This window comes from Strongylocentrotus purpuratus, unplaced genomic scaffold, assembly GCF_000002235.5.
Source record: "Strongylocentrotus purpuratus isolate Spur 01 unplaced genomic scaffold, Spur_5.0 spur5_scaffold_11, whole genome shotgun sequence".
NCBI lineage: Eukaryota > Metazoa > Echinodermata > Echinoidea > Camarodonta > Strongylocentrotidae > Strongylocentrotus > Strongylocentrotus purpuratus.
In genome coordinates, this window is record NW_022145596.1 from 4,580,754 (window position 1) to 4,845,695 (window position 264,942).

Below are 264,942 nucleotides of genomic sequence, written 5' to 3' on the forward strand. Positions count from 1 at the left end.
CTACGCGACCATTATTCTCTCATTTCCTTTCATATTGTATCTCATAACCATGAGAATTGCCAAGCTATTGTATACGTTATTTCGTTACACGCACACACATAAACACACGCACACGCACACGCACACGCACACGCACGCACACACACACACACACACACACACACACCCACGCACACACACACACACACACACACACACAAGATCATAACCTGCACGAGACTACAAGGTGTGAGAAAACTCTGATTCAGGAAAGAATGCAAGGGTGAAAGTAAAAGCGAAAAAAGTGGACACTCTCACATGGCTTCCACCGTTCCACGGATGCCGTCTTTGTTCTCTTTTTGCCTTCTTCTTATACTCCTTGACCGTTTGCGCATATTTTTTTTTACAAAACTGTTTAGCCATATATTAGTACATGTGCAAGCACGTATACCCAGGGAAGGGAAGGTAATAGAAAAGGGAAAACAAAAAATACATAAGGAGAGTGCAGAGGATAAGGAGAAAGAAAGACAAAGAAAAAAAAAAGAAATACTAACGGAAGGGCTTTTAGGCACCAAATTACGCATCTAGGGACCCGCCTTAGGCCCCTTGGTTGAGTCCAGAGGGCAGAGCCCCCGAAAGCTCAAGGACTTTAGGCATTTAATTACGGCCAGATGAGCAAACAGGGGTCCGCCTTAGGGCCCTTGATGGGTTCCAGGGGGTAGAGCCCCCGGAGCTCATGGAAAAATACTGCCATTTTAGCAATACTTGTAAATCACTGGTATCAAATTGAAAATAACCCATGTTTAAATTGTATTGGGGGGGGGGGGTTACTGCCCCGGCCCCCCCCCCCCCATTGGTACGCCAGTGAAAGAGGCGGAGGTGACGGAAGGGACTACCCCCATAAAGCTGTATGATAAGTCTTATATGTAAACCCCTCACAGGTTTTTGAAGTTTTGTTGTGTTACAAAATTACATTCTTTAGCAAAACTATAGCATAAAAACAAGCAATATATTTTTTTCACGCTTCACTTTTACTTTGTGCAGTGTGCAGTCCGAAGGGTTGTAAATATTTACTAGGTAAATTTTAGTAAGTACTGAGCAGGAAGGGACTTCTTAAAAGAGCAAGCTGAATATTCATTTTTGGAACACTGATCTATTTCTATAACTTTTAATTTTGTTAACATACAGTGTAAACTGTACATACGTGATACTAACAGAATACATATTTTCTACAATATTTACTTGTATATTTTTAGGATATTATGCGAAGGAGCGTAGCGACCGAGCGAGAAAATTTTAGCATTTCTATTAGTCTATACGCTGTACTCTTGGGCCCACCAGAGCCTTAAAGCGTGTTGCAGTCTTTATTCAGTATTTGCTATACATTTTGTTGGTGTGCACTTTTTCAAATTATCCATGGGGGACGACCCCCCTCACAAATTGAGGGAAGACGTGTACCCCGTCCTTCCCCCGGGATCGCCGCCCCTGACTCGCACATTTCGCTTTCAATAATATTGCAGAACGCTCTAGCTGTGTCCAAGAGAATAAATTCTCGGAATGTGGGGCATCTCGCAAAAGACATGGGGGAAAAATGTATCGTGTGAAAAGCCAGGGAAGGACACAGATACAAAGGCCCGAATTCACAAAGGCCCGAATTCACAAAGGAGGTAATTTGTAGACAAACCTATGTTTATGTGCGTCATAATTATATGACGCGTTTCAGACCAAGGTTTGTCTAAACCTTGGTCTGAAACGCATCGAAACGCGACATATGAAGCACATAAACATAGATTTGTCGATAAACCTCCTTTGTAAATTCGGGCCAAAACCTCCATGGGTGCGATGTGACCTGTGTGGACGTTGGCTCCACCTATTTTGTGTTTTGCTCAAAAAACTATCCACAAAAAAGGACTATGTATGCCCCTTTTGTGAAGCGACCTATCAATATTAATGTTCACATATCAGTCCCTTTTTGGATTGCCCTCTTCCCGTCCCCCCCCCCCCAAGAAAAAATATTATCACATTGTTACATGTGTGCACAATATATATTGATGTGTCAACCTTACAAAAGTGGTGTTTTCATAATGATTATTGACCTCCTTTAAATTTATATTTATATGGAAGACTTAAGAAGACAACTGTTTACAGTCCAACTAAGGGTGTAGAGCATGCCGTGTAGACTAAAATGTGCAATGTTGTACAATTTCTGAATTCTTTGTTTAAAAAACTTGCTTGCTGTCAATAGTGTATACATTTTTTATACATTTCAAATGTCTAGTCCGGTTAAAAATAGCACGTAATGATTTCATTATTTGACACGTACTTCACATTGATTTATCTTATCGATAAGCGAAACGATTTGCTTTAAATTAGTATCATATAACAAATATAACAGTAATGACAAGTATGGTTTTCCTGAAAATTGCATTATACAATGTATATTCATCGTTATGGAAAATGTTGTATAATATACAACAATGGGCATTAACATGTTCCAGACCAATTATTTAATTACGTTTAATATTGAAGCTGTTGCCCTTTGTATATACATGAACTTGAAATAGTAGCCTTGAAAGTGTCGCAATAAATCATGTGTGAGTGAGCTTGAAGTTTAATGGTGTAGGTTTGTTTGATACTGTATAGCTTTTACTCTGTTTTTAATGAGATATATCTCCAATCAAATCAAACTGAGTGATGTTATCGTACAACTAAACAATATCAATCTTCTGTTCTCCTAAATAAGCCTCTCTTTTCTTCTTTGTGAGTACGTCTTTTCAAGTGCGAGAAATTCCCCTTTTCACCTTTGATATTTTTGCCCTTTTTTTTCATTTTGGTTCGTGCCCTAAGCTTTTCCATTTTAATAAGTATACTTTTTCCTTCGTAATAAGAACCCTCTTTCATTTCTCTCAACCGCACATTTCATCTCTGATAAGCGCCCCTTTTATTTCGACACATGTCCCTTTCATAAGTGCCCCTTTTCCTTTTTTTTAATAATAATTATGAGCCTCTCCCCCTTTCCAAAATGCCCCATTTAACAGTTGATAAATGCGTATCAAAATCTGATAAGTGCTATTTTCCTTCAACAGATTCCCCATTTCCATGCCCACAAGTGCCTTTTTTTCTTTCCAGTGAGTGTCTCTTTTTAGGTGCAAGAAGTGTCATTTTCTGTTCTCCTAAATAAGCCTGGGAAACTTGAAAATTGCATTACAATGTGAATTCATTGTCAGTGAAAATGTAATATAATACACAACAATAGGCAAATAATTGTTTCCAGACCAATAATTTAAGTAAGAAGAACTTACATTTTATATTGAAACTGTTGCCGCTGTATATACATCAGGCGCGGATCCAGGATTTCTTAGGGGGGGGGGCAAAATTTGAAATTATGCGAGCCAAATATTGGTTCGTTATGGTGACCAGCAGTGACGTAATGGGGGGGGGGTGGGTGGGTGCAGGGAGGGGCGAGTTTCCCCCTCCCTCCTCCGCGAAACGCGGAAGCTTACGTTTCATTAAATCATTAGAGAAAGAAGACGATTGTTGTGTCGTTATCCCCTTTTTTTTCTTTTCTTCTTCCTCTTTTTTCCTTCCCTGTATCTCCTCTTTTCCTTTTTTCTTTCCCTTTCCTTCCTTCTCTTTTATTTTTTGATTGAGGTGGGGGGGGGGGGGCAACAGCCTGGGAGGCAAGTCCTTTTGCCCCCCCCCCCCCGATCTACTTCTTCCCTCTTTTCTTTTCTTCTTCCTCTTCTTTTTTCCCCTTTCTCTCCTCTTTCCCTTTCCCTTCTTTCCTTCTCTCTCTTTCTTTTTTTTTTGAGGGGGGGGGGGGGGGGGGGGGGGGGCAAGGCCCGCTTGGCCCCCCCCCCCTGGATCCGCGCCTGATCTAGGACTTATACATTATTGTCATTATAAATTAGGCTTATTTTTATTGTTCTTCTTTAATGTGAAGGGTTTCTAGCGAAACCAGCATTTTGCAGCCGGGAAAACTGGCTGAAATATTGTTTGAATACAATTATTTTGAAGAAGAAAAACAATCATCCTCCCATCTATATAAAGGACATTGATGTTGTAATGATCATTTTTGGTGTTTAAACTTAGAGGATTATGTTATAGTTTGATGTTAATTAAGGGTATCTTCTTTTTTCTTATTTGTTTACAGACCGTGATCATTGTTGAAGTCTACTGATATCGACTGACACAAATAGCCAGATCTTATTTAAAACTGGTAATTCATCATCTATGTATTATAATGTATAGACTAAACATCTCATTCAGTTGACTGTAATTCCTGGTTAGACAGACGCCAACCCCCCCCCCCCCCCACACCCTCTGCGCATGGTGAACAAAACAACTCTAACACTCAGAATGTACACGACTGCTTGCCACCTCTCTGCATGTCGCACAATCACCTTTTTCGGTATAGCGCCAGCTTTTGGCAAACCATTTGAATACACTTTGCGTGTCTTCATTGATCAGTACCATAGAGATATATTATATCTCTATGATCAGTACGTATTTTTTTGTTTAATAACGCCCCCATCGTTCATTTGTAGTTTGGGTGGAAACAATTGGCTCATCATGCCCTATTTTTCAAGTAATTGGCATAACATTTTCTGGAAATAAATATTCTTTCAAGAATCCGGAACCTGCAATTTAAGCCACCTGTTTACAGTGGCCACTTTTTCTGTTTCCCTTGGGTGACCATAAAAGACCGGTTTAACTCTATATACGAAATATTTTATATGGTAGCCTTACAGAAAACCAAAATTTGTCACTTACTGCAACCGTTGGAAGTACTTTTAAAGGGCCCCAGTTTGCATAAAGGGGGGGGGGGGGGGAGGGGGGTGTGGGGAGTATCACCCGAAATGATTTCTTTGATTCATTGGGGAAGAAAGATAATAATTATATAAGTCTTTTGAGAATACGTCTATATTTGTATGCGTTTTTATTACTGACTTACAATGACAGCCTGGTATACTAGTATATAAAAACCAAGACTGGTATTACTTTTCTTTGTCAGAACTCAGAAATATGCCAGGAGGGGCAACCCCCCTTCTTAAAATACCCCAGTGACTGCAACCACAATACTCTCGCACTATAATGTATTGACTGTAAAGCGTACGACCTAAAAGTCGTTAAAAATATTATCTGTTTTATGTCTTTTGCAGGTATACCCATCAAAAAACGATAGTCTGCAGAACTGCTCATTTTTTTCTCAAAATGCCTCATATGCTTTACAACGCCTGGTAATGAAACTCACAGTGGCTTATCAAAGGGGCAACCAATCAAATTGCCCCTGGGCCCCAAGGCCCAACTTAACCAGAGAGAATTTCTTAAAAAGGTGAAAATAAGTTGTCAGCCTTTTCATTTTTTTAAAATTTTAGTGGGGAAGAGTATCAAAATCGCCACTGAAAAGGATGGCTCTTCAAATACCCTCATATTCAAAATATGACAGGTATAACAGCTAATGAGATATGGAGCACAATTTTCATGCCATATGTTTGTGTACTTTCATAATTCATAAAGTACATTTCTGTGTACAATGCATGGGACTCTTCGCAAGACTGAGCCTATTTGTTATCATTTGTTAAGCTTTGATTTTTGTGCTACGTGATCAACCTTTCAACCTGCTCACTGACATACTGATGGGGGCTAGGGGGGGGGGAGTTGACCCCCCCCCACCCAATTAAAATTCAAACGTGGTTTATTTCTAATTCGATACCAGTGATTTATAAATATTGCTGGAAAGACTAGATTTTTCGTTTTTTCCCCTCACTTTTGCCTATTGTGGTAAAGACATAACTCCCAGAGGGGGGGGGGGGGCGGGAGGGGCATTGTGCCCCCAATTTTTCAAGCACCCCGAAAAAGCTCCTTTTGACATAGGACATTTGCCCCATTTATTTTCTAACAACTGTCCTTATCCTCTCTTTTCTTCTTAATTGTGAGTACTTCAAGTGCGAGAAATTCCCCTTTGATATTTTTGCCCTTTTTTTAAAACTTTGATTCGTGCCCTAAGCTTTTCCATTTTAATAAGTGTACTTTTCCTTCGTAATGAAAACCCTCTTTCCTTTCTCTCAAATGCCACATTTCATCTCTGATAAGTGCCCCTTTTATTTCGACACATGCCCCTTTCATAAGTGCCCCTTTTCCTTTTTTTATAATTATGAGCCTCTCCCCCTTTCCAAAATGACCCATTTAACATCTGAAAAATGCCCCTATCAAAATCTGATAGGTAATATTTTCCTTCAACAGATTCCCCATTTCCATGCCCACAAGTGCCTTTTTTCTTTCCAGTGAGTGTCTCTTTTTAGGTGCAAGAAGTGTCATTTTCACCTTTGATAATTGCTCTTCTTACTCTGACACGAGCACCTTTTCTTTTCGAATAAATGTCCTTTTCTCTTTTGATAGGTGCCTACTTTTCCTTTCTCCATAACATGCACCCCTAATTCAAGGCGAGTTATAAGTCACTTTTTCTTTAATTTTTCCTAGAGCTCGCCCTCTACGCTTGCTCGCATATTTTTTATAGATGTTATAATTATTATGCTAGTACTTATAAGAGAACTTTTCCGTCTGTCTTCATTAGATTTTTCTTAATACTCGCAATAGCAGATATATATTTTTCTTAAACCAGCACAGCATTGTTTAACATGCGACCTTCAAGTTTGACTTTAATAACTCAGAAATATAACATTAAAAATATGCAGGTAGCATTTATATTTCATTCAATTACATGATCCTACATATTAAGCGTTCATGATTAGACAGCCTCATTCAGGTCAAGTTATATAAGGCAAATTAAATGCAGATTAAATTGAGCAAATAGTACATTCCTAGTTTGATACTTTTATCTTTCTATCTTCCTGTCTTTTATTCAAGTTATATATATAAATTAGTAAGTAAATAAATAAATAAATAACTACCAAATTTAAAAATGCCTTCAAATGATTATTTTTTTATATCAGATCATAGATGTATCAATAAGCCAGTTCACGGTTGCAGTCTGAGCATGAGCAGATAAAGGTCATTGCAGAACAAATTTTGAAATTAACGGAGACGAAATACTGGATTCGTGCTCATGAAAGTTATGTAACATTATACATTCATGCACATTCAGTGCACTCCATGATACACAGGTGGAAGTATTCTTTGAAAAGGGGAAACAAAGGCTATTTCTATAGCACCTCCATCGCTGTAGGAGTGATTATTTCAAAATGTACAAAGTGGGACCTCTTCATGGTTTTAAGATCTGTGGATATTCGGGGTCATTGCAGTAATGTGCTAACCGTGAACTGGTCTATTTTCTTAACATACATCAAATACATTAAAACAAAGAAAAGCAATGCAAAACAAAAATAACGCAAATTATAAGAGAAATAGAGATAATCAATGATTTCAAATCCTTTAATGATCCTTACTTCAAAGAACTCACATTACATGTATAACATCATTCCTTGTTTTCTTTATTTACATTTCTTAAAACACAAAAACATTCAAAATACAATATGAAATGATGAATTACACTTAATCTTGAATAGAATATACAATGTGTGTTTAGATGAAGATCGTACATACATCGATAACCTGGAAGCATTTTAGTTTCATATACATCAGAGTTCAAACATAATGACACATTTCAAGCAGTACAAATAATTACATGTCCTATACACCATTGGTTCCACACAAGCATAGTTATTTCTGAATTATGCACCTCCAGTTTAGTAAAGGGGTAAGGATTAGGGTAACCCTAATCCACATGTACACCTAATCCTTACCCTCAATGTGACTCTTTACCAAAACATCACGGGTGAACAGAGAACCAATGATGCATATAACTATTGGAATATCCACATCAAAATATATTCTGGCAAATTGTATACCTTCAGTTTTGAAAGATGTGCTATATGCCTTTCTCTTTTGGGAAAAAATAAAGAATTGAAGATCTTACAAACATATTCTCTTGTTCGATGGAAATAAAGTATCTTTGGAACCACCCATCAACAAAAATAATATTTTTCTTTTTCTTCTAAAAGACATCAATTGTTTCTGAAGCTTGGCATGAGTTGAAAAAGCATATATGAAAATCACAACAAATAAAAAAAACCATAATAGCTGCAACTTAAACCATTGAAATACATGCAATAGTTATTGACTAATAAATTTCATTCAAAATATTGAACTGAATATGACTACAAAGGCTTTAAGCTGACACATATTTAGCAACCATTTACTGTTTGTTTTTTGGTTGTAGTGTACAATGTTTCTCAAAAAATATCAATTTAGTTTTCTTTACTATCGGCAAGGTAGAAATGCTTCATGTATGCTACATTGCAGGAACTTATCGTGCATGTATCATGTACTATACCTTCAAATCAGGCATGATGATTGAATAGCATAAATCAATCAAAGATACAAAATATTCTGTTTATTAAAAATATCCAAAACCTCTTCTCAAGAAGAGAAATGCTTTCAGACACCAAAATTGTTGGCCTCTGTTTTGTCATACTTTTGCATTTTCTCTGCTCTCTGTGGAGAAAACCATAAACAAGAACACAAAAGAGTACAAGGAAAAACATCTCTTACAGCATTCTTCTCAACATCTTCAGTTGTTTTTCTACCAATATCAACGCAACTCAAGTGACTTTCGAAAATTCATTCAGGGATACCCCATAGATTGACAATGTTGTTCTCATAAAAGCCCTAAGAAAAGTTGTCAGAAGACCCATTGTACAATCTTGGAAAGGCCACTGATCTTGTGAACCTTCAGAAATCTTCTCAGGAAGCCCGCAAGAGGGATATTGTCGGTCTCATGGTCTACAGCCGACCCATTCAAGAATAATGTGCACTAATTTTTTTTCATTCATTTTATCTATAACACAAGAACACAACGATTGGCAAAAAGGGGTGCTCTATTGTACAGTAAATGCTGCAGAAGTGTAGCATGCGTCTTTGCAGTGCACAGAGTTTGCGTGTTATGACAATATATTTGTGTACCTTAAAAAGCTTGCAGATGGCTTGCTGTAACGTTTGCATATTGATAATTAAATTCCAAAAAGACTATGTAAGGGTAAAATTGTGCTTCACATTTCTAGAAATACAAGCATTATAGATGGGCGTATCCATTAGACCCCCCCCCCCTGCCCCCATGGCAAATCTGGATCCACCAGTGAAGGAATTACTCATTGTTTTAATCTATAACATTATAACTATATTTCACAAAAACAGGAGGTAAAATAAAAAATCAAATTGGGTTAAATTTTCAGGACAAGAAATCACCTTTAAACCCAAACACCCTCTTCGACCCCCCCACCCCCCAAAAAGATAGAAAATAGTGTCTCAATATTGTAAAGCGCTTTGATATAAATGTCTTATAAAAAGCGCTATATAAGTAAAAGTTATTATTCTTATTCTGTTACTATGAGACTGCCTGGATGGTTATACAGCTTTTGGAAGACCCATCTTAGTTTTCTCTGTTTACATATTATTCCAAAGTATCACTAATTTGATGAACAAAAATGTTTTGCAAGATACAATGTTTTGGAAAAATAGATGATTTATAAACCTTTAGGATATACCAGTAAAACAATATATATATCATTTATGAGAAGAAGAAAAAAGAAAAAGTACAAAATATAATTCAACATACTCTTTATCTCATCAAAAATAACGACAAAAAATTATCATTATACATTGTAAAGGGGAATAAAAGTCAATGATAATTTGTGGTAGGGTGTCAAAGATGAGCTCACTTTTGAAAATAATTTCTATGAATTAACAAGAGAAAATAAGAATGAATATAATTCCCCAAAAATAAAGTGCTTTGAAAACAACAGGTGCCCAATATCCCAGAGCAAACTTTATTTACAAGCAATATTAATCAAGGACAACCATTATCAAACAGTTTTTTAAAAAGAAAATCCAGATATATATCAGCATAAAATATATCCATTCGTTCTAAAGTGCTCTTTTAAAAAATTTCCAAGCAGAAAATATGTGTATCATATATTTTTTGTTTTGATTTGACCAGGGCTCCGATTGAACTTTCCAGAGTTAAAGCGCTCTCAAATTCAAAGCATTCCAGCATTTGTCACTGACAGATCTTTGCAATTAAAGAAGAAAAACACTCACAGATACAAAATGAAATTGATGAACTTTTTGTATATTTTTTTAAACAAAATTAAGGCTAGTGAATCTGTTGCATGGGCAAGTAATCATTAGATTTACTTCCATGACTGGGAAAAATGTAAAACATTTTTGTTAGCACCCTAGTGAGAAAAAAAAACATCCCTACAAGGTAAGTATGAAGGCCTATTTTATTAAAAATAGCAAGCTGGAAACCTAATACATAGCATGTAATGTAATGCATGTAATGTGGATTTATCAAGAGCTCCTGGCTTTTCATATTAATTACATTAATAGAGCTTGGTTTTTACCCAAGTGCCTCACGTATGAATTAAGGCTATCATTGTACTGGCAATGTGGAATGTTTTTTTTTTGCAACATTGCACAAAAAAGTCTTCAAAACGGGACAATATAAATGAAAAATCAATAGACTGATTTGAAGATCAACATCTGGCAGAAATGCTTTTGTGTGTGGGCAAAGTACCACTGCAAGTTCACCAACAATGATAGCCCGTACAGCAGAGAAAAACACATTCTATTCCACTTATTTATATTTATGTCTGGATTATGATTTTTATCCCATTATGTGAAAGCATTGAACTATCCACATAAAAAATGCTCATGAGAAATATGTGCACAAGCAGTATATTAATGAAGTGAAAATGTAAGGGTTGGTATTGATTTAAAAAAAAAAATTATCTCGGTTTCACTTCAGGTTGAAAGCTGTATAGAGTTTGCATACATACTCACTCAAAAGTAGCTAATTTATGCAAGGTGCTTAGAGACATCGTCGTAGGTGTATTAGGCACTACATAAATCTAGAACATTATCATCATCATTAATTTTACCTGAAGTAGGCAAACATTTCAGACGTCACGTAGAGTGCCTTCCAATGACTCTTCCATACTTGAAATCAACATTATCAGCACCTGTTTCGTACAACACAAGATGATAGCCTCCAAACTACGGTTGGCAGTCAGTATGACATATCGCTGTGATCAATTCCTACCTCACCTTGAATCAGCTTTAGCTGCTAGCTAAATGCCAGAAGGAAGAAATATACACCTTTAATGGAAGCATCCCTCTATCTATTTGCGTAGTAGTATCGTAGTGCGATTCTGAATACTCATGGACTGCCATAGACCACAGGGCAGGGTTTCACAAATCAATCGTTGGCACAAATTTTCAGACATTTCATTGAAGCACCCGTTTTAATATCAACAACAATTTCAATAGAATGTTGCCAATTTTGGTACCACTGGTGGATTTGTGAGACACTGCTCAGGTCGTCTGTTAAGAACCAGAAGACTGTTAACTATATTGGTTAAGAAGATTCAGTATGAATTCACTGTAAAAGTTCTACATCCATCTAAGAATGGCTGTGACCTACAATTAATTAGATTTGTCACATACCAAAGGTCGACTGTAGAGGGTAAGGAAGGCGTTTATACTCCAACCTGATTCTGTGACAATAGCCATAACAATTGGTCTTTTTTTACCCATCCAGAACAATATTTATCATCATTAGGTTTTGCCCGATATCTTGAATCACAGTCCTAAACAAAATATATCAAACTCATGAGCAAAGAATGCAAATATTTCTGAACAGTCTCGGCTCATTTTCTTTTGCATTAGCAAATATTACATGATACAAGAAATAACATAACATTAACTTAACTTTATTAAATTGGCAACGTGCTCAAATTCATGAATCTTAACTCTTCAATTTAATTTCATTTAAGTATTTCCACCTTCTTGTTGAAATGGTGTCACAGTAAAGCAATTATCAGCACTGCCAATTTAAAGAAGAGAGAGATAATCTATCTCTCCCTTTCAAAAAAAATCCTGGTTTTAAATGGGTCAGAAAGAAAAAGGAAAGAAGTGATACTACAGTCTTGTGCATGGAGCCAACTGTGTAAGTAAATCTAAGAAATCTTTAAAACATCCAACGAATAAACAATTACTCAACATCCGCATCATTTGTGAATATCATCACATACACATGTATAGAAAGTGTCCCCAACGTACATAATTCATAACCCACGTTAATAATCATTGTGAGAATGGGGACGACATGAAACTTCGGCACTCTTGATTGAAGAAAATTGAGGAACAATGGCAGGTGCAAAACTTGAAGTCCGCAGAGGAGGATGTTAATTGTCCTTTTTGTCCGCTTCCTCCTCATCAGAATAGTCGGTGGGCTCCTCATTTGGCTTCAGGAGTTTCCCGATGTAGTCATACTTTTCTGTTTGAGGAACATCAAAATAGTAGAGTTAGAGCATACAAAGAAAAAGGAGAAAAGAAGAGAAAAGAGAAATAAAATGAAATAAAAATCACAATATTATAATAATGATAGAGGTGTTGAAAAATAATAAATTAATGAAGACAGGGATAGGGGAAAGAGAGGTAGAGTTAGGATACCAGGATCAACAAAGAAAATATAAATAATTGGTTAAATTAATTGCTAATATGGTTAAATTGAGAAATACAAACATAGCATAATTTGGGGTATGATTTGGAATAACTTTTAACTACTAACTAGCCATACAAAAAGACCTTTGATTGATTATAAAGTCAACATAATCATCATCAAGATATTTGTTCATTATATTTGCAAATACTTGGACAATTTGCTTCATCAAGCACGTGATTGTCAAGGTTCAAAGTTGGTGATTTGTGTAATACCAGCAGGTCTACTTTTTGCAAAAAGTTGGCAAGTCTAATAGTCTATAGCCTTGCCTATACTGGAAACGTTGAAATTCAATCTGGATACATAGAAGTTTGTAAAATTTCATACAAGTCCAAAACCATTATTCTAGAATAAGGTAGTTTAGACTCAAAGATCATGTGTTCAACTGAATGAATGAATACATGTTGACCTACACTTGAGATAGTAATTTAATATTTTCAAAGGTTTAATTAAATTTGTAAGTTCATCAACCTTAAGATTTCTATGAAGGTTTTTTTCCAAAGGATGGCAATCCTTAAAATGAAAACAGAATAATCGATCCCCAATTCCCTATTAAATGTAATTTTTGAAATTATGATCCCTATTTCATTTTGGGAATTGTGAGCCATTGGATAAAACAGCCTTTCAAAAATAATGGAACTTCTGCATACTTCAGAGTTATACAACAAATGTTTAGAATCATTTATTCGTTTCATTTTCAGAATTATATGTTAAATCATGTTATGGAATTATGTTTCACCTGATCAATGAAATTTCATAAAAATAACCATTGGTAAAGTAAGAGCCCCCTGAGAAATCAGAAGCCTGCCATACTTGGTTAGAGATGGCCCTGGAGGACTTTAGGTGGTCAGTGGCACCTGGGCAACTGCTACATCACATCGAGAGTTCAGTGACACAAAGACGTAACTCCATATTTTGCCAAATGAGTATTTGATATCAAAATGTTCCGAAAAATGTGGGCTTTCCAGGAAACACAAAGACTTAACTCCACCCAACACCCCATTGAAGTCAATGGCTAGTGAAACATAGACTTAACTCCTTAAGGCCCAAGTGCTCAGTAACTTTAAACCACTTTTTCTCAAAATGGACAAAATGGAGTTATATCTTTGTGTCACTGACCCCTCGACATGTACTTTTTTTATCTTTTCTGATATTTACCCATAAACTGCATTTCCCATTCTCTCACGCTGTCCATCTGTTCGGAGGTGAGGTCTGAAAGCTCATCAAACTCGTCTTTCAAAGTTTCCTTTTCCAGTGAGAATGTCGCTAATGCTCTTGATGCATCATGTCCAGCAAAAACACCATAAGGGCCCTCTGTGATTATAAAAAAGAGAAATCAGAAATTCTTAGAGTCAACATGATACATTTGTAATCTTTTGTCAGGCAATCTATAAGTATGATGAGCTTTGACTTTCTCCCTCCTGAAGTTATACAAATAGTAGCGGATTCAAAGGTTGGGTAGGGTGGGGAGGGGGTTCGGGGGGGGGGGGGGGGGGGGAACCAGATTTGGATCTGGCATACCTTAAGAACACAGTGAGCAAGGCATTTTATATAATTATATTGCCCCCTCTCCACCTAGGTGTTATATGGGTACCCAGTAGAATGCAAAACGTCATTGTGGGTTGATTAGCATACATGATATGCATGCTCATCAAAAGGCAACTAGCTGGAATGCTCCCCAAGGAGAGGAGAATGTGCACTGTTATGTGCAGAATAGTAATTGTAGTAATAGTAATAATGTAAGTACTTTGGTCAGTTACCGGAAAATTGCTACATAATATAAGAAATAATATTATTATGAAAAAGAAAATGTGCCCTCTAATTTTGCCTCCCCAACCCCTGCAGCAAATTAAGACCCCAACAAAAAAGTGCATCTCGTTTGATCGTTTGCTTGTCCCCCCCCCCCCCCCCCGGCCCCACCCTCACCCTTGTGAAAAACATGTATGTATAAAGTGGAAGCTAGAAAGTAAGACCAATTCAGGCCAACAGGCCTCATACACTGTATACATGTACATGTATATTAGGATACATGCCTTTGGCAACAGGCCTTTGGAAACGGGTTGTTTCATGTTGTTAAGACACGTAGAGAGATTGGAGTTGTAAATGTACATGTATAAAACCAAGAACGTTAACCCCCCCCCCCCCCCCCCCCCCCCCCCCAAAAAAAAAAAAAAAAAAAAAAAATCAAAAATGGAAGACTGCAAAGGTATCAAGGAACCCTAGTTGTATTTCTCTTAGGGTATGTTTATGCTCAACTTTTTCTGGCCAGAATCAGGCATCTGTTACGCGTTTAGTTTAAAACACGGTTGCGTCCTTTTCTCACTTTTGTAGAATCACTCACAAAAAGGTGCGTTTACGATCGGCGATTTTGCAAATCGGCGATTCTGGGGAAGCATAAACGCACAATCATTTGTAAACGCGTTTAAATGGGGTCAACGCACTGACCTCTAGTGGGTCTACGTAGCATGCGCAGTGCAGGTTTGCGAATCCAGCTGCAAGGCCACCCAGCAAGAATTGTCTGAAGGAGCCAGAGAAGTGAGCATAAACAGTACACCATGGAACTGCGATTATAATGAGCGTTTACGATGAGCGTTTCAAATCGGTCATTCTGCCTTCAAAATTGAGCTTAAACGCACCCTTAGAATACACTCAAGTGAAACTCTGAAATTTAAGATGGAAATAAAGACTGATTAGAGATTCTAAAACTACAACTTCAAGGCTTCATGCTAACAACCTGCCTAACACAGTTATAAATGATTTCAGATAATGAAATACTGTAGGCAGTTCAAGTCTAAAGGTCATGTCTAAGGACCTGTGAAATTGAAACTAAAAAGAAGCAACAATTGTCGAGACACAGTGCTTTGAATGACAAAGCACATGTATTCCATTTTCAACATGATTATCAGGTTGAGTCCCTGGAATAATGCATAAATCACTGGACTATATAAAGTACACGTCTCCTTACTCCTGTGTCAACAATCAGCACAGACTGCAAACTGGAAGGTACAAAAATCAGCCCATATCTATTTACTCTTGAAGGCTACCCTAGTAGAGTATTCAAGATAAGCATGCCACATGATTATGTACACATAATGAGGGCTGAGCTATAAGAAAAATAGATTCCGTGCATTTGTAGTATACTGTATTTCAGAAGTGTCTTGGTATTTAAAAATATATATGTTTATGTATCCTTTCATCAAAAAGTTAGTTTGAAATAAAGTTGGCATGCAGCCTATGATTTTTAAAAAGGCGGATTGTATAATAAATAAATTAGGAATTCACTTCTAAAAGTCAAGAACAATGTGCATGTAGGTCTGTCTAACATGTACAGCACATTATCTCATCACCTGCTGAGCAATAAAACTTTTAGCCGAAGCAAATGAAAAGATCATTAGTTTTCATTACCATCTTTCCAAATATCAAACAGACCACTATTTCTAAAAAGTTTTTACTGAGTTTGGTATGTTTCCTCTGTATAGAAGTAAACCGTCTGTGGAAATCTAACTTTACATTAAAAAAAAAACAAAACAGCATGTACCTTTAAGCCGTTGAGGATAATGCCAATGAATTCTCTGGCTGGAGTTTATGAGAAATGTATGTTATAGAATAAAAACATTGTCAAAGGGTTAAGTTGATACATACTGTACATGTAGATTAGAATAGGCTATTTTCATAATTTAATCAAATTTAATGCACAAATCTTTGTAAGTGCCACGTTATAAATTATTTCATACACCTGTTACAAATAATTGTATGGTATGTCAATAGCTGAAATGAGAATTGCATACATGTACATTAAATGTTGTTAGGTAGGACAAGAAATAATGTTTGGCCTACTTACATGTAGCAACAATTAATATATAGTCTGGACTGGTAAGGTCTATTGCCTTTAAACCTGTACTATTGTAAAAAATAACCAGCATACATCTAGGCAAAAATAGGATGGTCTAAAAAAAGTAGTTCAAGGCAAAAGTACTATACACTGTACATTATTAGCTTCTGCTACATAATCAATCTAAAGGTCTGTTTTCATTAGTCTTCTGGAGTTAAAAAAAATTGCCTGTTGATTCTGGACTGGGGAAGTTAACCTGACTACAACTACACTGTACATGTAGCACAAACTACACAACTGAACTGTGCAGATAAGAGACAATTAGTGGACTATTTTCCCATTGTGCTTGGGGACTTTAGCCAAGTTATCATGCCAATCAAATTAAGGTTTAAAATAGGCCACTATTTGACCAATTAGTGCCTAATTCGCCAATGAAGGTGTCCTCGGATTAGGGTATGCTCTAAAGTTCTAGCTAATTCCCTGACCAAGCCAATTTGCTTGGCTCAGGCTAATGGAGACCATTTCAAGCTGATTTGTCTCATACATGTATCTTACAATCTCAAGACTCAAGCTTGAGCTCATGTGAGCTAATGAAAACAAGCCAACCCTGTATACAGCTCATAACGTCCTTGTGATTTTTTCTTTTTTATAGACAACAATGCAATTATTGCGGTTAGTGAATACTGAATGGCATTCATCATGTAATGTGCAGATCCCCTCTGAACATTGATCCAGGGATGCATGGCTTCAAGGACTGCATTAGAAAGGGCTTCTAACGGTAAACACTAACATTTGACAAACAACATATTTCCTCCAAACCTTTATTTTTTTTAAATTATGGGACTTTGTAGTTATAACCTTCACCATAAGGACTAAATTATTCATACCCCTTGTTAATTTGATGCTTTTTGTGTTTTTTCATAACTCAAGAACTTGATATACATTTTGGGGACATTTATGGTTAGTAGCGCAATGTTACCTAAACATAAGTGCAAACCACTTCAAGTCTTCGAGGATTTTATACTTTCATAATTTGTGCCATATTGTGAGAAACATGATTCTTTATAAGTGCAATGTAACAGTAAATCATATGGAACATGGTTTGGTTTTCTGACGCACCTAAGCCTACATGTACATGCAGATTATTTTGGATTATACTCGATTAGTTTAAATTAACATCAACTTTACATGAACATGAATATGTACATGTACATTTCAGGCCTGTACAAAGTTACAAACTATGTACTATTGATGTAAGGTACTGTCTGTAAGTACATGTACGGTTCATTGCACATTACATTTATCACAGACAAAGTTGTCTGTCCTTTGTGCTATTGTGCCGCTGATAAATGGAATTTTTTACACTCCTTACTGACTGCAATATCAAGTGACCTACATGTACAATTGCATGAATATTAATGGTACAACTTTAACATTTCCCCCCAAATACGGTATATACTTCAGGCCAACAATACAAAGCTTGAGTTATGATTTACAACAATAATCTGATACATGCTTTTAAATACATGTTGTCTAATACTAATTGCAATGGTCTCCTGTACTCAAAGAGGCTAAAATTTGGCTGGGAAAAAAATAATATTCCACTTTCATATAGCGCTTAATACAAATGTCTCTAATAAAGAGCTTTACAGATATACTGCCCTTTAGTTGCCATTTGTTGGTGTTGTTTTTAGTTTTGTAAGAAAGCAAGCAAACATCAAGAAGCTTGAGATGGTTCCACAGCGCTATGTCCGCTTCATCTTCAATGACTACCGCAGTCCTGACAAGCAGTGTAGAAGCCATACTGAACCAGCTCAAGTGGCCAACATTACAAAAATGCAAGGCACTGTCACATGCTAAGGTGGTGATGATCTATCATATCACCAACTCGCTGATAGACATCTCACACACTTTCCTCACTCCATCTAGATCTGCATCCCTGGCTGTATAGATCTAGAGGGCATTCCAAGAAATTCATAGTTCCTTTTCCCTGAAAGCTAGTCTACCAGAGGAGCATCTTCCAAGATGCAGTAAGCCGGACTCTTCTGAGCTCTGGAACTCCCTCTCTCAGAAGAGTGTTAGGCCTACCGTTATTGTTAATTGTGTCTGTGACGTCTACAAACATAAGCTTTCAATGAGTCTCATTATTGTACTGAATGAAAAGTAAATAAAGTAGTCTAAGTAAGTATGTGTACAGTGTGATGACCTCTCCTGTCTCAGGACTTAAATCTAAATTTTAAAGTTGAACCAACTCAACCACTGAAGTGACTGAACCAGTGAGTGACCAGTCAACATGCATCTTGATCTTCAATTAAGTTCAACTGAACAAGTTAGATTTCAAGATTGATCAGTGTTATTGTTAAATACATTTAAATTATTTCATATATTTCACACAAACCTGGGCCATAAAACTTTCTTCCTCTCGAGACATCAAAAACTTTTCCATTCACAGCAACCAAGATGCGTCCTTCGTTTTTAATACCATCATATTCGGTCAGTTCTGATACCTGGAAATCTTTCCTCTTCATCTTCGGCAGACGAGGCGGCTGTGGAGGCTCCGGTGGTGTTCTGTTGCCTCTGACGATTTTATAGAGCAAATAACCACATACCGACAAGAGACCAAGGTTGATTGGATTTAGAAATAGTTCACGCATCAGCTCTTCAAGCGCCATGATTAGTCCTTTATTTGTAGATTTTTTGCTAATAATTGCTAAATCTATGAAACTGATGCTACCTGTCTTGACCAATCTGCATGCTTTAACATGTAAATTCCCATATAGACTTTGCGTGCAAATGTTTCGCACATAAAACGGCGTCTGCTAGTCAGTTTACAACACGTATATAACGTACCGGTACGTACGTGGCCTGCGCTACGGAGATCGTACGATTTGCATTGGTCTTTATGCGATAACGTTACAGCGCGCGCGGGACAATTTGATAAGATTTTTTTTCCAGCTGTACCTCGAGGATGTAGTGGGTGTAATCCATATAATGGTGTAATCATGAACCTCATTGTATTAGGTTCATGATTAAAAGCATTTTTGGCGGATCCACTGTCCTATTTTGGAATTTTATATCTGTTGGTCCTCTGTTGGTGTAGACCTATTATGGAGTTCAAATTTCTGATAAGTTGCAGCTCCTCGGTCCCCTCCCATCATTACACCATGAACCTATATAGGACAGTGGATCCGCCAAAAATGCTTTTAAAACACTATGGCTTACATCTCTTTCTGATTGCATTTTGTTTTCATTTGCTCTAAATAATCAGTTGCGGGTCAATCGACATGTGCTTACGAAGCCCGTTCTGTGAAACTGAATGAAAGAAAGAGAATAGAATCAGAGAAGAAGATATATGGAGAGACATAGGAGAGAGAGAGAGAGAGAGAGAGTGTCGGAGAGAGAGAGAAAAAAAAACTGTGTGAGATTGTTTTGAGTCAAACCAACCGGGTTTCAGTTACGCTTACAATCAGAATTTAAAGACTTGGGTGCCCCTTAACGATATCCCAACGATATGATATACCCGGCTTCCCATGCTCTGGATATCAAGAGAGAGCATTTTGCTTCATTCAAAATTTAATTATTCGACTGAAGTGCCCTAATCATTTTCGAAGTGGAAACCGGATGGGAAATAGTCCCCGGTAATTCCTTCTTTTTTTGTGCCACCTTTCCCTCAAAACTTACAACTTTTCATGTTATGTCGGTGTCTCCAACCATGGAGATTGTCCATCGCCCCTGACGGACCCCCGTTGTGGGTCATTTCAATCATTCTTGTAAAAGGAAAACTTTGAATTTGTCATACTTATCGTTTACATATCTGGCAGTATTATAATTTAAAGCACTTTGTTCTTATCATGCGTGATAGAGCACAGCGACCGGACAAGATTTCCCTATTCTGAATTTATGGAAAATTTCCACTGCGTATATGATTGAAAGCTCAAACAGTATAGATAGCGGCGCACTCATCATTTATTTACAATGCATTTATATTGGAATTTACGGAGGACCCCCTTCCCTCTGGATCCCTCCATGATCCCTACTCTTGTATTCACTACACGTACTTTCGAGCTCATTGTTGCACACGGCACAGTAAAAACTTTCAACCAATCACAGCGCACATATAACACGCTGGTTTTCGTGACCGCTTGCGCTCGCGATGATTACGTATACCCTAAACCCGGCCCCCCCACTCAGTGTTATTTAGGGTACGCATATGCTCGTACCCTCTTTTTGAAAGCACCCCCTATCTGAGGACTGCCAACATTTCCGAACCCCCCTTTCGCGGGCTTTTTGCGGGCTTTTCCTGCCTTGGGGACCCCCCTAAATCAGGAAAAATGCTCAATGTACCCCCCTAAATTCGGAATAATTTCTCAGGATTTCAAAGAGATGAGAGAAAAAAAGAAAAACACCCCCTTTTTAAAGAAATCTCCGGGTGAAAAGTCAAATACACCCCTTTTTTTACAAATCTCGGGCCGGACTTTGTCGCACGAAAAGTACCCCTTTACCGGACATTTTGGCAACACGCATGCGGTCATTCCGACCTCTGAGTGGGGGGGCCGGGACCCTAAATCTAAAACATAGATATCTTTATTAATTTTTTATGTGGTTAAGAAATATTTCCGAAATTACATTGCGGAGTTTTACACATGTCAATGACCCCTCCAGGCCATTCTAGGCGGTGCCTGTAATATTTCAAGGGAGGAGCATCCACCACCGCCCTTGAATTGCAATACGTATCGGGAGATTCCATTGTGTAGCACTTGTAAAGCAGAGGAGAATCTCGGCCTTTGTAATATCTTCATATAAATACAATATTGTAAGGTGCATCCGTTTGAGACATAATGAAACTTAATGTATTTTAAAGCACTTCAGAAACTAAATACTGTGTTGCAGCCTTTACTCTTTACTCATTATTCATTATAAATATATATATTTATTTTACATTTTGAACATTTCGGGGGGGGGGGGGAGGGGGGAACTATCCCTAATTAAAAAAAAATCACAGGAGAGGGGACTCTTCCCCTGTTGATATGCCTACCGGGCCCTGTCCCTTAAACAGTAGGTAAACAGCACGCCCAGTCAGAGTTTTTACAAACTATTTATAAGGCTTTGTCCAGTTAGGTGCTAGTACCAAATAAAGTGAATGTAATTTCCGGCTGGAAGATTCTGGCCTGTGAATGCTATGCCTACCGGGCATTGCCCCTTATATAAACTGTAGGTGAACGGCACACCCAGTCAGGATTTCTAAACAAGTGGACGCCCAGTCAACATTTTTATAATGAGTTGCAAGGCTTTGTAAAGAGAGGACTGGTAAAGGATTTTTTGTTTGTTTGTTTGTTTGTTTGTTTGTTTGTTTTTTTTTTTTGGGGGGGGGGGCGTCCAATAGATGTGGTCTCATTTTGGGCTGGCTGATTTGTATTTCGCAGGCATAGGCCTACTGCTAAAGTGGGTCTGAATGTGATATCGAAATTCCCGTTCCGAATGACGGTCCAATCCGCCGCCCTTGTATAAGTGTCGTATCCATTAAGATGGCACCAGTATATTGAAAGAAAAGCCAGCGTTACTCGCAGAGTGTCTAGGGGGGGGGGGGGGGGGGGGGGGGTCCCTGTCACTATAAGCAGTCAGATTCAATCAACCTTCCTTCTCCTGTTTGTAAATTTGTGGATACGGAGGTACATTTCAAGCGAATCGAAGTCAGTGAAACGGAACCTTTTTTGTGGAAGTTATGGGGTCATTGGAAGTTATCACGAAGACAGTGACAGACAAGAGAAATGTTATCTTTGTTTGACTGCCTTCGATCCTCTCACAACGAATCATTCAACCGCATTGTTATAGTGATCTATTGTTTGTAGTTCTTTATCTAAAAATAGTCTGGTCCAATTTACCCGACACTATTTTTGTGGTGAAAAACCTGCAGCAAATCTACGAAAGTTCGCGAGGTCTTCTGCTTTTGTTTCACGAAAGTTCGTGTATCGTGACTTGTTTGACTGCTTTCCTCTCACAACGAATCCTTCAACCGTATAATAGCATTGTCATGGTGATCTATTCTCCACCATTCTTCATCACCACTGTTCTGCACTCTCTTTGAAAGAAAGGACAGTGACGTTCTTCCGACCCGGTCCCACGTAGGACGTAGCCACTGACGAAATCTAATCAAAGATACTGTTTAGAATCGTTATTGCTAATCAACGCAAACTATGACAAATATTTGAAAATGACATAACTATATCACTTCGTAAATATTTTTCTCAAGACGATGTCAGTCAGGGAGGATAATATTTTTCCTCAAATTTCTCTCAGATGAAACACACTTAAAGTAATGACAAAACCAGTTATGTATACGCTACCAGAGACTTATTTCTCTTTCAACATTGCAAAATATAATATTTTTCAAAAATCATATTGATTTTTAAAGAAGATGGATTTTTTGTTTAAGGGCAATCATTCCACCACCTCCATATTTTATCCCTGATCTGTCCGGTCTTTCATAAATCGGTCGTGTTTTACTTTTAAATATGGTGTTGGCCTTTTTATTATATGAACATTGTAATTATTTGCAGTTACCGTTCTTGAAAACGTGGGACCGGGGCTTCAAAGACATGACCCCAAAATCTTTGAGTAACAAGGGATGTTATTAGCAAATAACATGAGCTCAACGAAGCAAACCAAAACAGAAAAAAACCTCCAATCAGTGATGAGGATTCCAGTGCTCATCAGCTGCATCGGAATCTCAATCAAGTTATTCTCTTGCATTCCCCTTTTGCACTCCACGTCGAGTCGCTTCTTCGTCAGGTATCACTGCTCTAGTTGCACCGCAATCGGCTTCATTTCCACACAAAACTGCTTCAAATTTCCCGCCGAACCTTAAGGTTGGTTCCTATTTTGTAGATGTTTATTTTGGCGGTCATCATTCACCAGATCTTTCATCAGACAGACATCGACATATCATGAAATAGCATTCAGGACATCTGATCGGTAAGAAGACATTTTTGTTAAAGCCATCTTCTGAATTTCGAATCAAGTAAACATGCACGTTCATAATTATGTTCTATAATGAACATAAAGTACAAATCTGTGTCACATTGCAAATACATTTGCAATTACGAGTAATTCATTTAATAAATGATGTAGTGATGTGTTTTTTTTACAAGCTCCTATATCTTCATACAGTACATCAACTTCTTAGCTGTGATCATAGACTTTATAAATCGATTTCATTATGTTCATTTTGAGGTCTCTATAGAAAGAATGAAAGTGTCTCCCCTGTATAGCAAAAGCCTATGATTAACTTTGTACTCTCTTTTTAAATTCTATATCAGAAACAAAAGAGAAAATGGTTACCATAGTGATTGCCATGGTGATGCTTGGAATAGTGAAACAAGTGGATTCTATTCCCGTTGACCAGTTTGTCCCACCTGTCATAACAGATGGACAAGACAGATTCCTTTCTGGCAGTGGATTTTCAGGTGTGTTATCTTCTTAATAATTATTACACTATAACTGTGTTATCATGATTTATGTTATTATGTATACATTCACTAATTTATGTAATACAGAAAAAAATATAGCTGAAATACATTTTAATTTTGTTTGTGAATTTTTATTATAATCATTTCAACAGAATAATCTTGCCTGTCCCATTTCTCTGTATTATACTGTTGTGAGTTGTGTTAGGTGTTAGTGCTTTACAATTAAAATATAGACATGTATATCAAAGGTATACGATTGGTGTGATATGATTGGGTCAGTGAAAGTACATGTTATTTATAGTTACATGTTCAATATTGATGGAAGGGACATACATCTTAGAACAAAAATTACCAACAAAATATTGCAAAATAATTTTTTTATCATTCAGGTTCCACTCAAGTGCAGAACGTGCTACAAAGTCTAGTTCAGTATGCAGATAAATCAAGCAGAAACAACATGGAGAAGATACAGGAGCATCCCGACAACCCAATAACAAATGACAGATTGTCCAGAAGAAAGAGAAGTCACGAAGAAGAGACACAAAAGACTCTGGATCAGTTGCAAACGGGTATGTCTAGTTTTTCAATCTTTATTCAACCTAGTTTGAGGAGTTTCATGTGGGATGTACTGTCCTCTGAAACCTGACAAAAATTCAGATGTGATGGTAGTTTCTACGATGGAAAATTCTGTGCATTTTATGTTTTATCTATCATTTATTTTTATCAAAATAAGAAAATTCCTTGAAAGGGCCACTGAAAAATGATTATTTGAATATAACTTCCATGAATCAGTGGTCACATCAAGAGACTTCCATCTTTTGATGAAAGAAACGACAGAAAAGTGTGTTGGTCGGGATGCATTGCATAGAGTCAGTATAATTTGGTTCTTTCATGTACATGTAACTTTATGGTAAGCATCTATCCACATGCACAGTATCCCAAAATAATGGGCCCCCTATATCTCAAACTTGACCAAGTACAATAAAATAATGAACATGACCAACACTGAGAGTGTCCATTTACTAAGTGTAAAACTAGAAACTTTTGCAACATGAAACCTTCACAAACAGGTAAGGATGGCAATTTTCACAATAGGAGAGTTTCGGCCATTGGAAAAATGTAACGATGTGTAACTTAATTGAGATTCAGTTCTCAAAAGTTTCAGGTTTTAATTTCATTTCATTCTACCCCAGCAGGGCTAGATCTATCAACATTGGGTATTGGGTATTGATTTGGAAGACCCGTTTTGAACTAAAAAAGTATTTGTTAAAATTGTAATCATGAAATATATTTAAAACAAATTGAGATTCAAAATGTATGCCAGTGCGCAATGTACAGTGTACATGTAGGTCATCAATGTCAAGTATTGTTTGTCGCATTCATGTTTTTACTTCTTAACCAGATTGACCTAAATTTGAAACCATTGGAAAAGTGTTCAGGTAACATAATGCTTTGCCACTAAGATGATGTGACATAGAATAATGTACTTGCAGTTCTAAATAAATAAAAGAGCCTGTTTTAGGGGAAAAAGAGTATATTGAAATTTCTTCCAGCAACAAAATACATTATTTGAGGTAGGTTTGTCATGTTATGAATCTGAAATAATAAATCATTGTGATATATCTCAATACAGAGATATGACATAATGTCTGTTTGGAGCCAGAAAGGCACTTATTTATATCATCTTACACAGAGTTAACGCCTTTCTGTTTCTAAACAAGACATATGGTATTCATTGGTTGAAAAATATTATGAATTTTAAAAATAAAAACATTTATTTAATGATATTAGGCCTTCTGTCTTTCAGCAAGAGCTAAAGAATCAAATGAACATGTCTTTGAGCCAAAGTGCAAATTGCACTATTTAAAGAATTTAAATTCAATTAACATCTTCATCTCTCAAACTACATGTACTTAGTAAGTTACAGCTGGAGAAGAAATAGTTTCAACTTGTATCCTTTTGAGATACCCTTCCATCTACTCCCAATAAAATCTTGAATGCATCAGCACAGTTGTGCTTTTCAAGATATTGGAAAAACTGTCCTAGGTCCATGTGGTAGTCCCGAGAACCCCTCACAGCAAAATTAATCTCCTGAAAATCTGAGAAATGCCTGAGACGACTGAAATTCGTACTGAAGAGTTCTGTGTCATCAGCATCAAGGGCAAAATCTTCTCTGTGCTTGCTGGTCAGCTTTTTCCAGTTTAATCTCCGGAGTTTATGCCAGATTTCGTCCACATCCCCTTGGGATCCTTCGACACAAATAATGCCCGGTTTTCCTGGAAGACTAAACCCTGTGAGACCTCTCTCCTTGGACCATGCAAAGATGTCCTCCCGTTTTGATCGGCTGTATATATGATGGCTGTGTATCCAGAGACGAGTGAAAGATGAGGGCTGCTGTTTTTTCTTGCTCTGCTCCTTCACGTTCCCTTGGCTAGGAACTTCTGCAGTTTTCAGGTAACAAGAGGCGTTTTCCTGGAGCCATTGGACAGCTTCTGTAATGCACAGCTCTCCTCTGTCTAGACTCTCTATGTGCTCCATCAGATCATCGTTGAGTATTCTGTACTGCTGTCTTGACAGTACATTGGATTGGACGTTAAGTTCTGGTAGAACATTGGGATAGTCTAAAGGAAGGCAGCACTGGAGATCCAGATCGATCTGAGTTCAAAAGATATTGATTTAAAAAACAAAGTATATAGAAAGAGAATTGATAATGTTGACAACTAACATGTACAACAGCCAAAACAATATTTCCAGGCATTGTTTTACGAATCGTGTAATGAAAGAAGTACAAGTTTTGAAGTTGTACATCCCATCGACATGCATGTTTAATGTTTCTAAACATTTTCAATGGGATGACGGCAAACTTGCATGCACCTGCATGGTTTTGTAAAATGATGCCCTGGATTTAAGAAATGTCATTATGAACATAAAAAATGGTCCTTGACATTAATCTTATAAAGTTGTAGTAGATCTAGATCCAGGCGCGGATCCAGGATTTCTTAGGGGAGGGAGCCCAACTTTTTGTTCTTTTTTTTTTTCCAAAAAATTTGAAAATCGCGCCGGCCGAAAAGTCGCTCAGTGGGGGGGTAGTGAGCACATTTTTTTTTTTTGCCCTCGAAAATTTAAAAATTTGCACCCCCCCCCCCTTGAGCGCCAGGGGGGGGGGGGGGCACAACAACCCCCAAAAGGTTAAAATCACGTGTTTTTACATGTTTTTTTTCTCAAGGGGGGGGGGGGGGGGGGCTGGGGCCCTCCAGGTCCCCCCTCCCCCCTGGATCCGCCACTGTCTAGATCTATTGTACATGTATTTCTAATTCTATCACTATTATTATTAACATTGCGTACGCGTACAGGAATGTACGGAGCCCCGGAAGTGACATGGAGAATTTTTTTTTCTCGTTTTCCTGAGATAAATTCTCGTTTTCCTGAGATAATTTTTCGTTTTCCTGAGATAAATTCTCGTTTTCCTGAGATAATTTTTCGTTTTCCTGAGATAAATTCTCGTTTTCCTGAGATAATTTTTCGTTTTCCTGAGATAAATTCTCGTTTTCCTGAGATAATATTTCGTTTTCCTGAGATAATTCCCGTTTTCCTGAGATAAATTCTCGTTTTCCTGAGATAATATTTCGTTTTCCTGAGATAAATTCTCGTTTTCCTGAGATAAATTCTCGTTTTCCTGAGATAATTTTTCGTTTTCCTGAGATAATTCCCGTTTTCCTGAGATAAATTCTCGTTTTCCTGAGATAAATTCTCGTTTTCCTGAGATAATTTTTCGTTTTCCTGAGATAATTCCCGTTTTCCTGAGATAAATTTTCGTTTTCCTGAGATAAATTCTCGTTTTCCTGAGATAATATTTCGTTTTCCTGAGATAATTCCCGTTTTCCTGAGATAAATTCTCGTTTTCCTGAGATAATTTTTCGTTTTCCTGAGATAAATTCTCGTTTTCCTGAGATAATATTTCGTTTTCCTGAGATAAATTCTCGTTTTCCTGAGATAAATTCTCGTTTTCCTGAGATAATTTTTCGTTTTCCTGAGATAATTCCCGTTTTCCTGAGATAAATTCTCGTTTTCCTGAGATAAATTCTCGTTTTCCTGAGATAATTTTTCGTTTTCCTGAGATAATTCCCGACCAATACATGTTGCATAACTTTCGAAACCCCAGACATCGTTTGTTATATGATCACAGATTTCCCGATTTTCTTGATCGATTTTAATTTGTTTAAAACTTGAACATTTCATAGCTTTCTTATTTCATATCCGATTTTCCTCAAACTTTTATTAATCACTTTGTCTTATTTGTCTCCTTTTATTAAAATATAGATATTCTTAGGGTGGCATTCCCCTTTAAGGCCCTTTTGGAATTGATAATTATCTTCATAAATATATCGAATTTCGACAATTGAATGTTGAGACCTACAAGGTGATGTGAATAACTGAATACCAGGCGCGGATCCAGGGGGGGGGCGAGCGGGCCTTGCCCCCCCCCCCCCCCCCCCCCCCCCCCGCAAAAAAAAAAAAAAAAAAAAAAGAGAGAGAAGAAAGGAAAAGAAAGGAAAGAGAAAGAAGAGAGAAAGGGAAAGAAAGAAGAGGAAGAAGAAAAGAAAAGGGGGAAGAAGGAGATTGGGGAAGGCGAAAGGGCCTTGCCTCCCAGGCTGTTGACCCCCCCCCCCCCCAATCAAAAAAATAAGAGAGAAGGAAGGAAAGGGAAAGAAAAAAGGAAAAGAGGAGATACTGGCGTACTGATAGGGGGGGGCTTGGGGGAAATCAAATTCAAACGTGGTTTATTTCTAATTCCACAACGGTGGATTACAAATAATGCTGAAATGACATAATTTCCGAGATTTTTCCTCACTTTTTAGTTGATTCCTACTTGTCAGGGCCCGAGGTACGGCGGGGATCGGGAGCCCCGAGCCCCCCCCCCCCCTAATTTTTTGAAAAAGTATATTAAAGAGAAATAAAATAGAATGAGAGCAAGAAAGAAAGAATAGTTAACTGCCAGTGTTGAAAAATAATGAGGCATCAAAATATGCTCATCTGACCGTGATTAATGCCTAAAACCCCGAAGCTTCCAGGGGCTCTGCCCCCTGGATTTCACCTAGGGCCCTACGGCGGGCCCTTAGATGCTCATCTGACGGTAATTTAATGCCTAAAACCCCTGATATTTTGGGGCTCCGCCCCCTGGACCCCACGCCAAATAGTGACGTGCCAGTCTCACAAAATAATAAGGTATACAAAAAAAATGCTCATCTGACCTTAATTAAACGCCTAAAACCCCTGAGCTTCCGGGGCCGGCTCCGCCGCCTCGACCCCCCCCCCCCCAGGGGCCCTAAGACGGCCCCTGATTCAGACAAGGATTAAGAGTATAAAGAACGATACAACGCATCGTCTTCTTTCTCTAATAATATAATGAATCGTCAAAGCTTCGCGCAGGAGGGGAGGGGGGGGGGGGACTGAATTCAGACAAGGATTAAGAATCGAGAACGGTACAACGAATCGTCTTCTTTCTCTCATAATCTTATGAAACGTCAAAGCTTCCGCGCTTCGCGCGAGAGGGGGGAAACCTGAATTCAGACGAGGATTCAGAGGCGAGAACGGTAATACGAATCTTTAATGATTTAATGAAAGGTAAAAGCTTCCGCGCTTCGCGCGGGATGGAGGGGGAACTAAATTCCGATGAGGATTATTTTCGAGAACGGTACAACGAATCGTCTATTTTCTCTAATGATTTAATGAAACGTAAAAGCGTCCGCGCCGGGAGGAGGGGGTTGGGGGAGAATCTAAATTCAGACTAGGATTATTTTCGAAAACGGTACAACGAATCGTCTTCTTTCTCTAATGATTTAAGGAAATTTAAAAGCTTCCGCGCTTCGCACGGGAGGGGGGAACCTAAATTCAGACGAGGATAAAGAGTCGAGAACTCGACAACGAATCGTCTTCTTTCTCTAATAATTTAATGAAACGTCAAAGCTTCCGCGTTTCGCGGAGGAGGGAGGGGGAAAATCGCCCCTCCCTGCACCGACCCCCCCCCCCCCCCCCGCATTACGTCTCTGTTGGTCACCATTACTAACCAATATTTGGCTCGCAAAATTTCAAATTTGGGCCCCCCCCCCTAAGAAATCCTGGATCCGCGCCTGCTGAATACCCCCCTAAAACTGGATTTAGGCCCTAGGCTGACGGCCGTCGGCCTCGTGGGCTGTCCCCTATTGTAATCGGGCAGTCTGTTAATAAAGTGTTCTTGAATCAAGATAGATTTATCATCCAAATTGGTATTGTACCTAAATTTGTACGAGTAAGACAGCACTAGTGTCTTTTATTTGTTAATTGCGCTCTTCGCTCGCTCGCAATTTACAGTAAATATATATGACATCGTACTCAGGGGGGGGGGGGGGCATTCAGATGCCAAAACGTTATAAAATTAGAAGAAAACTGTATTTTTTCAATTCATTTTAACTGTTCATTTTACAACGGAAATTATCTCAGGAAAACGAAATATTATCTCAGGAAAACGAGAATTTATCTCAGGAAAACGAAATATTATCTCAGGAAAACGAGAATTTATCTCAGGAAAACGAAATATTATCTCAGGAAAACGAGAATTTATCTCAGGAAAACGAAATATTATCTCAGGAAAACGAGAATTTATCTCAGGAAAACGAAATATTATCTCAGGAAAACGAGAATTTATCTCAGGAAAACGGGAATTATCTCAGGAAAACGAAATATTATCTCAGGAAAACGAGAATTTATCTCAGGAAAACGAGAATTTATCTCAGGAAAACGGGAATTATCTCAGGAAAACGAAAAATTATCTCAGGAAAACGAGAATTTATCTCAGGAAAACGGGAATTATCTCAGGAAAACGAAATATTATCTCAGGAAAACGAGAATTTATCTCAGGAAAACGAAATATTATCTCAGGAAAACGAGAATTTATCCCAGGAAAACGAAATATTATCTCAGGAAAACGAGAATTTATCTCAGGAAAACGGGAATTATCTCAGGAAAACGAAATATTATCTCAGGAAAACGAGAATTTATCTCAGGAAAACGAGAATTTATCTCAGGAAAACGGGAATTATCTCAGGAAAACGAAAAATTATCTCAGGAAAACGAGAATTTATCTCAGGAAAACGGGAATTATCTCAGGAAAACGAAATATTATCTCAGGAAAACGAGAATTTATCTCAGGAAAACGAAAAATTATCTCAGGAAAACGAGAATTTATCTCAGGAAAACGAGAATTTATCTCAGGAAAACGAAATATTATCTCAGGAAAACGGCGAGAATTTATCTCAGGAAAACGAAATATTATCTCAGGAAAACGAGAATTTATCTCAGGAAAACGAAAAATTATCTCAGGAAAACGAGAATTTATCTCAGGAAAACGAGAATTTATCTCAGGAAAACGGGAATTATCTCAGGAAAACGAAAAATTATCTCAGGAAAACGAGAATTTATCTCAGGAAAACGAGAATTTATCTCAGGAAAACGGGAATTATCTCAGGAAAACGAAAAATTATCTCTGGAAAACGAGAATTTATCTCAGGAAAACGAAAAATTATCTCAGGAAAACGAGAATTTATCTCAGGAAAACGAGAAAAAAAAAAGTTCTCCATGTCACTTCCGGGGCTCCGTAGGAATGACTAGATTAGATACCACTTAAAAATAATCTGCAAACCTCCTCTCATTGGTCCTTGGAAAAAAGTAACAAAATACTCAAACTTACATTTGGAATCCCATTATGATGACCATTGATAGAAATCTTGATAGAAAACGACAGTTGCCTGATTGCGCCCGTGCCTCCTTTCCCCGAGGCCGAGTTACCAGAAATTCCTTGATCGGCTACGCCTGTAGACTCGGCGGATTTATCTACGAAAGTCTGTACGTCGGACAGCACGCTAGGGTCATCGAGGCAAAACTCGCCATCTCCTGGAAACATGCTATCAAGGAGTTCAATTTCTGATATCTGAAGTTCTAAATTTTCAATAAAATTTGGAGAAGCCATGATGCTCTATCATAGCAACAATACTTCCAAATTAAAATGGGCCGAATCCTTAGGAAATGACTAATTAAATCCATTCACACGTTAACCTCACTGATGACACTACAGACACAGTACTGCCCAAGCCTCTGTAATTTATCATCGGTATGGTAATCCCAAAACATTTTATCCTGACATTATACAAAATTTTGCAAATAAATAAATGCTAATAACCTATAAATATTTCATATGATCCTTTAAAAATATATAATTTTGAGCTTTTTTACAATATTCTTTCAATCAAAAATGGAAAATAATTGTAATGTAAACGTGCAACGTTGGATCTGAGACTAGTTATCCATTTATTTTCAGCTGGTTAGGTGTTACTGTAAACACTATTACGTAATCTTGCGCGACGCTTGAATAGGATCCCATTGGCATCGTGCGTGCACTAATGCGATCTTGTCGGAAAACTAGCAATCTTTCCATTCCATCGCCGATCACCAGCTTGTTCTCTGACCTTGCTACCTTATCTTCACTTCGAGAGATATGATGAGGTAACTAGACAGAACATAGAAGGTCTAGATCTAATTTAATTAAACTGAAAAAATAATGCATGATCATGGGACTGGGAGCTGGGAGGCCGGAGGGAGGGCGGCGACACACGGCATCACTATCCTGGCTGTACGCTGTGTAGTAAAAGCTGTGCTTATGATTATCAAACACCACTGTACAAAACACTCATGGTACACTAAAAATCGGTACTTTAGGGACAGTTGATGACACCTAAATAGCAGTAAAACACTTTTTTTTAAACTTACTGATGTTAAAAAGAATAGTTTAAAAATTCAAATTGTAAGTCTACTGTCAAACTTTGCTTACAGCTTCAGCCGAATTGGCATGATTGTGTGCAGTCTATGCAATATTGTGTGGTGTGTATATTTGTGTACAGGTCTAATAATACCTGCCTCACAGCAAGTATGCAGTGCTAGAGGTCAATATGCATTAGCATTGACTCTCTATGCTTTGCTGGAATGGAGTGGGCCGCGAGGTGTCCGGATGCTCAAGCTCAACATTAACTTTGCCTTTCATGGATGATTTACAAAAAGTATGCATCAAATAGCACTTATAGTCTTATACCATCATATATTGATCCTTTATAAGTTTATGATATTGTCTTACAGTAACACTAACAGACTTATTAAATAAATTCGAACCCAGCAAGTTGTTCTAGAAGGCCATGCATCACCTGAGGTCGACGTCGACTCAGGAGTACCTCAAGGCTCTGTCCTCGGACCCTCTCTATTCCTGTACTACATCAACGACCTGCCAGACAAGCTCACCTCTCCAGTATGTCTCTTTGCAGACGACGCCATCATCTACCTAGCGATCAAGGGCAGACAAGACCCTCTTGAACTACAGGAGGACCTTAATAGGCTTGCTGAATGGTCCTCTGAATGGATGATGGAGCTCAACACGGACAAGTGCAAGACCATCACAGTGTCCAGAAAGAAGAGCCAGATACGACACCAGTACATCCTGAACAACACACCACTGGAAGCAGTCTCATCAACCAAGTACCTTGGCATCACAATCACATCAGACTTGAAATGGGACAAACACATCACAAGCATATGCCAGAAAGCAAACAACACCCTTGCCTTCCTCAGACGAAATCTTCGGATCAACTTACCAAAACTGAAGAGTACTGCCTACAAAGCTCTAGTAAGACTAACTCCGGGAAGCTCCAACACCGGCGCCGCAGGCGTCGGAGCTTCGGGTGGTTTTGTTGGTTTCTCGTGGGGGCTAGTAAAACAGCTGATTGGGTGATATTATCGTTAAATCTGCAAAGGTAGTACTTAGAATTTTTACATCATAGGGTGCACGACTCCCTAGGGCTCAACTCCAATCACTTAAATGTATAATTTGAAGAAGTCTTCGATGGGAAAAAAAGGTTAATTCCGGGTACTACACCAACGATTCTTCCATGTCGCAGCGTTGATTCAAAATAGCGATGAGAAGGTACGCATGTGCGGCAGTGGCGAAGGAAATATGAATATTCATGCTATCGAGCGCCGATCGCTCGAAATCGCTGAATATGCACGAGGTTGAAAAGGGCTCTGTTTGTTCAAGTCGTGCATATTCAGCGATTTCGAGCGATCGGCGCTCGATAACATGAATATTCATATTTTCTTCGCCACTGCCGCGCATGCGTACCTTCTCATCGATATTTTGAATCAACGCTGCGACATGGAAGAATCGTTGGTGTAGTACCCGGAATTAACCTTTTTTTCCCATCGAAGACTTCTTCAAATTATACATTTAAGTGATTGGAGTTGAGCCCTGAGGAGTCGTGCACCCTATGATGTAAAAATTGTAAGTACTACCTTTGCAGATTTAACGATAATATCACCCAATCGGCTGTTGTACTAGCCCCCACGAGAAACCAACAAAACCACCCGAAGCTCCGACGCCTGCGGCGCCGGTGTTGGAGCTTCCCGGAGTTATAGTAAGACCACTCATTGAGTACAGTTCTACAGTTTGGGATCCCTCCTCTGCAAACCACATCCATCAAATAGAAATGGTACAAAGACGGGCCGCTAGATTCACCCTCAATCGGTACCACAACACATCTAGCGTGACCTCCATGCTCCAACAACTTGACTGGACCACACTCGAGCAACGCAGGGAAAACTACAGACTGGTGATGATGTACAAGCTCCACAACAACCTGGTAGCACTCGACACAGCATCCTACATCAACCCTGTCACAAGACCCTCCAGGACTGCCCATGCACATAGCTACCAAGTCCTCCGTTCAAGAACTGAGCAGCATAAGCAGTCCTTCTTTCCCAGGACTGTGAGGAGTTGGAACAACCTGCCATCAGAAACAGTATGTGCCTCATCCGTCAATGCCTTCCGTCAATGCCTGACGGGAGGCAGCAACTAAGTCCGGGAACTTTTTACTTGCACCATGTAAATAGCATTGCACCATGCACCTTGCTCTCGTAAGCACACACACACTCATCAGTCTGCAAGAATCTTCAACTGTGAAGGAGGTAGACTTAACCCAAAGAAGAAGAAGAAGAAGAAGAAGAAATTAGATGTATGGATGGTGAGTGTGACCATATAGTTCGTTTGTGACCTTGAGACTTTGAGAATCTGATACCGCCAATGGAAAAAGGAAATTTTCTATGTACAATTCCGATGAAAATTATTAAAATATTGACGAAAAGATCAGCAAATTTTCGTAGTCAAAAGCTTTGCCATTTGGTAATAATTGAACCAATTAAGTTTGTGTATAGAAAAACAGTAGAATATGATAAATCATGGATCTAATATCACATTTCAAAATATTTTTTAAATCTCCACAAACTAGGCGATTGTGGACAAAGACTGTTTCTAGAATTATGTGTGCACTTTTGAGATTGCTGTCTGCGTTGCAACATCAACAGACCTGAATTTCAAAGAGAAATCACATTTCTAGAAAGTTGAGTTTCTGCCCTTTCATATGACACCTCAGTCAGGAAAAATGAGCAAGGAATGACAAAGTTCTGTTTGTTTAAAGTAGGGCTTGCATTTCCATAATTTTATTAAACAATTTTGTTTTCACTGGCTGTCTGCCGTAGAAACAAGCAGAATCGACAAAAGACTTAACTCCGTTTCGTTGACAATCACCCATGCATGAAGTCTTTCGTCTATGGCTGATTGTTAACGAAATGGAGTTTAAGGCTTTTGTTAATTCAATTTGTTGCTACGGTAGGCAGCCAGTGAAAACAAATTTGTTTAATAAAATTATGGAAATGCAAGCAATACTTTAAACAAACAGAACTTTGTCATTCCTTGCTCTTTTTCCTGACTGAGGTGTCATATGAAAGGGCAGAAACTCAATTTCTAGAAATACAATTTTCTCTTTGATACCGTCCGCCAAATGACTTTTTGGTTTCTTCTCTTCAAGTTCATTTTAATCACTTATGTGTGAAATATACATTATACGAGTTGCATCAAATGAAAGAGGAGGATCTAAGCTTTTACCAATATGTGTCATTTATCAATTATAAAATTGTGATTAAGTTATGATAAAACATCAATAATTCTCGGTTTCGTTTTTTCTGGGACGCACTGTACAATGAATAATCTAATTGACGTATTCCTTCCTCATGTACATGGGTCCATATTCTACTTAGAATTAATTGAAATCCAACCCTGGGTCTAAGATCATGTTTAACAAACTAAAACTAAGACCTCACTCACCTATAGAGGGCCTAGACTGACTTCTTTGTTAAACCCAATTTTGCACAAGAGCGATAACCAAGCATTATACCAAGTACCAAATAGAATTACAGGGCCTTTTGTTTGAGAAAGATATAGTGTCACTTGTGTGTGGGAGGCAATGAAAAAGCAAAGTAAATCACTATACCCTCCGGTCTCTCCTCCAGCCTCTCTCGGTATGACTGATTAGGTTTTTGCAGGTGGGCCACTTCACCAGGGTTTCCACTACACTTGTACGATTAATGCAGTGGGATTCTTAACATGCCAAGGTGGCAAATCTTCTCTACGCAGGGCCTCCATTTAGCGTCCTATCCAAGGGACTGGGTGTTTTTTCCTGTAAGATGGCCTGCATCTATGAGGCACGATACACACAACGCAGCCAAAGTCTCGAGGTAAGTTGTTGTTGGTTGGACCTGCTGTGATTCCTGCACTGGTGTTGTGAACATTGCCAATTTTCTCCTTTCAGGAATGGTGGAACTGGTATCTATCAGAGAGGTTCTGTCTCTCCCTGTGGACTACCCCAATGATGTGGAGATTTTGTTCTACGATGATGATCTCTATATCATCATCACCCATGCAAGTAACACATCCAATCCATCTATCTGCGATGAAGTCCATATCTACAAATTTGACAACCAAGTAAGTAGGACTCTTTTTACACTCCTGAAAATAAGATCAGTCTTTTGTGTGAGTGTTAATTAGCTCTTTTATTGTTTGGAAAATATTTGAAGTATAAAGAGGATATCATTCACCTAATAGGTCCTCTCTGATATTTGGGGGTGAGTTATCTTATTCTACAAGGTTTTTCTAACTGTTTGCATATCTTTCAAGTACTTCTGACACAGTATCGACTGGATAGTTATCCATATGTCTGTTTATGATTTCACCTCCAATACTTTATGAAAAAATATTGTTTTAGTTCTTCTGATATTTCAAATGTTCTCTATATATGCTCTGTCCCAGACAAAAATGTTACTTTTGAGCAAAATATTTTAACAATGCCTTAAAAAAAAACCTAGAGCTTCTACTGTGTTAATTACACTGTAAGTGCTTTTGACCGGACAGCCCTTCTTAAAGTTTTGCCCTTTTTGGGGGCGTAGTTTTCTCAGGATTTTTTCCTGTATTTTAAGTTACTGAATGGATGTTTTTGTTGAATATTACAAATCTGCATGCTTTAAAATGCACATCCACCACATATGCTCAAAATACTCTTTGGCTTTAGTGCTCTTTTGATGGAGTATATACAGCTATTGACTTTCCATTTTCTGCAAAATAGGTATTTACAGTTGTCATTAAATGAATAATTATTTGAATAGTAGGATCTTGGTTTCTTAAATTTCATTGTGTAGATTGCTGGCATACATTTTCTTTTTATGGTTGTTTTTTCTAGACAGGGCAGGCAGAGTTGGTTCTTGTCCAAAGTGCTCCGGATGTCCAAGACGTTGACTTCTTTATTTATGATGGGCTCCATTATGTTGTGGTAGCAATATGTGGGGATGGTGAGTTTATGTCATTAGGACTACGGGACTGCATTCAAATATTTATTTACCGGTATGTATTTATTCATTTATAATAATGCTGGCAAAGATATGGTACCCTTTCATGTCCTCTCTGTATTGAAAGGATACCTTTATCCCTACATAAAACATTAAAGAACGCCATAAAATATGGAGTGGAGAGGCGGGAAACATTTACTCCCGTCTTTCTCTACCTGAAGTCTGTGACCAAATGATCAATGTACCGGTAAAGGAGATCATCGCACAGTTTGAAAAGCACCATCTATACAAAAGCAACAACATCAATCGTTACAATAGTCATTTTCCTTTTCCTATGTTTTCATGTGCATATTAACAACAAAATACATTTTAATTGAATACATTCCCAATTTAAGGCACCATTTTAATTTACAAGTGCTTCTGCATGCTCAAGGCCTTTGCCAAGCCTGGCTTGATGTTCTGGTAATCTGGTCACCATTTGAGAAAACCGTCATATTTTCAAGAACACCAACATCCCATTAAAATACATACCGGTATTGATTTTTTACATGTCTTTTACTGGGATGTCGGCGAACTTGTACTTACGATGGTTTCTTGAAATGATGCACTGGATCTTTTCATGCTACCCTGAAACAAAGATACAGTATTCATGTTTTTGTTTTTTGTTTTTGTCTTTTCTCTTCAAAGGAAGCACAAAGTCTGCGGGACTTTTTACATACTTGTGGACCGTGGACCAACCCACCGATTCCCAGACTTTCTTTCAAGTACAAAGGCTAAAAATGTCAGAGCCGACTGCAGTGGAGACGATTATAGGGGGCAACACTCAATTTATTGTTGTAGTTGAAAGGTCCCATGCAATCCTCAATGTAGAGGCTGCCGTTATGTACGAATGGAAAGGTTAGAAATTAACATCTGGAATATAAAGTTTTATAATGTGTATCATTCTTTCTTGGACTCAGTTCATGGGCAAGTCCCAGGTATATCATCCCATATATGTTACCAACCAGATTTAAGATATTAGTACAGCTGGTGATTACATTCATTTGAAAAACTCTATTACAGCTTGGATTAATAAAGCTTATTATTACATCTATGTTTCAAAGCACTTTACAAAAATGTCAAACCAAATATGACTTTGAAATGATACTTTTTATCTGCTTACCACAGATACACATATGCAGCCAGCTTTGCCCAGACATTAACCAATGACTTGTCCTACTTTTGTATTTTTATGACAACTAACGTTATTTAACTAATAGAAAAGATGATATACTTTTCATTATATACCTTTCTTTAGAAATCTAGCCATCTGATTGGTCGAAATTGCAGTCGCGATTTTTGCCTTTCCCCTCATACCCGCCTACCAGTCAATAGTCTTTTAAAAGATGCCCGTTGCCCTGGGTAACAGGCCACATAAATTAATTGTGCTCAGATCCCCATAGGTTTACGTGTTAAAATGTTCTTTGTGTGAGCACGGACACCATACAGGGCTTTTTGTCTGCGATTCCCAAATGATTGAAACTTTCAGTCATTTTTCCAGCAAAGATAAACAGACAGTTTCTCAGATTTTCTGTGATGTTTTAACCAATCTTTACTCAATGAAAGGATAAGGTAAGAATTCTTGGTAGTTTTTTGTTTCAATTCGGCATATAAAAGACATATCGACTGCTTTATAGGCTCTCGGGAACTTGCACTTCTTGCCATGACTATGGCAAGATGTGTGCACGCTCCCTTGAGCCTATAAAACAGCCAGGCCTCTCAAAGCAGTCGATATAGATATACCACCTCTGGTTCTACTCTGATTTCATGCAGGTGGTCATATGGATGAATTTGCTGCTTTCCCCAAGCCCAACCTGGTCAGTATCATACCATTCTGTGTCTTCAGTCGTGTCTTCCTGGGCCTTGCGAGCAGTGCATCAATGTACGATGAACCAATAACCAATTCTGAGATACTTCTCTACAACCTCCATCTCCATCAATTTGAGACCTTTCAGACAATCACCACATATGGCGTCCTCGATATGGATGTTTTCACGTTTGGCTCCGGCTTTGAATTAGAAGTTTTTCTTCTTATAGCCAACACTTATGATGAGCAAGGTACCGTACACCTGTTGCAATAGGGATTGTTGACTATAAATTGAGTTTTAATGTTTTTAATTCTGAAAGGGAACCTGAGCTCAACAAATAAGTGTAAATATGCTGAAAGATGAGTTTTATTCCTGATTATGGACGTACAATATTTCTTACAAAGATGTACAAGAGATATATAAAAGAAGATATTCTTTGCATGAAGTCATGTCTTTCATAATGACATGGGCGCAGCCTTTTTCTTTATAATGTGAGGTACCAGGCAAACTTGTACATGTATCATCATGCTCCAAGCTCTAGTTGGAAAGACTATTTGATCCAATAACAAAACCTTTACTTTCCAATAAGGGAAAATCAAGTTGAAAATAATATTTGGTGAAAAATATACATGTATGACAGACCAATTGTAACTCATTTATTTGGAATACTAAAATATAGCAGTTGACAAATCTAGATCTTTACCAAATTAAAAAAACATGTTTTCATCCCATGACATAATTTTATTTACATTTTAGGTCGAACACCAAAGTCTTTCATCTACAAGTACAACGAAAATAAATTTATACCATTCCAGTGCCTGGAAATCGCTGATATCCGCGGTTGGTACACCATTCTTGATGAGAATAAAGGTTTTGTCAACCTCATAATATACACGGCAACAACCATCACTTTCTACGAATACGATGGATGGCAATTCCAAGAATCAACATTGCAGTTTGAACCATCTTCTCTTGCAGTCCCAGTCTGCTCCATTTCTGTGATCGTTTCTGGTTACAGGGCCAACTTGGTCCTTGCAAGCCAATCGGAACAAAATGAAACGGAGATGAACCTGTTCAAGCTACAGTTTGCCCCCGTTAGCATTCTGGCAAACTATGTGGAGTTGTCTGAATCGGTGTGCGAATCCTCCGGGACTGAGTATGAGAACATAACCCACACACATACAACTATCATCACAAAGATTCCAGACCTGATTACTGTGGATGGTGGCGAATTTGATTTAAGCGGAAATGTTTCCTTTTTGAGTGGCATCACAGCTGAGGACATAGTCCTCAATGAAAGTAAGTGCTAGTTTAACATTCTAAACTCTTCTCGCTGTGCTGGTGTCTTGCAATCAATGTTTCACCAAGAAGTACAAAATTAACTTACACTTTTTCATAGTATGAACAAAATCAAAATGTTTATTGAATAATCCAATGTGAAAGAAAATGACAAAAATGTAACTGAACATAATGCCACAAAATAGCGATGTTATAGGTTACTCTGGGTTGCCAATTTAGAGACTTTAATTATTAGTTACAATTAAATTGCTCTCATTTGAGAAAGGCACAATATACTGCACTGGAAATAGACTAAAAATTATCTGATATTTTTGCTCCTTCTGCTCATGTATTTGAGTGATTCCTGGCATTCTCGATTCTCCTGAGCATTGTAATCCCATTGTTGTAAAAAACATGGTATCTGTAGGAAATATTGACTAAATGTGATCAAACTATATATGTTCCAGCATGATTTCATTGTCAAAAGGACAATATAATTAGATTTGATTTTATAGAGTCAAAGTGTCTCTTGATCTTTTTTTTCTTTTTTTTCCCTTTCAACATTTTGATAAAAAAATGTTCAATTTAAGTGCCTTGATATAAATCAATCATAGGTGATCTGAAAGTCACTTTTAGGGTCAATTTAGGGTCAATTTAGGGTCATGAGTGCAAGAATATTAAAGTCAAACCAATAAACTTGACAGTTTTCCTCTAATTTTTAAATGTAGCAAGTCCAAACAAAGCTCTTGTAAATAATAAAGCAAGTTTTAAACTATGTGCTTATTTTAATTTCCTTAATAGTCATAATCGAAGATGATGTTGTCCTGACCAACGCGGAAGAAGAACAGCTGCAAAGGATCATCAACAAGATGAACACCAATGCAAATAAGATTACTACCATGCAGAACGAGCTTCCCAATACTGTGCTCCTAAATACAACTCCTCAGACTATCACAGGTGTGTTAACATGCCCCTCCCCTGTTTTATAGAAGCATGCTAGGTTATAGAGGAAAACACTATGTCTCTTGGATAGGATGTTAAATGGAGGCCCTGTGTAGCTCTAGGAGAGTCACCCCCTTGGCATGTTAGGAACACACTGCAGTATATTCATATAATAGTAGAAGGAACCCTGCTGTAGTGGTCCACCGGCTGCACATCCCAATCCATACCGGTATACTAGGAGGAAGGGACCAGAGGGTTACAGTGATTTAGATCACCTATCCCCTCCCAGGCAAAGGTGACGCCATCTTGATAATGATACTAATAGTATGACATAATCTGGTGGTATGAAATTTGCTCTGGAAACATATGCTCTTGATTTACCTTTTCAAATAATTAAGATTAGGTTGTGGTTTCCAAGGCAAGAAATTTGCTCGCAAAAAGCCTGCGAAAGGCTGATTCAGAAATGTTGGCAGTCATGAGATAGGGGTGGGGGGGTGCTTTCTAAGGGAGGGAACGAGCATACACGTACCCTAAATAACACTGAGTGGGGGGGAGGGGGGGGGGGGGGGGGAGGTTATGAAGACCACTTTTTTGTTTCCTTTGAAACTTTTACATAAAGACCCCCTACCTATAAAGACCCTTTTTCTAGTTTCCTTTGGTCTTTATAATATACAGGTTTCAAAGTATATCAGAGAAACTGAAATTTAAATGAAACACATGCAGTGATTTATTTTTGGAAGACATTTATTCATTATGTACAGGTCTGAAGACATTTGCTTCCTTTGAGGCTGTAGGTGACCTTTCACCTTCGACTCTCACAGTAACCTCTGACCTTGTGAACACTGACATCAATATTCAAGATCTTTATGATGAATATATAGATAAAACTTCAAATGTAGTAAGTATCACTTTTATCTTCATTTTTATTTGAAATATGGGGGGGGGGGGGTGCTCAGAAGTATTTTGTTGTATAAGTTGGTGAATATGAAACTGCAAGTATTCAAAGAAAGAATATTTGGTAGGAGATTAGATAAAGATGTCAAAAGAATGACATTGTTTGTAAGATAATCATTTTAAGACCAGATCTCTCGCCATGTGATAAATGACAAAAGAAAAAAAAAGAATTAGCAAACAAAGAAAATGTGTCGAAGATAGATAATTGATATAAGTAATTGCTCTACAAGGAACTGTATTTGATCATCAATTTGTATCCATGTTACTGTTTAGAGCACAAATAATGTATTCCAAATATGTAGTACATGTAGCATAGACTTTTGACAACATTTCAGACGTTGACACTTTAACTTTGATCATTTACTATGAATAATGGTCAACAAAGAAGTTACAGAATTTTTTGATAGTTTCTATATAAATGAAATGTTTGAAATGATAATGTTAGTATCATCAGCAAAAGCAGTAGATATTTGGAAAGTAAACTTTGTTTACATTCCGAAACAATCTTGGATCAAACAAAACCCCTTGGCTCAATAAGAGCTACCTACCTGGCTACCTGGCTGCCACCGTCAGTTGCTGGCGATTGGCGACCACATCTGCACATCTTCTTGTTTTCTTTCTCCATTTGTCTCTATCCTGTGCTAATCTTTTGGCTTCTGAATATGAGCTACTGATGATGATAATTTATTCTGCTTGCTAGGATATATCTGTCTCCTTGCTGATCTTGGGAGGTATCGATGTGACAGGAGAACTGACCACGACGGGTACGGTGGATGACGTGGATATGACTGAAGTAGTCACACTCTCTGGAGATCACACCATCACAGGGGTCAAGACATTCACCGGTCAGATCACTGCAAACGGTAAGAAACTAATTCCTTAAAGCCTATCTTCAGTAGTTTGGCCAGGAGGGATTAGACCTCCCTGTGTGGTTACTGACAGGTTGTTATCTCATCACATCAGCTCTCAATTAACAGTAGAAAAAGGGGATCATGGGGGACCAACGGGTAATGCTTAGGCATTGTTTGCTATATAGAGGGCGCAAGTACCTACCAGTAGTGCAGTCCCGCTTTGATATTATTACACGTATAAACATGTAGATGTTTTGTCATAGATATATGGTTATGGTTACGGTTTGCAGTTGGGTTTTAGTTTCAATAGTTGTTAAGTTAGAGTTACTATAGGGTTATATAGCAGAGAGCAGAGAGTTCAAGTTGTAAGCCCGGCCGGGAGGACCAAAGCACATATGCCAGTTTAGAGTGTGCATTCAAATATTTATTACCCTCGTCAGTAGTTCCCTTGTCCGTACCCTAGTCGGTACCCTTGTCATCACCCTTGTCACTACCCTTGTCAGTACCCTTGTCGGAACCCTTGATGGTACCCTTGTCTGTAATACCCTTGATGGTACCCTTGTCGGTACCCTTGTCAGTACCCTTGTCGGTACCATTGTTGGTGCCCTTGTTGGTACCCTTGTCGGTATCATGGTAGGTACCCTGGTCATTACCATTAACAGTACCCTTATCAGTTCCGTTGTCATTACCCTTGCCAGAACCCTTGGCAGTACCCTTGTCAAAACCCTTGTCAGTACCATTGTCATTACCCTGGTCAGTAGCTTTACATTACCCTTGTCAGTACTATTGTCGGTACAATTGTCAGTACCATATTGCCAATATCCTCTCCAGTACCATTGCCAATACCATTGTAGGGGAGATTTTTTTTTTTTGAAGCCTCCGGCCATGCTTAGGATTAGGGTGTTTTGCACCCTGGAATCATCACCACAGCATGTGTTGAAGAGCCTATTACATGGCTCACCAAAAATGCATGTAATTATATGACTATACTCCACCTAAAGTGTATGTTCCTTTCATTTTTATTTATAATGATAATGTGGATATAAAAATTGATTTTATTTTTTATTTTGTTTAGTTTAATGCGTACCGGGTACTCCATTAATTTTGTACTTTAAAGTGATTTTTCAATAAATCCAAAGAAACTGATTTTTTTAAATGAATACTGTTGTATAGTCAAGCATTTATTATCAATGTCTCACCTATGCAGGAGATTTTGATGTCAGTGGAACTGTCGACGGTGTCACCCTGACGCCCGCTTCCGTCCTGCAGACCAGCGGAGCTCAGACCGTAACTGGGACGTACACCTTCAGCGCCTCAATCACAGCTACTGAGAATGTCGTGGTTACAGGCACGGTGGATGGTGTGGACCTATCAGAGCTCAAGGATGAAGCAGTCTACCTTGATGGAAGTCATGACATCACCGGTAAGGGGCAGGACTGGTCACATCGAGGATTCAGGGACACAAAGATGTAACTCCATCTTTTGCCAAAGTGTGTATTTGATATCGAAATGTTCAGAAAAATGTGGGCTTTCCAGGAAACAAAGACTTAACTCCACCCAACACTCCATTGAAGTCAATGGCTAGTACGTGAAACATAGACTTAAATCCTTAAGGCCCAAGTGCTCAGTGATACATAAACCACTTTTTCTAAAAATGGCCAAAATGGAGTTACGTCTTTTTGTCACTGACCCCTCGATATGTTCTTATGAGTAACATGCTACATATGGCAATGACGTACAGAGGTCAAGCTTAATCCCATGGATTTCACATATACGTGTGTTGATTTACCCAGGGAAGCCTCATCAGGTATTAATAGGACCCCAGCATTGCTAGGTGCCCATTCAATACATCTGGGTCAAGATGGACAAACGTAGACTAAACACCTTGTCCAAGGATGGAAGCACAAGCTTGGTTGAACCCAAGACCTCATGTATAAGAATCCAGAGCCTTGAACAATATACCATTCTACTCCCACTGTAGCCCACACATACATGTATAGTAACTTATCTGTTCACTCTCGTGAAAGGCCTCTAACTCATGTCATGTTTTCCCAACTGAGTGACCTTGCGGGTTACAAGACGTTTGATGGAGCTATTTAAAACCTTGGGTGCTGGTCATTGATGGTAATACGGTGAAGGGATGGAGGTCTAGGACCGTGATTCAGGTATTTTACCCCTCTTGATGGAATCACCTTGAAATATATTACAATTCAGTCCTTAAAAGTTCTTTGACTAAAATCCTTTCTAGCTGTCGATGCAGGGCCCATGGCATTCAATGGGCTCTGACAATGGCCAGTGGTCTGACAATCAATAATGGTAGTATGATGGACCGGATGGACTTGGAGAACCTTGACGCTGGCATTCTATGTCCGTCTATATCATTGCCCAGAACTATATCATAATTTAGTACTAGAATGTAATGTTTGACCAGTTTCATCTTTTGTGTAACCTTGCAGGACCCATGACGTTCGATGGGGCAGTGACCATGGGTGACGGTCTGACGGTCACCGCCGGTAATACAGTGGACGGAGTGGACATTGAGGACCTTGATGCTGGTATCCTCCGCCTGTCTGTGCAGCAGGATGTATCAGGTGAAATAGATCACTTAAAAATCCCCCCGGGAGGTGGGGGGGGGGGGGGGGGGGGTGTTTACGTTACCAAAGGATTTTTTTTTTACATTACCATTATTCAAGCAGCTGTTGCCTTGTTGCCATCTGCTCATATTCTAGAAATGAGGATGGTCTATTTGTCCTTTTTTATAACGTGTTAGTGTATTTTGATGACATAATTAGAATATCAAAATATTTGCTTATCCGCTCACAACGTTGAAAGCTGGTATGTTATTCTGGCAAGAAACATTACTGCTCCCAGTTAAATTGTTACAAAGAGGGGATATGTCGTAGTTAAAACATCTTATAACAACTAATTTATGGTCTATTGCCTCCTACAGCTGAATACACCTTCACCAGCCCACTGACTGTAGAGGGCGATATAACTACAGAGGGTACCGTGGACTCGTTGAACTTCCCTTATGACGTTGTTCTGATTGATAACCCTAACATGTTAAACATTGCGGGACCTCTAAAGTTTGCAAACGATGTCACTTTGGAGTCTCTTGTTCTTCGGGACCACATCAATAATATCAATGCTCTAGGTAAGGAAGGAGGAAACACAGTTGTGTGACGGCTTGTTCAGATATGCCATAGTAGACCACTAGGGTTTAAGCTAACTGCTGCCGTGTTAAGTTTACTAAATGAACGGCAAGTGGGGAAGCATATACATATACCCACTTATTTGTGTGTTATACGATACAAATATGTGAAGTGCAGTAAGCTAGAATGTACTTTGAAAATCCCTGTGGTAACTTGACATAGTTTACCACAGCATATGTTAACAAGCCAAAAACAGACAATTTTGGGACCTAAACATTTTGTGATTATTTTTAAGATGGCCATTTTTATGGCAAAAAATGTTGTGCATTGCAAAGATGTAATGTAATTATTTGTTGACTTAATTAAAACTTTTTTATGATTTAAACTACTTGAGAAATTGTGAATATTTTTATTTTTATTATTTATTTGCCATTTTATCAATGCCTTCTACTTGATTTCAAAATGCCAGAAGTTGCTATTTTACCAATGCTTTCAAATACTTTCAAAATTTCAGAAGTTGCCATTTAACATATAAATACCTGTTTGTTGATTTCACAATTCCAGGGATTTGCCATCCTAATAATGCCTTCTAGTTTATTCCAAAATTCCAGGATTTGCCATTTTATCAATATAGAGTGGTCCCTATTGTTTGTGCTTATTGGCATCTTCGGCACACTTGAGAATATGCCTATCAACATTTGTGGCAAATTAAAGTTTGATATGTTTCCTTTATTGTAGTGTGAAGTTTGAAGTTTATTTGTTCCACATTTACATAAAAAACAATTCATTTAAACTGATGAGGAATAAAAAGATACAGGTAGATTAAACTTGAATGAAATATAACGTTCAGTAAATAAGTAAATTGTTGCAAGGGAAACTTTGAAATTCATCCAGAACCTTACAGGAACCTGGACCTCCTACTCACGGCTGCTACGAACACCAAGAACATTCAGCAAGTGAGTGGAAGCGTTGAGTTTAGCACCGACATCTACCTCAACGATGACACCATCATCAATGACAGGATCGACGGTGTCAACCTCAAGACACTGGTTCCCAAAACTGTCTTCAATTATGGGAACCAGGAGATTACAGGTTTGTCAAATTTTAATTGTATTCATCAAGAATGAGGCTTGTTTTAATTTATGAATATTTATAAATAAGTAGATTAATTGTGTATTCTTCTTCGAATCACTACTGGGATTTGCCATCTTAAATGTAAATACGTAAATAAAAGTTGGATGAAAAAGTGAAGAAAAAAATATTGCTACCATTATCATTATATTGTATAATATTGTATACATATGGGAGGCGAAAAGCAAACTGAATCACTGTAACCCTCGGGTCTCTCCTCCTGGTATAACTGATTGGGGGTGTGCAGGCCGGTGAACCACTACACAGGGGTTTCCCCCTACTCTTATATGCATAGTGCAGTGGGTTCTTAACGTGCAAAGGTGGTGACTCTCCTCTACACGGGGCCTCCATTGAAACAGGGGAGGGGCACATTAACACACAATGCAGGCTTCAGTCATCCCCCTGGGTTGGAATAGAATCCACGATCTTTGGTTTGACAGGCAGACGCTTTACTGACTGAGCAAACTAGCCTCCTTGTGTATGGTACACACATAGAAATAGATTGTGTAACCCAAATTTCTAAGCCTTTTCAAAGTGCTGCAAATGTTAGTTTTTTGTGTGCTTGGAATCGTATTGTTTTATTCATCAAATCTAAAAATTATCAGGTTCTAGATTCATTTATGTCCTGTTTATGATTCAAAAATCTTGCAAGATATTAATGCTCAAATTGTGTCTTCCACAAGTTCTATTGCCACTTGTTAATATAATCTCAAACTTTCTAGAGGCTTCCTCCACAATGAATGTACATGCATGGTCAATATACTCAACGTTATCTTTCAAAAGGTGTGAAGACCTTTGCGAAGGATGTGGACATTCAAGCCGACCTGACGGTCAGTTTGCACATTGATACAGTGGACATCAATGATCTAGATGACAATGCCATCAAGCTCAGCAGTGGAGACCTGAGCTCTATTGGAGATCTGGATTTCAGTGGAAATATAGAGGTATTCTACAGTGGCTTGGCTAGGGGGAGATTAGGGACAACGACAAGAGAAAAAGAAAGAGAGAAAATGAAAGGGGGAGTTGGTAAGGACAAGAATAAAAGATGATAGAAATGGTCATTGTTAATTTTATATGGTTGCTTGGCTATAGGGAGAGTGGGGGAGACAAGAGCGAGAGGGGGAAGGATGAGAAAAGGAGATGTTACGAGAGGAGGGGTGAAAAGAGGAAAAAAGAGAAAGGAAAGGGAGATTTGGTAAGGACAAGCATAAAAGATGATAGCTAGGACCCCCTTCCCAATTAATGGTTTTGTTATTGTTAATTTTCATTTTATTTACCGAGGAAGAACTAGCTACCTCCCTCAATCCCTACACCCTCTGCTGATGCCAGTACCCTCTCAATGGCTTGATCCATGCTACGATGTTTGTAATTTTGATATGTTTTCATATGTCATAGTATTGGTTAAGTAGTTCATAACGTCCTCCTTAAAAGCAAGAATTTCTCAGGCCAATGGCTTTTGTTATTACATTTCAACTACTTCATACATGTATAATGAAGGACAGAAAGAAACCCATAGTAACACTCAAAAAAAAATTTATGGTAATTGTTTTTGAAGTTAAATGGCATAGAAGGGGTTAAAGGTAATACAAAGTTTTGGGAAATGTTGAAAATTGGGTGGATAGTGATTCTTTACAATTTTGATACATTTGGATGCCCCTGTGGATGTATTATAAGCACTAGAAAATTAAGCCCTTAAAACACTTCTGCTTTCAAGAAAAATTGAATATTTAACATTTTCTGGTGCTCCCGGTAAATTGTGATAAATTTCAAATAGCGCCTAGGGCCGTTTAATGGTAGCTGCGACCATGAAAATCTCTGAATATGTAGTTGTGATATATAATTTACAAATGGAAATAGCTAATCGGTCGATTTTAGTCAAAAAACATTTTTTTGTATCTTAATTGATATCTTGACCTTGAGAGGGGGCTATACAACATAAAGAGTTATTATTTTCGATTTCATAACTTTAGACTCAATTTCAACCGCAACGACGATCGCTGAATATTGTCGGATCGTATATGCTTCCAATATGTTCATTTGAACCAAATTTCATGACCCCATACCAAAACTTTGTATTACCTTAAGGAGTCGGATATCACTTGACTTCTAATGGCCTGTCCAAAGCTGAGCAGTGCATTAAATAATTCATTATGTATTCCATCTGCAGTTCCAAGATGAAGTCACCACTAACAATGCACACACGTTTGGAACCTCCACCACGCTCTCGGACCTGGTCACCCAAGGCACCACGGAGACAATCGCCGGCGCCAAGTCCTTCACCGCAGTGACGTCCAGTGAGAATGTCCAGGTCACCTCGAACATCAACAGGGTGCCCATCGATAGACTCTACAGCGAGGCGGTCAAGCTGGACAGCGCATCAGAGGTGACCGTCTCAGGGTCATGGCAGTTCAGCAATGATGTAAACATAGGAGGGACCTTAAGTGTAACTGGTGATATTGATGGTAAGTTTATGTTTACATATGTTTCTTGGGTGTTACTAATGATATTGGGCATATAATTTATACAACATTAGTGGTAATTATTGTGTAAAACTAGAAACTCACAATTTTGCAAGTTGTACAAATTTGAGGTTTCTTGCTGTAAATTGGTTCTACCAAACTTTTTTGTGTGTGCTACACAAAAGACAGTTTACTATATCGCAGAATTTCATTTTTTTGGCTTTACAGTTTGTAGCTGTGGAAACATGTAAATCTATGCAAGTTAAATGAAATATGAGGTTTACACTAGTCTTCCAGATAGGATACATTCTTTAATGCTACAGTGGTGGCAATCATATATTTATTTATTTGGCCTAATTTGGGACTCTTCTAAAAAGGACTGCTTGCATAACAAGCTTTCAAACAATCATCCGTTGATACCTGAACTGTCTGTTCTTTGCAGTTGCACAGTATATTAACACAAAACCTATACCATTCCCTCAATGTTCTAGGCATCGACCTTGACAATGCAGTGACCATCAGTGGTGCCCAGACGATCACCAGCGACACCTCCTTCAGCCAGACTGTGACCGCTTCCACCAGCCTATCGATCGGTGGTGACCTAGTGCTCAGTGGAGACTTGAATGGAGAAGACATCGAGGATGTGGAGTCTGATACACTAAAATGCTCAGGTATGTTCTTTGAGATGTTACATCTACGCCCCATCTTAGAAAGAGTTGTGCTTGATATGGATTGACTTCCATGCAGTTGTACAGTTACAGTCACCCTTTCTGAAGTAAATATTTGTGATGGATTTCAAGCTGGAGTTGAGTTGCGGTCAATAAGAAATATAGGAAGTCCTCTGCAGTGTTTGGCAAATGGTCAAGACATCTAGCTCAACATTCTCATCTTTCTTTCTTCAACACATGGTAACAATCCTTTGGAAGACATCATTTACCTTCGTAGTTGTGAAAATTGTGTACATAGTTTGTTAGATTTTGTGTGAAATTAATTTTATGTCATCACTCACTCAAACTTTGATGTAAATGTTCTCATCATTGATGTTATGGGGACGCATCCAGTTTATATTTATATTTATACAAAAACTAATTTTATAGTGATATATGCATTGTAGTAATACCATTTATTGCAGTGATGCCTTATACGTGATGGTTTTATTCCCGTTCTTGTTTTAGGTGCCCAGGTAGTAACAGGAAGCAAAACCTTTGAGTCTCTGACTGTACGGGATGACCTTGTGGTCTCAGGCACTGTTGGTGGAGTGGATGTCTCTGACATGAACGATAATGCTGTATTTACCTCGGGAAATCAGGACATTGCCGGTGCCAAGACGTTTGGAGCAAGCCCTACGTTTACTGATGTAGATTTTAATGGTAAGGTATAACTCAGAATAACCTTGTTCACACACTTTCAGTTATTCAGGAAGATAGATGCAAATGGGGCATATCTATACAATCCTGAAAAAACAAATTAAATTTACCACATTTTCAAGCCCTATTTGGTCTTAATAGACATTTTACTCTTCTTTCATCAATATTCGACATCAAACACATTTGTTTTGAAAATCCTTGCAGAAATGTGTCTCAAATGACTTCCTCTATCACATTATGATACAATTTAAGTGAAATTTTGCCATCAATTTTTTTCTTTCAATCCTGAACTACAAATCAGATTTACCAGATAAACAGATTACAATCATTATCTATGCGAATACGGATGTCAAATAATGCTTTTTTAAATATTGTTGATCAATATCTGTTTGTGCTTTCTTTCATAAAAAAACAACAGATGTAGTGAATGGAATCAGCGTTCCAGGCTTCTTCGACACAGTCCTGACCCAAGGCACAACCCAGACGGTTCAGGGCACGGTACAAACCGTCGACGTCGCGATGGAGGACAACGTCATTGTCAGCAGCACCGTTAATGCCCTGGTGGTGGAGGATATGTGGACCCACTCTGCAAAGATCACGGATACTGAGTATACAAGTGAGAAGGGTTTAATGCGTCCTTTTGTTAATGAAATAAATTTGAAGAGGGAGGGGATGGGAGGAATGACAGAAAAATGGGGTGAGAGAAGGATAGAGAGGGAAAGATAGAAGAAGATACAGATAAAAGTATTTGAGAGAAAGGAAGATGGATGTAAAAAGAGAGAGTAGGGGAGAGAGAGAGAGAGAGAGAGATAGAGAAGGGGGAGGGGGAGTAGGGAGAAAGAGATAACAGAGATATTGGTTTTGATCCAGGCACCTTTTGGTCACCGGCCACTGCTCTACCCTACCACAGTGCCTCCAAATTATAAGAGCTGTACATCATTAGAACTATTTGCTGATATGATTTAGTTCCATCTTAAGTAGCATTCGTTCCCGTTGTCTTCCAGTTCCACTCGAGTTCTCTGATGTCGAATCGGAGGATGATGTGACTGCCTCAGGAGCAGTAGATGGGATCCTCATCAGCAGAGATGTAGCAATCTCGGATACAGCAGTAAGATCATACTTCCTTGGACATTAGGCCTTTAAAAAAGACGTTGTATTGCCCTTCGCGACCTACCCCAAATCTTGAAATCTATGGTCTGCTTTTAATTTTAATTTTTTTTTCCTATTTTTTAGAGAAAACAAAAATTAAAGCTTTCAAAACTGAGAAATATCAGCCTAAAGAGGAAGAAGAAAAAAAAGTTAAACAAAAATAATTTCTGACTGTCCAACCCATGTATTGGCGCCTGAAGGGCAATACAACATCTCTTTTTTTTAACCCTTACTGTACTGGAACTACGACATTTTCGGAGATCGCGCCGCAACCGCTTGGAATTTTGAAATGTCGTTTCATGACTTTTTTCCCTCAAGTCTTACGCACATTTTGATACCATTTTCGTCAAAATCGGATATACCTGTGAGGTGTTACATAACAATTAGTATGCGCATGTCATCAAAAAAGTGCTATAATTGCATATATTCTTGTACAAGCAGAAATGTGAAGATATGAATTGATATCAAATTGCTTTTATATGTTTCTCAGAGTAACTTGATGTATTCCAGAACAAAAGAATACATTAGAAATAAAACAATAGATATAATAAGAAATAAAAAACAATAAAATACATAAGAAAATAAATAGTTGAAAATCGCATCAAATTTGCATAAATTATCATTATTAATTACATCAAATAACTATTCTGTGTTAGAAAATATGTTTCATATGAATAATGAGTTAAAACATTCAAAAAGTGGAGTCTGACAATTTTTGTAATGATCCTAGTTCCCTAAATATAGTTCTAGATTTGATATTCATGAATGCGTAATTTGCGTATTCATAAATTATGCAAATTAACCTATGTATTTTCAAATATCATAAAAATAATGAAACCTCATGAATTTGAGATGAAGGAAACATTTATTCAATACATTTTCAAGATTCTTCACAAGTCTACGGACAAATTTGTAGAGTTTTCTGTAAAATGCATAAAATTAGCATATAAAAACTAATTATACCGTCTTGTTCCTTACGTAAATATCTACAAATATGCAAATCTTCGTGTTCATCGGGCATTCGACGGCCGAGATCATAGGGGGGGGGGGCTTTCCAGGCCCCCCCCCCCAGTCAGAGGGTGCTCAAAATAGCCCAGTACAGTAAGGGTTAAAGGCCTTAATGAGTAATACCAAATGCAATGTACAATAATAGTGTTTTGTTTATAGAGAGACCCAAGTCGTAAAATTATAATCAAGGTTAAGTGATAGACCAGTGACACAATTTAAGAGGAACCAAAGAGTTTGCTCTGAGACTAATTGTTAAATGCTAATCATTGAATATGATATACAAGTAACTATGGTAAGTATACCTGTAAAACAGTTCCTGTAAGGATAAAAAAAAGCAAGTGTTCAAAACACTTTCAAAGGTATGTTAATTCTGACTATTTGATTTAATCAAAGTTAAGAAATAAATTGTTTTCTTTATGTTTACTGATGCTCTATATTATTTGTGACAATGCCATTGTGAATGATGTAAACTCCCTTGTATAACTTCTCCTAATTTCAGGATCAAGTTTTTACAGGAGCAAAGACCTTTCAAGCTGCAACCTCCTTTGGTGCAGATATCAATGTTGTTCTGGTCAATACGATTGACATCTTGCAGTTGTGGAATAAGGTCGTTAAGAATGTTGGCAACCAAGACATCACAGCCGGAAAAACATTTTCAAGTGAGTGTCCACCCTTATAAATCAAGTCAACTCGGCTATAGAATTGATAATTTTGTAAAAATGTAGTCATTTCGTGTTTGGGAGTGCTGGGGGCAAGATTTGTCCAACACAATACTACTAATTGGCTAATGTGAATTTTTTATACGTTTCTAATAGTAATAAAACAATTAAAAAAATTGAAATACTATCCGCTTTAGTTCAAGATGTTTTGTTCTACTTTCCTTTGGGGGATGTTCATCACCTAAAATCTAATTAATCTAATTAATTGCATCATCAACATGATCATTTTATTAAAGTCAGAATTGTCCCTCTTATATTAGGGGTTACCGACTTTTGTGCCATGATAACACTCCCTCCCTCCATTTCTTCTTATCTCAATTAGCATCTTCCTCACTTAGACCAACCTTACTGCTTTCTTTCTTCACCATATTTTTCCATGAAATCTTTGCTCTTCCTTTCCCTCTTATGCCATCCACTTCCAGATCCCATGCTCTTTTCACAGGTTCTAAATCTCCCTCATGTTTTTTGTCTGTGGTATTGGACAGTTGCAATGCACTGAAATCAATTGGATCAGTTTAATCGGTTGACAAAGAAACCCATTGTGTAATGTTGATTTTGCCTTTTGATACAAGTATTTTTCTTTACATTTGCATTAAATCATAATGCCAAGGTTTTTTTTGAGAGTTTTGAAAGAAAAAATAATATGATCTTTGCTTGAAGCTTGTCACAACTTAAGAATGATCTAAATGTTGCACTGTGCTTGTATTTCTTTTGTTTTAAGATGGGATCACAATCAATGGAAACCTAGCAGTGACAGGGACCGTCGACGGCGTTGACGTATCCGACCTTGCAGATCGTGCTGTGGTGACATCGGACGTTAATAATGCTGTTCAGACCATCACTGCACCCGTCACTCTGTCGGCCGTTACTGCTGAAATGGTTAGTTGACAAGCATGCATGCATGGTGCTATGTGTCCTCAAATAAAAGAATGATCCCAATCAGCAATAAACTGTAGAATATTTTTTTGTTTTTTTGTTTTGGTCACATGATTATATAGTCATAAACCTGTGGGTGACTGTGCGAGTTGTGTCATGCAATAGTGTATGGGCATGTCTAACTAAGAAAACCCTATCCCCCATCCAGAATGTCAACTACGGTGGACACCTCCAGACAGTCGACATCCAAGCCTTGGATAGTTCCTACTTCAGCCGTTCAGCCTCCTCGCAGACCATCATCGGAAGTAAGCGTTACACCGGCAATGTTATCATAGCAACCGGTGCTTCTATCACGGTGAATTCCCTGGACCTAGATGGGTTGTTGAACACGTGGGACATGGACCAACTGCATGAGGAAGTCTGGATGGACGACGCGGTGGATACCATTTACGGTGTCAAGACGTTTCAGCAGTGTATTTCTATCAAAGGTGCGTTCATAAAATATGTACAACATCTGTAATGTTACAGGGTTTATCTGTATCTGTATTATTTTTTTCTCTGCCATGTCCTGATGTCGATGACCAACAATTATGTTGGTGTATTATGAAGTGGAAAAAGATTTTCAATTGGAGTCCCTTTTCTCTTCAGGTGTGTGGAGGGACTTGCACATGCATGGATCCATGGTACACCTGCCCTCAAGTTCATACTGCACAATATTTACTGTTCAAGGTGTCTTTATTCATGCATGTATAGATCTATACTGTTTGAGTTATGTTCAAACTATATCTTTACTAGTTAATTCGTGTTCATACAGGATATTTACCATTCAAGATGTGTTCACATATAAAGTTTTCACTGTTTAAGGCACGTGCACCCTAGATCTTGACTGTTCAAGACATATTTGCACTATTTTTTTACTGTTCAAGATGTGTTCATACAAGGTCTGCACCTTTCAAGATATGTTAATTCAGTTTACTTACTTTTGAAGGTGTGTCCATATAGGTCTTAATACAAGCTAGCCCTGAGAGAAAACATATTTTAATCCAAAAGAGTCATGTTTTGGGATGGCTCTCCTCAAGAAACAAGTTTCATTCCCTGTTATTCTTTGTCCAGGTGACTTGCTTGTGGACGGCACCGTCGATGGTGTGGACATCTCGGACAACGTGATGGTGACCAATCAAGTCCAGTTGGTGACGGGATTCAAGGCCTTCACCTCGGACGTCGCCATTGATGGGCAGAATCTCAACTTTGAGAACAGCATAACCATTGACGGAGTGGATGTATCGGACTGGGGAGGGCATGCAGTCTTGAAGGCCTCTGGCTATACCATCACTGCAGATCTAGCATTTGAATCGATTCACTTTGATGAAGATGTAGGGTGAGTGATCCTCGGTTTTGAGGGATAATGGTTAAAGATAAGTGTTGGTAATTTGTAGAAACAGCGTGGAAGGAAATGTTTGCTCCATTATTATACTCTATGCACTACCCGGGTGAAATGTGAATTTTGTTGTAGTCATTTCTACCTAATTACTCTACACTCTTAGGTGGAGTTTAAACATTACCTTTAGTAATACCGCTTGCAAGAATGTGGACTGAATCTGTTCTGGGTCTGTTTAGATGACCGGGGTAATAATATGTCTGTAAATCACTTAGAGACATTGTGGATCTAAATCCAGAATATTCCTGCGTTTTTTCCTCCTCCTTCCTTCCTTCTTCTCTTCCCTCTCTCTACTCCATCTCTTCGTCTCCCTTCGTCTACTCCTCCTTCAATCAAACAGGGTGACAGGCCTATGCAGTGGGCTGAACTTCTCTCCAAGAACTTTCATGACCAAGTCCAGAGACCAGACAGTCACTGCCATCAAAACATTTCAATTTGGGGTCCTTTTCTCTGGAAACATGGATGTGACTGGTACAGTCCAAGGAGCTGATGTACAAGACATTAAAACAACTTCTGTAAGTGCACAGTATATAATGTGTAATGAAATATTATATTTTAGCATATGCAGTCGAACCTGCTTTAGTGACCACCTGTCTACAAAGACCATATTTTTAGTTTCCCTTGAAAATGGTTTCTCATTGAAACATGCACTAAAGAAACCTTTCTACAAAGACCACGTGTCTATATAGACCACTTTTTGTGTTTCCCTTGGGCGGTCACTATATATAGACAGGTTTGAATGTATAACACTTTTTCTATTGTGAAAGAGGGCATTTTTAGATTTGTAAATTGTTGAACTGCACAAATTTTTGTTTTGCATCACTGTCAATTGCTATGGTAAAGACTACAATTAATAATCATATCTGAAATTTACTGTCCCCCAGCTTCTAGTATCAGGCGAACAAACTATCACAGGTCCTTTGGTGCTGCAGACCAGTCCGACCTTCTCAGACATCACGACGTCGGCTCTCATCGACGGTGAGGATGTGGTGGAGCTCTATCTGCGTACACACAGTACACCAGCTTTGGACGACTTTGAAGACTTCCTGGATGACCAGTGTCATCTCCTTGACGACATGCACGATGCATTCCAGAGTAAGATGATCTTTTGTGCATGTGTGTAGGATTTCTGAATGTTGTGATAAATTATACTTTTAAAGGTACCAATCACCCCAAAATATTATTGTTATATGTTAGGGGTTCCATGTGACTATACTATAATAAAATTTAATCTTAAAATATTACTGCTATAAAGAGATATACTGTACATATAAATATATTCTTGATGACTACAAAATTGACTTGTGAGTAGACTACCACAGACTCACCAATACGTGCTCGCATAGAATAGGGGCGGCAGGGAGCCCAAGTTGGACTTGCGCTCTGTACACTTGGTCTAATATCACTCTTTTTTTCTTCATTCATTGCCCTATGAAATGCCAGGTAAAGTTTATTTTAGGTTGATTATTATACATTCTAGCAATATATCTGTTATTTTACAGATTTACCAGCTGCATTTCAAAATCTTGCTTCCGGCAATTACCAGAAAGCATCATTTTTAAATTTGCATAATTTGACTGTTAATACAATGGATGAAAATTATCCTTAACTCGAAACATTGATAGTATCGATTCCCATTTTCTTGCTTGCACAGTTTTGTTGTTGATAAAATAGATAATGATACTACTACATGTTCAATATTTATGTTCAGGATTTTTCCATTCCTATCAAGCCTTATGTTATCCACAAAGATGGCTAACCATGCATGTACATACTGCATGTATATGTTTTAAAACCTGTTCTTAAAACAAATGCTAAACAATATGGATGCTGTAGAATCCAATGTTCAAAATTCTATTCATTGGTCCTTGTCCTCATGTAGACCAGGCCTACATTTTGAGATACCCAGAGCTAGTCCAAACCATCCAGACCAACGGGCGTGGCAAGATGAGGGGGTACTATTTTGATGGGGTCCAGTGGCTGTTCCAGGCTATGGGTGACCCCATCTTAGACTCGACTGCAGATAATTCATGTCAGGATTCGTTCATTTACCAGTGGAATGACGTTAATGACAGATTTCAGAGGTTTAAGGTAAGATCTATTATCATTCCAATTTCATGAAAGTTCAATTCAATTCAATTTATTTCCACTTTAAAAACAATTTACAAATCAATAACATATACATATGAATAATAGTGGCGGGATCATGGAAAGCACTAAATTGGCTTATAGAAAATGACCCCTTAACATATATAAACATAAAATACATTATTAGACATTGTAAGAAAATATCAACAATTATTTTAAAAAATTGATAAGGAAGAAAAGATAGGAAACATTAACAAAATATTATCATTCATAAAGTAAGATATTAGCTTTTGAGATGTGTGTGTCAGAGAAAAGTGCTTAGAATATATATCTTGGTTTCAATGTAAAACCAATGAATTTGAATCAGATGAGAAAACATGCTACCCTGTGTCAAATGATTGAATGTTGGACATTAAAGAACGGTATATTTAAAAATTTCTGCTTCCATTATGATTACTTCTGCCAAAAAGATATTGCAAGTTTACATACTCTATAAAATGAAATTATAAGTGACCTGTGAATAATCTGATAAATGAACTGTATGTGTATGCACTCGCATCGATCCCACTTCTATATTTAATATTTTGATGGATACAACCCCCCCCAAAAAAAACAAACAACCTGTCATAATCAAACGAAGAAACTTACAAGAAAAGGCACAGGCGAAGATCTATCTCAGCCCCTCCCCCCCCTGCCAAAGTTAAATTACAACATTTGTCTTAAATCCAAATAAAATTGATTTAATATAAAAGAGTGACAATTTTTGCATTTTTGCATCGTCCTTCATAAATCTGGGTCCTGTTTCAAAAAACTTGTTATCAATAACAAATTACAATGACTGATATATGCTCGTGGCATTTGATGGGCTGATATGCAACAGGGCCGTGGTCCTTTCTTATCTACCTTGTTAATCTTACCATCTACAAAATATCTTTATATCTATCTGCTTTTATTATATTGATTCATTAAGCCTTGTTCAGATTGTGATGAATATAAGAGCATTAATTTAGTAATGGTATTAATTTAATAGAATTATGTTTGTTTGTACTTCATGCAGACACTCAAGCTGGCGTACATTCATGATGTTGCATTTTTTGACCACGAGGGTTGGCTTTTCATGGCTGTCATCACCTCAAACGTTGCCAGAGGCTGTGAAGAGCTGAACTTCCTCCCGCTCAGTCTTGAACCATTTAGATATAACGCCTATAAGCTGGATGGTAAAGTATTGATATGATTCTAAAAGCTCTTTCAGATGTGATGCGATAAAATGCCATAGTTTATGTATGTGTTAATGAATGGCAACTGTAGCAATATTACTTAATTATGCATGAGCTACGATACGCAATGACTGATGTCACAAGGTATCCCATAATGTATACGCGTCAGGTAAAACTAGATTCCCGCACATTATTATTGCTGGGTTCTATCATGGCGGTCCCGACCCAGCCAGTTTGTGTTGTCGGTGTTTATTTCACACAATAAAACCTATGTTGATGTTGAACTATATATACCAGTTTGCTCGGACTAAGTTATGCTGTTTGACAGCAACTGCGCACAACAAAGGTCCTATGTGTATTTTCTGAGCTTTGTGTCATAAAATACAGAGATGTAAAGCATATTACACTTTATGTCATCAATTTATTTAAAAAACGCTGGGGTTTACCGCTGCACATCCGAACAAGGTTTAAGATTTCTTACTCTAAGCTTAAAATTTCCAATCCTAGTGTACATCACAATCCCAATCTTCACTCTATATCTTTGATAAAATAAATCATGAGTAAATGTTTCAGGAGAAAAAGTTGAATGATCAGTGATATATTTCTCTATTTTGCCAAAAAAAATCCACTGCAAACTTTATGATCTGACTGCAATCCAATTTAGGTAAACAATGACCTGCCCCCACCACCCATTGAGTGGTGAAAAAAGCAAGAAAAGCAAGAAAAGAGAAATAGGGGGAAAGGACAAAAACAAAATTAACACCTGGGCCCATTGCATAAAACCTACCATTGATGGTAACTTTGTTATCAATCTAACGCCCCCGACCCCTCGGCAGCGGCGGTTCTATGTTTTCGGGAGATTGTTTTTGTTTAGGTCCGTTAACTCCAGTCGGAGAGCATCATCTCACCGCGGCCGAGGTGGGGGGTGTTAGTTAAAACCCACGAGACCACCACACAAATTAATACACAATTAAACAGTTTCAATTACAATTTCATTTGGTCGTTTATTTTATAAAAGGTTACAATTTCTTGTGTCGTGTTTCTTCAGTGTTTATCCCTTACCTAATTACTTAACTACTGGAGCTCGTTTACCCACGCATTCACATCAACAATCACTCACTTAAAATATAGTTATTAGTGGGAGGGGGAAGGGGAAAGGAAAAGGATTATTTAAATTACTTGGGCTTTTAGAGTCTTTACTCGATCGATAATTAATTGTCTTTAGAGGTTATAGGCCTTTTTAATTGGGGAACGGGTTGATCACTTAGCTCTTTCTTGTGTCCTCTCACTCGACTCGTCGCACTCGTGTCGGGGCGTAGCAGACGTCGATGTCCTGGGGACGTCGGAGGGTCTTACCGGTGACGTCAAATTTGTTGACTTTCTCCACAAAGAGCACAAAATAATCAGCGGTCTCCTTTGTCTCTTTCTATTACTCTGGGTTGAAAGTGTTCTCTCTACTGGCGAAGAGCGAAGTGCAGTATTATATATTGGTCGTTTCAGTCCCTTTCTATTATTGACTTGTCCAAAAAGAGCACACAGTGACCAGAAGATGTGAAGTTCAACAACTTTCAGAATATTCCGTGGACGAAGCTTTAAATTGGTTGCAAGTCGGGGATCTCCAGATGTCTGTGGTGGCTGGATTAAACTTAGGGTGGAAGGAGAGGGGTGGCAAATGCTTGGGGTCCAGGGATGCAAGTCTTTTAGGGAAGGGAGGTTTGGGTCTTTTTATACTTAATTAACACACCGTTCAGCCATCTAGCTCGCACCTCGAGTCCAACAAATTCCTTATTAATTTCCTTTGTTTTTCCATCCCATAATACTTTTTGGTCACCTGATCTCCCACCACTGTCGATTTCTTAATGGACAGGGCTAAAACTTATTCCATTGGTCCAAACTCTCTATTCCAAAACTCTCACAAACTTTTTACCTGTTTTTATTCCTGATTGGTCAAATGAAGGGGAAGTCCTTATACTTTTTAGCGTGGGTATGCTGGATTCACTCGTTGGGATATTCTCGAGATACCAGTGACAGCTCAGGCTCTAGAGTGTCAATTAACTACTAACACAACGACTCTGTTATCATTCACCATTTTCACAAACACCTAACTAAATTCTATCAAAAACAAATCTGTTGTCCAAAGTATTTTTATCGTTCTTAACCCCACCCGACCTATTGCTCGACCTATTGCTCTACTCTTTTTCCCTTGTCCCTTCACCTACATATAGCTACATAGTCTATCCCAAAGCCATTTATTTATCAATCAAATATCCCCTAGGACTCATGATCCTTTTAACTCGGCTACTTTCAAGTTCAAGCCCAACTCCGCATGTTCACACACATCTTTAATCCCAGTGTATTCCACCATGCTACATCAATATTGACTACCAACATCACTCAACAGCCAATCAAATCAACTTTTACATGGAAGTTACCAATAATGCCAAAGTTAACGTCAATGGTAAGTTTTATGCAATGGGGCCCTGGATTTAAAGCCCGCACTAATGCCAGTAATCAGAGGCCTTGTAAATCTGCATTTCATTTTCCAAGTTAGGATGGTGCCCCTCCCCCCTCCCAATTGTTCCACTGTCCCCTCAAAAGGTAACTTATGCTACGCCTCTGGCTGTCAATGTTGTGTCTGTTGTTTTCATAGGCTTCCGCCTTTCATTGTTTGTAATCCAGGCCTGACACTAGCAAGTGCCCAAGACACATGGCCGCACAAAATCTAAATGCCAGACCCCCAAATCATGATTTTTTTTTACATAGGGCTCATACATAGAGACTGTAAAAAGTTCAGTGCGGCCCCCTTCCAACAAATTACTTAGGGAGCCCTGGTGTAATCATTTCACCAGATATGTAATGAAGCTTCTGTAATATTTCATCCTGTCTTTGTACAGTTATCCCAGCAGCCTTCGAGGGAATCACAGACCGCTTCATTCTCATCATCGTGTGGGCCCCTCTCGTGGACCAATTTTTCGTCTACCAACGTCTCGCTGGGGTGGGCTCTGTGTCCGTTGACCACTACACCGACCCGCAGACAAGCCAACCCTGTTTGGCCATAGCCAACCATAAGGCCGTAGTCTCTGGTAATGTGACCTCCGAGGTCCAATCAGCAGTGTACTGCATGGAGTTTGTGGCATCTGGTTTCAACCACAACAACGTCATCGACACTCTGGGAGCTGTCAAGGTAGGAGATGATATCGAGGGTTCAGTGACACAAAGACGTAACTCCATATTTTGCCAAAACGAGTATTTGATATCAAAATGTTCAGAAAAAATGTGGGCTTTCTAGGAAACACAAAGACTTAACTCCAGCCAACACCCCATTGAAGTCAATGGCTAGTGAAACATAGACTTAACTCCTTAAGGCCCAAGTGCTCAGTGACACATAAACCATTTTTTCTCAAAATCCTTAAACAGAAATGCAAAGGTTCTTTAACACAGGTTCCATTGACAATAGCTCCATAGTCTTTCATGGTTGAACCAAATGACTAATTCAAACCCAGGACCAAGCAATACACCTACAGTTGTGTAAAACTCATCCTAAACGTTACCTAAGATCCGATTGCAACATCGCCCTTACCCATATATCATTGATGGAATAAAGCCTTGAGCAGATATTAATTCACCAGTGTATAACCACGGGTTTGCATTAAATATTAAAGATCATGAAAATTGTTCTGCTAAATAGTGAACTGCAGATTTCATTCTTTATCAAGAGTTGTGAATGGAAAGTTAAAAAGCAATTAACAATTTTTCTTATTCTACTAAATTGATTTGATTATATCAAACTGTTGTATTTTTTTGTTTTGTTGTTGTTATAATGGATGATTAATGTTTCTTTATATGAGAAGAAACAAGCCTGTGTACCATATTTTTCATTGGGGATAATTCATTTTTCTTTTCTCTCCATTCTTCTCAGATTCATCCCTTCGTCTACGAGGGCATCCTTCATCTGGCTGTGGCTAACCGACTGGACACATCAAAGAGAACCTTCATGGTAGAGTCAGCTATCTGGGGTGACTTTGTCAAGGAAGTAGTCATCGCCACAACTGCTGCAGCAGACGTGGCTGTCACAGAGTTCCATGGGACCTACTTTGTGGCCTTTGCCAATGAATTTGAGGGTCAGTTGGCGTTTGAAAACTATGACGTGCCTGTCTCTATATACACGTAAGTGGCGTATTCTCTGGACATAAATCTTACTCTATTCATGGATGACCAGACTGCTAGAAAAAACTAGTGATTTTATAGATTTAACAAAGTAATCGTGCTTTTATACTATCAAATCTTAATATCTGATAAATTGATGTGAGTATTATCATTTGGGTTCATTGGAAACTATGTCCGGTCAATATTTCCCGCTATACTGCCCAGCAGTCAGTAGCAATATTTTCATATGCTGTATATGATTTTGAATACCATAGTGTATATTTCAGTTTGAATACTGAGAAGCATGAAAAGTACTTATGGTGGGAATAGTAGAGAAATATGTCAGTAGTAAAGATTTCTGTGATACGGTAAAGTGTACATTGTAAATATGACTGTGTGAATAAAGTGAAAAGTATGATGTGAAAAGTTGAGAATTTTCTAGTGCAAATTGTTAACTATCTAATAATTCCTGTGACATACAGCTATGTCTATGATGCTGATGGTGAATCTCAGGTAGATCTCTGGCAAGAGCTCCCTGCTTTCCGAGTCAAGTCCTTGGAGTTTGTGGTGCTCCACGACCAGCTCTTCCTGGTGGTCATCAACCGAACTAGCACAGTAAATATCTTCCGCTACGAGGGCATGCAAAAGTTCCAGGTCATCCACACGATTCCGCTAGAAGGTTAGCAACAGTAGACCAAGTTACTAACTTGAAGTTGGGAATAACTGCAGGATGCTTCTATAATGCAAGTGACCACTGACCCTAATGTTAAATGTAATCTTGACCCTAAACCTGACCCCAGTCCCTAACTCTGACCCTGAACCTAACCCCAGCCCTAACTCTGACCCTGAACCTGACCCCAGCCCTAACTCTGACCCTAAACCTGACCCCAGTCCTAACTCTGACCCTGAACCTGACCCCAGCCCTAACTCTGACCCTAAACCTGACCCCAGCCCTAACTCTGACCCTGACTCTGACCCTAAACCTGACCCCAGCTCTAACTCTGACCCTAAACCTGACCCCAGCCCTAACTCTGACCCTAAACCTGACCCCAGCCCTAACTCTGACCCTGAACCTAATTCTTAACCTACTCCTGACCCTAATACATTGTACTGTCATGGTAGGATATTCTGAAGTTAAGCCAGTTGATTCAATGTTCATACACAGAAGCATGAAGCATTTAACCTGAGCAAAATTCATGCATTTGCAAGTGCATTTACTAATTATTCTTCAAAATTTGATGATGCTCTTTATAAAACATATATTCTAAGATCTTTATAAAACATATATTCTAAGATTTCCTTTCAGCTTTTCATCTTAACCGATTTTGCCAATACTGTCTTTCTTAAAGCCTGTCTGCACTAGTTTTGCCAGAAGGAATTAGACCTCCCTGCAAGATCACTGACAGGTGGTTATCTCATCAAATCAGCTCTCAATTAACACAAGAAAAAGGGGATCATGCGGGACCAACAGGCACCGCTTAGGCATTGTTTTCTATAAAGAGGGAGCAAGTAGCTACAAGTAGTGCAGTGGGGCTTTAAGACAGCTTTACAGAACTTAACTTGATTATCAAATGTTTTCCCCTCTCTCTTAGGAGCTATGGATGTTTCCATCTACCCTTTCAAGAACGACCCAGAAATCATCCACATGGCTGCCATGGCATATGGCGTACGGCCCACTCTCTTTGCCAACGCTCCAGTCAGAACGACAAATGTTGATTCAATTATTTTCCGGTTCTATTTTGATGGTAAGATTTTATTCATTTTTGTATGCCTCCGTTACGAAGTAGCCGGAGGCATTATGTTTTCGGGTAGTCCGTCCGTCCGTCCGTCCGTCCGTCCGTACCTCCCATTCTCATGATCGCGTTATCTCAAGAACCGACTGATGGATTCCTGCCCTACTTAGTTCATGTATGTATCTTGCAGAGCCAATTAATTGATTAGATTTTGGGGTCACAAGGTCATAGGTCAAAGGTCACAGGGCTCATAATATATGCAAAAATAGCTAGTGATCGCGTTATCACAAGAACTGATTGATGGATTCCGGCCAAACTCAGGTCATGTATGCATCTTGCAGAGCCAATTAATTGAGTAGATTTTGGGGTCACAAGGTCATAGGTCAAAGGTCACAGGGCTCATTATGTATGCAAAAATAGCTTGTGATCACATTATCATTAGAACCGATGGATGGATTACCATCAAACTCAAGACATGTATGTATCTTGCAGAGCCAATGAGCCAATGAGTAGATTTGGGGGGCATGAGGTCAAAGATCAAAGGATCATACATGTATATGAGAAAAAGCTTGTAATCACGATATTCTGAGAACCTGTTAATGGATTACAATCGAACTTGAATTTGAAAAATTGCTCTATGACGGAGGCATCATTTTCGACTGCGCGCAGTCAAAGTTCCATCTAGTTTCTGGTTGAATTAATGAAAATAATATTCAGTTTGTATTTTGTTAATTTCCAGTGAGCAAGTCCAAGAAATATGAAAGACGTAAATGCAATCCCAATTTTAAGTTTTGGATGATATGCGAAAAGTTTTTGATTTCTTGTTTCTATTATTTATTCTTTTAATTATTAGTCTAATTATAGAGATATTGTCTAAGATTTAAATCCAATTTAGAGACTTTACTGTCACCAGATGGCTTGTTAATGTACTAAGTTTTAATTCTTTGATATTCATATCATGCAGAGCTACAATCAATCACAATGTTCCATAGCTAATGCAATTGAAATTTCTCTAAAAATCAAATCACGGTTTATTGTGTGTGATGAGCTTAATTCTCTATTATTGTACTTTGTGATTTGCAGGGGTAATAATAGATTTTTTCAATCTTTTCCCCACAATATATGCAGGTTTCAAGACGGACACAACAGGTTGCAGTCGTCCTTTTACTGATATATGAACATTTTGTCCTACTCCAAAATGCTGTAGTACAGATCTTTGATGTTCACTGAGATCTTTCAAGGCCAAACTTGTGTGAAATGGTAGCTTTTAGCAGACACACACACACAAAAAAAGAGAAAACCTGATGGTATGATATCACAATTCATTTTTTTGGATTATTATGTCTTAACATTAAATTGTTATGATACACACAAACAAAATTCAAGCCATCTGAGCATACAAACCCTTACAGATTAACAGTTTGATTCTGACTGAGCAATGTTTTCTAATTAGAAGAAGTTGGCTCGGAGTGACTTGTTATTGTGTCTTTGCTTAACATTCTCTTTAAGTGGCATGTATTCAAATATAATAGAGATTTTTTGTCAACATTCCAATTTTGTTGAAACATGGACACTAATTCTGTAAAATGTTATACCTGAGTAGAAATCCAAACTCTTTCTTTCTTGTGTTATAAAATATTCAAAATATTTGCATAGTAATAGTAGAGTATAAAATTGGCAATCAAATTGTCTTCGTATCTGATTAGCTCAAAGCTCTTGTTCTTTATCAATTAAAAAAATGACTTTGCTGATGTGAGAATTTGCTCTGAGCCTGATTCTTATCTGTCCTGTATAAGTATGCATCTAGCAAAAATTGTAATTTAATGAATATTGATACCTTTCCACTTAAAGTGAGAATGGATGCACATTGCAATACATGTAATAAGATTAAATAGTGATGACAATTTGATTGTCTTATTGAGTTTATAGTGAGTATGGTATTAGTGCATGACTTGCAAAGTATGTTCAATCCAGAAATATTTCATGTTGTTGCCAAAAAAAGAAGATAAAAATAATAATGATGCTAATATATATAGAAAGTGTTGACTCAATTGAACTTTTATAAATTAAATTGCTATGTAATCTGTCAAAATTTCTATATCTTGATGTCATATATGAAATATTGACGCAGCTAAATTTTTGACTATCAAGTATGAAAAAAGATATTTAGTCCGTACAAATTGAACAAAATATCCTGATATTACATGTTGACACAAATCAACTTTTAAATATAAATTATATTGTAATGTGTATTAAAATGTATTAAAATGTCTATATTTCTGCCTTATGTATTTGTAATTGATGTTCAAGGCTGCTTGAAGATAATGGACCTATACATTGAGTTATTAAGAGATCTTAATCATGTACATGTACTATTTGATGCTATTGATATTTACAAAGTACAAAGATGCCAGAACTATGTAGGCTCTACCTCAAACTCAACTAATAATGCAATTTTGAATGAAGTTGGAATATCTTTTTTTCCTGAACAATTTTTTCATAGTAATTAGTTGTGTGACTTCTTAACATCAGTATTTTCTACAGATATAAATCATTTACAGCACAGTTCAAAACTAATATTTAACCCAAAAGGGGATGCTGTTTATTTTAATCTGAGGTTACAAATCTTTTGACTGTAGAAAAAATGAAATGCCAATCAAAGATTTGGGTTTATTTTTAGAGAGAGATTCTATTCTTTCAGAAAATTTCTTCCAGTCATGATGGTTTTATGTGATATTGTAATATAGGCAGTTATTATTTTCTTCTTTTTGACAATTTTTTCTCCATTTTGTTTATTTTGTTTACCTTTTTCTTTTGAAAAAAAAAATTGTCTTTGTTCTAAACACATGCAATAAAAAAAAATTATATTTGTCATACAAATTCTGGGCTCATATTGTATCAATAATAAGGAAAGATAGTTGCGTGTATGGAAATAAAAGGAAGAGAGGTGAACAATGATAGAGGAAGATACAGAGAGAGAGGGAGAAAGAGAATGGAAGAAAGAAAAAGAGGAGAGGAAGAGGAAGCGGGAGAAAGAGATAAATACTTCAAGAGAGAGAAAGAGAGTGTGACTGAAATAAGGAACGGCAGATTGAGAGAAAGAGAGAGAGAGAGAGAGCTATCGAAGGAAAGAGTTGGTCTGAAAAAGGAGAGAGATATAGAGGTAAAATGCAGTGTCAGAGAATGAGGAGCAAAACTGAAGAATGAAAGGTGTCATAAATATTGAATTATATGCAACCACATAACTTGATTGTCCATGTTCTTTAACAAGACAAATATTGAAGCAAATTGTTGATATACACAAAATAATACAATTTCTAAAGTGAGTTTCAAGTAAAATCGTCCAGAAGTGGATTTTTATATCTTTATTTTATGATAAGCTCTTTAATTTGTGAATTCTGTTTGGTAAATGGTCAAGAACAATATTAATGCTGATAATCGAGGCTTCCATCTGTAAGTAAGGTGATGATGGTGATTGATGACAACTATGATGATGATTATGTATTATTTTTATCATTATTATCATCGTCATAATTGTTGTTGTTGTTATTGCTATTTTTATTGTTGTTATTGGGGGGGGGGCATACCAAAAATGTTGTTCTTAGTGTGCTTGAGGAATGGCAGACTGGGTTTAAATGGATTTGGTCATCCTTGTAAATCTAACAGTGTCCTCATTTAAACATGGATTATGGGCCTCTAGTATTGTGGGGACCTTATCTATGGTCAAATTTTTTAAAAGGATGAACAAAAATATTTTAAGTAGAACGTCAGATCAGGAAGTTTATTGGTCAGATCATGTGAACCCATAGAGCTCCTCTATATATGTGAACCATATTTTTAAAGCACACAAAGGCGGATGAATATCAGACTACACCTAGTCTTGTACAGGGTACCTTAGCTAATCGAGCTCCCGAGCACTCTGGCCTGGGATTGCACTGGTTTATGTCTGGAGTGGAGCTGGAGAGAGCAAATTACTAAGTAATTTTACGAGGTCAATGTTTATGGCCATTACAAAAAATCTGCAGGAATCGTTGTGCCAATACGTACTTATATCATTTCGTTAATTCGATTTAGTTGGCAAGCTTCAGAAAATAAACGATAATGCTCCGATTTCGAACCTTCGCACAACACGGGAGGCGTGTCTCCTCCGCCGCTGTGGGCCTCTCATCTACCACCACCAGTGCCACCCCGCCATGCCTAAGCTCCGGGCTGGACTGTTATCGCCTTACGTTAGCGTTAACAAGCCGCTGTCTATCCACCACTAGGTAAAGTTGCTAAGACAAATGTTTATCTTATTTTCTGAACATTTGTTTTCTCTCTACCTCTCCTGTTTGATTTATTCTGTCATATCCCCCTTATTCTGTTTTGCTTTCCTGTTTTTTCTATTGCAATTTGGCTTTTGCCTTTCTCTAGCTGTCTCTGAATCTGCGCATGATATTGATAATTTAAAAGGCTAACTAAAGTCTAAAGTTTTAAAGTTACATCATAAAGATTGAATGTTGCTACTTTGAAGTTTGAAATGTCTCAAATGTGGAAATTTGAACATTGGTCATGACAGCTAGTCAGCTAGTCAGTTTACTCGTCAAGTTATCAAGTAGCTAGTAGTGAGTAGTAGCGGGGCTTAAGACCAATATAGTCTAGATTCTATATTTAAAAAAAAATATAGTATATGCTGTATGGAGTGGCCATCATGAAGCTCAACCAGACAAGGCTAAATAAACTGGACAGATCCCAATACCAGCTCTTCAAGAAGATTCTCGGGCTCCCCAACAGTGCTGCCGATGATGCTGTCTATCTTCTCACAGGCCTCTTTCCTCTGAGCATGCGAGTTGACCAAGAAATTCTCCTCGTCATAGGTCAACTTATCAATCTGCCACACTCAAGATATGAGGTACGCACACTACATCATGCTATCACCAACTTCACTCCCTTGGCGAGGACCTGGGAAAGAACTTTGAGAAGTTATGAGCTCCCCAACCTTCACTCCCTCCTCTCCAAGCCCGTTCCCTACGTTACATGGAAGTCAGTCACTAGGTCTGCAATTGACTCGGCTATGCAGAAGAAAGTCCGTGAGGCCATCAATGCAAAATCATCTCTCGCCTTCTTCAAGAATAACACTAGCTCCCCCCATGACCTTTACCCGAAGTCCATCTCCTCAAGTTTTCTACGTCAAGCCATCATTGTACGCTCACAACTTCTCTCTCAGACGTACCTAACTCAATCCCGGCTGTGTAAAATCAAGAAGGGTACGATCCGATTCTGCCAAGTGTGCAAAGCGGAAGAGGAGGACATCACACACTTCATAGCCAAGTGTAAACCACTTAGGAATCATCGCCAGAAGCTGGTCGACAATCTCCACCACAGGGGCGTACAGCAGTCGACACTCGCTCTATTCAGTCCAGATGACCCTGAGACCTTCACGCGGGCAGTCCTACTTCCGAATGTTCTAACTGTCTGCCCTAACCAAAAGAATCTTCTTATTAATGCATCACTGTCATTTTTATACAATATCCACTCTGCTCGTGCTAATGCAATCGCTAATACATTTTCTACTTGACTTGACAATCCTGCCTGCTATGACAAATTGCAGTACCCTGGTAGCTGCTGATCTCCGATAGAGCGGAGGAAGAAGAAGAAGAAGAAGAAGAAGTATAGAATAGTACCCAAAGCCAAGCATTCTATATTTAATTGTTGATTGCTTGTGCCCTTTTATCTTTCATTGCATGAATATAGCTTTCCTCTACAGGTTGTTATAATTGCCCTGAACTAATATAAAACGATTCTATCCTTTCTGTTTCAGTTGTGTTCATAATCTAAGCTACCGCCAGGCTGACCCCGCTCTGCCCCTCCTAGGGAAGACCATCGGTCAGATAGTGGATGATACAACTGAGAAGTTCCCAGACAGAGAGTATGTTGTCTTCTCCAGAGACAAAGTTAGAAGAACATTTTCACAATTTAGAGAAGAGGTGAGAAAATAGTAAAAGTACCATTCTGAATATTGTAAAAACAAAACTTTTGCGTGCATGAAACATGCTGAAATTATCAAATCGCATAATATTTTAATCACTCATGCGTGACATATGCATCATATGAGTTGCATCAAATGAAAGAGGAGGATCTAAGCTTTACAAATATGTGCCATTTATCAATTATAATTGTAATTAAGTTATGATAAAACATCGATACTAATTCTCAGTTTCTTTTTTTCTGGGATGCACTGTATATGCCTTCACAGTGATTATATGGTAGGATTATTCCCATGGGGCACACATACATGTAGAATGCTTGGATAAATCCGATGCCCAGGGTAATGATAATATCTGTAAAGTGCCTAGAGATTTTTAAGTTATATATCCAGATTTGTCTTGAAAAGGAAAAAAAAAAGTATTTAATTACATGTAGTCCATACAGTACCAAATTTGATTTCTTGGACTTGATATGCCACTGTCAGCAATGTAAGATACAATGTAATATTGGTTATTTAATGATAATAATAATAACAGGCATCTATGTAGAAAAATTGAAAGAATAACAGACTTTGGATGAGTGTCATACTTCCAAGTACAGGTATTGTTAAAAAAGATGAGATTTCAGCTTGGATTTAAAGGTCTCTAAGGAAGTTATGATTCTCAAATTTTTTAAATGGTAAATTATTCCAAAGAGAAGGTGCTGCAGCTGAAAAAGCCCTTTATATTAAGCACTTTAAAGTGATCAACATTCAACTTGAATCATAGAAGATGAAGATTAACCTGACCATGCACCCCTGGAAAGGAAAAGTGCAACTTGAAAAGACCCTGACCCAGCTTCCTTCCCTTACCTGACTAAATACACACTGGTTTACAATATGCCTGTCTTCATCAGCTCGAGATTGCCAAATAGCCCGCTATTTTTGTTTAGGGAAATAATCTCGAAGTTACAAATTGTGTCTTCATCAGCTCTAGACTCGACCTCGAAACTTAAAACTCGAGCTTGAGATATTTTGCTCAGCGCATAGTGCTAGTCTTCGGGCTGGTGAAGGGGCACCAGAAAAATAGCGGGATATTTGGCAAACTAGCCCAAGATATCTTGGGATGATTATCTCGACCAAAAATCCCACTACCGGTAATTGCAACTTCGGGCTGATGAAGACGCAAATTAACTGGATAATTTGCGATCGGTATAATTAAAAAAACAGGATATTTGGCAATCTCCAGCTGATGAGGACAGGCAATATATATACTATTATTGGGGTTAATTTGTATTCAGGTAATTACTGCTCTTTTATTACATAATAATAAGTGGCTTATATGATACTCTCATAGTAGGACAGATGTGAAATAACGAATATTGATCCAAGTAATGGATAATAGAATGATCATATGAGTATTTATGATTTGGCAATAGCAGTTGACCAGTTAACACTTAAACAACTACAAATACAACAAAAATGATAACAACATCTACAGTTCTATGTATTATGTGTGCATTGTAAAAGATTAGGGCTGTGCATATTCATAAACAAACCACTTTTGAATAATAAAATGAATAGATAAATGAATGACAGTCTAAACATTAATTACTGCTTGTTTTTCAGTGTGACCGACTAGCAGCTGGATTGCTAGCTACTGGAGTTGGTAGGGATGACTGCGTGGGTATCTGGGGGCCTAGTACCCTGGAGTGGGTTCTCACTCAGTTTGCCACGGCTAGGATAGGTGCTATCCTGGTCAACATCAACCCAGCGTACCGCCAGGATGAGCTGGAATATGCCTTAAAGAAGGTAAAGATCTTGATAAACTGGCTTTGATGTTTGCTATACGATTTTTGATTTTGCATGAAATACAATTGTAGTAGTAGATATAACCCTGTAAGTTGGGGCTCTGATCGGATCGGAAGATCGGAGCGACACCCTCGCACCTTTGATCGGTATCGGATCGGAAGATCGCCAAAAAAAAAATCGCCTGATTTTTTTTTTTTTTTTTTTTTTTAATGACGAAAATTTTCAAGTTTTTGGCAATCAAATGCTCAAAAAAAATTCATGGCTGGGATCATTTTGTCATTTGGAGTTGTTTTAGACCATGTTTGTTGATATTTAGTGCCTTTTCATAACTTTGAAATTAACAATATTGGTCTAAGAGAAGAGGCAAAACATGCGGGCCGCCATCTTGGATTATAATGTAGGCATACAACGACTCCACATGACAAAGTAATCCCAGCCATGAATTTTCGGCCCCCGATCCGATCATCTGTTAAGTAGATATAATAAGAATTTAGATTTCTTGTACCATCAGAAGCAGATCAAATCAGTGTTTGCATTTTTGAAAAAGAGGAAGGAAATATGATTTCCTTAAAAGTGCAACCCTTTTGCAGGGGTCAGCATCATGAGGCAATTTAGACATACCGGTACATTACATGATCACACGTTGCTTACACGTGTCAAAGACTTTATGAAATATAGAAGAGGGAAAAAATTGTGATTTTTGCTATTAAGTACAAAAATGCATTTTAGCATAGTATATGTAAATGAAGGGAGTGAATAACATGCTTTGACAAATCAAACTTGTCATGTTGTTGTTCCAATTCTGAATAGTTGTCATATGAATACTAAGTTGCCTCCAAATCAGGGACAGGCATACTTGATAAAACAAAGAGAGGGGCAACATAAACGGAAAATGAGATGGTTGTGGTAATTGGAATGATCCAAGAGCAAGTGAATGCTAACTATTGAAACATGTAGAAAAGATCTTTAATTGTTTAAGAATGAATGGACCTTCATGAACATTATTATTCTTTCATTATAGAAAGAAAGTCATGGGAAATGAATTTTCATCATTGGAGGAGCCATAAAGTAGCATGTGAACATTCTAGGAAATTTTACAAAAACGTTTTATTCCATATTTATAATCTTTGTTGTTATTTAGGTCGGTGTTAAAACCATTGTGTCAGCACAGTCTTTCAAAACCCAGAACTACTATGAAATGCTGAATGGAATCTGTCCAGAAATGACAACAGCAACACCAGGCAACATCAAAAGTGAAAAGTAAGTTTCTGAAACTTACTCATTGTCTAGCCTTTTATAATGGAATGGATTGCCATTTATATTTAATGCAAGCTGAAGCATACAGTGGATATCGAGGGATCAGTCACACAAAGACGTAACTCCATTTTGGCCATTTTGAGAAAAAGTGATTTATGTGTCACTGAGCACTTTGGCCTTAAGGAGTTAAGTCTATGTTTCACTAGCCATTGAATTCAATGGAATGTTGGGTGGAGTTATGTCTTTTTGTTTCCTGGAAAGCCCACATTTTTCTGAAAATTTTGATATAAAATACTCAATTTGGCAAAATATGGAGTTACATCTTTGTGTTACTGAACCCTTGATATATAAAAACTAATTATCTCTTGCCAAGTTCGATTTTATTCAATACCAATAAAAGCGTTTACACATACATATTAGAAATACAGAACATATGTGAATTATTATTCATGGACTCAAGGGTACCATATAAGACCAAGGCGGTCCTGTCAAGATAGTCCCCTTTTAAAATAAAGTAGAAAGTGCTTGATGCAAGAGGAGAGTAGAGTTAAACATTTACGGTATGTATGTGACAATACAAAACAAAACAACTACAACGAAACATTAAAAGATGTAATAAGACACAAATAATATTTCAGTCAATAAAGTACTTTTCATTTGATAATTATCCCATTTTTTCCCTTCTAAATAGATGAAGATGTATGAATGTATTGATAAAAACAATTGAATATGAATTTATGTACATGTAAATGTATGATGTATTGATAACCTTATGAATATGCTTATATGATGACTCTGTATGCATCAATTTATTGATATAAACAATTGATTATAAATATATGAATAAGTATCAGGGTATCGAACAATTTCAATGTAAACCATGAATATGTATGAATATAAACATTTTAATCTATATTTATTGATATGAATGTATTTTTGCTTCAGTCTTCCGATGCTGAAGTCTGTGGTGATGATGGGCAAAGGTAACTTCCCAGGGACATTCAGTTTTGATGATGTGATGGACATGGGAAAAGAGGATCATTTTAAGCATATAGAGAAAATGAAATCTGTTCTACAATTTGACCAACCGGTCAATATCCAGTTTACATCGGTAAGTAAAGATACATTTTTCTTTCTTTATTCGATGCTGTAACAGCAGAAATTCTGTGATTTGTTTTACAATAGCCAGATTCACAGCAGTAAACCATATATAATAAGTGACATGATCAGCAAAATAGTACCATTTGTTTAATAATAATGTATTTATATAGCGCATTGTTTATATAATGTTCAAATACGCTTTACAGTTTTATTGTTAACAGAAGAGGTGAGTTTTGAGATATTTTTTGAAGGCATTGACAGATCGTTGGTTACGAAAAGATATCGTTAGGTTATTCCACAGTTTGGGAGCAGTAGTTTTTAATGCTCTGTCACCAAGTGTGGATAGCATCTTGGGAGACAGGTGGTTCAGCGTACGTGATGCCTTGAGAGGAGGAACACACCTGTCGTTCCGGAATGCCTCTTCAATCGCTACTCAATCACTACTCAATATTAATCATTAATGTAGCCTAAGCCTGAATATGGCATTGTGACATGGCATGGTTATTGGTTCTGAATTGTCTTCAGATATCAGGTATTACCAATGAATACCAACTTACCGGTAATGGTGTTGATATACAAGATTCAAACGTTGAGATATTAATATTTGAGAATATTAACCCAAAAGAATCTTCAAGTGCGTAATAAGCAAACATTAGTGGGTTATGTTGTTGTAAATGCTTAGGGATCTAGGTTCACTCCGTACCTGGTTGTCACTTGAAACTGGATAAGTTTATTTATTCAAATCTGCAGAAAAGATACAATGAATCAAAGGACTCAAAAGTATATACACGTTTTATGCCATCAATAATGAATGAAACTCTTCAGTACATGTATAAGAGAATTTTCCTTTCTTTTTTTCACACTTTGAATTATGCATAAAAGATTACAACTCCATTCCCGTTCAGAAGCCTGTACGTGTTTCAACTGAATTCAAATAAATCCCCTATGCGCCCCCCCCTTTCCTTGGATCCACCATTATATACTTGTGTTTGAATCAACACAAAGTTAAAAACTAGCACCTTTGTTACGTATGCTTTGTTTGTTAATCAGCTTTTTAGGTTTTGTTTGATTGGTCTGTTTAACTTTAACATAGTCTACCCCAATATAGATGGTGAGCTCTATTGCTCCCTTACTCAATTATAAGCAGTTCCTTGAAATGGTGAATACACACTGCTGTTTGCTTAGAAACTATTAAAGCTCAATACCATACTGTGTAGTCTATAACATCAGCTGAAGCCTACATGGCAGCTGCTTGCATTGGTTGATGGATTACTGTACTGTATTTTGAATTTTGATACTCAATTACATTTTTGAGTGTGTTTGATAACTGCACACAACAAGGCCCAGTTCTGCAGATAGGAGGAAAGTGCTTCATTTATATGACTTTTTCTTTGGGCTTGCTTGCTGGTCATATTTTCATTCGTTTTAGATACGATGCACCCGTCACATTACAAGGCTGAGATTTTGTTCGGTTGAAACAATTAAATTATGGTTGAAATATTGTTGATTCTCCACTACCCACTCGTCCTGTGCTTAATTCACCCTTCCCCTTTTCCTTCCCCTGATTCCTTCCTCCCCCTTTCCTCCTTTCCCAGTCCTTCGCAAGTCTTGGAGTGCATGTTAAAGAGAAAAAACAAATACTTGCACAATTGGACAAAAGCATATATCCTATAATGCTGTTTTTCCTTCTTTGCATGACATAATACTATTTTATCAGTTACAGTCTATGCAAACAAAGACTCAAGCCCTAATCCACATTATTCTGCTGGTACAAAAATACAATAGCTTACATTTACAAATCTTGCTATCAGGAAATCAATCGATGCAATGTGAATGTTCAGCTAGTATGCAGACTGCTGAGGAGGATTAGATACAAGGAGAACTAGAACAAAAGAGTTACATGTATGACTTCAATTTAACATCACAGCAACCAGTGTTTTTATTTTAAATCAATATAATGCCTTATTTTGTTATAAGAAGGAAAAGCAAATATGAGTTGGTATTAGTAAATGTCATTAGAAACATTTATAAGCTATTTAAGATTAAAAGTAACCTATACATGTAGATGAACTTTGTACCCCCTCCCCCCCCCCAAAAAAAAAGGAAAAAAGAAAAAAAAGATAATACAGCATTTGAAATGAAAATACACATGTTTGAAACTACAGTTAAAATCCATGTCAGTACAGACATCTCAGGTAGTTATTCTCCTGAAATGTTCATTTATCTATAAATCACACTTGATTGTAATTTACAGACTAAATGCCTACTCTAATACCTTGGTCATGATGTCAAACCGACCTCACACCGCTTCCAAACTGTCAGATTTTTGGCCATCCGAGGTGATGCCATTTATTGTTCGGTCTGATGTCGGTCTCATTGATGTAACTGAAGGCAAGGTTACAAAGACATTCTCACATTGATCAAGATGTGATGATCTGTAGAAGACGCGAGCCTCTATTATGAAGGCTGTAATAGAATTATGGTACAATACAAATACAATGATCGAGACTGTCCTCTGTCCTCTCCAAAGCTAAGAATGTGTTTTACAAAATAAGGAAATAGGTTTGAGGGTTAATTTTTGGTTTTATATTTGCATGGAATCACTTTCAACCAGACATATGAATTTCATGATTCTGTACTCCCTTTTTTTTTTTAAAGAGACTGAAACGAAACAAAATCAATTGAAAAAAGAGGAAGAGAAAAAAGAAGAAGATATTGCTTTAATTGAGATGTTTTTCTTCCACAGGGAACCACTGGGAAACCTAAAGGAGCAACTCTCACTCATCACAATATAGTGAACAACAGCTACTTCATCGGCGCTGTTCTGAAATATCATGAACAGGTAGAGTATTAAACTTCTCTGTCTTCATGATACATGATTTTTGCGGGCTTTATTTCTTCAAAAGTGTAAGGTTAGGGTTAGGGTTAAGGGTGCTATTAAGTTTTATTTAGGTTAGGTTTAGGGTTAAGTAAAGTGTTGGGTCCAGGGTTGAAGTTGGAATTCGTTTGGTGTAGGAACTGACCACAGACCAAACTTCACAAGAGCATGTGTCATACTACCATCTACATGCAGTAAACATGGAGAGCTTTTGTGCATTAATCAGGATAAATTTTACTTTTTTTTCTTGAGGTGCTCTGATTTTTTTATTTATTTTTATTTATTTATTTAAAAAAAAAAAAAAATTGGGGGGGGGGGGGGGGGTTGTGAATAGTTGCATAAAACCCTATGTACATTTGTAGCTGTGAAGTTATATTAAAGTAAGAATGTGAAATCTTAAAGCATACTTCTAAAAGTATTCAACACAGGCCTAGCTAATTCAACCAGTCCACCTTTTATTCTTGAGATACAAAAGACACTAAAACCTCAAATTTACGAGGGGTAGAAATAGTTTGATAGTTATTAACTGTATATTCATAACTATTTGTAATGATAACAGTAGCGATAAAATTGTAAAACCTGAATGGTAAAATTGTTGGGGGTCTAGCTGTCAATCAAACATGATGGACACTGCCCCGCCATATGATCTCTTCTGAACTGATGTCAAATAAAAGGAGTAAAATCATTGGTTCACATTTGTTATCGTTGCAATCCCACCGAGACGAAAAAGAAATGTGGAGGGAGGCTCTTAAGGGAAAAAAATTGTTGAGGTTTGACCTTTAACATTAATTTCCTAATGCATTTGCCATAAAAACAACAGGGGAGAAGTTTGTGATAAATGTTATCATTAAAGTTATTATCATTATCGTCAAGGTCTGTTCCGTAATATACTTACCTTGTGTTTTGATGTAGGAGCATCGGATTGGCGTCCCTGTCCCTTTATACCACTGCTTTGGAATGGTAGGAGGGTCTTTGTGTGCCATGGTCCACGGTAACACGTGCGTTTTTCCCTCCCCAAGCTTTGAACCTGAAGCAAGTCTGAAAGGCATCCAAGAAGAAAGGTAATAACAATATCCTAAATCATTCTCAGTATGTTTTATGTATAGTAATGTAGTAAAAACTTACAAAAATCTGTTATTCATATTAAAATCGATATTGAAATATTTGCACTTTTCATTATTGCTGAAACTACTTTTTTTGATGAAAAAGTGCTTTTGTCACAATTTTTCAATTTTCATGCACTTATGACTCCAAAAGAAGAAGAACAAAAACTTGAAAAACTAAAAGATAAAAAAAGAATTTTTTTTTCAAGATTAAAATAAAACATGAAACAAAAAACTATATTAAAGGGAAAATCCCTGAATAAAGCAGGTGTACAGTATGGTTTTAACAGGATGCTAGTTTGGTTTTAATTATATCTCCTTTAATACTACTTCCTGTTCGTACTCCCTGATTGTTCCTTTTCATTTGACCTCATGACCTGTCACTTTGTGATCCTTCCTGTGACTTTCTCTGAATTTTGTTGTGAAAATTGAATAGATACGTTGCCGAGGGCAAATTACCAAGAAATGTCTTTATTTTAAAAAAAAAGGAAAAATGAGGCCTTACAAAGCAATATCTATGTTCAACACTGCTTCCTGGTGGTCCCTTTACATTCGACCTTTTGACCTGTCACTTTCGCTGATATCCGGCATGTTGCATGGTTTAAATGCACCCATTAATGTAAAAGGTTATTTCATGTTAATGGCATTGCTCTCCAAATATATTATGTAAATTTCTTGCTGTAATGTACTTCCTCTTAGCTTCATCTTCTGCCCCCCCCCCCCCCCCCCCACGCTACACACATACACAATCAGAGAATCCTGTATCTGCTTATGGTTGCTTTTATTTTGTGAATAATTTCTTACCAATTTATGCATGAATCATTTTCTTTGTCATCCCATTGTCATCTCCAATGTTTATTGGTTAAAAAAACGTGAAATAATGTAAATCTACATTCAGGAGTCTCTTACATTTATTTAGCATTTTTACAGCATACTCCTTCAAACAATAATTTGTCTCAAGAAATAATGATCTAGAATCCCTAGAAACATTTTAAAAGAATCTAAAGTCATATATATACATGTACATGTATGTTCGCATGTTATTTTAGTTAATTATATCTTGAATGTACATCTATGCATATTTGTTCTCATTTCTCTGTAGCTCATTCTAATTATATCCCTCTGCGCCACAGAATGGTTTACTAGATCGATGACGCTTAACAAATGCTGTATTTATTTTGATTTGTCAGTATTTTTATTGATAGATGGGGATTTTAAAAAATGTCTTTCTCCTACCCAGGATAACATCACAGTACGGTACGCCAACCATGTTCATCGACATGCTGAACCATCCCAACTTTAACCAGTACGACATGAGTAGCCTAACTACAGGAATCATGGCCGGGTCACCATGTCCCATCGAAACCATGAAACAAACAAGATCACTTATGAACATGAAAGATGTCTGTGTAAGTTGATTAAAGCGTGAATAAAAATGACCCTAACCTTGCCCCAACATTCTCTCTTCTCCTCTCTCTATCTCTCTTTATTTCTCCTCACCCTCTTGTCCAATAGTCTGTCTACTCTCTCCTATCTTGAGCTACATACACATCCACCTAAATCTCCTTCAAAAATTATTCCGTTTGTCAATTTATTGATAAATCCCCCCCCCCCTCTCTCTTCATCTCTTTGTCCCTCTTTCCCCCATTTTTTCCCTCTTCCCTCGCTCTTTATGCTATGTTTTCTGTCAGTCACATTTCTCTTTCTAATCTCTTTCTGTATATCTGTTGTGTATTATATTAAAACAGTCTTTCTTTAATATATATATATAATTAGTACCGGTATCCACTTGTAAATTGATGTTGTCACTTTGCCATTATCTCCCTGAACAGATTGCCTATGGCTTGACTGAGGTGAGCCCGGTGATCTGCCAGACGGAGATGCACGACCCAGTTGACCTACGAGTATCCACTGTGGGAAAACCTTCACCCCACAACGAGGTATTATGCATGAATAGAACTTGGAAATCAAGGGAGGGATTCAGCTTTTTACTGATTCTTTTATCATGCCATTTTTCTGAATTCCTATAGAGTATTGCGCTTTCTTTTGGAGGAGTTTTATATTGCCTTTTTCTTTTTTGAGCTCATTTTAGCCAAGTTATTTAAAAACTGCATTTTTTATTACCAGCACAAAAAATATCCAAGGAATAAAATATGTAGTTTGTATGCAGTCCCATATCCAGAACCCATGGTCTAAACTGAAATGTTCACAACAGTGACAGTGGTCTGTTTTTATGTAACACATATTACATCTTGATTTCACATCCCTTTGAATTTGCATAGAACATTATGAATTATTACCTGGCTTTAGCTTCAAAATCTTTTATAAGCACATGGTGTATTTCATGACAGATATACATATAACATTTGAGTAGAGATGGAGAGAGAGAGTGAGAGAGAGAGAGAGAGAGAGAGAGAGAGAGGGAGAGGGGAGAGAGAGAGAGAGAGAGAGAGAGAGAGAGAGAGTGAGTGAGGGGGAGGGTCAAATAAAATGCCCTGTCTGTGGTCAAATGCATTTGTCAAAGATTTGAATCCTCAACCTCTGAATTAAGTTTCAAGGCAATGAACCACTGGTGCTCCCGTGCTTAATCTACTTGCCTGTGTATGTGTCTCTGTCCTAGATCAAGATAATTGATCCCCAGTCTGGAGAGTTGGTGCCCTATAACACCCCTGGAGAGCTGTGCAGTCGAGGTTACACCACCATGGTGGGCTACTGGAAGGATGAGGTCAAGACAAAGGAGGCCATTGATCAGACTGGGTGGTTTCATTCAGGGTAAGATTTCAACCATCCTGATCAGTTACATGTGAAGACCTCCTTCCCCCCCCCCCCTCCCCACACGCCCACCCACTCCGAGTCAGTGATACAAATACTTAAGATTTTAACGAAGAGATTAAAGCATTCTGTAAAGGAAAGGTAAGCATTTACAGATAACAACTATTTCTTCATACCCTTTGTAAATTTGATTTTTTTTTTTTTTTTTTTTTTTTTTTTTTTTTTTTTTTTTTTTTTTTTTTTTTTGTGTTTGCCTTTTTTTGTAACTCAAGAATGGTTGAATTAGGGCTGGTTGACTAGGGCCTTTGTTGAATACTTTTAGATGAAAGCTTTTTAAAGGGACTTGGTAACATTGTTCAGATGAGAGAAATTGGTGCTAAGGTAGCGACTTCAATGCTAGATGTACAATTAAAGATAATCTGAAATATTTAGTAAAAACAGACCATTATTAATCATAAAAATTGGGAAAAGCTGATCTGATTGATTCCTAAATTCTCCCAACTATATTATTATAATTAAATTAAATTTTAGGTGAATGTAAACGGTCACAAAGCAATGAATTGGCTCTATATACCATTCCAAACATTTAAGTTTTGAAAGATTTTAAAAAGCCCGTTTTATGTCTTATTTCATGGAAAAACGGGTGGGAATATTCAAAAATTGGGTTGGGACAATTTATTGTTAGAGGGAGTTACACATTGACGCCTTCAAAGAAAACCATAAATATCTTTGTGTTTGATCAGTTACAAGTGAAGACCTCCCCCTTTCCTCTGCCCTCCCCACCCCCTTTCAAGGGAAACTAAAAATGTGGTCTTTGTAGACAGGTGGTAACTAAGGCAGGTTTAACTGTACTTAATTTGGAACAAGGGTAAACCATTCCTGCAAAGAAGGCTGTGTGTAGTTATAGTCATTGATACAAGGGAACTTTAGACTGCCCCTCAAAAAGTGAAATACATTGTTGCTACCCTGTTCTACCCCTCAGTGACATAGCCACGATGAACGAAGAGGGGTACATTACCATGGCAGGACGGATCAAGGATCTAGTGATCAGAGGGGGTGAGAACATCTACCCTACCGAGATTGAACAGTTCCTCTACAAGCATCCCAAGATTGAAGATGTACAGGTAATCCACAAAGTCTTTCACTCTCAGGGAACAACAAATCACAAAGGCTTTGAAAATTAACTGAAGGCAATTTCAAAGCACTATTGTGCATCCTATAGAAATCATATTGGGATTATGCAATACCTCACTGTAATGTTTACATGTTTCCAAACGTAATGGACAAGGCTATTGAAATTGCCTTCAGTTGATTTTTCAAGTCTTTTTATAATGTTGAGAGAAGGTTTAGGACTGGAAAGGGGAATTTTTTTTTTACTTGTATTCTTTTAAATTTTAGTTTCATTTGAAACTTGATACTTTTTGGGGGGTTGGCTTTGAAAAGATCCAGATATGTCACGTAAGTAATCGATTTTAGAAAATTTTGTTTGCGTCATTTTGGATTTATGCTGTCTTTGAAGAGATTCGTATTTCCCTGTTGGAATGGGTTTTTGCTGTTCAAGGATTGGTTGCATTGTGATGTAATTGTGTTACTGGGCTCAATGAACATTCCAAAAGACCCTTGCACAATGTGTACAAGCATTTATGCACCCAAAGTCACACAAACTTTGGACAGACTCTAGAAAATGAAAGACATTATATCTACCTTTCCTGTTCTTATATGAAGCAAAATCAGAATGTATTCTTCAAGTCTAGCTGCAATCCCATTTGTATCACAAAAATCCAAAATAATATGAATATAAAGGATGAAATAATCTGCATTTTTGCTCTAAGGCTATCTTATATGTGTAATTTTCTCTTCATCTCCAAATATTGCACTTGCAGGTGATTGGCGTACCAGATGAGAGGATATAAAGGATGAAATAATTCAAATTTTTGCTCTAAAGCTATCTTAAATGTGTATTTTTCTTTTCATCTCCAAATATTTGACTTGCAGGTGATTGGCGTACCAGATGAGAGGATGGGTGAAGAGTTGTGTGCTTGGATCAGACTCAAGGCTGGACAGGAAGCTACGCCAGAAGAGATTAAATCGTTCTGTAAAGGAAAGGTAAGCATTACAGGATGTGTAGTTATCAACTATTTCTTCATACCCCTTAAAAATTTAATGATTTTTGCACTGAGAAAGTCAAATAGACCTTGGAGTTAAGAATATATGAGTGAAGCCCCCTCCCCCTCCAACCTCCCCCCCCCCCTCAAAAAAAACAACACAACATATATATATATATATATATATATATATATATATATATATATATATATATATATATATATAAATATTAACATTTTTTTATTTTCTTACTGCAGATATCTCATTTCAAGATCCCACGCTACATTGAGTTTGTGGATGAGTTTCCTCTGACGGTGACAGGCAAGGTTCAGAAGTTCAAGATGAGACAGGTCATGGAAGAAAAGATGAAAAAGTAGGATGAAATCTTTGTTTCCTTCTTGTTTCGTTCCACCGATGAATTCCACTTTTAAGATGCAGCTGGTAATCTAGAAAATTCCCCAACCTGTTGTGGGTTATTTCTTAAACTGTGCCATATTTTACATTTTGTGCGGTAATAAATCCATGTAATGATTGCATAAAGTTTGGAATCACCCCACTACATAAGTAACCATAACCTTAACAAACCTTAATTATAACTCTAATCCTAATTGGCAACCATTATGTGTTCAATCAATCAATCAATAAGATAGAAAAGTCCCTATTTAATGTCCCATATGGCAGAATTGGCCATTATACATTTCTGCTGTAAAGTCAATTATAATTATCAAGAGTCCAAGCCCCACTCTCGATCCCCTACTCCCAACAGATATTTTACTTAATTCATGCATCATGACCACTGAAACAACCATTGGGAAAGAAAACCAGTGTGATTTATGAGTAAATGGTTTCAAATGCTTCTCAGTCATTGAAATGGATGAAATCATGTCCTGTAATTCAGATCATATGATAGAATGCTTATGGATTTACCTTATTTAAAGTGCCTTCAATGGCAAAAAAAAAAAATTCTGCGTGACCCATATGGGGTCAGGGTTCATGACCCCTAGGCTATGAAATCCTGGATCTAAGATAACAAGGCATCATGACCTCATATGACCTATGCTGATCAAGCTGCCGAGTGCTAAATTATATTGTGAATAATCTGAAATTATGAATCAATTACAAATATTATGTCATATTTGTATGTAAACAGATACATATATTTTTAATAGAAATATATAGAATTTATTTTGTGTGGTGCTGATACAAAAGTGTTCAGAGAACTTTTACTAAGATCCATAAGATTTTGAATATGATTAGACAGCCATGTTTTAACATTTAATTACTTGTTCATTATGTGCCTGCTTTTAATTGTACATAAGTCTTTGTTTTAAAACATGTTATGCACAAGCTAGGAACTGCGGAAATGAGGTGTATTTTTATAGCTTTTATAAAACGAACCAGTCCTTGCACCATTACAAAATACACATATATCAGGAAAGAGATGGGGAAAAATAAGTTTAAAATGATAAACTATTAACATGGACCAAGGGTAAATTTCCACAGTGAAATATGCCTAATTCCTCCCCAATCGCAAAGCCATGCCACTATTACACAGGAGTGTAAACAAAAGAATCCACATGTTTCAGTACCCTGTATAAGAAAATCATTTGTTTAGCAAATGTGTTAAGAGGTGTTTGCTGATATTATCTTGGTTTCCTGAACTGCCATTTAGTAGCAATGAGAGATTTCTAGGAATTTTTCAAGTTTCTTTCTACCAGCTGCTAATCTTTATGCAGAAGAAGAAGAATATTGGTAATCATTTGACTTATAGAGCTCCATTCCAGAGGATACAAGGCGCTGTTCTTTAGTCTATGAGCAAATTGAGAAGAATTGTAGAAGTACACGATTGTACAGTGTTTGATTTGAAAGCATTTTTTTTTTTTTTGATAGAATTCTGGTAAAGTGCTATTTCTTAGATATGCAGGAAGTTTGTGCCATAGGTGTGGGGGCAACAGACTGAAAGCATTTGATGGCCTTGAGAGAGGAAATTTGTTGAGAAAATGTACAAGATATCAAACTTCACTTTGTATTTAAAAAAAAAAAATCAACATAAAATAGTGACCATGGTGCTTTCATTAGTCTTCATAAACAGGTGTATATGATCAATTTTTTTTCTAGTACCTCTTTCATACATACATATAGCAGCAAAACGTTATTGAAAGATTGAACTTTCTCTCTGATGACAACTCATAAGATATAATGTACAAGTTATGGGCTGTCTTTATCGAAGTGTGAGAAATATTTGTATTGAACTTTATTACTAAACATACTTGCAGCAGCAAGAATCATGAAATGCCCTTCAAAAAGAACAGAAAACAATACGATCTTGAATTCTGTTGTAAAAATATTGCCAATGAATGATTATTTTTTTAACCTTTACACTTTGTAGTGTAAATGTGTATTATGTCAGTTGAGATCTTCTGTCTCTACAAGTTCTAGACTGTTTGGTCCAAACAAAAGACAATGAGTCTATGACACGCAACAGTACATACATTTTGGTAATGAGAAGTGCAGATTTGGTGTTTAGTATAACTAGACAAACGTCATTTTTGTTTTATTTTGTACTGTATTATGTGCCAAAGTATATTCAATGTTTCATAAATTTGATGGAGGGTGATAGAAAACCCTAATGTTATTAGTTGATATATCATATCATTAATTTGCAGGTATTCAACAACGAAATGTCTATAATATTCTTTATTCAAAATAGGAAATTCTCACTCGGAATTGACTACCATCATATATTTGATAATTAGATGTTTAGTAAGATACGGTAGGTGATGTATCATACAAGAGTTTTATTCCAAATGATGCCCTCCAGTCAAAGTGTGCCTAGTCATAGGCGCCGGAAGTGGGGTGGCAGGGGGGGCAGCTGCCCCCCCAGTCAAAAAAGTGGGGGGGCAAAACGCATTTTTGCCCCCCCAAAACGCCCCCCCCCCCCTCCAAAAAAAAAAAAAAAAAAAGGCAGTAAAGGAGTAAAGATGGTTGTATTTTTACCCAAAAGTACATAACAATAATAAAAACCAGAATTAAATCACATATAAATTCCATTCAAAGAAAAGGAAAGTTAATAGGAATTAAATTTCCTAAAAATTGCGCATGCCACCTATATTTATCAATGGAGGTTTTTATAATAGCGATACGCGCATATCGTGGACATACATGTATTGTGAGAGAATGTAAAAGCGTGTCTGTTTTTTGTTATATAGGGGTGAGAAGACATGAGCTCCTGAACGATGGCGTACTGATGGGGGGGGGGGTATTTTTTTATTCGATACCAGTGATTTACAAATGTTGCTGAAATGACATGAATTTCCAGTATTTTTGTAAGTCATACCTTTTTATGCGTTTGTTGGAAAATTAGAAATTCCCAAATTTACAGTCGGGCGAAAAATATGCTTATTTAGAAACATTTATGTCATGGTCTGCAAATCCGCTGGGCTCGGGGGCTCGAGCCCCTTCACTTTTTGAAAAAGTATGTTACAGAGAAAAAGAAAGAAAGAGAGAGAGAAATATTAAGTTACCTGCCAACGTCACAAATGAGGTATCAAAATATGCTCATCTGACCGTAATTAAAACTTAAACCTCAGAGCATACGGACTCCACCAAGGGCCCTAAGGCGGTCCCCTGGATGCTCATTTGACAGTAATACCTTAAAAAAAAACGAGCTTCCGGGGGCTCTGCCCCCTGGACCCCACCAAGGGCCCTAAGGCGGTCCCCTGGATGCTCATCTGACCGTAGTTAAATACCTAAAACCCCCAAGCTTCCGGGGGCTCTGCCCCCTGGACCCCACCAAGGGCCCTAAGGCGGCCCCTGGATGCTCATCTGACCGTAATTAAATACCTAAAACCCCTGAGCTTCCGGGGGCTCTGCCCCCTGGACCCCACAAAGGGCTCTAAGCTAAGCGGCCCCTGGATGCTCCTCTGACCGTAGTTAAATATTAAAACATCTGAGCTTACGGGGGCTCTGCCCCCTGGACCACATCAATGACCTTAAATAGGGCCCCTGGATGCTCATCTAACCGTAATTAAATACCTAAAAACCCTAAGTTTCCGGGGGCTCTGCTCCCTGGACTCTCCGCCAATTAGTGACCTGCCAGCGTCACAAAATAATAAGGTATCTAAATATGCTTATCTGACCGTAATTTAATGCCTAAAATCCGTGAGCTCCGGGGGCTCAGCCCCTTGACCCCCTGCCGAGGCTCAGGTCCTGGACCCCAAGCCAATTTACGCTCTACCTGATCGTTAATACCCCCACTTTGAAAAGCGTTCCGCGAGGCCTGCATGTAACGTGTAAGAGTGGTGGTGATGCAGATTTTTCTTCTGCCCCCCCCCCCCTCCTTCCAAACTTTTTTGCTCATTACGTCACTGCCCCTGGAAGGTGAGCCCCCTGGAATGTTTGCCACCCCAATCCCAAACTGCTTCCGGCGCGCCTGTGCCTAGTCAATCATAAAATTGTGTAAGTTGATGAATTATATAGCGTATGAAATGTCATTTATCATGTTGATTTTGATTTATTGGAACTTTTGGTTAGAGTAAGTGGAAAAAAAAAATCTATGGCATTAATAAAGTCCCATGAAATTGGTCATGTATGCATTGATTATAGCACAAAATTTATGTTTCTTTTATGTGTTCGTGTGTGGCAATATTCAGCCTTGATGAATTGTATATTGATATCAAATGGATCATATTGAGATTTGTAATGAACATTAGAATCTTCAGGAAGAGGAGTTGTCACATCCAGATTACTTCTTTGTATACAGGGTTTCCAGTTATTGTGGAAAGCAGGAAAAGGAGTTCTCCTTTTTCAAATCGTGCAAAAACTCTGGGTATTTGAAGAAAATCTCTGGAATCCAAGAAAAGTCAGGGAATTTCATTAAACCTCAAAGAAAGTAAGCAGTCCGTTAATTTGTTATACATGTAATTTGGTCTCATGTTCTAACAGCATATCCACTGGATGTATGCAACAAATGTTCATTACAGTTTTTTTTTCAAATTAGAAATTAATTTATCTACGGTAATGATCCTGAAAATTCAGAGAAAATCAATGGAAAATCAGGGTCATCTCCATGAAATGCTGGAAAGTCTGTTAAAATATTATTTTCATCATGTATTTTATCTCAAATCCTCAGGCACAACATGATATGCAGTCAAACTGCATATTCCAAACTGCTGTATAACTGAACTATCATTTATCCAATGTGGAAAAGGAATAGTTGTTGTAACATTAGTGTAAAATTATCAATAATTATTCTTAACAGATATTCTGTAAAAATGAAAAATGAAAATGGGGGGCTGGGGGGAGGGGGGATAATAACCTTGTGTGTCATGATTTTCTCTTGGTGCTGAGTTCATGTACAGGTGAATGGAAATAAATGTGCTATGAGGGATAATATAAAGGAAATTGTGATATGAATATTGTTTTTGATGTTTTATTATGAATTTGCAAATGAATGTACTAAATGTAATGTAAAATAATGTGAAACAAAATAATTGTGATATGAATATTACTTTGATGTTTTGTAATGAATTCGCTTGTGAATTGATTTTCATGATTAATGTACCAAAAGGTGTTTAAATGCTGCTTAATATTAAATGACAAATCAAGTTTTACAGATGCAATATCAGTACATGTGTGAACTACACTGGACTTACCTCGAGGGAAATACACAAATAATTTTAAACATTTTTTCAAATTATGTATTTTTTTATCAATATGATTTTCTATGAGACTTGTACGATTTCTGAGACATAATTGTTAGTATCAGCATGAAAACATTCTAACTGAGGTAAGCAAGTAAAGTTCATCTCCTGAGATTATTAACTAATACTTTTGATACAAGTATTATATATAAATGAATTATTTTACATGTCTGAAAGGAATAAATCTGAATAATCAAATGAGAATATTGAATGATTGTTGTGTTTTAAGTTGAAAAATGATAATAATAATGATATTTATTACTTATATAGTGCATCCAAAATATTTTTAAATATCTATAGATGAACTTCTAAAGAGGTCTGGATTATTACCCCAGCTCTAGACTAGCTTCCCCGGTGAAGGTGCTACAGCATTAAATGAATTAATTTCTACCAGTACCCATTACCTTTACATAGCCCCCTCCCCCCCCCCCCAAAAAAAAAAAAATAATAATAATAACAGTAATAATAATAATAATCATAATCATAATAATAATAATAATAATAATAATAATTTTAAATAAATATAATAACAATAGATAAAAGTTTAATACAAGATTAAATTTAATGAATAAATAAATAAATAACTTTATATAAAAAAAAAACAAGAACAAGAAGAAAAGAAACATTATATATGTGGGAATTTTTAATTTAATTATATACATGCCAAACGAGAGGATATAGAACACTGCAAAATATGTCCCCTTTTCACCATCAAAATTCAGAAAAATTGGGAAACTGAATTGAAGTTTCATACAATTGATAATAGTATTGAATGGCTTTTCTTTTGTGAGATACAATGGTACATCCCACTCACTTTGAGTATATTTCACTCCTTATGCCGACTCGTTAAATATATGCTCATCATCTTGTGGGATATACCCTTGTACTGATCCCTCTCAACTCTAGGCCATTCAATATTATATAATAAACCCCCAAATTATCTTACATCTGAGTGAATTGTTCATATACCATGCATCTATCTTCATCCAAAACAAATGGATGAGAGAAAATAAGGATGCATATATACAAGAAATATCTAAAGGCCCATTTATTTTGTTACAAGGAATGGATTCCTACCTGTATTTTTTGCTCAACTAATTTTTAAATTTTGTTTTGTTTTTAATTAAAGCAGCCCTTATACTTCCCTGTTGCCCATGAAGTTGTAATATATATATTCTTTATCTCTTTTCATGACATGATTGTGACAGTATGATTAATTATTGATAAACAAAGTTTCTTTCTTCCCAGAATTTTATTGATCGATCTCTATGACTCTTGTATATTGATCAAGAAAGTTCTTAGAAGATATAAACTTTAACTATCAAGAATAAATCATACTGTCACAATCATTTCAGGGAAAGAGGTAAAGTAAATTTATTCCAACTTTAATGGGCAATTGTGGAGCAAAGTGTCAAGCACTAACTGCAAGGAAGAGGTCAATACGAAAATTGGCTTCCTGCAGCTTAGACATTAAAATCTGTGATCCATGTACATATGTAATATGTTTGATTTGATCACATATTACCCAATAAAAAAACTTACCAAAAAATAAACCCTAAAGGTCAATTACAGGGCTTGTTTAAATTCATGCTGACCCAGTTATAACATACGGTATTGACAAGACTGTATTAACATAAACCAAGGAGAACTTCTTGCATGTGTCTGAAAGTCTACCCCTGGCCTACATAAAGGTCAAAGCCTCACACTGGGATCGCGCTCTTGCTTGATCTGTCCCTATTATCTTGAGGGCAAAGTATAGGAAAAGCAAATTTGTTTTTCGTCTCAGATGTGAGCCAGTGACATTGTGAAATGCTATACTAGTATCCTGTCAACAAACTACAGTACATGTATATGGCATCCGGCCAACAGTGCTTATTTACTCAAATCAGTTTGTGTTGCCTAGTACCTAGTCCTTTTGGTGATGATATAGTACCGGTAGCTGAAAATGCTTCTGCAGTGAGTTAAGAACAGTCCGTTGATACAGTTGAGAAGTGTTAGATGCGTTTCTGGTTGCCATATCTGCATTAGCAATATGCCAGCCATGTTGAAGCCAGGCCTACGCTGTCCAACCCTGGGCAGCGGACGTCTTCAGAGTCAGCTAGCAATGTTGTATAGCATCCGTTCTTACATGGTGGGTGTCAACAGGCAAAGGAATATCACCGAGTTAAACCTTATGATGAGAGGGTAACTATATGTTTCTTCATTTCTATATACTGAGAGGACCTGATTCAAATAATTATTTCAGTCCTATGTCCCATATTATATCGTTATTATATATTATCATTATTATCATTATTATTATTATTATTATTATTATCATCATCATCATCATCATCATCATCATCATCATCATCATCATCATCATCATCATCATCATCATCATCATCATCATCATCATCATCATCATCATCATCATCATCATCATCATCATCATCATCATCATCATCATTATTTTTAATAATATTAACTATTATCATTATTGTCGTTATAATCATTAACCTTTTCTCAAAGTCTGGTTCAGTTTCTTAGCTACAGATATATGTTACATGTACCAGTAAGCATCATTTTCCACAATTTTGATCTATACTATATCTAATGATTTTCTCTTTGAATCTCTGTTTGCAGATCACAGACCTCTTCCAAGCCATCAAACCAATACCACGCCCCTCTCAGCTATCACACATCAAGGTCTTTAGCCTCCCAAACATCACCAACATACCAAAAGAGGTTCCAAGATCAGGGATACTTTCATTCTATGTTCGGTAGCCAATCATTTCTTTCCAATGCTTCTTCAATTTCTTCTTCTTCCATTTTATCTTCTCCATCATTATCCTCTTCCTCATCAACATCACGTTTCTTTTCTACCACCTCATCATCATCATTATCATCATCAGGAGCAAGAGGGGCACCAGATGGTACCCCCAAGTACACCATGAGCTATGTTCAGGGGAGCTTAGAACCACCCCTCATGGGCAAGACTCTGGGCCAATGCATGGATGACATGGCAGAAAAGAAACCTGACCACGATGCTTTCGTCTTTGTGGAGGAAGGAGTTCGTTGGACCTTTAGCCAGTTCAGAGAACAGGTTCGTAAAAGATTCTTTAATTCTGTCAATACCAAAGGTATGTATACCGGTATATATTTATAAATGTACTTATAAGCCTTCAGGTATGACAGGCTGAGGTTTATTTAAATATGTAACAGCATTGACAAGTAGAAACAAGAATTATATTATCACAAATCTACTTGGTAAGAAGTATATGATTAAGTTTTACAATTAGAGGAAAGCTTTAAGAGTAATTAAGATGACTAATCATATGTCAATATATAGTATGAATAAAGAAAAATGAGCACTCTTACAGTATTTTTGGATCGCAGGAATTAAGATAACATACAGTTACAAATGTTGTACATGAGTATATGTTCTTTTCAAACCAATTATCTTTTGTATTTTCATGGGAATTCCCAATTAAAAAATTTCTCAATTGATTATTCAAATAGGCTTGTCTGTTTAATCCCAATAAACTGTTTAACCATAAAGTACAAGTTTTAGAGTAGCAAAATCCAAAACATGCACCCATAAAAAGAAACTGCAGGATGCCAGCATTAGTAATAGACTATTTCAAATCTTTGATAAAGAAATGTCTTATGAAAATAGTATCCTACTTAAAATTGTTTACACATGCACTTGACAAAAAAAGACGGTACAGAGTTTACTCAGAAGACAAAAATATATCATTGCATTACTTTGCTTCCTTAAGTAAATAATATCTTCTAAAAATACCACACACAAGAGGGAAAGATACACATTTCATATCTTATGCAAATAGCATCTTACTTAGTTATGTTGTTTTACACACAATGACAAAATAGACCATTTCAGGTCATTGAAAATTTAAATGTCTTATCAAATTACAAAGCATGCTGCCATAAATCATTTATGCAAAGGAGATACGAAACGAAACCTTTGAAAACTGATAAAGTATTATCTTTTCAAAATACAGAACATGCTACCATAGTTTACTCGAAAGACAAAAATATCCCATTTTATGTCTTTCCTTCCTTGAGTAAATAATATCTGACCAAAATACAAGAATGCTACCATAAATAGCACATCGGGTACTTGTGCAGTGCAGTAGATTATGTTTTGTGGTTTCTGCACTTTATGAATTTATATAATTTTATCATCATTATTAGTCTACAAAACAAAGAAATCAAATCTGTGAAATTTGTATTACATTTACATTATTCTCCATGTACTTGCCATCCAACCAATTAGCTTTCTTGTACCAATGTTGTATTCCGTGCACTCTGTACAGTTTTACTGTTTAATCATTGTATTGCCTGAGTCGACTGCATTCAAACATACATGGTTATGTAACAGAACTTCATTATTTTCCCTTTAACAGTTTGACGAATGAAAAAGAATATGATCATAATAAACCTGTAAACTTAAAACAATAACAATCAAGAAGACACTACCGGTACCTGATTTTTCTATCAATACTTAATGCAATATGCCTTCTAGCAATTAGAATTAAGTTTATCAAAGTAAATTCATCTGGCAGTGTAGGATCACCACAAAATATGTACTCTCAAATTCCAATTTCGCTGCTTCAACTATGACACTATTATCTTCTCATGATGATTTTGGAGAACTCTGTTCATTTATCTATTTTGAAATGCTAGAGCGCCGCAATGGCAGCACAGCTAAAGCCGGGGTAATAATCTCCAAGTTTGGAAGCGCTTAGTGATTCTAATAAGAGCTATATAAAAACTAAGTATTATTATTATTATTATTATTACATATAATCTTTCTATGAATGTATTTTGTAATCTTTATATTCAAGATGAATCAGGTAGTAAGCTGTAATATTGAATATCTGAATATTGTTGAATAAAACTCTTATCATATCTTATCAAATCAAATCAAATCAAATCAATGAGATGAGACAAAATTAATGTGATTGAATAGAATTGATTAAATTAATTTCAATCAAATCCAATCAAACGCACTTCATTTCAGGTTGACCGTTTGGCCGCTGGATTCTTGGCCATTGGTCTGAAGAAAGGAGACCGGATAGGGATATGGGATTCCAACACCTCAGAGTGGGTTCTGACTCAGTTTGCTGCTGCTAGGATTGGGGCTATTCTGGTCACCATCAACCTAGCCTATAGACCCAATGAGCTGTACTACACTTTACAAAAGGTGAGTTTTATGTGAGGGCCGACTTCCCAATTGACGACCCTTCAAATAATAGCCTTTATTACAATTTGACAACAATTTTGGTGGTGAAGTCTAAACACTTTGGGGATTGTTATCAGTACATTATACATGGATATACTCAAAACTTATCGTTATTATGGGTGAAGGTCTGACCAGAGCCGGTATTCATTTCAATGATTGTGTTGGAAATATGAGTATTTTACTTAGTGTTCGGCTTAGATAAAATGCTTAGCCAACTTTGGTATTCAGTTCAAGCTTTTGGCTAAGTATTCAGTTTACCCTAAATTTAAGACAGCTACCTAGCAGACTGAAGCCAATTATTTTGGATGCCAATTGGTAGGCATGGTTTCCATATGCAGTCATAATCTGGGCACTGTAGTATTAGCACGCATAATGCGATGTGTTTATTTCACATGTGACATCACAATGCATAATTATCAGTACAAGGTAAGTCATTTACCTTAAAGTCTGCTTAAAAGTAAAATGCTAAGATGTAATCTAAATATGAGTTAATTAAGACATAACCAATTAAAATGCTGAGTAAAATACTGGCTTAATCCACACACTGAATTGAAATAGGGCCTAGGCCTTTTTTAATATGAGCCCTGTGATGTAACATTGATGGGATGGCGGCGGTGGGATACAAACCCATTGGTGTTTAATACCATAGACAAGATTTAACTGTGTGAACCATATGCTTTATCAATTATACCTCCTAGGCTGGTGTGAAGGCAATAGTCTCGGCTCAGAACTTCAAGACCCAGAATTATTATGAGATGCTTTCCACTGTGTGTCCTGAACTGGCAACCTCAGCCCCAGGCAGACTAAGAAGTGAAAAGTATTGTGAAAGCAATTTGTACTCCATGTATCACAATTTAGTTTGTTTTTATTTCATTATAAAGATAAAAGCAGTTGCCAAAGGTTTAGTGACAACAAAAACTTACTATCATGTAATGGAAATAAAAAGTGCTTTCTATCAACATAAAAATTCAGTCACATATTACTTTGTCAAGCTCCTAGCTACGAAGAATTATACGAAGAATGAAATCAGATGAGATGGTGTTTTTTAGGGGCAGTAAGGCCTTGTATCAGATTTAATAATTCTTTTGATTAAGATATTTATTACAAAGGTTTAATACTTCATAATGATTGATTCAAATATATATTTTTTTGTAATATGTGTAGGTCCAAATTATATTTATTTTCAGTATAATTCAATCAATTCTTTATTCCGTTATCCAATTCTTTTTTATGATATTTTTATCATCTTAAAAAACAGATTACCAATGCTAGAATCTATCATCATGCTGGGAAAAGGGGATTTCCCTGGTGCCCATATGTTTGATGATGTCATTGACATGGGAAACATTGAGCACAAGCTCATGGTTGAGGGCTATGCAAAGACGGTGCAGTTTGATGATCCAGTCGCCATTATGTTCACCTCTGTAAGTATACTAGATTTAGGATTTTTAATGATTTTCAGTTTTACTAACTAGAATATTCAACTGTATAGCATGTTTGCTAGTAATAAGCATGAAAATTAGTAATAATAAAGGTAAAAGTTTGATGGAGATTGGACAAATAATAAAGAGGATTCTGAGGAGAGGACTAGAATAATTTGATACAGTATGTATTTGAATGTACAACAAACAGGAGAGTTGTACCCAATCTCATTTGAATTACCAACTTACCAAAGTAGATGTGTCATAGGGTAATAATATCTATTAAGCAGTTAAAGACAGTATGTTGTATTAAGCGCTATATCAATCCAGATTATGATCATTATTATTATTTCAATGGATTCATGTACATTCTGTAATCCCAAATGTGGAAGCACAGATACATGTACATTTCTTTTATTTGTTCAACTTTGTTCAAGCTTTCACGTACCATATATCCTCTGATATTAAAGTGAGAAAGGTTGGAATGTCATTTCAAGTCAGATTCAAATTCTACTTTCTTTAAAAATGGAATCAGTCTGTATGGAATTTATCATTTTCAAAAACATAATGGAAGTGTATTTCTCACTATTGTGACGAATTGCCTTTGTTTTTCAGATATATCAAAATCAAAAAGTTTATCAATACCATCTGCGTCATTCAGTGAACCAATTTAAAAAAATTAAAAATTTAAGCCAACAATATGGCAATATGTAATATATAATTAGTAATTAAATCTAATTAATTAAATCTTTTTTCTTACAGGGTACCACTGGAAATCCAAAAGGAGCGACTATGACTCACCACAGAATTGTTAACAATGGCTACCACATCGGCTGTAGAGTTGGCTATGATAAGGCAGTATGTACAGTAGAAACAATGTTGATTCCATAAAACAGTATTAAAAAAGATTTGGCTACCATAAGGGTTTGTAAAAGGCAGCGACTTGATCGAGATGGTATGGTGGGAAACTGACTACCATAAAGGAGTTGGTTACCATAAGGCTTTAGTGGTATTAAATAATTTGCAATATGAGAATAAAGTTTAATATCTTAATTAGGCAGTTAAGTAGGAGAATACACATATCATAGTTGACAAAAGGTCTGTTGAGAATCACTTACTACATGTATTATGGCCAGTTTTGTGTTACATAAGAATGACTATACCGGTAATGTATTTGCCTAAAAATTGCATGAAAACAACATAAAATACAAGTCCCACAAATTTATTGACTTCTGACCCCCAAAAATAATCTTACCGGTACTTGCTTTCATCAGAATTTCTTCAACAAAGCATTATCAAGTTTTCAAGATGCTGCTGCAAGAATCAAGCCTGAAAATGAATCCACATTCTTTTTCATTTGTTCCATTTTCTTTTGTTTTTTATTCAGGAGCATATAATGTGTCTACCTATACCCCTCTACCACATCTTTGCTTGTATTGGAGGGCCACTTGTCGGTATCACCCACGGAGTAACCAACGTCTACCCCACCTCTGGATATGAGCCCGTAGCTACCCTCAAAGCCATCCAGGATGAGAGGTATGGACGGACATGTACAAAATAGTAGTGGTGTAGCTACAGGGGGTCACAAGGGGCACCTCCCCCCCCCCCCCGGCCCTCAATCAAATGATACCAAAAGAGAAGGAAAAAAGGGGGAGGGGTGGGAACATGACGCCACAAACTCCTCTTACGTCCACCCCTCCCCCTAATTATTTACCTTGTTAGTTTGCATTTCATCCTCTGAAACCACTTTTCTTGTTTCACTGGAACAGTCTTTTAATCGATACAGGTTTCTCTGTACAAGCATACTTTACCAAATAGCTAGATTATATACAAGTTATAATGATGTTAATTTCAATACCATTTCAATGAAATTCAATTCAATGACTGGGCGACATCAAACCTGTCCTGATATTTTTCTCTATGTGTTGCACGTACTAGATGCACATTTGTCTACGGCACACCCACCATGTTCATTGATCTGATGAGCCAGCCGACTTTTAAAGACACAGATATGAGCAGCGTCCATAGTGGTATCATAGGAGGAGCACCAGTCTCTCCGGAAATAATCAGACAAATGACCAAGGGCATGGGCATGAAATATGTTGCTGTAGGTATCAATCATCATCATGAACAACATAATCGTTTGTTGTTACTGCTATCATTCCCTAGCTATCAACATTATCATCCTAATAATTATCATTTTTTGTTGTTGCCCTCATAATCATGATCTTCATCATAATCATCATCATGATCTTCACCATAATCATCATCATCGTTGGGTGTAACTGTGGTTTTCTTAATCATTATCATCATAATCGTTCGGTATAACTGTGGTTTTCTTAATCATTATCATCATCATCGTTTGGTGTAACTGTGGTTTTCTTAATCATTATCATCATCATCGTTTGGTGTAACTGTGGTTTTCTTAATCATTATCATTAACCTCTCCATCATCATCATCCTCTCCATCATCATCACCATCATCACCATCATCATCATCATCATCATCATTATCATCATCATCATCATTATCATCATCTTCATCATCATCCTCATCATCATCATTATCATCATTGTCTGCTGTCACCGGCATTGTCATGATCAAAACTATAATCATCATGATTGTCACTATCATCATTATCATCATTTATCGCCATCATCATCATCATCATCATCATCATCATCATCATCATCATCATCATCATCATCATCGTCATCATCATCATCATTTATCATTCTCATCATCAGCAGCATCTCATCATCGTCACTAACTAGAATGATGAAAATTTAAAGTTTGAAAGGAATGGAACCAACAGTCTCATGTTAGTGTACTTTCTAATGAAAAACATTCATTTCTCCTTTGATTTTTCTCATATTCTGAATTCATATCCCCGATAATTAAGGCCGGACAAATCCTCAAGTGTCCCAATCTAAACATATACATGTATCATCAGCATCATCATTATCATCACCAAGAATGATGAAAATCTAAACTTTGTCAGGAATAGAAACAACAGTCTCCTTTAATGTATTTTCCAAAAGAAAAAATTCATCTCTCCTTTGATTTTTTACATATTCGAATTCATATCATTGATAATTTAGGCAGGACAAATCCTCAAGTGTTCCAATCTAATGGAATATACATATACATGTAGGAATTTGGTTGGTGAGGGAAATTGACTATAAAGCAATTGTTGTCAGAGCATGTCTTGTAAAATTTAAGCATTTGCCTAAAAATGCTAATAATGCCTATTAAATATACTCATGTAATTGCTATTAGAAATTTTGAGTTGAGGTCTACCCACCCCCCCCCCCCCCCCCCCTCCCATGCATATCCTCCAGTTGCCTTGTTATCATATTGATAAAAATGTTATTTTTAAAAGATAAAAAAGATCCTATTTGTTTAGATTTTAATTAATAAAATTTGAATTTGAACTGAATAAAGATTGATGTTTACAGGTTGGTTTTGGTATGACGGAAGCTGGACCAATGATTGCTATCGTTGATGAGGAGGACCCACAAGATAAACAATTCAACACTATTGGAAGACTCTGCCAGCATATGGAGGTATGTTCTCACCATGTTTTGCTCCCCCTCCCCCCCCCCCCTCTCTCTCTTTCTCTCTCTCTATCTCTGTCTCAGCCTGTCAATACCTGTCTCTTTCTCTCTTCTATCTCTCTTCTATCTCTCTTCTATCTCTCTTTCTCTCTCAATAAATGTCTCACCTTGTTTCCATGTATACTCTCTTTATCCTCTCACTAATCTGCCTATACCACTAGCTCCCCCTCTCTCTCCCCCCCCCCCCCCCCCCCCCCCTCCCCTCTCTCTCTTCCTCTTTTCAACAATTAACATGTATTTCACACTCTCTAATCCAGCTTTCTATCCATTTACTTATCATCCCTCTTTAGGGCAAGGTAATAGACCCTGAAACTGGTCAAATTGTCCCTGTCGATGTACCGGGTGAGCTCTGTGTCCGTGGTTACGCTAACATGATTGGTTACTGGGAGAACGAAGAGGCAACCAAGGCCAGTATTGATGCTACAAAGTGGTACCATACAGGGTAATTCATTCCCATATTATTTGTTATTATATATTATTCATATTAAGCGGGACTGCACTACTTGTAGCTACTTGCGCCCTCTATAAAGCAAACAATGCCTAAGCGGTCCCAGTTGGTCCCCCATATAATCCCCTTTTTCTTCTGTTGAGAGCTGATTTGATAAGATAAGCACCTGTCAGCAGCCAGGCATGAAGGTCTAATCCCTCCTGGCCAAACTAGTGCAGATAGGCTTTAAGTTTTTTTAGTGATTACAATTTTGAGAATAGAGCTTTGAATAAAGATATATCAACACTCATCTTGCACTCATCAGAGCTTACAATAAAGACCCCCCCCCCCCCTTAAAGAAAACTAAAAAATAGAAAACTAAATTGAAAAGATGAACTTACACCCTCGAAAATCAAGCTCAGACTGGGTTCTGATAATGATAGAAAAGGTGACAGAAGTCCTAGATGACAAGGAAAATTTAGAAATCCTCCTTATTATCTGCAACTCTTGTAAATAGTATCATGGGGTGTTACATCAGTTGAATTAAACTTGAGCTCTTAAAGTTGATTTTTAAAGATGGGCAGTGGTATTTTATGTACAGGTTTGTATTACACCTGTCAGTGACAAACACTATTCATCGGAAGCAGAAAGTGTGGTCTTTATAGACAAGACAGGTGGTCTCTCTATACAGATGGTTGCAAAATTAAAGCAGGTTTCACTGTACTACAATGACATGGTTTTACATTCATTATCATCATTTATCTTATTTTCCTTTTTTCTCCAGGGACATGGCAACTATGGATGAAGATGGGTACTGCCGCATCATTGGTCGGTTCAAGGAACTCATCATCATGGGAGGCAGGAACATCTACCCTGTGGAGATAGAGAAGTACATCTATACACATCCCAAAGTAGAAGATGTACATGTGAGTTTATGTTTGTGGGAATGAATAAATACCTGTAGAAATGAACTGGTTGACAGTCGACTCAGCACGGGAAGCAGGAACATCTACCCTGTGGAGATAGAGAAGTACATCTATACACATCCCAAAGTAGAAGATGTTCATGTGAGTTTATGTTTGTGGGAATAAATAAATACATGTAGAAATGAACTGGTTGACAGACGTACATATCCCACCGCTGCATGCCACCATGTTTCAATGTCATTTCCAACTCTCTCAGTCATACTCTGTAGAAGACTAGTATACAAATAATGAATGCTTATGAGTTCAATATTGAACGTATGAAAAACACATTATTTGTTTTATACAACATCGAAGTAGATCTAATAGAACGTTAATCTTTCAACAAATTATGCTTTGCTCCCTAAAGATAAATTAAAGTTGGAGTCAGGCCTTCTTGATTACATTCAGGTTGACTTCATGTCAGATGCCTGCAGCTGATATAACAATGGGTAGGGCAGAGAGGTATGCAGTCTGCATATAACCAAAAATTGCACGCTCGTTGAATATAGTACTACGGCAAAAAGTACCAAAAATGCTGTGCAATAGTACATCTATTGAATTTCATGTGACCAACAATCCTCCAATCAAATAACATAGGTCTACAGTAGGTTAAGGTGCCATGTTGTGAGGAATGTCTTTTAAACGTCATCGAGGTCACAGGTCATATCACATGTAATGTTCAGTATATCACATATTGAAACAGCATAGGGAGAAAAAAATACAATGAAACCTGTATATAAAGACTGCTCAAGTTAAACAAGAAAGTTGCTCTCTCTCTCCATCTCCTCTCTCTCTCCCTCCCTCTCCTCCCCTTCTCTACCTCATCTCTCTCTCCCTCCCTCTCCTCTCTCTCTCTCTCTCTCTCCCTCCCTCTTTCTCTCTCTAATTCTTCATAGGTGATTGGTATACCTGATGATAGACTAGGTGAGAAGGTGGTGGCTTGCATCCGAGTAAAGGCAGGAGAGGACCTCACAGAAGAAGACATCAAAGAGTACTGTCAGGGAGAAGTGAGTCTCATTCCAATAGTTTTGTTAAGAGCTACATGTAGAAGGGAGTTAACCCTTATTCACATTAATCTACATTTGCCACTCTCCACCCAGGTGTTATACTGGTACTGGTAGGAAGGAACTCCTTGAATGCTATGAGCACTGAAATCAGTAGCTTAAAAGAATGGTGGTAATATTGGAGTTTTCTGAATAGCGAACAATAGCCAGTTCAGGTATCAACAGATAATTATGATCATTATTATTGCTAGTATTATTATTACCATATTTATTATTATGCCAAACTGTATGGAAATTGATAACATCTTCTTGTACTCTGTCCAGATTTCTCACTATAAGATCCCAAAACACGTCATCTTCATGGAGGCGGAGGCCTTCCCTATGACGGTCAGCGGCAAGGTACAGAAGTTCAAGCTTCAGGAAACCATCAGTGAACAATTGAAATGAGATAATATCAACTTTAACACCAAAGGCCTCAAGATTCCTTTCATTCACTCAACTGCCCAGATACTGCCACAAACATCTCACTATGATAAGCTATAGGATTATTCTATAGCTATTGTAATGATATTTACTTGTTGTTAATCTAGTAAACCCATTAGCTAAGTACCTTGTTGTTCCTCAGGCAAGTGAAATTCTGAATTGTCAAATTGGTCTTAATTACTCTACTTGGGACTTTTGATCTCAATATATACATGTATATTTTACAGATACATGTACAAAATCTCTTCCTTTTTATTGTGTCTTCTATTCAATATCATCTTACATTCTAAACTAACTTCTGCTTTTTGTTGTTGAAAACACATCAAGGAATCTTCCATTTTAAAGACACTGTCAGAAGTGAAAATTTGAATAGGTGAATAATATATCAACAGAAAGCTTATAAGCCATAGATTACAATAATATCAATTATATGTTATTTTATTGTATGTTAGAGGAGTATCGCCTCTTTGAAAATGGGAAGTTGTCGACATAAAAGAAAGCTAAAAATTTTATATCGATTTGATGACATCATCTCAAGTGTAGTAGGCATACCGAGTGAGTCAAAAAAAAGTTAACACCTTGAAAATTGCTAATTATTTTAAGAATCATCAATAAACAGTAAATTAGTATACATCTCATGAAAGAGTGTTTTATCCCAAATCATTTGGTATCATTTGTGTATTGTATGTGTTCATGCTTGGATGAACAGGATCTATTGTTTGCGAGAGTGCAAAATCGACTTGCGCCAAAGTGGACTGAGAGAATGAATTGAATGTACCAAATGAAATGCACTGCATATGCTGTTTGTAGGAGCTAAGGCAAACACACACAAACACACACGCACAAATGTTCGTTGATATTTGATATTCAATATTTGATATGTGTGGCATGGTTTTACTTTTGTTAGGGATGTTATTTGGATCTGCAAAGACCGAATTAATACCCAAATCCCAGTTGTTTTATTCAAACATCACATGAGTAACTTTGGCGCAAGTCGATTTTTGCCCTCTTGCAAACAAATCCTCCTGTTCATCCAAGCGTGAACACATACCACACAAAGTTATACTAAATGATTCGGGATAAAACACTCTTTCATATGATGTATAATAATTTACCGTTCATAGATAATTTTCAAAATAATTAGCAATTTTCTAGGTGTAATCTTTTTTTGACTCACACTGTATTCACAATAACTTTGCAGTAAAGCAGGCTCATCACATCAGCTGTGTAGGCAAGCTGATTGGGTCCACATGTTATGTCGTCACCGTAAAATCAGCAAATTTGACCCCTGTTGACCCATCATACGGAGGGGGGTAAAGAATGATGTTTTAAATTGTGTTTGTGCATCACTGAAAGGGAAATATTTTTGATACTTGCAAGGTGTTCTTATTTTATTACTGTTGTGGTTTTTTGTGTATAAATGAATATATCTGTTATCTTAAGTATACTTGAGATCCATATCATTTTCATATGGTTTATGCTGTAGTCAAGATATTTTTTTTTAATGACCCCAATAAGGGGCATCTGACAACCCATCAACAACATAAAAGTTATGTCATTAGGATAAATAATAAAACATAATTAAAAATACTTATATTTTCATACCAACAATACTGAATACAATCCTACATAAAATTTTGATCCTTATCATATTATTGGTTTTGAGTGATTTATTCTTTGTTGTTTGAAGCAATATACACCATATTGTTATGGATATGCTTAGGCTTAAGCTGTTTTGAGAAGAAGAAGAAGAAGAAAGTGGAGGAGGAGGAGGAGGAGGACACCTGGACATTAACAGTATAAAGTTGCACCTGAAAACACCTGGTGCTTTTTGTTATAACAAAGTCTTTCAAGAAAAATATATACAGATTCAGTTGATCCTGTTTTGCAGAATAATACTAATAACGACATAAATTGATAACGATAATAATGACAACGACAACAACAATAGTGATAATATATGTATATATCCTCTTCAAATTCATACATTCCATAATACATGGGTTTACATGCTACAAAAATCATTTAGTGACCTGAGAACTCTGTCTTAAAAGTATTTAGACATGAAAAACACATAGTATCATGAAAGATGGAGTAATCTACAGTTTTCTTATAACCACATAACTCTTGAGCATAAACTTGCCTTGTATTTTAAGGCATTTGCAAGTCATTTTCTGACTACCTGTATGTGTATTATGTTAAAGAGAAAGTTGAGTTCTGGGAAGAGGTGAAAAATAATTTGTGAGCGTTATCATTCTTATTATGCAAGTGTGGAAGAACATCTAAATATGTCATGTAACATCGTAAAAATCCAGGGTAGGATTTTTATGCCACATGTTCATGTAGTCCCATATACATCTTTCTGTGTACAGTGTTTGTAACCTTATGCTATGGTCACATTACCCAAAAGTAGCCTGCTCGGCGGCCGAGCGGCGAGTTTTTAACCAATTCTGCCCGGCGGCTGCCCGGCGGCTGCCCGGCCACCGAGCGGCGACCGGCCAGTCACCGCTCGTTGTTAGGGCTTCGCTCGGTCGCCGCTGAAGTTTTAGCGCGGAGTTAAAATTTGGGCGGGGCCGCCCACTTTTCACTCGCCGCCCAAAATACGCTAGGTGCCCGGGCGGTCGCCGCCCGGGCACCGAACTAATTGCTGGGCGATGCCTAATTCCAGCAGCGACCGAGCAGGCTACTGATCGGTCGGTCGCTGCTCTAATTTGTGACCATAGCTTTACCAAGAATTGGCCAAATTTCTTATCATTTTGATGATTCCAGAACCTTGCAATACACACAAATTCTTATATGCTAGATGATCAACCTTTTCTGGTCGATTCCACACCGTTTCTTTCACATGCAATTGCATGACCAGAACTCAACTTCATCTTTAATATGTTATTGCACTAGTTAAATACAACTGAATGCACACAACAATACTGCACAATTGAATACAGGTGTAACAGAGTATATGAACTAACAAATTCAAATTTTCCTATATGAGTATAATTTTACCATGGCCACAGGCCACAGTCAAGTTGAAATATTATACGATAGAGTGGAGGTACTTGGTTTGGAGGTAAACATATTTTATATTTACCACAAATATATTTGCAGTATATATTATATAAAAAGGGGAGTTGTATTTTCTACGCTTTGCCTTCTTTCTTATTGAGTCAATCTTTCTCTGTTTTATTCAATTACTGTTATAATATAATATATATAATATAATAATAATAATAGAATAATAATATAATATAATATATAATAATAATAATAATAATAATATAATAATAATGATAACATAATAATAGTGATAATAATAATAATATAATAACATTTTATTTACCCAGGGTAGCAACTTTGAGTTATGATAATTTCATACAACACTTGTATAGAGAAACATCATTTAAAGAATCATTGTATATTGAAAGTAGTGTACGCCTGTAAAAATGAGTATAGTAATAAACACCACATCAAAAAACAGATTTTGAAGATGTCAATTGACTGATGTTTAGTGTTAGTCTAGCAGACACCCATGATGAGCCCTGCCAGTTTTACATTTTTTGTACGATACAACCTTCACTTAAGAAGTGGACCCTTATTTTTCATTAGGCCTTTGCATTCAAAACAATTATGCCCAAACATCCATATTGCTATACAATGTTTTGCTGTACAATATTCTAGAATAGGAAAAGGGTGATTTTAATTACTATATAAACAATGCAGCTAACTAGCTATAGCTTGTGTATGGCTATCCAATTAGTTTTGGTAGTCTGAAGTACAGTAGGGGTTAGACAGGCAAGGATCCAACCCCCCCCCCCCCTCGAAAACTTACATGATCATTTAAAGGTACTATGTCCCATTTACAGGCCCAAAAAATGAAAAAGTTAAATTCCAACTGCATTTGAAAGATAATAGTAATTTAGAACTTCCCTAAAAAAGGTGGGGCTTGAAAATGTCTTCAAGTGGGAAAATAACGACTATTAGTTGTCAAATCGACTTTAGGGCTATAGAGCCCAAAAGTAATAGTCTTGATTTTCAGACAATTGTACCGAATGGTCATACGTTTTATGCTGCACAGAGATTCAATCGGTTTAATCTTGGCCATCACAAGAAGTGGGTCATTGATGTATACAAATGCTCATGTACCTTTACAACTCTTTTCATGTATGTTATTACCGAAGAAGAAAAAAAGCCAGTCAGTCACTCAATAGTGTCTGACAGTGAAGTCTAGCAAGTAAACGGGTTTCCTTGCATAATTTGAATATGAGGACACTGCTAACGTTTAAATTTCACAGATAGGATATACATGACATATTCAAAATTCCTGCAAAGTTCTACAGCATTAGAGGTTGGCTGCAAAAGGGACATAGTACCTTTAAAGAACTTGACGCCCTAGTCTACTCACATGATTATGTACTTCAGTAAATCATATTGAAATTATATAAGAAGTTCTACTTCTATACAGTATTTATATTTGTTAACAGCTTAATGAAACTGTATCATACAATTATAAAAATGTACAAAGTCAGATTCAAGTAAAAATTATAGATAATGGGAAAATATAAAGATCACACTTTACTAACACCAGCTGCAATATCTAGATTTCAGATTATTCATGCACAAAATTTGTTAACACATTATGGCTTTTCCTCACAAAATAATTTCACATTATCAAAAATAAGAATTACTACCGGTAAGTTAATACTGATAGAAAGGCAATAGTGAGAATGGCATCATATCAACGGCAGTACTTCAATAAGCTTGTGGAGATGATTGGTCCTGTTTTGATTAAGTACAGCTATATCTATGTACAATCTTATCTTTTTGACATCACAGAGGTAATAAAAACAAATATTGCAAGTCAATGGTAGAGGTAAGTGCTCCTAACTGTTGGGTGAACACATAATAAAGTTAACAACTAAGTTATTCATACCCCTTGTAAAAAAAATTCTTTCTTTTTTCATAACTCAAAAATGAAAAGTGGACTGGTTGAATTAGTGCCTTTAAAGAATACTTGATGTAAGCTTTCATTGTAGCTATGGTCACAAATCAGAGCAGCGACCGACCGATCAGTAGCTTGCTCGGTCGCTGCTGGAATGTAGGCATCGCCCAGCGGTAAGGTCGGTGCCCGGGCGGCGACCGCCCAGGCACCGAGCGTATTTTGGGCGGCGAGTGAAAAGTGAGCAGGCGCCGCCCAAATTTTAACTCCGCGCTAAAACTTCAGCGGCGACCGAGCGAGCGATGCCCTAAACTCGAGCGGTGTCTGGGCGGCCGCCGCTCGGTGGCCGGGCAGCCGCCGGGCAGAATTGGTTAAAAACTTGCCGCTCAGCGGCCGAGCAGGCTACTTTTGGGTAATGTGACCATAGCATAAGCCACATGCAAAAAACAAAAATTTGAATGTATAAATTTTTCACATTTCGTTTTCATTTTTTTTTAAATGGTAAGGGTATAATTAATCTAGTTGTTAACCTTATGTGTGTTTTTTCTTATCAATTGAGAAAATAAAAAAAATAAATGCAAGTCAATGGCAGAGTTGATTGATTCTTTTAAAGTTATGAGTTACAAACACATCTTTACATCGCCTTCACCATTTGATATCATAAAGTTAATGACAATGAAATTTCAATTCAATGGCAGTACCTCAGGGAGAGATGCTTGCACCTTTTATACTTTAGAGAAAGCGGTACATACAACTCCAGCCGTAGCTACAGTAAAGGCAATGACGAGTAGGATGTAGTTCTTAAGTCCACGGATCTCTCGGAAATAGAACACGCTCCACAGGCCAGCAAGGATAGAAGGACCCTGGCATGGAGATAATTACAGGATAATATAATGTAATAAATATAATAGGATATAATACAATATAATATGATATAATATAATGTATTGTAAAATAATGTAATATAATATATGATCATATCACATATTTTATCATATAAATAGATACGCTAATACTATTAAAAGCTGGAAAAACAAGTATACATTACACAGCTTATATTTTGAATAGAGTATTGAGTGATTGGTACACTTCAAGAGCTGTTTATGTTTTACTTACCGTTGTGACGATAGGAAACGCCACAGATTCAGAGAGGTTTGTATTGGCAACAAACCACCCTGCCTGAGCAACCGCCCACATAGCACCACACACTAGACTAGGTAGGACAAGGTTCTGAGAGTACTGGGGCTTGTTCTGCTTGTAGGCAGAGTAGATGAGAAAGTAGGCTGTACTAGTAGCGTAGATCCCACAGAAATGGGCAAATACATAGTCTAAACCTGGAAAGGACAAAAAGGACAGTGAAAGACCTTGAAATCAATTAATTTGGAATTCATAAGAAAATGTTATTTTGAACAAATTTGATTAAACCTATCAACAATAATTGTGTTGCTTTATGTGTCGCTTTATGTGGTAATTTGGTGGAGGCATATTCATAATGGTTAATTCCCTTGCAGAATTCTAGGATATTGTGATAAATACCCAGAGAATCCACAAAAATTGATATAAATTAATGCATTAATGCATATTTTTTTCCTTTTCAGTGCCCCAAAATGTAGGCCTGAAAATACACAAATCTTGAACTGATATTAGATGAAATATTACATTACTCTGTTCCTTAAGATATCTCATAACAAATTAAGCTAATATGGACGCTTCATGAAAGAACTATCTAGTTTAAGTTCTTAGCCACAGGCCTAGAGGTTAAACATCGGTCGACACTATATGGGCTCCAAGATTCTTTCATTCATAAGGTTCTTTCTTTAATTATTCTTTCATTCGCACCTTTGGTAACCTTTAAGGTTAGTGATAGGGTTATAGTAATCATGCAATCCCACCTTTCATCAACCCATTGTTCGGGTTTGAATCTCAGTATTTATTCAGTTCTATTTTTTGCCTTTAAGTTCAAGTTCGTTCAAGTTCGTTTATTTACACTCATCATTAAAAATACAAGAACATATACAATTAAATGAGGAATAATCACACATAAAATATCATACATTCAACAACAACAAAATAACATAACATAATGGGAGTGAAGGGATGAGCTAAAAAGGAGTGTGGTCCTTATGCTAGAGCCCATCCCTCAGTATAATATAAATAAAAGGTAAATTAAATGTTGTACGATTGGAAGCAAGACAAAAAGAGGGAAAACAAGGGGGGGGGGGTAAAGAGCCTGGTGAGTTATAGCACGTAGGATTCAATTAAATGCATTTTATATTTTCGTTTAAAAGTTTGAAGACTTTTGCAATTTCTTATATTTATTGGAATGGAATTCCAAATTTTCGGACCATCGAAAGATATTGACTTTTTCATTAAAGTTGTTTTAATTTGAGGTAAGTGGAAATTTGATGCATTTCTAGTTTCATAGTCATGAAAGGTCGAATTTAAATTAAAATACTTTAGAAGTGCACATGGTAAAGATTCATTTCGACACAAGTACATAAAGACTGCAATATGATATTCACAGATATCAAATACATTGAGAAGCTTTAAGTTATAAAATATAGGTTTCGAATGAGCTCTGTAGTGTGAATTTGAAATTACCTTTATAAATAATGAGCTCTGTAGTGTGAATTTGAAATTACCTTTATAAATAGTGAGGCAATGCAATAAATAATCAAAGTCTAATTGTCTGTGAGGTAGGCACAGCTAGCTAGAGCTGTAAAAATTGTGACCTTTACTTCAAATTTACTAATGAATGAATCTTGGAGCCCATATAGTGTCGACCTTAAACATCATTATGCCCAAGGAAATGGGTAATACCAATTCTTTTTACCCTCTTGACTGGCTCCTTTGACGTTATCCTGAATCCATAAACATGGAATGAAGTTGAAGCCATATAGAACGCCAGATATTGTCGACAGCACACAGCCTCTGCAAGAAACAAAATAAAATATATATGGTTTTAGAGATTAAAGCAGAATACACATATAGTGTGAGTAAAAAAAAAAGTCTACACCTAGCAAATTGCTAATTACTATTATACACTTATGAAAGAGTGCTTTATCCCAAATTATTTGAGATTTGGGTATTAATTCGGTCTTTGCAGATCCAAAAACATCCCTTAAACAAATTAATCATGCCACACATATCAAACATCAAAGAACATTTGTGCGCGTGTGTGCGTGACTTTGCTTCTGCAAAAAGCTTATGCAAATATGCATCTCATTTGATACATTAAATTCATTCTCTCACTTTAATACTTTTGCGCGAGTCGATTTTTGTACTCTCACAAACAATGCCTCCTGTTCATCCAAGCGTGAACACATAATACACAAAAATGATACTGATCGATTCAGGATCAACACTCTTCCAAAACATGTTATGATAACCTTCCATTCATAGCTGATTTTTAAAATAAATGACAATTATATGAGTGTAAACATTTTTTTAGTCACACAGTACAGTCAAATCTGACAATAAAGAACAACTGAAAAAAAACTATGAAACTGCCCATTGTATACAAGTGGCATTACAATTACAACACAAATTCTACTGCAGTCAATTTCTTTCACAGAACATGTTGTACCCACAACAACATTGCATACTGTATACTGTTCATTTACAATATGGAAAAAGTTTAAAGTTAACCACAGCATCACATCTGAACAGGAATTTATAATCACACCAACCAATGAAAGATTTGTTTAATTCAAGTTTGGTCAATTATAGATATTCAATTGTACCTACACTATTCTCTTCTGCAAAGTAGACAGATTGTCTACCCATGATGCATCTGTGGATGATGGCTGATCGATCGCTTCATGGCTTCCTTCTTGTGATACATTTACCTGAGGGTAAAACGAAGATTATATTATAGGCAAACTATCGTTTGAAACACATGTGCATTGAAATAGGCTATATACTCATGAAAATGACAAAGATGGATAAAATGCTTTAAGTTGCAAGTACGGTAGCCAAGTATCATGGTTCAATATTTATGCACATCTTAGAAAAAAACTTATCTTAAACATAGTTTTATGAGGAAAACTACAGTATCCCAAGTTATTGTACTTCAATTATCAGAAGAACAGTTGAATTCATGAGCACCTGCTATACCAGGGAAACCTCAGAAAAGGTCACAGAAGTCAAGAGTATCAGTTTTTGAACAATTCTTCATTTTCATATAAGGTAATGGCTCTTGTACTTTAAATTTGCCATTGAGGAACATTTAACCAACACTGATTTTGGCTAAGAGATAAATATAAACCATGTATTTGTATGAGAATTAAGGCTTCTGTATATCCACCACACTTTGCTCATGTCCAACAAGAAAGTGAGAGGGATGACGAGGAGTTATATAGGGACACACAATCACCTCGTCATAATTGTGAATAGAAGACAGCTACAGTAGTTTGGGCATATAACTGGATGGAAGAATAGCTTGGCAAACACCATCTTGCAAGAAGGAACTAATGGGAGAAGAAAGAGGGGCAGGTCAACTAGGGCATGGACTGACAACATCAAGCAGTTAACAGGAATGTTGTTTGAGTGGCTATGGAATAGCTAAAGACATGGAGTTATGGAGAAGCTGTGTCTCAAAGTCCACTTCAATGTCGCTTGGCCAAATGGCCTCGAAGCTATGGGACCTAGCCCTTCTAAAAAAGAACCATGGTAACCATGTTTTTTTTTCTCCAAATTACCACCCACCATGGTGACCATGGTATCGAACAATGATAAACATAGGGTCATCAAACAATGAAAGTCATTGTTTGATACCATGGTTACCATGGTGGATGGTAATTTGGACAAAAAAACACATGGTTACCATTGTTCTTTTGTTTAAGGGAGCTAGAAAGATGGATAGAAACTTACTGCATGCTGATCATCATTAAGTAAAGGATTGTTGTCATTAGATGAGCTTGCAGAGGTCGATGAACCCAGTTTCTTTTGTTTTAGACCAACTGGATCTGGCTTGACCCAAACAAATATCACCAATCTGAAACAAACCAGAGGTACAAGCGATCAACTATTGAGACATTTTTTTGATAAAAATCTGTCTAAGCTTTGAATCACAAGCACAAATCTCATGTCTCAGTTATTCACTAAAGCAAAACCTATATGTAATTTTCAACAAATCACGTAATGATGAAATGAATGATTGACAAACTCAGGATTACAGGTCTAAATATAGAGTAGACCTATATTACATTTTAGATTTTGAAGAGAAAGAGAAAGAGAGAGAGAGGGGGAGCATTTTACAATGTTGACAGTAATAGATTCCTGGCATTTCATCTTAAACCAATTTCTGAATTAATTTACAATCAAATCGGATTGAAGTTTTACAGCCTAACACATTTCATCAAAACAAGGTGTCTAATAAATACATTCTATTCATACAAATTCTATACCTTCTATTCAAAATAATATGGTCTATAATATTATAACATTTGGTGATCCATTGGGGATTTCCTACTAGATCAAAATTCAATCTTTTTTACCTCATAAACGCCAAAGCAAATCCGATGTAATTCAGAGTCGGTCGTGTTAACACATCTTTGTTTAAGCCGAACCACCCAAAGCTATATGAAATACCAAAAGAAATGTGGTAAATAATAAATGTTACAGACATATGCATTTCTGCCTTCTATCAATTAATAGAAGTGCATTTATCTGAATTTTTTTGTAATCAAACTGGTACAGTTCTTCTCAAAGAACAATCATGTTATATGTACATCATATTGTACAATGTTTTGCCCCCCCCCCCCTCCAACAAAGTCTTAATAACAAGAGAACTTAATAGTGAGCTTTACAAAAATGATGGGACGTTTTGAAATATATTCAGACAGATAAAGATAACATATAAATGCAATTTCATGTAGGTTCTACATTCATTTACATGAAATGATTTGAATTTTTAAAAACATTTTCTGCTGGTTTTATTGAAATATTTGATGCCAGTCACATGCATGACCAAGACAGGGCTATAGCACTTGGGTATGAGTGCAATCTATCATTTCAAAGTCACAATGACCTTAAATTTCTAAGAATTATTGTACTTTAATAGAAACACATGTATTTTGGCACGATTTGAAATTCTTACCCCCCCCCCCCCCACATTTTCTCTTAAAATTACCCCAAAACATGTATTTTTGTTAAAGTTTGAAGTTTAAATTTATTTGTTCCACATTTACATATAACAACATAATTAAGATCCACACAAGCTGTAGCGTAACAAAACAACACAGGTAGAAAGCTTCAATGAAGTATAATGTACATTAAATAGAAAGGTGTTTTGGGAGGAGTGTAGATATGAAAGACAATAAAAAAACAAATTAAAAAAATAGAGGAGCCTAAATAAATAGCAAAGCTTGTACAAGATGAGGCTCCTGTGAAGAGTAATATTATAAAGTCTAGTTACTGATCATCATAGGCATAACTTGACAATGAACTTACTGTCCACTGGCCCATCCAGCTATCATATTGACTGATGCCCAGATCAGTAAGCCTGGCCCCAGTCCGATGGTCTTCAAAATTGGCACCACCATTATGTTTCCTGAAATGTAGATAAAACATATGAGTTAAGGTATTAGGTCAAAATCACTTGACATACAAACGCCATATAGGCATAAACATGTACTGTACTACATCAGGTTTGAAGTACTTGTCGCGGAAGTTGTTGTTCATCTTGGTAAGGATGGTTTTGTAGAACATTTAGCAGACAAGTTGAGCGAAAGTGTCAAAATGTTCTTGTAGTTATGACGGTTTCGAGAAACGACCGCCAGTTGCTTAATCCCTGTTTCATAATGGTTCTATTAAAACAGACATTTCATTACAGTACATTGAAATTCTTTATAACAAAAATATACTAGCTTTTTACTAGTACGCTATCAAGAGCTTCAGTATTGAGTGTAGGGGTTACAAATATATGCTGTAAAAATTAAGACAATATTTTGAATGATTTATTGTATCTCTTTTTAAAAATAATATTGGGGATCACTAGACAAAAACTTATTGCTTTTACAGCTAGTTGTTACACAGTTCCACATAATGTTGCTACTTTTTACTTGATGATTAAAGATAAAGATCAGTTCTAGTCATGCGATTGCATTGTGAAAGAAACGTTGTGAAATCGATCAGAAAAGGTTGATCATCTAGCATAAAAGTATTGGTGTGTACTGCAAGGTTCTGGAATCATCAAAATGATAAGAAATTTGGCCCAGCCTTGGTAAAGTTACAAGCACTGTACACAGAAAGATGTATATGGGACTATGCACACGTGTGCGACACATGCATAATATCTATCACGTCCAAATAGATAGACTAATTTACCAAATATATCAATAAGTAGAGGGCTTCTCGGCAAAATTTGTATGATCACGTATCAGTCAAAACATATTCTTTCACATGATTGGTAATAAGAGCTACCATTTCATTTTATGAGAGGGGGGCGTTTCCAAAACTGGTCTTTACCTTATATGTCACTGTACTCTAAATTGACACTGACCTGTAGCCCAGAGGAATCCACCCAGCATGGAGAGAGGATAGAAGATTGGACTGTAGCGGAATAAATTGATCATGAGACCAACAAACCAAATACCTGAGCACATTATCCACTGGAAGAACACACCTGCAAATTATATGTAAATCAATTCTGTGTAAAAATAAAAACTTTATATTCACAATGAAAATCATATTTGCAGCTTCTGTTATTAAAAATCGTACGTGTACTTCACTATTTGTTAATGAGTATAATGCGACTTGGTAAATAAAGATCTAGCTAGGAATTATGTCAATGAGATTTAGATCTTACTATCTTTGAATTACTACTAAAACATTATATTACATTAAGTACGATGGATTAGATGGAAATGATGTTTAAATCGCTGTTTTGATCAAGATATTTTTAGAGTTCTGAGTTAAGCCTTTCGGGGCATAGGGAGAAAAACCTGCTCTTTCATATGACAACACATTTGTTGTGCATCGCCTTCAAGCTCAAGAGTGATACAGTTTTGAATCTCGATTTGGTAATAAAAATATTGACCAATTTTGCATGAGCGTGCAATGCACGTAGACTGGATAGGGATGCCTGCAATCTCTATGGGAAGGGTTTTAGCACACAAAATTGCAGGCGTGATCAGACACCCTAATCAAAGAAGATAAAATAATGTAGGCAAAATATCAATCACAAGAAAGGAGAGTCAGGAGATCATCAGAGAACAGAATTTGTGATACTATGGGAGTAGACTCTACTATACAATTATAGCAATCACAAAATATATATGTCATCAAACTCAAAGTAAAGAGTGCATGTGCATTTGGAGATTATTAAAATGTATAATCAGTCTTAAAAAGTCAGGTTACAAAATTGTTGATTATATTCTCATTCCCCTCTAAAGAATAGGTATTACGTAATGATTTACGCCCATGATTTCAATACTCCAATAGATCTATGTCTAACTCTTTGAAATTCCTGATCCACCCACATTTATTGGTGCACCACGTACGCGACCCACCGGCCCGCGGCTGGGAGCTAGCAAAGTCCGACTCTATGAAAGAAACTCGACGAAACTTACCATCTCCCGTCTCTACGTGTTTTACAGGTACAAAGTTGCTTCCAAATCCAACAATCGCTACTGCAGACCCTATGAATCCTGCAGTATTACTGCTTATCCCAGAACCCATCGTTACAGCCGGTAGAATTAAGTCTTATCTCTTCAATAAATGCAATTAGATTTACTAAGTTTTCCGATGTGATGCCTGGTGGTCATTGGTTGAAAGTTTATGACTGCGCGCTGATGTTCAAGAAAATTTTCATTCGGTAGTAATGTCCAGCTGATCACGTCACATGATTAGATCAAATTGAACCTTGCGATTATTTTCTCTCTAAAATACCAATATACGGTATCTGTTATCATTTCCAAAATGACAAAATATGAATCCCAGTGAATATCATAAACTTATATGTACGTGTGTTGTGATTTATATGACCATGAACACCTTTTAAATGCCTAATGTTGGCTAAATTACAGGCAAGAAAAAAGCTGTGAAATGAATTTAGGTCGGTCTGGGAAATTTAGACATTGCAAGCATGATTACGTGCTCCTAGTTATGTATGTTGATTCTGTACAACTTAAAGACACCATAATATACTTGAAACAGATCAGACTATATTGATCTCCTTATTTCACATATTTACTTACGCAATCGAGGTGATATTTTGATGAAAATGGCATCAATAAAGCCGTTATATCTTTCCTCAACAATACATCAAGTTCATTCGGTGAGTTTATGAAATGTCTGATTAAAAAGAGTGACTGGATTTTGAGTTCAAGACTTAATATTTTGCTTTTTCCTCGATCGAATTCCTTCTTCGACTTCAGCCGACGCGTTCGGCCGTCGACAACGGCGGCACTGCACCGGTCTCTCAGGCCAGGAGTTCCGGCGGCCGGCGGTCGCTGGGTGGAATGTCTTGGTAACCTTACTCTAGTTTGGATTAAGACATTTAAATTATCAAATCATTTCTCTGTAGTCTGTACGATGCATGGGGGTTGTGTGTCTAGACACTGGCATAAGTTGTCTTGGCAGCAATTCAATTGTCAGATTGTATTTTGTTTTAAATGGCGCTTGTTCAGAAACCTATCCAAAATTTGACCCGTAACTCCGCGCCTGTGTGAAGTTATCTACCGTAATGATGATCTGAGACATTACGGTAGATAACTTCACAGAGGCGCGCCCCCGTCCGCAACCCGCGATCGGTATGTACTTGTATTGTGCAGCGGTTTGCCTTGAAACCTGTTAAAAAGCGTATACTAATATCAATGTTTATCCAAAAAATACTCAAGAAAATACATGTAACAAGAAAATTGACACGAAACAGGTAATAGGGTCTAAACATAACAACTTTTAACTCATGATCTTTATTTGGACATTTAATAAATATTTACTTCATTTTGGGTATGTTTTAGTAGGGTATCTCCACGCCGTAGTTACGGGTCAAATTTTGGATAGGTTGCTGTCTTCTAAACAAGCGCCAAAAAATAATATTCATCAAACACTTCTACAAATATTTTTTTTAACAAAGGACGTCGATTGACATTGTCATTAAAATATTATACAAATAATGCACAGCCCAGCGTTTGTTAGTGGTGAATGCAGTGCATGCAAGGTTTCTTTAGATTGGTGCCGTCTCTGTGCACGAGCCGCTTGCGGCGATTTCTCAGTGCGCACCATCTGAAGAAACCGAGCGTACACTGCATTTAGTAGTTGTTTTATAAAATAGCGGAACATGAAAATCAAAACAAACGAAAGTCTAGATGTAACGTTAGAGTCTAGGAGAGTTATGTTGGTTCTAGAAAATGAAAAGGTAAGACCTCGCTACTTGCTCTACGCGTACGCTGCGCTGGATATCGATCTTTTAGCGTGCAATATCACTTTTTATAGCGCTTTTCAGGCACGATTGTGCATGCACCAAAAATAGTTGCATGTCATGTAACGCATTTTGGCAAATCACGATGCTTAAAATACTCAAACTATTTTATAAAAGAAATTATTGTTATGTATTTAATCAAAAGAGGTTGAAAGTTAAATGAAGAAAAAAAAATCAAATTACGTGTCGAAATTATCTAAATTTCTGACTGGAAACGCAACAGACATGTCTGGGCTGGCTAAATGTGCTAGAAATCATGTGAATCACAAAATGATTTTAAGAATATCATGACTATGGGCCAGTATGGCTATGACTGAGTATATGTATGACCATGACTAATGAGTGTACCAACAAAATTTATAATCCAAATTTCTTTCTTGATAAAATTCATTGAAGTTTTAACAGTTTGATTGTATTCTGATCTTCAGTCCTAACTTTACTCTTGAAGTTGAAGAGTGAACTTCAATATTTATAAAAGATAATTAACTGACATGTAATACTGCATAATAACCCACAATCCAAGGTTAAAATTGTATGTTTGGACTTAACATAATCTTCTACATCCTGTTGTAGGTCAGGTCGGAATGGAAAGAAGAGGAAGAAAAATTGATTTATTAATTATGAATCTGAACCCTAAGGCTAAAGATATAATTTCACAGTCTTGGAAAAAGGGAGAAACTTGGTGAAGAAAAAAGTAAGAGAGATTATATTGTATAAGGCTATAATTTGAAAAGCTTCAATCATAATACTTTTTTTCCACAAATGATATTGTAGAGGACAAGGTAGGCCAATTGCTGCCTCCTCCCCTTGCAGCATTCTAAAAAATATTTATTATTAATCTTAGAAGAACAAACATTAAAAGATTTATACAACTATACATCCAATGTTCCCAAGGAAATGTGCTAATTATTAACATTTAAAACAACAAAGATGCATACCGGTATTTATGTTCTGTGTTTTCCTACCTACTTTCTGCACAGAGGTTGGCAAGTACATTCAGTTTTAAGAGCAGATATTTATGCAGAACATATGGAACCCTCACTCAAGAACAGAAGGAGAAGATAGCCGAGGGACCCAGTCTTGGGGATTTCATTGAAGGTGACTTTGAAGTGGAACAAGAAAGTCATGGATATGAAGGAACTTTAAAGAAAGAAAAGGGTATAAAGAGGTAAATTAGCCCCCAAGCTGATTATGAATAATATCAAGAAATTTTAATAAAACGTTTATATGTGTGATTTGAAATGTTTTGATTGCCAGTGAATATTTGAATTTCATTGATATCGGGAAATGCATGATTATGCAATGTGAAGTAAAATTTTGAATTCAAGAAGTTGATCAATCTATGTATATGTGTACAAAAAATGTATATATTGTAACGCAAACTTCTAAGATAGACCAATAAATTGTAAAGTCATTCAGCCTTGACATGTAGTTCCTATTAGGAGGGATTAAAATCATCCTCTAATAGCAAAAAGAAAATAAACATGATCAAAATGACGTAAGGTGTGAGCCATTTCACAATCAAAAGCTGCAAAAGATCTAAAAAATACTAGAAGAACTCTGGCACATAAACAAAGTCCTGATATTAAAATTGATTAAAGAAAGTTTGCTTTTTAACTCAAGTACTAGTACCAAATCTCCTCAAAAAAGCTACAGTGAACAAAACATCTATTTTCTAAAAATAATTATGTAATTTGTATTTTATTTTATCTTCTAGGTTACGTCTTCCACCATGGTTGAAGACAGAGATACCCATTGGGAAAAGCTACAGCGGTATAAAAAAGAACCTTAGAAGCCTCAATTTACATACAGTAAGAACGAAATAACACATTCTGTCTAATGGGTTAAGCTCTTTTTAAAGCTAATCTTGAGCTCTGGTATGGGAATCGTATGTATAACATGGCTATAATTCATTCTGGATTGTTTATCCTGCAGTAGATTGATTGCTTGAACCATTAAAATAAAAAATAGAAAAACCCACAAAAACTTACTGAAAATCATTTTAATAAAAACCACAACTCTCATTTGCACATAATGACCTGTGTTTAATAACCACATGGTGTCAGGCCTACTTGCCTTGATTTCCTTATCTTTATCACTCAGCCCCTCTACAACATGTCACTTATTTGTAATCTTGAACATTCAGTGTAAATTGTGTTGGATTCTGTGAGAATTTATTTTCTATCATTACTAGAACTCAAGCTCATCTTTAACTTTGTATATGTGTTAATGCCCATCTAGCTATAAATACAATTTTTATGCATGTAGGTTTTCATGTACATGTAGTGCCTGTACTCTGTTTTTTTCGTTTTGAACAGGATCCTTTTAGTGTTAAGGAATTCAATTGTTTGCAAGCTCTCATAAAGTGTAGCCTTTAGAACATATCAATCTGTATCATAGTGAATTTCAGTGATATCTATTGTTATATCTGCATAAATAATGTGAACAAAAATATAATGTTTTAAAATATTAGATCCATATAGGCGTGTTGTTGACTAAATTAAGTCATAATAATCTCCCTTTTTAAGCATACATGTGATTATGCTATACAGCAACAACAACAATGACAAAGTGGATGGTCATGCACATTGATACTGTATATTGTTGAAACCAAAACCCATTCCTACTAGGTTTTTTACTCTATTTACTGTGTGCTAGGTATGCGAGGAAGCCAAGTGTCCTAACATTGGAGAATGCTGGGGTGGAGGAGAGCATGGCACGGCTACAGCTACAATCATGGTGAGACGGTCCATACAGATATATATCCAAACTGTGGTGTAGTGGTTCATTTGCTTGACTCTTATTCTGAAGGTTGGCGGTTCAAATCCCTGCCTAATGCATGTACCCATACAGTTGGTTTAATATTAAAAAATAATAGTGACAGGATTTATTCATTTTAAATGCTCTGGGCACTGATAAAGGCTTCTGAAGTTGAAAAGTAGGAACAATTTTTTCCAAACTGCTGCAGAAGTGCACATGGACTTTATATGTGATAATTATTCATTGTTTATATGTGTTCATGTATACTAATGAAAGATTTCATTACCCCCCCCCCCCTTCCCAAATCAGTAAAATGCCCTCTTGGTCTTCTCTTGTGCATTTATCAATGTTTACCTTCATATGTTGTGTTATGACATGTCTACAATATCTTCCCTTTTGATTTATGTGTCTCTCTACTATTTAGATTCTTGGGGATACCTGCACAAGAGGCTGTCGATTCTGCTCTGTCAAAACAGCGAGGAAGCCGCCCCCACCAGACCCTAACGAACCAGTCAACACAGGTACTGCCATCGCATCCTGGGGAGTAGACTACATAGTCCTTACATCGGTCGACAGAGATGGTAAGAGATTTTGTCACATATCACATGCCTAAAATGATCTCTGCTTTTGGAAGTTCTCAACATTTTTAAAGTTTTCATTTCCAAAGTTCTTCAAACAGGGATCTTTGGGTAGGACTTGGTGAAGATCAAATGAAGCCTACTTGCATGAATACCATACATACTGATACTTTCTTCCTTAATTCTTTATATACCATACAAATAATTTCCCTGTGCCACACTGTATTTATCATGGGATCAATTTAGTTCAATGCAATTCAAAGGTTTCAAGATTATTAAACTGTTTCCATTGGAAGATTAATCTATACTGGTGTTAAAGGGAGCTAAGCGAACATTTTTAAATTAGATTAAAAATAGCCAATAATAATAAAAATAATTATAACATAAGCCTTGTTTACCCAGGGTACCCTCATCAGTATCAATAATGTTCTCCCTGAGGGCCCTGCAATCATATTATTAGCCCGGCTTTAGTATGATAAGGCGCACAAGCATTCCAGGAATTTTTTCCTGCCTAGTATCCATTTACTACACCTGGGTGGCTAGTGGCAGACATAGATTAATATCTGGCCAAAGGACATTAGTTTATATATTGCTATTATGTCATGCATGTTTGTCTTATTATTTCACCTCTAGATTTACCAGATGGCGGGTCAGCGCACTTTGCTGAAACTGTAAGGGAGATTAAAAGACAGTAAGTTCTCTTTTCTTTGTTTCATTGTACATTTACAATTGATGTAAAAAGAAATGTCGTATTTATGTTCTCTAACTCTTGAATTAGTAAAAGTCAAATGATAGTTGATTGATCACAAGCATTTATAAGTAACAATAATAATAATAGTGGGTTCTTGTATAGCGCTCATTTCTGTCAGACTTAACACTCCTGGCGCTCCCAATTATTACCCTGGCTTTAGCACGGCTGCCAATACAGCGCTCTAGCATTTCATGGAATTAATTCCTGCCAGGTACTCATTTACATCACCTGGGTTGAGTGTGGCAAATGTAGTTCAATGTCTTGCCAAAGGACATCAGTGCCGCGGTGGGACTTGAACATATCCACTCGACCACGACCTCTAATATGTCAACTGTAAGTCTCATAATATTCTCACACCTTTGAAGCAATTTTTTGTTTTAGTGAGGTGGTTGCTGCTCAGCACCACCCAGGCTTTAGCTATACATTTGATTGTTTCATGTAGTGTTGAGCAATATTGAATAATTGATGCAACATCTATAACACTTTTTTTTTGCCCTGCAGGAATCCAACCATCTTGGTGGAGTGTCTTACCCCAGACTTCAGGGGAGACCTAGAGGCCGTGGAGAGGGTAGCAGCGTCGGGTCTGGATGTATACGCTCACAATGTGGAGACGGTCAGCAAGTTGCAAAAGTAAAGAACCATCTGTATGCCAAGTTTTGATATTTACAAATAATTAGATTCTCACAGGAATTTTTAATTACATTTTTCTGGATTGTTTATTTACCATTATTATATCGACTTTGTCTCTAAGTTTTCTTTTGGAATTTGAATTACTGTGCATGAATATTATCTTTCTCTTTTTAAATTAATATGGTACAAATTTCATGTTTTCATAGATGTTCAAAGTAAAACCAGTGGACAATTATTCAAACTGCTTTTCCAATTGCTTTGCTGGCTCAGGGCTTGTAACCCCTGCTTTACCAATGTTTCCCTTTGGAAGTTTGAAAATAGAAATTTATCAGATTTTTATTTGTTGACAAATCAAAGCCATAAAGTTGTGATTATGAATATAGTGGAAACATTGTGCATAATATACAACTTTGACATCCTTCAACTTTACATGGTTTCAACTTCAGCCTGATATATGAGATTAGACTTTTGAGTGATCGAAAGAATTGAACTTATTATTTACACCTGTTACTTTATGTTTGAATTTGAATAGGTTTGTACGAGATCCTAGAGCAAATTACAAGCAGTCATTGACTGTCCTGGAGCATGTAAAGAAAGTCAACCCAGATGTATTCACCAAGTCTTCCATCATGCTTGGGCTAGGGGAGAAGGATGATGAGGTCTTTCAAACTCTCAAAGGTAAGTCAATATCAAGTCTGTTTAGTATCCCCTAGACCAGGCCTTCTCAACTGGTGGCGCAGTCAGTCGGAATGGTGATGAAAGATTAAAGACATTTAAAAAAATTATATTTTAAAATTAAAACTCAGCAAAATCAAGAAATCACCATCGAGTTGAGCCAACTTGACATTTCCCATGTTCACCGCATCAAAATAATACATATAAATTTACTTCCAGTGTAATTGTACCCAGGAATTGTTGTAATTTTTTCACATCAATATCAAACTGTGATTATCAAATTCCACATCTGGTCCTCAAAATGCCCTAAAGTCCACCAGCTTCCAGGGGCTCTGCCCCCTGGACCCCAGCTGGGGTTTCGCCCCTGGACCTCACCTGTTGGCGGCTAAGTTGCTACGCTCCCCCGCAGCACAGTCACTAAATATACAGGTTGGCACTTCAACTTCAATAACATTTTTGTTTTGGCACTTTCTAATACACTAGTTGAGAAGGCCTTCCCTAGACAATTCCCATTCCTTCCAAACCCCCTCCGACATCTCACCCCCTGTCTTCCATCATGTTGGGGATAGGACTAAAATAATTTTTGCACTGCACTGAACTGACTATAAATGCCCCCCCCCCCTTAGGTCATATGTACATTCAACAATCCTGTGCATATCAATATCACATGTCTCTCCTTTCAGACTTACGATCAGCAGGAGTGAGTTGCCTGACGCTAGGTCAGTACATGCAACCTACCAAGAGACACCTTAAGGTCGCAGAGTACGTCACACCTGAGAAGTTCAACTACTGGGAGAAAGTTGGGAACAAGCTGGGCTTTTCCTACACAGCAAGTGGTCCATTAGTCAGATCATCTTACAAAGCAGGTCAGTATTCATTGCAGAATATTATTTTACAACTTTCTTAGAAAAGATAAATATAACACCTGCACCTTGTAATAGCAAAAAAATAGATGGATGATATAGACAATATAAATGTGTTATACGTGTATATTACTGTTATTATTAGCAAGAAGTCATGTTCATTATGTAATAGTTACTATGTTAAGTTTTAGTAGTTATACGATTTGTATATTTCTCTTTGTTGATTCCATTTATGTGATTATATTTCTTGTCATTCATGCTCGTACAGCGCATAGAGAAACTTTTGTTTATTATGCGCTTTACAAATATTGTATTATTATTATTGATCTGGTAATAATCTACTCTTCTGTTCTGTAACTACTGAGGAAATACCATAACTCTATGGGCTCAATTTAAGCAATATCTAGTTATATGTATCAAACTTCAACACAAAGGCAGTACGTGGGCTTTGAAAGCTGTAATTATACATCACTAAATGATGTCATAAATTTGCCTTATGACATTTACTTTGGAAAGACAAAGACAAGGAAACCAAAAACAGGAAGTGTCGCATGTTTTAAATGGGAGAGAGGGAGTGCCTACATTACTTCAAGCAATTAAAATAAGTACAGTCATGTAGATGTATATTAATGGAAGTTTCGTTATACCTAGTTTCACTTTCAAATGTGCCATTTATCATTAGCACAACTTTCCCTGTTTCATATTACCATGAACGGACTATATCACTGTCCTCTTGAAGAGAAGTGCTTTCAATTTAATTCAGAAAAAGCATTGCTTGTGAGTCATTAGGGAGAAACATATCGGTAGTTCATGTGTCCCATGATGCTTCTAAGTGGTGTTGAAAGCTGACGATTGGAATTTTCCGCAATTACATCAGCATAACAAAGCAACTGCAAACTGATCAAATATTATCTTCCTGATGACATATTTCTTCAGCTCTGTCGTGCACATGGTGTAAAACGTCTGATTTGACGAGTATTGAAGTGTCTCAATAGGGTACATGACAGTGGTAACTGAACTTGGTAACTGAATGGTAGTGTGATCAGCTGTAACATTGCTGCAGTGAGGGATCTGTAACACCAAGCAACAGGCATTATGATTTTTCTGGAAGCAGCGAGTGGACTTCATGTTGGCCTAGCTGCACTATGCATTGGATTTATCGCAATCTGTGGTGTTGTAACAGTTAAACTGAAGAAGAAGGGTTGCTTCAGGTGTCCATGTTCGTCATCCGATGATGCTACATCTGTCGGTGAGAAAGAAACACCCAACGAAATACTGCCTACAGTGCAGCTAAGAAAGGATGTCGGGAGGGGCGGTGGAAGGTCTAACACGTGGCCTTGGCAGAACAAGCGGCCACCTTGTTCCGAGAAGGGTCTCCATGAGCCCCATGAGGTCCCAGGACATGGGAGCAGCAGCGTGATCTTCAGTAGCAACTCCCTCTGTCTCAAAGTGGTGAACGATGAGGAAAGTGACCTGGGTCATCAGTTCAAAGGTCATGTTGAGGTCTACAACGGAGAAGAGGAAGAGAAGGACAAGGAAGAGAAAATGGATGACATTCAGTCAATTGTGAGCGATTTTGAAGAAGAAGTACTGAAGGGGTTAGATGCATTGGACTCTTCCACAGAAGGTATGTCTGATTCTTTGAAAAATGTTGCAGGATCCCTCAAATCAATGAGTGCAGATCCTAATGCAGGGGGTGAAGGTCAATGCAAGGTCATGTGGGTGGTTGGTGATGAAGAATCAGATATTGGTGATCCAGTTGAGATGACAGACGATGAAGGGGATGTGGCATTATTCATCTCAGATGACGATGATTCAGATGTACCAACACACAAAGACATGGTTTCCCTACCGGACATGATCATAACTGAAGCAGATAGTGAAACCGACGGTTTTGATAGCCTCGATAGCGCAGAGCTACCCGTCCACCCCCGTAGCTCTTCCATTATGAAATACCGTTACTCTATGACCACAGAGGAGATACTGTGCTGCTCGTCCAACACCTCCTCCCTCGCATTAGAGTCCCCACACCTGGGCAGCTTCAGCGGTGAAGACCTGGATCTCCGTTATTGCCAAGGCTTCCCAAACAGTCTGGACCCACTGGAGGACCAGCGCTTGAGTGCGTTGCGCCCCTTCATGCTCTATCGCTACTCCATCTCCCTTGAGGAAATCCAATTCCCTACCCATTCACTGTCCCGAAGTATCCCTGCTGCTCTCCTCCCGTTGCCCCTGACTACCGCTGATGACGAAGACAGCGAGGTCTTCTATGATGCTCTCTCCACCATCGGGAGCAGGCGATCTTCCATCATGGATCCCCAGATGGAAGGCCAGAGTAGGAACAGCCTCGCACTCAGACCCCCAGGCAGACGATCAAAGTTTTTCTCAACTTCCTCTGATAAATCCACTCCTAACGTTAGGAGATGTAGCAGCTTACATGACCTTTTATAAGATGATTTTATTCTTGCTACGGAAGAGGCAAGAGGTGAGAAGGAGTAGTGTTTGCAGCAGAAAGTCTCTCAATAAACTTGGAGCAAATTGAATATGCCGACATTGCTGCAACCCTTGAGGAGAGGGAGGCAGCAGTTGAGGGTTGGAGCTGCAGTATTTAACAGTTGTACATTGATATATGAATTATTCATAATTTTCGTCTTTGTGTTAGGACTTGAAAATCAGTTTACGTTTTTTTAACTCATGGTGTATACTTCTAAAATTAATAGAAAAGAATTCTATTTTGTTCCATATCAATAAAAAAAAAATGCGCAAAATTTCCTGCTGTTACACACTCTCTAGATTTTGCATGGATATTGAGCGAATTAATGATAGTTTGAATTTAAAAACCACACAGATTCATATTGCTACTCAAATATACATGCATCTCCACCATACTGCAGTATATAAGCAGATATGAATCATATGTGAAGTTGAACGGCTGCATGCAAAATGTTATTGTCTTCAAAAATCTACAATTTACGAAAAGTAGATTTAATTTACTTCATATGCAAAATGTGGAAAGTCTTTGAGGACAATCAAATTCATCATATGTTACCAATTTTTCTTTGATTAAATATAATTAAATTGATACATGTAAAAATGTTTTTCACCCAAATTATTCCCCTTACCAGTACTAAAGTTTCTTTTTAAAGGGAATCTACCCTGAATTAGTAATTCATCTTTACTTTGCATGCCAGAGTTACCCTTGATTTATTTTGAGTTTTATCTTTATGCCATATTTTCATCATAAGAAGAATAACAGCCAACCTGATGGAGAGTCAATTACTCTTCCCAAACATGTACTTCAAGTATGAAGTCCCTGTAAATCTAATGTACTCACTTTATTAAAAAAAAATGATGTATGTCACATATCTAACCATTTTGTCTATTTTTCTCCCTCTATGTCACCTCTTCCCCCTCTCTTTCTTTCTCTCCCTTTCTCTCTCTCTTTCTCTTTTTCTCTCTGTCTCTCTCTGTCTCTCTGTCTCTCTGTCTCTCTCTCTCTCTCTCTCTCTCACCCTCTATCTCCCTCTCCACCTCTCTTTTCCACACCTGCAGGGGAATACTTCTTAACCAACATGGTCAAAGAGAAGAGGAGAGAAAGTTCACTTTCTTCAGCATCGACTGTGAAGGCAGGGCAAACCGAGGAAACACGTTTATGAGCTATCATGTAGTTAGGTATCCTTAGTTTCATTTATTTCAGGATTAAATTTAATGCTCTTATTCGAACTTGAAATTGGTAGACTACTAAACTTGTTAATCACTGGAATACAGATATGACAAGAAAGTTTTGATCTTTTCGAGTCTATTTGAGGGCTATGTGAGCACTACATATTTTTGTGAGTGAAATAAGCATTTTCCGGTAAAGTTACTGGTAACATCATGATTGTTTCAAAGGCACCTGCAAACATTGTGACCTTACCACTACTGAACTTTAAAAGGAAGTGCAGGAAGATAACGGTAGATATTATAAATGTGTGAAATCTTCCTTATTCCTGTTCTGCTTTAGTCTTATATAAATAGTAAATTCAAAATGGAGAAGCACATTGATCTTTCCGATCCAGGAAAGATACGATCGGTTACAAATCAGGGATAGTCATATGACTGATATTCGACTGGTCTGACATCTCCCCTGTAACTGTGGATTGTTTGGGCCTTTTTCTCTAACCAGGTGTGCATTACACAACCTACATTTTGCAATACATGTAACAATGAATGTATAATGTCAATGTCATGTAAGTTTGTTTATGTTCTATGATATCAAGAAAGTTACACTGAATACATGACAGAAAGTCTGGCTTTCAGACTTAAAACTAGGTATTGGAATGACAAACATGGTCATTTCATCACATGCCTTGAATTATGATGTCCAAAAATGTGAATAAATAGAAGGAATGCACTTCCTTGGAACTCACCGAGTTTAGTTTTTAGAATATGATAAGTTTGTTTCCAGTTGATTTAGGGTATCAATGAAATTTTTCTAAGTAGCAGTTACATTAGCAGAAGTTGCGAACAAATCTCAAATTGTTCTCTTTCCTGTTTTGGTCTACGACGTTGCTTGTTTCTCATCTCTTTCATGTTTTTCCCCCAGTTTAAAACAGAAATTGGAATTTCAGGTCATTTTCTTTAGTATTTATTTATTCTATCTGTGTAATTAAACAGGAAAGTTTTATTCTGAAAAAATATATTGAATTCATTCTAACTTTGTTTGTTCATGTTGAATATCTCATTGTAAATAACAAAAAAAATACATTTGAGTGTACATCAAACATACGTGATGCAGATCCTCTGCATGTTGTATATCCTCTGCATGTTGTATGTGCCATCATTGTACATTGATCTGATCGTTCATCGAAGTAAAGGTAAAATACTTTCACTTTTCATGCTTGATTAATGACAGATATACTTCATATCATCTGCTGATAGCTAGGAGGGCATTAACTCATATCCGCAATTATAGAATTAACGCCCTTCTGGCTCTCAACGAATGATATGTCGTTACACGCACTGCATTCTTCATTACAGTAATCAGAGAGCACTATCTCATTAAAGCTAGTTTCACTTTCAAACAAACTTTTTTTTTATTGGTGCAGTAATAGGTTTAGCTTCGATAAGGTTTCTTTTTGGTTTGTGTAACACTAAACAAAGAGAGTATTAAAATAGCCACTCAATGGAATTACATGTACTTTGATATATTTCATTTTATGTGAAAGTTGTCTTTAAAAGAGGAGTACGGTTTGCATGCATGAGTATAGTGTACTGATAATTTTAGTCGGTCATTCATGAAAGTGATAGTGTTTATAGGTTTGATTGTATATTTATAGAATATAGAGGCTCTTCTTCCTGTTTGCACTCATAGCATGTCAGTCATGAACTGTTGGGTTGGCTTGTAATTATTGACAATATGAGTAGCATAGCATATATGGCACCACACGTACAATGCTAGTGCAAACTTACCTACATTGAACCTATGTGGGGATGGATGGACAAATGGATTTCCCCTTTCAGGAAACATGTGTATCCATAATAATATTGTTCATTTAAACGTTTATGGAGGATTACAATATATATTATGGCTATTGTATATTGATTTAATGTTTAATTCTATATTCATGAATGCACTTTTAAATAAAGATTAATTACTATAATATACATGGACACATGACTGAATCAGAAATAGATATGTAAATGATATAAACCTTTGAGGAATATAAGAAATATATATTGGTATTGTGATCCTTGATATATTGCATTGGTCCAAAACATTATATAATGAAAATTGAGAGTGAGATGAGTATATGGCAACAGGAGAGAGTACTCAGCAAGTGAACAAAGATATTGAAAGGTGGGAAAAAGAGAAGGAAAAACATGAGGGGGGAGAGAGAGAGAGAGACAGAGTGATGAATGTGACAGTTCAGGATGCAAAGAATTTTTTTTTTTTTTAACTGTAATGCAAATTTTGCATTAAAACTTTTTCAAATCACTGTTTTTAATTATCAAACTGGCCGGATAACACCCTGTGACACATCTTGTGGTTATATATCACCTACCAAAACCAAAACAATTCACAACAAACCTACAGTCTTAAGACAAGGCAGATATGTTTTAACCATGATTTTTTACGTTTTTGTTTGTAGTCCATGCATACTCGTTGATCAGTTATCATATTTCCATGTTTAAAAGAACCAACAAAAAACTCCAGCGATAACTTGAAGATTTCTTGAAAGTATCTTGAAGATGTTATGCTGATGGTTTGACGATGCTTTGGTTTGGGAAATTAAAAGCTTTGGTTTAAGAAATGAAAATGAAGGCCTTGCATTATGTTCTTGCAGTCATACATTGAAATTGACGGAAGGTATTTAACATTTAACTCATAATACATCACAAAAAATGTTTCTTTTTTTGTTGTTGTCAGTTTTCTTTTCCTTTCTTACTTCATCTTCAGTCACTGGGTTGCACATATCTTCATCTGAAATTTTGAACTATTGATAGCTTCATCTGAACATTCCAAGTTACACATGTAAATCATAAAGGTACAGAGTGTTCATTATCAAAAACTTGACTTGATCAGACTCCTAAAGTCTCTCCCAAGTTCCTGGTTCTATTTCAAATAAAACGAATAATAATTTCCTCAGCGACGGCCGAGACCCCTGTAGCCACATCTTGTGTATTTGCGGCCAGGATATGCTGGAGGCAGTGGGCTTATGAGAGATCCCTTCATCGACAATGAGGTGCTGGGTGCCAGAGCACCAGACCTGAATGCGCGTTTGACACTTGGTGTTGGAATGGCACGGTTGCTGATGCCTCGGTATCCTGGACGACAGATTACATCAAAAGAAGAGCGCCTCCACGAAGCGGCTAAGGGTCCTCGTCGACATGAATCACCAGAGGACGAGGGGGATGCTGAACCTGATGTCTCGGTCGTCTTCTTTAGCTTATTCAATTGGATCTCCAATTCCTCACTCTTCAGATGATATAGTTCCTCTACTTCGTCTTCAGAATATTTTCTTTCGTTTTGACTCTTGGAGGCAGCATGACTCTGTTCTTCATCTGTTGGTTTTCCAGAGAGTTCTTTGTCATTGTTCAGGTCTTGCTGTTTGCTTGAAGCAAGGAGCTCCAATGGCTTTTGTGGTGATGCCCTCAATGCTCTTTCAATTTCTTCCTCGACCTCCATAGCCAACTTTCGGATAATATTTATGTCTGATTCGTTTTCCAGTAGAATAAGTGTTGTACTTGGACTATTTTCTACAGTCGACCAAGGCGAGATTAGCGGCGACTTTGTGCTGTCGTGATGAGATTGAGAAAAGTCCCCGGCGTGATGGACAATGAAGTTTTTGTTGTAATCTGCATCGTCATTGGTGGCAAGAGTGTTCAGGGGAGTTTTATTACCTGGAGCCTCTTTAATCTTTAGACTTTGTCGAACTTCATTAGCCAGCTTAAAAATTTGATCTGTCGATTCCAGTTTGACATTAGAGTCATCAGTTGTCGGCAAAGTCTCATTTTCTGGAGCCTTTTCGTCCTTCAGACTTTGTTGAACTTCTCTTGCTAGCTGGTAAATTTGAATTGATTCGAACATTACGTCATCTGAGGCAGTATTTGCCAGCAAAGGTTCATTTCGTTGGGCCTCTTCACCCTTCTTACTTTGTCGAACTTCTTCTACAAGCCGGTAAATGGGATTCAATGGTTCAAGCTGGACATCATGAGAGGCAGGGACTGTCAACAACGTGTTCTTTTCTGGAGCTGCTTCTTCTTCCTTCAGACTTTGTTGAACTTCCTTGGCCAGCTGGTAAATTTGATTTGTTGGATTTAGTTGTACATCGTGTGAGGCAGGGATTGTCAGCAAAGTTTTATTTTCTGGAGCTGCTTCTTCTTTCTTCAGATTTTGTTGAACTTCTTTGGCCAGCTGGTAAATTTGATTTGTTGGATTTAGTTGTACATCGTGTGAGGCAGGGATTGTCAGCAAAGTTTTATTTTCTGGAGCTGCTTTATCTTTCTTCAGACTTTGTTGAACTTCCTTGGCCAGCTGGTAAATTTGAAGTGATTCCAACATTACATCATCTGAGGCAGTATTTGCCAGTGATGGTTCATTTCCTTGGACCACTTCACCCTTCATACCTTGTCGAACTTCTTCTGCAAGCTGGTAAATCGGATTCCATGGTTCAAGCTGTACATGGTGTGAGGCAGGGACTTTCATTAAAGTGTTATTTTCTGGAGCTGCTTCTCCTTTCTCCAGACTTTGTTGAACTTCTTTGGCCAGCTGATAAATTGGATTTGTCGGATCTAGCTGTACTTCATTGGAGACAGGAAGGGTCAGCAAAGTGCCATTTTCTGGAGCTTTGTCTTCCTTTAGACTTTGTCGGACTTGCCTGGATAGTTGGTGAATGTGATTATTTGATTCCTGTCGTTCGTCAAATAATGGAATTCCTTGGATGTGATCTGTAGGACTGTTAATGTTTTGGCAGATCTTGTCTGGTACTGTAATCAGAACTGTTTCTCCAACATCCTGTCCTAGCTCACTTAGGCCTAGATTATTTCCACCAAATGCTACCAACTTCTTATTTCTTGGTGACACTGTGGTAGACACTTTATTTGCAGGCTTCGGTTGGAAAACTTCTCCCTTTTCCAGGATAAGAAGCGAAGGAGGTGGGAACGGAATCGGTGTAGATTTGTCCAAAGAATCCTGTGCCATTTCTGTAAGGTAGTCTAGAAGTTGTTCTTTTAGAGGACCAAACGGTAGGACAAATCCCTCTTGTGGTTGATCTTTCTGGGGTAGCAGTGGCCATAAGGGTGAGACATAATGAACTGGAATTCGCTCGTCTTGACGGGTCACATCTGAAGAATCTAGTATCAAGGAACATTTGGACAAAAATTCGGTCTCTGCAATTACAGGAAGTGCTTCGTCAATACGATCGTCGTTCAACTCGTGATTGGTGGCGGAGATAGGTCGATCGATCATGGTGCCAAGTCCAAACCTTCTTGCCACCTCGACGATGTCTCCCTTCATCAGTTCTTTTTCCACGGCTTTCATCTCGGCGACGAACCAATCCTGGTAGCTCATACATTTGTCCCTGGGTCGTGGCTCATTCTCCGCTTCGACGTCATCGTGCAATGTGATCTGGTTCGTTCTTGAAACATTTTTCTCTAGGGTCAGGGCGCCACATGGCAAACTCATATCCATCCAGGTCAGTGCCTTGGCAGAGGACGTATCCGGTCGGATGAATCGTGTTACAAAGAAACACGTCTCCTTCTATAATGGTTATAAGAATGAAAACAAAGGGAGAAAAGAAGCAAAAATATATTAGATATTAGGGTCAAAACTTATATATTTTGGCGCATCGGTCATTATGTAATGACGACCATACTTTCTTGATATGATTATTGTTTATTACAGTCTCGAAATAAATATCAAAACATATAACTTATATAAATTAACTCTCATGAGTTCTATTCATGTTCAAGAAACAGATACTTTTCAAATGTGATGCTAGATTCAGACAACAGAAGTAATGAATATAGTATTTAGGGGGGGGGGTCATCTTAATAATGCGGAAACCACTGTCCTTAGTATATTTCTTCTCTTACCAAATCAACGTTGTACCTTTTTTTTTCACACGTATGTCTTGATAAATCTATTTTTAAGATTCTTCCAATAACTTGCACAATACTATCCACATTATTCTTTCAACACAAAACTTTTGTAGGATTATACTTTTTTCAATGTGAGGACCGCCATGCTTTAGGACGAAACAATTTACAAAACATTTTTAAAGTTATCACAGCATGTTTTTAAACAAAATTGTTTAATGTACTTTTTTGGTGAATTTTAAAGACTAAAGATAAACTCCTCCGAAAAGGAAAGTTTGCAACTTCAATTTTTTTTAAAAAGTGATTTAATTTCATGAGAAAATCTCAGATGTCGATTTTCACCAGGCCTGTGCTAATGAAATACATTTATTATGAAAAACAAAAAACAAAGACAAATTGGACTTACGTTATAATTCTTTGCCGTCAGCAAGCCCACATACCTGAAGAAAATGAAATACACAACTTTTATTTATATACAACTCTAAAGGTTTCAGACTAATGTTGAAATATAGACCGACGCCAAAGTTATTTCAATCTTATTAATATAAATGTAGGCATAAGAATCAAGATGATATACACAATGAATGTTTTGCCCGGTGATTTCAAGTTCGGTGTCTTACGAAAGCAACACCAGCCACAACACCAAACACCGAACTTGAAATCACTCAAGATATCATAAGTATAATTTACAATGATGAGAAAATAAATAGGATACAGGCATATTTCTGCAGGGGTCGGTAAGGGCTGAGGTTTCCGTGCCCGAAAATTAACAGTTTCTAAATTTTGTGAGAGAGGCGAGTTAAAAAAAAATTTAAAAAAAATAAATAAAAAAAAATTAAAAAAATAAATTTAAAAAAAAAAAAATCGTCATTATAAATATACTAGATTAGGTATACAAATCATATTAAGGCACCTTATACTGCCCGACCGTCTTACCTCATACGCCTATGATGAATTTTGAAGAAATAATTCCTTTTCGATGAAAAATACGAAACAGAAACTAGAATAAGAACTTAATGAGTAAAAACACTTGATTCGGAATGTTCATAAAGAAAAGTGACTAATTACACAGAGCCATTATATACATACCTGCCATCTTGGAAGATGAGTGAGCCGGTAACAGAAAGATATTCTACAGCACTGGCTATATTTGCTAGCTGCTCTGATTTGAGTTCCTGGTCCTGCCTCATTCTTGCTACAACAAGAAACAAAACCGATGTGTGTAAATGGTGTCGACCAGTCTAGTGACTCTAGTCATTGTTTTTGTTTTAATTGAAATATTAACATATTAATTAGATCTCAAGTTCAAAAGTGATAATAATGATAATATTGATTATAATGATGAAAATAAATAATAATAATAATGATAATAATAATTACCATGATAATATCACTAAAGTTAAAGTTGTAAAGCGCAAACTAATCACAATTTGATTATCTATGAACTTAAAATTGGTTAACATTGAACAACATACATATTTTAAACGTTTCACAAATCGCTGTACAGCTACGTTTGACTTTGAAGTCTATTTAATTTTTGTTTTCCTATTTAATAAAAAGAAAGGATGATTTTACCCAATGTCTAACTTAATTCGCACGTTCTACAAGAGGCCTGAAATCACTTCCAAAATTGGGACATTTTCAGATAATGCAATTTACAAGAAATATTAGCTGTATGTAAACGGAATGTAATGGCCAAGAATCAAATCTATCCTTTAATTTCAACCCCCTCCTTCACTTCACAAGTTATAGATTAATTTGATATAGCAAAAATACATTAAATGTTTACCTGTTGGCGACATAAACATCCCCCGAAAGCTTAGCAAGCCAGCGTTCAATAATTTCGTCAAAATATTACCCATTTTTAAGATAAAATCCTTGTAGGTTAAGAAGATAACCTATACGTTTCGAAATTCTCCGAGTCTGATTTATGTTGGCTTGGCCTGGTTGCCACATACAACGTAAACACAGAGTAATGCGCATTCCTGATTGTTACGTCATGTCTCGCTGGAATATTCACAGCTGATTGGTTGAATGTTTACATGCGCGTGCACCCAACACGCATGACGACATAAAACATGATCGAGGATCACAATCTCGGCACAAGAAAATCATAAACGTTAGAAAGATATTTTCAGTGAAAACGCCAAACGCACATCTCTCCACTTTCAAAAAGCTTAAATTCTTACCGGCCTTCATTGGATTGGTATCTTATTGTTTGACTGATTAATTCTTACACAAATATATTCTTATTTTGCCTGTCAGTAAATTCAATTCGAATTTAGTCGTTCACTGAAAGCCGGGCCAAAGTACCAGTTCCTAAACTAAGGGCTGAGGAAGCTGCGTCGTAGAATTCTGGAATTTGGAAGTGAAAGGAAAACACAAAGTCTAGCGTCATAACAGTTCAATTTTAAGATGGAATTTGGAAAAAATATTTCGAGCTAAAAGTGATGGGAAAAAGGAGCAGAGGTGTAAATTTGAAGGGAAGAAAATGTTTAATATTCAAAGAGGTCGAAAAATTAGAAAAAGATGGCGATTTAATAATTAACATTTATTTCCATCAAATATATTATACAAAGGTAGAATATGAAATATCATAACAGATAACAATATCAATATTACATATAAAGTGACATAACAACATTAAAAAATATAAAGTAAATATAAACCATTTTTCAAATGGAGAATTGGGCATCCGTAAAAGCTGAGGTTTGACAATTGAATGCACAAGTAGCACAATAATGATAACATAATAATATGCTTAGAAAAAAAGGGGGAAATGGGGGAGGGGCGGGTGGGGTAGTTATTTTGGTATGAGAGATGTGGTTTTAAAATAAATTGTGCATTATAATGGGAGAGAAGATGTTTCTTGTTAATTCTTTTGAATGAGTTGTTAAATCGAACAGACTGTAAGAAAGCAAGTAGAAAATTTTACATTTTAACACCAATATAACGGAAAGAATTGTCTTTCATTCAGTTTGAAAATCGGCTGAATAGGCTTAAATTGGCAAAACAATGAATTTAAGTACGATTACAATTAAAGCAGCTCCTCCAGACTGCGCCTATACCGCCAGAATACTACAAATAACAGTTATCAATGTTAATTAGTTGTAATTGCTGTTACAAACTATTGAAATCGTTGCATTTGATTGGCTGAGAGCAAATGTGACACTCGTTATGGATAACAATTTTTTTTAACGAGGGCATGGGCAAAGAGGCATCTCAACCTGCGTCCTGAAGTCAATCTTTAGTTACCTTGAATAAGTACGAATAAATGATTGTGTATGAGCGTTCAGCTTCATGAGTCCGTCATATCTTTTGACGCGTTTTAATCGAGGGGAAAATCCCCTGTCGAGTCTTTTGTCGTTAGAGGGCCAATTTATTGACAGCAGCAGAGAGCAGAAATGGCGACTACCAGGATTGCATTGTTAAACGCCAAAAGAAGGTAAGAAAACTTGCCTTATTTTCAAGTTATTTGTGCTTATTGTATGATTGTAATTACTCAGTAATGTCTGCATGAACTAATGTGTGATATGTAAAGATATTTTCATGCGTATCGGTTCATCTTGAACGTAAAATTTCACACAGTAACGGAAGACCGACCGGAAATTGCACACAAAAAGAACTCCATTCTAATTCACTCTTCTGTATGTTTGGTTCAGTGAGTGAAATGGATGCAGAATGGAATGAAAGCTTCGCCGTGACTTTGTTTAGTTGAGCTTTACATGGGCTCTTTACATCCTGAATAAGGTGGTCAAGATGTAGGAATCTTATGAAAATGCTATGCATCCCTGTTTCTATGAGTATGAGTATGAGCTTCATGAATTTACAACCAAGTTTTTGGTTCAGTAATGTTGGTGAGCAATTTTAGAGTAGCAAGTGAGCGTCTTTTTTTCTTTAAACTCCATTCTTCAGTTCTTGCGTTACCGTGTTAGCATGGTAAGTTAGTGTATGCACTGATTGAGTGGTGGTATATTTTCAGATTGGTACAAACATAAGCAAGTTCTAGACAGACACTGACTGAGACAGTGGGGTGTGTGTGTGTGCGAGAGAGAGAAGGTATGAATGAAATGCCACATTTTGAAATGTGAGGGCTTGTCCAAACTTTGCACGAGACTCAACACTGCTCATCTCAAAACATGTACAATATCATAAACTCAGATGTTGTGTGTCTTGACAGTTGATATATAACAGCAATTTGAAGAAGTTTACAATCAATATTTCATAAATCTTCTAACTTCCAAGACTTATGTTGGACAATATTATAAAGCCAGGACAAATATTCATGATGGCTAGTGCTGTTTGATGAATTGTTTCTGTTAAATCCAAAGGTAATACAGAAGTTTTTGGCCCGAATTCACAGAGGAGGTTTGTCGACAAACCTAGTTTTTGTGCGTCATATGACTTGTTTCATTGCGTTTCAGACCAAGGTTCAGACAAACTTTGGTCTGAAACTCGTCATATGATGCTCATAAACCTAGGTTTGTCTACAAACCTTGTTTGTGAATTCGGGCCTCTATGTTTGTTAAGCATCCAGGCACCCAACCCCCCCCCCCCCCCCCCATCAAACTTATAACTACCTTGTGTGAGACCAGACCTCGAAGATGGTCACTTGGTCAGTTACTGTATCTAAAAAGAAATTGATGATGGTCAAAATCAGGCATTTCCATTGGAATGAGGAAGCTTCTGAACTTCGTCACAAACTCATGACATTGTTGCCAATTTGGCTTGGGATTTTCATAGTATTTCATTATTTTTTATATCATTTAAAATGTCATTACTTTGGTTTTATTTTGTTATTATTTTTATCAACCTTTTTTTGATTGGTTTGTCCGAGTTGTCTGCTTGTATTCAAGGCAAGTTATTCTTGGTCTAGACTTCCCCTTTAAACCTAAATTCTATGGCATTTGTAGAGGCACACTCCAGAGAAGAGTCTGCAAATGACGCGCTTAAAATTTGTATACATTCAACAAAAACAAATGTTTCTCTTGATGACTAAATAGAGCTCTTATAATCTTTCCCAAAGGTTGTCACAGGCTTGCCAGATCTATAAAAACAACTAATCTAGTTGAGTGAATTCCATCTATTCACTGTAGAGATATCATTATGCATAACAGGTGAAGAGGTCCTGGAGAGAAACATGCATACCGGTAATTATTGAAATACCTTAGAAAACTGGTCTATTGATTGATTTGACATTGTAATGACTTGAGTGAGAGGTTGAGTGTACATGAATGAAAGAATGTGCAAGTGTTATAGGGTGTGAGGGGTTTCTCTGTATGTCTATACCTCACCATAGGGAGAAACATGTGATTTATCAGAGAAGGAACACATGTTTCCTTTTGGGGCCCGTTTCTCAAAACTGTCATAAGTCATGACCAGCAAGGTCATGTGCTGGCTGGCAGGATATTTCAAGCTAGATTTGTCTAGTCAAATTGTAAGTGGCATGATGCAGCATTATTGTCTTGTAGTTGTACACATTTATGACTCTATGTAACATTAAAAGTGATATTAGATGATACCTCCGATAAGGTAGGCAAATTATTTAATATTAAAGAAATTATTGTAGATTTGCATTTATCTCAGAGTGAAGCTTAAAGACTGTAAGTCATGAAATATACTGACAGGAATACAAGAAATTCCACTAACTGTTTTATAAGAAATTTCTCCTGTTAAATAGATAATTACACTTACATGTGATTACACCCCCAAGTTGATAATAAGGACATTTCGAGTAAACAAGAAACCTCATTCTCGTTAACCATGTGCAAGTCAAAGCGTTAAATGCTCAAGTTGGTTCACTTTTGCAGACTCTTTTGATTCTGTTGACAAGTCTGTCAAGATGTCAAACGGCACATCTTTCTTTTATATATTTTCTCATGTTACTCTTTGTTTATCCTTGTATCATCTTCCCTTCTGTCCCTTATGTTATTCTTTGTTTGCATACTTGTATCATCTTCTTCTCTTATATTTTCTTTGTTATAATCCTTCTTTCATTTCTTCTATTTTCTTACATTATCTTTTGTTTCTATCCTTTAATTTCTTTCTATCTTTTCTCATGTTTGTTTTTATTCTTCTTTCATCTTCTCTTCAACTGCAAGAGGAATGTACATGTTTAGTTGGCATAACTAGTTATTATTGAATGTTTGTCACATTTTAAGAAGAATTTCTTTACAAGTAAGAAGTAAGTACAAGTAAGATTGTATTTTGCCTGTACTCCTGAAGAATAATGCTGTACAGTATAAGTATAAAACGGTGGTTAAAACAAGGAATACTGTATTGTTTTTTTTTGTATAATAATGAAAAACTCTGAATTATGCCCTGTTTGACAAAAATCTTTTATCCATTTATTTCATCTGAAAATCTCTTGATATGACCATCAGTAATTGGTACCAGGAAGAACCATTCAGAAATGGTCATATTAAAAGAGTTATAAAAAAAAAAGGAACAACTTTAGAATACCCCACCACTAAACTTGACCAAACGTTCGTAGGGTATCGAAAACTTCACCAATGAAGCTACAGTAAATCTCGAGACTTAAGCTTTTTAAGTAACACTAAACCTAATCCTAACCCTAACCCTAGGTCTTTGATGTTTATGTACATTAACCCTATTGGTGGGGTATTCTAAAGTTAGGCCCAAAAAATGAAACAGCAAGTGAATAGAAGAGATATAGGCCAGTATTCAATTCAATACTGTAAACGGTGTTATTTTTGCCTGATTAATTTTTTCGCGCTGAGCGATAAAATTCTTAAATTCATGTTGCATTACTTGCATGCAATTCAGCCTGTTAAAAAAAAGCATAAGAAGTCATACTTATATTTTTGCAAGTTCTAAAATTTGCGAAATCCGCAAAAATTAATGTACCACAGTGGCCTTGCCCTAAAAATATTGAAATTTAAGGCCTGACCGCAAATATTTCTACTTCTACAGTACCTGTACCTATGTCAGAAAAATGATTATTTCACTCAGTTTTTGGCTGAGGTAAAAATACTCGGCCATCTTCAGTATTCAGTTGGAAGCTTTTGGCCGAGTATTTTACCTAAATTAAAAAAAGCTCCCTAGCTGACCTTAGCCACCTACTTTTTAGGCTTTTACTTGCAGGCATGTAGTTTTGATACGCAGTCTTTATAAGCTGTGCACAATTATATCACCATGCATAGTGCACCCCATATTGGCTAAGTGACATCACAATGGCCATCATTATTAAAGGAAAATCCAACTCAAATAGATAGAAAAATTAGAGAAGCATACTGATGAAAGTTTCAATTAAATCTGACTAAATATAAAAGTTATGATTATTTGAAAGTTGTAATGACTGTACTTATGCACAATTCAAATTGGCTGAAGCGCTATGTCAATGCGCTGTAGTGCCGGACTACAATTAATAATATTTTTGTACACGTCCTACGTCACAATCCACTGACCAAACTACAGATTTGAGATTTGCATAGACTTACATGTAGTGTTCTCTTATTTCCAACATTCATAACTTCCTTACTTTTGGTCCGATTTGTTAAAAACTATTACCCTTCAGTTTCTGTTATTTTTCTGCTTTCATTCAAGGGTTGGATTGCCCTTTAAAGTATTTTGCCTTAAAGTTGGTGTACTGTGATCTGAATGAGACGAGCCATTAGCTAATTAGTGTTAATGTAGTCATATCTGCATTTTTTTGATATTTTACTTTTTTGTCCTTTGTTTATTTATCAGTCAAAACAAGGAAAATGTCAGATGTCAAAAATGCCTAGAGATGGGTCATTGGACCTATGAATGCTCTGGAAAGAGAAAGTACGTCCATCGGCCTTCAAGGATATCAACACTCAACAAGAAACTCAAGCAGAAGCAGAAAGAGGAGGAGGAAGGAGCAAAAAGGTTAGTGTATTGAGAAGATAAAAGTCGAGGGGGGGGGGGGGGTTAGTGTCCTCGGTATATAGTTCAGGCGATGAGCCATGCTTGATTAATGCAAAGTCATTGAATATGCGTAACGGTACTCCACATAGGATGATGTCATCAAGTCGATAGCAAGTTTTTAGGTCAACATCTTCTGATTTTCAAAGCTTTAGGTTTTGAGTTCTATGGGTTATAAGCTTTCCGTTAATATATCATTCATCCATTTCTTTCCATTTCATTTTTCAGTTCGGATAAGATCTTTCAAGCCTTTGAAAAATTAAGAATGCTTTATCTCAGTTCTGATTGAATAGACCTTTTCACTAATTTTACCACTTTTTGATTTAAAAAAAAAATCTTGACGACCAAAAAGCTTGCCAGAGGCTAGTCTTTGGACAAGCCTCTGGCAAGAAACAACTATAATACAATTTATGCAAAAAGCTAGTACCGATAACTATGTGTTCTAGAGAGAAACCAGCATAAATTGTAATACATTAGTAGACAGGTCTATTACTGGATTAGCCATGTTTCTTTCTTTAATATCCCCCTCATTAATATTTGATTTCAGGCTAGAGAACCCCAAGAGTGACAGCAGCTCTGGTGATGAGAGTGACGAGACATCCTCCGGAACCATCGATTCCGATTCTTCCTCCACCCTCAGTAGCTCCGATGACGAATCAAGCGATGAGGATTCCAACCTCAGCTCTAAAGGGGACTCCGATTCGGGCTCGTCCGGAACAAGCGACTCGGACTCGGACAGTAGCGAAGATAGCGTGCCTCGGAAAAAGCGCAAACGGTGAACAATCCAGCGTCTCTCTTTTGTCAAACTGCGGCTGAATAGCCAAATTGATGTGTTATTTATTTATTACTGCGAGATAAATAGATTTGAATGGAATTGGCCGAGAAACTTTAGCACAGGGCTGCGTTTGTGCCGCTGAGGGCACCAACACCAATTGAGTACTCCACTGAGCCAACGATACAGTGGCTTTGGTGCAATATATGAGAAATGCAAGCAATTTCAAGTTTTGTATGACAGGGATTCTCTCTCATGTACCCGTCTTGTATTTTGATATGGAATAATCTCATTGTTGTATTAAAATTTGAATATTCAATTGAATCTGAATTACAGGAAGTGATAGCAGTTGGAAGTAGACATGCATGTCTGTCATTTCTAGATGAAAAAGTACAATAAGGTTAAATGTGGAATATATTTTTTTCCTATCTGTACCTGGTAGCAATTTCTTTGATTACATTTAAGGTTAAGCAGTGCTGTTACCAAAAGAGTACTCCCTATTTCTGAACTGTTTTGTAAAGCTGTTAGTTATATTTGCATATCTGCCAATTGCAAAAAGGGGGGGGGGGGGGGATATGGTTAATGTTGACCATACATGCAAGTTAGTATATGTTTGAAAATATGATTATCGTAGTGTACTAATAGAGATTGGTTGTGCTGGTTCTAATGGGTTATGCAATGATGAGTAAGTAAGGTTGTGTACAAAGTAATTTAAGGTTACTAAATACTTGTCTAAGTCAAAAGGTCATTCAAGATTATGTCATTTTGTCAGTAATATATGGGCAAAAGCTGAACCATTTTGGCAATCAAAGACTATATGTTTATATGTAAAATGGTATAATTGCAGGGTTGGGTCCGTCCAAAAAGTTAGGGCAATTTTTTTCACATACCAGAAGTGAGAAACTATGTCTGCTATCAACTGTAACAATGTTTGCTTAAATTGAGGTTTGCATAAAAAGCATAGCCAACTATCTTCAGAAGTATGAAAGTTTACGTAGTGTTATATGATGTCCATGTAACGCTGGTAAAAAGAGAGATGTGTATTAAGCAAAGAAACTGAAACAGGAACAATTCTGACAGGGCACTACTATATACAGGTATATATTCATTGCATAAAAATCTTCCAACAGATAATTTCATCTTCCATGTGTAGTAAAAAAATCTCATACCTACGTTACATGGACACCCGTCATATTTTTTGCCCCTACATGTACTTTATAGAATGACCCGGTACGAGGGTCATACAATTAAGACAAACTTTTGCCACTGCCAAGTGCCAACTCGTGGTCGATTCCTAGCGTTATTGAATGACATAATAATATTAATACAAAATATTGGGTACTTTAACAACATTGATGTCAGAGTACCCCCCAAATGCTATATGATTAATTTGTAGATTTTTGTAACTAATGAATTGGCCTTATGGCCTTCCATGGGCAGTAAATCCAACCCAAAACTTTGCTGTGGTAATAATAATTGCAGGTTCCTCAGGAAGAACAGCTTTGTTACTTATGAGACGTCCCTGGGTCAGAGTGTAAACAAAATATATTTAATGACCTATTTGAAACTTGTCTGTACCTTTAGCTTCATAAAGTATTTACAGACTTTTTGAGCGCTATGCATTTCCCTTTCCATGTTGAAATCTAAGGAAGAGAGTGGTATGTTGAGGTAACGTGTACATGTATAATGTATTTGCAATCATGGACCACTTCAACTTTATGCTGCCCCAAGTGAAGTGTTTTGTCAGAGGATATCACCAACATTTAGGGACTTCAGAAATTAAAAACCACCAAAATTTATTCGTTGCTGAAATTGGCAAGAGATGGTGCTTACATGCAGGGAGGTAAGCAATTTTATTGAACTGTATGTTTTTTGGTCTGCTCTTCTTGAAATTTTTTATATAGCATTGTGCACAGAAGTCTTGACGATGATCCTTTTGCTTACTGGACATGTAGATTTTCAGTGTAGCTCTCTCCAGAACATCCAACAAATTTCAGGTGGTCTTAAACTTTTCCAACACATAGGGCCGTGCATCTCAGATTTAACATTGTTAAACGATGCCTTTAAAGGGTGACTAAATTACAAATTGACATTTTGATGTACATCTATGTCATAGATGAACAAAAGATATGGTATGTCCTCATGCATTGCATGTTTTATACAGAAACTCTTCTTTTCATGGTGTTTAAATATAAAAACATGCTATTGCAAACAGGTAGTCAGTTGATAAGAAGGAACATACCAATGTCATTTGTTCATCTACCTTACTGGCATTTCAATAAAAGTCATAATAGAAAATATAACATGAATGTACATCAAAAGATATGTTGTGTATACATTAATACAGATCAACATGAATCTGTAAGTAGAAGCTCAGAAGTTTGTCAACAATTGCAGATATTGGGCCAAAATGTCGTAGATTTCAGTGATGGTAGAACGTGAGTTATGTGCTAAAATGATCCCCAGTATATGTACATACATTATGACTGTAATATGATATTCTTATGGTAAACAATCTTTTAAATGCCAAGTTTTCTTATTGTCATTAAAATGAAAGACACCTTTTATACTGCATTTGTGATAATTGACTTGAAACGTGTATCAATATAATTATGCTCATCACACTTTTCACCATTCACAAAATCAGGACAAGAAAAAGACGAAATTACTTAATAGAGCACAATATTAATAAAATACAAATAAATAATGTCATATTTACATAGGACGGATTATAAATTCATGAAAAATAAATTTCAAATGATCATTTAAATAAATATCTTGATTCTATTCTCTGACAAATTTTAGAATTCCTGAAAGGCAATATATCCTAAATATATTCATACTCTCAAGAGGTCAGTGCGGGCCTACACTGCAAGTAAACACCCATGAAGGTGTACAGTAAGCCTATTAAACTCTGGATTTATTTGTCAGCGGTAATTGAATCTCAAATTGAATTCTTTTTACATCAAATGACCAGTATCTAGAAGCTTTGTTGTATAAAACAAATGATGCTAGTTTTCATTACAGGATCTATCGATTCTTGTTGAGGCTTTTTGTAGCCTCAACATTAAATTGGATAGATTTCAGGTTCACATGAAAGATTATCATTTCACACTATATTCTCTACTCAGGAATAGTAAATCCCATACAGGAAAGTCTACCCTAATATAATTTTAAAAGAAGCAGAAGTTGACTCTACTTCGGAGAAGATACTTGGATAGAAATTGACAATTCTAATTGTCAAGGTAGTTAAAGCCCCACTGCACTACTTATAGCTAGTTGCGCCCTCTATATAGCAAACGGTGACTATTGGTCCCCCATGATCCTCTTTTTCTTATGATAATTGATGAGATAACCACCTGTCTAGTGACCTTGCAGGGTGGTCTAATCCCTCCTGCAAACTAGTACAGATGGGCTTTAAAATTCAATGAAACCAAGGATTTCAAATAAAGTCAACAGGCACTTCTCAAGTGCTTCTTTGTCTTGATCTCTGCAAATGTTAAGAAATTAAATTCTTGACACATTTAGAGTAACATTACATAAATTTAGATATATCAAGTACTTTCAATATCATCATAAATGCTTCTTGCTCTGTATTTCAATAGCCCTCTTGTAGTCTGCAATCGCTTCCTCCCTCCTTCCCAGACGACCTCTGACCTCTGCTCTTCGCTTATGAACTAGTGGATCATCGGGTTGCAAACTCAGAGCTGATCAGATATAAAAGAAAAAGAAAATCATGAAATTAACAGACATTCATCTCATTTATACATCCTTGTAAACATATCTTCTGGTGGGGTTGGGGAGAGTCTTGAATTTTTTTTAGAATGATAAAAACAAGATTTGGGTTGGAATGAAATGAATTTTACAAGGAAACGTTAAATACCCTCAGATGATCAGTAACAAAATTGTTGACAAGTCAGTTGCCAACTATCCTTATGAGTACCAGTATTATTTCCTTCTCCTAGCTAAATACAGAATTACTATCAAGCTAGGCTTTTATGGAAATGGGTCCAGATTTCTTATCTTACTGATAAACAATTCATACAAAAAGAAAATTAAGACAAAGAGTAAACTAAGTATTAATTAAATGAATTTCCAAGAAAAATAGACCTAAAATCCTTTCAACACAAGAATTCTGTCAAGCCAGAAATAGGAATCAATGTGTTTATTTGTCTTAAACATGTATCACACTGTGTTTGAGTTCCTACCTTCGCTGTAGTCTTTCTCTGCCAGTTGATATCGTTTGAGCGAGGTGTAGAGGTTTCCTCGGTTGAAGTACAGATGAGCAGAAAGTGGACTTAGCTTGACGGCCTTGAAGAAATCTTCCAGGGCTCCTTTGCTATCTCTCGTCAACACCTACAAATACAAAAAACATTATCATACAAACTTTTCTCAGAGTCTAGATAAATAAACTTTTTCTCCTAGCATCAGGTTGCAAATTTAGAGACTATTACAATTGAATTAATTCTTATTGACTGACAAACGGAATGATGGAATAAAAAATTGTCTACTCTTTATAATTCCTTTCTTCAACAAGCAAACACTGAACTGCTCACTGCAAAGAGAGGGCTAAACATGATGGTCTCTAACCAACACCTAGAAAAGGTAGAGAATATCAGTGATATGTTTAACTTATTGATAGTTGTCTTAATTTACAGGTTTCAATGATATAAAGGAAGTGGACTAAATCATTATTTTTTGCTCCTTTCAAAACTTAGTTCATCCAAATAATGCACTACTTATCTTACTTTTCCTACTGCATCTTCTGACTAATTATCAAATTCTGTTTACACAAAACAAACAAGTGTGAAGGGAACCTGTTAAGGCAGTCACCAAAACCTGTCCAACAGATGAGGAACCAGTCATCTCATGCTGCATGTCTGTTATTATCTAACAGTATAGTGCTTTTAAACCTGAAATCGTATTCTCTGATAACACCCAAACTGATTTATTTTATGATTTCCCTATGAAGAAAGACAAAGGAATACCTCAGAACAATATGCAATATTCAGACAAGAAGTAGTATTCAATGCATATTTTCCATTATAGTGTAAAGCAGGGCTCCACATCAACTATTTTTACAATAGCTTCACATTGAAATTCTTTCTAAATTAAGAGACTGGGGGTGTTAGGAAGGGGCAGGGGCGTAGACAACGAGGGGGGGGGGATGAGGGGGATGCATCCCCCCCACCTCACAAGGTGGGGGGGATGGCATGTACAATCATCCCCCCCCCCCCAGGTTTTGGGGAATGATATTTGCTTACTTAATAAGTCATAATGATGATGATAATAGTAATAACAATAATGATAACAATTTTAATATTAATAATAATAATAATTATGATGATGATAATAATAATCCTCATCATTATAGTAATTGTGTTTATTGTTATTAGCCGCATTCACACGGTGAAAGCCAATTCAGACGGTAAAAAAAAGAAAATCTTACAAGTATTTTGTGGTTATCTTGTGGTTTGGAAACCACAAGATAACCACAAGATAACCACAAGATTAAACAGGCGCGGATCTACGGGGGGGGGGGGGGGGGTTTAGGGGGTTTAACCCCCCCCCCCTTGGGCGGGCCAAAAAACAAACAAAAAAAAAAGGGAAAAAAAAGAAAAAAAGAAAGAAAAAAGAACGCACGCTGGAGAGAAACCCTTTCAAGTGCGAATATTGTGAGAAGATATTCAACTCATCTGGTAACTTAACCGAACACATGATAACTCTGGATATAACTGTGTATTTAACTGTTACTTGATTTAAAAAGACGTTATCATGCACTGCTTTTTATGGTCTCCATTGTGTTAATTGATGCCAGGAAAACATCACTTACGGGGTTCAAATAAACACCCCAAAAAAAAATCGGCTCGCTGCTTTGCGGCTCGTGGACGATGCTCTGCATCGTCATTATTTTGGTCAACCCCCCCCCCCCCCCCCTTAGCAAAAAGCTAGATCCACCCCTGAGTCATCCCCCCCAGGTGTACGAACCTGTCTACGCCACTGGGGAGGGGGCATATCATTTGACCGGGTAAAAAGTACAAAGTACAAAGTACAATCACATCACACCAGTCCTCAAATCACTCCATTGGTTGCCCGTAGAAAAACGTGTTGTTTTCAAGATTATTTTGCTATTATTTCACTGTATACATGGCTCTGCTACGCAGTATAACATCGGCTTGATTAAGCATTACTTTCCTTCTAGACAGCTACGTTCTCAAAACTCTGGCTTACTTGTTACTCCTAGGGTTAAAACAAAGTGGGGGAGCGAACTTTCGCTCATGGTGGGCCTTCGTTATGGAATACTCTCCCTCAATGGGTTAAGAATAGCAGTTCTGCTGAAGTGTTAAAAAACAATCTTAAGAAATATCTGTTTAATTTAGCTTATAATTGATGACCATTACCTTTCATGTCTGTACCTTTCCTATCGCACTTTGTATAAATGTATCATGTATGTATTTCATCTTTTGCACAAGCTGCGCCTTGAGCATTTGACTGTCAAGTGGATTTGGCGCCTTATAAATCATATGTATTATTATTATTAAGAAGCTATGATACCTTTGTGATAGCTCTGTTCAAGAGAGCCGATTCATCTGATCCATTCAGTTCCAGGGTCTTGTCATAGAACTGTAACGCCTGCAAAACAAGGGTCAAATAACGTAACACATTATCTACATGTACATATACATTTAAACATGTTGATTCATCCATGTGATGGCAGTGTTTGAGAAATTCATTTAAATCCCAGAGGAAGGGGGATCGAGGCCCCAGAATATTTGGAAATGATATTAAAAAGTTGGCATTAAATGGATTTCTTAAAAGTGTGATCTCTATATACATATACACTCTGATTTGAAAGTCAGTTTAAATAACTTGATTATTTTTTCTCTCTATAACCTAATATTTAAAATATTTGAAATAAAAACTATGACAAATCAAACTTCAGATAGCATTGCACAAACCATGGAAAAAAAACTTTCTCTTATCAAATACATGGAAATATCTAGTTGAACTTTTATTCCTTTGACTAAATTGGTGGGTACAAATTTACCAGTAGCCTTTCAAATGGTCCATGAAATGAAAAATAATGGAGAGGTAGGTAACTGAAGAGATCGAGAGGGGAGGGGGGGGGGGGGGGAGTAAGGGACAAGCTGACACAGTGGATACAATGATATTAAAATATGATATGACAAAGAGGGCAAGGAAAGAGAAGGCTACCAGAAATATAAACGACGCACAATAATCACTCACCTGCATGAATTGCCTGTTGCTGAAGTAGAGATTAGCCGCATTGAAGTACGCCAAGGCATAGCTCTTATCCTTCTTGATGGCTGCCTGGAAGTCAATCATCGCACTCTCGTGATCCTGCAGGAACTGATTGACCACACCCCTGTTGACGAAGAGCTCTGCCGACTTGCCAATGCGGAGGGCACTATTCATATCGAGGAGGGCGGCGTAAGGGTCACTCATCTGGAGGGACACGATGGCACGCCCCTCAAGGGCTGGACGGTAGTCTGTGCATCAAGAACAAGTGACATAACGTAAGTTGACAGTATACATGCAGTGACACATATATATGGGTTTGGGACAAGCGGGACTCTGCACCCACCGCTTACAGTCATCAAGTCGCAATCCATGTACTAACCCAAGACACTGACCACTCGATGAAGCCCTCCCAGACCACCCCAAGTTGCCAACCCGTACCACCCGAGGGAGAACGCTAGCATAATACATTTTCCTTCCCTAACTGACATGTGATGACATCATCATCACATCTACATAACAAAAGACATTCACAACGCAAGATTATACAACATACATAACCTTTATACTGTAATCGCCTTGTTATTATCTATTTATGCTGCCATTTTGAAAGATCTCTTGATATGACCATGATAATGTTAGTAATTCCTGAGAGATCCATTAGTAAAAATCAAGATATTTTTCATTATTTTTTGACGAAACAAAATCGGATAAATGCTGTATGGGACACATTACATGGAACAGCCATCAAGCAATTCTACAACAGTCACAAGTGTAATCCTACTCTTAAATCCTCAAAGTTCAACAAATGTAGGAGACTCACTTGGATTTAGTTTGAGGCAAGTTGTGAAGAGGTTCCACGCTATCTTGTAGGAGCCGCTGATCTGCATGTTGTAAGCCAGGTTCACTCGGCCAACCAGGCACTCCGGTTCAAGGAGGATAGAACGCTGGTAATCTCGCCTGAAATTATAATAGATGAAGGAAAAACGTTAGCACAGTGGGGATGGGTATCAAAAGAGACATAGAGGAATTTTTTTTCTTCTGGCCCATACTTTTAATTTCATACCAAAGAATCACAAACCATCATTTGTGAACTGTACTGATTAGCGGCAACAATTAATGCATCTGATGATCTTTTTCCAGTCTTCTTTAGAACCTTAACTACTTTTAGATCACATTTTCTTTTGAGCAAAATACCAACATGAGCCTTTAGTTGATTATTTTTCTATCACCTAAAGTAAGTCTGTTCCATGTTTCAAGTATCTAAGCATAAGAATACCCTAACGCTGGGCTTAAGCTTCTCTTCAAAATCGTGTTGACCAAGGGAAGTTGGTCTGAAGTCTAAGTTTTCCTACATTAAACGTGAATACATAGCATGATGGATGAATGGAAGAAGTATATACCTGGCCAGGAGGACTGTTTGAGGATGGCCGTAGTCCATGAAAGCATTGCCCCTTCCTAGGTAGGCATCGATGAAGAATGGATTCGCTTCTAAGGCACTGCTGTAAATGGCTACTGCATCTTCCAACCTATTCAACCTGAATGAGAAGATAAAATACAAATCATTATTGAAAATATACATCCTGAAATTTTAAAAATCTGTCAGTTCCCAAAATACAGATTTGGTCAAATAACTACCAACATTGGAGCTATGACAATAACCTTGTATTTTCCTTCTTCAGGAAAAATCTATTAGTTGAAAAACAGAAAAGAGCTCAGAGAGTGAAGAGAATGGTTTTAAAGCAGGACTGCACTACTTGTAGCTACTTGTGCCCTCTATATAGCAAACAATGCTTAAGCGGTACCTGTTGGTCCCCCATGATCCCCTTTTTATTATGTTAATTTAGAGTCAATTTGATGAGATAACCATCAGTCAGTGACTGTGCAGGGAGGTCTAATCCCTCCAGGCCAAACTAGTACAGATAGGCTTTAAAGGATGACTTCAATGACAGTGTCTTATTGGTAATCATTCAGCAGTCCTGTAAGTCCGATCCAACAGACTTCGTATTTGATGAACAATGCCTGAGTTATTGTTCTCCACAGACATAAAGACAAGCTGAATGCTTCTAGTAAAACCATTTTTAGAATAACTTATTAACATGAATAGTTTATTTACAATTTATTTGTAATTATGATCAAAGATAACTTACTTGTGACAGCATAATCCCAATGTGTGTCTGATCTTTGGATCTCTTGGGTTTACCTGCAAAAGATTAAAGTTGACATGATTTAAAAACCCAATAATAATAACAATAAGATGGCTCTGTATTGCTCAGTTACAAAATAATAATTCTTGTATTTTGTTCTCAGGATAGATATTTTCTCCTCAAAATCAGTATGTACGAAATCAATCTCTTTCAAAATGACCTTTTTTTCCCTTCATTTTATAGGTCTGTTCATCCTTGGTATATCATTGTTGGTCTATATTAAAATTTAAGGAAGTTCCTTGAGACAAACTCTTACACTAACCCTGTTAGTGTTTACAAATTATTGTATTTCATTATTCAGATGGCAGGTTGCATACATCATCTGCTTCTTGAAAGTCAGACAAATCTCTCACAAACCTTTGGAGTTAAAATAGCAATTTTGAACCAGAAAGTAAACCAAAAATAAACAAATAAATAATAACAACAAAAAAGGGCCTTCATCATGATCAGCAACATTTTAATGTATTGGTGATTTATTTACATCAAGGGTTCATTGACACAAAGACGTAACTCCATATTTTGCCAAAATGAGTATTTGATATAAAAATGTTTAGAAAAATGTGGACTTTCCAGGAAACACAAAGACGTAACTCCATCCAACACCACATTGAAGTCAATGGCTACTTAAACATACACTCAACTCGTTAAGGCCCAAGTGCTCAGTGACACATAAAACATTTTTTTCCAAACATGGCCAAAATGGAGTTACGTCTTTGTGTCACCGACCCCTCAACATGCACAAATCAAAGGAAGTCTTTTGTCACTCACCTCCACTGCCTGAGAAAAGTCATCCCTTGCATTCTTGTAATCCTTCTGTGCAAAGTACATCAGCCCTCTATTGATCAGCACCTACACATAGGAGAGGCAGATGATCGACACATCATTCACAGCTCTAAAATTCCTGTTTTTTAAATTTCTCAGCTGTTCCTTAAAAATCAACAAACAGAACTTTCCCCGAAGAAGGAAAATGGAGGGGTTCCTAGCTTGAATGCTAATAGCTATGGGGGAAAAAATTGCCCTAAATCCCTATGTCCTCTTTCGTGATCGTTTCTTTATATAAATCTGTCCTTACTAAAACTATACCAGCTAACAAATAGGGTTGTTAATTTCTATAATGTAACTAATATATTTCCTCTAATGCAAAGTAGTCATGTGGCTGTACTTTACAAGTATTTTTGTCATTCTTAAATGGTAACTTCTTGTTGGGTTCCAAGAAACAATGAAATTAAGGTTCCAAGCTCTGTCACATAGTAATATAATACAGAGAGTCCACACATAAGATGATATGGACAGTTGCTACCTACCTTGAGTGAGTTCTCATCACCCAACATGAGTACGATTCCATAGTCCCTCTGAGCCTTCTGGTAGTCCCCGGTGGTATGGTAGCAGACAGCCCTGTTGAAGTAGGCCAGAGAGCAGGTGGTATCGAGCTCTATGGCCTGGCACAGGTCCTTGATGGCAAGGGCATGGGCACTGATGTAGTACTTCAGGGCTCCTCTGTGTCAAATATGAGTAAATACAAAACATAGTTAGCTACACCATATCAATAAGAGCACTGCACGAATTTGGTTCCTGGAATACATTACTGGTATTCCTGGGAACTGTTTTACAAGACTAAGATCGACTTTAAGTTGGACTTAACGATGACAGGCCATTTATGCCACCGACTTTAAGTCAGGGGTGATAGTGAGCACTAAAAAAAAAAATAGGTTTTTTGTTTTCCCCTCAACCACGCCCCCCTTTAGTAAAAAAAAGAAAGAAGAGGATTCGTGGGGAAAAAATGGCATCTAACAACATTCCCCTCTTTCGAGGAAGAAAATTGGGGAAAAAATAGGGCAAAATAGGGAAGAATAGAGAAGATAAGGGGGAATCGGGAAAATCAGGATAAAAAAGGGAGGAAAAAAAAATCTGATTAAATTTTTTTTTTTTTTTTTTTTTAAATCGGGAAGAAAAAAAAAAAATCAGGAAAAAAATCAGGCCTGCTTTAAGTTGATCTTGGTCTTTGTGAAACACTCCCCTCGTATACATTATTAACACTTCTTATGAAGTGAATGAGTTTGAGATGCAGTGACAAATATCCAAAGGTACTTTCCATTCTCAAAGAGCTTCCTGCAAACCACTAACCCCTTGATAACAGCTAATACACATCAGTGAGGATGGACTTGTAGTCTTTATCAAGTTCAGGCAATGAAATGTAAGCCTCCTCCATTCCCAAAACATCTCTACTATCAGGTTAGAGTAAGGCAACACCCATTTGAAAATGCCTTAATTGCATAAGGACAGGATTGAACAATGAAAAATTGTTATGCAGAAACAGGGAAATAATGATGAAGGGCCTGTATATGACTGTGGGGAGATACAACCAATAGAAGACCTTTAGGTCTGTCCTCTACCCCCTTCTACCAAAACTCTATACTCACAAAGATCTTAAAGCCCCATTGCACTACGTTTAGCTACTTGCGCCCTCTATATATCAAACAATGCCTAATTGGCGCCCGTTGGTCCCCGATGATCCCTTTTTTCTTATGTTAATTGAGAGCTGAGTTGATGAGATAACCACCTGTCAGGGAGGTCTAATCCCCCTGGCCAAACTAGTACAGACGGGCTTTAAAAAGATTCAACTCTCGGGACGGACCATGTGTTATCTAAATTAATAGTTAACCAAGAAGAAGAGGGTTTTTACCTGTAGAGGTAAGCTCTGACACTGTTTGGCTGCAGACGGATCGCTTGGTTACAGTTGTAAATTCCCTTGGAATAGCGCCCCCTCTGTCCATAGTATGCAGCCCGACTCAGGTAAGCCTGGAACAGCTTAGGGTTGAGGGCCAGGGCCCGGTTGAAGTCCAAGATCCCCTTGGCCTGGTGTAGCCTGGTCCGAGTCAGACCTCTCTGGTAGTAGGCCTAAACGAAAGGAAGAGGACCACATTCATCAAGTCATTATACATTTTTTTTGAAAGAACACACCTTGTATAGTATTTCTCTTGTGAGCTTTGTTAGCTAGTGGTTAGCAGAGCGTAGAAATCAACAGTGGAAACAAAATCAAGACGCCAATATTCAGTACCTCATATTTTTTATTTCATATCTCATATTCATCGGTCAACTTGGTAGGACAACTAGAAAGAACAGATAACTTCTATTGTTATACAATGAACTGATTTATTTATTTGAATTTATAAATTGAATGACAACTCCAGCACTATGAAATCTCTATCAAGTGAAGCAAAAATACAATAGAATATATAGTCTTTGTCAAATCTTTAAGATACATGCATCATATGCCCCCTCTCAATCACCTTTTTTAAAATGATTTTGACCTATCAAAGGAGGTCAATGTGCTTGCATGCTTAATTTCTTCTGTTTGATTGTTTTGGACCCCACCCTCTCCCACAAAGGAAAAAGTGCACAAGGATTGTAATGAAATTTGATGTATAGGTTGCTAAAGGGGATATCTCACTGTGCGGCGAATGTAGCGAATTTGGGGTTTCGCCAGGGTTTGTTAAAAGTCCCAAACATTCACAAAAAGTGGCAAAGGATTGGCAAATAGTTGCTAATCGTCGCAACAACTGTCGCTAACATTTGCTTACAATGGCCAACTGCCAAAATTTGCAACGTGCGTAAGCATTCACCGCTCAGTGAGATACCCCCTTAATGAACAAGGAGTTAACCCATCTGACTACCCGTTTGACTTCTTACCTCAGGGTATTCTGGGTTGATCTTGATTGCACTGTTGAAGGCCTCGTATGCCTTGTAGACGTTTGGAATCTCCATATGACACATCCCTATCAGGTAGTAGACCTCAGCTGCTTCCAGAGGCCAACTCTGCCTCTCCTGCCAAGGTTTCTGCAAGAAAAAGGAAGGAGATATTGATTTGAAGAGATTTGTTGAAACCAAAGATTAATAGGTAACTCGCAAACATATCTTTGTATTAAGGGATAAAAGGAGGGCACAAATTAGAACTGACATTGTTCAGTGATAAACAAAATATAACTTATTAAGGCCCACTGTACTACTTGTAGCTACTTCCACCCTCTATATAGCAAACAATGCCTAATCGGTGCCTGTTGGTCCCCCATGATACCCTTTTTCTTATGTTAATTGAGAGCTGATTTGATGAGATAACCACCTGTCAGTGACCTTGCAGGGAGGTCTAATACCCCCTGGCCAAACTAGTGCAGTATGGGTTTTAAGGGATAGAAGGAGGGCACAAATAAGAACCGACATTGTTCTGTGATAAACAAAATATAACTTTAGAAATAACTAATAACTAAAGAAGGTTTTAAGAGCCCTTTTCTGTAGTTTGAACACTTGACTGCAAATACAAAGATTGTGGGATTAAGTACCGGCGTGGGAACAACAATGTCCTTCTGCAAGATGTTAATCAAAATTTGCCATGAAAGACTCATGTGTAGCAGCAAACAAGTCCCGAGTGGTGAGTAAGTATTTGTATGCTGTGAGCATCTGTAGCTTGGCCAATTCAGGGCACCCAGCAACATTGGGTGCCTTGAGCATCAATGCATAGCAGATATGAAAGCTGAACAAAAATTATCATTATGCCACAAACTCCACTCTGCTTCCAGAGAAAAGGCAAAAGTTGAATACCTGAACCTACATGTATCTTACAAAAAGCTACGGTCAAACCTGCTTTAGTGACCACCTGTCTACAACAAGCACATTTTTTTCCCTTGAAAAGGTTTCTCATTGAAACATGTACTAAAGGAACAAAGACCACCTGTCTACAAAGATCGCTTTTTGTATTTCCCTTGGGAGGTCGCTATAGACAGGTTTGACTGTATTTTATGACTGAGGCATGATTCTCACCATCAAGTCAAGAGCTTTCTCAAGACTCTGGACGGCTGGCTGATACTTCTTGGCCTTGATCTCGGTCTTCCCTAGCAGGATGTAGAGGGGTGCTGTGGGGCTAACCTTGACCGTGCTGGACAGGACCTCGATGGCCTTGCTGTAGTTGTGCAGGAAGCTCTGGACAGCAGCTTGTTGGGTCGGGGAAGAGCCCAAGCCGTGGGCTAGTTCAGCCGCGTGTCTAAGAGGAAGGATTAGAGAAATGCTTTATTACCTTACTAGCCAAACTTCTGCCACACTGCTTGTTACGATATCTCGTTGGAAGTGAACATATCTCACCTATTCTGAAAAAAACTATACTGGTTACCTAGCTGTCCCGCTAGAATTGAGTTCAAGATCCTTGTTTTAACCTTTAAGTGCCTCAAAGGATTAGCTCCTACTTATTTAACGGAATTACTTACCCCATATGTTCCAAACATAACCCTCAGATCTTCCAAAAAGTCTCTCCTCATCATTCCACAAATAAATACTAAATTCTATGGGTCTTGCTCTTTTCAGGTTGCATCGGCCGAACTTTGGAATAAATTAATGGAAAATCTAAAAAACTGTGATACTGTTGACAACTTTCAGGCACATCTTAAAACATTTCTTTTCAAAAATACCTTCCAATGTTAACAAAAGGAAGTATGTTGAGCATATCTCACTTTTCTTATGTTACTCTATCCACCTTTCCTTCTTACTCTTTCTTACAGCGCATAGAGACATATTGTGAGATGCGCGATATAAGTACGGTATATTATCATTATTATTGACCTGTTGACTCCTGAATTCTCTCATTCTCTCATACTCGCTACAGGAACCAGCTGGTTTCTGTAGCAAATGGGTTAAAGGTACATTTGCCATATATTGGCAGGGCTTTAATGGCCTTGCCATAGTTGTGAAGGAAACTCTGTTTTGCAGCTTGGTGGGTCTGGGAAGATTTTGGGAATTCATATCTTTAAAGGTATCGGGTTAGGGTTGCAATCAAATTTTGGGTTACATTTAGGTAAAGGATCAGGGTGAGGTAAAGCGTTGGATCAAGTCAAGAAACTAAAAAGTGTGAGGAATTGTAAGCAATTAAAGCAATTTTTGCCAGCCAAGTTTCCTACATACAGGCATTTTGTTCTTTCTCTGGTCTCTTTGTACAAAGTTATATTAAGGATAGCACAAAATAGCCAATGTGTTGTTCTCCATACAGGCAAAGGTACAAAAAAGGAGATACCTGGAATTTTTTACTAACTCTACTGTAGAAAATACAATCAATCAACTAGTCTATCAAATTTACAGGACACAGAAGCTGGCCAGTTCTATGTGTAGGTTCTTCATCCTCTGAAGCCAATAATATCCAGCTTCTAACCTTACGGTTTGCAAAAAGGAAAATGACATTTACTCATGCTTGTACATATAATTAACAACCTACTGGCTTCTGGCAATATGTCGAGGTTCCCCTTGAACCTACCCAAACTACACGACATGTTAAAGCCTGTCTGTACTAGTTTGGCCAGGGGGGATTAGACCACCCAGCGTAGTCACTGACAGGTAGTTATCTCATCAACTCAGCTCTCAATTAACAAAAGAACAAGAGGATCATGGGGGAACAACGGGCACCGCTTAGACAGTGTTTTCTATATAGAGGGAGCAAGTAGCTACCAGTAGGACAGTGTGGCTTTAAATGAACAATCAGTCAACCAATTGAACTTACAAGACACAGAAGCTGGCTAGTTCTAAGTTCTTCATCCTCAGTAGTATCTGGCCTCTAAGCATGTAGTAATGCTGCTGATCGGGTCTGAGGTGGATGGCTCGGGTGAAGTCTTTCAGGGCATTCTTCAACTGAGGGGAAACAAAAGGAATTATGAAATAAAGCAAACATCCAATCACAATCTCTTTGGGTATGAAACATTCTTTTCAATAAAACTTAATGAGCGATCTTTCCATATTACATTTCTGTAGAATGTAACATGCAACCAGACACACTTCCGAATTCTCTTTGTGTCAGAGGCAATAGACTTCATTCAATTTTTCCTTTAAAATATACCCAAGGGTACCATACAACTCTTTAAAAAAAAAATGATACAGAATACCTACATTAAAAATAATAATCATAATTAGGATTCATCTATGCATGGGATTAATTTATCTTGGTCCCTGTATGCAAAGCATTAATATATCGCATGAACAGGGGGGTGTGTCACAAAGATCCTAAGTCAAACTTAACTCTAATTTGGACTTAACAATTATGGAAAGCTGTTAGCATCTGAGAAAATATTTTGTAAAAGCTATTTCAGAAGGCATAAAATGTTGATCGAAATCATTCATATTTTCTATTATCATGGGAGATTTCATGTTCTTGATGTGGAATTTATGAAAAGTGTAAAATACTTGAATTTTTGCTTTTGAATATATTTTAAAATAAGGCTACAAATGGCCCTCTATAATATTTAAGTCCAACTTAGAGTTAAATTCCACTTAGAATCTTTGTGAAACACCCCCAGGTGTATTATATTACCTCATGGATCTTATGATAGGCTTCCCCTCTGCATACGATTGCTCTCACATAGGTCGGGTCAACTTTGATAGCATTGGTGAATTTCTGAATGGCCCTAAAAAGGAGAAAAGAAACATTCATTCATATACACGTAGAAGGACACCTACCATACATTAAATAACAAATCTTGGTTAACTTTCTTGAGGAATTTGTCTTTTGAAAAAAAATTTTTTTTAAATGAACAAGCAGATCAGATTGACATGTACAGCAGATTTGAAGACCCAAGCTCCCCCGCAATTGCCTTCTGGTCAATTATTAACTCTAGTCTTCTACCAAATTCAACCCTGGACTAAAAACATTACTTGCTCTTGTCCCCATAACCCTATACCTCACCTAAAATCAAATTTCAATCCCAGCTCTCATCTTAACCCTTTAACTAACCAAAACCTAAAGAAAATAATGGTGACTCGAATAAAAATAAAAATTTTAATCAAATTTGAATGGCTTCTTATTACAGTGAAACCTGTATAAAAAGACCACCCAAAGGAGACAAGAAAAGCAGTCTTTAATTGAAGGTTACTTTAATATAAGAGTCAATGTAAATATGTATTCAAGAAAGACAAAAAATGTGGTCTTTATAGACAGGTGGTCTTTCTATACAGGTGATACTTGCTAAAGCAGGTTTGACTGTGCATAGAAATTGAAAGCTGTGTGAGGTGTGTTTACACAAAAATAAAAAGTCAGATACAGTCAAATCTGGTTTAGCAACCAACTGTCTACAAAGACAACATTTTCTGTTTCCCTTGAAAATGGTTTCTCATTGATACATGTACTAAAGGAACCTGTACACAAAAAACACTTGTCTGTAAAGACCACTTTTTTGTCTCCCTTCGGTGGTCTTTATAGACAGGTTTCATTGTATAAGCAGGAGGATATAACGATCGAGGCACGAATTCCTGACATACTTGTGGTAGTTATCGAGCTTGGTCATGTAGATGAGACCCAGATTGACATGAGCAGCTGCGACGGTCCTGTCGAGCTTGAGGACATTGTCAAAGTCTGTGATGGCATCCTCGTGCCGTCCCATGGCCATGTAGAGGATACCCCGATGGAAGAATGCCATCCCGTTGCTATGGCCATCGTCAAGGAGGATGGACACGCTCAGATCCTGCGGTAGTGGTGGAAGCCAATCAAGAGATTAGGGGGGTGTTTCACAAAACTTGTCATCAGTGACAAATGACAGTTTTTGTTATAAGTTACTGAAATCCTTGCTTCTGATTGGTCATCAGCAGATTTGTCTCTGATTTTTGTCATTTGTCATTGGAAACAGGCTTTGTGAAACGGGCCTCAGATAGGTTTCATACAAAAATGATGGATTCATTCTATTCAAAAGGGCCATTGACATGATCAAACTGATTATTGTGCAATCAGAACCACTTATTCCACAAATTAATGATTATACCTGACATTGTGTTCACTTAAAAAATCCTATAATCGCAAGGGAGTGATAGCCAATGTATATACTTCCAAGAACACTGGTTTTGTTGGCACAAAATGCAGGAACAAAACTTTTTAAAAAGAAGAGATAAACGGGGGCAAAAAAGTGAGTGAGAGAGAGAAAGAGAGACAGGGGGAATGATCAACAGCTAGATTGCATGAAAGGCACACAGAGTTAGACATATAAAGACAGATACAGAAAGAGATTCACAAATTTTTTTTCCATACCTGCAATGCCTGTTTAGGATGAGCCTTCCTGAGCAGACATCCTCTGTGGTAGAAGGCCACACTGCTGTTAGGATCAAGGTGTATAGCTGCCGAGAGATCAGCCACGGCTTCGGGGTACATGCCCTGCTTGGCAAAGGCACGTCCCCTGTAGGTGTGGCCTAGCGCATTGTTAGGCTCCTGCACCAGCAATTCTGAGAAATCCTTGATGGCTGCCATCCAATTCCTAGCGGGAAATCAAATCCAGTGCGTAAATGGATGAGACAGGGATCAAGTCATGTTTATTCATTTCACACCAAAATAATAAAATAATGAACATTCCTAGGTAGGTAGAAATATATGATTTATTGTGGTAAATTATTTTAATCAGAACTGATTTTATTATTTACTATATAAATCTATGTATCTACCTCTTACTATTGATTGATAATTTATTTCAAATGATTTTATTTCCCATGCGAAACATAATGCAATGAATAAGTATATTAACAAAAATTTACAATGAAACAACAAATATAATTATAGTAATAGCACAAGAAAAGAGGAACTATCTAGAAACAGTAATAAGCGGGATATTCAAGAGATTTTGGGCGGAAACACGCTTTAAAGACCCTGCTTTTAATGCTGAGTGTTTCAATGATTACTTTGTAAATATAGGACCTAATCATTCATGTGGTCTAGGACTGTAAATCAATTGGTCGAATCCCACCTCAGCACTATATAATGTCCTTTGGCAAGACATTAATCTTCATTTGCCACACGTGGCCCAGGTAAAGGTAAATGGATACCTGGCAGGAATTATTTCCTTGAAATGCTTGAGCGCTTATTATGGCATCATGCTCAAGCCGCTGGGATAGTAATTGTGGAGCACCAGGAGAGTCCGAAGTCTGACAGACATGAGCGGTATAGAAAGACCCTCTATCACTTTTACTATTATCATAAGTGCTAGACATACTGTTAAACTAGAAAATATCAATGAGAATTGACAGCACAGTAAGCTATATGCGTACACTAAAGTTCTGTCCCTAACAAAGTTGCAATCTTGCATCAAAACACAAGTCAATGCTTAATCAGGAACTTTTCTTAATTTAAAAATGCAATGGTAGAAAAAGCAATTACATTTCCAACTGCCATCTTTCTCACCAAGTGAAACCTTCAGAGCTTGTTTTACAATACAACATAATAATAATAATAATAGCTAGTTCTTATATAGCGCTTTTCAGGACCGAAGGCCCTCTCAAAGCGCTTTACAGATATATTATTACCCCGGTCATCGGATTCAGCCTTACCCGCACACAATGTATGCACATTCTTCACTCCCTGGGGAGCATTCCAGCCAGGCATCATTTTTACAAGCGCACACTTGCTAATCTAAGCACATTTGAACATAGAATATCATGTACAAGCTACACAACAGTGACATACTTGTTCATATCAAACTGGTAGAGTCCTCGTTTCATGATTGCCTTGGTCATGTTTGGCATGAGACGTGTTGCTTCTCTGTAGTCTTCTAGGGCAAGCAGCATCTCACCTCTCTGTAATCACAAGCAATCCATACAGTGTCAAGTCAAGTCAATAAAACAAATATATAAACAAATATTTTTAAAAAAAATTTTAAAAAAATAAAAAAAATCGCATTTCAACTGATTCATTGTCATCGTGCTTGCAAGCTAGAGGAGCATGACCCACAACACTAAAAAAGTCATGCAATCTTTAATATAAGCTTAGAAAAAGCAACTGAATCTCTCTGTACTAACAATTGACAACAAATATTATCAATGAAGCTATCAATACCCTTCGCACCGAGGGCCTTTTACAACATGCATCTATGAAAGCATAAAACTACGAGATCTACCATGTCATACAGGTCATTTTTGTGTGAATCCCATGACATCATTATTGTCAAAGATGGCTGAAGATTCATACCAACTCTCAGGTATGTACAATTGACATGACAGACATTACATGTAACTCAAAACAGTATCTTTATACCATACAAATTTATTCCTAATACAATATCAGGCCTCGAATTACATCAAATTTGGGTCAAGGCCACTTTTTTGAGAGGGCACAAATCCACTGAAAGGGGCACAAATCTATCCTAAGGGGCACTAAGGCCAACGTGGAAAGTGCGCGTAAAATCACCTCACGCCGTTGTTTTCAAGGTGGGGGGGGGGGGGGGGCCACTTTTTTTTTTGTCCCAAAAGAAAATCCCAACGACTCAGCCAGCCGCTGAATAAGCGGGGGGGGGGGGGGGGGGGGGGGGGGTAAGAGGACACTTTTTTTGTTTTTTGGTCTCGAAATTTGAAAATTTGACATTTTGTTCCCTTTGGGGTGGGGGGGGGGGGTGAGGTCACCTTTTTTAGATCAGCCATTGGCATAATTTTTTTTTGTGTGTGTGTTTCATTTAAAAAAAAAAGGGGGAGGGGGGGGTTTAACCCACCAAACCCCCCCCCCCTGCGTACGTGCCTGCTCGTCTGAATACAGTTCCCCTCCCTCCGCGCAAAGCGCGGAAGCTTTTACGTTTCATTAAATCATTAGAGAAAGAAGAGGATTCGTTGTACCGTTTTTTACTCTTAGTCCTCGTCTAAATTCATCCCTCCCCCGCAAAGCTCGGAAGCTTTTACGTTTCATTAAATCATTAGAGAAAGAAGACGATTCGTTGTCCCGTTTTTTACTCTTAATCCTCGTCTAAATTCATCCCCCCCCCCTCCCCGCAAAGCTCGGAAGCTTTTACGTTTCATTAAATCATTAGAGAAGGAAGACGATTCGTTGTACCGTTCTCGACTCTTAATCCTTGTCTGAATTTCAAAAATGTTTTTTGTCTGCTCCTTTTTCTTCATACGTCCTCTTCCTTTTCTCTCCTCTCTTTTTTTGGCTTTTTTTTTGGGGGGGGGCGCCCCCACTGCCCCCCCCCCCCGGCTACGTGCCTGCGGTCAAATGAACATCTTTTGATACCTTGTTCGCCCCCGGAAACTCATGGGTTGAAGGCAAATTACGGTGAGATAAGCATTCAGGGGCCCGCCTCAGGGCCCCTGGTGGAGTCGAGGGTGCGGAAACCCCTGAATTTCAGGGGTTTCAGGCATTTGATTACGGTCAGATGAACATATTTTTATACCTTATTTGTGACACTGGCAGGATACTGATTGGCGTGAGGTCCAGCGGGCGGAGCCCCCAGAAGCCCATGGGTTTAAAGCATTACATTACCGTCAGATTAGCATCCAGTGGGGTCCAGGGGGCAGAGCCCCCGGAAGCTCAGGGGTTTAAGCATTTGATTACGGTCAGATGAACATGTTTTTATACTTTATTTGTGACACTGGCAGGACACTGATTGGCGTGAGGTCCAGCGGGCGGAGCCCCCAGAAGATCAAGGGTTTTAGGCACTAAATTGCAGTCAGATGAGTATCAAGAGGCCTGCCAAAGGGCCCACGGAAGCTCAGGGGTTTTAGGCGTTTAATTACGATCAGATGAGCAATTTTTGATACCTTATTTTGTTGAGAAACTGGTAGTTAACTATTTTTTCTTTCTTGCTCTCTTTCTTTCTATTTCTCTTTAAAATGCTTTTCAAAAAAAAATTGGGGGGGGGGGAGCTGGAGGGGGGGGGGGGAGTTTCCCCTTTGACGTTTCATTGAATTATTAGAGAAAGAAGATGATTCGTTGTATCGTTCTTGACTCTTTATCCTTTTCTGAATTCCAAGGGAAGCGCGGAAGCTTAGACGTTTTTAATAAATTATTAGCGAAAGAAGACGATTCGTCTCGATCTCGACTACCGGTATTATCCTTTTCTGAACTCAATTCACACCCCTCCCGCGCGATGGGGGGAAGCTATGACGTTTTAATTAAAACGTATGGGAAAGAAGACGATTCTTTGTACCATTATCTCGACTCTTAATCCTTTTCTGATTTAATTCCAGACCCTCCTCCCGAGAAAAATCCAAGTTTTTCACTGATTAAAAACTGTGAAAACGCACCAAAAAAGGTCACAACGCGAAGTAAAGATGTTGAACCAAAGATCGGTAAACAAAACTTCCCGATATTGATTGGTTCAAATAAAAAGGATGGATTGAAAAACTAAGCCTGAGTCATTACGGTTTTTGTGCCAAACGTTTCAGTCATTTGGATGAAGACATTCTTTCATATCTCCGTATTGGCAATTGAGTCCCGCCAATTAATTTAGGAGTTCCATAGTGGAAATTAAGTCTCGCCAATAATTATTGTTTTAGATCTCCGTAGGGGCAACAAAGTCTTGCCGATTATCATTGTTTTAGATCTCCGTAGGGGCAACAAAGCCTTGCTGATAATTATTGTTTTTAGAGCTCCGTAGGGGCAACAAAACCTTCCAGTAATAATTGTTTTTAGAGCTCCGGAGGGGCAACAAAACCTTGCCGACTATTATTGTTTTTAGAGCTCCGGAGGGGCAACAAAACCTTCCGGTAATTATTGTTTTTAGAGCTCCGGAGGGGCAACAAAACCTTGCCGACTATTATTGTTTTTAGAGCTCCGTAGGGGCAACAAAACATTCCGGTAATTATTGTTTTTAGAGCTCCGTAGGGGCAACAAAACCTTGCCGACTATTATTGTTTTTAGAGCTCCGGAGGGGCAACAAAACCTTGCCGACTATTATTGTTTTTAGAGCTCCGTAGGGGCAACAAAACCTTCCGGTAATTATTGTTTTTAGAGCTCCGGAGGGGCAACAAAACCTTGCCGACTATTATTGTTTTTAGAGCTCCGGAGGTGCAACAAAACCTTGCCGACTTTTATTGTTTTTAGAGCTCCGGAGGGGCAACAAAACCTTCCGGTAATTGTTGTTTTTAAAGCTCCGGAGGCGGCAACAAAACCTTGCCGACTATTATTGTTTTTAGAGCTCCGTAGGGGCAACCAAACCCTTCCGGTAATTATTGTTTTTAGAAACAAAACCTTGCCGATAAATATTGTCTTTAGAGCTCAGGAGGGGCAACAAAACCTTGCCGACTATTGTTGTTTTTAGAGCTCCGGAGGGGCAACAAAACCTTCCGGTAATTATTGTTTTTAGAGCTCCGGAGGGGCAACAAAACCTTGCCGACTATAATTGTTTTTGGAGCTCCGTAGGGGCAACAAAACCTTCCGGTAATTAGTGTTTTTAGAGCTCCGGAGGGGCAACAAAACCTTGCCGATAAATATTGTTTTTAGAGCTCCGGAGGGGCAACAAAACCTTGCCGACTATTATTGTTTTTAGAGCTCCGGAGGGGCAACAAAACCTTGCCGATTAATATTGTTTTTAGAGCTCCGTAGGGGCAACAAAACCTTCCGGTAATTATTGTTTTTAGAGCCTCGGAAGGGCAACAAAACCTTGCCGATAAATATTGTTTTTAGAGCTCCGGAGGGGCAACAAAACCTTGCCGACTATCATTGTTTTTAGAGCTCTGGGGGGCAACAAAACCTTCCGGTAATTATTGTTTTTAGAGCTCGGAGGGGCAACAAAACCTTCTGGTAATTATTGTTTTTAGAGCTCCGGAGGGGCAACAAAACCTTCCGATAATTGTTTTTAGAGCCTCGGAGGGGCAACAAAACCTTCCGGTAATTATTGTTTTTAGAGCCTCGGAAGGGCAACAAAACCTTGCCGATAAATATTGTTTTTAGAGCTCCGGAGGGGCAACAAAACCTTGCCGACTATTATTGTTTTTAGAGCTCCGTAGGGGCAACAAAACATTCCGGTAATTATTGTTTTTAGAGCTCCGGAGGGGCAACAAACCCTTGCCGACTATAATTGTTTTTAGAGCTCCGTAGGGGCAACAAAACCTTCCGGTAATTATTGTTTTTAGAGCTCCGGAGGGGCAACAAAACCTTCCGATAATTATTGTTTTTAGAGCATCGGAGGGGCAACAAAACCTTGCCGACTATCATTGTTTTTAGAGCTCCGGAGGGGCTACAAAACCTTCCGGTAATTATTGTTTTTAGAGCTCCGGAGGGGCAACAAAACCTTCCGATATTTATTGTTTTTAGAGCTCCGGAGGTGCAACAAAACCTTGCCGACTTTTATTGTTTTTAGAGCTCCGGAGGGGCAACAAAACCTTCCGGTAATTATTGTTTTTAGAGCCTCGGAGGGGCAACAAAACCTTGCCGACTTATCATTGTTTTTCGAGCTCCGGAGGGGCAACAAAACCTTCCGATAATTATTGTTTTTAGAGCTCCGGAGGGGCAACAAAACCTTCCGATAATTATTGTTTTTAGAGCCTCGGAGGGGCAACAAAACCTTGCCGACTTATCATTGTTTTTAGAGCTCCGGAGGGGCAACAAAACCTTCCGGTAATTATTGTTTTTAGAGCTCCGGAGGGGCAACAAAACCTTCCCATAATTATAGTTTTTAGAGCCTCGGAGGGGCAACAAAACCTTGCCGACTATCATTGTTTTTAGAGCCCCGGAGGGGCAACAAAACCTTCCGGTAATTATTGTTTTTAGAGCTCGGAGGGGCAACAAAACCTTCCGGTAATTATTGTTTTTAGAGCTCCGGAGGGGCAACAAAACCTTCCGATAATTGTTTTTAGAGCCTCGGAGGGGCAACAAAACCTTGCCGACTATCATTGTTTTTAGAGCTCCGGAGGGGCAACAAAACCTTCCGGGAATTATTGTTTTTAGAGCTCCGGAGGGGCAACAAAACCTTGCCGATAAATATTGTTTTTAGAGCTCCGGAGGGGCAACAAAACCTTGCCGATTATTATTGTTTTTAGAGCTCCGGAGGGGCAACAAAACCTTGCCGACTATCATTGTTTTTAGAGCTCCGGAGGGGAAACAAAACCTTGCCGACTATCATTGTTTTTAGAGCTCCGGAGGGGCAACAAAACCTTGCCGACTATCATTGTTTTTAGAGCTCCGGAGAGGCAACAAAACCTTGCCGACTATCATTGTTATTAGAGCTCCGTATGGGCAACAAATCCTTTTTGAACATTACAAGTCGGGTTGGCTGACGATGACTATAATGTCGGCAAAACTTTTGTGGATTAAAATATTGTGGCCGTAAACGGTTCGATTTTGAAAAGGGCATTCCGGCCAGTGAGAGGGGCATGGCGGCAAATTGCCGATTGCCGGTGGGTAATTCGAGCCCTGCAATATCAATGAAAACTGCTATGAATCATGGGATGGATAGAGAGAGACCATGTTCTTTGACTTAGTTTTGGTCAGTAATATCATTATTCAATTCAGAATATACAATCAAACCTGTCTATATAGCGACCACCCAAAGGAAACACAAAAAGTGGCCTTAGTAGACAGGTGGTCATTGTAGACAGGTTCCTTTAGTACATGCTTCAATGAGAAACCATTTTCAAGGGAAACAACAAATGTGGCCTTTGTAGATAGATGGTCTTTGTAGACAGGTGGTCACTAAAGCAGGGTTGACTTTATAACTCACTGCTTCATAGAGCTCGGCCCGTTTGAAGAATGCCTCATGGTCCTGTGGATCCAGCTTGACCGTCTGTGTGAAGTTCATGATGGCCATGGTCAGGTCACCCATACTCGTGAAAATCTGAGCTCTGGAATCAAAGAAAGAAAGAAAACACAATGGTAATCTGGAATTCAGGGCCCCGTCTTACAAAGAGTTGATATTAATCGCAACTTATTTGCAATTGATTTCAATCGTAACTATGTACATAAAGAGATAGGAGACTGCACACTTGCGATTGATTGGAGGACTTGCGATTGATTTGGATCAATCATAACTCTTTGTAAGAAGCGGGCCCTGGTTGTAAATTGAGCCAGAATTTCTGAACGAGTGCTTAATAAAGTATGCCCCCTCACACTATCAGAGATCAGCTCAGAAAAACCTTTTGAAATGTCCAGTTGTTCAGACCAAGTTTTATGGGGAGCGGTCATTTACTTGGGCACCTGGGACATATCGTCGCCGTTTTCACGAACCGGCACAAGCCACCGAAATCCCTTCAAAATGTAGTTTTTATTTTTTTTGCATTTTTAGCATAAGTTATCAACAATCTTTCATCTCACCAAATTTCAGCATCCAAAACGCTTTAGTTTTTGAGATATCCATGGTTACACAAATGACAAAAACGACACACGAGCCAAAAAGCACAATTCATATTTTCACGAACCGGCACGCGCCGTTATAAGTCAATGGGCTGTGCCGGTTCGTGAAAATATCTTTGCGCTTACAAGACCTAGACGACGCGACACAGGCGGTTGTGCCGGTTCGTGAAAATAAAATACGCGCTAAGACAGCGCGAGCGCTTTTGTCTTGCGCGTAAAGTTACATAGGAAAAACGACACAGTGGCTTGTGCCGGTTCGTGAAAATATTTTTGCTACGTAAACAGCAAAATAATATTTTCACGAACCGGCACGAGAGTCCAAAGCTTCGTAATATTAATAGTAATTGTCATTATGCTTAACAAATGGAATGTATAGAAAATACAGGATATTTTCCTTTCATTGATATGTATTTTGTGATATAAAATTTGACATAAGGCATGTTTCTGGCGAATTCAAAACGGGCTAAACGTAAAACGCGTTTTTCTCAGAATGTACTTATTTCGTTGCGCGTTGGGCTGTGCCGGTTCGTGAAAACGGCGACGATATGGGACCCAAAATCTAGGCCTGAACACCCACCTCCCCTTTTTCTCATGCATACAGACCATAATAATCTAAATCAGGAGAGCACACACACAAAATTTATTGTGGAGCTCTGTTTAAAGGCCCACTGCAATACTTATAAATACTTGCGCCCTCTATATAGCAAACAATGCCTAATCAGTGTTGGTCCCCCATGATCCTCTTTTATCTTATGTTAAGTGAGAGCTGATTTGATGAGATAACCACCTGTCAGTAACCTTGCAGGGTGGTCTAATCCCTCCTGGCCACACTAGTGCAGAGGGGCTTTAATGTTTTGCTTTTGATGACAATTAGTGAGATCACCATGCCTACCTAGATCTGTACACTCCTACATGTTCCTTACCTAGATCTGTACGCTCCTACGTGTTCTTTGTTGATCTTGAGGATAGAGTTGAGGTCTTCCAGGGCCTTGGTGGGTTTCTCCTTGAGCAGGTACAGGAGATGACGATTCCAGTAGGCATCCAGGAGAAGGGGTTCCAAGGCGATGGCCCGGTTCAGGTCGTCCCATGCTTGCTTCAGTTTACCAAGCTGGAGGTCAACAAGGGACAGTAAACAATGACAGTTTTTTTCTTCTATTTTTATTTTTATTTTAAAGGCCCACTGTACTACTTGTAGCTAGTTACTCCCTCTATATCTAAAACAATGCCTAATCAGTGACCATGATCCTCTTTTTCTTATGTTAATTGAGAGCTGAGTAGATGAGATAGCCACCTGTCAGTTACCTTCCTGGGTGGTCTAATCCCTCCTAGCCAAACTAGTCCAGATGGGCTTTAAATAATTATAATACTCTTATATGATCCATATCATGTTCTATTTCATATGTTAGCATTATCTCTTCCTTTCAGGAAATGCTCTTGAGCTTTTGTTCCATCACTACAATCAATTTTTTTTTAAATGATACAAAAGAAAGAGATTAATACAGACAAAGTGGGGTACAAAGGAAAAGGAGAGATAAAGACAAAGAGGTAGAAGGGTGAAAAGGGAGAATAAGAGGGAGAGAACGAGACCAGGAGGGCAAGAAATTGAAATAGAACAGAGAGAGAGAGAGAGTGAGAGTGAGAGTGAGAGAGGGAAACCAAGAGAAAGATATAAACTACCACATGAAGAAAGAAACTCATTAAAGTATACACTCCGATTGACGCAATTTCTTGATTCTTACCTTGCGATAGATAACTCCACGACGAGTCAAGTCAAATGGTGAAGGCTTAGGATCATTGTCTAACTTTTCTGTCATGTATAGTGCCTCTGTGTACAGCTCCTGTTGCATATAATAAAAGAAAAAAACAAGAATGACTTCATTGATTCATTATGGTAAAATACACAAGTCTAACACTTTAACATTGTATTAGATCATAACTACATTAAACAATGAATATACCAGGCTTAATACAAGGAAGATATGCATTTCATAAATATGACAATGAAATGAAGTGTTAAAATACAATAGCGGCGAACACACAAACATCATTACAGACACACAAAAAGTCAGGGACAGGTATACTTAAAAAGAGAAAGGAACCGCCCCCCCTTCCCCCGATAGACAGGAAATGAGGTAGGCAGAATGACAGATAGATAGAAACAGACAAGGGTAAGAAGGAAAAAAGGATGAAAGAGATTGAATGACTGAATTGAGAGATATAGACAGACAAATAGAGACATGGCAATACAGAGAGAAAAACAAATACACAAATGGCCAGGCAGAGAATGGAATGCAACAGACAAAGAAAGATGGACACAGACAACTAGAATGTAACAAGATTTCAACAGAACTACAGGAGAGTGTTTCACAAAGATCTTAAATCAAACTTAACTCTAAGTTGGACCTCAATATTATGGAGAGTCAGTTGTAGCCTTAAAATAAATGTATTAAAAAGTGAAAATGTAAGTATTTTAGACTTTTCACAAATTCCACATCAAGAACATGAAATCTCCTTGATAATAGAAAATAAGAATGATTTGAATCAACATTTTTTGCCTTTTAAAATAATTTTTACACAATATTTTCATAGATGCTAACGGCTTTCCATAATGGTAAGTCTAACTTAGAGATAAGTGAAACGGGTCCCTGGTTTACCTCCATGAGCTGCCCTTCCTCCTCTGTCTCTGCAGTGATGCTCAGGTCTTCAAGATGAACGGACATGGCTGTACTCAGAGCAGACATCCCACTGCAGGTAGATCAATGCAAAATAATAATAATAATAATATTGGGTTCTTGTATAGCGCTCATGTCTGTCAGACTTGACACTCCTGGCGCTCCCAATCATTACCCTGGCTTTAGCACGGCTGCCATCACGGCGCTCTAGCATTTGAAGGAATTGATTCCTGCCAGGAACCCATTTACATCACCATTTATAGCACACTGTATCTACATGTATGCTAACAACTAAATCATCTAAGATATTCTGGCTCCCACGCTGATATACAACATGTTTTAATATGCAAAGTATAAGCTTGACATATACTTCTGTGAGGAGAAATTACAAGTTGCAGTATCGACTGTCTAAATGAACATAAAAGTGATTTGTGAGATGATTACTATGTGCACCCATTTAGAATCCAAGTCCAACCCTGCATGTGCACAGGGTTGTTATACATTTTTGCTATATTATATCCTGCATCAAAAATGTATTCGTTTTTGATTGGTTGAGAGCTTGTCACGTGACCAGAAACATTTCAACTATTTTAAGGTTGCTCTGAAAAAGTACTATTTGGGAGTTGATATCCTAGCCCTTGCATATTTCTTTAAATAACTTTACAAAGAATAAAATTAAAGTCAATAAACATCAATTAACAATAAATTTGGTGTATTCCAAACTAAAGCAACTTACCCCTTGGCGAGCGTAGCTGCACTGGTCACTGATTGTTGAGCAGCGCCCTCTATCAGACTCCCGGCTTCACTGTCGTCTTCACTGGGTGGGTAGACCTCATCAAACCATTCGTCCCAAAGGTCTCTCACCCACTCACGTACCTTGATTGCTTTCCTGTCATCGTAATGAAAACACACTTGTATATCAAGGGTTCAGTAACACAAAGACTTAACTCCACCCAACACCCTATGGAAGTTAATGGCTAGTGAAACATAGACTTAACTCCTTAAGGCCAAAGTGCTCAGTGACAAATAACCACTTTTTCTCAAAATGGCCAAAATGGAGTTACGTCTTTGCGTCACTGACCCCTGGATATGGTGCCTTTTTATTTACAAGCAAAGTATCAAAACAATTTTAAATCGAATCATTCCCTGATTAATTTCCACACAAACGAGTTCACTGTCTCTTCTCTGTGGGAGCATTACATCCTTAAACTTCAGAATTAGTCAATTTAAGCCTGATGCCACTTTTAACCTTTGAAATAAATGTTTATTTTTCTAAGCACCTAATATGAGTGCACAGTTATGTTAACAAGAAAAATAAATTCACAGAGAGAGAGAGAGAGATAGGGGAAACAAGAGGAGAAACTCACCTGACAAACTTTGACCTAAGGAAGTCTTCAAAATCCATGACATCTGGTACACTTTTCCTCCTCGGATGACGAACTCTCCTGGAAATGTAAGATAGACAAAGAGAGTATTGTTATGTTCTCCTGACCAGCTCCACAAGTATAAATCATGTATAAGAGATTATTAGTAATCTTATTGTAACTGGCCACCGCTCCCCCCCCCCCCCCCCCCCCCCCCCCCTCCCCCTTTCTATCCCATTGATACTATGGTGAAAATATGAAATGAATGAATGGAGAAAGAAAGAGAGAGGTAGGGGAGGGAGAGAGCCAGAGAGGAGAAAGATACAGAAAGAATGAAAGTTACATATAGAGAGAGAAGGGAAACTGAGAGACAAAGGCAGAGAGAGAGAGAGAGAGAGAGAGAGCAAGAGACAGAGAGGAATAGATACAAACATAATGAGAGAGAGAGAGAGAGAGAGAGAGAGAGAGAGAGAAGGAGGAAGGGGGTGGAAAGGGCAAGTTGGATGCAAAGAGTGCAATGACAGTGAAATACACAAGAACTATGAGAGGATTAAAGTAATGAAGAATTCTACTCACTTTGAAACTCTGACCACTGGATCAACAGGAACAGTAATCTTTGGTAAACTCAATGACCTGAAGAAAGAAAGAAAGAAGAACCAGGTTATACCCTTTCACTAATAATAATAATAATGACTTGTTTATTTTGAAATGTAAATGAATGTAAATGGCTACTGCGTGGAACAAAGGTCATACACAAATTCACTTTTAATAGCTCTGTATTATAAGAAACAGAAATGGGAAGCATACTACACTTTACTTCGTTTAAACAAAAAAATGCTGTTTCGCCGCATCATTTCTGGACGAGACTTTGGACTTGCTATCTTGGCGATCCAGCTCAGTGTGAATTACTAATTGTTTGATTCTTTTATGACTCACCTTGATATGATATTGGGTTCTTGCCTCAAGAAAGTGTCAATCTGTTTTAAGCGGAACTGAAATATAAAAGATTATGGTTCATAGGGTAAAAGTACAGTATCGATTACAATATAATATAAATTTCAATATTTTTCTATACTGTGATACACATTAACATGAAAATCAACAACATCAAAACAGCTTATTTATACTTGACTTGTAATGTTTCCAGCTTCCATTAAAATACAGATGATTATTAAATGTTATAGGAATTGACATTGAGTGAGTGATATCTTCATGTATGAAGAAATCATACTTTTATGTGATGTTCTACAAAAAAGTTGAATCTGTGGTATATTAAAGACTTTTCCCTTTAATAGTATTTGAATATTTTCCATCGTGATCATATTATCCCTCAGCGGTGAGAGCTTTGGGAAAACATAATCCCTTTGGAAAACCAAACTCCCTTCAGCGGCAGTTGAATGTTATCATTTCTTTCAATTTTATCAATAAAATAACTTTTATATTAAATAGTAAATACTCACAGGATCCCAGTGCTTCTTCTTCTTCTTTTTCCTGTAAAAAGCGACAATAAAAAGGAATGATTTTGGGTTTAAATGGTTACAAGTGTATCCAAGTGGTGAGCATTGTGTAGCATTGAAGACCATCCCTCGGAATATGAGATATTCATTTAGTTAAAGATTAAGGTGCATATTAAACCAAAATGGAAAAACGATCTTATATCAAGGCCTGAATGGAACGAAAAGTACACTCAGTTGTTTCTAGTTATATTTAGAATGCCTCATATCGTGCTATCTGAATTTACGATATCTCTTTATACGACTGAAGTAATATATAAAACTGATATTTAATTTTAAATGTACAATAAAAGAACAGAACTTTAAATGTACGTGTACGAAGCAGAAATATTGGATTAGTTTCTTTCATTTTCATTATATTATAAAACTAATTTGTCTGGAACGTTGCTGATTATGATTTTCATCCTTTCATGTGTCTAATTGTAAACATAATGAAAGAAATAAGCAAAACTATTCAACGATCATAGATGTTTTTTCTCAAAAACTATTCAAATATCTTTGATTTATTTTCAAATCGACTCACCCTTTGCGTGTTGGATAGATGACATACTTCATCCCTGCTTCTTTGGCCTGTTGTGCAAGAGATGGTCCTTCACCTGATAGAGACATGAAACAAATCATGGAGATGATTATAGAGCCATTGGAGGTATGGTAAACAGGGTAAGCCCAAAGTATGTGATCATTTGGTGTCTTAGAATAATAAAATAATAATATAATAAAAATATAATTTAGCTTGATATTTTATCTTATAAAAGCTCTAGTAGGACTATATACTCAATGGAACCTTAGACGTAGTCGTTCGGTAACGCGGTTATGTGTAGGACAAAATAGCTTTGACTTGCTCATGAAGATTTACCAAAGAAAAAAATGTATTCACCGATGTAAAAAAATGATTCTACCATGCTTTGTATTTAGAATTCATTCATATTAATAAATTGTATAATTGTATGTATTATGAAGAGGAAACAAAATGGAAAGCAAAATGAGAGAGAGAGAGAGAGAGAGAGAAACATAGTGGGATATAATTGAACCATGAAGTACCTTCAGTTGTACATCAACCAATAAAGCTTCAAAATGGGTCTCAAAAGCCTTAAATTTGTTCTGAAAATAAAATTGTAGGTAGACTTACTTCGTTTCTTTCCTTCCTCCTTTGGGCTTGTTGATGTTAGATCAGGTCCAGCTGCTAAATCAAGCTATACAAATTGAAATAAAGAGTCATTAGATTAGATAATACTCAGCGGCTGGAGTCGCCACATTTTTTTGTTTCCCTTGAAAATGGTTTATCATTGATACATGTACTAAAGGAACCTGTACATAAAGACCACCTGTCTTTAAGGACAACTTTTCTTGTCTCCCTTGAGTGGTCTTTATAGACAGGTTTCACTGTACTAATGAAGAGAGCCTCCTACAGAAACTCAGTTTCTTTTGGTAATCCTCAAGCATTGGTTGATGGCTTTTTTCATGTTATTGTATTTATTATTGTAATTCGTTTTCTTGTGTTCTTTGTTATTGTTATACTCCTTTATGTTCCTGGAAATGAAATAAAATAAAATAAATCAAATAGACCAAAAAAGTAAAAGTGTACCTCATCTCTGTCCAGCTCTTCCTCCATCATCTCGTCGTCATCACCAAACTCCTTTCTATCTCTCAAGTCAGCTAGATACTGTCTCTGCTTCGTGACATCCTCCATCACGGAGTGGAAGTCTGACGGCACCAGGAAGGGGAAGTCATCCCCCTCTAGGTCAGGGGCAGAGTTGGTCCTCCTGTAAAGGTGAAGAGGGGGGTTTTAAATGTTTCATCGTGTGAGGGACAGGGACCTGTTTCATAAAACTTGTTATCTATAAAAACTGCTAAATTTCTATGACAAATTTGCTCTCAGCCAATCAGATGCCATGATTTCAGTAGCTTATAACAGTAGCTTGTAACTTGTTATTGATATCAAGTTTGCTCTCAGCCAATCAGATGCCATGATTTCAGTAGCTTATAACAGTAGCTTGTAAATTGTTATTGATATCAAGTTTGCTCTCAGCCAATCAGATGCCATGATTTCAGTAGCTTATAACAGTAGCTTGTAACTTGTTGTTGATATCAAGTTTTATGAAACAGGGCCCAGATGGTGGCTAAAAATTGTCCAATAAAAAGAGGGAGTAGTCATCCATCTCTCACTTTGGAGCAGAGCTGGTCCTTCTAAATATCGGACAGAAGTTTGAGGTAACATGTATTACAATGTATTACAATGATCAGAGGACGAGGGTATCTAAAATGTTGCCAACAGTACAGCTTTGTTGCAATGATTTTGTACCCCTCCTGAGCACTTGAGCATTTAAAATTAGGGGGCAGCCATTGTATCTTTTATCCCTAATATTGATCTTACAACCGTCTCCTCAACCACATCCACCGACTTGTAAATCGAATTACGATGAGATTATCTTCACATCTTGGAATATGTATTTTTTATAATTTTTTTAATAAATGTTTTATTTGGCAGAAAACACATATCAAAATACAGAATTGAAAATAATTAATTAATAGCATATGACATGAACTCTGGATGCACCCGACTGTGCTACAAGGCCTTGAGCAAAGTTTTCAGTTTTCAATTTTTCATACCTGAGTTTGTGCTGCGGTGGTGGAATGATGTCGGACACCTTAGAACTTGCTCTGCTCTGGATAGAGAACTTGCTTTCACTGGCGACAGAGGGTACACGGGGTCCACCAACCAACGGTTCCTGCCTCATCATCTGGGGTAGTCCATCGCTGTCTGGTGTTGCCATGGCAGGCAATGAACCTCCTGAGGATGGGCGCATGAAGGGCGGTGGCGCCCCATTCATTCTCCTTGTGTACTTTGCCCTGCCAAGCACAGTGAGGTCTTCACTTGATCTATAGTTGCGTCCAAGAATCCTGGGAATTTGAAGAAATCAGAACACAAAAGGATTTTAGTTTGTGACTAGGGTATATGTGGCACAATAGTTGAGTTATGCAACAAAAAAACTTCAATGAAATACTCTCTTCAACCAGTGAACATGCTAGTTAATTTACTTAATTGTTTTATTCAAAAATTGCTCCAAAGTCAATATTTTACACTAACCAAATTCCTAATTTCAACCCTAGACCAATTACTATATACCCATCCCTAAGCCTACCCCAAAATGTAACCTCACATTCAATCGCAACCCTAAATCTAAACTGATATCTTTGACAAATTAAACCCATAGGAAATGTAGGAGCACCACTAGGCAAATGAGTGGTATCACAAATTGAATAACTTTCCAACAACTCTCAGTCCCAATTGCTGAAGATTATCACTGTTTAGAGAATGTATGAACCAAAATGTGTTGTATAGATAAAGTGAAAGAATGGTCAAAATGATAAATCTTTTAAATAGTACACCCACTGTCCACAACTTCATTTGCATCCTTCTGTGGTGCACCAAACGATACCTTAGTCTTTTGGCAAGATATTAATCTACATTTGCCACATTCGACCCAGGTGAGGTAAATGGGTACCTGGTAGGATTATTCCTTGAAATGCACTGTGCGCTGATTACGGCTGCCGGAGCCAAAGCTAAGGTAATAATTTCCAAAGCTCTTTGGAAGCGCCTAGAGACGTTGTATAATGTGATACGCACTATACAAGAACCGAATATTATTATAATTACCTTTCTTGCAACAACCTCTCTTCGTAATCTGCCTCATCCCATGCAGACATGGCCTCTAGGTCACCTTCGTCTCCTTCTGTGTCAGGGAGTGAGGTCAGCCTCTCGATGTCCTGGCTTAGTCCCAGACCTTCAAATTGAGGGTAGAGAACGTTCTTGATGTGGGTGGGTTCAAAGTTCATCTTGGGCGGGGCCGGGGTCCAGTAGAGGCGGGAGATGTCCTGCCTGATGGGCGCCGGCTGGCCTACGATGGTCAGGGCTTCTTCATCAAACTAGAAATCAAAGATACAACAGATGAGTCATCATCATCATCATCATCATCAAACAAAGGATGCATCATATTTGGAATCAACTGGGAACGTAATCACAGTAACGCTATTTATTACTAACTGAAATCTCCCAGTCTTTTCTGGTATAATCAATTGTACAAAAGAAGGTGTATATCAATTGTCTCCCTCTATTAAAGGGAAACAAGTAATTCTTTAAATTCAAAGCTTTTAAATGAGCTACAGAGTACAATATTAGAACAGAACACACAAGTGGCAGAACAAATTGAGTAATTAATAATGCATACCGGTACTGTTTAAATTTAATGAAAGAAATGAATTCTAAATAGAATATCTAACCAGTTGCATAGCTCTTTTCTCCCATGTCTCCAAGCTGTTTCCATTTTCCATCAGGCTTTCTCCATCTTTGTCACTTCCGCCTGATTGTGACACGCCCATCTCCACCGTTACCATGGTTTCCGCCTCTCGGAGGATGCGCCTTGCAGCAGCTGACATCAGCTTTTGTCTCTCCTCCAGGGAAGGGGTGTTAGTACCGCTGTCCATGTCCATGGCCTGCAAAAAACAAGCATGGTATGCAGGAATAAACAAATAAACTATATAGATGCATCTTGGTGTGTTTATCAATATTGAAAAGCATTTGATTTGTTGTTAGTAACATTTCTTGTTATTACTGTCAATTCCTTCGAGTACCAGTGCAAGTATCCATTTTGATAGAGTTTGAGGATCTGAAAAGAAAAGATAAGATGAAGAAAAAAAAGAAGACGATGGATGCTGAAGAAAAAATAATTTAGCAAATAGGTGTGAAGAAAACAGCGCTGTTAAAAAGAGATTAAGAAACAGGTTAGACTCACCATCAGGGGTTGAGTAGCTTTGTACTTGCTAGGCGTATGGTGGGAGCGGCTGAGTAGTTGAAGGTTACGAGTCAGTGTTATGTCTGAAGGAACGTTGCAGAAATGATGGATGCTCTCTCGCAGCTTACGATTTGTGGGCTCAGCACTTTCCTGTATATATAAGAACAAGACATTATTATTACTGTTAATGTCATGTCCTCATAATGCATGCAAGTCACTTCTTCTTGCTTCGATCTTTGCATCACTGAATCACTCAAAACAAATACATTTACATCTTTATGTCTCTCTTGTGTGTATCAAGTCTTCTTCGTAAAACAAATGATAATAACTTCTCTATGCTTCGATCTTGACCAGCAAGTATCTAATGTCTTTCTTTCTCTCAACATCTAACTAAATATTTAGCCTGCAAACATTTAAGTCACTCACAACGTAGCGTCTCTCCGCACAGAAGTTTTGTTTTTTCTCTATACATGTCATCAATGACCTTATGACTGTCGATACATCTTTCATTCTCTATAAATACAAATATCACATGTACCTTGTCAATTTTCATTCCTCTTGACACCGCAATCACTAACATTTTTCCCGCTACTTTTGTCTTTATGTCTCTCCCCATAAATATCACTCACATCTTACTGCCTTTTGACCCAAGAGTCAGTTACATCTTTATGTCTCTCAACTCACAGGTCACTAATAGCACCTTTAAACCTCTCAACATACAGATTACTTACATCTTTCTGCCTCTTTTTCAGAGGAGCCCACATGCAAAAGAAAGACACTGATGGTCCAATGACAGTTTGTCAAGGAGTGTTACTCGTCAGACACATTTTGAAAGTGCTACTTATCTCTCAAAATACAAGATTCTTACATCTTCATGTCTCTGAACGACTTATAACCTTCTGCCTCTCAACACACACACACACACAAGTCACTTACGTCTATCTGCCTCCCAACACACACACGCACACACACACACGGGTCACTTACATCTTTCTGCCTCTCTTCCTGAGGTGCCCACATAGACAGGAAGGACACTGATGATCCAACGACAGGCTGTGAAGGAGTGCCACCCCTCTTGGATGCATCAAAGACTCCCCTCTCCTGTATCTCCATCTTCTCTCCCTCAACATTGACAACATCAGCATGGGTGATGTCCAGAGGCGCGATCAGCTCCTACATGGGGGTAAAAAAGAGAAACAAATAGATCATAAAGTATGAGACTTAAAGCCCGTCTGTACTAGTTTGGCCAGGATAGATTAGACCACCCAACGTGGTCACTAACAGGTGGCTATCTCATCAACTCAGCTCTCAATTAACATACGAAAAGGAGGATCATGGGGGACCAACAGGCACCGCTAAGGCATTGTTTGCTATATAGAGGGCGCAAGTAGCTATAAGTAGTACAGTGGGGCTTTAACTGCATCAAATTTCAAGTTGCAGGTACAGAAGGGGTTCTGTTTATACCACAAATCCCAAAGACTTCATTCGGTATTAGTGAATTTCATTACAAGGGAAATGTACAGAAATTGAAGGGAAAAAAAAGAAGAAAGACTAGAAAATATCTATTTTGTGGGACATTACTGGTACGTCACACTCTTAGCACTGCAGAAATAATTATCAAGAAAAAAAGAATGGAGTGTTCCAAATTTGAAAAACAAGATGACTAGTCTACATTTCCTAACCACTTTGTCAAGGTATCTAGCTCTTAAAACTTTATGAACATCACCAGAACTTTATGATTTTATCTTTCACAGTATCACTTATTCTCATATATCACAAGAATACCCGGTAAACCAATCACCAACCTGCCAAGCCTTCTCCAGGTCAATTTCCTGCTCCTCCTGCATCGAGTCATCAAGCACCACCTCCTGGAACCGCACCGAGGGTTTCTCTTCCAAAGCCACGCCTTCATCGGACTTCCCAACCTCCATCTGGACCTTACTTTCGCTCCCCTTGTCATCTGTGTTGTCGACGCTTGTCCTGCTGGTTCCTGGAATGCCCTATGTGGAACAGAGTCATCAAAGTTAGTTTGAAGGGTTTCATCAGGGTACATTGATCGGTCAAACATAACCACCATTGGTAGGTAAAATTGGAATGTACATCACTCTATATTCCAGAACAAAAATGCTGATTTTTAACAAGGTCAGAGATGCATAAAAACTAGCCATAGGTGCCCCGACACTGAATTCAAATGACCGGTTGGTTCATGTGCAGAAGATATTTCCTATGTTATAGCATTATGAGTACATCTGATATCTCCAAATAAATCATATTGTTGGTCAACCAGGGCATTATAGGCATTAGGTTAATACCTGAACAACCATCCTAAGCAAATATCCCTTGGGGTAGCAAAGACTAAGATAAACTTTAAGTCAGACTTAACTATGACAGGCCATTTATGCCACTGGTTGCTCTCACCATTGGTCTCTCAATTATGATCTTTAGATAACTTTTTTTCCTTCAATAATGAACTATCAAAAAAGGTAAATTCTGAAGATTTGTGACCACAATTTGTAAGTTCCTTTTGAGAAACTAATGCTAGGAAATGGTGAGAGAAAACAGTGGCATGAACAGTCTGCCATAGTTAAGCTTAACTTAAAGTCAATCTTAGTCTTTGTGAAACACTCCCTTGTAAAACCACCCACCAGGGAACAACCCCTATGAGGGTATAGTCAAGTGCTAGTCTAGTGGCAGTCATCCTAATATCATGAATTGCTATGCACCAATCATTAACCTTGATGTATTCCCGTGTCTGTATTACCTGCAGCATATCTGAGTCCTGGGTTCTGTCTGTATCCAGCGAGTCCTGAGCCACCTCGCTCGATTCTTCAACATTCAGTTCAGGCACACCTTGTGCTGAGAGACAAGAAAGAGAGAGATAAAAATTTAAAGAAATCTTCACTAGTTTAACCAGGGGGATTAGACCTCCCTTCAAGGTCACTGACAGGTGGTTATCTCATCAAATCAGCTCTCAATTAACATAAGAAAAAGGCAATTTTGGGGACCATGCAACAGGCATCGAATAGGCATTGTTTGCTATATAGAGAGCGCAAGTAGCTAGTGCAGTGAGGCTTTAAAGGCATGCAAGTCCAAGTTAATTTGGTCATTTGGTGTCCCATTCCTTACCAAGAATTGTGGAGTTCTGAACATAGATTGACATCAAATGTTCTGTTTTTACTCCATATTTGGTGTGATGTAAGCTGTAGTATACAATGACCATATATACATCTGAGACATGGTCAGTAATGTTTTGGACAAAATAGCTTGGACTTGACATTCACTGTATAAATTTCAGGGCTTAATTAGTAAGATTTTGCCTTTCTTTTCAGGGCAAGTTAAAGGCTGGATCTTTAATCTTGTTACATTATGCAACAAATTCACCACATACATCCAAGCTGTGTACGTAAAACTACAGAAGTGAGAAATTATGCATCAACATTAATAATTTGCAAAATGAAACGTTACAAAACCCTCAAAACATCAAAATGTATGAACATTGTATATTCAAGGTCAACCATATACATGTTCATGATGGAGATGTTTATTCAGTAAAAGCACCAAACAACTTAAATAGGATAAATCAGTATTCCACACATACATGTAATTGTCCAAATGCAGGTACAGGTACTTTCCCTTACCTTGATCTGGTCCTGTAACTTCTTCTTCTTCTTGATCTTCTTCCACCAAGTCTGGTTTCCTATCTTCTGTCACTCCATCATTCTTGGAGCCCAGGACCTCGGCCGTTCTGGACATCACCCTGTTCATGATCTCCTGGATCTTGATGTCCGCTTCGGACTTGACCGATCTGAGGAACAAGGCCAGGAGGAAGGAAAGTGAGTGTACAGGACAAGTTTTGGGAACATTCAGAAACCTGGGCCAGGGCCCTGTCTTACAAAGATTTGCGATTGATCCAAATCAATCGCAATTCCTCCAATCAATCGCAAGTTTGCTGTCTCCTATCTCTTATGTAAATAGTTGCAATAGATAACAACTCTTTGTAAGATGGGGCCCAGGGTATTGTTTCATGAGACTGTCATAATAAGAACAAGTTCACCAACATCCCATTGAAATATGTGATAAATTAAATTCACACATTTCAATGAGTTGTCAGCGAACTTGTACTTAAATAAAACAAAACAACATCCCCCGCCCCTTTTAAATCAATTCCAAATTCAACTCTAGTCACACCTTGGAGAGGCTTGACCCAATTTTGGGCTCTAACTGCAATTAACCTACCCCTGTTCTCTCTGAGCCTTGAGTGATGATATGATGTCATCCACTGATCTCTCTTTGGGTGGTTCCTCCTCTGTCTCTACCTGAATAGTGGGAGCTATGCTGCCTTGGCTCTTGGTAGATTTGCTCTGCCGTCTTCTCCTGTTTTTAATAGGAACAGAGATTACTTGTTATCAAAAATTTGGATTTGAAATCAAGGATGATGGGGTGATTCAATTTGATCTCTAGCTTGATAGCAATGTTAAGACATATGCTACTAACACGAGAGAGAATGAGAGAGAGAGGGACAGAGACATAGACAGACAGAAAGAGGGAGAGAGAGGGAGATGGAAAGAAAGAGAGAAAGATTCAACTAAACAGAACTAAATTATATGCAACACAGAACAACACAGAGAGAGAGTCAAACACTTACTTTTGCCCAGACACATTGTCCATACTGGCAATCTCCTGCGCCTCCTGCAGGAGCTCACTGGAAGACTTCTGCGAACCCTGGGACTCTGCGGACGTAGCCCTGGTCGTCCCTGTCTGACGGGACGTTCCAGTCTGACGTGACAGTCCGGTGTGTCGCGAAGTACCGTCCACAGAGCTGTCATCGCTGCTGTACTGGCTCTCGTCGTCCGAGTCCCTCTGGTGGGAGGAACGGACCGAGTGGAAGGACACCATGCTGGCCTTACCGCTGGCTGCTTGGTACGGTGTCCGACCGCTCTTCTCGCTCTTGAAAGACCGGCTGGACTTGGCTGATTTGGAAATGGATAAGGCATCTTTGTCTGGTAGATATGAAGAGACGGATGATACAAAGCAAGGGGTTAACACTGGAGAGTCAATCTATGGAATTGGTGTTAAGTGAAAATATCAGTACATCAAACATACAGCTGAAAGCCAATGTATTAAATTCCAAAGCACATGAATACCAAGCATATAGACACATTGCGTCATAATAGGTTATGCCCAATAAATTATTAGTGTTGGTATAATTAATATATCTAATCGTTTTCAAGCAAATGTACATCAAAAGTTTGCACCCAATCAAGCAAAAAGTTGGTCATACAAATTACAGGGCCCGTCGCACAAAACCTACCATTGATGGTAACTTTACCATAAAAACCTTGATTATGATTGGCTGTTGAGCCCTGTTACCATGGTTGCCTTTGATGGCAAACTTACCATCAATGGTAAGTTTTATGCAACTGGCCCGGATCTTTCATTTAATCTCACAAAAAAAAGAACGATTGTAGCTGTCACTTCTCATGAAAATTGTTTTACTTGCCCCCTGCTGTCCCCCCTCCCAAAAAAAAAAGAAAGAAGAAAAGTAGACCCTTAAGCAGTCTAAGCAAAATATAACTTCTGTCTTACCTTTGGTTCTACGTTTCTTTGGAGGCGCAGGACTGGGTGGGTTTTCAACTCGAGGCTTTGGGGTAGGTTTGACCCTCTCCTTGTAAGGCACAGGTGCAATGGCCCCTGTAGAGCTCAGGATGGCTGGTTTCTTGGGCGGAGTCTTTGGTTTGAGGGGCAGGTCATGGGCAAGGAACTGTGGGTCAGTGTCAGGTACCTTCCCATGGGCACTCAAGCTGGACTGGGCACGGGACGCAGATAGTGACACTGCGTTCTCCTATACGAATGTATAAGGAATATGAATGTATAAGGAATGTTTATGTATAAGAAATATTAATTTTGACCCATACTTCCTTTTCAATAATGGACATGTCGAGAAAAGAATTATAGGAAACCATTCATTTTTTCTAAAGCCCGAAATAATCACAGACTACATGAAAATGATTACCATGTGGCACTATCGTGAAATAGGAAACAATCATTTGCTCCACACAGGAGGGTTTTGATGCGTCACAAACATTAGTCTCCTTTTTCCCACTCCATAGTCATTATACATCCAAGTGTGTACATGCAGATGGGCAAGTAGTTCCAAAACTGGCAACATTTGAAGCCTGTACTAACACTAGAACCCAAATAATGCTAGTGTCGAATAAACTTTGACGCTGAAATGATGACCTAGATGATAGAAACATTACCTCCTGTATAGCAGCAATTTCCGTGTCCTGTACAGAGAGTACTGGTTTGCCTTGCATCATGATATTCATTGTAGCCACATCCCCTGTATTCCTTACAGGTAACACTCCTACAGTCTGGATGTGAGGTTTCCTCATCTCTGAAAACAAGACATCAAGAAAAGTGAGAGATTCAAGCATTGCATGACTAAAAGGCAGTAATAAATGTTTAAATACTACCTGAAATAATAATGCAGCATTTTGGCTCAGGCAACCCACCTAATCTTTACTCCAAACAAATGACCACTCAAAAAACACACCCCCTGTTTAAATTCTACGACCTGTTTTCTACTCAGGGCTCTGGAATTTGTTCAAAATAAGTTTTTTATAAAGGAAGTTAGTCTGAGTTCTAAGTTTTCCTGCTTTTAATAATAATAATAATAATACATATGATTTATAAGGCGCCAAATCCACTTGATAGTCAAATGCTCAAGGCGCAGCTTGTGCAAAAGATGAAATACATACATGATACATTTATACAAGGTGCGATAGGAAAGGTACAGACATGAAAGGTTTTACACATGATCTTAGATATTTGATCTGAATTTTCGTTCACATTATTTATGATACTCTATAACCCTTGTGTACAAGTCTTGAAATGAAATATGGAGTTTGGAAAAGAGGGTATTTCCTAAATTGTTGATGCGGCTGTTGCATCAACTACATGTAGGTCCTACTGCCACTACGAAGGCAAGACAAAAATGGAAAGAAAAAGCCTACCTCCCACAGTGACCGTCTCTTCTTTGCTGTATGGGTAACGTTTGGTCTGACTCTTTGTTGGTGGGACCGTGCTCTTGTTCAGGGGGTTGTAATTGGGTACAGTACCTGGATCCTGGATAGAAAGATATGTTTAAAAGATGGTTAATGAACGAAACAGAAAAGTCTGAAGGCTGGTTCTTTCTGGGTTTTTTCTGCTTTCATACAAATTAACTCATTACAAAGGTTGAAATAACACTCATACAGCGCATTAAATGGAAGCAGCACAATCACAGAAGTGCCAGTCAGAGGTCATCACCATTGTGTAGAGATCGTGAATTCACACGCTACACGTGAAAAGGGAGCTAAGCTGTATCGATCTGGTAAGAAAGTTGCTTTTATTTCGTTATTTTTACCTCTGATTATGATATTCTGGGTGTAATTACGATCACAATTCCCATACAATTTATCAAAGCCACTGTCCAATATTGGTCGGGTGCGGGAAAGTGTGATTTTGGACACATTTTAGATGTTTTTTACCTACCTCTCCATGGGACCCTATGGGAGCAAATTAAGGCTCCCTCGAATAATATCATAAAAAACATTTCGAGGGAGCCCTTAGACTACTCTAACCTGTACACTGTGTAGGAAGGACACTCACCCATGGAATGCATTACACTGGATTCCTCATGATAGACCCATTTTGGTACGGTATTTAAATGAACAAATTCTTCTTCTCACCTAACCTATAATGGTCCAGCTGTTTCCGTCATAAGTACAAGTTCACTGACATCACATAGAAGCTAATGTTAGATTAAATAAATGCGTTTCAATGAATTGTAGGCGAACTTGTACTTAAATTTTGTTCCGAACCCTGCCCATGTTTTGTTACTGTTGTTGTTGTTTACCTGTTTGTTTGAATTTTGGGAGTGGTTTCTTCTCCTACGTTAGAATTGTTATACTTACTTGTTTTTGTGGTTGCATAGGCTTAGATAGGAATTCTTCCTCAAAATGAGGTTCAGACTTTCTGGTGTAAGGCATTCCTTTCTTTCCAAAATCATCACCAAGCTCACTGCAAGCGAGAAACAGATAAAATTAGAAAAATCGTCACCAAGATTGTAGATTCAAAAGATTCACAGACATTGGTGAATTCATATTTAAACCCAATCTAGTTTCTTCAAAAATAAAATTTATTTGAATGACTATTGAGGTAGGTTCTAAAAAATAGACAAAGTAATGAATTTTGCATGGCAAAGTAATTTGATTTTTAAAACGTTTAGCTGCATAAAGGCATTATTTCTCCTTGAATTAATTATCCATATAACCAAAAAATGCGGCCATTGTGCAAGCTATATATTTTACATTAAAGATGATAATATGAACTAGTGACATGAAATATTTGGGTACATTAACAATATTTAAGTAATAAAGCGATTCACAGCCTTAAAAAATAAAAATACACTAATGAGAAATATGTTGCATTTCATGTGATAATTGACCAAGATTAATATGATTATGATTTGGATTGATAAGATACATACACATTTTGAACTTTCGCTCTGCAGCCACCGGAATCAAGCACAGAAGCAAGGGGAAAAGCAGGGGGTAAAATAGAAGCAGACAGTAATTATTAGTTTGCACAATATTCCATACACACAAATATACATGTATACACTGTATGATGGAACTAACATTGTTAGTAGCTAATTTGTATGTTTTAGATCTGTGACTTATGAGCAAACCAAAACTTGCAGGCTAATTGACTTTAAATACATGTATTTGCCTTGTTAAACAAGGGGCACTTATTATACTGGAACTTGCTTACAATGCACATATCATTTAGACAGGTACATGCATATGAAGTTATCTTAATATTTACTTAAATCCAGGTTCCATGCAAAAAATAAACAAAGAGCAACTGGTTATGAATTGTCATTGGTTCAAAATCTGGACATGAATATGTATAAATTACATGATTCTTATTCATGTGATTAATAACAAAATATTTGCATGTATATTTACAACCCAACTTTAATTCTGGTGATGGAACTGCATGTCGTACGTACCGATATACTGATACAAATAACAAAAACATGCTGGAAATTACATTTGATGAACCATGCACATGATCTATGCACTCAACCAGTTTTCACAAAAACTAACTTGATTTCCTTCAAATTCTGCAATTGTTGTTAATTAGTCAGCTATTATTCATTTTCAATCAAAATTGTTAGGCAGGTATAATTCATATGCAGTAAATGAAATAAGGGATTACTGGTACTACAGTTTAATTATGAAAAGTTCTTTTCTGTTTTTACCAGAACCTTGGTTTGTATATTTTGGATTAGTGCACATAGGCCTACAGAATTTTACTTTCACTTGATTTATCATACCCAATGAATGTTTCCTTTTCTTTTCGCTTTCTGTCCTTGGTCTCAACGTCACTGCGTAGGTCCGTCATACCATGCTGAGACTTCTTCTTGATATCCTCGATCTCTCGTTTGATCTTCAGCATTTCCGCTCGGGTGGGGCCACTCCGGAAAGTGCCCCTGTCCTCCATGATGATCTAAACAGAGGTGGATAACATGAGAACACAAACAAATGTTTTACACATGTAAATGAAAAAAACCTTGATACATGTGATGTAATGTAGGATTGAGATTATAAAATATTCTGTCTTTGATAAATATGAAGAGATGAAAGAAGCTGGATTACAAAATGATGCCTTCCAACAGGCAAACCACGGCAGACCTATAGTTATAGGAAGAGTCCATCACTACTCCGTACTATTACTAAAAAGCAAACTCTGCAGGTAGATCTTGCAAGGTTCTTTGTCTCGGAAGTTTGTGTACAGGAACCATGGGAATTCAAGATTCAAGATTCAAGATAATTATTGTCTGATTTTTAAAAAATACAGAAATTTGTCCTCCACTGGCGAGTGACGTACATTTACAAACAACATAAACAATAATAATAATAATAATAATAATAATAGCCTAATAGTCCACTCCAAATTTTATTAAACCGAAACGGAAATTCTTTTTGCCCAATTGATCGTGAGCCCGGCAGCCACTGAGCAGCGCCAGATCGACGTTGCTCTATCCCTTATTGTTGAACGCCAAACAAGGTAGCAACAACTCCCATCTTTTAACGTCTAAATACATTCGAGGATACAAAGAAAATACAACAATAATAATAATAACAATAATAGCAAGACTAGCATTAACAAAACTGACATGTAAACTTCAAAACTGGCATTTAAAAATGAATCTCGATAATGCACAGAATGCATTAAATAAATGAATTTAAAAGTGCTCTGAAACATTCACCTCTTCTCTCCCAGAAAAAGGGGTATGAGGAAAGAACAGAGAAAAGAACAAATGAGAGAGAGAGAGAGAGAGAGAGAGAGAGAGAGGGAGGAGTCGAATGGAGTAGAACAGAAAGGAAATGTGAGGGAGAAAGAGAAGGAGCAAGAGAAGGAGGGAGAAAAGAGAAGGTGACAGAAAACGAGGAGCTCTGGGAGGGAAGAGATGAGGTATAGGTAGAGTACAGGTACAGGATATCAACAACAGTGGCTGCCCGTGGTAAAAAAGACAAATGAGTCGTCAACATTCGAAATTCGAAATTCAGAGCCGCAAGCTAGAGATAGACCCTGTGCAGTAGAAAGTTAGAATAAAAAATGTGTCCAGTAAGGAACCTAGCCTTAGCCATTTTACATTTACATATACATGTGTCATGGGTGATTTACCGATTACAAATTTAAAATAGGCCTAGGCCTAGAGTTAGACTACTTAGAGGTCTACAATTGCAATTTGGGGTTGGGTTTATACACTAGATTCTAGACTAATATCCACTCTTCATGTAAATGGGTACCAATTAAGGCTCATATAAATCTCATATTTCATATTAGCATCCAGCTGGAACGGTACGAGCCCTCACTCCTAAATCTAAGTTCCAAGTTAAAACTAGCCTACGCAATTGGCGCAACACGTACTGCACTGCACGCTGCACAGCCAAATTATTCGTGCGCAATGCTTCACTTACACAGCCAGAGTTACGGCTGAGAACGCAAGCAGCGTACCGTTCGTCTTTAGCAGCTAGAATTGTCGCCGTAGGCTCAAACAAAGATTATTCTAAACGGATAACAAACCGAATAATCTACGCTTTATCTTGCATATTACATTATATACTTTTTATATGTCGATTAGCAACTTACAGCTCTTAATTTCCGTGGTTTGGTAGAATATTGAAGTCATTTATCTGAAATTATATTTATTCACCACCTCGATCCTGCCAACATTGTTGATACCGTAGTCTAGTTACCATCAATGAATTGAAATAGAACTGTTTTCATTGGCGGATTTATACACATTTCCAAGTCTTGACCAATCGCATAGCGCCTCTCATTTAGCTCCTGAGATCGGAATTAGTAAAATACTAGTACAGTATTCGACGCATGACACACGGGAATACATCCAGGCAAGCTACAGTACAGACTACAGTACAGGGAACTTTAAAAAAATTGTTTTAGTATCATTAAAATGCATTGATTTTTTTTTTTTTATTCGTACCTCTTTCTGAGACAAACCCCATGCATGAAGGACATCCACTCATTGTGGCGCTCTCGGGGGAGGGCATCCGATGTGGTATTTTTTTTTTGGGGGGGGGAGGGGGCGGATCGAGGCTGTCGAGTACGTGCTCACCACTATATAGTTCAGAATATTCAAAAACGCTCTACTGTTTTTACTTTTCAAAATAATTCATAAGACCATTTGACAGTTATATTAGGAAGACAGAGAGAGAAGTTATAGATAAGACCTAATTAGAATAGAGAGGGTCATGAATTACGGACGTCTGAACAGGGATATTTTCAAATAATGTGTTCACCCTTTAGTTTAAAGGTGCACTAGCTGCTGTTCCATTTTCACAAGTACCCTTTCATTGTTAGCTCCAACCGCCCCCCCCCCCCCGCCATGTAGGTAAATGATGAGACTTGTGCAACATTGTTTTTACAATCAAAAGGCGAATTTAATCATTATTTTAGTAAGTGGCATTCTCGCTATCAGCTTACACAGTTTTGCTAGCCATAATTACACCCCTTTGCGAGATAAGGGCCTACTATATCACATTGACCATGGACGAGGGAGAAGAAGGAAGAGGAGGGTTAGAACTTGGAGCGTAATGGTTCTAGAAATACAGACAGAAATAAACCCTGAGTATCAGACACAATGTCTCATGAGTAATGATATCTGCAACATCTCAGATCAAACAGGTGTGACGTCACTTTGACATGAATCAATTACACATTCCCAAAGCGAGGCAAAACGTTTAGCATTGTCACTCGGATTCAAAATTAAGTGATTGCTTGTGGCAACTATGAAACAATAAACAGTATAGCCTAGCTATACATTCCTTAATGAAGAAGGGAAAAATACAGCTCTTATTTAATACTATTCAACTAGAATATACCAATCTATAACATCAATCGTTCTGCAACGTTTCAACGTTGTACTGGCACAGTCAAAGACAAATTTCAAAGGGTATTTGAATCATTGTTTTTCTCGGAGGGTTCCAAAAATATTCTTTCAAGAAAGGACATTTTTTTGGGACATACACACTGTTTAAATGTGGAATTTTCTCTAATGATACAACTAATATTGCTGCTATAGACAAACTTACCATCAGAAGTAAGTGATTTGATAATTAAAAAAGGGTTGCAACAATAACATAATTATCCTTAGAATACTCACAATTATGCCTATGAGTGTACGTGAATCCGATGTGAATGGACAACGTCTGTTAACATCTGGGCGTGTCCAAAGCCTGCCCACTGATGGATCCACAATCCGGTTTACATGGACAATATCCGCCATTGGACACCGACAAAGGTGCTAAAATTAGGCGCCTGTTATTTCTCCTAATTTGGTGTGATGCTTTAAGAATAAGCTTTGAAAGATCACTTGTTAGATATATTTGTTGGTGTCATGACTCATGACAGAATCAGTTAACTTCAGACAATGTAGATGAAAACTTACTCCTAAAATAATGAGTGTGTAATAAAGGAACGTACTGAATATTATATATAAACCTTCCAATAGTACACTTTTCTCAATTCTTCATGAATAGTTTCTCATTCCAATTACTGTTATGCTGAGCTAGCGTTATTCACTATAAACAATTAGCAAAATATTTTGACGTTACGTTAACTGCGTTCGTCATTAAATTATCTGTATGATCATTATAACATAACATTATTTCGGATCGTCTCTGTACTTGGCATCACATACAAAATGCCGACTAAGAAAATCATATGAAAAAAGAAAATATTCTTTATCATTTTTGTCTCGAGATTTACAAGGATTCAAGTCATCTTCATTTTACAAAGCAATATTCACTTGTAACAAATAATTTTCAAGTAGCCTTTTAGTGATAAAAGTCGAAGTTTGTAAGACTATTGGATCACCGACTAAACAAATATAAAAAAAGTAGACTGACATTTTAGTCCAAGATGAGAGATAAGAATGATTTTAATTTAAAAACTGTTACTAAAAAAGATCGCTATTATATTATACCTTTCAAGTAGGTATATGTTTTGATTATTTAAGCGTTTCGGATTTAATGTCAGTTGCAACAATGGTTTCAAAAGGGAAACTAACGTTTTCCTTTGTTGTTAACGTGCAAGATATTACTTCCAAAAGATTAATATGGAAAATCTGACGGGCGCAGTTATGAGGGCAATAAGGACGATTTCATTTTAAAACTTCTTTCTCTCCATTTTGTTATTGGAAAGAGAAAAGAAATGTTACTGAATCATAAGAGTGCGATGACCCATTAATTAATGTCCTTCAATGATGATATCATGGTTGGGTTGTAAGAAACAGACACAAAACCAAGACAAAGTCCATTGACAGGGAAGTCACTTATGCATGTCATGTGATCCTCTGTCATGTCCGTGTGAAAGTCTAGATTTGTGAGCTTCTGTTCGTTCATTTTGGGATCATTCCGCCTCTATTTTATTAAAGTTTCTATTAATACCTCAAACAAAGTACATCGTTTAAAAATGTAAATAAGTAAGGATTGTTCGATTGTCTCTTATGACCTATAGGCTGCAAAATAATGACATATAATACAATAATGTTGATAATGTTTCATTTGTTCTTTACTCTAACTTAATCTCTCATTATATTGCAGCAATATATAACATATCAACTTAATAATGATGATAAATTTTCCGTTTTTCTCATTTGCTATAATAATATATTTATTTTCCTTTCCTTTCGTTGCATTATTTCCATTGTATATTGATCCTGTTTTCATGTTTTTATGTAAAAGTATAATTATGTGTATTATTTTCCGTCTTGTACTGTCCTCATACAGGCAATAGCCTAGGCTTGAATTTACCTTTTTTTTAAAACCATGCTTTCTCTTCTTATTTAAAAAAAATAAAGTGTGTGATTTTAAAAATTATATTTATTGGAACCAGGACTGTCTCTCAAAGCTTTGCTCAAAACTTACCATCAATGGTAACTTTGCTGTTAATGGTAACTTCCGTGGAAACTTTGATTTGACTATAGCTGTTGAAGAACAAATACAGGGGAGTGTTTCATAAAGATCCTAAGTTGAACTTATCTCTAAGTTGGACTTGACAACTATGGAAAGCCGTTAGCATCATTGGAAATAATTATGTTGTAAAATTTATTTTAAAAGGCAAAAAATGTTGATTCATATCTTATCAAGGATATTTCATGTTCTTGGTGTGGAATTTATGAAAAGTCTAAAATACTTGAATTTTGGCTTTTGAATACATTTTATTTTAAGGCTACCAATGGCTCTCCATGATGTTTAAGTCCAACTTAGGATCTTTGTGAAACACCCCCCCCCCTTAGAACTAGATACTCGCATCCTCAGAAGTGTACAAGGTCTTCCCGAAACTGGGATTGCAAATAATTATCAGGACAGGAAAAGGTAATCAAGATATGTTACCCATTCCTGTATCTGGATTTTGTCTAAGATAATCAAATAGTTGTTCTAGATATCACACAGCTATGCGTAGTCAATAACCTCTAATGGATATTGTCTGTCTTACTCACTGAGTACGGAGAATCAATATCCTTTTATATTATAAAAAAGCAAAACAAAAATGCATTTGATGTTCACATTTCTTCGACACTATATTTGAAACATTTGAAGTTTTATAATTTTTCAAAAGTTTGAACACATTTTTAGATTCATGTACTGGTTCCCGAGAGTACTTGGTTCGATTGATAGATTGATTGATTTTTATTCGCCAAGCTTCCAACATACAACAATATACACAAATAACAAAGTTAAGTCAGCTTGAACAGGATAACTCACGAAAGCTCGAGAGCTTATTTCCAGTGGGGTCCCCGACAGACACAGTTAATAAGTTAAAATAGTAATATTTACAGACCGATAAGAAAAAGAAAACAATTATTAAAGATAATAATTATAATTATGATAATAACAACATTAAAATGATGATAGAAATTATAATATTAAGTACAAGAAGAAAAGAAGAAGGACAAGATGAAAAAGAGGAGGGGAGGAGGAAGAGGAAAATAATGATGAATATGTAGAATTTCTATAACGTACACAAACATAAGTATATACAAAATGAAAACATATATGTATCGGTTAAAGCAATAATAATAATGATAAATATTAACAGCAATAATACTAATAATAGTTATAATGATGAAATGATATTAATGATAATAAAAATGATAATAATGAATATTAATAATAAAATAGGGCTCACTATAATATACATATTTAAAGATAAACTTGAGTTCTGGTAATGCGATTGCATTGTGAAAGAAAAGGTGTGGAATGGATCAGAAAAGTTAATCATATAGCATGTAAGTAATGGTGTGTAATGAGGTTCTGGAGTCATCAAAATCATCATAAATTTGGCAGAGTCTTGGTAAAGTAACAATTACTTACACAGAAAGATGTATATGGGACAACACACATGGTGTCGGGGCTAGTACTACCCTGATTTCCTTATCTTTCTATGCTCATTACTCAGCCAGTATACATTTTCTTCCAAAATTGTTTGGCACATGACATTTATTTGTAATCTTGAACAATCAGTGTAAGTTTCGTTAGATTCTGTGAGAATTCATTTTTTTTTTTACCAGAACTCAAGTTTATCTTTAATCATACCATTGTCCCCTCATCCTTTCCCATTCCCGTTTTTCTCTCTCCCTCTCTTTCTCTCTCTCTCTCTCTCTCTCTCTCTCTCTCTCTCTCTCTCTCTCTCTCTCGCCCCCTCCTCCCCTAGGTCGTCATTGGTGTAAAATGTCCCTAATTGATGTGGTGATTGAAATATGGTTTCCGTGACATTTTTACCCTTCTACGTCCAATCTTCAGGGAACATTTGAATAATTGCTGGTTTTACTCCACGGGGCTTTGGAATGCAGGAGATCATCAATATGCTGAAGACATGACAAGAATATTCCCTTTGAATACTTTACGATTGTCGAATGGAATATAAAAAAGGGGTATTCTTTAGAAATGGGGAACAGGCGAAGTTAGGGGAACTTTCCGATCTTAAAAAAATCATCTTCTAAACGAAAAGGCGCATGTTCTATACACTTCTATACATTTTCTCGTCTACAAGAATTTATACTCGTATAGATACGTCTTTTTTTGACATAATCAGAAAATCAGTCTGTTCATTTAGTCGCATTTTCGCTCTCTCGATATAGCTGTGACTTGTGTGTCTATCTCTTTCTTTCTCTATCTGTCTCTCTCTCTCTCTCTCTCTCTCTCTCTCTCTCTTTCTCTCTCATTCTCTACCCCTCTCTCCCCTCTCTATCTCTCTCTCTTACACTATTTTTTCAAAAATATGTCACTGTATCAGCCTCCTCTTCTGCAAAGTCGCTATGTAGTTCTCCTTCATTACCGTTGTTTGCTCACAGTCTTTCCAATCTCAACTCCTGCAGTGATGTATCTGAAGATGACAGTTGAATGGATCGAAACTAACCCTATCATAACAAAAAATACTGGAATCTTAAGACTCGTAAACTCAAGGACTTTCATCTGTATTCATCTTCCTTCGGCTCAAGGTCAATGTTGCGCGGGCGTACTTGGTGGTCCTGTAACTGATGGCGGCCATTTTTCTCATTTAAGTACTGTAGCAGTTTAGATGATACTGTTTGAATTCCTTAGAAATAATGCACAAATCATAACATTCAGGTAGATGGATGAAGCATTTCCTGTAGAATCCCGTTTAATTCGAGAAAGAGACAATACTTATAGACTATAGTAGAAAAAACGTGATAGATATAGAGAGAAAGAAAAATTTCGGGAGTGAATATAATATCTTAATTGCTTATTTCATGCAATTATGTTTGAAACATATTATTCGTGAAATAAAATATTGTTTGCTGCCAAATATTCAAGACTTACATTAAAAATGAATGCCAAATGCAGATAATACCATATTATTCATGGTAATGGAATGATATGATTTACGTTGGTATGTATCACGGCGACGACATTAATTTTAATTGTTTATTTCTCAGTCGGTAAAGTTTTAGGGCAAAAAGGGGCAGGGGTATTTCTGTCCTGAGCAAACTTTATCAACACCAATCATTATGCCATTTGTGAAATGTCGACTTCCCGGCCGACCTACAGGAAATCATATTGTTCGACAAACAATATCCGAGCCGAAACATTATCAATATCAAAATACATGAGCACAATCGTAAATAATCAAAGCAATAAAAATATACCAAATGAAACTCAGCGCATAGTGAGAAACGACTAAAACTAATAAAAATATTGGTGAATCATGCATAAAAAATTCAATGAGAACAAGGAAAGGTTAGCTTTAGTGATGGACGAATGAAATAGTTTATTACAATCGTATAAAGTGTGCATAAATAATGAATTTGAATGCATAAACTGGGTATAATTGCTACCGAAACTGCCTCATATAGCCACACCTGCGCGACCCGCTCTGACCCCCGCGTCTGCCGGGCAACGCGACCCTCCTCTCGCTCATAACCTTGGCCGCAAAACAATAACATTGAGTCAAAACGATACCCTTAATTGCACATCTTAGGGTAAACCGAGCACTTAAAAAACATAAATCTTCGGAAAGGAGCTGGGGAGAGGAGGAAGGAAGCATAAAGTGAAAGGTACGATCGAGTGATGTGGATGGATAAGAAAGAGAGAGTTGTTTGGAAGAAACGAAAAATGATGTTACGAACATGACGAATGTGCATGGGGTATTAGTGGGGGCAGAGATAGCAAGAAATAGAGACAGAGCAAGGGGAAAAGAAAGAGAGGGGGAGGAGGGAATGGCGGTTGAGAAAGTGAGAAGTATAGGATTACAAAAGATAACAACATAGGAGAAGATTATAGGAGTAAGAAATATGGAAATATTTGAAAATGTTACTGTACAATATGACGCCATATTAAAGGCGGGAGCTCGGGAGCTATAAGGAAAAATGGAAGCTTAAGAATAATGACAGGTTAGAAGATAAAGAGGAGGAAAATAAGAAGCAGGCTGAAAAGAACGAAGAGGTGAAAGAGGATGAGGAAGAGGAAGAGGATGTGGGTGAGGAGTATCGAGAGTATGGGGAGGAGGAGCGTATAGGAACGAAGGTGACGAGAAATGGCGCAGAATGCGACAATGACGAGGGGGCGAGAAGGGGTGACGAATAAGGAGTAGAGAAGGAGAAGGAGAGGGGAAAGGATGAGACTGAAGAAGATAGGGAGAATGAGAATGATGATGACGGTAATGACGGTAAGACTCAGAACGAAGGAAAAAGGGACGAAGAGAAGGGGAAAAGAAAGGTGGATAGAGGAGGAGGAGGAGGAGGAGGAGGAGGAAGAGAATAATAATATGGCCAGGGTGACGAAGGAAGGAGCGAAGGCAAATATGGACGGGAATTTGTAGCGAAGTTGAGTAGAGGAGGAAAATGAGTAGGAGGAGAAATAGGATATTTGGTGGATGAGCTGCTTGGAGGACTCTTTCTTGTAACCGAGCAGAGAGCGAATAGCGGTGCCGAGACGTCTAGCCCGTCGGGACTTGGCGGTACCGCTGTAAATCTCCCAACCTCTACGACACGCGATAGTCAATGAATTACTTAGCAGCTCTTCCCACAAACTTGGCATCCAAAAGATACTGTAAACACTTTTACGGGGTGGCGATCATGCATTTACACAAGCGTCTTCTTGTTTTGTTGTGTTCTCCTTGACTCCCCTCAAGTGCCATTCATCATAATTGAAAATCGATTTTGCACGTCACACACGCTCTTCGCAATCACGGTGCCTCAATCGCAAACACACGATTTCATTATTATTGATTTACGTGGTATAGAAATGAAATTGAGAAAAAAGTTTTTCAAAAAAGAAAATAAAAGATGGTTAAAAACAAAGCAAATAAAAACACCCCTCCCTATCGCATTTAAGTGACTCTCGAAGATGTTGAAATGGCGCCACCCGAACCTCGAGCCTTGAAGGGGTAGGCTCTGCTTTACAGAAATCAGCGGTTCGAGCTGTGAGAAATTTATGAGAACCAAACATTAACGCTTGCCCTCTTCCGAGCCTTAACCTGTTACATGAACACAGAAACTGCATAAAAATTAATAACTAAAAGACAATAGGGCAAAATGAAACCCTGATATGACAGAACATGATATTTTAACATCACTTTATTGTTCACTGATTAAACTTGCGCGAAAAGGGCAAAAGGTCTTTCTATACAAAAACCGAAGTTCTGAGAATTCGAGGTATCATCTTAATCATTTCTTATCATCTTGGGTAACGACAGACGCATTGCACCAGTGCTTCGTCACGTGACATGAATGACACTTTTGATGAATGTTGTGTGAATACGATATGTCACCGATACTGCGACTTTTCAAGATAGCGGCGTTTCAGAATTGTTGAAAGTGTGCCGCTCCTACACCAACCCAGTCGCATATACTAATGACGTGTTGACAGAAAGCAAGGTGTGAAATTTAGGAAAGGTGTCTTTATATGATATTCCCCGTTGGCCTGCAAACGTATAAAATTGATTTAAGTATAGTTTATTACAATGTTTATTCTACCATTCGTCATCTTCTTAGATGATCGTTATTTGTAATGGTCATTGAAATAGTTTATTAATATTTGTGAATATTTTGACCGTTCTAAAATCTTTAGATAATGATAGAAACCAGTGAAAAGGATGGTGCTAAGAAGAAACAAACAGATTTACTTTAACATTTAACAAATAAAGTGAGGTAATAATAACATGAAATCACGGTAAAACTTTGGGATACAACTTCAGTGGTTTATTGTACGTGGAGAAGGAAACGCTGGAACTTGTTGGAAAGAAAAAAACCATCGAAGCTAAATCGGAAATAGCAACAGCAACTCAGTGCAACAAAGCAATAATTATTGACCGACAGGAATGGAATGGGAAATGCTAAAGTAAAATAAGTAGAGTCTCACATAAGACATTAAATAGCCTACTCTATTGGGAGACGGAAGAAGAAAACATATCATTTGTGATTTTACTTCAGAATATCTTGCAGACATTATTTAAAAGATAATCTTGTCCCGCCCGGTTCACTAATTTAGCTCAATTATCGACCATTTATAAATAATTGCCGAGGTCTGGATTGTCGGTGTGTCTATTGTTGGCGCAAGTCTTGGAGTGGCCACCGGCATCGGCGAGGCATAGAAATAACGGAAGTCTTTATATTATAAGGACAATCCAGTTTAATAATTGGTGAATAAATTGTCATCATCTTCGAATTGGGAGCGTTCGCGTGCGCGTGCCTGAATTTATAAAGCACTTGTAAACAAATTTTGAAATAATCATTCAAAAGTGGTTATGGTTACGTTTTCACTTTATATAAAACAAATTCAGTCAAATGATTACCGAGACTTTCGGAATAATTTTGAAGTAAAGATCCTCGACTGGCCTTGTGATTATTGTTTATTTTACTGTGAATTTTCATCATGTGTCCACTGTCGATAGCTCAAATATAATAATACAAGAACGATTTTCACTATGATTTCGTATAAAATAAAACCTTCTCTTTACAAACATACTGAAGATGACATTAACAGCTGTCTCTAATTAGATTATGTGAGTAATGAGTTTGACCAAGTTGGTATCTGTCTAAATAGGTCCCGTAATTTCATCACATATAATTATATAGGGTTATTCATATAATCATGTGAGCATGATGGGGAAATGAAATAGAAAAGAGAAAAAGGGAGGGAGGGAGGAGGGAAGGAAGAAATATAGGAGGATGTGAGGTAGAAAGAGAGGGAGAAAGAGAGAGAGAGAGAGAGAGAGAGAGGGAGAGAGAGGGGAAAAGAGAGAAAAGACAATGAGTTATATAGGGAGAGATAAAAACGAACGAGAATGGGAGAGGGCAAATGAAAGATAATGAGAGATAACAGGGGAGAGGTAGAAAATAGAAAAGAGAAACATTGAAAGACAGAGAGAAGAGAGACAAGAAGAGAGATGAAAATGGGGGGGGGGGGTGAAAGAAAGGGGAGAGAAAGAGAATAGAGGAGACGAGACACGAAATATTTAGAGGACGTACAGGGAGAAAAAAAAAACCTGGAGAAAAATATAATGAAAGAAAAAAAAAAAAAATTCTAATGTGAGGGAGATTGCCTGATATAGCATTATTTTGTCCTTACATCATTCAAATGAACAGAAGATGGGAAGGGTGACGTCATCGCCGCTGTCCTGATCAGGGCAAACCCGAGCCCATCACGTCTGGGACGGACGGGGGTCGAGTCTAGGGCTTCTGGGACGCTTCATCAGATCAACACTGAGGAGTACCAGAGCATAGCCTTACAAACACTTATTCACCGGAAAGACACCAGGGGTGGCTTAAGATAATTATCTCTCGTAGCAGTGTCACATTGGACTACATTCGTGTGAGAGAGGGTCATTCATTTATTCATTGTGACGAAATTAAACAGAACACGCGTTCTCTTCTTTTTTATTTACTCCGACTCCCCCGCGAGGCATGGTGCCGATGTGTTTCTCTACCTTTTTGTAATTTGTGCAGCTCGCAGCAGGAAGAGAGAACTGTTCGTCTTCACGACGTTTGTGAACTTCTCACTTTCTTCAACGAATGCAGAGCTTTTCTCTATCTTTCACTGATCTTGAACCAAGGAGAAACTTGTTTCGGATGACGATGTGACACTGAATGAAACTGTCATTTGTCAAAGTTGGTTTTTTACTTCTATCATTTGAAATCCAAACAAAGTTAACGACTAGATTTGTTTTAAAAAGAGACAGGACGAGAATACGATGAGCATACACAGCGAGCATCCAGCTTTTCCGGTAGAGCTACATGCATGCAAAGATAATAGGGGGTATTATGGCAGCAGCTGCCGATGTGTTGTAAACTCTACCGTTATATCATCCGACCTACCTTTCGATTACTTATCGAATACAACAAGGTCAAGGGCGAATGACCAGGGGATCGACAAGAAATTCGAAAACGGGTCGTTTGTCGAACATTTCGGCGGTGTTTCTTTGACGTCGATGCCTCGCCATCAGCATCGTGGTGATCATCTTCATCATCGTCCTCCTTATCAGGAACAATCTGAGTGGAAGTTTGGAAACGAGTCGAGATCGACTGGGGGTAGACTAGAAAACCCGTTTGATGCGGCATCGTTCGAGTGCAGTGCGATGTTAGATAGCGCGCCGTCCAGTAGCCCGGCATCGTCAGTCAGCCCCGGATCACTCGCGCCACACGGCAATAGCCCGATCGGCACCCACACCATTCCCAATCTCGAAATCCTCGCCAGCCAACAACATCATCAGCAACAGCAACAACAGCAGCAACAACTCTGTGGTATGAATACCCAACAAGTCGTAAACCACCACCACCATAACGACAACCATCATCACCACCATCCCCATATCCAGCGCGGCCCGAAGCGCCGGGCCGTCGACAACAATCCCGTCGACGAAGCCGTCGTGGGGAACCGAAAGGAACGCCGTCGAACGCAAAGCATCAACACCGCCTTCGCCGATCTTCGGGAATGCATCCCAAACGTTCCCGCCGACACCAAACTTTCTAAAATCAAAACCCTTCGGTTAGCGACCAGCTACATCGCTTATTTAACAGATATGGTTTCCCGAGATGATAATATGAACGGTGATATGGAGATGACGATAAACGGCATGATGATGGAGGATATTAGAGACGGCGTCGGGACTACTATGCCGATGATTCGGCAGGACTTCTCTTTGACGTGCCGCTCAATCATTAAGGGTTCTATCAAACACGAGAGTGCCACAGTAAGTTAAATCCCATTTAAACTTGCTTTTGTAACTAATATTTCTTTCCACGATAATTATTGCGAGTATGAGTAGATTTCACATTACTGCCAAGTGTTATACCGTGTTTACACTTAAACGTTTTTCCTATATGTACTTATTACAAAGTATATATAACTATTCAAAACAATTATTTATACTATTCGGAATTGAAACAAAGTATATTGGGAAATAGAGGGCAGTGGAGGAATTGGCCAACGCCAATAAACAAACAAACGCCTTATACATTTCACTGGAGGATTGCATTAACCTTAACTTTATCGTAGTATAACTTTTCATGGACTATACACACATTCCCGAAATGGAATTAAACAATGAACTGACAAAGCCGTAAATAACATATTTTTAAACATTTTAAACCGTGTAATAATTATGTTCACGATCATTCTCTCTGACTTTCTAAGGGTGTTGAAATTTTAAGTTGATCAACGACATCATGGCTCTCACAAAGATTTCATCAAACTATCAAATCCAATTCTGTTTTTTTTTAGACCTGTTTCTTTCTCTTGTAGTGGGCCTACATGGAATCTACTCGCTTGTCCATCGTATTTATTCTTGTTGGGGATGACACTAAAGCACTTATAAAGTAGCTGAAAACAAATAAAACATAAAGATATTTACAAGGGCGAGAATGTCATCAAGAAGTGTCAATTATTCGAATGATCATAATATAAAGTGATAGCCTTAAAAGTTAAAAGGAACTAAGTTAGTATATTCGGAGAATATAATGAAATGAAGAGATTGTATTTATCACAGTCGTCAGAAGGAGATGCATGTTAAGAAGAGGAAAGGAAAAACAAATTACTGGAATAGATTTGCCGTGGGAAGCAACAACAACCAAAAAAAAAAACAAAAAAAAAAGTAAAACTTTATAAAAACATTCTTAATCTAATATGTTTTCTTCTTCCATGTAATTGCGATGCTACACTTATTTAGAAGATGAAATATGAATCACTACTTTTTCTGACTTTAGTCTACTTGAGAAGTAACATGTCATTTGTAGGCACTTTTAAGAAAGAATGGAAAATAGCTTTAAAATGTCCATAGCCCTTCTTTTGACCATCCATTTATAATAAGGTTTTACAAAATTTAATCGTTTCGTCACCCTTTAACAATCCTTGAAAACAGAAGTTTAATAACCTTAGATACACTTTGAAGCTAAACTACATTAACCGCTAAATGATTTATAATGGGTTTACACTTTTACAGCGAAGCGTTACAGAAGTATAGTTAATGTATGTGTCTGAATATTATATAATTTATTACAATCGCCAGCCGAAATTCGAAATGTTCTCGACCATTCGAAACAAAATAGTCGGCATTCGGACGACGTCGCGAGCAATGAGTACCATTTGCCGCTGTGTGGTCGCGCCGAAAGTGCTGCATGAAAAATGGGTCGAGGTTTGACTGGCTGGCTGGCTCGAGGACTAAGCAATAACTCACGGATCACGAGTTGGAAATAAAGGACAGTCGTCTTTTACAATGAATACAGAGAATTGGATATAAAAGATGAGGGAAAAGAATTCTAGTGACATAACAAGGTGGTCTGACTCGGACCATGTTTAGTATGATTGATTTAGATTTGGTTTGAATACTTTGAAACTATTCTGTTTTCTAGCTTCATTTATGCTTGGCTCGACCTGATCCTTTATATTATCTATGGAGTATGGTGGTCATAAATTTAGCGATTGATATTATCCAGTTTTATTTATTATTCATTTAATCATGGTATACAACAGAAAACATGATTATTACAATACCTAATTTGTTCACATTTTACAAGCAAATATTAAATATACATAAAATACAATGCAAACGGTAAAATTATACAAACACCAGTTCCCTTTCCTCATACTTTTATTGGAGACAGTGAATTTTATTTCCTTTCGACATATTTTTTCCAGGGCAATATGCCTATTACCTTACCAAAATATGCAAGTCGAAATCTTCTGTAGCACATTCATTTTGCGGCTATTCCTAAAAACGTACGTAAAAATGAATACTGTTCCAAGAATGAAAACGGATTAGAAAATAAATAACTTATATGATTTAGAATAAATCATTTCATAATGAAATTGCTTTTTATTTCCTTTTCTATGAATGATCATTTAATGTAATACTGTTCAATATCTCCAAAAAAGATTGAAATATATGTCTTGTCCATAAGCATTAATCCTCTTACCGGCACTTCCGAGTTTAAGAACAAACTAACAAACCATATAGAGGTTCAACAACTTTCCCGTTATGATAACAAATTTGTTGTATATTATGTTCTGCCAAAATTGTATACACTAAATGTGTAAACTTCTATTCTTTCGTAACATTTTAAAAATATCAATGTCTTCAATGATGCACATTACGAATAATCGAAATGGAATTGAATCTTTATAACACATTTTTAATCATACATAAACATTCTACTTGGAAAATTGTAAAGTCTTTTCTATTAAATGGAATATATTATAACTGTATTTCCTATTCGAGTGATGATGTTCAAACGTTGAAAAATATACAAATTAAAAATAAATTTAAAACAATTTTAAACTTTGACTTTTTTTTAAAGTTTCAAAAGTATGCCTCTGCTATAGTTGGAAGAAAAAAGGATGACAGCGCTAACGATCACGAAGATATGTCACCAAGTAATTATACATGACACTCAATGCTTTAGGCTACTTGAGAGAAATTGATATAAATAATGTAGTTAAGATGAATGATTGGCATCAATGAAACGAGATGAAATGACTAATGACCCGTCAATTTTGATATGAGTGAAACAACGCCCATGTGATTTTCAGACCCGATGTATGATATTTAGAAATGGATTTGAGAACGTTTGTTTAGTTTTGTTAGTTTCAGCGAACGTTTATTTGATCTTGTCTTCTACCGGTGTTTGAATAATTGATTAACATACGACTTCAAATTGCATAAACATTATTGTCTTATTTAGTTATTACTATTATTATTATTACGGTATGGTCTGATAGTATAGCAAAATATTGTATATCATTATCGCCACCCCCAAAACAAACAAACATGATTATCTTTATTAGCTATTGCTCATAACTTTGCAAAATAACATGCATATTCTTATATAAACTATGAATAAATAAAAACAAGAAAAATACGTAATACAGGAGAAAATAACGAAATGAAATCTGTTTCCCAGCAAAACAATTTATTTTCTTCTACTATCCATATGATAATTCCTAAAAAAAATCTATGGAAAAAATGAAAGCCGTTCATCATAAGATGCCGGAACATGATGATGAAAATGCTATATCTATCGGGACACATATCGCGAAGTCAACCAAATTGACACATGTGGGGTTTGTTCAAAAGCTAATTTGTATTTATGCCAATTTGCTAACATGAAAGAAAACCTAAGTAAAATACTTTCGGAAGAAGAAAAGTTGCAAAACCCTTAGTAGCATCGGGTATTCTTGAATACATCCTTCACCCTCCTATTACATTTTGAATACGCCATTGGTGAGAAAGGGCGGGGCAGTCAATGGAAAATAAAGGAAAAAAATAAAAATGAATTACTCGATTAACTGAGATAATTGGAATTGAGAGGGCAGGAAATTTAATACTCGAGATGTTATGTAATAATCCATATTCGTGCAGCGGAAGTTATAAATCTCGTAGCAAACGAGACACGCTAAAGGGTATAGACGGGACTCAATAGATCATTCAACTTTCAGCCTTGCGTATGTACACTGCAGAAGAAATGTTATGGAAACATTTTTAGAAAAGTAGATTGAAGCGTAATTACAAATTCGATAAGCCCAAAACGTTTTGTGGCCGATTCATTTAGTTGATGAAGAGTAAGCAATGTACATGTATACTCTAAGCAGCTAAATTGTTTTTGCTGGATATGTCATCTAAATGACCCTATGTTTCCGCTTGCATTGTATTAAAGCTCTGTCATAAGCAGACTTTAAGTAAAACTTTTATCTTTTAATTGAATGTATATATTGACATTGGAAATATTTACAGGATCTGTATTTTTTCGTCATAAACATTTTCTTTGAATATATGGCGATTTGATTTCGTGATTATAATACTAAGATGGTCTTTATTTAGAATAGGCTAAGGATTGGGAGATTTCGATCTAGTGTTGATTTCAATTCTGCCCCGCTATTCCATAAGTCTATATTTCTATGATGTTCTGATAGAAAAAGTGTGAATTATTCCATGAAGAAAACAAAAATCAGAATTCATTTTGTATCTGTTGGTTTCTGCTTGCCGTCCTTTACGAAAAATACAGGTTTGTCAGAATTTGGCTTATGAAAGAAAGTGTTTGACTATATCGCCTATATACACACTACGCGATGAAAGTCCTACATTTTTGATAGTACATCCGGAATTTTTAATGTAAAATGTTGCCTTCTATTGGTAAGTTTCTGTGAAGCACAGTATTTCTTCACTACAAAAATGGCAGTATGTTATTATTATAGTTGTTATAACCTATACTCCGTCTATAAATTCCCATATGATTGTGATAGCAGGGGCACGAAAAAGATTTTAGTCAATTTTTTACTTCTGTAACAAAGTTTCTTTGTGTTTTCGTGTGTGTTAATAATGAAACTGTAGAAGTGTTATCGTTATCAAGAGGATCGCCCCAGTCATCTTTAATAGGCTATTCTGAAGTTTTTGAAGGTTTTTAAAAAAAATCTGTCTTTCGTGGAATCTTGTCTATTTTAAGTAATCAGATTAGGGAAAATTTTGTATAAAAATTGACTTCAGTAACAATGTATCTGTCTGGGTCTCTACTCTCTTTACTATTATTATAAAATAATTGTGAATGGTTATTCTTATGCCATAAACAAGAAAGCACGTGCCTTGTATTCCCACCCCTTGTATTGTTATAGTTACGTTTCTCAATCTATGATGTTATTGTGTATCAAATGAGCAGGGGAACAATCTTGACACCAGTTTCAACCATAAACCACCACAAACTGTTTGGATTATTGAAGGAAAACCTGACTTCAGTAACAAAGTATCTGTCTGGGTCTCTTAACTCTCTTTACTATTCTTATAAAAGTGTGAATGATTATTCTTATTACACAAATAAAAAAGCACGCGTGCCTTTCACATCCTCCTCTTTCATTATTATAGTTACGGTTTCTCAATCTATGATATTGTGCACGAGTGACATCAAATGAGCAGGGGAACAATCTTGACACCTTTCAACCATAAACCACCATAAACTGTTTGGATTATTGAAGAAAAACCTTCTTTTGGGGGTCGACAATAGGTGCTTATTGCCACCGATTTCTGTTCACACCTGTCCCGCTAGTAAATCACGGGTGGCCAAGTAGGCCGACTTTCTTTTTCCACCTCGCGAAAACTCACTTTCTTTGTAAGATCGTGGACTGTAAAATCAAAGGGTTATGTGCATTGTGGGCCTACTGTGTCTGTATGAATCTTTCACTAAATTCATACAAAAAAACGTGTCATTACACAAATGTCTGCAGCATTTTGAGTAAACTGCATAACGCCAGAAGAGAATAAAAGTCCTTTGAAGGCACATGAACTTATTGGCACGCTATATCTTGTCATCAAATTATATATTTTGTTTATACATTTCGGAGCAAGTCTAAAATCCGAACCTACCCAATCCTCCATTATACTATTTGAACAAAAAATAACATTAATAATATGTGTGGGATCGTGAGCTATTTTGTTTTCATTGAAATTGACTAGACACGCTTAGATCGAAATTCTATTATTTAGAGTGGAGTGTTAAACAATGACTTTGAAATACCGTTAAGATAACATACTAATGAGTTTCCTTCTTTCTTTCGCAGAATCAGATGAATAAATTAGTTTCCATTTCTTTATGCCCAGTCTTTCCTGAGTTTTGATATTTTGTATAAGGGGTGTCCATCTCCAGGGGAGGGCGGTAACAAAATAATGGAAAAAAAGTAGGAAACGCGATTGAGAGGGGGTGGTTGGCCTGGGCCTGTCCCAACATTTATTAACCTTCATTATGAGTTACTATGATTTCTTCCCATTGCCTTTTCCACCATTCTCTCATATCTTGTTGAAGTCTGGCTTCGACACAGTCATGGTTATAGTGAGAGTCGCAAGTAAAAGTGTGGAGCCTATATCTGATCCACAGCCCACGAAATTAACAATGTCACTCCCGCGGGCCTTTATAAAATAACATTATCTGAGTGTTCACTAGACCATGGACCCTACCACACAGTAGACCAACAAGTCGATCTCGTTGGCCTCCTGACAATGTTCAGAGGCGCGATCTCGTGGGGGGTTGGTCCACTGCAGGGACCGTCTGTCTCGTGAGCTCCCTCTGTGAAGCTAGGATGTCCCGATATCAAATGGTTATAACAAATATGTTGCAGGTGACAGCGGGCGGGGATGGGAGGGGGGGGGGGCTTTTACTTCTTTACCCTCTTCATAACATATGCGGCCAGTTTATGAAACAATAAATGTCGCTGTCCGCTTTATGGTAACTTTTCTGACCACAAAATAGTCGAAATGGTGCTGGGAGCGATTTAAATGTTGAATCCATGGTCAGTATTAAAAAGCAAATTGTCAGATTATAATTCTCTTGGGTTGTACCAAGATTGATCGTAACAGATTTAACTTTGCGTGAGACGACAAAAAATATTGCACCTTATGACAAACTAGTCCATGATTTTCGTTTTGATGGCAGTAAACGACTGTAAAATATGTTGAAAGGCAATGGCGTAGCTACATAGGGCCACTTGGGCAGATGCCCTCATCGAGTGGCAAAAGAGGGGGAGAAGAAAAAGAAAAAAAGTAAGGCGAAAGGGGTTGATCACGTGAAAAGCAGATGATAGCAGCCCTTCCCACACCCTCCCTATAATTCTGAGGCCTTGTAATATCGCAATTTCACGTGACTATACTAATGGTGCCCCCCCCTTATCAATGGCTGGACCTTTGCTTAGCAACTTGTTAAAAGACTCAATTATAAATAGTTAATTCAATTACTTATTGATGTACAACACTGAAAGAATACAAATCGTGTATTTGGTTAGTATTTTCTATATTCCTATTAATTATTTTTTAAATGTTATATTTTGCAGAAAAATGAGTGCGAGGCGAAACGGAAGCGAAATCGTACGGGCTGGCCGGAGCATGTTTGGGCATTGGAGCTTCAACATTGATCGAAACCAACCGATATGGTACAATATTCTACATTGACTTATGATCAACGTATTTTGAAACACTTATACTGCACAGATTCGAGGTTTAATGTTACCCATCTATCTGTTGGGGTTACCCCATATAGATCAGTTATCTACCCCAGAGCCTGGCGGGATAGTGAGACACATCTCGCACCTTTTTCTGCACGTCTGCTGCGATGTGGAAGTGTTTAAATACCTTGTCATTTTGATCTTTCCCAATGACCAAAGGTGTATGTTCAATTCCTTTGTTTATTTGCTTGCAAGAAGAACTATAGTTAATAAACTTAGCATCGAAAATAATTGCATACCGCAACGTGGAACGTCAACATCATTTCGAAGTGACATACATAAATGAACAAGTTGTTTGCGGTTGCTACAAAGAAGAACAAGAAGATCTCCTTAGATGCTCACTACCAATGATGGAATCCATTAAGTTCATCACAGTAGCATCTTTTGTCAGCGCCACTACCAGCTTCCGCGGAAGAAGGGGCAGGGCTCACCCCTCTTTTTGTTTAAATATAAAACTAATCGGATACTCTCCTGCATGATAAACACAACACACCACGTTTGTGAACATCGTTATTTGTTTTGTTGCTTGTCATTTTTATGATTTTGTTTTAGTTTGTTTTTACATGTTTTGTTGTTACCGATACGTAATTATGGTCAATTGAACTCTCCTCGTTAAACAAGAGGCGGTTGGTGGGCGGAAATTTTTATTCGATTGCTGTCATGCCGGGGATTATCATTTTCAGTATCCTCCTTTTATCATTATGTATTTTCAAGTAATTTATTCTTTTATGTAGTTTACAATTTACAAGATAAACAGACTTGGATATCACCTTGTTCATGGAGTCATTTAAGAAATGAAAAGGTCACGCATATTAGTGCATCCTCAATTGTTAGCTTTCATGGGAAATTAAAATTACAAACGCATTTCATTGATACAAAGCAAGTTGGCCAAATCTAAAGCTCAAAAGCGTATTCCCGAAATTCATCTTCGACAGATTTATTAAAAGTAATATGCCTAGAACTTGTTAAAAAAACGTTTAGAAGGAAGCATAATGCGGGGCATAATGAAGTTTTTTGGTCGGCTAGAATATCAGTAAACAGCACAATATAGAGGTTGATGGAATTTTGACAGATTGAATGTCAACATATCAGATATCTGATGATAAATCCGCAAGGTTACCCCCCCCCCCCCGCCTCCAAAAAAGAATAGAAGTTACCCCTGGTTTTAGTGATAAATATAGAAATTGAATGACAGTATGATCATACTCACTCACAAAATGTGGTCGATTTGATACTAGAAACAGATTCTATCAATTTCACTTTGATACCATAAAGACTAAATCTAAAGACTCAAAGTTTCAAGTCCTTCAGTGTAAAAGAAGAAATTGTAATACAATTATGTCATTATTTATCACTGTTTGGTAGAGAGACATTTGTTATTGATGGTATCAATTCCATTCAATAATATTAATATTTAGTATCAATATTGTCTCCGTTATTTTTTTTTGGATTTTGGTATTGAAATGAAAATCTTTGGCTTAAATCAAAAAGAATAATTGTGATTATATTTATCGGAATTCATTTCTTCATATGATATCTTTGTCTCAAACGACAGACCGAATTTAATATGAATCAAAGTTTAATGCGAAAAACCACAGAATATGGAAATTTAATTTGAGACCAAATTTCAAGGTATGATTAACGTATACACATCGTGGATATTTTAGAACTTCTTTATGCCTTTAAGTGACCCAAATGATTTCACCTGTTTTATTCAAAAGTTCATATTTTAAACAAGTAAAGAGATAATTACACAGTTTACATAATCCTCGTTTATCTCAGAAGCGTATATTGTAATTGAGAGAAATAGATTAAATTTATTTTCTCAGGTATATATCGTAAGTTGTATTGTTTGTATGATCTCTGACTATTTAGTATGTTGACGGAGTTTTTATGGAGGATCATAAATCGTGTCCTAAAACCTCCAAAATGTTGATATACTTGCACAATTTTGTTTTTAAAAAAGAAATTAAGTAGAGAGAACTTGTCCAACTTGTTTTACTAACCAACTCCACCAGGAGTGTTGAGCCGTATTATTTTCAGAAAAACAAAAGTGTCAAGGGGCATCTTAATGAGCCACAATGTAAAAATTACAATCTTTTCCCTAATCGAGTAAAGGGTGACTGTTTACAAAATACCAATGTTTTTGCTATTGTTTGTATAGGGACTGAATTCCTTCTACTGCGAATTCAAAGGAATATGTATTCATGAAAATTTGTATTGTTTAATATTTTGTTAAGAAATGGTACATGTTTGTTTTACACAGCATAAAGTACACTAATGAATTTGAAAAATACATTAAAAATACATGGAAACATAATTAAGTTTGGACACATGTATTATTTTTAATCAGATTTTAATTATGGCAAACGGTAACTAATAACATAAATGTAGTTCAAATTTTACCTGATACCTACTAAATGTTAATGTTTGAAGCTTTGAAATAATAGATTGTGATGAAAAAATATGTTAATAAACTAAATAAGCTGCTAACTGAGGTGGTGTATAGTACCATTCATTTCGTACTCTTTCTTGTTAAACTCATTATTTAAGAATCATGTCGTAATTTTTTTAATTAATGCAAGGCAAGGACACATTGAAGAAAAATGAACATAAACGTCTACCACAACTTACTATCAGAATGCCAGGTACAAAACTTCGACTTTTTAAAATTACTAGCTTTTTCGTAAAGCTTTCTTTCCTAATTTTTGCATGAACAACATTCATAACAGGCGGAATTGTTTGGAATTCATAATAATCCAGCGATGCAAATTAAACCCATGTTGCAACAATGGAAACTGGCATTTATGAGGAATGATATAGCTTAAACATAATAAAACGAAGGACAATTTTTCCTTCATTTTCAATGAAGAGCTAAAAGTGGCAGTATTACAAACTAAGCATAATAAATAACTTCTTCTACAGTTGATCTGTAAGAATTATCTTATTAAATTTTCGTTCGATTTGAATTGCAATGTGATGTTTATAGACTCATTCATGTGAAGTCATCCATATTCCCAGGGTTTTGTGAAGTATTTTTATAATGTAATTATAGCGTGTATATACATGTATGTGCACCAACCCGATATCAACAAGCCATATCGAGGCAATATTCGACAGAGACTTCGGGCGGAGCACCCTACGCGACAGCTTTTGGTCAAGTCCCCAGTATCGAAATTTATCCTGTTTCTCCATTTCGACTCATTACCATTTATTTCGAACCAGTTTTCTGCAGTTAAAGATTAAATACGTTATTTTCATTTGAATTAGCCGTTAAAGCTCCCGAGGAATTCCTCGTGAAAATAATGTCATAAGACGCCTATTTCAGTTAATAAAGCCTGATATTTTATAAACTTGAGAGATATATCTTCGTAAGTCTACAACTTCATATTTAAATCATTGTGGCTGGATAAAGGTTTTTTAAGCAGATATACAGTAGTTTCAATTCTTTGTCCCGCACAGACTGATAGAAATTAAATTCAAATCCTTGCAGGCGACCTGAACAAACCACGCGCAGACTCCACTGCATGAGATCTGAAGAAACCGCCAAATTGTTAGGATATCCATAATTGTTACGTCACGTTCTGTCGCCATAGCGAAGAGAACATTGTCTGTATTTGTGCATCCTTTTTTTTTCTCAACGGAGAAAGAATAAAACATATATCACAAGTTAACATATTGTGGAAATATGTGGTTTCCTCCTGTAAAAGACAAAGGGAGGTAGGTGTCGAATTTTTACGAGGAAAAAACACACCACCATGTTCCACGATAGAAACTCATCAGATATTTTCAAATATATTCAGATGTATTTCGATAATTTTACTTCTCTACGATTTGTATTTATTAAAGATGCTGATTACTGTTAGGTACTTTAACAAAAATCTAATTGATGGTATGCTAATAATTATGCTAACGATTATCATGAAAATAGATATATAATTCACCACGAATTCCGTATTGCGAAGGACCGCTATTATGGCGGTATAAGATGTATTGTGGTCGATATTTCACAAAGCTACACTAGACCAGGGAAAACACGAATAATATTAGCTATAATAAACATTTGGGATATATTCGGTTATTTATTTAAGACGCAAGACACAATTCCTAGACAGCTTCATCTGTAAACAACATTATGCAATCACCATCACTTAAAAAAAAGAAGTCATTTGCCTGTATTCACAAAAGCACTGGTTTGTCCAGGTTTAAAAGAATAGAGCTATATCCCACTGGTTTATTGAGCTCCAAATGCCAGCCTCTCCATCCCCTATAAATAACCATAATTCTATATCTAAAACTAAAAACAACAACAACAACAACATCGTATCATCAGTCATGAAATGAATAGATGAAATCAATTTCTTTCATCTTTTCATTTCATGATTGATTTCATTTTGCTACAGGTAGAATTTATTTTTTCATTTATTCATTTATTTGTATATTATTTCTGGCATTTATAGAGGGTAGCACATTTTAACTAATATTGGTGGCCTTCCGCGAGCCCCTGTTTGGTATTAAAAAGCAATAACATCATGAATATACATGTACATGAGTATATATACATGTACACAAATTCAGGTGAAATATGATAATTTCTTTTTGGACATTTAAAAAAATAAATAGCCTCATACAAGATTAACATATTTCACATGAAGATAAGAACCTGAGATATCTAACAGAATACTCTCGACAAAATGTACATGAACTTATAATTAGACTAATAAACTAGTATGGACATCAGTAGCTGTTCTATATAGGGGGCTTGGGGCTCTTGCCCCCTTCTAATTTGTCTTGATTATAAATTCATTTAAGCTAGGCACATGTAGAAAAACAATACAAGAACCCCTAAGCCCAAAAGCACCCCACTAACCTTTTGTTTGTAATAATAATAATGATAATAAAAAAAACAATAAAACAAATAAATAAACAGACAGAAAACAGCCACCCGGAATTTTTGAGGCGGTATACACTTTACAAATAAATGTACTCGGAAGTAATCAACTAGTTTTCGACAGAACATTGGAGCCCACAACAGACTGAAAAGCCGGGAAAGAACAAATAAATAAATAGCCCAAAAAACACATTTGGGACACATTCAATTATTTATGACGGAAACATAATTAGTGAAACCTCCCTTTTTGTCTGCTACTATAATTAGTTTAAAATATGGTGTTTGAATCTTCCTGGAGTAAAAATATAGACATGATAGACAAAATAGATTTTTTCTTTTGATTGTACAAATTCCTGCTCTATTTCGACCCCATTCCGAAGCTGCATATACTGTGGAACATTAAAATGATAACGCATTAATTTCGTAGGGTTATTTCTTTTATTTCTTTCAATCCACAGCCCCTGAGGAGAATTGCAAGTTAAGTAAAACAAAAATGAGAGATAATTATACAAATATATTTTGTGTACAAAAGCGAATATTGAAACTTCATCCCTGGAATATTGTTATGTAGGGATTATACACTATATTACATTTTATTCGTATTTGGTAATACACAATAATGGTAATATATTCAGTAACTAAATAAAAGATAAATTAATAAATAGTCAGATCAATGTTTCATTCATGCTAAACAAATTATCACAATCTAACCATGAAGGTGGAAAGCTTATTTTCTCATTGTTTCCCTGTCCCGGTCTGTTTTTCTCTTTTCGTTCTTATTTCATTGTTTATTATTGTGTAAGGCGTATTACTATTAGACACAAACCCATGCTTTTATAATTTGCGCATTCCTACTTGTTTTAAAACTGTTAATATGCTCTTGATATTGCTTTTGTCATGCATATACAAATATGTTACTTGATTATTTTGTTGATATGACAAAAAAGAAAGGGAAGAAAATAAGTTTTACTGAATAGGATAACCTTAGAATATAGCAATCATAATTATGACGTCATGACACACCATTCGCTATTGCTCTCATTTCTCAAATCATAAAACGCAATATGGGTGAACGACATTTTTCTTTTTCATTATAAAACTGACTAATCCCAATTTCATAACGCGATGATATAGAAACGGAAACAAGAAAACTAATAAACGTCTTGGCCAATCTAATTCTCATTGATCATTTTGAGAACTGCCTGGAGAAAAATGTCGGCATTTTCTATTTGGCGACTTCCCAGAGAGGTCGTTATTCTGAAATTCAGGACAAAGACGAATTATTTAACAGAATGTGACGTTTTACTCGCTTTTCTTTCTCATTTCTGCCTCCCCCTACACTTTTACAGACCATCTATTTTTCCTGATCATGTTCACTTTTCATCGATATCGTGTCATCCTGATGTCGATTTTGGTCTTTTGGAATTTTTTGATACAATTTCAGCAATCGAATTCCCGCCCCCTCCCCCTCTCTCTCTCTCTCTCTCTCTTTCCCTCCCTCCCTCTCTCTCTCTCTCTTTCTCTCTCTTTTTCTCTCTCTCTCTCTCTCTCTCTCTCTCTCTCTCTCTCTCACACACACACTTATCCACCCTTTCCTTTTCTCTATTTTCCCCATCTTTCTTGCTTCTTCCTCCCTCCCTCTCTCTCTCTCTCTCTCTCTCTCTCTCTTTTTTTTTCTCTCTCTCTCTCTCTCTCTCTCTCTCTCTCTCTCTCTCACACACACACTTATCCACCCTTTCCTTTTCTCTATTTTCCCCATCTTTCTTGCTTTTACTTCTTTCTCGCTTTTCATCTCTAAATTTATGTTTTGCTCTCCTTCAATACTACATTTGCCATTCCTCTTCCCCTCTCTCTTCTTTTCTCCTATCCCTCGCTCAATTATTTACCTGAACACCTTTCATTTTTACTTTCTCGCTCTCACCCTCTCTCTCTCTCTTTCCCTCTCTCTCCCTCTTGGCTCAGGTCATAGGTTACGATGACTCACAAGGCCTCTGAGGACCTTTCGTTCAATAAATCTTTCTCGCGCATGGGTCTACCATGGGTATACTTTCAAGTTCATGGTGCTATTACCTCGAAATTACGACAGGATAAAGGACCCAGTGAAAACTTCAAATTTCTGTCACAAAGATATCGGTCAGCATGTCCCAAGATAACGCTAAAAATCACCATGGATCCGAAATGGTAACAAGAGAACGGTTCAGCATCAACTATGTCATTTTTGCATACTTCTCACAGTCGGACGACACATTCTCCTGCCAGGCTGTGACGATCGCTGAGCCGGTTTACAATAATGTATTTCCGACACTAATTTAATTTTTAACTTGAGCCCTGAATATTACACTATCATACACTCAGCCCTATCCATTAGTCTGAACCTAACCTTAACCCAATTGCAACCCTAGTACTAACCCAATACCTTTGACGGAAAAAAAAATAATGCCTTGAAGCAAGTTTATTGTCGCCGGAGCACCGCTTTGCACAATCGATGTAATACCTCATTATGGAATACCTACAGTCTCTCTTGTAACGAAATGATTCTCTGTGCGAGAGTATAATTCTAGAACATGACTTCTTGCCATCTCATACTACAGTATAAGGGGGGGGGGGGTGAGGGGGGGGGGGGTTCTGTCCAACAGCATATGGCGAAAAACTGAAAATATTTACGTGCAGACAGAATGTTAGACATGGCTGCATAGATTTTTTAGCAAAATCTTTAAATACGAGTACCTATTATTGGGATTGCATATAAGTGATGGCAGGGGACATAACCCGTGTATCCTTTATAGTTTATACAGTATAGAACGTAAACCTCTCATCATAAAAGTTTGCCCCCCCTCCCCTCCCCCATCCTGGAGACTATCGACGCTGCAGAATATTGCCCCTGTCCTGACTGCCTGGGCCGCAAATCTCGGAAGGGGGGGGGGGCGACGTGTATATCAAATTTAAGTACTACATTTTGCCAACAAACTATGAACCTATTTTAGAGTGAAAAATAAATCTTGTTCATCAAAGTATACTAAATAAGATATAAAGATAGACCAAGAATATGAAGTAAATTATACATTCTTTAGGGGTACAGCCCCTCAGCCCTAGCCCCCCCCCCCCACCTAGGACGCCCATATCCCTGCCATATGGTTCTGCTAATGGAGTCAGCCACCTCTTCATTGCCATGCCATTCTCTACATGCGGATCAAAGTACCGCATTGACTCCTATCAAAGCCGAAGGTCCCCGGTAGTCTTGACATAAAGCATGGCTCCTGAAATCGGAGGCTTATCGGATAATACTGCAGTCATTGACGGATAAGGGGATGCCCCGTTTTAAAATCCAGAAGTACATAGTTTATCATACTAAGGAAATGTGACCCCCTAATTGTGTTTTTGTGTTCCCTTTCATGGCAAATTTTATATCCCGCAAGCAACTCAAATGCGATAACCTTAATTTCTGCTTTTTATTTAGAGGGTTTGTGACTTGGCTCTCAAAAATGGCTTCAATGATGGATGGTAGAGGTATGACATATTGAAGTGACGCGGCTAGGCAGGGTTGGTTATACTCGATCGATATTCATTATTTTGAGAAACAAAACATAATGGAGAAACCATCCATAAATTAATTTGAAATGTTTTGGAGAAAAAAATAGTTTTTGTTGGAGGACCGTATAGCTTGGAAATTAGAAGATACTCTACAACATCTCCTACACATTTCATTTGCGGTGAAATATGGTACTCCGTATTTATCTTTTTGTTAACTATGACGGTCAAAAATGGCTCTTCCGAGGGATGAATTTTTCATTGCAGCAGGAGCAACAACAACAACAACATAGTAGAATTCAGCAGACCTACTGTCAATCGAAATGAATGAAGAATTTACTTTATTTTGATTGGTTGATTTAAAAAAAATCTTTTGTATGTTTACAAGTATCATAAACAAGTAGTTGATTAATTACATTCTTTAAAAGATGGCAAGAAATAAACTATTACCTCACAAGACATGGGCAGTAAGAATTCATTGAACAGGAGGACAAAAGTATATAATAAAGAAGTTCTGAATTACTATTTAACTACAAAAGACATAACTATAACAAGAATATCGGTAAAACAGATAAGAATAACAAAGAATTTTTTTTTTTTTCTTACACGACTAAACTGTGAAATTTTTATTGACGACTCTACACTTCAAGTTTCCATTTGAAAAATTGCAGTAAACCATAAGTTTCCAGACAAAAAGGGGAAACTAAAAAATATATCGTAAACTGTTCTATACTTATCGAACAAAACCCATCAGGGATGATTAAAGGATATGGAAGAGGCGGCAAGATCTGTCCCTGAGCCCCCGGCGGTGACGGTGGGGTAAGTCCCGCTATGCCCGCCTTCTTGTTCCTGCCGAAACTTCACATACTTCACACACATAAAGCCACGGTAAAAGTTCCTCATTATTGGATTTAGTTGTAAAGACACTTGAAGAGGGGCTTTGTACCGCAGACCACTTGATTTTGACCACGTTCATATTTTCTCCCGCGAATAGTGGTCCAATTTTTTAAACAGAAGATTGAACTTATGAAAATACATGTATTTAGCGAATAAGGGGAAAAAAGAGGAGGGGAAAAGACGAATAAAACGAATGGACAGAAAATAAAAAGACAACATCAACAACGCATGATTTGTGTCTCCCCCCTCAAATATAAATGATAAGAATAAATTGTATCGATATACATGTACGTACAACCGCGGTTACTTTTTGGCGCTAAGATAATGTTATCCCCTTTAATGTAATTAAACCAGGAACTCTTATATCCCTGATTAAACTTCAAACAACGCTGCAGTAGACATGTTATGACAGACTTTCACCAAGTTACATCTTTGGTACACTGGTAGGGGCTTGGGAACTGCCGCCCCAGCCCCCAAACAAATTAATACAGACCAAACAAAAAATAAAAGGAAAGGAAGACAGACAAAGGAAAGAAAGAATGAGGCTCCATTTTGTTTACGATTTCGTCGCTACTATAGTACATTCTCTCTTGATGAGTCATTGGCTCCATCAAGTATACTATATTATAATCAAGCCATCACCTTCTTTTAAAGGATGTATAGATTCCATGCCCTCTAAACAGGAACCCTGAATTGCATATGAATATGAATATGAATATTAATTAAATATGAAAGGAGGCCACCATTCTATCAAAACAATCTAACTGTATGGCTGGAATTTCTTAGTAACTTCACTCCTATGTATCTTTCGAATGCAAGAAACATTTGTATAATCGTGATTTTCCTACAAGAGAATATGAACTCTTCCCATACACCACTAGCCCCCTTTACCATAGGCTTATACAATGAAATTTCTTTTTGAAGAAAAATAATGATGAAAGACGTGTGGAATACTGCAAACACAGGCATTAATTCTAGGGGATTGATGGACCCATTTCCCCATCCCCTCATCTGGATTTATTAAGTTCATAAAAACAAGAGGAAAATGCTATGTATAGTGAACAGGCTACAGAACACTATTTAGATTCTGAAGTTAGTGCTCTATCATGCAAAGTTTCATAATAAGATAATATTTGATTTTAAATATACAAAATTGAAGAAAGCATTTCCACAGTGTTGGTTAGACAGATTAAGATATGTTAATGATTTTGAACACGAATGTGATATTTCGAATCTTACAGAAATAGAAACAGGGGAAAGGTGAATGTTTTTATTATGAAAGTAAAAGATTGCTATCATATTTTGTTAATACGTAAAAAGTCAATTGAACCAAATGTCATTTACATTTGGAATTCCTTTTTAGATTTGGATATTGACTTTATTTGGAAGGATGTATGTTTATTTACATTAAAGCAAATTCGTAATAATAAAGTTAAACAATCTAATTTCAAGATGATTCATAGGTTTATTGCCTCAAAATAAAACTTATATAAATGGAAAATTCTAAATAATAATTTATTCAACTCTTGTGGACAAGTTGATTCAACTTTTCACTTTATGTTATATTGCAAGGATGTGACTTTGTTTTGGAAAATAACATTTAATCTATTCCAAAAAGAAAGACAAATAGACCAAAAGATAATAGTTGTAGGCAAGGACATTGGAAACAGAAAATATTCACTCCTGAATATTATTTTTAATTATGCGCAATATGCAATTTATAAATGTTACATTAAGAAGATTGTTAATGGTTCTGTTTACTACCCACATACGGTACCTTGTTTCTTTAATACAAGTCGTTGCTAAGATTTTTTTTGAATGTGTTAGCTAAGAAAATAATACTAAGCTGGAAAAATTGTTGAATATACTTTAATTTTTAGCCTATGTTACTTTTCACTCAATCATTGAGTTATTAATGTAAAAATGTATTGAAATTATGGAAATAAAAACCTCGCTTGAGAATAAGAGAAAAAATAATAAGAAGAAGTTGGAAAATATTTGTTATTCTTTGTACGTTCCCTCGCAGAATATACTTGACTTTAAAAAAAGATTTGTAAACCTTAGAAGTGAAATGATCGGAGAGGATTTATGCCCCTAAATTAAGAAAAGGGCGTCGGTATAAATTCAAAATAAATTACGGTAAAACGCAAATTCTATCATCCCCTCCACCTCACCCAGATTCAACGGCTTAATAACGAAAGTCGTATGCATTACGTTCCGGGCGCTCATGAAATAATTATTCTTCCTGGCTCACAGCCCCCTAATTTGTTTTGGTTCATTACGTCACTGAGTAACATAACAATTTTCAGAACTCAAACTTCGTACTTTTTTACAAAGCGGAATAAAGTACAAACAAAAGTAAAACTCAGTTTTTCTTTCGTAATGTGCAAACATTCAACTGCACACTCTAAAAACACGATTACATGAACATATTGGATGATTTTAGAGCTTAACTTTCATGAACTAGTTATTATCTAGATATTGATATACAGATATGGGGGCGGGGATAGCGTTCGAATCGTATAAGGACCTCCCTTGGGCCTTGGTGCTACTGCAAAGGGGTCAGGCAGAGAACATGCTTATTACGAAACACCGAAAGATTCCACATCAGCTCTGTTGATCTTTTCTTCTTAGAGATCAGCTCTAACTCTTTTGCTGTTCTGCAAAATCTCAACAGAGATGGCGCTATGAGAAAAGTTTCTAGAAGAGATGTAAGGTGACACATTTGGTTAACCTGTCGTCAGTTGCGAGGCACGTAAAAATCTAGATCCACTAATTAAAAAAATTAAATGATTACACATCCCCAATACTGTTACAACAAGTTTAACCATTTACAAGAAGAGAAAAACTAATTGCCAGAAGAATTTATATCATATTATTTGTAATGTCACACTTGTGTGTGGGTGTGTAGGCCTATGTGTCTCTGTGTGTGTTTGTAAGTGGGGGGGGGGGGGGGAATATAGCATTTTTCGGGTCAATTTTTTTCTCTCTCTCTCAATTGGGGAGCTAGGCTGCCCCCCCCCCCCCCCCTCAGATCTGCCAACATGTTCTGTGATGAATAGTTTCATGTGACATTCACTATCATCTGTTACAGCGCCATCTGGTGGAAAGGGTAATAAGGATGCCGATTTTGCACGACAGTCGTTCAACCTTGAACCATACGTGACCCAGAGGAGGGCGGAGCCAGGGAGGGGGTTGTCAGGGATGGCACAATACAGTTTTTCAAGATAAGAGTCTTATAAAATGTTTTGGTTTTATTATCGCAAGTATACGCTGTCACTTCAAAAAAAACATGAGGACGTTTCGATGAAACTAACTGAGGTACCAGGATAATTGTTTTAGGTCTACGTCTATGCTGGTACTCGTCAAAAGCATTTTCAGCAACTAAACGAGGATATTGTCTCACTAAGATCGACTTTAAGTTCGACATTCATGCCACTGTTTGCTCTCACCGTTTACTGGCATTGGTCTTTCAAGGGGTACAAATCATGGTCACAAATCTACATAATTTGTATATTTGATGATTCATTATTATTTTAATACCATAAAAGCACTCTAGCTACAATGTTGCCTATGAAGTTGAAATAAAAGTTGCTGATTGCGGCGATATGATTTGTTCTTGATAGATAAAAGCTTGCATTTTCTCATTACTTTTTTTTTTACCAATCTCTTTAGATTTAATAAAGTTCTAAGATATAAACTTTATATATATTAATGAAAAGGTATTCCAACTATATGGGTAAAAATATAGATATAAATAGCTGTGCCAAGTCATAGGATTCAATACTAACTCGATTTACTGTATAAAGAAAAACAAGTGATATGGCGAATGGTTGAGATTGAGATCGATTGAAGTATCTCGACTTTCAAAAATCGAAACTTGCTTGGATGGATTACCTTATAACGACTAATTTATAACCAAAACATAAAAGGGGGGTCCGACCGATTGAGATTGATATCGATTGAAGTATCTCGACTTTCAAAAAATCGAAACTTGCTTGGATTGATTACTTAATAACCATGCTCTGAAATTCAGAACACTATGGAGATGATTTTCATACCCAAGACAAATCAATGATGCCGACACCATACCAAACAAACATTACATTTCATCAAATAGCACCTCCTTGTGCACTTTAAAAACAGATGGGTAAATATTATTGTACGTGCATGATTGTCTGGTGAAACTTTACATGATATTGATTAAAATGTACCACAGAGGGATGACATTTCCTAAAATTGTGTAATGTTTCACCCAATAAACATACATTTACTCAGTGTATGGTATGGTATGGTTTATTTTATTTATTCACGGTTAAAAAACAAATACAATAATAATTGTGTCCGCGTTCAGGAAAAGCTGTTTTCAGCGAGGCCGTGATTACATAAAATTCGAATAGAATATAACACAATGAAAAATACAATTTACAAACAAATATGCAAGTTATAATAAATGAACATATTTAGAGAAATTTGTGTAGACTTCGGTAGACATCATCTGACCACTGAATCCGATGTAAGTAGTGGCGTATCAAAAAGAGAGGGCACTTTAAAATCAGCAGTACAAATTACTTTGGGACTACAGCACCAGGGGCTGCCCCCTCCCGGTCTGGAGAAGATTCCATCCCCTCTGTTTTGTTTTGTTTTTATATGTTAAAAATTGTACATTTCCGTATAACGGCTGCGAGACGTAATTATATTTAATAAACATACCATCGAACAGGATTTGAAACAAATCATTGATTGACACGATCACAAATTATTTAATCATTAACGCCCCCTACCTAGCACCAGGACCTAAACTCAAAGACGAAGTAAATTGATTGAAATTATTCTTAGTCTACTTTCCTTGGACTAATGATATAAGGCTAATATTGGGTTTTCAGTACCTATCTCATGACTATCGATCCGGTAGATGTCACGCATTCTGACACCAATATTTTTCGGATTTGGTAAACTGGATCTATTTCTCTCTTCTGTGTTTTACCTACCTGTGTTTTGACCAGAGCCTTGTCACATATCAACATTACTCCCATTCACACCAACGTTCGAGACCGACAACATCTCTCTCTCTCTCTCTCTCCCCCCCCCCCCCTCTCTCTCTCTCTCCCCCTCTCTCTCCCTCTCTCACACTCTCTCTCCCCCTCTCTCGCTCTATCTCTCTCTCTCTCTCTCCCCCTCTCTCGCTCTATGTCTCTCTCTCTATCTCTATGTCTCTCCCTCTTTCTCCCTCCCCTCTCTCTGTCTCTGTATGTCTGTATGTCTCTCTCTCTTTCTCTGTCTCTCTTTCTCTCTGTCTCTGTCTGTCTATATCTCTGTCTATCTGTCTCTCTCTATCCCTATCTCTTCATCTCCCTTTCCACCTTTTACCCTCCTGTTCTCTCCTTTCTTTTCTCCCTTTCGTCATCCAGATTCTCCTCCTTCTCTCACCTTCTTTCTTTCCTACCCTTTCGTGTCTCATCCTCTCCCCTTTCACATATTCGCTTTCCTTTTTTTAAAATTCAAATGACACTTTATATTTATTTTTGTTATAAACTATATGTTAAACCTTGCTTTCTAATTTAAATGTTGTTGTTCGTTATTCATTCATTTGACATGTTTGTATTATATGATATGTTTATGTTATCTTTTTCATCTTATATCTTTCTCTCTTCCCTCTCTACATTTTGTTATACATGTATATATATTATCTTTAAGTTTGTTTATTCTCTTTATGTATACAAAGCAGGCTGATGTGATTAAATAAATTTAAATAAATTAAATCAACAAACCGAACAAACAACTACGTTATACCCAATGGGCAATAGCCACGAGTCAGGTGATCCTGAATCGCTTTGAACTCGTTTTTTCTTCTTCTCGCGATGTTACCAGAAACATGCCAAAGTGTCACTGAGGTATATATACGAACTGCATGCACAGTCTTCCCAATCAGATATAGTTTTGAATACCAGAATTCTTCGTTATATTACTAGTTGACAAATTTGCAAAAATTATTAATAACCTGTCGAGACTTTTTAAACCGAAATTTCATTTTTGAAAGGGGATCAGCTGCACTGTATCACGATAATATCACAATTCTTTGCTGAATAACTATAGGTGAGGAGGTAGTTTCATTGGGTGTAATTATCTTCTTGAGAATGTGACTATCTGAAGAGAGTCTCAAGAGGAATACCTGCTAAGTATGTGGGAATAGTTGGCAAGTATACCGTTAAATTTAGGAGATTTAATAAAGTTAGTAGCAATGTTGGATATCCGTACACGTATCGTAAAAACTGTACCAGGAAAGTAATTAATACATGACCTTGACTCATATTATACATTTTACCAGCCATTCTTTTTAGAAACTTGATAGACCATGTGACACACTATAGCCGCATCAGGGGCGGCTCTATGATTTTTTAGAAGAAAAAAAGGGGGAGGCTCTACAACCCCCAAAGTTGGAAAAACACAGATAAGGTTATGAAGCACAATGGGGGTACCCATCCCCCCGGAAAAAATCTAACAGGAAAAAAAGAGAGAAGGTAATCAGATATTTGGGATGTCCATCATGCCCCTAAAAATATCAGTCTAACAAAAAGGGAGTCTGGATCCCTTTGACGAACCCCTGTACATAATTTCCAAGTATGGCTTTCATTTTCAGGATACCTCTATTAAAATTATATTAAAAAACCTGGTTAACAAACGCGTGTGTAGAGGGGGAGAGGGTTCGGTGATCGACCTTATAAATTATTGAAAAAAGTAAACACTCACGGTCTTGAACATCGTGCTGAAAATTGTTATTATCGTGAAATTACATTTCGTCCTATTTGCAATTCTATACCGTAGTAGTCACTTTAGATGATTACATTTCTGTCGGTTTTGTCAGCCCTTGCGGGAAGTCGGCATGGTTTTAGATTGGATAATCATGCCTGATTGATCATGCGTTTCTAAACCGGATAGAATGCTACGAATCAATAATTCATTTTTGATGTCTATATAAAGGATAGGGTATTTATCGACAAAAGGACCTTGCATTACAGTACGATTTACATTCAGCAACAAAAAAAAAAAAAAAAAAAAAAAAAAAAAATTTCCCTTCTCGATATTTCCTGTAAAATTGACCTACCCTTCATGTAGATGACGCAAATTCATCGAAACGATATAGGCAACAAGCTAAGAAAGATAAAAATAAACAAACAAACAACAAGATAATACAAAGTGAGATATTTTCGTGTTTGGTAATATTATGGTATTTTCTCTGAACGACCACCCCCCCCCTGATATTTCGTGTACATCATAGTGGGATTGAGGAAGCGAGGCTTTGCATAGTGATTAACCAAATTAAAGATAAACTTGAGTTCTATACTGGCTGAGTAATGAGCATAGAAAGATAAGGAAATCAGGGTATAGTACTAGCCCCGACACCATGTGTGTTGTCCCATATACATCTTTCTGTGTAAGTGGTTGTTACTATACCAAGACTCTGCCAAATTTATGATTTTTTGATGACTCCAGAACCTTGCATTACACACCATTACTAACATGCTAATATGATCAACTTTTCTGATCCATTCCACACCTTTTCTTTCACAATGCAATCGCATTACCAGAACTCAAGTTTATCTTTAAACAAAAAAATATGGTCAAAAAGCCCCGCAAGAAAAAATGAAAGCAAACACTAAATGAGATAGTTCGTTCTTTGTTCATTATGATATGTTTATCTACTATATATTTAGCGTCGATTACGGTGGCATGGATCGTCATGCATTTTATTCATTAGCGTAAACTTTGTGGTGAATATGCCCCACCCTCCTAACCCCTTGTCCTAAAGACATTACTGGATAATCCAACCCTTTTGATAAAATAAACAGAAAAGCGAAAGTTTGAAATAAATCGACCAATAATAAGAAATGTATGGATGTTTGAAATATGAGATCGCTAAGTCTAGTATACGAATCTCAAATTGGCAGTTTAGTCAGTGAGTGGTGATTACTGTTTTTCCCCTAAATACCTTCTACCTAGGGACAATACTCAAATTATATTATGGAGAGTATATAATTATATGTACTTTAAGGGGAGAAAAGACCCTCATGAGTCTTACATCTTTTTGACATTTTATTCATTGTGTTTGATGGAACAATTTGGAAAGTTGTCCGCAACTACATCAGAGAGACAATCGGTTCTGCCAATATGAGGAGCCAATCCCTGTAGTGATTATAACTTATACAATTTTACAACTCTCTGATTTTTTGTCTGATTTCATTCTTTCACCAATCTACTTTTCCGATTTTTCTGCTTTCCTCTAGATTAGTTTGCTATCAAAGTTGGATTTTATTTTAACCCATTCTCATACTACGTGTGGTAAATTCGCAATCGTAATTAGATTCTGAGAAGAGCCCCATCGGACCAATAGATTTTGTAACAAATCATTCTCGGGTTGCTTTGCGACTACAAAAATAATCTGACACACTTTATTACGTGCCACAATCACCGATTTTGTCAATTGATTTCGACACAGACTATTAAAGGGTGCGAGGAGGAAGAGGAGTGGCAGAACCCAGAAACTCCTAATTTTCGGGCAATTTTTTCCTCATAATCAGACATCCTGGTCTCGATTTTTTGTCATTTTGATATCTGAGATAAAAAAATTGTATATCAACGATTAAATCACACAACCTTAATAATTTGTTATTCTGGGCATCCAGGTTATTCATTAGCACCGTCGCCTCGCTCGTTGTCAAAATAGCTGGTACGATCATGTTATACTCCCTTGTTTCTACAGAATGAGCCAGCCTATCAAAACATCCAGGGAATTAGCCAGACGCAGTGGCGGATCCAGGGGGGGGGGGGGGGCGGTCCCCCTAAGTATTTTTTATATTTTTTGGAGATGGGCCCCCAATTAGTGCTCACTACCCCCCCCCCCCCCCCCCCCCCCACTGAGTGAAATATTGGCCGGCACGATTTTCATATTTCAGCACACTAAATTTCAAATTGATTTCAAATTTGGGCCCCCACCCCTAAGAAATCCTGGATCCGCGCCTGGCCAGACGTATCGTTAGTAAACCATCTGTCGAGAAGTCACAGAGCCGACAGCACAGGTCAAACTAGAAAAGGGTTGGAATCAACGTACCTGGAAGACCTTTGACATTTGACACATAAGCATTTCTATTATAAACCTATATCGCAATGAAAAATTTAGGAGTTTGTCTTTTTGTAGGCTCTACTGATGTCGTTGGCGTGACCGGGAAGGATGAAGTACAAAAATAATGATATCATTCCGAATCAGAAGAGTAACATCAGACGTTTCACCAGCTTTTCAAATCTTGGGGGTAAACTCAAAATAGTGAATAGTTCTTTTTTAGTAACTTCTCCCCTCCTCCCCCCCCCCCCCATGAACGTTAGAAAAGTATGGAAAAGTGACTCCATATAGTTTTGTACATGAGTTGACGGGAGGGGGGGGGGGGTCGTCCCGCTTCGAATCCTTCCATGAGCAGTATGGACGTATGTTTTTTCACCGAGCATCTGTTTTCCCCGAGACGTCGCTCGTCGCTGGAGGCAAATCTGCCCACCTGTAAATTTGTTATTTATTCATCTCTTATCCCTCACGTTGGGAAATTGAAAAATCCGAAGCACTCCATATCCTTCTTCTGATTATTCACTTTGCTAGGCAAAATGCAATTTTCTAAACCCATGCTTGAAAATGAATTCATTATATTGTAATTCCACTACTCCGAGCTATTTCTCATGTTACCGTCGAATTCGTTCATTTGGTGATCATACTGCTGAAAATCACATAGCGGTGGATTAAACATTGATTCAAATCAGTCAAGTATACTTCAGTGAAGGCCTTAAAGCCAAACTTTCAAAACTAATGTTACTGTTCAAAGCTTAATATATGCATGGCGTAGCCGGATCTGTGTTTGATACCTATATTGTTCATTGCACCGATGAAGTACATTGTAATAACTCCTTGCCTGAACAATGGGTATAAAGCAAGGATCGACGCCCGTGAATATTTTTTGTATTTTATTTATTTAATCACGGTTAAAAAGCCTGCTATCAGCTAGAAGCTGCTTTTTAGCAAGGCCGTGAACAACAATTGAACACAACAAGTAAACGAATATTATGTCTGGAGCCCCGTTGATGGTTGAAATTAATTAAAATTGATCACAACTTTGATATCAATCGCATCTATAGACAAAAGAGGTAAGACTTTGTAAGTTTTCCATATTTTCCATTATTCCATAATGAAAAAATGTATCTAGACAAAATCAATTTCTGTATACGTTATCCTTTTGTTAAAGCGACTATTATGTAGCTTCGTTATTGGAAATATATGAAGCAAATGCTATTATTTTCGGTACAATATATATTATATTGTATCTCCCGGGTTTTCTCTCGAGGTCCCTATCCAGTGTTTTTCGTAAAATGTCATATGCGAAATATTGGGTAGCTGTAAAAATGTAATTTTGAAAAAAATTCCTCCTCGAGGCAATTCACAATCTTGAATTACAAGACAGTGGCGAATCCAGCAATTATTCATACAGGATAGAGAGAGAGAGAGAGAGAGAGAGAGAGAGAGAGGGAAAGAATGTGTACGTGTGTGTGACTGAGAGAGGGAGAAGGTGAGAGAGAAAATGGGTGAGAGAAAGAGAGAGAGAGAGAGAGAGAGAGAGAGAGAGGGGGGAGAAAGAGAGAGAGAGGGAAAGAATGTGTGCGTGTGTGTGACTGAGAGAGGGAGAAGGTGAGAGAGAAAATGGGTGAGAGAAAGAGAGAGAGAGAGAGAGAGAGAGAGAGAGAGGGAGAAATAGAGAGAGGGAAAGAATGTGTGCGTGTGTGTGACTGAGAGAGGGAGAAGGTGAGAGAGAAAATGGGTGAGAGAAAGAGAGAGAGAGAGAGAGAGAGAGAGAGGGAGAAAGAGAGAGAGGAAAAGAATGTGTGCGTGTGTGTGACTGAGAGAGGGAGAAGGTGAGAGAGAAAATGGGTGAGAGAGAGAGAGAGAGTTAGCATATCTGTTCTACCGAGGTGCCCTATATGAGATAAATACTTATTTACATAAAATATATACATAAATAAATAATAGATAAAGTGATAGTTGAAAAGTGAGAAAACGAAAAGGAAACAAAAATAGAGAGTGATTTAAAAAAAAAAAGGCAAACGCTTAAATGAAATAAGGTGTTTCGACAGGAAGGAAGAATAAACAATAAATCTGTTACTGGACAAATAATTAATGAAACTTGTTTATTATTTTCAATGGAATAAAAAAGGAATACATAGTCATATAATAGTAGGAAGATCAAGCTTCTAATCTATTTATCTGCTTTGTTTTAAAAGACATGTACCTCTTTCGTTGTGATTGCGTTTTGAAAACAAGATTAACTTAGTTCTTTAAAAAAAAATTACCTATACTTACATACAAAATAGAATTTTTTTCTTCGACTTATAGGCTCTGTTTTAGGTGCTTCTTAACAAACATTGCATACAGGTTTTTGTTTTCTTCATATTACCCCAACAATCGTGAAATGTCATTGAATATGCTTACATGTGATGTTATCCATGTTGCTCATGCTAATGTTCATTTTTTCTTGTGAAACATGAAAGACAGACATTACAAATTGAAGAAAAATATGCGTTACGCCTGTGTGTAATCATCTCATAATCGACTCGCCTCCTGTTCAATTACTCTGACTATATCGCTCATTAAGATACTATGTCCCATTTGCAGGCCAAAACAATGAAAAGGTTAAATTCCAACGGCATTTGAAAGATGATACTAATTTAGAACTTCCCTAAACAAAATGGGGCTTGAAAATATCTTTAAGTGGGAAAATAACGACTATTAGTTGTCAAATCGACTTAAAAGCTATAGAGCCAGTAAGTAACAGTCTGATTTTCAGACCATTGTATACCGAATGGTATACCGAATGGCAATTCCGTTCGTAGTACGTCCATTTCACTTTCAGTACGTTGTCACTCGTCTAATTATTGCAGGACGGGCACATTTCGAACAGGCTCAAAGTTTTAGAGCACCCTTCCCGTCCAAGCCAGTCCGAGCCCGTCCATGAAGTTCTTAGGTGAGCCCGTTTGCCAATGAGAACTAGTACGGTGTGATGTGGGCTTTGTAGTAACGATTGTACGTCATCCAGAAGGAGTTGTAAAAATTTTACATGTTCGTGATTATGAGTCTTCCAGATCGAAGCACTGGAAATTTTTCAGTTTTCGTGTTAATTAGTAATGAGGGACACATCTTTTGCTCGGCTATATAACACATGTCAAGCTATTTTCTGACTACATCTTGACTATAAAAGCACTGGAAAATCTTTACATTTTTCGTAATTATGAGTCTTCCAGAAGTACTGGAAAGTTTTCAGTTTTCGTGTTTATTAGTAATGAGGAACACACCCTTTGTTCGACTATATAGCATATTTCAAGCTGTCCTCTGGCTACATCTTGACTGAGAACAATGAAATGACAAAGATTCTCTTTTAACGAAAATATTTGAAAGGGAGAATAATCATTTTTGGGATGCGGACCATTTTCCACTCTAACTGTCACTAAGCACCCAATTGTAATTGTCGTCGAAGACCATCATACCAATTATTGACACTTATATGCCACAAACAAATTACCTGTGCGGCAATGTACTTATCATGATATCGATATAATACTTCATGATTTAACTGTTTACAGTGCGAGGTCAATCTATACCAGAGTTAAAACGGTTGTCATGGAGTTAAAGGTAAAGACCAGTTATGGTCATGCGATTGCATTGTGAAAGAAACGTTGTGGAATCGATCAGAAAAGATTGATCATCTAGCATATAAGTATTGGTGTGTACTGCAAGGTTCTGGAATCATCAAAATGATAAGAAATTTGGCCCAGTCTTTGTAAAGTTACAAGCACTGTACACAGAAAGATGTATATGGGACTACGCACACGTGCGTTTATCTCTCACACACCAATAGATTAACTAATTTACCAAATATATCAATTAGTAGGCGGTTTCCCGGCAATTTTTTTATCATCATGTATTAGTCAAAACATACTCTTTCACATGATTGGTAATACGAGCTTTCATTTCATTTGTTGAAATTGGGGCGTCAATACTGGTCTTTACCTTTAATCACGACCGAAAATTGGTAATTTTGCAACGCCATTGTGTTGCGAAATTCGGTCAGTAATTAATTTATGCCTATTGTTTGCGCGAAATTGCAAATGTGGCAAGTCGAGCGGAGAAGTTAAAAGTCCCGAGGCAGACTTGACGTATAGTTTAGAAGCTCGACCAACAATGGGAGGTTGATTAATCGTCTTTTTCATCCCCCGAAAAAACAAAAAAACACACACACAAAACAAAAAACGAAAACAAAAAAAGTCAAACGAATAAAAAATCAACCACCACAACAATGGTAAAGAACTTCTCTTATTTTTTTTTATGTGACTGTTTAAATTACTTTGAAAACTCTATCAATATACTTTCAAGAATGTTCTATTTCACTGAAGAGCGTAGCTGAATCGACTTTACACCATGTTCTTCTACTCACATGGAAAAATGTGTTCCCTCAAAAAGGTATAGTGTTCCCCACCCTCATTGTTTTGTAACCCCATCATGTGTCTCAATTCTATGTTAGCTTGTAAATCTAAACCCCATCCCTAACCATAACCCCTGACCTGTTCCAACAAAGAGACAGATGAAACGTAACCACTGACAGTGACGTGGGATCGAAGGGATTGAGGGCTCCTGGATGCATTTTAATTATTCTAGCCAGGAGCCAAAGGGAGCAATGCATCCATCCTTCCTTTCAGTGACGAAAAAAAAAGACATAGAATGTACATGCAGGGACCTGTAAATTGTAGAGTCCCTTGGTACATAATGTGCGTCTACATGGTTTAACATTTTTGGAGAAAACATGCCCCCCCCCCTTCCCCAGACGAAGAGCTTTCAAATGACACGACTTGCAATGACACATTGCGTGTTGTAAATGAAGTTGTCATGGAGTTTTTCGAAGTATGTTTAACCGAAAATATGTCATACAAAATTATTTCCTATTATGCTCATTTTTGTTTGGCCTATACAGTTTTGAGAATGAAATGCGACAGAATCGTAAGGCGAAATATTTGTTTCCACGAGATATCAGATACACATGGACAGATGGGTATACCTAAAACTTCAAACATAAACATGCGTGAGTTCTGCCTATCAGTCCTGACAAACAATGTTAACATGTGTGTTAATTTCAGGTCATTCGAACAGGAAGCCACGAGAAACTGATACAAATCCAATTAGTCCAAAAGTTTTTTTTTTAATCCCACTCCTGACGCCATATGGATGAAAATGAAGAAACAGTGGCATACGTATCTGGACCTTTGCTTCAGGTGAGGGATGAGAGGGGGGCATCCGAACTCATGATGACCACGGTCAATATAGGGAGGGGGCACCTAGACGATTTATCTGAATGATCAGATAACGATGTTAAATTTGTTACCTAGGTTACAAAAATGGACGAAAAAAAAGCTTCTGCAAAGACATATTTCTCTCTAGTGTAGCCACCAAAGGCATTAAAAAAAGAGATAAATCTGTTTTCCTACAAAACGCAAAAATACATTAGCGGATCACTTCAGCCTGGGGGAAAAATAATGTGCTGTAATGTATCATAATAGTAGTCGATTGTCATGACATTTTACCGACGAAGCGTATTTTAGGGCAAATCAATTTCTGAATGCTCTAATAATTAAGATTTAATGAAACATTTCAGGTAAAGGAGAATTAAAGGTCTCTCATCGGTCACTATGACGCAAGGTAAAAAAAGTCAACGCAAAGCGTAGCATCCCCTCGCCGGGTATAAATGGCCTATATACGTCAGAACAAGTTACCTCCATTAGACTATATTATTATATTACTAGGCAAGGTAGTTACTAATACCTGGGGATTAGATGTACAGAAAGTTTACTACTTTATAGAGACCCATGAGAAGATCTGAAAATAAACTTTATGGTAATCGGTATAATGGAACCCATATTTTTGCATACATATATTACTGCAGCTTTTTCTCATGTACATAATAAGCAATTATTAATTACCAATTTTCGCATATTTAATAAGCTTTGACCTTGACCTTTGACCTACATACTCCCAAATCGAACTTGGCTGTGTTATAATATAATGTACCTTCATTTCAAATTTCATTAAAGTCCGAAAAACATTTCTAAAGTTATTGAACGAAAACCAGATTTCTTACGGACGGACGGATGGACGGCAGCGTTCCCCTCCGACGTCGTCGGCGAAGGGGTACAAAAGTGTCCAGAATATGTAATTCGGGGAAATACCGAACGGTGGCGAGTTTCACGTCATCATTCTAATGCCCCCACCGAGTTCCATATTTTATTCAAAACCTATCTGACAGGCAGGTGCTACATCCGATCAGTGTTGCACGCATCTGTAGCATTGATTTCCCCCAAGTCTCCATCGCATTCGTGACCCATTCCATTGAGTTATACACCTTCACACAGGCGTCGTCTTCAATCATAATTTCTATTCATCTCTAAAAGGAAGGGTCATTGGGGGGGGGGGGGGTGGGGTGCTTGGGGAGTCACCAACTGCCCATTAAGAATAATTATTTGTAGTTGATAGCGCACTCCATTGATTGAAACTTGCTTTCATATTCATACACTCACTTGCAGTAACGACTAACCGTAGACCTACAGTAATTGTAACAGTAAAAAAATACTCAGCAGTTCAGCAACGGTCACATCTATGGAAAGATCGGTAAAGGCCCTATCTCACTGAGCGGCGAATGCTTACGAACATTGCGAATTTGGATTCGCCAACTTTTCTGACGAATGTTGGCGTTTAAAGGCCCTATCTCACTGAGCGGCGAATGCTTAAAGGGACATGTTCGGCAGTTTTAATGTGCAGTAAGTCGACAATTCGCTGAGACCGGAATTGGTGGAAATACATTTAGTGAGTGAACATGCTGACACCGGAAAGGGTGGAATACATTTAATGGGTAAACATGCAGGTCTCGCAGACTCGTATACAACGATGTTCTACAAAGAAATACCCAAGTCTCTAGGAGAGTCTTCTTGATATCCTAACTTCTGTGTTAGAATATAATGTGGGGACCAGGGCAATCTTGTTTGTACATCTTCTCATTTTATCATCAGAATAATAAACAAATTCGTCGGCTTAATAGTGTAATTAGGTTAATTAGTCTGTCTCTTTACTAAGTGACCGATTTCTGCAATAATGAAGTTGAACATTATGGTATTATACACCATGCTACAATTGACTTTCTGCCTAATTGATACACGATAAAAACCTAGCATTTGTTATACTTGTTTTCTTTACAAACATAAACTTTTAGTCATTTGCCATAAAATATTAGTAAGGGGAGCTCTGGATATTCTCACAGCGATGGATTGCTTTTTCACGCTTTCCCGCGCATCAGAGTCGGGTCGGTTTCATCCCACTCGGTTTCATGAATATTTGATAGGTAGGCCTACTTATTAAAACCGGTAAATTTTGCCATCCATTATCCAGGGACCCAAGATCAATTAACTCAAATTAGACAGGAAACACGAGAGCAACCTGCCGAATCCCAATGAAGTGAAATAGGCATGATATAGGGAGATGATCAAATTTGGTATAGGGCTCATTTTATTCAGTCACACTCCAAAGGAGAGGGAAAGTGTGATGATTAATTCATCATTGTGACAGATCATTGTACTTGTCACTCTGCTCAAAGTCACACTCCGAGATGATATTATATTTCTGGCAAACAGGTGTGTACATACGACTATCTTTTTGGTAGCATCGTAGATAATGTTGCGTGACGCCAATATTAAACATGAAAGTCGCCGCTGGCATAAACTAGTAAACATCATCCATTATATCTGCCAAGATCCAAGTGAGTCCCCGTGCACGCTATCGCAATATCTATCTTTCAACAACTTCAAACTACACATTTCAGAGTCTGGTGTACTGGAGCGCCTCCTCCTCCAAAGACCACTGAATGATGATCTCTTATCCCATATCAGGATGTTGAAAATCTTTAAAGGGCCACTCTAACCAAAACGGGCTAAAAAATGTTACAAAAAAAGACAGGTAGAATCATTTTTGACAGAGTTTCCAAACATGACAATGATTTTTTTTTAGAAATCATCAATAGTTCGGGAATCTAGCTTTAAAAATGACGACTCAGAACGCTAAAAAAAAGACCCAGTTTACGGAGCTGTATTGCGCAATATCATATGACGTCACTGCAGGAGCCTCTCCGGTGAAAAGGAGGGTGATTTAGGCCTTAAAATGTCTTTAAAAGGGTGAAATATGATCTTAATTGAAGAAAAAAGAATTTATTCGAAAAATAATATGCGCTTGATAATCCCAGTACGTTTCTGGCAATTTCGTCATTCCTAATGAATTACAATGAGATTGTAACATTCTTAGTTGTAGGACAAATCGGACATTCCCGCAATAATGTCAAATGCGTCATCAAAGCCACGTGACCGTATTACCCTTTTTCGAGGGGCGTAACCCAGCAAGCGTGAGATCTGTGAAATGTGGTTATTACAATTTTTTGTCAATTTGGAGATTTTGTGAAAACTCAGAGGCTGGAATATTAATAAGTAGAGGTGTATTCATGTTTTAAAAGGCTATGTAAGTTGGTTTAGAGTGGCCCTTTAACAAAAAATAATCGTTGTGGAAAGCATCGATCTATGAGATATACAAGGGCCCCGTTTTATAAAGAGTTGCGATTGATCCAAATCAATGGCAAGTTTGCAGTCCTTTGTCTCATTTGTACGTAGTTGCGATTGATATCAATCGCAAATAAGTTGCGATTAATATATTAATATCAAATCTTTATTAAAACGGGGCCCTGATGTGTCGAGTCAATTTCTTACCATTTTGGCTATCACGGTGATGAGGACGTCAGCTTATGGCGATCTATTTTTTCTATATATGATTTCATGTGAACAATATATTTGTGATGATGTATATAGAAAATAAAATGAAGTGAGAAATTCTTGTGCATACGTATAAATATATTCAGTGTCTAGACCTTCGGTATTATAGACATTCGATTGCGATTCGTTCAGCTTGCTTGTTAGTTATGGGGGTTGATATGATATGCTGTATTTTTTATCCAGATTTTTGGATGCAAGGATTTGAGTGTAAAAGTCGCTTCATCATGATAGTTAAGCTGAACAAATCATAGTCTTATGTCAATAATACCGAAGGTCTAGGCACTGAATATATTACGTATGATATACACATGACTTTCTCACTTGATTCATCAAAAAAATAACTGAATATCAAAAAAATCAAATCAAGTGAGAAATTGACGTGTATATTATACGTAATATATTCGGTGTCTAGACCTTCGGTATTACTGACATACGACGATAATTTTCAAATTTCCAACTTCTCGGAACATCTGCACAAATCCGAACTAGTCGCATGACACACGATGAACCTTTATTAATACAATAGAGTACCGAAGCTTTGACATCATACAAATCTATTTTTGGAATTTCTCAATTTTTCTTCATTTTCCGAAAGAGCATCAACAATAATGTTCAGATGCCGAAAACCAATTAAACATGTAAAGTATCGGCTGAGATATGACCATCTGAATAAACAGATTGCCTATGGGAACTCAGTGTTATATTGCTCTGGCTCCTAATGTTATGAACCAGAGCAATATAACACTGAGTTCCCATAGGCAATATTTTTATTCAGATGGTCATATCTCAGCCAATACTTAACCTATTCAATTGGTTTTCGACATCGGGACATTATTTCTGATGCTCTTTCGGAAAATGAAGAAAAAATTAAGAAATTCCCAAAATAGATTTTTTGATGTCGTCACACTTCACCACTCTATAAAGGTCTAACCGAATCAGTACGATTAAGAAAACCCCAAAGCCGTATTTAAAAAAAAAAAATTCATACCAAGTGCTTGCTGTGAGTCTGACTGATTTCTGCTGCAAGGAGATGTGGCGAAAAAAAAACCTGGGACCCGTTTCACAAAGCCTTTTTTCAATGACAAATGACAAAAATCAGTGACAAATCTGCTGATATCCAATCAGAAGCAAGGATTTCACTAGCTTATAACAAAAACTGTCATTTGTCACTGATGACAAATTTGTGAAATGGGGCCCAGATCAAACTCTGCGGCAAAACAAAATAATTTGGGGTTCTTTGAAAATAAGAAGAATCGTCTCGGTATGATTAGGGCATGTTTCTGGTATGACTGCAGCATAAGTGGCTTATTCACTCGACTATTAATTCAAGCGGTTTATTGTAATAAAATTTAATGTTACCTGGTGCATTAATGAAAGGATGCCGGGTACCGTATATAGCACTTCGGGCACTGTGCGGTAATAGCAATATCGATGCCAGGGAAATGATTTTCTGAAGCACTCAGGGATATATTACATCGTTTTTGGTTTGCTTTTGATTATGTTTTGACGTTTTTCAACTAAGCAATGGCTAGGAAGTAAAATCAACGACTGTGCCCTCCGGCTAGCATGAAGAAAAAAAAACTACTTAAAAAAAATGTCCATAATTTGCATGAGGTTTGTGTATATTTTTTTTATGGGCGCCAAGGTTTTTTTCTTCTTCAATTTGTATAAATCCATTGAGAATAGATCGGTAATTATTTGTTCTACAATCAATCATTTTCATACTTCATTTTCTTTTGAGACTATCTTCAGGATACAAAATGAAGATGAAGTCATTTCTAGAAACAACTATAAACACTACATCCTCACCTCCATTACAAGATGTAATCAGTAATAAACTAAATAATTCTGTCACATTTTCAAAAATGGCAGTATGATCAAATTACCCTGCGGCAAATTTCGAAAGTGTCCGACATGACGATAATAGATGTCTCAGATTCCCATTTAGATTTCTACATGTACGTTGCAGATTGCACATTAAAACTTGATGAAAAGATATTTGATATTTTATATTTTAATCACATCTCTCCATTGATTCCTGCCTTATCCTCTATCTGAACTGCCAAGTGAGAAATGTTGTTTATGGCACCAAATTAGTGTTGATTTGCTGGAATCTCTCGAGTACTAGGCGTGATTTAATCTCTCTCAAGTGCCTCATTTTCTGCAACATTGCAGTCATCTGGACGATTCGTGTTGTTGTCGTGGTCGTGCATCGTCACCAAGCCTTATAAATATTGCCTCTGGCAAAGTGAAGATCATGTGATTGATCGTCTAAATCTAATCCCTCTCCAACCATAGATGGATTTAAAAAGTGGTTCAAAGAGCCTGATTCCCTCTTTCCCCGTAAAATTAAATTGATTTTCTAGTTTAGCATTGCTCGGCTTACTCGCAAAGGTTCACTACACGCGGAGTCGGATTCAAAATTACAATTTGTCATGATGCAACGACTTTTTGCCATTCTCATGTCTCTGTTTCTCCCGCTGCCGCTGTCGATCACGCCACTGACATCCATGTACGCAATGGCGTAGCGTGGGGTCAGCCGCTGAGGGGTCAGTGTCATCGGACGGGGGTAGGGGGCGGTCTTTCTAGCTAAAAGCGATATAATTGAGTCGCCGAGTGAGGTGAAAGTGTGAAAAGGGGAACAAACATCCTCCTTTTACCTTGCCTCCCCTCACCTTTATTTCCCTCTTTTCTATATTACTTATTTTCCCTTTTCGCCATCCGAATTGGGAGGGCGGGCCCTGTAACTACACCACTCCACGTACATTACAATACTAAATTTAGTTTTGCCATAGGCTAACCAAGTTTATCATTCCCATCTGGAAATAAGCTCTCGAGCTTTTGTGGGTTATCCTGTTCAAGCTGACTCAATTTTGATCTGTTATTCTTCAATATTGTTGTATCTATCTCTCTCTCTCTATATATAATTTCTCTATCTCTCTCTCTCTCTCTCTCTCTCTCCACTAATGGCACCACACAAATGCTGGGTCTGATATTACATTTTATCATGAGCTGCAAAGTATTTGAAAATTTAATATACTAATCTCTATACATTATGATTAATGCAGCAAACTAATTGCTGAAGAAATTTAGGCGAGGATTTAATCATCTCGCCGAGTCGGGGTAAATGGTGTTTGTTAGCCTCGTTACATATCAAGTTAAAAGAATTGTGTCAATGCCTCACGTAGCTACCTTCTATAGTATCCAATTAATTGTATTATCTGATTATGATAACGATGAATACAATGGCTTTGCTTAATACATTTTGTATTAGTTTTTACTGGTTCATTTTTATCACAGCAAAAACAGTTTTATATGATTTTTTCGCGGGAGAAATATTGCAGCTGTTATTATGAAAAAAACAATGAAACGATGAATTGACAGCAACTGAAACAAAATCAAAAGAGGATAATTTTGCAAAATAGTTGATTTCTATTTTAAAATCTTAACATCCTGAAACATACGAATCAGGATTTGAACAACTGTACAGGGATTGCGTTTGCTCTAGAATTTTGTAATGAAGTAACGTCTATATTTTTGTTTGCGATCTTCATTGGCAAAAGAAAAAGCACTAGTCTAAGATAAAACAAAACAAAAAGAATATAACATTACGAATCTCATATCGGTAATCAAAGTTAATAATAAACTTTCAAATAACTAAGACATGTGACAATAAAGAATGGAAAAGCCGCTCTGCTACATGAATCTTTCTAACACTCACATGACTAACCTTTAAACTTTAACATGTAAGAGTTCCATCAACAAGCAAGCATAACTCCTGTCAAACAATGTTAACATTTTTCTGATTGTGAATCATGCCCAAAGGAAAAAAAAACAACGAGTCCATTTTCTTAAAGAGTTCGAAATTGTTAGCTACCCTCATAACCTTTTCCTCAACCGTAAAACGTTCTACTGCGTGCATACATGGGTCGTTTAAAGCTCGGACTCCAGCCCCCCCCCCGAAGCCACGGTCTGGATACGCCACTCTTTTCATCATTTCCATCCATATGGTGTCAAAAGTGAAATGTAAAATGTATGTGTTGAGTGATTTTATATTAAATTCCCTTGTGGCTGTTTTATCCATCCGGGATAATCTCAAATCATAAGATATTCAACATTGTAATTAATGAAACTTTACAGACTGGAATTCACACATGTCTAAGTTTGAAAATTTGAGTATACTTTAATTTAGTTTGTTGCCTGTAAAGTTATGAACTATTTTCATGAAGTGATAATGAGGAAAGTTCATAATGCTCTCATAATTGTATTTATCAATCTGAAGAGTCATAGAGACTCTATGTATATCAAAAAGAAACCTCATTGTCCCAACCATTTCATGAAAAGAGAAGAAAATGGTCGAATAATTCTTCGTTTGATTTATTTCGATTTATTTATTTCTCGCCTTATTTTTCTTCGCAAATGTCACCAATATAATAATGATAACAAGAATATCGTTATATTTTAAATCATTTGTTATAAAGGAATAATTTTATTTGATGAAATAAGTTGAGGAGAATAAGAAGGATGCAATTAAGCAACAGCAACGCACACACAATTATAATATTAAAATGTAACATGGGAATTTTATGTGATATAAAGACAACAAGATGTAAAGTTAGAGGCGAAAGTGGCTGCTGGATGAGAAAAGCGAGGTGAAGGAAAAGAGGAAAAGGGTTCGCCTCTGTTTTACATTTTAGATCCGGGGTATTGAAAAATCTATTTAACTCCGAAGGCAATGGGTTTCAAATGTCTGTTTTTGAGAGTAGATTTTTTTGGGGGGCCTGTTTCTATTGTTGTATGATTCTGGTTGTGAACGTGCTAGGAGTAATAACCCCATAGCCTGAAACTGAAGGCAATCAGGAATGGTATTTTTGAAAGTGGTAATTATGAGTGCTTCGGGTCCAAAATCGGGTAAAATATAGTCTGAGATGTAGGTTTTCCTTTCGTTAAACTTGATTTTAGACCCGGAGTCAGGATAAACTGAATAAGTTGAATACGGACGTATTATAGACGTATAATTTCAAAAGGAGAGGGCTCGATGTCTAGCTACCTTGTGAAGAAGGAGAACCCTACTCATTGGGGTAGCGTGAGTCCGCCCATATAGAGGGGGCACTGGAACGATGTCGGGGGGGGGGGGGTGCATCAGTTTTGTAATGGAAAGCGAATAAATAAAGTTACTTTTTATGGATTAGGGAGGGGTTCGGGATTATGGATTAGGGAGGTGGTGTATGGTGTGGTCCAGGCATCCCCCTTCTCTCTTTCTCTTTTTTATTTCGATTTTTTTTTTTTAAATTTCTTTACATTTTTCACCACTCAATGGGAGGGGAAACCTGTCTCATAGGCATGTGTAGCTACGCCACTGATTCTAATTGAAAATGGAGTATCATTCACATCCTCCTCTTTGTAAAGTGAATGTTAAATCATGCCTTCAGGGCGTTCACCTTTTTATAATGCCATCCTCCTGTTATTGCTCTCGTGAGTATGCTCTTCGACTCTTGCTTTCTAAATTTCTAGAAACTAGATTCCTTCTTTGAATGTAATTTTCCGCCTTCATGTTGGGTTTTAAATCTAGTTCATCAACTTCATGAATGGGACAGCCCATCTCTTATTCGAGACAAATAAGTGCTCTCTAACGATGGGGGATGGATTATCAGCCACTTTTCATTGATACAGCGAGCGGGCCACTTAAAGAGAATGTTGAATTCCGGCAAGGTTGGGGAAAAACAATTTTAGAGCTTTCCCATTACTCTTTTATGTAAAGAATGTCTCTTGAAAAATATTGTTCTTTAACTGCCCTCATTTCTGAAATATGACGGTATAGAACAATGCTTTAGTACTATCAACCTTTCCCAATAATTTTCTAGACATTTTTTTTGCTTCAAAAAGTAATCACATGACCAGAACTCTATTTTGTTAAATGTGTAAAAGAGTCTCGATAAAGTTGGGCTTTTTCCTTGGCTTTGTTAATTACAGTAAAGGATGTTGAATTGGTATTATAGGGGTCTATTTATTCCTTCTGATTGGATTGATATTGATAACTCATCATTACCAAATGGATATAATTTAATAAAAATCTTTCCTCATGTTATTCATTGTTTGATTCTTCTATCACCTTTTCTTATGTAATTCTTTGTTTTTATCATTCTATTATTTTCTTCCTACCATTCCTTATATTATTCTTTATTTTTCCTTCTATCACCTTCAATTATTCTTTGTTTTAATAATTCTATTATTTCCTCTTCCCATCTTTCCTTACGTTATCCTTTGTCTCTTTCTTCTATAACCTTCTTTTATGTTCAATTATTCTTTGTTTTAATTATTCTATTATTTTCTCTGACCGTCTTTTTTTATGTTATCTCTTGTTTCTTTTTTCTATGTTATTCTTTGTTTCTTCCTCTAATAATCTTTTCTTATGCTTTCCTTTGTTTCTTTATTCTATAACCTTTTCTTATGTTATTCTTTGTTTCTTCCTCTCATAACTTTTTCTTATGTTATCCTTTGTTTCTTCCTTCTACAACCTTTTCTTATATCCTTTGTGTCTTCCTTCTACAACCTTATGATATGCTTTGTTTCTTTCTCTCATAACCTTTTCTTATGTTATCCTTTGTTTCTTCCTTCTACAACCTTTTCTTATATCCTTTGTTTCTTCCTTCTACAACCTTTTCTTATGTTATCCTTTGTTTCTTACTCTCATAACCGTTTCTCATGTTATCCTTTGTTTCTTCCTTCTATAACCTTTTCTTATATCCTTTGTTTCTTCCTTCTACAACCTTATGATATGCTTTGTTTCTTTCTCTTATAACCGTTTCTCATGTTATCCTTTGTTTCTTCCTCTCATAACCGTTTCTCATGTTATCCTTTGTTTCTTCCTCTCATAACCGTTTCTCACGTTATCCTTTGTTTCTTCCTTCTATAACCTTTTCTTATATCCTTTGTTTCTTCCTTCTACAACCTTATGATATCCTTTGTTCCTTCTACAACCTTTTCTTATGTTATCCTTTGTTTCTTACTCTCAAAACCGTTTCTCATGTTATCCTTTGTTTCTTCCTTCTATAACCTTTTCTTATATCCTTTGTTTCTTCCTTCTACAACCTTATGATATGCTTTGTTTCTTTCTCTTATAACCGTTTCTAATGTTATCCTTTGTTTCTTCCTTCTATAACCTTTTCTTATATCCTTTGTTTCTTCCTTCTACAACCTTATGATATGCTTTGTTTCTTTCTCTCATAACCGTTTCTAATGTTATCCTTTGTTTCTTCCTTCTACAACCTTTTCTTATGTTATCCTTTGTTTCTTTCTCTCATAACCGTTTCTCATGTTATCCTTTGTCTCTTCCTTTTATAACCTTATTTCTTATGTTATCCTTTGTTTCTTTCTGTCATTTCCGTTTCTAATGTTATCCTTTGTTTCTTCCTTCTATAACCTTTTCTTATATCCTTTGTTTCTTCCTTCTACAACCTTATGATATGCTTTGTTTCTTTCTCTCATAACCTTTTCTTATTTTATCCTTTGTTTCTTCCATCTATAACCTTTTCTTATGTTATTCTTTGTTTCTTTCTCTAATAACCTTTTCTTATGTTATTCTATGTTTCTTCCTCTAATAACCTTTTCTTACGTTATCCTTTGTTTCTTACTCTCATAACCGTTTCTCATGTTATCCTTTGTTTCTTCCTCTCATAACCGTTTCTCATGTTATCCTTTGTTTCTTCCTTCTATAACCTTTTCTTATATCCTTTGTTTCTTCCTTCTACAACCTTATGATATGCTTTGTTTCTTTCTCTCATAACCGTTTCTCATGTTATCCTTTGTTTCTTCCTCTCATAACCGTTTCTCATGTTATCCTTTGTTTCTTCCTCTCATAACCGTTTCTCACGTTATCCTTTGTTTCTTCCTTCTATAACCTTTTCTTATATCCTTTGTTTCTTCCTTCTACAACCTTATGATATGCTTTGTTTATTTCTCTCATAACCTTTTCTTATGTTATCCTTTGTTTCTTCCTTCTATAACCTTTTCTTATATCCTTTGTTTCTTCCTTCTACAACCTTTTCTTATGTTATCCTTTGTTTCTTACTCTCATAACCGTTTCTCATGTTATCCTTTGTTTCTTCCTTCTATAACCTTTTCTTATATCCTTTGTTTCTTCCTTCTACAACCTTTTCTTATGTTATCCTTTGTTTCTTACTCTCAAAACCGCTTTTCATGTTATCCTTTGTTTCTTCCTCTCATAACCGGTTCTCATGTTATCCTTTGTCTCTTCCTTTTATAACCTTTTCTTATGTTATCCTTTGTTTCTTTCTCTCATAACCGTTTCTAATGTTATCCTTTGTTTCTTCCTTCTATAACCTTTTCTTATATCCTTTGTTTCTTCCTTCTACAACCTTATGATATGCTTTGTTTCTTTCTCTCATAACCTTTTCTTATGTTATCCTTTGTTTCTTCCATCTATAACCTTTTCTTATGTTATTCTTTGTTTCTTTCTCTAATAACCTTTTCTTATGTTATTCTTTGTTTCTTCCTTTTATAACCTTTTCTTATGTTATTCTTTGTTTCTTCCTTCTATAAACTTGTCTTATGTTATTCTTTGTTTCTTCCTTCTATAACCTTTTCTTATGTTATTCTATGTTTCTTCCTCTAATACCCTTTTCTTATATTATTCTTTGTTTCTTCCTCTAATAACCTTTTCTTATGATATGCTTTGTTTCTTCCTCTCATAACCTTTTCTCATGATATCCTTTGTTTCTTCCTTCTATAAGCTTTTCTTATCTATTCTTTGTTTCTTCCGCTAATAACCTTTTCTTATGTTATCCTTTGTTTCTTCCTTCTACAACCTTTGCTTATATTATTCTTTGTTTCTTCCTCTAATAACCTTTTCTAATGTTATTCTTTGTTTCTTTATTCTATAACCTTTTCTTATGTTATTCTTTGTTTCTTCCTTCTATAACCTTTTCTTATGTTATTCTTTGTTTCTTCCTTCTATAACATTTTCTTATGTCGTCCTGTTTTACTTCCTTCTATAACCTTTCCTTATGTTATGCTCTTTTACTTCCTTCTATAACCTTTCCTTATGTTATCCTTTGTTTCTTCCTTCTATAACCTTTTCTTATGTTGTCCTTTGTTTCTTCTTTTTATATGTTATCCTCTGTTTCTTCCTTCTATAAACTTTTCTTATGTTGTCCTTTGTTTCTTTTTTCTATTACATGTCCTTATGTTATCCTTTGTTTCTTCATTCTATAACCTCCCCTTATGTTATCATTTGTTTCTTCCTTTTATAACCTTTTCTTATGTAGTCCTTTGTGTCTTCCTTCTATAACCTGTCCTTATGTTATCCTCAGTTTCTTTCCTTTATAAGCTTTTCTTATGTTATCCTTTGTTTCTTCATTCTATAACCTTTCCTAATGTTACCCTTTGTTTCCAGTGGTTCGGCCTAGCCTAGATCTGTCCAGGAAGTGAGTGAGAATTGGGTCTAAGGTCCCCTAAGGACATTTCCCATCTACATGTATTTTATTCATGCATATCACAGCTTTAATCAGGGTGTTCTAATTCAGAGCCATGAATGTAAATTTACATAAAAAGCTGAGGAAACGTCAGAAACAAATAAATCAATGTACTTTAGACAAACCCTTTTAACTCTAAAATATGCAGGAAACGCCTTTGGGCCCAAGCTGATCACAGAAGAAGATTCGTATCATGACAGGAATCTACATACACCTACCCTGAACAAATATCCCAATACGAGAGGGTAATGTTATTGTTATTGGGATTTATACAGTGCGTCCCAGAAAAAACGAAACCGAGAAGTATCGATGTTTTATCATAACTTAATCACAAACATAATTAATGAATGATACATATTTGGAAAGCTTAGAGTCTCCTCTTTCAGTTCATGCTACTCAGATGATGCATATTTCACGCATAAGTGATTAAAAGCAATTTGAAGGAAGGAAACCAAAAAGACATTTGGCGGGCGGTATCTGAATTTCGAAGAAAAATTCACATTTCTAGAAAGTTGAGTTTCTGCCCTTTCATATGACACCTCAATCAGGAAAAATGAGCGAGGAAAAACAAAGTTCTGTTTGTTTAAAGTAGCCCTTACATTTTCATAATTTTAACAAACGAATTCGTTTTCACTGGGTGCCTGCCGTAGCAAAAAGCAGATTTGACAAAAGACTTAACTCCGTTTCGTTGACAATCAGCCATGCATGAAGACTCTCGTTTACGGCTGATTGTCAACGAAACGGAGTTAAGTCTTTTGTTAATTTCGTTTATTGATACGGCGGGCAGCCAGTGAAAACGAATTCGTTTAATAAAATTATGGAAATGCAAGCGCTACTTTAAACAAACAGAACTTTGTCATTCCTCGCTCATTTTTCCTGATTGAGGTGTCATATGAAAGGGCAGAAACTCAACTTTCTAGAAATGTGAATTTTTCTTCGAAATTCAGATACCGCCCGCCAAATGTCTTTTTGGTTTACTTCCTTCAAATTGCTTTTAGTCACTCATGCGTGAAATATGCATCATCTGAGTAGCATCACATGAAAGAAGAGACTCTAAGCTTTCCAAATATGCATTATTCATTAATTATAGTTGTTATTAAGTTATGATAGAACATCGATACTTCTCGGTTTCGTTTTTTCTGGGACGCACTGTATAGTTAGATACACAGACGGCTCCAACACGGAAATGGTGTTAATCCTTTTTTCAGTACAAATTTTTAAGTTAAATTTGCCGGGAAATTTGATGCTAAAAACGAAAGCACCTGTGTTTATGTTTTATAGGCCCGACATTGTTTTAATGCACCTGAAGGGAGACGGGCCCACGGGAGCCTTCGGTTTAATTGGTCTTTGGTCTCATAACATTGGTATTTGTCAGACATTTATGAGACCGTACGAAACATTCAGTCTTGTGAACCCTTAATGTCGTGGGCATTCGGTCTCATGAACATTAAATTGATGTAGATACGAGGTGATAAAATCATTCCACCTTCTCGTTAATGATAGGGAAAATAAATCACGAAGGTAAAATGTCAAGTTCAACAATACACATTCCACTTATTTATTGATTTATCAATTAATCCAATGACGGGAAACAAGATAATATGAAGTCGTTCGAACAATGAGTACAGAAAATAAATCTCTTTTTGATACACACACATAGTACTTGACACAAAAATCCATATACCTTAAAGGGACTTGGTAACATTGTTCAGATGAGAGATAGTGGTTCTAAGGTAGTGACTTCAATGCTAAATGTACAATTAAAGATAATCTGACAATTTGAGTGAAAACGGACCATTATTCATGGTACAAATTGGGAAAAACTGATCTGATCGATTCCTTAATTCTCCCAACTAGGTGTAGATCTAGTGAATGGAAATCTCACAAAGCAATAAAGTGGCTCTACATTCCATTCCAGACATTTAAGTGTTGACAGATTTTTTATAGCCTGTTTTATGTCTTTTTTTCATGGAAAAACGGTTGGGAAAATTTAAAAATGGTTGGGAGAATTTACTGTTAATCACTGTTAGAGGGTGCCTCACATCGACGCCTTCAAAGAAAACCATAGATATCTTCGTGGTTTGAGAATTTTTTAAGGATTTTTTGCCTGTCAGAGGGTTAGTACAGTAGAAGGAATATAGTAAGTAACATTTTATACAAAAATTAAGCAATTTTTTTCATCAACCTTCAACAATGTTACCAAGTCACTTTAATACAATGCAATATAAACTATTTGACAAATTTATGCAGACAAAAAAAATAACATTGCTTGCAGCCCATCAATTAATTGTAAATAAAACCTTTTTTTTTACAAAAGAATATGAACTTGCTGGGTGAAAGACATAATGAAAGGGAAAATATAGAATGAAGAAGGACACTTTAGTATATAGTTTTTACGTTTGCGGCACATAGCGTTGTCACCTATACCATACATCTACATTGATAATAAAACTATACAAGCAATACATTCATATTCTCGGTACCTCGGTATCTTTATGTTCCAACTGATTAATAACAAGTTACCTCTCCCTATTTCCTCCATTTTCCAAAAAAATAACGAGATACATTCATACCCTACAAGACAGTCGAACCACTTCCACACTCCTCGAATGAGAACAGCTTTCGCACAAAAAACAATTATTTACACCGGTCCAGTATTTTGGAATAACATAGATCCATCTTTTAAACAAAGTACCAGTCTAAAAAAGTATACACATTTAAAAAAGTTAAAGATTAAACTTTTAAACACATATATATGATCGAATCTCGGTTTGTTTGACTCTCGACTCAATTTCTTTCTCAATCTCTTTCTCCCTCATTTTACTGATCTAATTTCCCTTTTCTAGAGCTTTTGCAATCTTTCATTTTCCCTTTTTTTTTGTATCTTTCTTTCTTTTTGTCTTCTACTATGTTCCTTCATTTTTTTTCCATTTTTTTTTATTACCCCCCCCCCCCCAATTTAGAATTTCTTAGCTACATATTTGTCTATTTATTGATTTCTAAGCATACTTTGTACATGTTTTATTGAAAAACAGCATCTGAGGAACTAACACTTCAACAAGCTCTGCTTAAAGTTAGTTCCTCTTTTCTCGTGCTATTTCCATTATATTTATCGTTTCACATATAAATCTCATATTTTCATATTCTAGAATTCCTTAGTATATTTTATTTAGTTGACATTCACACTGTGGTGCTACTTTCATTTCATTTTCACTCATCCTTTCCAAGCGCTATAGTAAGAAAGATAACAAAACAGTCCTTTTCAGGACTACACACCCCCAAGAAAGATTACCGAGTCAGATTCCTTTTCAGGACTCCTCAACCCCCCTCTCTCTCTCTCTCTCTCTCTCACACATGGTGCACCCGAAAGCCTACTGTATATTTTCATTTTGTTTTAAATAAACGTTATCTTCTGTTTTTTTAATGTATAAATTCGAACTGTTTCATTGTCAGACAAGGTGGAATTGTTTATACATTGCTCTATTTAAAAAAATTAAAGGTTAATAACTCATCACCTATCATGCCTAGGCGTTGTGGCGTGCGCCTGTAATCCAGCTAAAAAGTGGAAGTTACAAACTGATTCAGCCGAGGACGCAGGTTCGAAACTGAGTCACGTCTTTCGGATGGTGACGTTTAAAGGTCGGTCCCAGACGTAAATAATCATATCTGATTGATACACGTCTGTAAAAACCCAATACACACACACGCCTATGAAATTAAGTTACGTCAATGCAAGACCGGCACTAGAGCATGATAGAATGACAGTCGTTCAATTTGAACGTCAAGCCCTTAACTGCCAAACTAACAGCAAGGGTATGGGGTACATGTTGTCCCCAGTATACCATTATTCCTCTCGAGGTGAATATTCATTATGCTATGATCATATTTTTGCCATTTAAGGATATGATTATTTACCCGTGCAGGATTCCGTCTTTATATGGCCTTGTGTAGGGTGTAATTTTTAAACAACTAGCAAGATAAATCGGAATTTAACCATCATGCGAATGAAACTAACATAGTTTATTCCTTAAATAGAAGAGAATGAAAAGTAATAATTTCAGTACATTGAATCACTATGGCATGTGCTTATTTAAAATGTCAGTCTTCGAGATATTATTTACATTAATATGATTATTTGAAATTCTTTACCAACTTCACATTCAGATTAAGATAACAAACGTGAAAATCGTAGCAGAAAAAAATATTTTGTGTCCCAATATATGCAATCTACATAAATACCTTTCGATGTTACAGACACCATGTATTGGGCGAGAATATACCCAGTCCATAAATACTAAATCTACAATTTCAAAACTGTTTTCAAGTGGTATTATACAAAATAAATGGACCACTTCATGCAGTAAATACAGATAAATGTTCATATAGAAATACAAATCCAGTAACATGGACACATATCGAAACGATTATATCACAATCTACAATTCGCCCCCCCCCCCCTCCACACCCTCTAACTGATAAAATCCGGGCTACGCCGCGCCGCGAGTCGGATATTACAGGAAAAAGAAAACTCAATAATCAAGTTCTATCTCAAAATAAAGAAAGTGAAATTGCAAACAGATGTATCAAAATGGTTTGAAAATTAACGTTTTCTTTAACTTGATGAGCTTTTCATCCTTAAATGATCATGGGTGACTGAGCATTGATCATTACAAAAAATGCTGAAATCACCTTAGTATACGATGAATGGTGTTTCAGAGTTATCTTCATTACAATGACTCCAATAAAGACTATTCATCCAAATCTTAGGTTGACTATACATTTCATTCAAAATGTTTTCAGGGGAATTCGACATGCATATCATTTTAGTAATCAATTTGTCAATTTCAAGAAAACAGAATAGGCAACAAAGTAAATATCTTTAATAAATATCTATGTACATGTACAGCTGAGTACAAAGATAATTACGTATGGTTATCTGTGATTTTTTTTTTGTTGATTTTTTTTTGATTTTTTTTTTACTCACACCGTATTCATCTAAACACATTTCAAACCATTCAAGACAGGTGACAAACATTGATACCTCTGGAATAGTCCGGACACCCGAGGGGATAACCGAAGGTGTCCGATCTGTTTCGAATGAACTCGAGATGGATAAATCTCCCGCTCCAGCCTCCCCCCCCCCCCCCCACTCAGAGTTATTTAAGGTACGCGTATGCTTGTTCCCTCCCTTTGAAAGCATCCCCTATCTCAGGACTGACTGCCAACATTTCTGACCCCCCCCCCTTTCGCGGACTTTTCCTGCCTTGGAGACACCCTCCCCCCCTTAAATCCGGAACACTGCTCAATGTACCGTATCTATGATATTCAAGATATTTTATAACCTCCTCTTAAATTTCTAAGGAGTCTAAAAAGAGAGAGCAAAAAGACCCCCCTTTTTAATATTTTATAACCTTCTTTTTAAATTTCTCAGGAATCCAAAGAGAGAGAGAGAAAAAAAAGAAAAAAACTTTTCTCCGGGTGAAAATAATCGCCGTCCTCCCACATTTCGTAGATCAAGGATTCAACATTTATTCAACCACACGTTTCTTACGGAATAGAGGTGTGGGAAGCCCTTATAATTCTAAACTAAGAAGTATATTGTATTTACAGAAAATAGCAATTCGTGCTATAAACATCTAGTGAATGGAGACCTCCTCTAGCTCCATTATCTAAAAGATTGCGATTCAAATGACTTTATTTAGCTGTTTAAGGGCTCGACTAACACATGTGCTAATATCTAGCCTCTTTTACCAACCAATAGTTTACTTTCTTGTATATACAAACACATCGTATGAAATGTGTTACTGTATTGCTGTTGGTAAATAAAGTAAAATAAATCTACTGTGTGAGTCAAAAAAAAGTTTACACTCAGAACATTGTCATTTATTATAAAAGTTAGCTATGAACGAAAGGTTATCATACATGTTTTGAAAAAGTGTTATATCCCGAATCGTTTGGTATTATTTTTGTGTAGTATGTGTTCACGCTTTGACGAACAAAAGGCATAGTTTGTGAGAGTGCAAAAATAAACTTGCACAAAATTGAGAGAATGAATTGAATGTATCAAATGAGATGCATTGCATAAGCTTTTTGCAGAAACAAATGTTCTTTGATATTAGATATTTGATAAGTGTGGTATGATTAATTTTGTTAGGGATGTTATTTGGATCTGCAAAGACCGAATTAATACCCAAATCCCAATTGTTTTATTCAAACATCACATAAGCATTACTGGCGCAAGTCGATTTTTGCACTCTCTTAAACAAGGTCTCCTGCTCATCCAAGCGTGAACACATACCCCTCACAAATTAAACCAAATGATTTGGGATAAAACACTCTTTCATAAGATATATAACAATTTAATGTTTATAGAAGATTTTAAAAAAATTTAAAAATTAGCAATTTTCGAGGTGTGAACTTTTTGTTGCCTCACACTGTATAAACGAGTAAATGCTGGTCACAAAAATGCTAATGACTAGTCACTAGAAGAGCTAATGATCGGTAACGCGTGAAGGCAAGCAAAGATAAATGCCCGGTCATATGTCATGTACATGTACGTCCGTTCTCAATCAATCATTTTATAATAATTATCGTCACTATTTAATAGTGAGAAATAAATAAATAATACAAATACTGCAATAGCATCAGTGTGGGCACGTGGTGGGTTGCCACTTTAAATTTCGGGAATTTTTAAGACTTCATTTCGGTTCAAGTTGCAATTGTTCTGATGTTGTTCGTTGGCTCAGCCTCATAGAAATTCTGCGAAAAAAGGGAGACCTGCATGGAAAACAGCAATCAAGAATAAGTTGTTTTCTGAAACGCGAGCTCAAGATGTACATCATAATCGGGTTAAAACAACACAAAACGTAAAACGGAATCCGAGCCCAGCGATAAAATGCAACGAAGGATGGTGAATGAATCAAACTAGATTTAAACTCAAACAAGATGTTGACAATGGTGCCTGGCAACTGGGCAACAAAAAACATGGCCGAGAGAACGGTTACCACCACAGCGATCTTGACACGAGATCGGATTCGGGGGCTCCGTCGCCTGTTCTGACGACCACTGCCGTTCAAAGAGCGGTTTAATTCAGAATTCCTTACGACAGGATCTCGGATACTTTTTAAAAGTGTACATGCTATGATAATGTGGACCGTTACAATCATGATAAAAGGTATTATAAACGTCGTCACGGCGCGAAAGACCTTGTATATTTTGGCTGTATCCGTATGGTGAGCGATCCATTTACAACCATTTATTTTGTACTCGGCCAAAACTATTACGGGAGCTGCCACGATGAAGGAGCAGATCCATATTGCAGCGATAATCAATCCATTTGAGTGTATTGAACATCTTCGAAAAGAACCCGAGCAGCAAGTTTCTCCGCAACGGTTGAATGGATCGGCGATTTTCTGGTAGCGCTCAATGGACAGCGCCACCAAAGAGTACACCACGACGCATGCGCTCATGATCAATGAGGCGGTCGTGAATTTGCACATGAAATCGCCCCTCACATTCGTGTTACCCTGCATTAATTCGTACTCGATTACAAAAGGGACATTGATAAGCAGACACACGAGATCCCCGACCATGAGATTGACGAATAGAATATTTTGCGTCTTCCGAAGAAAGCTGTTCTTCAGGACGATGAAAATAAGCGATCCATTGGCTAAAATGCCGAAAATCATGACACAGGAGAGTATTGTGATCCGTGGCCAGTTTATAGCAGCAGGGATGAAGGGCCGAGTCATTTCGGTTGTATTCATGTTGACTTCGGTGTAATTAGTACAATCCCCATACTCCATATCTGAACAATTCGCCATAGAAGGTGTGGCTGTCATAGTGCATCAGATATCCTAAAGAGATAGATGTACACTGTTAAAAGTCACCGAGGTGTCATGCCACTATTCTCAAGTTTGTAGGACGAATCTGAATCGAATGTGTCCGATATTCCACGCTACTGGATCGAGTGGGCTCTGGAAGGCACAACCAAGGTTCGGTATATCTGCACAAAAAGAAAGATAAAATTATAATAATAATAATAATAATAATATTAATATTTAATGTTGATATAGCGCTTAATACAAATGTCTCTATATATATATATGTAAATATATACTATTACCCCGGTTATTGGATTCAGTGCTTGCCCGCACACAATGTGTGCACAATCTCCACCCCCTGGGGAGCATTCCAGCCAGGTGTTACATGACGCTCAAAAACTGTTTGACCAACAATGACGGTCATATTCTACCGGGTATATATATGAATGTGTGACAACAATTTGAAAGAGCGTTGGTACGCAACCATGTCTACATGTATTATGACTACGCTTCCACGACACAGCTTCTGGGACAATAGCTCCGGCGGGGGTCTATTTCCTACAGTATCCGAAGTCCACCGTCAACGGTGGACTAAGCGCTAAAACGCTTAAAGGAAACCGAACCCCAAGTTATAACTTTACTTATTCAGAGAGATTTATTATGTTATTACCCATACATCTACAAGATTCCCCACCAAAGTGTATGACAGAGGTGTAAAGCAAAAATAAAGTACAGTTTCTCAGCACGACATGGGCATCGCCATTTTCTTGATAATGTGACGTACTATGCGAAGTCGTTTATCAAGTAAATGTATTCAAATTTATGGATGCTTCTTTCCCAGACGTGTGTGGTGATGAAGCATTTCATTCACCTGCTATTATCCTTTGTACTATAATTGCTAGAACGCAAATTGTATAAATTAGTTAGTGCTCTTCTGGGTTGAAGGTTTCTCATAAATGAAATAGATTTGTCAACTGCTATATTGTAGTATTTATAAAAGAATTTGTTACAATTGTGCCCCTGTTATTTATTTTTCACCTAATATAATTTCTATCATCTCAGTTGTTATTGTTTTTCATTGAAAAGTAAAGGTTTCGTTATTGATTTAAAAATTCATTCCAACTAAAGCTTGGTGCATGATACATGTACAACTTCAACAGATACGTCACATTTTTAAGAAAATGGCTGCGCCCATGTCATGCTGACAGGCATCACATCATGCCAGGAATATCTTCATTTATATATATCTTGTACATTTTCGTAAGGAATATTGTACATTAAAGGGCAGGAATACATCTCATTTTTCAGAATACCTACACTTATTATTTGGGTTTAGGTTTCCTTTAACCTTTCTCTAAACTTTTCACAAAATGTATACATTATAAAATATGTCCTGGAAGCATGTTTATAATGTAGATATTAAATTGGCATCCATCTGCATACATATCGTGTGCATCAGATAAGGTAAGGGTTAAGGTTAGGTTAAGGGTTGTTGCTATTTTTAGAAACATCAACGACTGGTTAAAATAATGCCTACGATCATAAACTCTATCAAAACATTGCCCTTATCCCAACACTTTTGGCGCAATAAAGTCCGAGCAGATGCCGTCGAAAAGGTTAAACCATGGACCTACTAAAACGAATCTTATATTCACCGGTACCCGGTACTGACTGACAAGGTGAGCTGACACCCAGTGCTCTGCGGTCCTTCAGTTTCACCATTTTTTTTTTTTTTTTTTTTGGGGGGGGGGGGGGGGGGGTAAGAGCACATTTTAAAAAAAAATTGTCCCGAAAATTTGAAAATTTGGCCGACCGATATTTGAGGTCACCGTTTGGCCTATTTTAAAACAAAATTTGAGGGGGGGGGGTCCTCCAAAACACAAACATTAAAAAATTGGGGGGGGGTTGACCCCCAACCCCCCCCCCCCTCTGCGTACGCGCCTGACTACTAGTACTTCCTCCACAACTACTACTACTATTACTACTACTACTACTACTATACTATTACTACATGTACTACTACTATAATTATGTAGGGGAGAAAGCACCAGTGTCTTGCTTTCGTAGAATTCTAATATCACAAATGTAAATACATCGTAGAATAATTGTTTTGCACCTCCGAACCGAGGTTCTTGCCTTTTGTAAACATTATGTTATATAATTCTTTATCTTTTTATTTAGTGTAAAATACCAAAGCTTTGTATTTCATCACAGAACATATTTTACCCTAGATGTATAATAGCTTGTAGCTTAAGTATGCATTCAGCTTAGCTTAGGTAAGCGGACACTTTTTTTTTTTTTTGGTATCGAAATTTGAAAATTTGACATTTTGCTCCGTTGGGGGGGGGGGGTAAGGTCATCTTTTTGAGGTCGGCCATGGGATTTTTTTTTTTTTTTTTTTTTTAATTAAAACAAAACAAAAAAATCCAAAAGGGGGGGGGGGTTTTAGGGAAATTTAGGGGGGGTTTACACACAAACAATTACCAAAGGGGGGGGGGGGTTAACCCCCCAAACCCCCCCCCCCCCTGTGTACGCGCCTGAGTAGTAGTAGTAATAATGATGATAGTAATAGTGATAATATTAATAATAATAATAATAATGATAGTATGTAATGCTTTTTATAGCTCATATTACATTGATGTCTTTTGCGCTGTATTCACGATAAGGAAACATAATTAATATGCTGTGAAAGAATCAGGAAACATAATTAATATACTGCGAAATAATCAGGAAACCAGTAAAGGAAAACATAAAAGCATAGTAGAAAAACACGATGAACTGTGTGTATGAAAGATTAAAGTCGACCTAGATATACATTCATTTCCTTTGCAACCAAAGAGAACATCCCACGGATTTCATATCCTATAATATTAACCTGTTGAGTACACCATTCTCTCATTCTTTTACAGACCACTGGTTTCCCGTACGCAATGGGTTCAAAGAAAATTAGTAAGATATTATGTTAAACCTATCATACTATATCGAAATTATATATGAATGAGTAATTGTTATATCTACCTGAAATGGTCTCCTTTGCAAGTTTCAGTGATATATCCAGGATCCTTGCGTGTATACTAAAAAGTTTCCTGACAAAACAGATGTCTCGCAACTCTACCAATTTCTCTACCAAAACTAGCCGACGAAGGCATTTATGCGTATTACACGTACTCAAACTGAATTAGGAGTTATTGCCAAATTCCTAACTTCATTCGCAGACATCATTGTTATTCACTATCCACTCTGCTATGACATTCATATTTATGTATCACAATACGCCATAACGGAGAATTAGAATTATAAGTGCTATAACTGTGGAGTTGGTATTCTAGAATAAGAGGAGGTGCAGACAGCGCACGGCATATGTAATTATTATCTGCATCTCTATGAACGCGCACATTTTGGCGAGTTCGCAAAGATACTCTTGACGGTAGCGCAGAATGCATACGAAATAGGTGAAGAGAGCAGGCACTAATGCATGGTCGGAAAGGGGGATGGGGTGGAGGGAGGGGGGGGGGGGTAGCAACGTGAGGTGAACAAAACGGTTGATGGGGTTAAGTGACATGAGTGTGTAACGTAACCGAGTCGGGTGAATACTAGAATCTCCATTTCAGCCTCCGTGGGGATTCTAAGGGGTGTAAAACGCCCCCCCCCCCCCAAAAAAAAATGATGCTTCTGAGAAATACCGCTTGCAACACTTTGATGTAAAAAAATTATTTAACAAAAAAGGAAAGGAGAATTAAAAAAAAAATCAAAGTTCAATCTGCACGTCTTTGAAACATGAAAGTTACCAGGATCAGAGGGCACACCGCTCAGCAGATCTTGGCTTTTAATATTTTTTTTTTTGGGGGGGGGAGGGGGGGGGGTTGAATATCCCGCGGCTCGGACGAAAAACATCATGCAGCTGGGCTTTTAGCATTTGTATGGTGAAAGACACGTGCACATGAGCTTGTAATGCGAATTCAAACTTGTTTTTCAATAAAACTTTGTGCAGTTGCAGATGACCTTATTGCCTTGCTCTGATGCCATCATTGTGCAATATCAATGGGAACCACATTTTCGTCGGCCTAAGGCACAATATTTGTGGAGAAATAGAATGATCACGGAATTTCGCACAATACAAAAGCCAAGCCCAATTGTAAGACTTCCTGTCATTCTCTTTTGAGCAATTTTGCCCCCACACGTTGTATATATGTCAAAGTTTACTTTGAAAGAGGAAAACATGTCTATATTCATTTCCTAGTTTACAAAACCATGCATCAAGTTGATATGTAATTGGTACAATATGATGACGCGTTAAAAGACCGCCATCACGTGATCAGACTCTAGCTTAAGATGGTGGTCTCCTGCCCTTTTTTCAAATTTGAAATGATTTGTGAGCTATGTGTTTTTTTGAAAGGTATAATCAATAATTGATTTATATTATGATACGATTATACATGTATTTGGTTTTTTAAACTTTTGTTAACAATGTCCTTAATTTGTTAATTTGTATTACTTTGAGTAAGGTTGAAAATGCAGTAATAAAATCAAACAAACAAGCAACAGTTCAGATATTTTAAAAGGTCACTAAATTACAAATTTATATTGACTTTTGTTGATCTGTACAGTAAAACTGTATACAACACAAATCTTTAGACGTTTTGATGTACATTTATGTCATATATTTTATATCATTTTTTCTATTACTTTTGTTCTACCTGCTAAGTTTCACCCCTAAAAAGAAACCTCCAGAAGAAAATGACTTTTGTGACATCATTCATCATGCCTGTCATTGATGTCCCTTCCCATCAAGTGACCGCCTGTTCACAATAGCATTGCATGTTTTTATACAATGCCCACTCACAACATTCAATTACATTTTAAGCAGTTGCTATGTCAGAAATCCCCAAGCAACACCATGAGAAGAAGGATTTCAATGGGCTATCATATGAAAAAATGCAGTGCTACTGCATAAGGTACTCAGTGGGTGAGGACATACCACTGCATTTTGTGAACAGGTGGTCAGTTGATGGGAAGGGACTTACCAATGTCTTTTGTTCACCTAGCTGACTGATGAATGACTGGCACAATAATGTCACAAAAGTCATTTTGCTTTTGGAGGGTTTTCATAGGGGTGAAGCTAAGCAGGTAGAACAAAAGTAATAGAAAAAAATAATACATCAAAAAGTCAAAAGATATTTGATGTATACAGTATTACAGATCAACAGATGTCAACATGAATTTGTAATTTAGTGACCCTTTAAGTAAAAAGTGTAATAAAAGTGTACAGTGTTACCGGAGCAGTAGTGAATATCTCGATGTGGGTAGGGGAGATTAGAATATATATTAAATGCATACATTAGAGGTAATACAAAGTTTTGGTATGGGTTCATGAATTTGGTCCAAATGAACATATTGGAAGCATATGCGATCGTACAATATTCAGTGAGCGTTGTCGCGGTTGAAATCGAATCTAAAGTTATGAAATTGTAAATAATAACCTCTTTATGTTGTTTAGCTCCCTCTCAAGGTCAATATATTAATTAAGCTATAACACAGTGTTTCTTGACTAAAATCGACCGATTAGCTATTTCCGTTTGGAAATTATATATCACAATTACATACTCTGAGATTTTCATGGTCGCATCTACGATTGTACGGCCGTAGGCGCTATTTGAAATTTATCAAAATTACCGGGAGCACCGGTAAATTTTTGTATTCAATTTTTCTCGAAAGCAGAAGTGTTTTAGGGGCTAAATTTTCTTGTGCTTATAATACATCCACAGGGGCATCCAAATACATCAAAATTGTAAAGAATCACTTCTATCAAATTTTCAAAATTTCCCAAAACTTTGTATTACCTTTAAGGCGACTCACCCAAATTGTATGAGCAAAACACCTTGAACCCGGAACCTCTCGTTTAAGAAAGAGCACACCAACCAACCACTGAGCTCCTTCTTATCACGTGAGGTATACCCGAGTCAAACTTTTGCAGGTAGGTCTTTGCTCATGACCTTGAAGATTGCTCCCAACTTTAAAAAAAAACCCGTTGACCCTTTATCACACAGATTAATAACAATGTCAAAACCATATCCTATATCAGTTATAAACAATGTCACTTTTCTTGAAATTTAACGGGAAGGCTAGCCCATTACAAAATTCTTAATTCTTATAATAAAACTACACAAATCCATGTGGGGGTAGGAACTACATCAACCGGATTTAGATTGTATTATTGAAATTTGCAAGCGATTAACATGATAAAATTTCGTTAAATTTTGTTGCGGGCATGGCAAAAAGGAGATACAATATTATTACGAGGGCACAATCAGTTTTATGAAAATAAGCAGTATCATATTTTTGCTTGCTTTGGTCGTAAAAAACACCACCGTGACCCCATTGATAATTGTTGTTAGGAAATATGTTGGCTTGCAACCAACAAATAAAGATCGCGTGCTCGATCTTGTAATTGAAAACAAGTCTCATAAAATCTTAAAATCGGCGGAATTTGAACCTGCCGTCTACTGCTTGTCGGGTAGCTACTCTACCACCAGCACCCGGCGATCACTGGTAATAAAGTATAAGTATATAATATTTCCATATCCATGTTTCTCAATATCATAATTCCCTTTCTCTTTTAGCCTAATTTGCCTTATATCTTCCCCAAAATAAAATGATTTTGACACGAAAGACACCATAATTATTTTGATATTTTCTTTATCGTTGTATTAATTACCTTTTGATTACCCTTTCAGAGAGATAGTTTAATAGCAATGTGAAAACCATATTTTCTCAGTTATCAATGGGGTCTCTTTTACTAAAGATAAGTTTATAACAAATTCTTGTTTAAAAAAAAGTGGACACCTTTTTTCTGAGTGTTTATGCAATACCGTGAGCCCTCGTCGCCTCACCGCTAAAAGGAAATTGCAGCCATTAACAGGGTATGGCGTTAGTGCCTAGATGGCAGCGAACTGACGCTCTGTAGTTTTGCCCCCCCCCCTGAGGCAAAAATCTGGATACGTCACTGACTGCCGTTAAATATTACATCATGCCCCCCCCCCCACTCCCCAAATGTTTCTGCTTACAGGGATAGGTCATTATTCAGGATCTTTTTTCTTTTCTTTTTTAAGATATGCAACCAACCCCTCCCCCTCCCTCAATGAGGAAAGCGTCTAGCATGTATTCGTTTCTGTTAGCAGTGCAGTTATCTATTACATCTATGTAGGATCTTTCGTGGGCCTGAGACATTTTTTTTCTTCTCCGGAACTGGGATTAATCGGTCACGCATATGGTATCCCTGACATTGTGGCTGGGATTGTGATTCGTCACACTATTTTTGACCTGAGTTGGATCTGAAAACGAAACCAGGTCAGCCCAATAATGTGCTCTCCCCCCCCCCCCCCCCCCCCCCCCCCGCCTATTCAGCGGCTGGCTGAGTCGTTGCGATGTTTTGGGAACCAAAAAAAAAAAAAAAAAAAAAAAAAAAAAAAAAATATATAATATATATATATATATATATATATGTCCTCTTACCCCCCCCCCCCCCCGCTACGGCCGGCCCGATTATGCCATTTTGTGCCCCCCCCCCCGGTAAGAAATTCCTGGATCCGCCACTGGATGGGAAGGATTATGATGGTTGCAACAGATCGAAATGATGATTTACTGTCACATTTCAGGTAAGTACACGCTTGACCGGTCCTTTGAAGAAGTGTACGGTGAACAGCTTAGATCATTGAAGAATTCCAAACATCCGGACCATTACGGCTTATAACCGTGCGAGCAGACTTATGAGCCAATATACAGTGCGGATGGCCTAGTATAAGTATATCCAGGCGTGTACGCAGGGGGGGGGGGTTAACCCCCCCTTCAGTTTTGTTTATGTGTATGTTTTGGGGAACCCCCCCCCCTTTTGTTGAGTTTTGATATAGGCCTATGTCTCTTATTACCCCCCCCCCCCCCGCTTATTCAGCGGCTGGCTGAGTCGTTGCGAATTTTTGGCCCGATTTCAAAATGATAACCTCCCCCCCTTGAAAAAATCCTGCGTACGCCACTAAGTATATCAATACCTGCTTTAATATATTGTAGGATAAATGCGAATAGCATTGTTTCGTTGAAAAAATAGAAGAATAAACATATTTTCTCCCTCAGTAAAATAATATGAATAACCGATGTTTTGAGTTTTATGTTTCTCTTCACATTCTGTGATTTTGTAAACGCTATGATAAGGTATTTTTCTTTTGTAGCGCTCCTAAATAATCGAATTACTTGTTTATATAAAAAGGAAATGGGAAGAGATTGATAATCACGATAAAGACCGTGCTAGTACAACAGAAATATTACTTGCCAGGTCCAAGATAATTCCCTCTATCTAATATGCCAAGAAATACAGAGAAATTGGAGGCCTAATGTTTGAGCCTTATGCTCGTTATAATGTACACACTAAGAAACTTCATGCACTTCTTTCTTTCTAATATAGGACATAATCAAGTTTTGCCCTGAGATTTTGCCGATCACAAGTCTTTCTTCCTTCGAAGTGAATATAATTTTTGTTCAAAGTAGGGGCCTAAAAATTTATTGTCGGACAACATAAATAAATGTGACCTACTCACAAACTTGGAAACACCAATAACACCGATAACATGCCATTATGCCAATGACCGGTTAGAGCACTAGACACAGTCATGGTCATTGAATCTCAACAATCCAAGGTCAGTCAAGTAAGACTGTAGAAATTCAACATGGAACATGATGATTTAAGCATAAATAAATGTGACCTACTCACAAACTTGGAAACACCAATAACACCGATAACATGCCATTATGCCAATGACCGGTTAGAGCACTAGACACAGTCATGGTCATTGAATCTCAACAATCCAAGGTCAGTCAAGTAAGACTGTAGAAATTCAACATGGAACATGATGATTTAAAGCCTGTCTGTACTAGTTTGGTCAGGAGGGATTAGACCTCCATGCGTGGTCACTGACAGGTGGTTATCTCATCAGATCAGCTCTTAATTAACATAAGAAAAGGGGGATCATGGGGGACCGACAAGTACCGCTTAGGCATTTTTTGCTATATAGAGGGCGCAAGTAGCTACAAGTAGTGCAGTCCCGCTTTAAGAAGTGTGTTGGAAGGGGTCGAATCATACCCTTTACTCTCACGTTGCATTTCCCTCTCTTTTCTTCATTTAGCACTGTACATCTCACGGCTCGATCGCCGGTGCTGTTTTGTTTTTCTTTCTCTCTTTCTTTCTTTCTCTTTTTCTC

The 264,942-nt window shown here is 37.2% G+C and overlaps 11 protein-coding genes and 1 long non-coding RNA gene across 14 annotated transcripts; 7 read left to right on the forward strand and 5 right to left on the reverse strand.

Moving 5' to 3' along the window:
* Positions 1 to 10,639: 10,639 nt before the first annotated feature.
* LOC578050 (membrane-associated progesterone receptor component 1) lies at positions 10,640 to 19,276 on the reverse strand. The gene is made up of 3 exons (XM_778239.4): positions 18,793 to 19,276; positions 13,721 to 13,876; positions 10,640 to 12,337 (listed from the first exon to the last, which is right to left on the reverse strand). Exons 1-3 carry the CDS (start codon positions 19,064 to 19,066, stop codon positions 12,246 to 12,248), a joined length of 522 nt encoding a protein of 173 aa, XP_783332.1. The 5' UTR covers positions 19,067 to 19,276; the 3' UTR covers positions 10,640 to 12,245.
* Positions 19,277 to 23,081: 3,805 nt separating this feature from the next.
* LOC115922163 lies at positions 23,082 to 24,333 on the forward strand. Its single transcript, XR_004063346.1, has 3 exons — positions 23,082 to 23,366; positions 23,711 to 23,857; positions 24,250 to 24,333. It is a non-coding gene; the product is annotated as an uncharacterized LOC115922163 (long non-coding RNA).
* A 101-nt stretch (positions 24,334 to 24,434) lies between these two features.
* Positions 24,435 to 31,924, reverse strand: LOC578110 (RWD domain-containing protein 2B). Its single transcript, XM_778299.5, has 2 exons — positions 31,587 to 31,924; positions 24,435 to 26,515 (listed from the first exon to the last, which is right to left on the reverse strand). The coding sequence occupies exons 1-2, from the start codon at positions 31,863 to 31,865 to the stop codon at positions 25,805 to 25,807; spliced, it is 990 nt and encodes a 329-aa protein (XP_783392.3). The 5' UTR covers positions 31,866 to 31,924; the 3' UTR covers positions 24,435 to 25,804.
* Positions 31,925 to 32,259: 335 nt separating this feature from the next.
* On the forward strand, positions 32,260 to 67,958 carry LOC100888867. 2 transcript variants are annotated; one of them, XM_030980432.1, is made up of 32 exons: positions 32,260 to 32,398; positions 36,281 to 36,752; positions 37,504 to 37,612; positions 38,297 to 38,506; positions 39,422 to 39,706; positions 40,213 to 40,755; positions 41,536 to 41,691; positions 42,438 to 42,574; positions 43,331 to 43,493; positions 44,689 to 44,904; positions 45,938 to 46,072; positions 46,432 to 46,635; positions 47,528 to 47,725; positions 48,548 to 48,708; positions 49,932 to 50,226; positions 50,715 to 50,894; positions 51,399 to 51,593; positions 52,009 to 52,206; positions 52,595 to 52,698; positions 54,247 to 54,406; positions 55,188 to 55,345; positions 55,551 to 55,830; positions 56,456 to 56,720; positions 57,121 to 57,295; positions 57,665 to 57,875; positions 58,663 to 58,871; positions 59,926 to 60,085; positions 62,980 to 63,269; positions 64,005 to 64,252; positions 64,714 to 64,910; positions 65,824 to 65,976; positions 67,093 to 67,958. In XM_030980432.1, the coding sequence occupies exons 2-32, from the start codon at positions 36,582 to 36,584 to the stop codon at positions 67,140 to 67,142; spliced, it is 6,216 nt and encodes a 2,071-aa protein (XP_030836292.1). In that variant the 5' UTR covers positions 32,260 to 32,398; positions 36,281 to 36,581; the 3' UTR covers positions 67,143 to 67,958. The 2 variants fall into 2 exon arrangements, with proteins under 2 accessions (XP_030836292.1, XP_030836291.1); XM_030980431.1 differs by having other exon boundaries at positions 36,580 to 36,752.
* A 1,959-nt stretch (positions 67,959 to 69,917) lies between these two features.
* On the forward strand, positions 69,918 to 86,465 carry LOC115922164 (medium-chain acyl-CoA ligase ACSF2, mitochondrial-like). Its single transcript, XM_030980433.1, has 13 exons — positions 69,918 to 70,229; positions 71,765 to 71,930; positions 73,538 to 73,720; positions 74,862 to 74,980; positions 75,923 to 76,088; positions 78,825 to 78,920; positions 79,869 to 80,017; positions 81,300 to 81,468; positions 81,892 to 81,999; positions 82,680 to 82,831; positions 83,814 to 83,955; positions 84,827 to 84,937; positions 85,195 to 86,465. Exons 1-13 carry the CDS (start codon positions 70,066 to 70,068, stop codon positions 85,312 to 85,314), a joined length of 1,845 nt encoding a protein of 614 aa, XP_030836293.1. The 5' UTR covers positions 69,918 to 70,065; the 3' UTR covers positions 85,315 to 86,465.
* Positions 86,466 to 92,548: 6,083 nt separating this feature from the next.
* LOC105438697 (medium-chain acyl-CoA ligase ACSF2, mitochondrial) lies at positions 92,549 to 104,354 on the forward strand. Its single transcript, XM_030980434.1, has 13 exons — positions 92,549 to 92,823; positions 93,265 to 93,724; positions 95,666 to 95,848; positions 96,586 to 96,704; positions 97,146 to 97,311; positions 98,071 to 98,166; positions 98,696 to 98,844; positions 99,247 to 99,415; positions 100,768 to 100,875; positions 101,217 to 101,368; positions 102,138 to 102,279; positions 103,215 to 103,325; positions 103,647 to 104,354. Exons 1-13 carry the CDS (start codon positions 92,672 to 92,674, stop codon positions 103,767 to 103,769), a joined length of 2,130 nt encoding a protein of 709 aa, XP_030836294.1. The 5' UTR covers positions 92,549 to 92,671; the 3' UTR covers positions 103,770 to 104,354.
* A 4,842-nt stretch (positions 104,355 to 109,196) lies between these two features.
* On the reverse strand, positions 109,197 to 117,563 carry LOC594622 (transmembrane protein 144). Its single transcript, XM_030980435.1, has 9 exons — positions 117,312 to 117,563; positions 116,243 to 116,365; positions 115,192 to 115,291; positions 114,237 to 114,317; positions 113,611 to 113,734; positions 112,486 to 112,586; positions 111,572 to 111,669; positions 109,855 to 110,072; positions 109,197 to 109,601 (listed from the first exon to the last, which is right to left on the reverse strand). Exons 1-9 carry the CDS (start codon positions 117,418 to 117,420, stop codon positions 109,464 to 109,466), a joined length of 1,092 nt encoding a protein of 363 aa, XP_030836295.1. The 5' UTR covers positions 117,421 to 117,563; the 3' UTR covers positions 109,197 to 109,463.
* A 336-nt stretch (positions 117,564 to 117,899) lies between these two features.
* Positions 117,900 to 131,130, forward strand: LOC115918484 (lipoyl synthase, mitochondrial-like). The gene is made up of 10 exons (XM_030980436.1): positions 117,900 to 118,018; positions 120,145 to 120,332; positions 120,882 to 120,975; positions 121,823 to 121,903; positions 122,349 to 122,505; positions 123,136 to 123,193; positions 123,755 to 123,883; positions 124,416 to 124,561; positions 125,242 to 125,424; positions 128,971 to 131,130. The coding sequence occupies exons 1-10, from the start codon at positions 117,959 to 117,961 to the stop codon at positions 129,072 to 129,074; spliced, it is 1,200 nt and encodes a 399-aa protein (XP_030836296.1). The 5' UTR covers positions 117,900 to 117,958; the 3' UTR covers positions 129,075 to 131,130.
* Positions 131,131 to 138,351: 7,221 nt separating this feature from the next.
* On the forward strand, positions 138,352 to 144,691 carry LOC587771 (zinc finger CCHC domain-containing protein 10). Its single transcript, XM_787481.5, has 3 exons — positions 138,352 to 138,442; positions 142,708 to 142,869; positions 143,453 to 144,691. The coding sequence occupies exons 1-3, from the start codon at positions 138,402 to 138,404 to the stop codon at positions 143,682 to 143,684; spliced, it is 435 nt and encodes a 144-aa protein (XP_792574.2). The 5' UTR covers positions 138,352 to 138,401; the 3' UTR covers positions 143,685 to 144,691.
* A 2,340-nt stretch (positions 144,692 to 147,031) lies between these two features.
* On the reverse strand, positions 147,032 to 191,864 carry LOC115918034. Of its 2 annotated transcripts, XM_030980437.1 has the most exons (46): positions 191,752 to 191,864; positions 189,929 to 190,101; positions 189,077 to 189,094; positions 188,502 to 188,607; positions 187,560 to 187,671; positions 186,804 to 186,940; positions 186,130 to 186,385; positions 185,189 to 185,543; positions 184,780 to 184,917; positions 184,182 to 184,348; positions 183,305 to 183,399; positions 182,349 to 182,543; positions 181,531 to 181,716; positions 180,544 to 180,693; positions 180,032 to 180,244; positions 179,409 to 179,677; positions 178,361 to 178,651; positions 177,336 to 177,513; positions 176,880 to 176,943; positions 176,274 to 176,346; positions 175,697 to 175,727; positions 175,173 to 175,228; positions 174,813 to 174,869; positions 174,240 to 174,317; positions 173,609 to 173,761; positions 172,855 to 172,945; positions 171,940 to 172,038; positions 171,124 to 171,308; positions 169,572 to 169,692; positions 163,610 to 163,719; positions 162,188 to 162,410; positions 161,428 to 161,630; positions 160,484 to 160,577; positions 159,680 to 159,807; positions 157,960 to 158,179; positions 156,835 to 156,981; positions 155,828 to 156,042; positions 154,449 to 154,641; positions 153,913 to 153,993; positions 153,088 to 153,140; positions 152,341 to 152,475; positions 151,761 to 151,897; positions 150,926 to 151,188; positions 150,233 to 150,310; positions 147,886 to 148,033; positions 147,032 to 147,384 (listed from the first exon to the last, which is right to left on the reverse strand). In XM_030980437.1, exons 2-46 carry the CDS (start codon positions 190,093 to 190,095, stop codon positions 147,251 to 147,253), a joined length of 6,603 nt encoding a protein of 2,200 aa, XP_030836297.1. In that variant the 5' UTR covers positions 190,096 to 190,101; positions 191,752 to 191,864; the 3' UTR covers positions 147,032 to 147,250. The 2 variants fall into 2 exon arrangements, with proteins under 2 accessions (XP_030836297.1, XP_030836298.1); XM_030980438.1 differs by lacking the exon at positions 189,077 to 189,094.
* Positions 191,865 to 203,076: 11,212 nt separating this feature from the next.
* LOC105438703 (box A-binding factor-like) lies at positions 203,077 to 203,847 on the forward strand. The gene has a single exon (XM_030981245.1). The coding sequence runs from the start codon at positions 203,077 to 203,079 to the stop codon at positions 203,845 to 203,847; it is 771 nt and encodes a 256-aa protein (XP_030837105.1).
* A 50,588-nt stretch (positions 203,848 to 254,435) lies between these two features.
* Positions 254,436 to 259,018, reverse strand: LOC115922165 (melanin-concentrating hormone receptor 1-like). The gene is made up of 2 exons (XM_030980439.1): positions 258,713 to 259,018; positions 254,436 to 255,876 (listed from the first exon to the last, which is right to left on the reverse strand). Exon 2 carries the CDS (start codon positions 255,710 to 255,712, stop codon positions 254,570 to 254,572), a length of 1,143 nt encoding a protein of 380 aa, XP_030836299.1. The 5' UTR covers positions 255,713 to 255,876; positions 258,713 to 259,018; the 3' UTR covers positions 254,436 to 254,569.
* Between the last annotated feature and the right edge of the window lie 5,924 nt (positions 259,019 to 264,942).

Excerpts from the sequence above, each read along its gene's own strand:
- LOC578050 (XM_778239.4), bottom strand. The coding sequence starts at position 19,066 with ATGGCGCTTGAAGAGCTGATGCGTGAACTATTTCTAAATCCAATCAAC. Across the intron at positions 13,877-18,792 it reads AAGAAAGTTTTATGGCCCAG|AGGGCCCTTATGGTGTTTTT; the intron begins GTTTGTGTGAAA and ends TTATAATCACAG. Across the intron at positions 12,338-13,720 it reads ATGGGAAATGCAGTTTATGG|AAAAGTATGACTACATCGGG; the intron begins GTAAATATCAGA and ends TTCCTCAAACAG.
- LOC578110 (XM_778299.5), bottom strand. The coding sequence starts at position 31,865 with ATGGCTTCTCCAAATTTTATTGAAAATTTAGAACTTCAGATATCAGAA. Across the intron at positions 26,516-31,586 it reads ATCATAATGGGATTCCAAAT|ATCGATCTGGATCTCCAGTG; the intron begins GTAAGTTTGAGT and ends TTTTGAACTCAG.
- LOC100888867 (XM_030980432.1), top strand. The coding sequence starts at position 36,582 with ATGGTGGAACTGGTATCTATCAGAGAGGTTCTGTCTCTCCCTGTGGAC. Across the intron at positions 37,613-38,296 it reads GGTAGCAATATGTGGGGATG|GAAGCACAAAGTCTGCGGGA; the intron begins GTGAGTTTATGT and ends TTCTCTTCAAAG. Across the intron at positions 57,296-57,664 it reads AAGACATTAAAACAACTTCT|CTTCTAGTATCAGGCGAACA; the intron begins GTAAGTGCACAG and ends ACTGTCCCCCAG.
- LOC115922164 (XM_030980433.1), top strand. The coding sequence starts at position 70,066 with ATGCTCCGATTTCGAACCTTCGCACAACACGGGAGGCGTGTCTCCTCC. Across the intron at positions 76,089-78,824 it reads TCAATATCCAGTTTACATCG|GGAACCACTGGGAAACCTAA; the intron begins GTAAGTAAAGAT and ends TTTCTTCCACAG. Across the intron at positions 83,956-84,826 it reads CCAAGATTGAAGATGTACAG|GTGATTGGCGTACCAGATGA; the intron begins GTAATCCACAAA and ends TTTGACTTGCAG.
- LOC105438697 (XM_030980434.1), top strand. The coding sequence starts at position 92,672 with ATGCCAGCCATGTTGAAGCCAGGCCTACGCTGTCCAACCCTGGGCAGC. Across the intron at positions 92,824-93,264 it reads TTAAACCTTATGATGAGAGG|ATCACAGACCTCTTCCAAGC; the intron begins GTAACTATATGT and ends CTCTGTTTGCAG. Across the intron at positions 98,845-99,246 it reads AAAGCCATCCAGGATGAGAG|ATGCACATTTGTCTACGGCA; the intron begins GTATGGACGGAC and ends TGCACGTACTAG.
- LOC594622 (XM_030980435.1), bottom strand. The coding sequence starts at position 117,420 with ATGGGTTCTGGGATAAGCAGTAATACTGCAGGATTCATAGGGTCTGCA. Across the intron at positions 113,735-114,236 it reads TTTGCTTTGGCGTTTATGAG|ATTGGTGATATTTGTTTGGG; the intron begins GTAAAAAAGATT and ends GGTTTGTTTCAG. Across the intron at positions 111,670-112,485 it reads ACTTTGCAGAAGAGAATAGT|AGGCTGTGTGCTGTCGACAA; the intron begins GTAGGTACAATT and ends TGTTTCTTGCAG.
- LOC115918484 (XM_030980436.1), top strand. The coding sequence starts at position 117,959 with ATGAAAATGGCATCAATAAAGCCGTTATATCTTTCCTCAACAATACAT. Across the intron at positions 121,904-122,348 it reads CGGCTACAGCTACAATCATG|ATTCTTGGGGATACCTGCAC; the intron begins GTGAGACGGTCC and ends TCTACTATTTAG. Across the intron at positions 125,425-128,970 it reads CAGATCATCTTACAAAGCAG|GGGAATACTTCTTAACCAAC; the intron begins GTCAGTATTCAT and ends CCACACCTGCAG.
- LOC587771 (XM_787481.5), top strand. The coding sequence starts at position 138,402 with ATGGCGACTACCAGGATTGCATTGTTAAACGCCAAAAGAAG. Across the intron at positions 138,443-142,707 it reads TTGTTAAACGCCAAAAGAAG|TCAAAACAAGGAAAATGTCA; the intron begins GTAAGAAAACTT and ends TTTATTTATCAG. Across the intron at positions 142,870-143,452 it reads GAGGAGGAAGGAGCAAAAAG|GCTAGAGAACCCCAAGAGTG; the intron begins GTTAGTGTATTG and ends ATTTGATTTCAG.
- LOC115918034 (XM_030980437.1), bottom strand. The coding sequence starts at position 190,095 with ATGGAGGACAGGGGCACTTTCCGGAGTGGCCCCACCCGAGCGGAAATG. Across the intron at positions 180,694-181,530 it reads AGGAAGAGAGGCAGAAAGAT|GAAAGTGCTGAGCCCACAAA; the intron begins GTAAGTGACCCG and ends TTATATATACAG. Across the intron at positions 156,043-156,834 it reads TCAACCCAGAATACCCTGAG|GCCTACTACCAGAGAGGTCT; the intron begins GTAAGAAGTCAA and ends CCTTTCGTTTAG.
- LOC105438703 (XM_030981245.1), top strand. The coding sequence starts at position 203,077 with ATGCCTCGCCATCAGCATCGTGGTGATCATCTTCATCATCGTCCTCCT.
- LOC115922165 (XM_030980439.1), bottom strand. The coding sequence starts at position 255,712 with ATGACAGCCACACCTTCTATGGCGAATTGTTCAGATATGGAGTATGGG.